The sequence below is a fragment of the Thamnophis sirtalis genome, unplaced genomic scaffold (assembly GCF_051295495.1).
Source record: "Thamnophis sirtalis isolate CommonGarterSnake01/CBP01778 unplaced genomic scaffold, rThaSir2_p1.2 scaffold_1, whole genome shotgun sequence".
Classification (NCBI taxonomy): Eukaryota; Metazoa; Chordata; class Lepidosauria; order Squamata; family Natricidae; genus Thamnophis; species Thamnophis sirtalis.
The window spans coordinates 71,752,161-72,003,457 of record NW_028261381.1 but is presented as its reverse complement, the minus strand read 5'-3'; the positions used below and the strand labels follow the sequence as shown (position 1 = coordinate 72,003,457).

General features: G+C 39.4%; 4 protein-coding genes and 1 pseudogene across 5 annotated transcripts; 1 reads left to right on the top strand and 4 right to left on the bottom strand.

Annotated features, from left to right (window-relative positions):
* Positions 1–35,533: 35,533 nt before the first annotated feature.
* LOC106548159 (ras-related and estrogen-regulated growth inhibitor) lies at positions 35,534–70,668 on the bottom strand. The gene is made up of 4 exons (XM_014065480.2): positions 70,454–70,668; positions 47,610–47,666; positions 41,554–41,627; positions 35,534–37,706 (listed from the first exon to the last, which is right to left on the bottom strand). The coding sequence occupies exons 1-4, from the start codon at positions 70,548–70,550 to the stop codon at positions 37,221–37,223; spliced, it is 714 nt and encodes a 237-aa protein (XP_013920955.1). The 5' UTR covers positions 70,551–70,668; the 3' UTR covers positions 35,534–37,220.
* A 14,576-nt stretch (positions 70,669–85,244) lies between these two features.
* Positions 85,245–106,669, bottom strand: MRPL21 (mitochondrial ribosomal protein L21). The gene is made up of 7 exons (XM_014065488.2): positions 106,596–106,669; positions 103,618–103,678; positions 92,539–92,624; positions 91,035–91,198; positions 87,622–87,674; positions 86,629–86,732; positions 85,245–85,594 (listed from the first exon to the last, which is right to left on the bottom strand). Exons 1-7 carry the CDS (start codon positions 106,645–106,647, stop codon positions 85,530–85,532), a joined length of 585 nt encoding a protein of 194 aa, XP_013920963.2. The 5' UTR covers positions 106,648–106,669; the 3' UTR covers positions 85,245–85,529.
* LOC148049556 (E3 ubiquitin-protein ligase RNF4 pseudogene) lies at positions 100,656–106,284 on the bottom strand (annotated as a pseudogene). The gene is made up of 3 exons (XR_015696694.1): positions 106,269–106,284; positions 103,618–103,678; positions 100,656–102,257 (listed from the first exon to the last, which is right to left on the bottom strand). The product of XR_015696694.1 is annotated as an E3 ubiquitin-protein ligase RNF4 pseudogene (transcript).
* A 146-nt stretch (positions 106,670–106,815) lies between the features above and the next one.
* IGHMBP2 (immunoglobulin mu DNA binding protein 2) lies at positions 106,816–175,437 on the top strand. Its single transcript, XM_014065481.2, has 15 exons — positions 106,816–106,930; positions 111,247–111,416; positions 119,031–119,223; positions 119,860–119,957; positions 126,607–126,770; positions 129,102–129,302; positions 132,602–132,749; positions 137,200–137,374; positions 153,831–154,013; positions 161,219–161,337; positions 164,679–164,773; positions 165,346–165,469; positions 167,324–168,145; positions 169,926–170,110; positions 175,133–175,437. Exons 1-15 carry the CDS (start codon positions 106,848–106,850, stop codon positions 175,328–175,330), a joined length of 2,958 nt encoding a protein of 985 aa, XP_013920956.2. The 5' UTR covers positions 106,816–106,847; the 3' UTR covers positions 175,331–175,437.
* Positions 175,438–195,414: 19,977 nt separating this feature from the next.
* On the bottom strand, positions 195,415–239,564 carry SYT12 (synaptotagmin 12). The gene is made up of 8 exons (XM_014065492.2): positions 238,889–239,564; positions 225,816–225,877; positions 224,536–224,729; positions 219,886–220,275; positions 203,600–203,815; positions 202,370–202,490; positions 200,228–200,361; positions 195,415–197,091 (listed from the first exon to the last, which is right to left on the bottom strand). Exons 2-8 carry the CDS (start codon positions 225,847–225,849, stop codon positions 196,918–196,920), a joined length of 1,263 nt encoding a protein of 420 aa, XP_013920967.2. The 5' UTR covers positions 225,850–225,877; positions 238,889–239,564; the 3' UTR covers positions 195,415–196,917.
* Between the last annotated feature and the right edge of the window lie 11,733 nt (positions 239,565–251,297).

Here is a 251,297-nt window from a genome sequence, read left to right as displayed (position 1 = left end):
ACGATTCCAGAATAATTCATTTCCAGGTTTCATGTAGTCAACAACAGCATGCAGAATCACAGGTAGAAAATTCTAATCTTGTTGACCATAAGAGCCAATAACAAAAGCTATCCCTTGTATGTAGCCCTTATTATTAGCTCAAGTTAGCAGAGCTATGTTGCTGGGCTCCAATCCTGGTCTGGCTCAGGCATTGGATTAGCTGACTCAGCTGGTATCTCTTTCTCTTCTGATGTACTTCCTTCATTCCTGGGGCTCAGGTGGAGCTTTCTCAGTCAAGGTCAAGATCTTCAGCCTCTGAATCAGAAGACTCAAACTGTCCCTGACAACTCTGCACACTGGAGTCCATCCCTTGATATGACTTACATAAGACTATGATTTAATTCAATTTATTTTTACTTAAAAACTAGAAAGCTAAATTAGAGATGCTGCTGCCTTTTCTTAAACAACTGAAGGCCTTTAAGATGGGGAAAATGTTACATTTGTAGATGTCATCTCCAAAACATACATATTATATGTAAGTGTTTCCTGCCATCAATTTATTCATCCATTGTATTGTTGAAACTTTCCAGGGAAAAATATTTTGGTCTCTTTTTTTATCCTCCTAGCCCTTAATATAACAGCATTCATAATAATAAGTTGGAATCCATGTATTCTTTCTAAAATAATGTTAACTTAAATATGAGATTGACGGTGTAATCTTAAGGTTAAATACCTATCTCAAGATAGTCTGCTAGGCTTATGTTTGATTATGTAGTTTTAGGCTGCTTACATATTTAGATTCACTTGACACTGAAGGGATTTGCTTCCAACTAATATTACAGAGCATTGTTCTCTATATGTATACTTTAGACATAAGAAAATTTAAGCTGAAAAAATAAGTATGAAAATAGAAAAAAAAAAACAGAGTTTGAAATCAACTGGCTAATGTAGATGCACAATAGTGCTGCTTCACCAAATATAGTGAGGAGAAAAGGCCTGGGGATAAGACTATGATTGCTTTTATAGTACTGTACACACTGGATTCTTCTTGCAGAAAGGAAAAGCCCATAACAAAGACCTGCAAATAGATATAGAAGGACCGTGGCAAAAGAAAGCAAAGTTAGTATCAATAGTCAAAGGCACCTCAGGGGCAATTCCAAAACAGCTAGAGCACTTGAACACCATTGACATTGACAAATTCACTTTAGTCCTTTAGTTCAGCACCATTCAGCAGCATTGAAACTTCAAACAGTTGCTGAATGAATGGTCATAACCTGAGGACTACCTGTAGTTGAGCTGTTAGGTGACAATGGTATGAGTGACTGCTTGAGGGGTTGCCCAGTCTAGGAAAGGGTGCAAATATGGCACCAGATGGAGTTCTGAACCCCCAACCCACTTCGCCGTAGCTGCCTCCTGCTGTCTGAACAGAAGTTGATTGAATATCATTCCTGAATGTGGAAGTGCAACCACATCCAGCAGCAAGGAAGGAAAAAAACACATCTGGGAGATCCTAATAATGGCAGTCATTCAGTCTTGGTGGGATTGACTCAAAGTTGGTTTCTCCTTATCCACACAACCTCCAGGCACTGGGAAAAGACATTGACAGTCTCATTTGCCAGCTCGGGATCTAAACATATAATTGGGCATCATTGGCATACTGACAATGCTAAACCGTAAACTGGTGTATTACCTCACCCCAGTGATTCTGCATAGGTGTTGAACAAGAGGGGCGGCAACATCAAACTCTGTGACATCACACAAAGAAGAGGCCTAGAGAACAACCTCAACCCTCGCCCCTCCATGGAACTGTTCCTGGAGGGAGGAAGAGAAACATTGCAATAAGATCCGTGGTGAAATTCATTTTTTTTTACTACTGGTTCTGTGGGTCTGGCTTGGTGGTGGGATCCTGTGATTGAGTCGGTGTGACCAACTTGATGTCACTCATGGCCACACCCACTCAGTCACATGCCATCACCACCAAGCCACGCCCACAGAACTCAGAAGGAAAAAATGAGTGTATGAGTCCATTCACAGCAGAGCTGCTGCTCCTTTTATGGTTCCCCCCCCCCCCGGCCAGCTCACTCCCAGGGGACAGGCTGCAGCCGTTCTGCTGTGAACAGTGGGAGAAACGTTTGGATTGTCTCTGCTGCATTTAACGTTGAATTCTGTGGCAGACACAATCCAAACATTTCTCCCACTGTTCACAGCAGAGATGCTGCTCCCTTTATGGTCTCTCCTGGCCCCCTCCCTCTTGGGACTATTTTAAAGGGACAGGCTGCAGCAGCTCTGCTATGAATGGAGAGAGAAATGTTTGGATTGTGTGGGCGGGTCGAGCGACTGGAAGAGGTGAGCGGCAACAAGATGACCAGGCAGGCGTGGGTGGGGCCACCAGGGATTTTTGCCAAACCAGGACAAACAGGGAGGATTTCACTCCTGAATAAGATAACCCTATTCTTGGGATCAGTCCAGAAGGATGCCATACTCAACAGTAGTGAGAGCTTCCGAGAGATCAAGGAGCTTGAGGATGGATGCACCCCTTCCATTCCAGCAATGCCATGAATCTTAACAAGTGTGAATAACACTATATCCATGCTGAATTTTGGCCTGACTCAAGTGATTATAGACAGTTTCCTTTCTACAGGGTCGACTGCAGTTGCAGTCCACCTGGATGGTAATTGTCTAAGATAGTTAAATCTAAAAATGGTTTCTTGAGTAGAGGGTGCACCACCACATGAATCCAGTTGCAGATCTTCTCATGACCACTTTAACTATCCAGAAGAGGCCTGGGTCCAACACAGAGGTGGTTGAACTAATAGCAAATAACCCTGTTCACCTCCTCAAGACTCATCAACTCAAAATCATCTCAGATCATACCATCTGCCTGGTCAAAGTCCAACTCAGCATGGATCTGAGTGCATCAAATAGCCAGATTTATATATTTATGCTCAGAGTTATCTTCCTTTTCTGTTAATATGGTTCATTAAACAGCCAGGGTGGGGTGGGGGGGTCACTTATGCTTTTTCACTATTTAGGCGCATTTGTCTAGGATTTTCAAAAATAAACAAACCTGAGAGATTACATGGTCTAAATCCATACAAAAGAGATTTATTAAAAAATGTAATCAAAAACACTGAAATCCTCCAAAGTATTTCCAGCTGCCATGCTGCTGCTCATTTACTGCATTCAAAGCCGTCTGTGGGTGATATGTTAGCGTATCAACAATTTTATAAGCTGGCAATGTACCAATAGTTTAATCATGAATGCAAGGTGTTGCTGTAGCTAGACAGGGACTGGGAAAGTAAACTCTAAACAATGCAGATAGGGGGAGAGAAGCTCCAAGGATAGTCTTCTGATAAGCCAGAAGGCAGGATGAAAAAAAAAATCCTGACAATGAAAAAAATGGACTGCCAAAAGATCTACATAGCTGCAGCCAATTAGTAATTCAACTAAATGACCCTATTCCCACACTACAGTGGTCCTCAAATTACAACCATAAAGGAGCCTATCCATCATGATTGTAAGGCATGACAGTCATAAAGGGGACTCATCCATGTAGAGCCGAGGTGGCGCAGTGGTTAAATGCAGCACTGCAGGCTACTTCAACTGACTGCAGTTCTGCAGTTCGGCTGTTCAAATCTCACCGGCTCAGGGTTGACAGCCTTCCATCCTTCCGAGGTGGGTAAAATGAGGACCCGGATTGTTGTTGGGGGCAATATGCTGACTCTGTAAACCGCTTAGAGAGGGCTGAAAGCCCTATGAAGCGGTATATAAGTCTAACTGCTATTGCTATGTAACCGGCCCAATTTTACAGTCTTTTTTTGTGGCAGTCATTAGGTAGATGCCATAGTTGTAAGCGAATGTCACAATCATAAAGTAAACCCATTGTTCACTATGGTTTGGTTTTCCCGGAAAACCAGAATTGGCAAAACCATTGTAAAAAGCAGTCATGTGACTGCATAACCTACAAATGACCATAAATTTGGGTTGGTTGCCAAGTGTGGCTTTTGTCAGAACTTCAGAATCAGGTTATAAATACCCCTGATGAGGTCTGTCAAACTTTGAATGGTTGCTACGCTACCAGTTGTAAGTTGAGGACTACCTGTATGTGGTCTATTGGCTCAGTCAATAAATTTCCATGGAATCAGTAAGTTTAACATGGTTAAACTAACTCTACCCACTGAGATTAACATGGCAATACTTGAACCCAATCACTTGACTCCCTTCCGTACATAGTCCTCTGAGAAAAAGAGTGGAGGGGAAAGAGTAGCTGAAAAAGTAAACTTTACATGAGACATGCTGCTCATGTAAAGCAGCACATAGCACACTTTGCCCATATTGATCAAGAGTGTCAAATCTACATAGAAAATTGTTTATCTTGCCAGTGGGGAAGAAGTTGGCATGGAGCTTTGCCAATCCTCTCCTGATAAAATGGCTTATGAGACAGCTAGGTTCATCCTAGAAAAAGTGACAGCAAAATTATAACTTTTGACCCAGTTAATGTGATACGTGCTACAAGACCCAGAGATGGTATGGAAATTTGACAATATCACAGATATAATACAGCATCTTCTGTACTTCTTCTGAAAATTATATTTTTTTCAAAATGTTGCTACAATGCAAGGTTTCACTCACATACAGTATGCATAAAGCTTTGAGAAAACAGAAAGATTCAGAAAATTAGTTATATAGCTACATTTTTGTGTGCTTTAGTTTTCTGAGTTAATGTTTAGGATCCTGAATGAAATAAAGGGCAATTAGCTTATTGGTAAACATGAGTTCATAATAGCAACAATCCTAAAAGAAAACCAGTTGTCTTCAAGAAAAGGGACATATGTCAAGTGAAAGAAAAGATGGGAATGGAAATTTTTAAATCACTAAACCTGAGGTCTGTTTCTTATTTATCGGAAAATAATTCTTCCTTCTCATATATGTCTCATCAATAAACTGGAAGGAGGAAGTTGTATCCAAGAAATCACTGCAAACGTATTTCCAACATTTTCCAACTAAGCCATGTTACATTCCTATAGATAATGCCGAGATCTGTTCCTCATGGTTGTACAATTGATCTGGTTGTGTGCATGTGTGTATCTTTATATAGAGATGCACATAAAGATGTGCATGCAGACAAGCACACACATACCAATTGAAACCATCAGTTCTGAAACAACTTTGATGATTGTCTAGAATTCTGGTAACCTGACAATAGCTGATCAGATTCTTGAGGAAGAAAAAGTTACATTATTTTGATTCTATATTACAGATGCTGAAATAAAAAGAAACAAAGCTCTTCTTTAATGAACTCCTTGCTAAAACAGGCAAACAAGCATTTTTCAATGTTCTTTTCCTGTATCATAATGGAAGAATCCTTACCTGGTCTTAATGGCCTGTGGTGCTCACCTGTTCCAACCTCTAGAACCTGATGACCACATTAGAAAGGCAAGAAAAGAACCGACCGTTCCTTCGGCAGATTGGTTTTGTGTAATCCAAGGCTTTTAAAACACAGCAAGCAAAATCCTGGAGAAGTGTTGGCAGAAAAACAGGAGGCTTAGTGCTAATCTCAGAGCAAAATGTGTCACCAATATTGCTTTCAGCTTGATACCTTTGAACAACCAGGTTGTTGGGTTCTGCAAACCACTGTGATAGGCTAACCAGGGATGACATCCTAAATGTTGCTATGATATAATTCACATCAGCCTGGTCCAGTGTAATAGACACAAAGGCAACCTCTCCAATTCTGATAAAATCCAGGCATCCAATTTGGCCAGATTTGTTATAACTTGGATGTGATAAAACCCAGCAAAATGTTTAGAAAGTATACTCGGCACAGAGGTCAGACACAGCACAAGCAAGATGTTACCAGTTTTTGAAAGATGGTAGCTGCTTTACAATGAAGGTTACGTAAACATGTCTTGTTAAACTAAGGAAAATTTTGAGAACAGAGAGTTCTTTAAAAAAAAAAACCTTATGCGTCTGTAAATGTGTGCACATGCTTGCAAAGTTTCCAGAGGGTGAAATCTGAAACAGAGATTCATATAAGAAAGCTGGTCATATTCTTTAGAGATTTTTATTGTTTGGAATTGGTTGGCGGTTGAAGCGTCGTGTCTCTGTGAGTGAGTGTTCCTGAAAGCAGGAATTTGATGTGAGCAATTATTAATGAAACTAGTTTTATACATATAACAGAAAGGAGATTTACTCATAGGACATACACTGTAGCAGCAGGCAGAACCTTTGTCCTTAGGTATGAGAAGAAAAGTGAGAAGGATGTGATCTCAGATTAGGAATCTTTTAGACAAGCAGCAAACAGAGAGTGGATACAGAGTAAATCCTGTGTTATCTGTCCCCTATCCCCCCCACTATAGTCAGTAGGTCATGAAGTACTGAAGAGTCAGTCACGTGGGCTTTAAACCAACACAATTAAACACATGACTCTACAGATGGTTCTTCCCACCTCTTTCACAGAATGTGAAAGTAAATAGAAATATCAGCTCTGACATTCTATTACTTTTTTTGAATGCAAATTATCACTAGATAATAATTTGGATTCTGAAGACGTTTACACTGGTGAAAAAGAAGGGGTCGTCTATTTCTCTTTTTTCAGGAGCAGCAATTGGTAAACTATGGTGCTTTTTTATTTGGCCAGTAGCAGATGTCCATTGGCTCAAAAGTATCTAATAAGGGAAGAAGTCATTTAGTCTAGTTGGGGACGAATTTGCTTGATCACACATTGAACTTTTCTCAAGGAAAAGTTCTAAAACTGGGGCACATGATTGCAAGTTACAGTAAGTTCTGAAGTCAATTCAAGTTCTTTTAACATTTAGCTTTGTGACTGAACTGTGGTTTGTACTATTATTTTCAGAGATTATTATGCTTTTTTCAGGAACACGACACTACATGGACTTGATTGGGGGGGGGTGTTCCATGAAATGCCAACCAAGATTTAGTATTTCCCTGAATTCAGCTTACATTCATCCAAGGCTTTGGATGAAAAGATTTATGGAAAAACTAGAAACACTGCAAAAAATTACTAATCTCTGAAAGTTAGCAACACCCCAGTAGGCTAAGTAAATCAATGTTAATAAAATAGAAAACAATGCACCAAACAATAAAGTGGCTAGAAAAAAGGTCGTCTCTTACTTTTAGTTCATGGTGTCTAAATGTGACACTCTAGGTGTCATACAACTATCCTATCAGTTGTGTTTGCACAACCAGACATTCCCTGCTAAGTATTTATTTATCTTCCTTCTGTGTTCCACAGATCTGATCTGTCACCCAATACAGGCTGGGAGGCTATCACTTTATTTCTCAATTTCAGGCACTTTTATTTTTAAATAAATACAAACATAAAAACATGTTGTGTCATAACTGTTGCAGGCACTACAGCGGGAGAGTTGGGAATCATGCCAATGCTCATTCATTTCTGCTACTTTTTCACCAAGGGAACAGAAGGTCTGTTTTTAGGGGGAACTCTAGCACTCAGTCTGAAGCACAGAGGATAAAGAACTAAATCCCAAGCAAAACTAGATCCTTTGCTAATGATCACATAACTGAGCAAATTGGTAACCAAATTTCCCAACTGCTTGTATGAGCTGATATACGGACAGCTTGGATCTATGTAGGTTTCATTCATATATTAAAAGGGAAGGGAATGTATATAATTTTCAATGGAGCCTGCTAATCTTCTCATTGTAGACAGTAACTCTTAAAGGAAGCTGTGAACAAAAGTCACTTGGCTTTCAAATAATGTAAATTAACATTAGTATAGAATTGTTTGTAATGTGGCATTTTTATTCAGGATCTCTGATGACCTCTAAAGATCATTTTTTAAATAAAAATAAAAATGTGCATTTCTGGTGTTTAATGGCAATCACATGATCTACTATCCTGGTTTCCCCCATCAGTTTTCGAGGTTTTCTCCTAATTTGGACTGTTTTGTAACTTCATTGGTAAGTGGATGATGTTATACATTTTCTCAAGTTACTGCTTTTTGTGAGACGTGGACTCTAAAGTGCGTCACCAGAGAAAAAAAATGACCTCCTGCTATTCTTTAATTTTCCTTTTCAGCCAGCAATACAGAGCAGAGAGCAACTGAAAGAGAATCAGCCCTTTCCTTCTCAGAGGAAGTTGAAAGAATAATATTAACTCCTGATCTTTCAACACTCCAGAGATTTCAGAGAGATAGTTTGATCTTGAATTCTTGTAAATTTAAAAGCTCTTGTTCATAATTAAAAACTATTTAAAATTAATGCAAAGGATCTCAACCCAATTTCACCAGTTTTTTATCAGCAATGAAAGTTAGGAATAGCATTGCATAGCACGGCACGCACAGCACAGCACAGCACAGCACAGCACAGCACAGCACAGCACAGCACAGCGATAAATCAGACTGGAGAAGATTTGCTTGGCATCTAGTTGTGGGTGCCCCAATACTGGAGTTTTTAAAGACTGGACAGCCATTTGTCTGAAATGTTATAGGATTTCCTGTGGGTTGGACAAGAGAACCTCCAAGGTCCCTTTCAATTCTGTTGTTTTGTTATTCTGATGCATTAAAAAAATCCTTCAGTTTTGGTCATGTTTAAGGTGACCAGATTTTCAGATTGGTAAAGAGGGACACCATTGACCGGAGGGGGGGGGGGTTGATTAAAAATTTTATATTTTGTCAAAAGGTCACAAAAGGCGATTACATGACCCCAGGACACTGAAACCATCATAAATACGAATCTGTTGCTAAACATCAAAATTTTGATCACGTGACCATGAGGATACTGCAATTGTCGCTAAGTGTGAAAATGGTCATCAGTCACTTTTTTCATTGCCATTGTAACTTTGGTCACTAAATGAACTGTTTGAAAGTTAAGGCTAGCTTGCATTATAATGCCTTATTCTAGCTTACATTTTCAAGAGAGAGAAGCTAAACTCCTTGTTAGAATTGAAATAGAAATGAGTAGAGTAGAGTAGAGTAAAGTAGAATAGAATAGTTTATTAGCCAAGTGTGATTGGACACACAAGGAATTTGTCTTTGGTAAATATGCTCTCAGTGTACATAAAGAAAAATAAAATAGTAGGATAGTGGGATCCTTGCTGCACCAAGCTCAGAAAGCAGGAGATCCCACCATCTCCCAAGCTGGGAGGAGGTGTGTGAGGTGAGGGATCCTAGGTGCACCAAGCTCTTTCTGAAAGAGGAGGTGTGTGAGGTGGGATCCTAGGTGCACCAAGCTCTTTCTGAAAGAGGAGGTGTGTGAGGTGGGATCCTAGGTGCACCAAGCTCTTTCTGAAAGAGGAGGTGTGTGAGGTGGGATCCTAGGTGCACCAAGCTCTTTCTGAAAGAGGAGGTGTGTGAGGTGGGATCCTAGGTGCACCAAGCTCTTTCTGAAAGAGGAGGTGTGTGAGGTGGGATCATAGGTGCACCAAGCTCTTTCTGAAAGAGGAGGTGTGTGAGGTGGGATCCTAGGTGCACCAAGCAAGCTCTTTCTGAAAGAGGAGGTTTGTGAGGTGGGATCCTAGGCAGATGTCACACAAGGGCCCTTCAAAGACGAAATGTTTTTTTTTACTGGTGGGGAATTAAAACTCCCCTTTTCCTCCATCGGAAATCATATTCAGACAAAGAAAATTATTAAAAATATCATTTCCTTTCTGAAGCCTGGCTCTTTCTCTGCACCTATATTGGGAGGGGGGGAATAGGGGAAATGCAAGCAGCGAGACCAGCCTGCCCCCTTCTTGTCTCCCACCCACCCCCTTCCCAACGGGACAAGAAGGTGGAGGGCTGGTCTTGCAAACGGGGATCAGCGCACTCGCCGCCTCCCCCTCCCCCAGGAGAAGCTCTGCAGCGGGACAGACGAATGGAGGGGGAGATCGCCCCTTCCTCCTCCGAGCCCCCAAACCCCATCTTCCCTGGCCTGCACCCCTGCGCCCAGGCTCCTTTGGGTTTGGGGGTAATCTGAATGGGTGGAGCGGGGGATCCCCAGGGCGGAGGCCTCCCAGTGCAGCAATGGTCTTCCGCAGCTCCGGAGCAAACCTTCACCTTCCCCGCCCAGGATTGCAAGGCTAGAGGCCTCGGCAGCAGCCACCCCCACTCCCAGCCAGCCAACCCTTGCCCGTACCATGAGCAGTGGGACCCGCACAGTTCCTCTCCTCCCCAGCGCCATCCTGTGGGCGTGCAAGCACTGGGTGCAAGCGCTGAATGGCTGGCCGGCCCGGAAGGCTGCCGGCAGGGCTCGGCCGCCATTCAGCGACACATGTTTCGCTGAATGGCGGCCGAGGGGCACGCTAAACTGCCGGCATGACTTTGAATGCCGGCACTTTAGTGTGCCCCTCGGCCGCCATTCAGCGAAACATGTGTCGCTGAATGGCGGCCGAGTTCTAAACTGCCGGCATGACTTTGAAGGGCTGGCTTGCCTTCCGCGCAGGCCGACATGGAAGGCAAGCCAGCACTTCAAAGTCATGCCGGCACTTTAGTGTGCCCCTCGGCCGCCATTCAGCGAAACATGTGTCACTGAATGGCGGCCGAGTTCTAAACTGCCGGCATGACTTTGAAGGGCTGGTTTGCCTTCCGCGCGGGCTGACGTGGAAGGCAAGCCAGCCCTTCAAAGTCATGCCGGCACTTTAGTGTGCCCCTTGGCTGCCATTCAGCGAAACATGTTTCGCTGAATGGCGGCCAAGTTCTAAACTGCCGGCATGACTTTGAAGGGCTGGCTTGCCTTCCGCGCGGGCCGACGTGCAAGTCAAGCCAGCACTTCAAAGTCATTCCGGCACTTTAGCGTGCTGGCAGGCAGGGCTGGAGCGAGCGAGCGAGTGTGCTCTGTCCTGGTGGGTGCATGAGCGGAGCACTTTTCCAGCGCTCCTGTCCCTGGAGAGCTCCATCTGAATATGAGCCCGGGATCCACCGCTTGCGCTCCCTTGCTCCGCCCTGCCACCCGCCTTCCCTATCTAGGGGCTCCTCCAGCAGAAGTAGCAGAGTCACGTCGAGCGCCGTTCTGCCTTCCTCCGCGCTCTTTCCGCCCGGACGCCTAAAGCCTCCCAGCCTGCCCGGGGCGAGTCAGCTGCAGTGCAGCGGGCGGTGATCCCACCACCATCCGCCCACTCACTCGCCCCACCCGTCACTTACTCTGAGTTCGGAGAAGAAGCGGCGGCCCCAGGTGGCTCTTTTCACAGAGGCTTTCCCACGGCTTGTCCGGAAGTGGGGCTGGAAAGGCGAGCTCGCTCCCCCACCCATCCGCCCACTCACTCACTACGCTACCCCGCCCATGCGAGCGGCAGTGGATGGGCGGGGGAGCGAGTCAAAGAAGGCACCAAAATTAAGCGGGATCTTTTGGGAATGGCCCGGGACGCGGGAAAAATTATGAAAAGGCGTGCCTGTCCCGCCAAATGCGGGACGTCTGGTCACCCTAGGACTCATGTTAAACAATAACTTTTTTTGCTACAGTTTTACCGGGTCAGAATTCATTTTTCAAAAGTCCAGAAGACAGATGAAATGCGGACAATGTAAACACTAATTTTCTTCCAATAACCTTGGTTATAACTCAGAAAGCAAATAGAATTATCAATATGCCTTTTTAGAGGGAGCACTTTGAAGAATCCTTCAGTCTGGAAGTTGGATTGAAATGAATCTTTCAATCCAGCCTTATTCTTCTAGAAACATTCTCCCATATTAAAAAAATGTAATGTATTTCTTCCTGCCCATTGGAAAACTAAAGTAGTTCTAAACTGCATTTCATCTTTTAAGTTTTCCTTGAATGGCCTACAATGTTTACTTCTTGCAGCCAAGAAAAATTAATCTCCTTTGACCTGATTGAAGAAAAACATTTCTTTTATTTCCCAAAATGGGGCCTGCCCTTCCAATTTCAACTCTTGTTTATTTTGGACAAAATCATGCAATTTTTCATTAAGATGAGATTTTTCCCCTTCTCCATCATTATATTTCAAACTCTTATGCAGCTTGCAAGAGAAATACATTTTAAAGAATAAGGGTCCCCCCCTCCTCAAATGTTCATATACTGCGCTCTCTCATCCCCCCCCCCAAATGTACTCCGCTTATTTTTTTTCCTTCAGATGTTCCTTGAACACATTTCTGGTCTATAGTATATATAAAATATTTATTTTATGTATGTGTCATTTTTATAACCCATCTTTTATAAAAACAGAAAGTAATAACAATTCTTCAAAAACATAAAGTATCAGTAAAAATTAAAGATGTGTACTACCAAATTTATTCTATATCTCTCTAAAGGTTACAAGGCTTTTAATTCTATTTTTTTTTGAGAACAATATGAAAAGTGAATACAAGTACCTTCTCATTTCTTTCTCATTTTTACCATTTCCTAGCTCTGTTTCTAGTGACCTTAATTGCTGCCAATGAAAGCCATCAGATCATTGTTATCTTTTCGGCAATATCTCACTTTTGGCTCCTTGGACTATCTAAATATTGAAAAGTACTGCTTTTTTAAAAGGAATAGATTGTTGTCTATTGTTGGTTTAGAACAGAGGTCTTCAAAATTGTAACTTTAAGACTTGTGGATTTCAACTCCCAGAATTCCTGAGCCAGCTATGCTCTTAAAGTTGTCAAGTTTGGAGACTCCTGGTTTAAAAAGAGCTGACAGTAGTTTATTGCCCCTTTGTAACTAGTGTACACCAGCCTCTTAGTTGTCCCCCACAAGACCCATTAAAGTGCTGCTAGTGCTTAGAATAACCATTGTTTCAATAGAGCAATTAGAATATAGGAAGCTGTGCTGATAGAATGAAGGTACTGAATTACCTAGGGCTCTATGGTGTGTATTATGCATCTTGACAAATCCGGTCCTTCCTTCCCCTTGCCTAACCTTTCTCTGAAAAAGGCCATCACATATATGGCTGTCTTCTGCTAGGCCTGAGAATTGCCTTTAGTCGTCAAGGAAATACTTGGAAGATATCTAAACCAATTTATTTGAACTTTCTTCTTTTGAAGATACTGTCAGTCCAGTTAAACACTTGCTTTGTTTTCAGGTAGCTAGCCAAGAGCAAGGCTCAACTATATTCTTGACTATCACTTGAACCTCCACATATGTCCTTAAAGTCTAAGGTTTCTAATAAGCTAAGGCTCACATATTAAGCAACTGAGCATTCTAGATTTCTGTTTGTTTGATTTTTAAAGGAATGTATTGAACTGGAAACTAAGGTTAATTTGGGATGGAAGTGACTTAGGATGGAGATATACATATTGTATTTTTTTTAATCTGGAAGAGTTGTATGAGATATGATAGCAGGTTATGTTTCAGTTTATTTAGATTAGGGAATGATCTTAACCATGTCCCAGATTGTTGGATTTTCCTTGTTGCCTATTTCTTAAATATGTAAAAAGAAACTTCAAAGAAAGTTCTTCTCCACAGGTTCTTCTCCACAGGTATAAGTCACAAACAATTCATTATTTGTTCAGGATGAAGATAAGTATTACATAATAAAACATATATTGGGTAACATTGCATTCTCAGGTATGAAGGCAAAGGGATTCTGATAGTCTTTCCACCTCAAAGCTTACGTGTATTATTATCATCATATTTACCACACAATCTGAAATACAGATAATAAAATTCTGGTCTTGCTCTAAACCCCAAGAATTCAATGTCAAATTGACCCAATTAATTTTAGGAGCAGAAAACTAACTGCAACACCATCTGTTTTGACTTCAGCTATGAGCATGTTGGGACAATTCTTTGCAATCACTTATTATTGGAATTGGGTTTCATTAGTAGTTTAGAAAGCCCAAATGAAATTAAAAGCTTGGTTTTCCAATATATTTTGAACTAACTCACATATACACATTTCAACAACCTTTCTAATTATTGCAGTTAGGCACAATAAACCCTTTTCTCCTTTACAACTCTTAAACCTAATTAGGTTTTTTTGCATGTACATAAATAATCCAGTAATTGTGATAGGCCAATTAAACGGCTTGAAAATAGCTCAGAGTCGCCATCTCTAACATAAGCTAGGTAGATTTCCATTCCATTAAAACTGTTTTTAATAGGTATTGGAGTTTTCTGACTCAAAATGTTGCCCTTTAGCTGTTTTCCAAGATTGGGTTATCACAGGTCCTTTGGAATAGCAATTAAATTCATGGAGGATAAGAAGTGGAAGGGATAATATACTTTAAAGAGCATGTGGGAAAGAAATGGGATCTTGACTGATGTGCTTGTTTTCAAATCCTTCATATTCTTCCTCCTCCACAACGAGTCTGACAGAAGATTTTAAAAGGCAGAACATGATGTCCCGATGATGCTTCATTAATGTTCAGTATAAATAAACAAGTGAACCAATACATTGCAGGGGGAAAAATACATTGCCAAATTCATATAATTCTAGAAACATGACAAAAAGACAGTAGTTATGGTAATTGCTTAGTGGAATTCTCATCCTGTGTCTACTATGTTAAACCTTGCCAACACTCTAGCCTTTTGCTTTGATTATCTGAAGTTTCAATCCTACATTATCATACTGGAGAATTTCAGCTGAAATCCCTATTTTTGTTCCCATCCATGTTTGCACGAATATCCTAACTGAACCTTATTTTCTTATGTATGTGTTTATTTTATTTTTACTTGCTTATGGCAAATTGATGGAACTCAGATGGGAAATTGCATTCTTTGCCCCTGAAGAGATATTCTAAGAATTTTACTGATCATACAGTGTGAGGTTCACATGATGATTATTTGAAGGGATCTCATAATGACATAAAACTTTTCCCAGGAAACAGAAGAGAGCCCTGACAGCAGCCTTCTAGATGTCTCTTTAATTTTCATTCAATAAACATCAGGACAAAAAAAAAAAAGCTTACAGACCATTCCAATGCACTTATCACACCCAGAAGCCAAAAATCACCCCAACATTTCCATCTGCTGTTTGCTCATGCACAAAATAATTGTAATGGTATATAGGAATGACCTTGGGAGACAGGAAGAAGAGCCACAGACTAGACCAGGGGTGTCAAACTTGTGTCATCACAGCGGCATCACGTGATGTATCAGGACTTTCCACCCACTTCACTAAGCCAGGTGGTGGGTGTGGGTCCAGCACGTGATGCATTCAGCCTGTGGCCTGCGAGTTTGATGCCCCTGGACTAGACAATGATCCAATAAGACACAGGTGAGTCATCAGAAGGAGTGGTGATATGGCAAGTATCTCAGAAGAGACCCTCTCTCGTTTTGTTGACTGTAAAGGCAAGGAGGAAAGAGATACTGCATACTTTCAGATTTGCAAGGTTCAGTTAAAGTAACCTTACAATGAAGGTAGAGCTGGTATTTCTGGGTGTGCTTCTTGTCTGAACTACCTACAAGGCTGACAATAATTTACTCTTTGTCAGAGGGCCAGTATTCCTTATGCAACACTGTGACAGGGCTGGGAAACATTTTGGTAGCTTATTTGTTTTTATTTTGCTTATTTATATAATTATTCATATTATTTACATAGCCACTCATAATTAATGTGAGCCGCTCAGAGTCACCCCACAAGTGGCTCTGGGTGGCTTGCAAGATTAAAACAAATAGACCCACCAAACATAACCGCCAAGGATAAATGCTTGACCCCACTCACCATCAAAAGTAGCAGAGTTCATTTACTCCTCCGTATCCCCTAAATCCCCTATCTAAATATCTGGGAAAACAGCCAGGTCTGCAATGTTTTATGAAATACTAACAGTTAAGGATGTTTGAGGAAAAAAAAGAAGTAGATCAATCTTATTCTAGAACAGTGGTCTCCAACCTTTGCGGCTTGGTGGCCTGGCTTGGTGGGGGGAGCTGGACCATATGAGCAGTACATGTATGCACAAGCAACACAACTCATGTGAGTGTTGGGCCAGGAAGCACATGCATGCATACGCAGCTCAACTTGTGTGCCACCCTCCCCCTCATGTGAATTGAGATGCATGCGTGTGCATATGCACTGTCACACTGCTTACACACCCGGTTGCAAATAAGCCGCAAGCCCGGTTGTGGCCGTGGCCCAGAGGTTGGGGAACCTTGTTCCAGAACCCAGTGGATTAACATGGAAAAGTTCAAAGTAGGATTTTTAGTTAAATATGGATAGACTAATTATATTAGTTAACTTTCACCCATACTCCTTATTTTAAAAACCAAGTTCAATGCAACTGCTTAATGAAGAAATGTGAACATTTTGGATAGGTTTTTGGTTTCAAAACTGTCATCTATCCCTAACACCCATGTAATCCTCCCCTCCCCTTCATGGAAATACTGCTGCCTCTTCTCCTTTCTGTTCTCTGCCAGCCTTTCTCCACATAAGGAAAACTGAGAAGAACCATGGAAACCCAAGTCAAGTTAAAGCAGATTATTTTTTTAAACATTCTCAAAAGAACTTCATAAAAACACTTCCATTCTACTATCAACACTGAAAGCAATTCTTGTCTTTAGCAGGATTAGCACTTCACTGTTTTTGACAGTGTGCAGGGAATATAATGTCATTTATGATCACAACTAGATGTCCCTGAATATCTCTGCCTTTGCTTTCCTGTTTAATATAAAATGCCTCTTTAACATAAAAGTCAATGTACTCAGCCATGGTAGCCGTAATTGCTAAACCACACATGGCGTGACTGCTCCCTCATAAAATAAATATCCTCCTACAGTGACCTTTGTTATATCAATGAATTGTTTTGATTCACAAATTGTATCTCTCCATAGACTGTAACTTGTTCAAGGATACTGGTAAGAGGTGTGTTTACCATTCTTCCTGTTCGAAGTGGGATCTGGGGTCAAGCCATTGGGGTAATAATCCACTTGATTGGCATTTATACTTCTCCCGGGCCACCCACTCTGCCTTGCAAAATGTTTTCTTTCTAGACACAGGACATTCAGATTCCTGAGCTTCTTATCAAGTGCTTCTTATCAGTTGTACAATAAAACGATTCTTGGTCAATGGCCCAATCTCTGTAATGCACAAGAACTTGGCTGATCAGTCTTCAAGGCTATTTGCTCTTAAGAGCAGGAGATCAGTGATTCACTGTACGTTGCTACTTTTAATAAAATGATTGTTGTATCCTCTCCAACTCCTGGCATGTCCTTAGATGAGTTTTTCCACTACAACAATCAGTCTAATTACATAATGGAATTATTTTTCCAGTTATGTTTTCAGGCTAATAAAACAAGAGAACAATTTTGAGAGATGATGTAATGCTGCAAGAAATGTTTTCTAACCTCCTTTTGCTTATCAAAGAAATTATGTCTTCAAATGAAAGACAATGGGAATGTTTTCCTAGCTGCCTATGTCTCTACTTACAATTGAGATGTGCATTTCAAATTGTTGACTGTGTTGAAAGCTTTACCAAATGCCTTGCCATTTGGCTAAATAGGACTAAAAGTATAGCTTCATCGCCACCAGTAATTAGCAAAAGCTTTTGAGAGGCCATTTATCAGCTTGACAGAATTGCAGCTTTTTGGATCTTTTCCCATCACTCTCACACACTTAGCAGTTTATATAAAAATTGTAAGTTTAATCAAGCATTGGCAACCTGAATTTCTTAGCTTGTAAGAACTAGATTATAAGATTTTGTAATTATCATAATCAGTTTCATAACTTTCAACTAAGGTATTAAAGCCAGTTTGGCATGGTAGTTAAACAGTGGTGGGTTTCAATTTTTTTTAGAACCTCTTATGTAGGTATGGCTTGCTTTGTGGGAGTGTCTTGCCAGCCATGTGACCGAGTGGGAGTGTCTTGGCAATCATGTGACTGGTGGGCATGGCCAACTTGGAAAATACAGTGAAACTCACTTAACAATGCTCTTGCTTAGCAACCCAAATGTTGGCTCAGAAACTCTGGCATTTAAAGCAGGCAAGTCTTAAAGCTGTCAAGTTACAAGACCCTTGCACCCCTAACCCTTTAGAAAAAAAACCCCAGGGGTGTTCAAACTTGACAATTTTAAGACTTAGGGACTTCAACTCCCAGAATTCCTCCTCCAGTCATGTTGGCTCAGGAACTCTGGCATTGAAATGTGCAAGTCTTAAAGCTGTCAAGTTACAAGACCCTTGCACCCTTAACCCTTTAGAAACCCAGGATGTTCAAACTTGACAGCTTTAAGACTTTAAGGTTTAGATAGGATTCTTAGAGGCGGGCGGGGCGATTGGTGAGCCATCCAATCAGTGAGCGGCGGGAGGGGCAAGCATGGTGCGGACGGGCAGGGGGAGGGAGCTGGAACCGGTTCTAAATGGCACAGTAGATTTATGGAACCTTTTCTATAGAAGAGGTTAGAATGGCAGGAACCCATCCCTGTGGTTAAAGCATCCAGCTAGAAATTGGGAGGCCATTTAGACACCAATAAATAAATATAATACAATAACTGATTACAGTTTAACTTAAAAATAAAATATCAATAATTAGTTAACAGTGAAAACCATTCATTGTACATAAATTTGGAGCTAAGAACGGGTAATATATAATGTTTAAACCAAGTTGCATTAAATGTATCAGACCTTACATAAGGACTATACAGTTACCAATATTTATGGATCACCTACATATTTCTTGTTTTTATATATTTTATATTTTTATCCATCTGGAATTAGTGTTGCGATTTCCCTTTTGATTAGATAATACATTTCTGAAAGATCATATTATACCCTATAAATATATATAGATATAGATACATCAACTTCTGGAGACTGTCACTAAGTCTTCTGAAGTGTGAACATATGAATCACTGTGAGGATGTGGAAGCAAGGATGGCTTGCCAGATTAGAAAGCTATGAAGAGAATGATGAATGCTGCTGACATAAATGTGATTTAGTAAGAGTTCCTTTTGATCTACTTCCATTTCATCTCCTGCTTATTATTTTTTTTACTCCTTTTCTGCTTTTTGCATAAAGTTGATTCCCCCAAAATGGAATGGTATGAGGGCTGCACACAAGTATGTATTACATATTAGCTTCTACCTACAAGATTTATTCATTTGCTGACAAGAAAGTGACTTTAACACACACATTCAGATTTAAAGTAATTTTATTTCATATACTAAATGGAGATTGTGTATCCCAGCACTTTCTGGTTTAAGAAGATAATGAAAGTCTCTCTCTACCTCCTGATTTAGCAACACCACCTGGTGGAGCACAGAGTTATAGAAGTACCCACCAGTTCTTTTGCAGATTACTGAGAATTGCTCAGAATAGCCTGGGCCATTTGTTAGTACCTTAAAATATTGGGAGGGGGATTTATTACTAGAATACTTGTCACCTACAAAGCCCTTCATGATATTGGATCTGGGTACTTGAGAGACCGCCTACTGCCAATTACCTCCACTAGACCGATAAGATCGCAGAGATTAGGCCTCCTCCGAATTCCATCAACCAGCCAGTGTAGACTGGCAACTACCCGGAGTAGAGCCTTCTCGGTGGCTGCTCCGACCCTCTGGAACGAACTCCCCGTGGAGATCCGGACCCTCACCACCCTCCAGACCTTCTGCACCGCCCTTAAAATCTGGCTATCCCGGCAGGCCTGGGGTTAAAGACTCTAACCCCTACTCGAATTGTATGACTGTTGAGTTCTTAAATGATGTTGTGTCTTTATGTTGTAAATTGTTTGTCCTTCCCCCCCACCCTTTGAACTGTGAGCCGCCCTGAGTCCCCCCAGGGAAAAGGGCGGCATACAAATAAAGTGAAAACTAAACTAAACTAAACTAGAATAAAAGTCTCTGTTTCTTAGCAATTTTACTATAATTTCTATACTAAAAATATCATAGAATTGGGGTGGTTAATTGGAAATGGGGAGTCCACCTCCAGCCATAGAAGCTCAGTGTTGTTGTTAGTTGTGAAGTTGTGTCCGATCCATCATGGACAACGTTCCTCCAGGCCTTCCTGTCCTCTACCATCCTTTGGAGTTCATTCAAGCTCACGCCTACTGCTTCAGTTACTCTATCCAGCCACCTCTCATTCATTGGGGGCTATGGGGCACTTTTCCACTCATCATCGAATCTACTTCACAGACTTTTTACTGGTGGTGGTAGAGGGAAATGTGAAAGGGAATACAGTGTATAATCAGCTCTTCAAGGTAGGCCAGGTAAATTATTTTTAAATTAATTTTACAAGAATGCTTCTTATTATTGTAGCACATATTATCAGGATCCCGAGACTCTGTTCAAAGCTTTCACTGTCCCCTTTTTAAAGAAAACACATTCAAGCAGGTCTGATCTGAGCCTCTTTCTCCTGCTTTTTACTTGGCTGAGCAACCACCTTTCTCATCCTCTTCAAGGCTCCAGCTAAATTCTTCCTGACCCGACAAAAGAGCGAACCACAAAACCGCGCCGACTAAACCGCGTTGCTAAAACTGTGACATCATCAACGTGCCGACAACAACGTGCTGACAACAGCGCGGAGACAGAAGGGCGATTTCAGTCGACAGAGGGGCGATTTAAGTTAAGGTAAGGGTTAGGTTTAGGGTTAGGTTTAGGGTTAGGTTTAGTGTTACGTTTAGGGTTAGGGTTAGGGTTAGGGTTAGCGTTACGTTTAGGGTTAGGGTTAGGGTTAGGGTTAGGGTTAGGGTTAGGGTTAGGGTTAGGGTTAGGGTTAGGGTTAGGGTTAGGGTTATCGCTACGTTTAGGGTTAGGTTTAGGTTTAGGGTTAGATTTAGTTTTACAGCGCACTTCTGTCGCCGCGCTGTTGTCGGCGCGATTCAGCACTCATTCGTCGGAGCGCTTTAGAACACGCGGTTTTGTCACCACGGTTTAGTCAGGCGCGGTTTTGTCGTTTGCTCTTTTATCGGTGAACCAAATTCTTCTACACCTTGAATTCCCCCTGGAAAGGCAAGATATAAATTTAACAAACACAAATAACAACACTTACAAGAACATGCAGAATTTGACTAGTGCCAATATGGAAAACGCAAAACCAAATAGAAGACATTAACTCATCACAAAGATTAAACGTCACAAAGACTGTTACCAAACAGAAAACTCAGAAAAGTATAAGAACTTACTATATCAATCATCCTAGCTAGCCAGGGAATTACGCTGAATGTCACTCACCTTGATTTCTTCTCATTAAACTTCTTTCCAGCAGCTGGCTTCTTGATTCAATTTACCATATTCTCCTATGTGCTGATCGTTGTGTCCCGGCTGGAGAATCCTCATGAGGGGGCATCCCCCCACTAAGAACACATTGCTATGACCTGTAACAGATCTGGCAATTAGAGTTGGTATTATTAGGCAAAGACTGAGGCCCACCCCCAAGAGGGTTCCTCTGGCCAGCTCTGGACTCTCTGCTTCTGCTCCTTCTCCATACCTGCCCTATCCAGGAAGTAAGAAGAAATAGAGGAAGGAGATATTTTATCACTTTTTATTGATTCCGGGTCTCTTCCTCATTGAACAGCTGTGCAAAGAGAAAGCTCTGGACAGCTTTCCAAAGATACATGATTGTTCTGATCCTCCTCTTCATACACCAAAGCACGCCATGACAAAGATACTTCAAGGATTTATTAACACAGACTAGACCTTGGCAGCAATCCAGCACAGACTAGACCTTGGCAGCAATCCAGCACAGACTAAACCTTGGCAGCAATCCAGCCTGCCAAGATAGCCACGATATCTTCTCCAGCTCTAGTAAATACGTTGATTCCTGCGACGAGCTTGTGGAAAAGAAAACTTAGAAGTAAAACTTACTGTAGTATGTCTGTAAATAAGCATGTGCATTCATGCCTGTATGCTCACAGCAGAAAGACACAAAAAGTCTGTTCGAATTTCAGCAACCAGAATTTTTGCTAATGTAATCTTTTTACCAAATTATCCTTGCAAAAATGCACATGCAAATTTCATTTCTGTGAACATTTTGCCTTCTTGTAGTTCATATGCATGAACCAACAATAGGCAGTTTAGACCTATACGTTAGTAATAATATGAACTCAGAATTCTTCAGCAATGGTGCCAAGTCATTAGAATTTGCAAATTGGGACTGAATGATTTCGTATCATACCATGGACCTTTATAGCATTAAGGACAGAGCCACCAAATCTAATTTATTAGGGATTAATCTGAAGTCAAGTTTCAAAAACTAGATTTTTTTCATGAAAGGATTTGCAAAAAATGTTGCAAAAAACATTTTACAAGTTTTTAATATCCCTTAGTCTTTAATTTGAAAAGTTTGTAATGAACCATAATGGAACTTTGTATCATTCTCCTGCAATTGTGTGTCACAGTCTAGTCTTGTTTATGGAGTCATTGTTTGAAACTAGATGCATTAGTCTGATATATAAACTTTCAGCCATATTAACACTAAAACCCAGACCAAGCTCCTTGGTTACAACTGCAGTCAGAGTTACCTTCCTTCCCCAGTGAGAACCTTTAAATTTGTAGTGAAACACATTTTTGAATGCCTAGCAGAGTACCGTAGTCCTTAATGTGAACAAATGCACACACACACATGCACGCACGCACACACACTCACTCCTGAATACAATATTAAAATAAATAGCAATCATTTTATTCCTCATACCTCTTATCAATCAGAAATGGTTGAGTTTGGCTTTTGTTAAATGGACTTGGATTCACTTGGTGCCATGTATGGATGCAGTGTGATGGTGGCAGGAGGCTTGTCAATCAGTAGTGGTTTGGGGGCCTGGGTCACTGGAACCGGCAGTGACCCAGTCCTGCTACGGCCCCGAACCTGTTCCTTGGTTGGTGCCATCGGCGCTGCCATCTTGTTTTTCAATTCTGCTCATGCACAGAACAATTTTAATTGCTCTGCACATGTGTGTGCAATGAGTATCAAATGCGTGCATGCAAAGTGTGCACACCAGCGAACCGGTAGTAGTGCCTGCTGGAATCCACCCCCATTGTCAATGTATACCAAGAATAGCATTTTTGTGTTACTTCTTACTGATAGCTGTTGTCCTGGGTTGAGCTCTTTCAGTTCATCACTGGATTCCATCCTGGCTTAAGTTCTGCATCATTTTAATGTCACAGCTAAATTACAACATTTTAGCTACACACTTTTACTAATGTAGCTTGAGAATTTTAAACCATGACCTTCATTTTCATGGCTGAGTCTTAATATTTCAGTTGAGAAGTACGTACCTACAATTTTCCTTGTAATGGTGAACTGTTGACAATGGCTTTAGTGAATTATTTCACTTTATTCAAAATATAGAGAATATTTATTTTAGATTCTCTTGCTGCCCTTCTTGATTCTTCTGCGTATTGCCTTCTGAGCCCTTCACTTGCCTAGCCTGTCTTCTTCATCCCTTTGGGATAGCAGAGTACTTCATCTTTTAAAGAAGGCAAACCTCTATCTGCACAGTGGACTCTAGTCCCATCTGGACACATCTTCGGCCTCAAAAAGAAGAGGCTTGATCGCTGATGGTGAGAGAAAGTGCCTCAACTTTAAGACTCAAAGAAAAGGAGTTAATTCAGTTAAATTGTCTGTAGAGTCTTTAACCCTCTATATGGACACAACTGCTTTTATATCAGTTGATTTGGGAGCAGTTTAAAATAACACAACATTATACATTATGGTATAAAAACTCCAAAGACAAATTCCTTGTCCAATCATACTTGGCCAATAAAGAATTCTATTCTATTCTATCTAGTACATATATAGTATTTGCTGTAAAGAGTTGGTTCTATGGGCAGGGGGATGACTGACACATTCAATAAGGAATGAGTTTCAGAAACTTCTTTTCCTCTCTGAACATCCCACACATCTAAATGTAACACATTCCAGTTTATGTTTACCAGGCCACTGTGCCTGGAATCAAAGGAAGCATTTGGGTGGGAAAGACAGAGAGGAATTGCAACCCCCTGTTTAAGTGATTCACCAAAGAGTGGGAGGAGACCATCAGTTCATCCCACCAATTGCTTCTTGCAAAGCTAAAGCCCAGATGCTTCTTTCTTTCTAGCCCCCAGAAATGATCCTATCACAACATTTTGTTTTTCAACATTTTTTCCTGGGACCTTTAAAAAATGCACAAGTTAGAAATGTGTGCGTACACACACACACACGCACAAACGCACACACACACTGTGTGTGAGAGAGAGGGGGGAGGGAGAGAGAGAGAGTTATCGATGGAATGTAAATATAAATTCAGATGAATGCTAAGCACAAGCACCTTCAGTTTTCTGTATCTCTTTGCTGTTCTGTATGGGAAAACGGTGTTTGCAAACTCTATCTTTAGCTTAGGAATAGGAGATGCCTAGGATGTGATGCTGGTTTATAAAACTGTATGTTAAAGAGACACAACTGTTTCTCCCTTCTATGGACAGTTAGTGAAATTGGTAAGCCATATAAGTAAGATTAATTAATTATCTCACCTCTGCCATTGCCCCTCTGCCCCTTCCTTCCACCATCCCCTATGTTGATATATATATATATTTTACAACCCCCGGTATGCCCAAATATGGGAGGAAGATCACTACTTCCATTCTCTGTCCTTCGGCTCGTCACAAGAGACCATCCAGACAGAATCCAATATATATATATTTATATTTACTGTTGCCTTTTTGTTATATATATAACAAATATATATATGTTTCATTTGTGCTGATAAATAAATAAAGGGAGACTAGTCTACCTTTATTTATTTATCAGCACAAATAAAACACAAATGTAACAAAGGCAACAGTAAAAATAATGGCTTTCTGTTGTGATCGTCTCTTGTGATGAGCCGATAGACAGAGAAAGGAAGCAGCATGCTTCCTCCTATATTTGGGCATACCAGGGGTTGTGACACAATACATATATATACATACATACATACATACATACTAGTCTCCCTTTATTTATTTATCAGCACAAATAAAACACATACACACACACATATATACATATGCACATACATACATACTTACATACACACATACATACATACATACATACGACTTCTTTAATGAGCTGCAATTCTCTGTTGGTTTACGCATTTCTTAAGAGGTCCCTAAGGGGATGTGCACTGTCCCTGTCCTATATATGTACTCTTTTTACTTGTTTATGGCTATGTTTTGCTTATTTACATCCATTTATTTGTGCCATTTTTCATGCGTTTTCATACTTGTTTCCTTGTACTTTTTGACAAATAAAATAAATAAATAAAATATATAAATAAAAGTTGAGATGCATGACAACTTCAAAAGATTTGATCCTTTGCTTTTGCTCCATGGGGGAAGATATCAGACATCCCAAAAAATAAAATAAAAAACAATCCTACACTGTACCATTTCTTCTTTTTCCAGATGGGGCAAAAGGCACAGCAGGGGTGCCAGGGGCTGATGTTTGGGATACAAGCCAAGGATACCATGTTTGATTCTAATTTTCTTATGAGGAACTGAATAGCTGTGCTTTTTTAATACTTCTCTTCAAAGCATCTTTATGCGCACAACAGGGTTTTTCTTTTTAATGGAATGCATTACATAAGAAGTAACTATGGTTGCAGCCTAAGATGATTCTTAAACAGGATCAGGCAGATAAATCTTTGAAGGACTGACCGATCAATTATTTACAGTGACAGCTAAATGAGACTTCTGGTTCAAAGGTGTTATTTCTTTGAAGGAATATTGCTGGACGTTGCCAGATGACTCATGGAAGAAAAGATCCACTGCACACATACAGGTTAGTTGAAGACAGACAGGCCACAGGACTGGATGACCTAACTTCTGACTAGGCTTCTTGTGTGGTAAATTTTTATGGACCATAAAGAAACCTAGGACAATGGAGATAGGGCCCAGAGCTAAATGGGCAAATACTTAGCATGGATGTATTTGGAAAATCCATTCTTCTTTGAAATCACCTAGTGCAAAAATAATATATTTATAGCCTACCTGTCATTACTTTTGCAAATAATTCAGGGCAGCAAACATATCTGACACACCTTCCTGCTCCTATTTTCCCCCAAACAGCAAACCTGTGAGGTGGGTTCGGCTGAAAGAGAATGACTGGCCCAAAGTCACCCAGCTTTCGTGGCTAAGGCAGAACCTGAACTCATGGTTTCCCACAGGGGTGAAATCTACTTACCTTCACTATCGGTTCGCAAATGTGAGTGTGTGCCCACCTCCACGCATGCGCAGGACCTTCCGTGCATGCATAGAGCATAAAAAATGGACATGATGATGTCCAGATGGGTGGGTGGAGACTGCTACCAAGCGCTCCTGCAAAGGGAAGTAGAACAGTGAGGAGGGGGGGGGAATCCGCTGCGCAACACGATTTAGATTAGCTAGAGAACAGGAAATTCTGCTTTCTAGCTAATATAAATCGTGCATCACATCTGATCATCGGAAATAAAGGCTCACCTGAACTGGTAGCATGTTTTTACTACCGGTTCTGGTGAACCAGTAGCATTTCACCCCTCGCCTCCCCCTTTTTACTCTGGTGCCTTAACCACTAAACAAAACTGGCTTAAATCATGTCTGCCTTTCTAAAATGCTTTATTGATCTTGCAAGATTCCCCGCACAAACATCACATACCATATTTTTCTGAGTATAAGACACACCTTTTTCTCTCAAAAAAGAGGGTGAAAATCTGGGTGCATCTTATACACTGAATACAGCATTTTTTGCCTCCTGAAACCCCAACCCCTTCACCAAAATGACTGTGCATAGCCTTTAGGAGGCTTCCAGAGTGCTCCTGGGGGCTTGGGAGGGCAGAAATGAGCAAAATATGGGCTGTTTTTTGTTTGTTTTTGCCCCCCCCCAGCCCCTAGAAGCACGCTATAAGCCTCCTAAAGGCTATGCATGCCCTTTTTTGGACAAAAACTGGGCCCATTTTCATGAAAAATGGCCGATTTTTGGGAGGTCTGCAGAGTGCAAAATCTTTTTTTTTTAATTTGCTACTTCAAAATCTTGATGCGTCTTATACTCCGGTGCGTCTTATACTCTGAAAAATATGGTAGTTTCAAACCTGGACTCTTCAACTGAGTTTGCATCACTTTCAGATGGTGGAATACCAACTTCTTGTTGACAGCTCGTATCTTGCAACACATTTTAAAGCTGAAATGTTTATTGTTTAGATGTGCTTGGACAATAATCTCCAGAATGTGTAGTACAATTGGAGAAAATCTCAAATGTGTTAGAATAGCTACAGCCAAAGATCCCACTTCAAACCTCTGAGCAATTTAGTTTTTCTCTAGGGCCAAACCAAAATATATTATGTACATATATATGCAAGAATATGTGTGACACTAGAAGTCACCAGGGTGAAGATCTAATTTAGTAGCCCTGTTTTGACGCTGCCTAGCAACCTGGAGTAGACAGGGAACTTTGTATTTAGACTTGAATATTTTAAAAACTTATATTCTTGTTCTCAGGTCGCTTTTGCATATCAGTTCCAAAGATGTGGAAAACTACCAGGCTGCTTTGAATATGCTTTTTTGTTAAATTGTTGCTCTCTTAACATTTCTACAGCTTACTTTGTTTCTAAAAATTCTTGACTTACATTATTTATAGTTAACTTGCTTCTAAGTAAAATTTGTCAAACTTTTACTTTACAAGATTTAATCTGCTTACTCACAAGCTATTAACAAAATATATTCATCTTGTGGTGAGATGGGTAGCAAATAAATTTAGTAAAAAATAAAATAAATAAAAAATATACATTTTGATTTAAACGATGTAAAAATATATATACCAAAATTAGGACTTGTGAGAATACAAGAGTGATCCTACAATATATAAAGTATCAGTAAAAATGTAGGGAATGCATAAAAACTCTTGCATTTTAAGTAGCAAGCCTTTGGGCATCAATGTCTCAGCTTTGTCTCTCTGGAGAGTTTGTGGAACAGCCAAAGAGAACCTGTTTCCAGGTTACGTCTGTTGCTCCCCTTGGGAGATGTCCAGAGACCTGCCTCATCAATTTGGCATTCTCTCCTTTGCTGATTTTTTTTCTTCTGTGCTTCTCCTTGGGGATCTTCTGCTTTCAGAGAGATGTGGAAGAACTGCGGAGCAGGCAAGGTGCAGTTATATCACTGATAACTCAGTAGGCCAGATTTATTAACATTTTATTCTTCACATCTATGGTATACAGCATGCGGGGTGTATGGGGTGTTTGAGGCAGGGTAGCAGCTCTGGTGTGGGGGCATGTCATGTCCTTTGAGAGCAGCTCATTTTAGGGCAGCTTTTGGGGCAGCTTGTCCACCTCTGGTTCCCCCACCTGTCACTCAGCTCTCACCTGTTGCTCCTAGTAGCTGTAGCACGTGCAGCAGCCACACCCTATGCAACAGCTTCGACAGGCTGGCCAAACCAGGTTAAGAGTAGTTGAGGGTCATTGACCTTCAGTGAGAGATTCCAGTGGATTGAGCGGATGAAACCTACTAGAATTGGACAATGGTCATGAAGGCGGTCTCTGCAAGCGATGTGGTATGCAAAGAGCTTGGCAAGACACGAGAGACACCCTGGTCAACCACTGCACCCAGCCCATCTCCAACTGTCTTGACTCTTGTCCTGTTAATGGAGCAAGATGGAATCTGGGAAGAGAGAGTGTGGCTGACTCTGTGCACCTCTCCCTCACTTTAATCCAGTTCACATGAAAGCGTTGACATCCCCTCAATTAGATGTCAAGGTCGTCTTCAAACAGGATGGATGAACATCATCCAGCATGCAATAAGAAAAATCTGTGGTTCCATTCCTTAGGTTGAGAGCCAAGGTGGCGCAGTGGTTAAAAGCAGCACTGCAGGCTACTGCTAGATCAGCAGGTCAGCGGTTCAAATCTCACCGGCTCAGGGTTGACTCAGCCTTCCATCCTTCCGAGGTGGGTAAAATGAGGACCCAGATTGTTGGGGGCAATATGCTGACTCTCTGTAAACCGCTTAGAGAGGCCTGAAAGGCCTATGAAGCGGTATATAAGTCTACTGCTATTGCTATTGTTGAGATGACCTTTCACATGAAACAGGTAATTCCCTGGATTAAGAATGAGTTTTGCTCCTTAATTCTGTCTTTAACCTACACTGTTTAAGTTGGAAGAGGTTAGTGTACCTTTATATCCACATATCAGGGATGAACAACAAAAGTGTTTATAAACTTTTTGTAAAGTTTAAATATAATTTTACGTTTTATACATTAAAATCAAGTTATAGGGGACATAGACTTTCAGCAAGGAGAACCCAATTTAGGCAGAACCCACTGGAATCTAATCTTTCACCATCCCGAAGGCAAAGTGTTCCCACTCAGAATGGCAGATGGCATTCTCCTTCCTTGAGCCTGTGAACCACTGAAACCATGCAATGCTTTCATGAATCAACTGTTGAATGCAAGTTGCATACTCTATTAAAATGCAAATGCTACTTTGTGACATTCATGGAAGCATTGCGTGGCTTCAGTGGACTGTCGGCTCCAGGAAGAAGAATGTTGACCGTCATTTTGAGTTGGATCACCTTGCCATTCAGCCATCCCCCATGTTAAGCACTTAACAGTCAGCCATCCCCAATTTTGTAACAGGAAGCCATGTTTGTATCTAGAGGTTGTCTTTAAGTTGGATGTTCTTAACCCCAGGGTTGTCCGTAGACCACATTATGCTTGAAACTAACCACTGCAGTTTATTAACTATGAATCATGACTTAATATTTTGTGTGAAGCAAGTTGTATGCTTCATAATTCAGAGTTTTTTAAAAAAAATATCTGTGGCATCATATGATGGGTGAACTTAGTATATCAGTGTTTCTCATTTCTCAATATTGGCAACTTTTAAGAGGCTGGCTGGGGAATTCTGGAAGTTGAAGTCCACACATTTTAAAGTTCCCAAGATTGAGAAACACTGTAGTTTATGGAAGCCAATTCCTATGATATAGGCATAAGTAATTTTGGCCCTCAAAGGTCTTGTTGGACTGCAGTTGGCCTTAGTGGTTATGGCTCCTGTGAATTATTACCAGCAACTCTAGAGTAGGTCACACAGTGTCCATTGCTGCTGTACAGAGTAGTCCCCAAGTTGTCCCCTTTCTTAAATGAGATAACTACTTGCCTCTTTTAGCATGATCCCCATTACTTAAAATAAATGGCAAGAAACTGCCAACAAACCAGAGTTTGTTGTATAGGCTCTGGGTTGTTGATTTTGTTTTTCCAAATGGACAATATTGCTTACAACCACAAAAAAGGCACAAATAGTACCACAGAAGAGGCTAGTGGAAGAATACAGTTGGTTTCTTACAACCTAGTCAGAGCCACAGGATATAGATTAGAACTTAAAGGTATTTGGCTTCAGAGTTTCCGGTGCTCGAGAGATCATAATATAAGCAGAAGATTAGAATATTAATAGGTTTAGTTATCTTGCCAGCAAATGCTGATTGACATTTTTCAATACTGCAATTTTGCCCAAGTCAGGTTTTTTTTTTTTTACTACTGTAATTATAATCAAGAATGGAACAAATAATCCTTTGACATTTGGAAGAAGATGGAAAGTTGAACTGGCTTTTAGTTTAAAATGCAGACCACAAAGGACTGTGAAAGAAAGACAAAGAACAATGATGACATTTCAGTTTCTTTTCAGAAGACTGTCACCCGGCCAACTGATACTTTGTGTTTGCACATGAGTGAACAGGTATGTTGCCACAGAGTGATGGGGTTTACATATTAGAAAATGAGAATTACATACATTTTATAAATAAATACAAAATAAAGTAAGCCATGGTTTTTTTAAAAAAAAAATCTGCAACAATCGGCTGGGTTTTTATATAAATCATAAACCATGGTTAATAATTATGATTGACTTCTAAGCCAGAAAAAAATTGAACTACATTGTAAATTAGCAGTACCATGAAGCACGTCAGTGTGCCCATCAACGGTGGGATTTAAAATTTTTTACTGCTGGTTCTGTGGCTTTGTGGACGTGGCAGGGGAAGGATAATGCAAAATCCCCATTCCCTCCCCACTCCTGTGGGACATTTACTGCAAAATTCCCATTCCCTCCGCACCCCACTAACCTGCTTTCCAGCTCCGTTCTCGTGTTCAGGGAAATGAAAGATCAGCTGGGAGGCTGGGAAGCAGCGTGGGCAGGGCCAGCCTATTTGCTGTTCCTCTGTACTACTCAAAATTTGCACTACCGGTTCTCCAGAACCTGTCAGACCTCTGGTATGCATGTGTTTAGCAGAAGGTAACATGCCTTCCATGCAAATTTGTTTGTTTTTAATCTTGATCTCCAGAGACATAATGGGGTTCTGAATTAATAGATGAATGAAGGGGAAATCTGGAATTATACAAACCCATGAATCAACGAATGGCATTTAGTCTTCTTGCAATAGATTTGGGGAATGTACTTTTGGGAATTGGTCATGTTGGCCTGAGGAGAGATGTTTGGGTTTTGCACAATGTCTTTTGTCAGAGTTGAGAGGAACATAAAAAGAAAAAAGATCATCATCAACATTCCTAACAGCAAATTCTTGTCCTTGAAATTTGAAAAACAAGGTTGTTGTTCCCTAAGGAATGTATACATATGGCATGATGGTTGTCAACAACAGCAACATTTTTGCACAATCCAACTTTTGTTTCCTCCAAGGCAGAAGGTGATTACAGAAAGATTAGGTGACAGAAGACAAATAGAAGCTGTCTCCCTTCAACTTCTTCCTTGGGTCAGACTGTGACTATAAGGCGCTTCCCAAATTGACTGCTACTGAAATTATCATTGTGATTTCACATCTTCTCAGTTGTGTGAATTGCAGTTGAACTCAGCTAGTGGCAATACCATTATGCCTAGTTGCCAAAATTTTATTTTTCCTATCATCTTAGCAGAGCAGTTGCTTTCTTTACTGTAGGAAAAATTCTCCCTTGTAGATGTCTAAGGAGGTTTCAGTCATCCAGGTCATGGTTGTCCCAAAGGTGCTTTTTCAAGAAGCAATTGGACTTTCTGTTTTTTCTTTGAAGATGTTTAGCTTCTCATCCAAGAAGCTTCTTCAGCTCTGACTGGATGGTGGGGAATGGAAGGGTGGAGAATGGAAGGATCGATTATGTAGTCAGACCTGAAGCTTCTTGGATGAGAAGCGAAACCTCTTCAAAGAAAAATCAGAAACTCCAGACGCCTCTTGGAAAAGCAACTTTGCTCTTGTAGAATGCAGATGCTTCACAGAAGATATCTTAGCATCATTCAGTACAGGCCCATAGTACTAATCTGTTTATTTCAGATTGGTATTATTTAGGTTCATTAGAAGTTTAAGCACTGGAATATATTTGCATGAACTGTCAGAGCAGGATAATTGTGGAGAATGTACAAGTACTATAGAATCTAGTTGGATTCTTTTAGGTAATTATGGACTCAGTTTAATTATCTGTTAATTCTCCTCACTTTTGTAATGATACCTGATTTATATTATTTCACTTTCTTCAAAATATGATAACCCAGTCCTGTTGCAATTGGATTCTTCTACTTCTATCCAGTGGGCACTTAGATAACTGTCTCAATGACAGCATTTTCTTATTTCCCTCATAGGTATTTTAAGAAACAATCTGACATGTGTACACTGCCAATGCCATACCTGGAGGTTTCCAATCCCTGAGAAAATGACAGGTTTAGTTTTAAGTCCAAGATGGCCATTTGAGCATGTATCAACATTAAAATGAGTCAATAGCAACCAGGCAGTGTATCAAGGAATTCTCTGCATAACTTACCAGAAAGGAAATCACTTGTAAACTTTCTATATTTAAAGGAATTTGATAAAGTCTAATGTCATAAAACAGAACTTGTAAACTGTGATATTCATCCATGTAAATAAAAGCTGCCTTTCACTAGAGATTTTTGCAATTGAAGTAAAGCAAATTTTGTTTGTTTGAGAGGTTGACCCATCTCATCAGACTGTTTTGAACCTTCTCTGCATGAACTTTCAAAATTGCCTCCACGGTTCCCTGAAAAATTACTTTGGGTCCATGACATGCAAGATGTTATTTGTTTGTTTTCTATAGCTGCCCATCTCAACACATGATTCTGGGCACCACACAACATAAACTGTAAAAGAAAATTTAAAACAATTAATATAATTTGTAAGGAAACAACAAGCAAGTTTGTGAAATCACATCTCTATTTTCTCCCTGAATTATGTGCAATAAATAGAATGTTCATCCAGCACTCAGTAATATCAGAATACTATGGCCTACAAATGAAGTCACCAATTAATAGCATCAAGAATGTGGTGATGAATACACTGTAATAGAATTCCGGTTGCCACCTGACTCATCCAGAATCTTTAAAGATTAAGGACACTAGAACCTCCAATAATGGGCTTCCTAGATGTTTTGCATCCAAGCATTTACCAGGGCCAATCTAGATAGGAGAATTAAAGAAAGCCAGGCAGCATACTGGACATTAACATTTGAACTACTATAAGTCCATGTATTTGCCATATGCTAAATAAATAAATTGATATTGCTGTTATAAATTTGCATGAAATTATATAGGTCTATTGATCTTTTCCCACTGAATTAAGAAAAACAAATATTTAATAAAACAAAGAGTGTAATTGTGTAATTATTTTTGAATATTCCCTATGCCAAGCAGATTAAAAGACATTTTACTGACAGTTTTCTCACATGGAAAAAATATCTAAATTAGAATAAACTTGTCTGAGAAAGATAAAATTCCCAAACAAGAGGGGGAAACCAACAGCAGACAATTGTATAATATTATATTGCAGAAATAACCACTTAAAAACATATATGATGTTATACATAACACCCAATGTTTCCAGATTACTTTTTTAAACAATGGAATAGTGTTTATCATTATTTTCTGAGTCCTGGACTGATGATTCATTTGCTATATAAGACTTTCCTCTGAATAAACATTTACAGTATTTCATATTTATCTTTTCTTCGATTACTTTGGAATAAATGGGAGGAGGAAGCCGACATCCAGAGGTGGGTTCCTACCCGTTTGAACGGGTTCGGCCGAATAGATAGTAACCTGGCCTGCCACACCCCCATACTGGTTCTTTCAGCGGCGCCATAGGCACCACCATCTGATTTTTTGTTTTTGCGCATGCACAGAAGCATTTTAGTACTGCGCATGCAGGCACAGCATGCATCAAGTGCGCGCATGCACACATCCCTGAGCGAACCGGCAGTAGCAACAGCCAGAAACCACCCCTGCCGACATTACTATTACTAAGCTAAAAACTACAGAAGATAAATACAATGCTCACTTTTATTAACTTGGAACAACAATAATAAAAGGGTTTCTGTTTTACTAATTATCCTATAACGTAAGTGAAATAAACACATACATAATAGCCCACTATTAATTATTTGCATGTGAGTTCAAGTGAAATCAATATGAAAGATTATCAATTTCACACTAATTTCGATGAGATTTAAGTGTAGCTTTATTTGTTTTATGAAATGTAGAGGTCACCTGATTCCAGATGACTATGGGCAGCTTAGAATTTTAAAAGAAAGAGGAAAAAATAAAAACATAAAACACAGTAAAATAACTATGCATGTACAAGGGGAAAAATCAATACAAAGAAAAACATACAATAGGCTCACCATCCATTCTTGGATGAAAGCCTGTCAGCTTTTCATAGACATTTGAAATATCATCAGAATGGAGCCATATGCATCCCTAGAATAGAGGCTTTCCAGAGGACAGCCATTTCAATAGAGAAGGGCCACTTCTGGGATCCCACCAGATGCTTCTTTTGTTTGTTTGAGAGGTTGACCCTCAAACCGTAAATCAGACTATTAACTGAGAGCTCCTAGAATGACAACAAAAGCATCAATTATTTTCCTTCTTTATGTCACCAACAGGATGGGTTTGATACAGTGGTGGGATTCAAATTTTTTCATGACCGCTTCTGTGGGCGTGGCTTGGTGGGTGTGGCTTAGTGTGCATGGCTTGGTGGGCACGGCAGGGGAAGGATACTATAAAATCCCCATTCCCACCCCACTCCAGGGGAAGGTTACTGCAAAATCCCCATTTCCTCTTGATCAGCTGGAACTCAGGAGGCCAAAGATAGATGGGGGTGGGATGAGTCAGAGGTGGTATTTACCGGTTCTCCGAACTACTCAAAATTTCCGCTACCGGTTCTCCAGAACTAGACAGAACCTGCTGAATACCACCTCTGATTTGATAGCATATGAGATTTCCTTATTCCCACTGAAGCACCAAAGGATTAGCACAAATGGCATGACTGAAATGGAAAATATCTCGTACTGGAAGATTCTTTCACTCATACACTGGAATTATTTTTAGTGGGAACCATTCAAGAATCTCTGAAATGTGCAATCTCACAAAATGCATGTTGTGATGTTGTTAGACACAATTTCTATGCTATTATGGGCATATCTCAGAATGGAGGCAGTGGACTCTTGATCATAATAAAAAGCCGTGCATATTAGCTAGTTGTTTTTAAGAATTCTGGCATCTCACTACTATTTTGATACGTCTGTTTTACTTAATTTCTTATTTATTGATTTATCACATTTTCACTCTTTTTATGATCTCTGTAACAGTCCCAAAGTGTGTATGTAAAAATACATATGCATATTCCTTCTCCACATGTAGAGACTTTAGTTAAGTGTAATAATTCTGCAATGCAGATTGTACCTGTAAAGCCATACAGTGTCAAAGCAAAAACATACGCAAAACCTCTGTCGCTAACTTGAGAACTAGTTGGAGTGGGTAGTAATCAAGATCCAGAGAAATCAGTACAGACATATTTATTATTTCTAGAAATACAGAGCATCCTTCAAGGTGTATGTAAAATATCTGCATGTTTGAGACATAAGACCTTTTGTTTCTTTGTGCTGTATTGCAAAGAAGCCACAAAAACCACTGTAAAGAAGTGAGTAGTAGAAGTGAGCAGGCAGCTATTTAAATAGTTTTCCAAAGCAAAGAAGCCATGTAGGAGCCTTAGGGAACAAACTGAACCAACTAATCTGCCATCTCTCCTTCCAGAACAACAGGTGCCTGGGAGTCTGAGCAATATATTGGCCTAGTAGATGAAGCTCCTGGGCCGGGTGGGGGGGTAGCTTGAAGAGGGGCAGTAGATCTGTGGCAAACCATATATGCTTCAAGCATTTCTCCAGTTATTTTTCTTTAAATAAGGAACATTTTATTTGTTAAAGCATCTCAAGGAACAGTGAAGCTGAGATGTTAAAAAGTTCCTATCTGTCTAAATATAAACTCATAAGCTAGAAGGACCTTCCCATGAGGCAGCTTCATATATTCACATTTTCAAGCAAAATCTGAAAAGAAGGGAGGCAGGTGAACACATTCTTGGCTCCTATCATCCACACTATCTGAATTATCTGAATTCAAATTACTCTGGCAAAGAGTACCTGGAATTTCCTGGTAGTAGACTTAATGGCCTTTAAATACTAACTTGTAGGATACTCTAAACTTGCCCAATTCCCTGAATTCTCTTCCTTCTGGCTACGAAGTCTGATCTTCTTGTACCTTCTTATGCAAATAAATCACCCTTTTCCCCAAGCAAGCAAACATTTTCAGTGGGCTAAGTATATTTGATTAATTAAGGGTGGTTTTTACTGCATCCATCAAAAAGAAATGATAGCAATGGTCTTAATCTGTAAACGATGCAAACATGTTATGTTTGTTGGAAAAGACAGATCAGTAGTAAGAACCAGAGAGATAACAATATATTTAAGACCTTGTAAACCACAGTTGTAAACCACATAAAAGAGAGATCAACACTTAACAAGGCTCAACGATTGTTGAATTCAGCACCTGAATTCCCATTTGCAAAGACATTTAGTTTTACTGTTTTTCCTGTTGTTGAAAATAAAATAAAAAGGGCCCAACCCAATGGAGCTTTATAGTGCTCTTAAATCCAAATTTAAAAGACTCTACAGGAGAACACGCTACAACTCACTTACTTCTAGAATTCTCTGCCATTAAGATGGCTACTAGCTTCACTTAAGTTTAAAATGAAAGAGAACAAATCCATGGGGAAAGGTATGTGGAATGGGCCAAGTGAAATACATTGGACACATTGGCTAAATGGAATCCCTTGGGCCAGAGATTGTGGGCTACTGAATATTAATTGTTAGGAGAAAATAGTGGGAGGGGGAAAGGATCATTAATTTTGGATTGGATTTAAAAAAAAATGTTTTGGAAAGCAAAATTCAGGTATAGACTGTCCTTTGGTACATCCAGTAACTTGTTCTGTTGCATCACGTAGCCTTGTGCTATCAGCTAAGGACCAAACTCAGATACTCCAAATTTGATGGATTCTTTTTTTAAAAAAAAGTTTTCCTAACAATGTGCAGGCCTCTTGCCCTTTGTGCTAACAATCCTGCAGCCTCTCCCTTGTAATCTTGAACTGCCTCTGTGTGCTTCGAACATCACTGTACAACGGTTTAGACAAATGTTCACTCTGGGATGTAGTCCCTGAATGAATTGAAGCTGAGACTCCTGCCTGCTGAAGTTAGACTTGAATTGGCATGAATTTTGGGAATCTTTTCCATTAACTTAGATGATGCTCGCCTCTTGAAGGACCCTGGAGAAAAATGCCCTTGCTTCATCAGCTCACCATATAAGGTGTTGAAGACCACAACAGACTCTTCATAGCTGTCCCTGGTAGAGATCTCATAGAAGGGATGCTTCAGAGCCTTGGAGAGATTTTCTCCATCCTCAAAGGTTACCATTCGGTCAAACTGCAGGTCCTTCTTGTTTCCAACGATCACAACTGGGGGTTCTCCACTGCCACTGTTCCGCTTTGGGCTTGAATGGATGTGGTTAATGAGAAAGCACAGCCTCATCACCTCGTCAAAGCTACACCTGTCAGTGACAGAATAAACTACAGCAAATCCATCTCCCCACTTTATCTTTTCTTCAATTTGGAGAGAATCTTCCTCCTAGTCCAGAAAGAGAAAACACAGATCAGTATAAAAATGGCACTTTCTCTAAAGGAAGATCAGAATTCCCCTACACAACTGGTTGTGATAAATACTAGTTGTACAAAGAAAGACAGACAGCCCCAGAAGCGAAGCTGACAGGGTCAGACATTCAGGGATAATAAAAGTTGGAAAGCAGGCAAAAGAAGGGTATCCCTGTAAGAGAGTACCCAACCTATCCTCCACTTATTGTGACTCTCTTGAAAACTGTCTTCCTTCATAGGGTTTAGGATGTTTGGGCCCCAGCCCTCAGCCCCCCACCCAGGGTGATTCATAGCCAGCTTTCCTCCTCTGGTGTCTCTGCCCCGCCGATTCTCCACTGCCCCCTTGCCCTCCGCCCTCTGCCTTTTGTCCTAGCCCATTGGCACAGTTTGACCCAGGTGTTTGGCTCCATGGGACCAGATGCTACCAGCCAATCAGGCAAGCCTCACAGCTGCTTTCACTCCCGTGTGCTACGCATGAGTGGGGGAGGAGGGTGATTGTGAGGAGTAGGCACTAGCAGCCTTTCTGGCAAGTCTTACAGCTGTTTTTCACCCACAAAAAGCAGCTGTGAGGCTTGCCAGAAAGGTTGCTATCCCCTCTTGCAATTATGCCCCCCCCCTCCACCACTTGTGTGCTGCGCAGGGGGACTGAAAAGCAATTACAAGGCTTGCCTGACTGGCTGGAGGCTTCTTGTCCCTTGGAGCCAAACACCCAGATGAAACCGTGTCTCGGCCAATGGGCCAGGACAAAAGGCTGGGGGAGGAGGGCCAGGGCACCATTGGCAGTGGAAAATGGGGCAGGGGCACTGGAGGAAAGCTAGCTGTGAATTGCCTGAGCGGGTGGGTGGAGCTGAAGTGGGCATGGCTAAACATCCCATTTCATCCTTCACAGGTTTCTCCCTCAGCCTACATTATCTATGTTTGTCTATTGGGGAAAGCAGGATTGGGTACATATATAGTGGAATAAGGACAAGTGCGAGAAAGAGAGTACCACCACTTCCCACTCAATGCTTTTCTAAAGCAGAATGTGTGTTCCCTAAAAATATAGTCTCATTTAGGCTACTCCTTTTCGTTTACCTCCTTTAGAGGTTTTTAATTTGTCTGAAATGGTATAGGCCTTCTGCTTGAGCAAGGGGTTAGACTAGAAGACCTCCAAGACCCCTTCCAACCCTATTATTCTGTTTTCCCTCTAAGTTTGGAGGAATTACTGAACATATTAGATGTGTCATTTGGTAGAGGACAGTACTTAGCATCTTTTTAAAAAAAATCTAGAAAGATTTCCAGATGTTGCCATTTCCCCTAGCTTAGTGATTCCTTATAGTACCATTACAGGAGGCTTCAAGTAAAGTGGATGAACAGAAAACAATAAGGTATACAGTATTTATCCAGCACCCCTCCCATGATAAATCCATTATATCCAAAATACCAAACTTCTTTTTAACATTTGCCATTTGGTTAATACTTAGAATAATCACTAATACTTAGAAAGTGAGTTTGATTATTAATAAATCATATCATTCCTAAATGTGGGCTCTGGACAGGACCAATCTTCATTAAATGAATAGAAAATCCCCCCCCCCCCGCCCAAGTGCTTGGAAAATATTCAAAACATTGTTTTCTTTGTCCGTTACCATATTTTTGCCAACACCCTAATCAGAGAGGAAACAATCTGTCAGTCTCACCTTTAAAAGTTTACTTTGCATGTGCAAAAGTGATCTATCATTTTTTTTATGCATAAAGAAAAAAAGGAATAAAAATGGGCTTCCAGATAAATAAAACTGAGAAATCCAAGTATAGACTGAAGGACTTTAGGAGAACCTAACTGCTTAACAGTATCCTGGTACCTACTATAGTTAGTAATTGAAATGAATATTTAATTCAAATTACATATATATGGCTTGTTACTTTAAGGGTTACTGTATTTCTGCTGCCCAAATGGTAGGGCTGGCTTAATTCAGAATAAGAAAAAAATGTTCCCTTGAAATACAGTATAGCATTAAAAAATGATCACCTAGGAACTAATATTTGCATGATTTGATTTGGTTCTTTAGAGCTAATGTCATTCTAAACTGTAGCAATTAATACCCTCAGCACCTGTGCCAGAAGGCCTTTGGGGCATCTTAACAAGGAGCAACCAATTGATCAAAGCGCAGAGAGGCAACCTGCGTAGCCACAACAAGCTTCACTGATGTTTACAAATTCTTCTTATATTTTGCCTCTCTCTGTATTCCAAATTTGGAAATTGCAGTAAGAACTCAATAAGGGAAGTAGCCTTCATTTTTTCCATTTTCCTTTTGACAGATAGGCATTCTCTAGCTATTCCGGCCAAAACATCTTGTTGGAAATCATCTGATGTTTTTAGTAACATTACTGTTGAAATCTTCCCATCTTCTAATCTTCGCAAAGATATTGGTTTCTTCTGTCACATGGATTGTTTTATTTCTAAATCCATTCTTATTTCTTACACTCAGCCTTACACCATATCTTTTGTATACCCATTTCAACTTTTTCCTTAAGGATCTGAATGTCTTGTGATTTGGGGATTTGTCTATTAATCACATCTTACATGTTATTTCTCTACTTACGCCATGTTTTTATCATGACTAAGCTTATATCTGTGACCAAAACCTTTATCCATAGGGAGAAAACTCACCTCATAGGATTGCTATTGTTGTGTTAAAATAGGAGTACGGTGTAATGGATATGCTGACCGTCTTGAGTTATTTGTAAAAAATAATAAAGGCGGGATACAAAGGGATAATCCTGGAATTTGCTAGCATTTGTTTCTCTTCATACGAACTGCATGCATTTTAATAAAGCACATCATATTTATTTCTCCCAAAATAAAACCTCCCCAGATAATAAGCCCAAACGGGCTTTTGAGCGTATGCACTAAAATAAGCCCTCCTCCCAAAATAATAATTAATAACAATAAAACAATATATTATTAGGGACAAATGCATCTAAAACACCATGTACAGGGCGGGGCATAACCTTTTCCTAGGGGGTCACAGCAACACTTGTAATAACAACACAAATAATTCATACACCATTCGAAAGCCCATCAAAAACTGAGTTTATTGACACGATTTAATAGTCAGTATGACCACCATTAGCCCTTCGAACAGCATTCAAACGAGGTGGATAAGAACACAACAAATCTTCAAACAGTTCCGTTCGATTTTCCAGATTTTTCAACACAGTTTCCAAATTCATTCTCAAAGTTTCAACCGAATATTGATTTTGACCTTGCTCCTGAATCATCAGAGCTTCCACTTCATCCTTAATCCTTAATTATGGCCCCAATGTTCTCTGCCGGATTGAGATCTGGCGAATTTCCCGGCCAGACGTCATTGCCCCAAAATTCGACATTGTTTTCCTTTAACAATTGCTGAGTCGCATTTGCATTTCCGAATCGAATTTTCCAGCCATTCTTAAAGCAAATTTAACATTTAATAGCTCATTCAATTCAGTTTTTTATGGGCTTTAAAATGAGGTGTCGCGGAAGTTGTAAACTGCTGTCGATCTTGCTGTGACCCCCTAGGAAAAGGTTATGCCCCACCCTGTATTATAAAAAATAATCTATAACCCAAAGTTACTTTTATATGTTGTTCTTTATTTGTTACATAGTGTATTCATTTCTTATTCTAATGTTCAGAGGAAGAGTGATCCATACCTCCCTACTACATAGGCCAAAGATGTATCTTTTCTTAAAGGGGAAATTGTTCCTGTCCTTTGGCATTTTCAGTGCTCACTGCAGTACTTTTCCATTTTTAAAGGACCATTCCCCTCCTCCCCTTTTAAAAATGAAGCCACTAAAACCATACCTGCCCTGCTGTGTCAAGAATTTCAAAATGAACCATGTCTCCATCTATGATTGCTGTGTGCCTGTAAATCATCTCTGTAGAACAGAAACATTGTGTGAGAAAGTGAACTTAAAAATAAAGCTTTTAAAATTCTACATGCAGTCTTTTGACAGTCTGATATCTCCAGAAGTGTTGAACAATCTTTCTTTGCTCCCAAGTTATCTGAGACATAATAGAAATTTAGTCGAACACATCTGGTGGGCACCAAGTAGAAGAAGGCTAATAAGGAAAAAACATTTGGTCTTTAATAAGTCTTAGGATTGTACATTTCCAGATATTTCTAACACTTCGGTGCAATAATTTTCAATATATTGTGTTTCCCAGAAATTACGACATGTCCGATAATAAGACCATGCCAAATTTTTCCTGTGGGCAAAAACATATGCCCTCCCCCAATAATAAGCCCCTTGGACAACCCCCCTCCAGCTAGGCAGAGCACCACTCACCAACCTAGCGATATCCCGAAGGCGCAAAGCCACAGGAGCCAGGGGGAGGGGAGGCAAAGGCGCTCACAATGCTTGATGCCTTTGGGATACTGCTAGGTTGGTGGATGACGCTGTGCCCAGCTGGATCGGGGGGTTGTCGGGTAGCTGTTCTCACAAGCAGCTGCCTGGCAATGCCCCTTTCCAGCCTGGCAGAGCACCACTCACCGACCCAGTAATATCTCAAAGGCGCTAAGCCACATGGGCTCTGCCCAGCTGGAAAGAGAGGTTGCGCGAGCACTTGTTCTGCCTCCAGTTCGCATGCCTCCCTGCCTCACCATGCCCAACTCTCCCTGCAGGGCTGGGCCAAGACTCTGAGTTTTCTCACAGCCAGCCCACAACATAGAGTGTAATCACAGAGCAGCCGCTGCCGGAAGACTCGGCAGCGGATCTCTGGAGTTTGGAAGCCGGTTATGCTTGGCGCATGGCAGCAGCAGCAGCAGTAGGGCAGCGGCGGCAATGCCCTGGCCCAGCTCTGCAGGGAGAGTTGAGCATGGTGAGGCAGGGAGGCACGCGAGCTGGAGGCCGAACAAGTGCTCACACAACCTCTCTTTCCAGCCAGGTAGAGCGCCATGCGGCTTAGCGCCTTTGGGATATTACTGGATCGGTGAGTGGCACTCTGCCCGGCTGGAAAGGGGCATTGCTGGGTGTGGTCACCTCATGGTGGCTTTGTTGCGCTGCTGTGACAGTGCAACACAGCCATTTGCCCCTGAGGCTGTGCCCGACTCTTCAGATGCCTTCTCGCAAGAGAGCAGCCACCCGGCAACCCCAAACTAATAAGCCCCCCCAATAATAAGGCCCAAGCAAAATTAGGGAGGGTCAAAAGAAAATAAGACCCTGTCTTATTTTCGGGGAACACGGTATTCATAGTAAAAACATACAAAAATATAAATCATCAGATGATAAAACTTACTGGACAAATACGTTTTAACAGAGTTTGATCTGTATACTTAAATTAATGAGGTAGGAAGAGTTGCACAGACAGAACAATGTCATAATAAAAACTTTACCTTTATTTTTTTAAAAAAAATACCTGACATGGCCTCCAGATGTCCTCTAACAGTTTCCCTTAAGTTATTTTAAATACACGACTCAACTCATATTAAATGTATTTAACCCATTTAGAGGTTTATTTAATTTAGTATAATTTATGTTTTGTCCTGGCTATGCTGCTATTATTAATATTAACATACCATTCAAAGGTCAAGTATAGTCCTCCACGTAAAAGAACTGTATATCCTTATGCTGAATGAGAGAAGAACGTAACACGGGAATACCATGGCTTGGAGGAGGCACTGGTGACATTCCTGAGAATTCACCAAAATGTAAGCACAAATAGCACTGGAGAAACACAACCACGGCATCATGTTTACATACTTATGGAAATAACAGTTAAGACATAATTGAAAGAAGCTAAGTAGAAGGAGGAAAGGAGGAATGGGTGGCCACTATTCACAAGGGACTAGGTTTAGATCATAAAAGATGCAAGACTGAATAAGGAAACATCTGGGAAATCATCCCACAAGTGGTTTAATATGAAGGCATAACAGCAATAAAAGAGCACATAAATCCCTCTGGTATTCATAAGGAGGAGGGGAAAAAAGCAAAAGGAGGCCCCTCTTCTAGAAATGTATTCTGGAAATGCAGAATACGGAGGAGATAAAGGAGTCAGGGAAGTTTGTTAGGTGAGGATGGTGCACCAGTTCTAGCTAACACAGGCCTCATCCTACCATCACTGGTGCACCATCACAGCAATGATGATGGGTAGAAATGTGACTGCAACAACGTAATGAGCTACTGAGCTGTCCTCTTGCTTCAGTGAAGCAATTCTGCATTCAGCCTGGAGAATCTGTGAAGGTATCAGAAATGTTTGCCATAGGCTTTAAAAGAAAGCATGTCAATAGTGCCATAAAATGAGGCCCTGTCATAACTCACAAGAGAAACGCAGAAAGTTTACCCGCTTTTTTAAAAAAAACATGCCTGGAAGCCATTTTTCTTTCCAATCACTTTGTTCTTTATTGAATTCTCATCTCTACCTTCTGAGTCCCATGTGACCAGGCTACTATAAGCCACATTCATTCATCTTGGCCCTAAAGGCATTCTTCTTTTTCTCCAGACAAAAAGGCTGGTACTGTACTTAACAGTGTTGAAAAGGAGGGGACCTGCCACATTCTGCCTAAGCATAATATCCACCTTTGGATTTATTCTTTACCTCCTAATTATTCATTACTACTAAATAAAAAATGGGGAGAGATTTCAGATTCCATTTCTTTGCACCCATAGCACTCTCCAAATAATTAAATCTGTGGTGTGCTAAAATATTTGATGAAGATTTATTTGGAAATACATCTCTATCTCTTTAATTTTCAGTGGGGGTTTACCACTCAGGGATTATATCCTTAGAGCTAGAAAAGATAAAAAGGATTAAAAAAATAGTGTCCACCCCGAGGCAAGGACAATTTCTTTTTAAAAAAACCAATGGAGACATGTTCAGTAATTATCCAGGAATTTATAGTTCACAAAATGTTGCTCTCCACTTAGAAAATTTATCTATCAAAATCATCTCAAAATGTAGTCATTCCAGTCATGGATTTTGCCTTGCTACTTCCATACAGTATAGCAATGTTTCTTGGAAGTGTTTCCCAAACTATAATTGCTAATTAAAGCACCTCCCTGAAGTTGTTCCAGTTTTCACAGCAAGCTTCTTTGCTGCTACATTTAAAATATCTAAACTTTTACTGTTACAAACCTACATTCAATGTAGTTATCTAAAGAACAGCTTTTACTTTTCTAAGGAACGCTTTCATGGTTATAACAAAGCAAGGAAGTAATATTGAAGGAGAAAGTAGGGCACAATGAATATTAGTCTAATTTTCTATGAATTCCTTTCAAATTGACTGCAAAAATGAAAAAAAAAAACCCACACTATATGTAAGTAGAAGACTGCTAGCCTGAAAGCTAAATGGAAACATGATCATCACAGCCTAAATGTGCAAAAAATCAGAGATAAAATAAGCATCCGACAGCATTAGATTTATTGCATCACCCTTTTATCATAGGATATGTAAACCTGAGCCTACACAAATTTTTCAGGGAAGACATTTCAACCACCTAAAAAAGCTGAGAATATTGTAGGATATCTTGCAAGGCAATATTGTAATGAATCATTAGGTCTTGATGATATCCCCTAAATAGTTGCTTTTTTAAGAATTCACAATTTGAAATTACTGACCTCATAGCAACAATACGTAATTTGCCTTTCTAATCGGGTTTAGTGTCAGAGGGCTAGAAAGTAGCAAATGTTAACACTTTTCTTTTTAAAAAGTACCAAAGGTAGATCCAATAAATTATAGAATGAGAATGTTACCAGACTGATTTATGTCACATACTTGAGTTTTCAAAAAAAAAAAAATCTTGACAAAATCTAAGTAGTTTCTCTGTTGTGGAATAAGAGGATCTATACTATTATGAATTGTTAGCTGGTTAAAAAGCAGAAAGGAAAATATATGAATACATGAATAACTTTCTTAGTGGAGGGAAGCAAGAATGGAGTCCTTCAAAAATGTGTATTGGGATTGATTTTTTTTCAACAGTTCATAAATGATCCCTATTTCTACAAGGAAGTGTGAAGAGCTTCAGGAGGGTCTTTTCAGCTGATGAATGATCAACCAAAACAACCAATGAAGAAATTTAAATACTGTACAGTAAACATATAAAGAAAAGTACATTGTGGCAAAGCAAGATAAATGCACGTATATAATGATGGAATCTAATAGCAATAGCACTTAGACTAATATGAAGGATGGAAGGATGAGTCTGCTTTGAGCCCTTCAGGGTCAAACTCCAGACTATGGGCAGAGTTAGCCTGCAATACTGTTTTCTAACCACTGTGCCCCCCCCCCCCCGATTCTTACTGTCTAAACTATAACTATATAGGAAAAAGAGTAGTTGGGAGTTAGGGAGGCATACATTTACATTATTATGGTTGGTCCCCACAGTTTTTTACACTGGATCTGATTTTTTTCCCACCTATCAATTTCTTCCCAAGGATCTGGGGTGGGGGGTGTTGTTGTTTGATGTTGCAGGATGTAAGCTATTCCAACTACAGCTGACTTTTGCAATTAATTGATCATGATTTTGTCAGTGCTGATGGTATTCAAGTGATGTTCCAATTGTTGTTATTGTTATAGATGGGGAGTCATAATAGATGATTCAATTAAGATGTTGACTCAATGTGTGGCAGCTGTGAAGAAGGCACATCCCAGGCTAGGGATTATTAGGAAAAGAACTGAATATAAAACTGCCAACACTATAATGGTTTTATAACAGATCTATGATATGACAGTATTTGAAATACTGGGCACAGTTCTCATTGTGACATTTGAAAAATAGAATAGGGTGGGAAAATGCAGAAGAGGGCAACCAAAAGATCAGATAGCTCAAAACTTCTATTAAGAGAAATGGCTAGGATATTTGGGATTCTACACCATAGGAGATGGGTAAATTTGGAGACATGCATCTCCAAATACTACTACTAGGGGAACAATGGCAGGAGAATATTTCTCTACTTGGGAGTTCTCTAGTTGGCAACTTAGCAAAACCAAATTGTGAATTAAAATAAGAGTCCCACCTGATCCAACAAGACAAGTCTTAGATTACAGGACTGCAATTCATCTGAATGTCAACTAACTGGACCAATGAATATGTACTTTCTATAACAGCTTTCTCCAATTGGTGCCTTTCAAATGTGTTGGATTCCTTTTCTCATGAGTCTAAGACAAGGGGTTGATGGAGAATTGCCTTTTGACCGCTCTGAAGGGCACCACGTTTGCAGAAAGCTGTTCTAGGTTATGTGAGCTTGACCAATGAAGGTAAGATGACAGCAGAGTCAATCATCACTGATAACTATTTGACTAGTTAGTTGACTAGTTAGCACTTATTTATTATTTTATTTCTTAATTTTATATGCCGTCCATCTCATCAGTTTGATTATACTAATAATTCTAAGGTGGGGTCATAAATCTGGAATGTTCTCCTAGTTGAAATTTGTCTGATTCTGTCTCTGCATCTTTCTTTGCAAAACACATCTCTTGCTTCAATTGGAATTCTAAAGTATATCAAGTAGTTTTACTGCTGATTTTATCTAAGTTTTTTTAATTAAACTAAATACTACTTTGGGTATTTTTAATAGAAGAAAAAGAAATAGTAACAACGGCATCATCTTTTCTATAAGATCTGTCAAATAATCAATTTTTACATTAAAAACCTAACCCTAATTAAACACATGTACTTTATCTTAAAACTAAATTTTGCATGAGTCTATCTAGCTCAGCATGACTGACAATGATTGGCAGCCAATAGCTCTTTGGGCTTTTCCAGATCTATTTAGAGATATGAGGGATGAGATTTAGAACCGGGACTCTATCTTCTGCCTATATATTTTCGATCTGAGATCCAATGTTGACAACAACTGCCATTGATAAACAAAAATACAAATTAACACACTGATTTGACAGAGCAAGTAACTAAACTTACCTAGAGTAGGGTCATAATCACCAATAAATCGCTTCGTGATGAATCTTACTGTCAATGCTTCATTGGAAAAAAGAAAAAAAAATAACAATTAGCAGAGCAAACCAATATAAATATACAATAGCTTAGCTATTAACTACAGCTATAGATTCACCTTATACATGAATCCACTTTATATATGTCATAGAGAAATTAAGGCAACAGTTTAAGACATTCAGATTGGCTTTTACCCCCATCTAAAGATAGCAAAATTTGAAGGGCAGAAGAATGACAGGTTCATTGTGAAGTGGGAGTTCATTTTTAGAATATAATGATTGTCCAAAATGCCTTTTTTAAACAAGATATGGATGAAATTTGGGCTAAAATTTCCTCATGTCAGCAATTGACTTCACTTAATGTTTACTTAAGAATGAGATTCAAGGCGTACTTCTGAGGGGAACTACTGCATATCAATACTCAAAGAATTGCAACAAATAGCAAACTGAAATAAATGACAGCAGGTTGAGGAAGAAGAACAAGCGGGAGCTTTCAAAATGATTGCGAGAAGAATATTTAAAAACAGGAGCCAGGTAGAGCTGGCAGCTCAGGAAATCACCCAAAGTGCAGATCATCATTCTCTTACTCCCTCTATGAAGGAAGCAGATATCTTTGCTAGAAATATGCCGTAAGTACAATCCACATTTATGCCTGGGAATTTGCATCTGCTGCAGATATTTTTGCGAAAAAGAACAACATAGATATTTTGGGTCGACTCTTATGAGAGTCCCAAAGAGAGTTTGTCTTGCTTCCTGGTAGCAAATAGGAAAACATAGCTAAAGGGGTTTTTTTTTAAACTTTCTCTCTATTTCATTTAAACTAGAAATGTATGTGAAAATCAATCAATGGGATGTGTTATCTAAGGACCAAACCTTTCTTCTGTTGAACTTCATCAGACAAAGGCTTATGTTGAAATCATAATTTGGACTGATAAAAGATAAGCCTTCTTCAAAGTCCATGCAATTTTCTTGGCAATAATATGTTATTTGCCACTGCCTTTGTCTGGGATGTTTTTTGTTTAACTTCCCAGTCTGGTCCACGGATTTCTGAAATCCTAATGTTGTTTTTCGTCTTTCTTATACCATGGAAAAATACTGCTTTCTGTCTTTTTTTCTCAGCAAACACAATTCATTTTAACCAAATTCAACTTTCACTTCCAAGACTGGGACAGGAGCAGTTATTCCCAGGGGAAGACCACTTAAGCCTAACTATAATCTTTTCATAAGCACAAATGAACTAGGAAAGAGGAGTTAGATCTACAGTTCTCAATAGGGTGGTCTTTGGAGGCACTAGATACAATTTCTCATTGTACATACCCAGCATTGCTTGTAGGCCCCATATGGTTTGAGAAGGCTGAAACTAGCACTATCAGAAGTGTTATGGAAATTACTGTATAAGATCTTGATCAATGAGCAAGAAAGCAGATACTGTTTTCTGAAAATTATTTACATATTACAATAATAGGATGGTTTGCGAATTCATGTTGATGGACTGGATCATTCCGTCTGTCTGTAGTTAGCACAAAGTGCTGTACTACATGTGACAGCAAGAGGGAGAAAAAACTGAAATAAATATAATGCACATTTGTGGGTGGCAGGAGTCTGAATGCCTGGTGTAAGTTTACAGATAGAATTGTCTGGAAAGGCACATTATCATCTTCTCAGAACCCCAAGGAAGTCCAGAATCCAGGAGAATATAGATTCTATTATGTAAAGAACACACAGGATATTATTAGCTTCTAATTTCAAGGTCTACCACAAAAATAGTAGCTAAGGAGGTGGAAACTATACTTCTAGAATTTAAGGCAAAAAAGGCGCTTCTGAACATTTACTGAATTCAACCTAGGAATTTCAGATCAGAACTCTTAACTTTTTGTAACTCACATCCAATTTAGAGAAGAGATAAGAGGGATTTATAATGTCTTGCTGATATATAGCAAATTGTTCTGAGCTGAACAATCTTGTGCTTATCTGTGATGGAGAGAAAACTTTTGGGAAACAACTGTTTTTTGTCCTGCCACAAATTAAGATAATTTCTGGGCAACAGTATAAATATTCTAGATCTGTATCTAACAATGGTCCCAATAAATGCTAAATATTGTACACACTTCACATTTATTTTTCCAGAGCACAAAGTAAAGATTTTTTACAATGTATATAAGAATAAATGACAGGAAAAACAATGAAAATTAAAGAGGAGAATGTGGTACCCTAAGGCTATACAGAGAGAGATAAATTTATCTGATGCCCCTTCCCTCTGGGTTAAATTCTAAGTGGTAATTAAAATAATAGTGTTCTTCTAGTTTATCTTGATTCCTGGCAATGACACAGAGGAAACCATGCTGTTTTCTTAAGCAGAGTACAGAAAGAGTTTGCCATTGCCTTTTTTCTGATCTATTTTACAGTCATGAGATTTCCTGTTGGTAACCTTTCTAAGCATTACTGAGGTCTGGCTGTTTAGCTTTTGGAGATCAGTCATGGCTGGCTAAATGCTGCAGTTATGTTCTTCATAGCTGTCATACAGAGGTCATAGTTTGCTTTGTTTATAAAAAGAGGTTCTCATATTTAACAGTCATACAGGAACATATTTTTCACATACATATTTTTATTTATTTGTTATTTTAATTTAGAAAGACTTCACATAAATTACAGATTTCCATATTGCTATAGATTAAACACCATAAATATAAATAAAATAAAAAGATTATTATAAAATATAGTAGCTTTAGACCATCAGAACTATTTGCATTTTCTTCTTCTAAATCAGTTTTAACTATGTGTTCTGTGGATGTTTTAAAAATAGGAAGACTAAATTTAACATAATGCCCAGGGTTCAGAGATTAAAGAATGTAGGTGGTTTTGGCAGACTGGAAGAGAGAGGGATGGGCTCCTTGTTGAGAAACAGTTGTGGCTAAGAACCAGATTAAGTACAAACTCTGAGAATTCCTGTTATTTAGGGAACAGCTTCCTAACAAAAGGAAGAGCTGGGGGAATCATCATACGGTACTTACTAATGGACCCAAACCCACAATTTCTAGAGATTCAACCATTGAAATACAAACATGAAGGCATTTTAAATTCTGGTTCTCTCCTACCCAAAGGACAAAATTTCCCTGGACAAGTTACTCAGAAACTAAAGTCTAAGCAGAACGTGCCCAAGTAAAGAGGCTCATTGATAAATTAAAAATTCTTGCAGGGTGCAAAGAAATATTTGGAGTGCTGTTCTGTTGCTAGAAAGGTTTGGAAGTACTCAGCAGCAGTGGCTGTAAATTTACTATTTTATTTATTCATTTAAAAAAAATGGCACTGGCTGCACAAAACTGCTTGCTGTTTGCACAATAGCAACAGGAAGATAATTTTTTGGGTCATCGCTTCAGAACTGTGGAAATTCTTTCTTTGGAATATTTGAAGTCATTTGAGCAAACTAAATATTCATTCATGGCAATAATAATTTATTAAGCCAAGAATAAACAGTGTATCTGTAAAATATGTTTACTTTTCCTCTTTGTGACAGCCTTAATACTTTAATCTTACCGTATTACTATTCAATATTATGAAAAACTACTAGCCATATCAAATTGGCTCAAAATCAATAGCGAACCATAATTATTTGTTTCAAATAAAAGAGACAACTTTTAAAAGTCCATAACTGCAATGTTAAATCCAGGAGCCAAAGAAGATTTTAAAGGTCTAATTTTTTTTGTCTTTTATATCATGAAGCCAAAACCACAGTGTCTGAAAAGGACGTATACGGTAAATCTGAGGTTACCTCATTTTTCAAATTATTACTTATGTTTTATTGTTCGGGGGGGGGGGGATTCAAACGTTTATACTTTTTTTTTAAAAAAGTCTTTTAAATGCATCAAATAAATAAATAAAACCAGTAACTTGTTTATATTTAAAACCACAACATCTAAGGTAGCAGTCATACCAGTTAACGTTATTGTATTATTTGTTTTATTCTGTCAGATGCCTTGAGAGGTTTTCTAGCACCACAGATGGCCAAGGCAAATAAACAAATTATAGCATTGACAAAGTTTTATCCAATGTCTCTAAAAGTACCTCAGAAGAAGAAGAAAATGACATTGGTTATGAATAAGCTTGTAAAGGCCTTTGAGGAGGTCCCCTGCTCTGATCATTCAAGCAAAGGACCCTCTTGAAGAGATATTACAATATGGATATGCAAGTAAGTTTTTAAAAATGAAATAATCATGTTGCTTCAGTTCTCCATCCCCTCCTTGAGTACTTGCCATGTACTGTACTAAGAAGAGTTTTTCAGTGAGCTACTGTCAGAGATGGGCTGCACTTTCTGTAACAAAGGGTTTGCTGGTTGTGAGTGCATGCAAGCGTGTGTGCTTCACTTGCACGCACTCCTTTGGGAGAGAAACGGAGCTTCAAACAGGCTCCTAATCAGCTCAGGCAGCTCCAGTGAGTACAGCAGGGGGTGGCGCAGAATGCAGCTGGGCCAGCCAATGAGCAAGAAAGTAAGTTACAAGTGGATAGCATAGAACATGGGCAGGTGGGCAGGCCCAGCCAGCGATCAGAGCTAAGAGTTCACCTGAACCCTTGCAATCATGCAGCAGCCCACCACTGGCTATTGTCAGCATGAGGCAAAACATGCATAGAAGTATCTTCCAGCTTTGGAAAGTGCCAGGCAGGCAGAGTAAGAAGGCAAACCGCATCCCCTTTTCATCTTGAATTGCACCCTCCCTAATATTATGATATAAAGGCATGGTTGTCCTGAGGGAGTAATGAACAAACATAATTCCCAACCTAGAAGGGCTCAGCAAACACCCTAAGCCATCATATTTCTAGAGCTCGCCTTGAAATTGGTTAGGATAGGGGTCCAATGATCCTTCAGGGAGCTTCTGTCATAGGGAAATGAGTCTTCTTAGGCCTTGCTGGTTGACATCCCATCTTCAAAAATGGCAGTTAGCCATCATTTATAAAGGAATTGAAGGAGCTTCCCCCCCTAAATTACAATAACGGTCAGAAACCTGTTTATAACAACATGGCTATCAATGAATTAAGCAGTTCTCCAATTCTACGCTTTTTTTTGAAACAACAAACCAGAGAACAGCTTGGAAAAATATCAGAGGCATCTCAGCGGGCAAAGGAAAAGTGATATAAACTTAGATTTGGATATAGTCAACTGTGTATATTTTAATTTTTGAGTATGAAACAACACTATTTTTTCTTAGATTTTTTTTTTTTTTACCAAATGCAATCTGGTGGGATTTTGTTAATTAAAAGGAAGTAAAACTTAGGGATGGAAAACAAATTGTGATTCTTGACTAGATTATTATTGTTTGTCAAATAGAATGATTACACAATTTAGGTAATCATGCTTCTATGAACAAATGTCACCTTGGCCACAACGCAGTTCAGCAGAAAGAGGTGGTGGTGAGTAACCATATACACATTAATTCAGGTTCTTCAAGAACCCTAAATACAAAATTGTAGATTCACCACTTAAGAAACTCACTGTCATAACCAATTTGCAAAAGGCATACATCTTCAGTTTTTATTCACACACATCACTGTTTTTAAAAACCATGTAGGTTTGCACCTGAAGCTCAGCATTTCTTATTAAGAAGGCAATGCTAATATGTGTTCTTCTCTTTCAAAGTGGTCAGTGAGCACAGGGCAGCCACAGACGTTGGGATTCATGGGAAAGGCTCCAGTATTTTTCCCTTCAGGGCTATTCTAGGGGACTTTTGATGAGCCAGTCTAAAGTTTGACAGAATCAGTAATAAGAGCAGTATGCCAATCACTGTTTAGCCTTTGAATCCAGGCGTTATGGTTTCACATGACCAGAGTGATGCTATACCCTGGGAAAATGAAAATGTGACTTCTAAATCTTCTAATAAGTGATTCATTACTGAAGATTCTGCCAGCAGCTCTAGCAGCTATCTAAGGGTGCTATAAGCTGAATTGGGTTATACCTATACATTTTTAAATTCATCCAGTTACAAAATCATATAAACCATATTTTCACCAAATTTAATGGGACTATATTACAGGGGTAGGATTGAAAATTTTTAGCAACTGGTTCTTTGCCTGGTTGCTGGGTGGATGCTGCTGGGTTGGCTTCCTGTACCACAGCAGGGGAGGTGGACATTTTTGTCCTCCCCAGGCTCTGGAGGCTTTCCTCATGCCTCCAGGAGGGTGAAAATGGCCTCCCCCAGGCTCCAGAGGCCCCCCAGAAGCCGGAAACAGGGCCGTTTCTGGACTTCTAGTACTGGTTTTCGCCCTCCCAGAGCCTCTGCATGGGCCCTGCACTTACCTCGCATCTAAAATGGGACGCTGGGTGACTCCCGGGAGTGGAGGAGTGGGCGAAGTCAGCCAATCTTTGCAACTACCAGTTCAGCAAACCAGATTAAAATTAATATCCGGTTCGCCTGAACCAGTCCATACTGGCTGAATCGCACCCCTGGATTGCTGTTTTAAAAACTACAGAACTGAGCCACAGGCATGCATATAGTTGCTCTTGGGGGAGACCCCATAGAAGCACTACCGTGTTCTACTTTAAGGGATCAATCAGTACTGTTGTTATGTTTGATAATGGGCTGGACAAGACTAAACAGGCTGATGTTAAATCTTGATAAGATGGAAGTACTGTTGGTCAATAAAGGGACTGAAACTTAAATTTGTTTGGAATACGTTTGCCCTTCCTCAACGGATTATGTCTGCAGTCTAGGAGTTCTTCTCGATTCTCTAGTCAGTAGATTCACAGAGGATAGTTATGGCAAGGAGCACATTTACCTAATGACTATTTGGAGCCAGTTGAGAGCACTTACGAGCCAGTCAGATTTGGTAATGGTTAGCCACATCTTGGCTATACTTCAACTGCAATGTTGCTGCAATGGTGCTGTCCAAAATGTAGCAGCTAAGCTGTAGAGACGACTCTATTGAAAGCTCTGTGCACACTGCTAATTACACAAAAAAGCAGCAAAACACCGAATGTATTTTCATGGCAGTGGGCAATTGCAATTCATTCATCATATTTATATGTGACTCTGGGCAGCACACAATAAAAACATTAAAAAGCAATAAGGTAAAAAATACCAACAATTTAAAAAAGACAAAGAGAGAATAACAGATATTAATGACAACGGAGCCACTCTTTAGGACCAAGTCTGATGACACAGCCAAGTCTTGAGGGATTTGGGAAAAGTTAACAAGGATGGAGCCAGGGATAAGGTGATGATGTTCCATAAAGTAAGCACCACAGGGTACTGTTAGATTTGCTCTGGAATAGGAAAACAACTGGGCTGATTGACGCAGAAAAGGATCCAACAACTTTGTGTCCAGTTTCTTGGCCAAGCAGGATGAAGGCAAACACAGCAATTCTTGTGCCTTCTTGTCTATGCTAGTCTGCTGCCTGTGCATCTTGGCCAAATCCAGCTGTTTTCTTATGAGAGGTTGTGCTTACTGTAGCTCTTGGAAAAAATCAGAGGAACCACAGAGACAAGAGTTCTGGAGGACAAGGAGTACAGATTATGCCCATAAACTGTTTGGAAGGGAGACATACTGATGAAGGAACGAAGAGAGATGTTACATGCACATTCTGCCAATGGCAACAATTCAGGCCAGTTGTCTTGTCGACATAACACAAAGCAACACTAATATTGTTCTAGTACAAAGTTTGCCTTCTCTGTCTGCCATGTGTCTCTTGGTAATGACAGATGGATATGAATACCTAGTAACTGGAAGAGAGCTTTCCAGAACAGGGTATAATTTGAGAATTATGATCCAAGATCATAGTCTGGAGGAGAAGAGTGACTGGGGCGCACAGACAGCCTTAGCCTAATGAATATCATACAAGCCCTTCTCAAGTACACTCTATTTCAATTTAACCTAGTTGTGTTTGCATAGGAGTTCTAGCACATTTCTGACACAAACAGAATGCAGGCAAGGATCCTTTGGGAAAAAATCAGAATGTCATCTAGTAAAGAAATATATTTGTTGTCCAAAATATCTGAAAATAATTCATGAATCTGACAAAAATTGTGGCACAATTAGAAAGTCCAAAAGGCATCTCATAATGTCAAAGACTGTTAAGTATTCATGACTCTCTTTCATCCAAATCAAGCTGCAGTTTCAATAAATACAATGAAACCTGTGTCTTCTGGAGGTAACCTACCAAGTCTAAAATAAGAGGCAGTGGTTACTAATCCCTAATGGTTCAGAAGTCTATATTCATGCATAACTCTCAAGGGAGTTTTACAAAAAATGTTGGCAGAGATCCAGGAGACAAAGGAGGAAAAATAAATCCTTTTGCTAGAATGTCATCCAGAAATTCCTGCAAAGCTGCCAATTCTTACACAGACATGGGATAACTGCTGTTCAACTAGAATTTGGACTCTGGGCAGTAAGTTAATTACACACACACACACACAGTGGGGTGGCAAGTTCATAACTTCCTGTCTGTCAAAAAATCAGCAAAATCTGTATATTTTCCAATCAAGGAAGGAGGTTCAGATTGTTATGAGGCAAGAACAGAAGAAAAACCCAAGGCCTGGAAATGGTGCAGCTTGTATCACTGAGAAGGGGGAAAAATCATCCTATATTCCAATTAATATCATGATTATGCATTTGTAGCTAGTCTATCCCCAAGTTAATCAAACTGTGCAAGGAACCAGTCAAATATAGTTGGAAGAATGATTTGTTGTCATTTATTTTCACTGCAGAAGACTTCTATGTTGTAAGATGAGACTTGATCAGAGGGGTCTTCCCTCTGTCCTCACCACTTGTAGTTGTACGTGCAAGATGAACTGATTCACAATATCTTAATTCATCAAAATAGCAGCCAATCTCAAGTCCAAAAGAACTGAGAGGCACATCCTAAGTCCCATTGCTTAAGCAATATCATCTTGTGGAGCCCAGGAAGCGTGCTTTGCCTGATGCTGCGCCTGCCCTCTAGAAGGATATCCACCCTCCCCCGAGATCCAGATGGCTCCAAACCTAATGACATTCAGAAAACCATTAAAGACCTGGCTTTGCTCCCAGGCTCTGGGGCACAGAGAAAGTTGAGCTCCTATTGGATGTATATTCTTTAATTTTCTCTTGTCTCTGGAGTCATTCGTGATTCTTTTTTCTTGCGTGCTGTACTTTACTTTTTATGTATAGTTTTTATTAAAATGTTTAAACAAGAACATAAAGGATAACACAAACTAATAGAAAATAAAGAAGAGAAAAGAAAGAAATCAAAGAATAAGTACAAGAAAAAAATTAAAGAAAAATAGGAAAGTCTTGACAGCAGTTTTAAATATTTTTTAACATCTATCTCTTGAAGTTACATCATATTGCTTTTCTTTCTATAATCTATTCTACTTTATTTTTACTTTTAACTGCAAGCCATCCAGAACTGTTGGAAATTGAACAATCTATAAATTATATATACATGAAATAAAGAAAACAGTACAAAGATTTATGGGAATAATAAAATGCCTAGTGTTGGAGCTTCCTTATGTGCCTGAAGGCCTCCTTACAAGAGCTCTTAGGTTGGAGCGCTGTGTGTGTGTGTGTGTGTGTGCGCACGCTTGCGTGCACTGCAAAGTTTCCTGTTATCAAGGCTTTGGAACAATTTGGAAACTTACTCACAAGGTGACCGAAATTTTCATACCTTCTAGCTGCCAGATTGGAAAACCATCAGTGGGTGCCCAAAAGTGTCATGGTAAAAATATAATTTGAGGTCACATCTTCATTGTTTCTCCATGGCAGGCAAGAATCTCTTCCTTGCTCCAATGCACACTGTCTCCATATCACTGACATACAAGGAGACGAGGAAGGAAGGGGGGAAAGGGCAAAGAGCCAGTTTGGTGGAGTGGTTCAGGCACCAGGCTAGAAATAGGTCAGAAGTGGTATTCAGCAGGACCAGTTCTGGAGCATCAATAACAGAATTTTGAGTAGTTTGGAGAACCAATAAATACCACCTCTGACTCATCCCACCCCCATCTATCCTTGGCCTCCTGAGTCCCAGCTGATCGGGAGGGAATGGGGATTTTGCAGTAACCTTCCCCTGGAGGGAAGAGGGAATGGGGATTTTGCAGTAACCTTCCCCTGGAGGGGAGGTAATGGGGATTTTGCAGTAACCTTCCCCTGGAGTGGGGAGGGAATGGGGATTTTGCAGTAACCTTCCCCTGGAACGGGGTGGGAATGTTGATTTTGCAGTATCCTTCCTATGGAGTGGGGTGGGAATGGAGATTTTACAGTATCCTTCCCCTGCCATGCCCACCAAGCCATGCCATGCCCACAGAACCAGCAGTAAAATTTTTGAATCCCACCACTGAAACAGGTGGCTGAATTCTAGTTTCTTAGGCATCTTAGGCATGAAAGCTGGCTAATCACTCTTTCTCAGCCAAATCCTCCTTGCAAAATTGTTGTTGTGGGGAAAATAGGAAGAGTAAGGAATATTAGGTATGATTGCTGCCTTGAGTTAATTAGGTGGGGTTAACGCAAATGAAAAAGAAAGGCTGTAAAATTGTCTGCTACTTCCTTCTCTTCCAACCTATCCTCAATGACCGCCTGATGCTGAAATAACTCTTGGAGATTTCTGGTGTGCCCTGTCTCACAAATTCATTTCTAGGGTCTATCAGAAAAGTCTTTCTAAAGTGGTCATTCGGTGCAAAATTATCTCAGTTCATGTTCCTGGAGAACAAAAAACCATAAAAAATGGTAAAAAATCTACCATGTATGTACTTGGCACAAATTATACATTTATAAATTAACAATCAATCTTCTGATGATGCTGTCAAAGGCAGCTCCAAATCTTTGCATAAAATCTCAACAATTGTCCAGGATTTGCAATGAACGGAATGCCCACTTGGTAGCTCCTTCTTTCAAAAGCTGTCAACAAATGCCACTTTGCATCCAACCTCAGGGACCTTTGCTAGCTTAGTTGCCATAAACAGTTCATGTCAGGTAGTGGAGATTAGGACTTGATCCTCAGACCACCACCACCAACTCAAAGTTCTCCAGCAGGTTCTCAGAGGAATGAAGTATAACTGGTGGGAGACCATCCGGCAGCACTATTTCAGGTTGAAGCAGACTTTGATCCAATGCCGGGCCAACTGCACCAGAGAATTGTGCAAAGTTGTTTTCTATGTATCTACCACTTGTCTAAGCTGCAGCAACTCACTCTGAAGACCATGGATTATTGGTAACTGTGATCTAGTTCTTTGCTAATGAGGATCAATTCTTTTACTAATGAGAAAGTAAATGAGACTTACAGGATTGTTGTTCAGCAATTTGAAATAAGTAAATTCAGAAAAAAGAATTTACTTGGATTTTTGAAAAGGTCATTATTGCCAGTTGACTATTGTAACAAAATCATGAAAACCTTCAGAATAACTCCACAGCTCAACTTGTGCCTAGTGTAATGGAAGTCAAGTCACTTAGAGACTCTTCCTCACACTGCTCTCTTCCCCTGGGCTGACATGTCTCTTTTGCAATGGTCCTATTTCCACTCTTGAATTCTCGGGGCCTGCTAGATATTCCATCATAGAACCTGGCCAGTTATACAAACTGCAGGAGAGATTGTAAAGATGTCTCCCCAGAGGTTCACATATCCAGGAAACAGGAAATGGTGCTTTTTTAATTTCCAGGCTGTAGAAAACAGCTATGAAAGCTGCATTTAGTACCCCCATCTCCTAATCTTTAGAAGAGCAGGCAAGACTTACCAGTAATTCCTTTTCTTTCTTAAGTTATCAATTAATTTTACAACGATTTAAGCATTCTATTCTGTATTCTGTGTTTTAATTTTTGTTAGTTGCCTTGCAGATCAAATAAATAAATGCCTACAATTCTAAGTACAATTAGCTCTTAATGGGGAGGCACATATTCCTGAAGAGCTGGTGTTGTACACAGAGAAAGGGTAATTACATTTCTCCGAGTTTAAAGGCATTCCTCTACCCTCCTCACATTGTGTCTTGATTGCATTTCACAGCAGTGGCTTTCAAACTGATACAACGAAAGCAGGATTTTTTAATGTGACATTTAGTATAGAGATTTTGAAAATCATATTTCACTCGATAAATTCCACATTATAAAACAAGATTCATTTAAAAATTTAAAGCCAAGATAGTCAACAAGTTGATTCTAGGTTTTCTTTAGCATTTGCCAAAAGACAATTTATATAAACATGTTTGTTACCTTATGAGAAAGCCCATGGAGTTTAACCATAAAACATATGCTTTTTTATACTGCAAAACATATGCTCTCTTAGATGTGTTTTGTATAATGTTATATTAAGAGAGAAAAGGTAGCAAGCAGAATTTTAAAAACCGCAACTGCAAGATTTATTGTATATTCAAAATCTGAGCATGAGAATTACAATAAGTTTCTCTCAGGAGAAGGGAAAGCTGTAGACCATTATCTAACCTTTCATCAATTTTACCCCACAATTAGCTAACATAATTTTATTTGTCAATGTTGATAGATGTAGAAACTTATAAAAAACCCAATTTATCAGAAAAACTATCTAAATCGAATGATATGAATTTTAAAAGTATATTTTTTTCCAATATAAATATATAGGACAATATAAACTCATAATTAAAACATAAAATATAAATATAAAAAACCCTAATAAATGCAATTACAAAACTAAATGCAACCATTTAAAGAATATAAAACCAATTTTAAAGGGCTACAACAGTTATTAATAATATGACCCTAGATAGGCATGTGTCTGCATATACACATATGAATATATTGTGTACTTGCAGTTGGAATAGTGAAGCTAACTTTCTTATTTTAAGTTGTTTCCAATTAAAGTGCTATAATATATATTATCGCTGTGCACTTCTAAAAATTATTTGGAAGATATACTTTGGAATTTGCATGGGTGCAGCATCTCTGGTAATCGTTTAGGCAGCCACATCTTTTTAGACAACAGCTACATTTATTAGAGACTAAAAACTCTTAATATAGTTTTTGCTGAAAATGAAAAAAGACAGCTTGTGATTTATGGGTTGATGATTAGAAAAGGTATAATATGGAAAAGGGAACCATGATATAAATGACAGAGAGAGGGGATAAAATATAAATGCATTTATAACCACTGTAAAGAACATTGGAATCTACTTCTTTATGGTAGACCTTGAATTACAATGGCAACTGGGACTGGGATTTCTGTCATTAAATGGTGCAGTTATAAAGTATGATGTCATGTGACCACATTGCTTAGCAAGAGCAATCCCTGCTGCAGACCCTGTTGCCATTTTTAAGCGGGGAATGTGGATTATTAAGTGAGTCTATCTAATCACTGGGATTAAGCAAAGATACAGAAATGAAGGCCCTAAGAAATTATAACAGGAAAGTAAATAAAGCATAATAAATAAATAAACCTCCTCTCTCATACACACATACTCCATTTTTGCTAGAACATTTCCCATGAGAAACATTAAAGGACAATATATGGTTACAGGAAAGGCTAATTACAAACAGCTGTTTCACAAAGTCAACTCAGAAATAAGGAGGAAGGGCACAGATATCTACCTACACACCATGATAGCAACTAAATAAGGAACAGACCCCAAATCACCATCCCACACAATTACATCAGCAATTGTGGAGTTGCTGCTCTATGTTAAGTCTTAATAGCTTGCTGGTTTAGTAGGGAGAACCAAGCAAAGGTAATGAAGGTCAACATTAATTGAAGACGTTTCTAGAAATAGATATCAGATGACAACATATGGTACTCTGTGCCATATATAAGTAAAACCAGAGTATTACGTACAAAATGTAGCAACCTGTAATTATCTCCATCTTTAAGGACTCATTGGTAAAGGGCAAGACCACAGAACAAATCAGCCTGAAGTTCTGGGAAGTGCTTTGCTTCCACAGTGGGAACTAGGCAACCTCCCAAACTGAAAGTGCATGAGTTTCTATTAAGAAGGCAAGCCAATCAAACTGATTAGAAATGTCAAGGAAAAACAACATAAGGCAACATTGAAAGGAAGGAGTTAAGGGTGAAGAGGCATGGGATGATGCCAAAAATGAGCACAATCCCCCCCATTTTTCTTCCTGTTGGAAGACCTCATGGAGGGCAAAAAAAATCAAATCAAAAGAAGTTCCAATAAATGGTGTGCATGCATATGTCAATCACAAAATGGTTTTAGACACAGGAACCTGAGGCTCTCCAGATACTGGTCACCTACCACAATCCCTCAATTTGTAGAATAATCCTAAAGCATTGATATCTGGTCTGCAGTGGTGTGTGGCCTGCAAGGGCATTTTTTGGCAGCCCCCAGTGCCTTTTTCAGAATTGGATGGTAATAATTTTGGTGCCTTCAAATCAGCATCCGCTACTGGAAACACTGTCTGCAAAGTCCCTGCAGCTTTCTTGGCAAGATTTCAGAAGTGGTTTCCTATTGTTCCCTTTCTAGAGCTAAGCAAGAGCGGCTGGAATAAGATCACCCAGATGGTTTTGTGCCCGAGGGAAGGAGAAGAACACACGATCTCTTGGTGCTTTAACCGAGACACCAAACTGACTCTCAGCTGATTTTAGTAGGTTAAAATTAAATTTGATGATTTACAATTGGTAATGGCGGAAATGTACAGCTCGATCTACTAAAAACAACTGATGTTTTAAAGTATAGCTTTTATTCTAAATATGCCCATTTTCTGCTGTAACTTGACTACTTTCACAATGGAGAATCAGTTTTTATGGGAACAAACAGTTACCATTATCTAAATTGACCACCTCAAAACTAGGGGTTTTGCAGAAAGGATCATTATTCCCTATTTTCAGCGATTCCACTGGTAATGATTTATCATTAACTTTAGAGTCCTTTCTATCCAGCTGATACAATTCAGCCAAACTGAAGGATTGGACTTTTACTGTCCATCTCAAATATTAATCCCGCTGCCCTATTTTATAGAAAACATTAAACATTTGATTGTGGATTAACGTGTTGTGCAAATCTTTATTGAAGTTTATTTAATGAAACATTATTAAACCATACTTGAGCAATGTATGGACCAAATCAAATATTAAACAGGGTTTACTTCTCTGAATAGGATTAACAGAATAAAAAAACCTAAAATACATTTTGCCTTTTTTTCTCTAATGTAACATTTTAATGATCATTAATATATTTGCGTACAGATAGTCCTTGATTTATGACAATTGAGCCCAAAATTTTGGGTGCTAAGTGAGATATTTGTAAAGTGAGTTTTGCTCCATTTTACCTTTCTTGTCCAAATTGTTAAGTGACACAGCTGTTAAGTGAATCAACTTTGCTTGTCAGAAGTTGCAAAAGGTGATCGCATGACCCAGGGACACTGCAACTGTCATAAATATGAGTCAGTGGCCAAGTGTGTGAATTTTGATCATGTGACCCTGTGATGGCCGTAAATGTGAAAAATGGTCATAAGTCATTTTTTCAGGGTCACTGTAAGTTCAAACAGTGAATAAATAAAATGTTTTAAGTTAAAGACTATCTATAGTAGCAACTCAATGGTTGTTTCACACATCATGTGATTTGTTTTAAACAGGATATGTTCAATAAGCTATAATAATTATCTGATGATTGCATATTATATTAAGAAACACTGCTTAGAGCCACCTAACCTCACCCACAGTGCACAATTCAACTCCTATTTTTGAACTTACAGCAGTAAAGCCTGAAGGACTGAACTAATTTACCTGCAATATCTTCTGTAAGGTATATGGCTGCCTTTTTTCACTTTTATGGCAAGAGATATTTCCTTTGAGAGTTTCATAACAGATACAAGTGAAGTAAAGTATTTCCTTTAAGGTAGGCTAAAAGAAAAAAAATGATGCATTACCACAAGGACTCTATCTGCATTGTTTCATAGCTATTTCCCACTTGTTCTGACATATTTCCAAGTGCTTTCCACTAATAAGAAAAAATTTTCACAATGTAAGATCTGAACAACAGGGGAAGAATTTATAGAAGTCGTTTGTTCTCCATTTTTTGAGGTTTTTAAAAAGAGGCAGGCCAGCCAAATCTCATGGATGGTTTAATTGGTCCCTTCCAACTCAATATTTCTGTGATTCGAAGATTCTATACCATGTGCAAAAGGTAAGAGATCGAGTCAGATTTTTTTGAAGCTGGCATCATTCAGATGCCTTTTCCATTTTCTCTGCAAAGTGGAATTCTGAAAGTTATGGTCCTAGTATAACTATAATACACCAGGATGAGAAAGCTAGACTGAATAAACAAAAATCAGAAATGGTAGGGCTGACTACATGCCTCTCTCTAGGCCAACTGTTTTTTCAATTCTTATTTCAGCATTGACAATGTGATGCTTTATCATGCTTGAATATTATTCATTTGTTCATTGATGCATTCATTCATTTGCTTATATAGCCACTAATCTCACATGATGACTCTGGGTAGCTCACAACAATTCATTAAAATAGTTAAAAACAAAACTACCCCCAGGTGTAATACCAATCATCTTCAGAGGTCAATCGTCATGCTAGCCCAATGGTTGGGGGAAGAACCAGCCTAAAAGGGTAGGAATAGCCTAAAAGGGTAGGAATCCATCAGATTTCAGGTGGCAGGCTGTTCCAAAGGGTTGGGAGGAGACACCAATAATTATTATAATTTAGAATTATAATTTAGAATGGGTAGGGGGCCCTACAAAATTCTGGCATTCCAGAAGGACTTGAATGGAATAGGAGGAACCTCTCTCTGGAGAGCTTCCCTCCCACCCCTTACCTTGTTGTAGAGCTCTTCTCCTTTAATCTCCATGCAAAACTTTTCACAAGGAAATAAGGGAGAACAATGCTTTATAAGGGATGGACACCTTAGTCATAACAGAAGAGAGGGGGGGGGTTATCCTCTGACCTCCAGAGGCTGCAACCCTTCTGATCTGGGGTCCCAAGATTTATTTATTTTTAAACCAGCAGATTCTACAGCCTAAACATTTGGAAACCCATGTTTAAGGGGATGAAAAAACAGGCTGTGTGGTATACATAACTCTGCCTTCCAAGAACATAATAGCTGTGTGGGGTAAAGATCAACTTGGGAACTACCATTATGTCCCCCCCCCTCTGGTGACTATTGCCTGAGGCTTCATTTCTAATTGTAGGGTTGATTTACAACCAGAAGCAAAAATAAATGTCATGATACAGGTAATCTTGCCATGAAGAACCTTTTAATAAAGATCTTCCTCCAGGAATGAGAAGTGATTGCAGCATTAGACTCCTCATGACTAAACTTTAGACAGGCAAAGACAAGGATGCTTTTTTTCTCACGCAAAGGCCACATATACTTAATTAATTAATTTTCTCACGCAAAGTTCCAACATATACTTAATTAAAACTGGCCCTTTTCCCCCTTTTCTGGTGGCAATCAGGATCTATGCTAGAAAAAAATGATTTTTTGTAAAAGAGTGAAAAAGGGTGTAAGTGTCCTTTCAAGATACGTTTTTGTCCTATTTCACCTCCTCCCCAGCTCTAAGCAGCACATCGGAATGCCTCTGACAGCCACCAGTGGAAGACAAAACAAGCCTCTTAATTGGGTGTCTTTCCTCATTACTCACATTTCCTTGCAAGGAAAACTGCAAATTGCAAGCCCTCAATGCTGTGATATATGGTCTGGAACTATAAAAGTTGCTTTCGGTGCAGAGGTTTTAAAAATGCATGTGCAAGATTTTATTTTGCCTTGGTAACAAGCCTACAAGGTACGCTGCTGAGTCAAACAGGTACAGCATTGGGACTGGCATTACTTGATTTTCAGCATCCCCTCACTCTTGGGCTTGGTCACGATTGAGTCAAAACTAGCATTCTTATTCTAGATTTTGTATGTATATGACTAACTCAGCCTGCCTGGCATTTTGCAGAGTATAAGAAAACAGATCCCAATCAGAGGTGTGTTGCTGCTGGTTCGGCCGAACCGGTGGTAGTGGTGGTGGGAGGCTCCGCCCACCCACCCAGATGCTTCTGTGAAGCGTCATGCATGAGCGCACCCGAACTGGTAGTAAAAAAATTGGCAACCCACCTCTGATCCCAATCCTCAGTAGCTTAAAACCTTCCCCTAAGAAACTTGCAAGTTAAAATCTGAGACAAGGAAAGAAAAAACATTGGAGAGAAAAAGGAGTTGAGGTTATATATGTAATTTTCTTTTCAAAGGTATGTGCTTAGGCTGAGTTACAGGAGGACAGGAGGATATGGGAATATGTTCCCACTCAGGTCTGAGCACCATTCCTGCCAAATCAAGTTTTCTGCTGTATTGTTGAAGATACCCATCCACATAATCAGACTCAGTTGTGAGTGAATACTTTTGGCAATATAGTGTACCTATTCTTCTGTAATAATGAAAAGTGGTACCTGAGCTCTTAAATAAAATGGAGTGTCAGAGCTAGTCTTAAAAATGATTTTGCTTCCTGAAATGTGATCACTTTGATGGCAATAATCATGGTCTTCACAGAAAGAGTACAAATGCTTCTGAATAGAATGTTGTTTCCTACATTGACTTAAAGAGGTTTACTGAAATGCAGCTGTGAAATATTACCAAATTCAATTGCACTAGTAAATGATAGCTTGTGGCTTAATATGTCAAATATCACTTATTTTAGAAAATATTGCTTAAATCTAGCTTACTGTGGTATAAACCTAACAAATGCGGCTTATTCATCCAACCAGGTTAAAAACAAACTATATACGTATGTGTATATTTGAAAAAAAGAAAAGAAAAAGTAGAGGGAGGCAGCTGTCTAGCTGGACTTATCTGAACCTTGAGGTATAATGAGATGGAAAGTAAGGTGTCTGTTCCTTTTTTTATATAAGTGTGTTCCATATAACTTGTAGCTATGTAAAAATAAAATAGTTTGATTGTGATGGCCAGTATGTTTATTAGGTTTTGTATGTGGGTTTTTACTTCTATAGGCTGCACAGGGTCACCATGAATTGGGCAGCCCTATACATTTTGTTACTAAATAAATAATCCATAAGATTTGAGGTTTCTAATAATTTTTTTCATTAAAAGTAATTAAACAAGACAAATTCACCTCCCATTACTCTAGGAAATAGGAATTCATAATGGTACTGTGGCAATAGCACATTATTTCTTTTGATAGACAAGAACTGCTGAGTCAAGATGGAGGGTATATTCCAAGCAGAAATTACAGTAACCTTAAAAGTTGCTCAACAAAACATAATAGCCACATTGGGTCCAGCAATTACAAGAAATAAAAGCTAGCTTGGAGGCAGCAGTGTAAAGATTCTACCAGGGTAGAAACTAAGGAGAGCCATATGGTAGATGAATTGGCTTTTTTTTTTAAAAAAAAAGTGAGATTTTTTTCCCCTTCAGAATTCCATAGGGATTAGAAAAAAGAACTGAAATGGGATCTTTCTTCGTCAAAGAAAACATCAAGTACACCAATGTGGCGTTATGTGTATTGGTGATGCTTAGAATTGCCCTAGGTACAATGCAATTCTCAGCTCTAAATCTGTGCTCAGGGGAGAGAAGAGAGCAAAGAGCAGTGGAGCAAACAGTCTCCAAACCAAGAATTCTGAAGGAGGAACCAGAATGAGACACTTCACAATATACATGCAGGAAAAGACTCTTGTTATTGACAGGCGTCCATGGGATGAGGTTTTATAAAAGGCAAGACAACAACAATATTGGAGCCCTCTCTTTTTTGATCTGTGTCACACTTTTTGATGCTCCCTTTTTTAAGCTGGTACTAGAAAGGGGTTAGGGCTCAGGAATGGCTGATGATCAGAGAAAGAGAAGTGGTACTATCTCTGACAGGGGTCACCAACCTTTCAGACCTCAGGAGCCATTAAATTCATAATTTTAAATCCCATGGACCGCTAATATGGGTTTATTTAAAAAGATAAATAGTATTTAGTGCAATATAAAAAATGCAAATAATTTTTCTGCGGACCACCAAAATTTTCTCACAGACCACCAGTGGTCCACAGACTACCAGTTAGTGACCACTGATCTATGAGACGTTGTCCAGAGTTGGGTAGCTACCCTATTTGGATTGTATGAAGATTATCATTAGACTGAGATAACAGTCCTTTGCAGCAATATGCAACTCTGTTGTAAACATACCTTTAATTCTCTTTTAAATGAGAGGCTAGTTGATGAAATAGAATCATAAACTTTTCCCTACAAATTACTCTCACATCTTTCTTAGTGATGAAATCATTTATTATTTCAAGTTTTAGTTAGAGCAGTGGTATTATTAAATTATCACTGCATTTACAAATTGCAATTCATAAATATAATAACATAATGCTAGTTATTACAAATATATATTTCTTGGAAAAAGGTAAGCTTTTCATTTCTATCCTGGTAGAATTCTTGACAGTATTATTGGTGAGACTTAAGAAAGAAAAAGATCAAGAGCCACTGATGCAAATACCTGTCTCCTCACCAAAGGTGGAATAATTCAGAAACAAAGTAGACTGAGAAGTCTATCTACTTTATTTTGAAATCATAGTTAGTGTGAAATATGAAGGAAAGTGTGATTAACCAGGTGGTGGTTGCAATAGAGCAATACTGCATAATTTAATCCTACTCGCCCTCCCAAACTATGATTTCAGAATCCTTTGCTTTAAAATTTGGGTCAACTGAGTCAAGTATCAAAAATCAGTGCAAGAGTAAAAAAAGAAAGGAAGAGAATGGGACAATGTGTCTATGTTTCAGAAGCTTAAGGCAGGAATGCATATATACCCCAGGAAACAGATTCCATCAAAGGATCACTTTACTAAGACAATCTGAATGGAACTTTCACTGAGCTTCATAGAAATGTGCTTAACCTCTTTTGTCCTTTAGCAGAAAATGCAAAAAGGAGGGTATTAAATCTCTGTAAATTTCTAACTGAAGAGAAATTCACCCAAGGAAAATATGTAGGTGTAGATAGATAGGATTAAAAGTTTCAATAAATTCTATACTGTAAAAGGCCTTGCGTGTCTAGGAAGAAAAGAAACTTGCTTCACCTGGTACAAATAGCAAATGTTAGTGATAGTGCCTGAGGTGATTTTTTTTTTTCTGGAATGCAACTCCAGTACTATACCTTGAGATTCTTTGTATATTTGCCTTGCTCATGTTAACAAAATGCTATTGAAACATTATTATGCTATTAAAACATTATTATTTTTTAAATTGTGGACAGCCCAAAGTCATGTATGTGAGGTGGGTAGCCAATGAATTTACTAGATGAATAAATAAATAAATGCTCTAAGTGAAGGAAGACTAGGATTAGGATAACTGCACTTCACATTTTAATTTACATTTTGACAGCAACACAAATGAGCCCACTATTAAAAGAAAATTACCAGTACCTTCAGCCCCCCCCCCAAAGTACATTCCTGCTTTTTATCTCCTTGATTTTTTGTTAGCCTGTTCTATTCCCTTTTAAACAATCCTTTTACTTTCTTTCAGTTTGCAAAGGCTGTTGGGGTATATTTTGGATGAAGAGTTGGTTAGATAAAAAGACATACTATGGACAAGACTGGAGCCAAATATAGACTTCCCATATTTAAACCCTCCCCTAAATAAATATGAAAACAATGGTCTTTTTCCTTCCTTTGCAGATACAGATCAACAAGTATGATTTAAATACTTCGGGGAAGAAGTTTGGTGGCAAATTATATCAGTGGAGAATGCAACTATGCAACAGGTCTAACTTTTAATTTCCTCCACAGTTAAAAAGAAAATTGGGAATAGAAGCCTCAATATGACAAATGTAAAACAAGAACTAGCATGAGCAGCTGGCACTCTCTTTGATTTCAGCCTGGGAGATCTGGGTTGAAGTTCTTGTCACACACTAAAATTAAGATTCATGGGACAGCAGGATGTAAGCCCTGTTAATAAAAGCAAATAAAACAGGATTGACAAAGCCACAGCTACGCAGGCGACTCATAAATCACTTGTGAACAAAACCTGTGTTTTGTTACCTGTGTGTAACTTCTTTTGCCTGAATTTCTGATCCAGAGTGCTGGAGAAAGCCACCCCAGGTCTGATTCCATTGGGAACATTTTACTTTCCCAACAAAAAGGGAAAGGTATTGTCAAAATAATTCAACACAGATATAGGCATAAAATGGCATAAAAGCTCAGGTCTTAAATAAGTCTGTTAATTCAAAAAGCACTAGCAGACTCTTCTCAAATTTCAACACAGATGTTGAATTAAAGAGCTTCTACACTAGTCAAGCAGTGGGTTATTGAAGGCTTGTGGATTTTGAGAAATTGAATAAAACAGTAAAGAACAAATAGAGGCAATGCTCCCCTATCTAACTGAAAAACAGAATCATTTTTTTTTTCCTGGAAGGCAACTCCAGCACTATACTTGGAGACCTGAGTGTTCACTTCGTACAACTGCTCACGGTAGAGCAATGATGTTGCAGCACTACACGAGTTTCTGAGTTGGATCAAGCAGGAAGGGTCCACATATCCGCCCCCGCCCCTCCCTCGTTCTCCCACGGGTAGCCAGAGTTCAGCGCTTCCTCTCCTTTTCTAACCCCCAAACCGCACCACCCACCCGGCATACTAACTGATCCTTGGACGACCACGCCAAGTACGAAGTTTTCGCTTTGAAAAAAATCTCCGAATAAATTGGCGATGGGAAGTGGCTTCCCGCTGGTAAGGTCAAATATGCTACGGCGGAGCAGTTCCACTTTTGACAGGACAGGAGACAGCGATTTCTCCCGAGGGGAGACGAAGGGAGAGAGAACCGCAGGACTTTGGTAACTGACGCCTCGACCTGGAGGGCAGAGGCGGGTTACCTGACTTTTGGGAAGGAAGCATCGGGATTTGAATAGGGAAACAGCACGGCAGCTCCAGACTTTCCCGCCCCCGAAGGTAAGGATGGGTACCTGTTTTGCCCACGGCGCCTTGCCCCAGCACCACCAGCCGGAGAGTCCGCGCGGGGGTCAAACTGACGGCTCTGCGCAGCGGCCGCGGGAAACTCATGGCGAGGCCGGCGCTCGACGGCGCGCAAGACGCTTGAGGGGATACCGCTGCTCACTGCCACCGGGAACCCCATGCACAACCTGGACTCCAGCTCACGCCACTCGGCAGCCGGGCGTCAACGGCTGTGTGTGTTTGTGTGTGTGAGGGGGGGGGGGGTGAAGCTCCGCCCAGGAGGGGCTGGTCAGAACCGTCGGCTCCTCCTGGGATCGCGTAACCAGTTCTGGGGCCGCCGACCCCGCCCATCGCCCGCGAGAGTGGCTTCGGCGCACAAAAAAGGGGGAAGCCTGGGCCGTCGGGCAAGCCTCGGCTAAGTCTTAAACTCACTCGCGACGGCAAGCTGGTACCAGCTGCGTCCTCAGCCGCTGCCTCAGGGTGGGGTGGGGGCTCTAGGCATTAATTAAGGGGGGGGCATGAACTCCGCACAAAGCGAGGTTGCTGCCGCTGCTGCTGCCCCGCGTGGCTCTGAGGCGCTCCCGGTGGGTTCGAGCGTCTGTGGACACAATTACCTCAAAGGTGGTTCCCCCCCCCCCAAAAAAAAAGTCACTGGATTGCCTTTTTGGCCTCGATGGAAGACGTTTCGCTTCTCATCCAAGAAGCTTCATCGGAGCCGATGAAACTTTTTGGATAAGAAGCGAAACGTCTTCAGTCGAAACAAAACTAAACTAAACCTTGTCCAGTGGCCTTTTGAAAAAGCACCTTTGGTCCGAGCGCATCCAAGAACTGATCGAAACGCACACTCTCGAGTCTCTACCCTAAGCTGAAATCTGTCAGGGTTGAGACAACAGGGACTGCAGCCATGACTACCGAGTTTATAATTGCACTTCTCTGGAGGGCGGCAAGTCAAGTAGGGGAGATGCCTTATTTCATCCTGTCTCCTATTATCCAATTTAAATGAAAGATTGGGAGTATGTACCGTACCGTGCTCTTACGGTTGGCTTAGCCATGATTGATTGAATAAACTACATTTGGTTGGGGTGTATAAGACGCTAACTCATCATTTATGGTTTGCATGATATCTGCTTGCCAGATCTCCCACAATTGGTTGTTTTTGTGGTGGTTACTAATAACTGGAATTAATAACACACACCATCTTCTCCAGAAGACTAAAGTTTACAGAATGTCCAACCAAGGCAACAATCGTGTGAGATCTGAAAGGCATTATGCTATGAGCCTTCATATTGTTTAAGTCTTCATATTGTTTGCCCAGGCAGCTGGGCAAAAATCAAGGGAGTAAGCCAACACAGTTTTCAGTAAATTTGCTGGGGGATATAAATGCAGCTTGAAAAGTGTGATAGGCATTTCCTGGCCACCTTTATAATGAGCTCATTAAGGTGGCGTCTCTTTGAATACCTTGAAAAGCTTCTTCCCAGACTTCACTCCACCTGCACTAATTTGTTGTTTTTGTGATAAACTGCCAAGTGGTTTGCCCACTCTCTTCCATATTGTACCAGTGTTTCCATTCTTCCCAAAAAATCTTACACATATGTGATAGTTGAATATCAGAGCTTTTGATCTATAAACATGTGTATACATGTACCATTGCAAGAACTCATGCTTAACACTTGGTGATTATATTAGTATGATTGTTTGTGTAAGAGCGTTTTTGCCATTTTTTTTCTGGGATTTTTACAATTTCCCACTCCTGCATCCAACTTGAAATGGTTTGACTCATTCAAACAAATTCAAGGTTGGATGCAGGATGCAATTGTTTGACTCTTTATCACTCATTCAAGTGCTAATCAAATCCAACCCTGCTTAGCTGATTTCAAGATCAGCCAACAATTACTAGGGAATTTGCCCATTGTGACATACACACCATTGCCTATTTATAGGTGAAGGTAAAACATGAAGAGCTTAGGTAGATAAAATCTGAGAAATTATCTTTTTCTATGTCTTTAACAGCTGGGTGGCAACTTCTGGCACATAAATACAGGGATGGATGAGATCCTTTAAAGGTCAAATTCCTATCTATCATTGACCAAATCTAGAGAAAAAATAGACAACTTTATCTGGTTGTGTGCTTCAACAGAATATTTTAATTGCCTTTACTGTAATATAAAATATTCGTTTGAGTAAAATCTCATATAACTTTAAAGAGATCCTGTATATTTCAACTAAGTAAAGTAATCTGGAACAAAACAATTCTGCTTCTTGCTGGATGATGAATTTATCATCAATTTATCATTTCCATAGTGCTGGTTATTGTCTCCAACTATTCAAGAAATCCTTCCTTCTTTTGCATGGGACCCAGATGCTCTAAAAGATGGAAATTCACTGGATGTTGAGCAAATTGCTTGCAGTGGAAAATGTAAACGATGAGAGGAAATGCCAGGCTATTTCCCAAGGGTGTTTAAACAACTGTCCCATGAAGAAACTCCATATTATTCAATGGGACCACAACATTTTCCAAGTGAAGACTGAATAGACAATTGTGAAGGAACTAATAGGACCAATTTGGTGTGTTCTTGCATCAAGATACGAAAGACCCAAGTTTCTTTTAAACCTCTTTAAAAGGAGTACAATGTGATAATTGCTAATTCAAGAGATTATGCTAGCAAATAACTAAGTAGCTAATTTCAGAACATTTTAAAAACTGTAGTATTGCAAGTCACTAAGCCAATGATAGGGGACAAGGTGGCTCACTGGCTAAGATGCTGAGTTTGTCGATCAAAAAGGTCGGCAGTTCAGTGGTTCGAATCCCTAGTGCCATGTAATAGAGTGAGCTCCCGTTACTTGTCCCAGCTTCTGTCAACCTAACAGTTCGAAAGCAAGTAAAAATGCAAGTAGAAAAATAGGAACCACCTTTGGTGGGAAGGTAACAGCATTCTGTGCAACTTCGGCATTTAGTCATGCCAGTCACATGACCACGGAGATGTCTTTGGACAGTGCTGATTTTCGGCTTTGTAAGAGAGATGAGCACCGGCCCCTAGAGTCAGGAACAACTAGCACATATGCGTGAGGGGAACCTTTACCTTTTTCTCTGGAGAGCCAGGGATGGAGGCTATGCCTCCATCTTGGTTCTCCTCGACCTCTCGGCGGCTTTCGATACCATCGACCATGGTATCCTTCTGCGACGACTGCGGGAGGTGGGGGTGGGAGGCACTGTTTTGCAGTGGTTCTCCTCCTACCTCTCGGACAGGTCGCAGTCGGTGTTGGTCGGGGGTCAGAGATCGACCACGAGGCCCCTATCATATGGGGTGCCGCAAGGGTCGGTCCTGTTCCCCGTACTATTTAACATCTACATGAAACCGCTGGGCGAGATCATTCGGAGGCACGGGATAAGATACCACCAATATGCGGACGATACGCAGCTGTATCTGTCCGCCCCGTGCCAACTCAATGAAGCGGTGGACGTGATGAACCGGGGTCTTGAAGCCGTTAGGGACTGGATGCGGGCTAACAAGCTTGTACTCAACCCAGAAAAGACCGAGTGGCTGTTGTGTTTCCCTCCCAAAAATTTGGTTAGTGTTCCAACGCTCAGGCTGGGGGGTCAAAATTTACACCCCTCAGACAGGGTTCGCAACTTGGGAGTCCTCCTGGATACACAGCTGACCTTTGATCACCACCTGTCGGCTGTGACCAGGGGGGCATTTGCCCAGGTTCGCCTGGTGCGCCAGTTGCGACCCTACCTGAATCGGGAGGCTCTCACAACAGTCACTCGCGCCCTCGTGACCTCTAGGCTGGAATACTGCAACGTGCTCTACATGGGGCTGCCCTTGAAGAGCATCCGGCGGCTTCAGCTAGTCCAGAATGCGGCCGCGTGAGTGATCGTGGGTGCACCTCGGTTCGCCCACATAACACCTATCCTCCGCGAGCTGCACTGGCTACCTGTTGATCTCCGTGTGCGCTTCAAGGTGCTTCTTACTACCTATAAAGCCCTTCATGGTAGTGGATCTGCGTACTTGGGAGACCGCCTCCTGCCAATTACCTCCTCTCGACCCATAAGATCCCACAGATTAGGCCTCCTCCGAGTGCCATCTGCCAGCCAGTGCCGGCTGGCAACTACGCGGAGGAGAGCCTTTTCTGTGGCAGCTCCAACCCTCTGGAACGATCTCCCCGTGGGGATTCGTACCCTCACCACCCTTCAGACCTTCCGCACAGCCCTCAAGATCTGGCTATCCCGCCAGGCCTGGGGGTAAAGATCATAGTTTGCCCCCGCCCGAATGTTGAATGAATGTTGTTTGATCTTAACTACATACTGTATTTTTATGTTATTGTACGTCTTCCCCTCCCATAAGTTGTTAGCCGCCCTGAGTCCCCTCAGGGAAAAGGGCGGCCTATAAATAAACGCAACTGAACTGAACTGAACTGAACTTTTAAAGCCAGTGATAAATAGCTAAATGTAGCTCACCAACTTATCTTATCTTATGTAGTGCATAGATCTTTGCAGAGATCTTTGCATGATGAGATTGACATTTTCAGTCTTCTCTCTCTTTTTTGGGGAGGAATGGCAGGTTAAGAGACAAAATACATACCTTACATTTTTCAGGTCAAGCATTCTTTTGATATATTTTGAATATTTTTCCCCCAAACAGTTTCTTTCACTGTTTTGAGAATGCAGTTTCAGCATGCTGCACACATCTTGGTTTGACTCACATATTGATAGAAGGTCCTGAACTAGGCTAATGAAAATTAATTTAGACTTTCTTAGTATCTCACCAAACTGTTGATGCTCTTTAATTATAAAACTTATAGATGGTGACAAAACTTAGCTGAACTTGCATGATTTTGAAAAAGCTAACTAGATTGGATCAGTTTAGTATATGATGAGAGAACCACCAGAAAAATAATATAAGCTAATGGGAAGTTAACAAAAGCTCCAGAAAAAAGCTATGGAAAAATTGTTTTTGTACTGTTGCCAACTCTGATTTCTGATATTCCAGCTTTTATCAGACAACTGCTCTGCTTATTCATGGATTTTGGTTTTGGCAGATCCGTGCACACGTGGCTCACCGATCTGCAGTGGCAAATTTTCCCATTATTTCTCTGTGTGCAAAATAGCTGTCTTTTGATCAGTTGCACTTCTGCCTTTTGCCTGCAAGACTCTTAAAAGACACTGGCTATAAAAAGGCCTTACTGCTTTCATAATCTACAACAGGAAGGATAAGCTTTTACCCCACAAAACTAATGGGACTTCGCCCCCTGATAAACAGCAGGATTTACTGCTAAACAAAAAAGTCCCTGGACAAATTTTGGTCCAGCTTTCCTGCCTGCTAGATCCTGTCATCCAACTAAAATAACTAGAGACCTAAATACAAAGCTCTGTTTCTTAGACATTTTGATAGATTATACAAGCTGAGAGTTTTCTGTGATGAAGAATGATCAAGAGACAAACATTGTATCATAGCAAATATTCTAAGTTCCCAAACTGAAAACTCGGTTCTTGTTCATATCAATTCTCTAACATGTTTTGATTCTGTTTCAGGAGGAAGACAGAAAGCATATGTTCATTTTTAATTGCATTTTTCTGCCATTCCTAAATTAGTTGAGGGGAATGCCAATCTGTTCTAATAACCCTAATTTATGTGCTAATCATGTATTGGTAATACATCATTTTTAAAAAAATACAAAAAAAATATTTCCTTTTTCTGGCAATTTGTTAAGCTCTCCCAAGAGCCCAATGGGCAAAATCAGAAATTAATTTCTAAAGAGAAAGATAACAGATGCCATCTTATCAAAAATCTGTATGAAAAGATAACTAACTACATGATAAACTAAAAATAGGTTGCATTATGCCTAATGAGGAATTCTGTTTCCACTTACTCAGAGGTCACTACAGTTGGGTCATCAAATGAAATATTTGTGTGGTTTGGGATTACAATTTATGAGGTCCCATCAAAATAGATTGTAAATTGGCTGTTTTTTAAAAGAAAAAAAAACTATTACTGACAATTTCATCCACCTTGGTTGAAAACTATTATAAGGATCCATTTCCTTTTATATCACTAGCTTATGAATGCCAAGCTACATTTCCTAATACTTTTTTCTTCTGATGATGTGTACTGTGGGTGCAACTCCATAGCTGGTACTATGGTTCGTCGCACAGTCAGATGTTCAGACTGGATTTGGCATTTTTATCAAGTCCTTCCCAAGGACCTGAGCTAGGCAGATGTTGAGGTTTTGTGGTGCGTCACAGGATATAAGCTGTTCTGAGTAAAGCCGCCTTTTGCAATTGACTGATGGTGAATTTGTCAATGCCAATGATGTTCAAGTGGTGCTCCAGTTGTTTTGGGATGGCACTCAAAGCACCTATAACTTTTTAACAATGTGTATATTATTAATATTGTTATTATTGCCCTACTGCATCAATAATATGTTCCTCCTGATCAGGAACCTTAGAATTAGCAAAACATTTCAGGTACCCTCCTACCATCCTGGCAGTTAGAGTTGGATATGGTTTCTTGCAGGCAGCTACAAAAGACACTACCAAAAATAGTAGAATAAACACGCTTGACTGGGCACCATAACTTCATGACTCTTATAAATGAAGCAAGAGTTTCATAATTCTACCTCCGAGGCATTTTCCTCCGCTTCTTTTCTTGCAATATAGTCTTTTTTTCTGTGGAGTCTGGCTCTAACCATATAACATAGACTGTTTACACAGCAGCACTTAGTAGTGAGATCACACTTGCTTTAACAACTATTCCCCTGTTCTTTCCATGCATGTAGCCTGCTATTTTCTGCAGATGTTCTATAGAGGGTTTAATCAACAGCAAGCACAAATTTTGTTGTCTATCCTTATAACAGGCTGAAAGACAGATCTCAAAACCCATATGCAGTGCCCTTGACCTTCCATTCAGCTAACTGTGAATGTGCCACATTCACACGTACAAATGGACCAATCACCCGAGATTGGAATCAGATTTATTTGTGCTTTAGTCCCATTCAAAACATGAATCGTACCTAGGTGAATAATGCCTAACATAAGACAGTTGACTTCAATAGCCTTCTAATTATGCCTCCAGATTTCCAGGCACAATGGTTGAAAATCAGTGGCAGTTTACCCCACAATCATTTTAAAGTAAGACACACAGAATGGTGTATTCTAAATCATTCATAATATAGTTTTTTTTAAGGGGGGGCACTTCCCTTCTCAAATAACCTGGGGGGGGAGAAACTTTTCAGAAAATGCTGTTCCCATTTACAAAAGTAGTAAAGTGGAAAAGGTCATCAAACACCAACCTATCATTTCCCCAATAAATATTATAGACCCTGAACATTAAAATTGCTCACCTCATGACCACACCATACTTGCTTAATTTTTTTAAAAAAACCCTAACATATCCTGGGAACCCAAAAGAGACTGCCTGTCTGCTTTATGTTTCCAGTCCTGCCAATGAATGTCTGTTGGCAGATTGGTGAGAATGTTACTTTGCAGCAACAGGCATGAAAAGACCATCTGAGTTCCTGAGACGCAGGGATGCCATCAAGAGAAACAATGGTTCTCAGTTTGCCTTTTAAGTCTTTTCTGGGGGAAAACATCAGCAATTCTATTAAAATGCAGGAAGGCAGATGCTAGGCGACTCCCTAGGGCAAATAGACAGTTGGTTTAGCCACACTTCTAGAAAGCTCAGCAAGTTCATTCCCATTTGGAAAAGAGAGCTGCAAGATCTCTCCATCTAAGTACATTGTGTTAACTGTTCACCCTCTCCCTTTCTCCTCCCCTTCCCCTGACAGAACAGAATCTAAGCCTCTGAATATCAAGACCATATATGATTGCAATTGCTGCTTATTTTGGGTGATTTAATTTATTCTTGTTCCACATCTTCAACATGCTGTTTATCATGTAACTTTTGCTAAGGGCTTTCTTGTGATGCTTTAAGTCAAGCTAAAACAAAACTTGCCGTTCCATCAATGTTCAGTCTTGTTTTACTGCTAGATGAGCTTTTTCTGTTTTGTCAAGCCTTTTGATAAAGAGCTGGCATGGCAATATATTCTTACAGGTGGTATTTCTAACACACCTTCTTTTTAATTGCATCATTGGTTTATCCTGGTTTTCTGCCCCTCCTTAAATCAAGTATTAAACTTGAAAAAAAGAAAATTAGTACTGTAATAGTTAACAATGAAAACTCAATTGAACTAATAGTACCATGTTTCACATATATTACAGAGTTCAATTTGTTAAACAAACCATAATTATTTGGGCTTGCATATATTAAACCATAGCACATGATTTACATATAATTGCTGCATTCGCACAGTGTAATAAATATGTTGAAACAAGCCATAATGTGTCCTGGGTGCTTGGACATAAAGTAATATTTTAACTCTGTCCACTGCTCTATCATCTTGTTGTTTATTAAATTTTATGTAAAGTATTAATAAAAATGCATTTACTTCTGAGTCCATCTTTTCTCCATTTGCAAATGTTTGATGTCCCTGAGCAGAACCCAACTTTTTTTGGATGGAACCTTGCTTGTTCCAAGAATATACTAACCCTCCATATTGCAATGTATACATATAGTCATGTATTTTGTTCCTTTTTCAATGCTTGAAAAACAAGAGCCAGAATTCCACACCCAGTTTAACTGTAGGGTTACTGGAGGTGATTAAGGTATTTTTGTTTTTTGTTTTTTTTAAAAAACGTTTAATGTTAAGTATTTTTCCCTTAAATTCTGCCAGTGCCCTGCCCTTCTAACCCCTGGGCTATATTTTAAATCATTATTATAAGTATGAATTACCCAAACAACTTAGTCATTTTCAATTCACTTGTAGTTTATGTTTCTCAGCTAATAGAACTTCTTGCCCTTTTATCACTGGGAATAAATGAAGTAGCTGTTTATCCCAGTAGAACATAATTTACTGGCTTGGATGAGTACGTAACATGTTGCATGAAACTTGCATGCAGTCAATAATGCCATTTTAGTTCCCTATTTTTGAAGAGAAAATATTCAGAACTGCTGACATCCAGATTTATTGATCGTCATTTACTTTGTAACCTCAAGACTAGACCACTATATTGCACACAAAGCTCTCTTTGATGAATGTTTGGAGCAGCGAGCTTGTTTCTTGACTATGAATGGATAAGTACAACTAGCACTCCGGGTTTGAAACTAATTTTTTCCCACATACTGTTGGGCTTTCCACTGCTCTATACCTTCGTTAGAGAGCACAGGCTTTGTGCACAGAATTGGCCATCTGCTCACTTGAAATGTTAAGGAAACACTGAGGAACAGGTTGAGCACTGAGATATACCTACTTACGGGGGTGAAATCCACTTACCTTTGCTATTGATTTGGTAGCAATGTGATAGAGTGCGTGCATGTTTGCGCACTCACTAGCTTCACTCACACTCCACTTCCAGGCATGCACAAGACCTTCTGCGCATGCTCAGAGGCTAAAAAACGGATGTGATGATGTCCGGGCGGATGGGCAGAGCCTTCTACCGAGCGCGTCTGCAAAGGTAAGTGAACAGCGATGGGGGAAAATCCACTGTGCCACACGATTTAGATTACCTATAAAGCAGGAAATCCTGCTTTCTAGCTAATATAAATCACGTGTCACAGCTGATCGTTGGAAAAACTGTTTCACCCAAACCAGTAGCATTTTTTTTTACTATCAGTTCAGGTGAACCAGTAGCATTTTTTTTTACTATCAGTTCAGGTGAACCAGTAGCATTTTTTTTACTACTGGTTCGGGTGAACTGGTCCGAACCAGTAGCATTTCACCCCTGCCTAATTAGTATACTGCATGACTTCTTACCTTGGAAGAAAAAGAATACATAGTGGTTTAGAAGAGAGATCGTAGTATATTAGTAGACTATTTGCAGAACATTCAGATATAAAAAGCTCCAGGTCCAGGATAGACTTATACACAAGCTTTATTTTCCCAATAATATTTTGGTTCATCCTAATTCGTTTTAATTTTTTGATATGTTATCTGGCTGAAAGGCGGGTTCAGAACAATTATAGGAAAAAGTTGTTGTGGTGTAAAGTGTGGATAGAATCTGATAGAAAGATGGATGGGGAAAAAAGGTTGGCAAGAGCATCCTGGGTAACTCTGTTCTGGTTCCATAGTTGGGAACTATTTTGGTAACCCTGTGCATGTTTACATTTTTATTCAATTTAGTAAATTGAATATCAATTAACACAAGAAACAGAAATGTTTTGTAGCGTACAGGAAAGTAAACAAAAAGGACATCTGTTCCAAAACACTAAAATCGTGAAGTTGGAAAATGTATTCTGAAACCAGGGAGCCAGAACTGGCAACACACATCTCTACAATTGTTAAAACTGTGTTATCATACTGATAAGACACCCAACCTAACCCTTTCAATCTGCTACTCTCCACAATTGTGTTACAGTACCCTTCATCTCAGCAGCAGCAGATGAAAAGAGAAAGGGCTGGAGCTTTAAGGGCTGTGGTGGTACAGTGGTTAGAATGCAGTATTGCAGGATCATTCTGTCCACTGCCAGGAGTTCGATCCTGACTGGCTCAAGGTTGACTCAGCCTTCCATCCATTTGAGGTTGGTAAAATGAGGACCCAGATTGTTGTGGGCAATAGGCTGACACTGCAAACCTCTCAAAGTGTCAAGCACTATGGAGCAGTAAATAGTCAAAGTGTGATTGCTATTGAGTTAGGAGCTTAGGGCCACTTATCTGAAAATAAGCCACTCAAAAACCTAGCTGATGTCCCTGCCTATTTCAGGATGGAAGATTTGGTGGCTGCTGTGCTTAAGGAAAGAGAAGTTCTAGAGACAAGCTGCCACCACATAATTTAATGATACACAGAAAGAACGGATAATTAAATACCTTATTAATGCTATTATCCATTATTGTGGACTGTAGGTTGCCCATAAATCTTATAATTATTCTTAGAAAGCAGTTCTCCTTAATTTGAGCTATGATTATCTTAAGCTCCTGAGCAACCAGATATTTTTTTCTTAAAAGTCTCTGAGGCAGAATAACTTTTAATTAACCCTTGCTTACATTCATTGCTTGCAGATTTTTGATAGCAAAAGCAAAAGAATCTAACACAAAAGAACATTCAATAAAAATTGAATGGAAACCATTATTTGTCTAAAAATGTACAGTCAACTTCGAGCAGAAATTAAATACAAAATACATCCTGATCCAACTGAGTCAAATATTGATGACTTTGGCAAATTCTTAGAAAAATCCAAAGGGAGCCCCTGCATTTTCATCAGTCTTGCAGTCTGCCAGATTTCCTTTTCATTGCTTTCCTCAACACATAACTTGAAATTGAAAGGCAGAATGGTGTAGATAGTATGGAAGGTGATTTGTGGATCTCTCTCTAGTGTCATCTTTCTGCATCCTTTAATACTGGGGTGTCAAACTCGATTTCATTGAGGGCTGCATCAGGGTTGTGTTTGACCTCAGGGGGCTGGGGTGGACATGCTCGGTTTTTGGCTGCGATGGCCTTCTGCAACCTCTGCCAGTAAAAATGGAGCTTGAGAGGACTGTGCGGGCTGCTCCTTTGTTGTTTCCAGATAGGTTCCATGGACCAGACTAAGCATCCCACAGGCCGGATCCAGATCATGAGCTTTGAGTTGAACACTCCTGCTCTAATACAAATCCAAAGATTATAAAGTTTTGCTGCTGAGTAGGAACAAGTGCACTTCCAAATAACAGAACAATGGAACAGGTACTGTGTATGGTCAGAAATCTTAATAAAAAACCATCTGTGTTCACACAATACAATGGCATCCATAGAGAAGAGGGGAGGGGCTATCCTAGCATCATATGATTGATGAAATGATGTGAATTATACCATTTCACTCATTGTGGCTTCTTATGGACACCTATGCATGAGAAACTAAGAATGAATTATGATGAAAGGACTCAGCCACTGAATGTAACCCAGACAATATATGAAATTTTGACTGACTTGGGATTTAATAATCCTCCACTTTTATATTATTGCAAAAACCTTTGTGCTAGTCAATATTTCCTGTTCAGTTTTTTCTGTTAAATTGTAAAGAACACAGAAAAATCCTGGAGTGACTGAATTTTTATAAAGGACCATAGGTAAAGATAAGTTACCAGAAGTCATGATTCTGTCCCGTTGTTAAATTATATCTCATTTGTTTTCCAACTACATACTTGCTGGGAAAAATACCTCAAGCAGCAGAGATGTATGGGTCAAACAGTTCCACTCTACAGCTGCATATCTTTGTGTCTAGAACCAGAAAGCAAGATTAACTTTCTGACTGACCTTTCCATTTTAGTCCAGATAAAGTAAGGATTAATGTAAACAATCAATCTGAGGAACCCTTTTACTTACCTTTTATGAATCTTGATTTCAACTACAACTACATTATTCCATGGTAATCTTTGTTTGGTCCACAGCCCAGGTTCTTACGATGTGGATCTAATGAGAAGTTCATTTGGGGTGCCATGTAAATATAGTCATCTTGATGCTGTTTTATCTCATGTGCTTGGTAGTACAATTTAGTAAGTTTAGGGAAGTGTAGTAAAGAGCCATGGTGGCCCAGTGGTTAGAATGCAGTACTGCAGGCTACTTGTGCTGACTGCCAGCTGCCTGCCAGCTGCCTGCAATTTGGCAGATTGAATCTCACCAGGCTCAAGGTTGATTCAGCCTTCCATCATTCTGAGGTGGGTAAAATGAGGACCCAGATTGTTGGGGGCAATAGGCAGACTCTGTAAACTGCTTAGAGAGGGCTGTAAACACTGTAAGGCAGTATATATCTAAGTGCTATTGCTAAAAATGGGACATGGAGAAAAATAAGCTGATAGATAAAGAGGGCTGGCATTAAAAGCCTCACTAGTAGTTCAGGAAGCCCTCCTCCTTTTGTATTAATTTGTGAACTAAATAGCCTTACACAGAAGTCAGTTGTAGTGATTTAAACATGTTTCCTAATAAGTGTGCAACTCTTTAATGTAGTCTGAGCCTTCTACTGGTAATGTAAGGATATTGATTTTTGTGATTATTTTTATTAATATAGTTAAAATGAGTGAAATAGTATGAACACTGCACAAAAATATCTTTATACAACCTTGGAATCTCTTAATTTGGGATAGATTTGGGGCAACTGGATAGAGCTGAGCTTTTACTGACTGGATGCCCTTCCTGACGCCATGCAGAGTTCACAGCAGATATTCTTTCTTTGCACCCTAGGAGAGAAACATCTGCTGCCACCTAGGACTGAACTCTCAACCTTCTGAGTGGGAGGTATCTTCAGTACTAGGCCACCACACTGCTCATATGAAATACTGCCTAAATATTAATATTCATATCAATTATCACCAATATTATGAGATTAGGAATGAACTGCCCTTTTTAAAAAGCTACCCCTAGCCATGCCTCAAAGTTAAAAACTTTTTCTGTCTTATAAATAAGCATTAATTATTGATCCAGCTAGTATATGCCGTGAGGATAAATTGCTGCAGTATTTTTTCCATTGTTGTTAATCAGGATTGCAACTCACACTCCACCTGCAACTCAATGACATTTGCAGGCTATCAGAACCCAGATTATTGAAATGCATTTTTTGTTTGCAGTTAGTATGGACCCATGATATCCTAGAAAAATAAATTAAAAATAAACCAAGTCTTTTAAAGATATCCTCCAAAACTGTTGTGGGAACAAAAAGTATGAATACAGCATATTTATCATTGTGGTGTCAAATGTTTGTCAAAACAGTGTTTGCTACATTGTAATACTCATTTCAGAGATTTACAAAAGCAGAAGGTGCAAATCCAATTCTACTATTGTCCAGTTATTCTAAGACTGAAACAGATTCACAGATATTTTTCAGAGTTCTAGAGTTATGATTCTCTCTGCATATGTATAACTCTTTATATGTCTCTGAGGAAGTTTATTTTGTTTGTTTGTTTATTCAATTTCTATAGCATCTCTTACAGCAGTGTTAGCATCTAAAAGGCTCCAGTGACAGCTGTTTCTGTACCTTTGTTTGGCAACATAATGTGCAAACCAGCTTCAATGAGAAACCTGCATAATAAGAGAATATGAAAAATTTGCCTGTAATTTAAATTAGCGATGGTCCATTGATAAACCAACCATCTCTTCATGCTGTAGTTTTTGAGCAATAGGTATGAGCATTTAGTATGAACCAAACCTAAAATCTAAGTCAGCAGGCTCACATATTTTTTTAAAAACCCTATGAATTGCTTTATTAGTTATATAAAATCAATGAATATAAATATTTTAAAAGAAAAAATCTATGGACATAGGCTGATCCATTAAAAAAATCCATGGGACTTGTTTAAGTGAAAAATTAACAAGCTTTACCAGCACGATTTTCGTAATCTATTCTCTCCCTAATGGTGTCCTCACAGTGGCCAACTTGCCATGGAAAACTCACCACGGCGGACTTGTCACAAGACAAATCAACAAATACAAAAGTTAAATTAATTTCAATGGAACAGTGGCCAATAATAATAAAATAAAGTCAGGCCAGAAATACTATAATTTCAACAAAAACATGTTTCAAATATTAAAGTAACTAAATTAAATTATTAATACAGTGTTGAATTGTCCCACAGTGAGTTGTTCCACAGTGAATTGGCCATGGCGAATTGTCGTAGACTCCTTAGTTTATGTGCAAACTTAGACTTAGTGCAAAATAAGAGAGAATCTTTCTGGCTATGGAACCTCAGCTGTTAAAAATACTCCCTGGAAATTTGGCGCTAGTATTTTCTTATAGGTTTGAAACCTTAAAATACAAACATTTTAATTGGATGATCTTAATTGTATTAATACATTTGATAATTTTTATAACAGATTCATTGAGTTTTTATTAAATAGTATATAATACTGATTACACCCGTATATTGCCTTAATTGTAGTTTTTAAATTTTGTTTTGTTTATAATATTTTAATGTAAAAATAAGAAGTACACAAGCAGTGAAGATATTTAGTGATGGCAACAATAATTATAATAATAATATTTTTTAAAAAAAAATGTTTACTGAGAATAACCATATGCAACACGAACATTTTCTATTTTCTTAATGTTCCCGAGATGTTACAATCCATCATGACAGAACAGGAGCAATTTCAATGGAATTTATCCGGAGAACAGTTTGCGGCTGAATGACAACTGAAGAAAAAAACAAAGGGGGGAGGGAATTAAATTCAGGACTTGGCTTTACAAGTGAATTACTTAATAATTTGCCAAAAAGAGCTAAATAATTCCATGACTGATCACAGAATATACATCTTAAAGGTTGCTTGTTTGTGGCACTGAGAATTAAACCATCACTTTGGAAGAATACATTGTTAAATGTATTTGTTAAAATACATTATTTTATCTTTTAACATGTATGGAATCACATGCAAGATTTGGAGCTATCGGAAAGGAACTGCCTTGCTTTAAAAATTTTAAAATTCAGTGAACTCTAAATCAGGTACAGTTAAAGGGTACTATGCTAAAAGTCCAATAAGCTAACAGCAACTATGCAACATTGGCTGATTTCTTTATATCTATGTAGGGCTAAACTTAATTTTTGAATAGGAGACTACTAGGAAGTTGTCTGAAGGACTATCTTTCACAGGTACATCTGCCTAACTCACAAGAGTGGGGAGGCAGGATATGTTATGGGTTCCTTCCATTAAGAGCCTTCTTGGTGGTAGCTTCCCCCCTCCCCCAGTGGAACATCATCCCTGCAGAGATAAGATTGGTCCCCACTTTGATACTCTTTTGAAAGACATGGGTTTACCAGCATGCCTGGGGACCCCAGGTATTATGGAGCCCATCAACTGATCTGATGGGCTCAATGGGAATTGAGAGTTTATTCCAATTCTGTAAGCTTTCTGGAGTTACCGTGAATGGGGCAGCCATATACATTTTCTCAATAAATACAATAAATCAAAATAAATCAATGAAAAAAAAAGCTGAAAGGAGGTAACAGCAAGCTATATCTGCAATGTTGCTACAATATCATAGACCCAAATAAAAACATTTTTTCTTTTAAAAATGGCAAAAAGAGAGAGAAAGGGAGATATTTGTGTTGTAGTTCTTGAAACTCAAATTCATTTCCCCCCATTTTATATATAGTTTCTTCCATTATTACAGCAATTATTTGGCTTAGTAGGGGTTTAGATTAAAAAAATAATGTATGTTTTTCATCTTACTTTTTCTCGTCTCATAACTCTTCCTTCGACGGAACTTCACATTAACTCTTGGCCAAGACTCAGTCTTCTCTATAATAGTGGCCTCCACACGGACTAGGTCCTTTCTTTATAACAAATTGAGATATTAAAAAACCCTGCTTATTTCCTAATAAATAGATATTTCCTTTGAAAAAGTAAGCAATGGCAATAGAACCATTTCTAAAACAATTACTATTTATTTACTGCATATCTATTTTCTCAAAGAACTTTTTCAAGGTAGCTTACAAAACAAACAATAAAACAAAGCATATATAGAAATAATATCAAAGGAAACAGCAGACTACAACAACATTTTGAAATATACATTTATGATTTTAGAAGGGAACTCATTTCTCCAGGAAATTAAAAGAAAGTGGATGATTGCTGGTCATGAAGGCATGTTTCAGAACAAGGAAAGACGATGAATTAGATTATGTTCAGTATACTAAGTCAACAGACACCACATTTTTAATGAGCTTTTTAAAGCAAAATTCTAAAATGAAGATTTTTTTTGTTTCCTGCCCACAAAACTGAAATGATGTGCATATATCAGTCCATAATGGATTTTGCTTTCAATGGTTCTTTTAACTCAGTGTTTTACCTCAGAGTTTGAAAGGAACAGAAAAATAGGAAACATGGGATTTGATTCTCCCTGGTAAAGAGAATTCGTAGCTTTTTATAGACAGTTTGTTTTGATAAGAAGCCCCCAGATACTTGAATACTTAAGTTCCTTCTTTTCTTTTCCTCTTGGATTCTAACTGCAACTCTCTACTATTTCAACTTGCTTTTTTAAAGATGGTTTAAATACAATGGAGTTACTAAGGCAATTCCCCTCATTTCTGCACACATCTTTCCTCAGCTGCTTTTGAGTGCTTGGTAAAATCCTTTCTAAAGCCTTTCAAACTCCTTTTCAGCCCAGTGCACATGATTCTGAAAAGATTCAACATGACTGAATGACCCCAAAGCATGCCTTACCCCAGGAGAGGCTTTCCCAGCAGTGTGAAGTTATCAGCCCCCACCAACAGTACCTGGAACAGAAGTAAATAATGCATGTTAATCATCATATTACAAAATATGTCAGAACGTTACCAAGGCAATCATGGAAGATGCACCCTTAAATCTGCACTTTGGTTTTCTCACTCTGGTAGTTGAATGACCAGAATGAAATAGGGGATTGCCAAATAAATACTGTTGAGGACAAAAAATGTGTTATTTCCCCCACATCTCTGGAACATCCAAGAGAAGACAATGAGTGATAACAAACTTCACTGTTTTCATGCATGACATGGCTTCTTTCAGTGCTGTAGTGACAACTACACATTTTGAAAAGAAAGAAGAAGGTGGATACCTATTTGTTCCTGGGGTTCTGACACCTCAGAATCAATCTGAAGGAAATTAGACAGAGAGCTTCCTGATGGGACCATGAATATCATGGTCTAGTGCTGTGATGACGAACCTATGGCACGTGTGCCTGAAGTGGCACACGGAGCCATGTTGCCTGGCATGCACGCCATCACCTGTTCCACTTTCAAATTTCTGGCACACATGTGTGCGCAATGATCAGCTGACCTTCATGTATGCAGCAGTGCCAGAAACAGGAAGAGCTGGTCTTCTGTTCTCTTCTGTGAGCATGCGCTTCGGCCATTGTGTGCGCATGCATGCCAATAACCGGAAGACTAGCTGGCTGCCATGCATGGGCGTCCTGGAAACTAGAAATTCATTTTCTGGCACGTGCATGCCCCTTGGGCAGCTCCTCTTCCGAGTTGTGGCCCAAATAAGCGCACATGCACTCCCTTTTCGGCACTCAGTGCCAAAAAGATTTGCCATCACTGGTCTAGTGGTTAAGGCACAAGGCTAAAAATACCGTAAGAAGATGGTAATTTCTAGTCCCACCTTAGACACAAGAATTGACTAGGTGACTTTGGGCCAGTTACTCTCTCTCAGCCCATTATGTCAGGCTTGGGAGATAAGCTGGCTGGTCATTTCTTCTTGTAATTAATGGATCAATACTTGGTTGATTTGAAAAAAAAGCAGACCTCGCACTTGCAGGAAAATACTAGGAAGAAAATCATGTATTTTGCCATGTTGTCTGAGAATTCTGGAAATTATAATCCCAACATACCGGAAGAATGACAAATTGTGAAATGTTGGTGCAACCTTTTTGTTCATTTCACTAACCAGCCAGCAAAACTTCATGCTCCCATGGTAGTTTCTCACAAGATTTCTTTCTATTTCACACCTGTTATGTTACTGGGTTAAATGATGCATAAATATCTAGGGATAATGAAAATTAAAGGAGCAGAACAGAGGAAAAGTTCTTTCCATTGCTAAATTATTCCAAATTGTAATATTTAATCAGAATACAAGACAGCACAGTTCATCACAGTGGCATCTTGTATTATTTTATATGAATCTTCAATTATCCAAGCTGTTTTATTGTTAAGTGGATTAGTTGGGCATTGAACTATGCATCAGAATTATGTTTACAAATCAGAGCAGATGTATATGGTAATGCATAATTAAAACATGTCTGGGTAGGAGCAGAATAAATCACTTTAGAAAGATCTCATGCATTGAAGCCCTGTCTAAAGGATGATAGTGATTAGTTTGGTTTGAATTAGGCAAATAGTAACTGAGATTGTAGCTCCTACAAAACATGGCTGGGGTTGATGTGAGGGGTTTTCCAAAGTACTCAGAGGGCAGCAGGTTCAACCCAAAACAAAGTAAGTATATTTTATAGTGCCAAGGGGACATGCAGACATCAATTGAAAAAGTGAAATGACCACATAAGCTAACAAAGAGAAGTAAGTTATTCAAAGTATTTTTTCCTCCAACCCCAACAATTTAATGGAGGAAGTCAGAATTAGTTGTGTGAATGAAGTCAGATGTTCACTTTTTAGAAGGTGCCATAGTGTTGAGAAAGTTCTCAGACTGAAGACAATACTTTGTCTACTACAGGGGCGTCCAACTGGCAGCTTGCGGGCTGAATGCATCATGCATCAGCCACACCCACTCCAGCTCCAAAAATGGGAAAAACGTTGTGAAACATCATGTAACGGCAACATGACGCAGCAAGTTTGACACCCAAGTATGACAAGAGCTGTTACAGCCTGTTTTGTGTGTTGGGTGTGTTGATTGGTCAGAGGAAGATGCTGAAACCTGGGTAGCATGATTTGAAATCATTTACATTCCTGGAGAAAGCCACTAAAACTGAGGTCTTAACCATGTGATGACCTGGGACAAGGCACAGAGGCAACATGACAAACTCACAGGGTCTGACATTGTGAGTCACCTTAAAGAGGCAAAGTGGATGGGGCTGAAAACTGTGTGGCAAGTAGTACAGATGGTCCTCTTTAGCAACTGCCTCATTTAACGACTGTTCAATCATGACAGTGAGGAAAAGATGATTTTCCCAACAATCCTCATATTTAAAGCCTCCCCAGGTCTGTAAAGCAAAGGAAAGGTGAAGCAAGATCAAAAGTACAATCATGATTTCACTTAGTGACTGCTTCACTTAATGACCAAATTGCCAGTCCCCAATTGAGGTTGCTACCCGAGGACTACATGTATGGGTAAAGGGGGAAGAGTTAGAGGCTCCAAAACCTTGAAAACATTGATGGGGTTGGTGATAGCATGGCAGTCACAAAAAAAGAAAGATCTAAAAGAGATCTTAACAGAGGATCTAATTGTTGCCAATAGGGATCTGTAGCACTACAAGGGGCATAGGCAAGAATCTTATACCAAAGGGCACACAACACTGCACTGGCTGATTGAGAGTTTAGGCAGGAGCTAAAGGAATTTGCACTAGTAAGAAAAGGACAAAGTAAGAGAAGCAAATTGGAATAATAGAGTAAGAGGCACAGAAATTCTAATCTTGGGGAAACTGAGGTACACCTTATGCATTATTTAACTTGAGTATAAAGAAGTGGAAACTTAGATAAAAGCCTGGATTAGTGGAAACAGATAAGATGGCTATTAATACTTCTCCACTCCTATCTTGCCTTTGAACAACACCCACAGGTCTATCAGCAACCTTTCTTCCACAGCTCATCATTTACCCACTTAATTCTTTTTCTTCTTGGAATGCCATTTGAATCTTAAAAGGGTTCCTGATCATCTTTTTCTCTCTAGCCATCAGCAGAAAAAACATGTTTATGTTCTCACAAATAGCTCCCAGAAGTCATTGTTTAATGTTTTTAGCTCTGTCTCCTTGCTTCTAATACAGTATTTACTCTCCTGTCACAGGACATGCGCTCTTGTGGGAGATGCTAACAGGTAGCTAATGATATGGTGAAGCGGAGGCAGACGTGTGTGTTATGCTGATTATAGCAAAGTAATCTTTCGGATTAACACAGGGAGAAAAAAATGATTGCTAACATGAACCCTACCTTTTCCATTCTGATTCTGTCTCCACATTCAGCAGGTAAGTGGTTTTCAATTAAAATCAAGTCTTCACTGGTTATTTTCCACTGTCTGCTGGCAAAGTGAACAACTGCAAACAGTCTTCCATATTGCCCAGTGGCAATTAACTCATTCACATTCTGTACAAGCTCTGGAAGAAAATTGGTGAGTTAAACTTAATTATTGACTAAGTTTATTTATTACATTAATATCCCACATTTTGTTCAGGAGCTCAAGATGGTACCTAGGCTATTCCCTCATCTGATTATGACCCTAACCCCTTCCCCCCCTCCGGCCACACAAGACTTGGGATAGTTTAGGCCAGGGGTCTTCAAACGTGGGAACTTTAAGACTTGTAGACTTCAATTCCCAGAATTCTCCCAGCCAGCTTTGCTGGCTGAAGAATTCTAGCAGTTGAAGTCCACAAGTCTTAAAGTTACCAAGTTTGGGGACCCCTGGTTTAGGCTAAGAGGAAGTAATCAGTCCCTTTTATGGTTGAAGATGTAAAACCTGGTTCTTCCCATTCCTAGTTGAGAACATTTTAAATTATAGGCCACCATGGCTCTCTACACAAATAATATTGTATTGAGATGAGTGTTGGGGAATAATTGCCTTGGATGAATAGCTCTATTATATATATCCATAGTACTGTTTTCTTATACTTAAAAAAATGATTCTAAAGCAAAATTTAAGATAAGAGGAAATGCATACTGCTTTGGGTCTAAAGCCAGGAAGGGCCATAGGCACCTTGACTTGTGAGCATCTTCTCACAAAAGCTGCACTATTTCTTGGCATTGCCCTGAGAAATATACATAAATTCAAGAGGTGAACACAAAGGTGTAGCATGGTGTTTTGATCCCCAAATTCAAAGCCTACCATTTCCAGAGATTACATGGCCACTGTTCAAGTCTCTAGAAAAAGATAGAGTTTCATTCACCTGTCCTTGAATGGGACACAGCACCAATCAAAGTGAGGGCTTTCTCTTTGGGTTTATGAAACATAGGAGATAAGGTTGAATCTCTAAAGGGGCAACATTGACTACATAGGTAAAGGTAAAGGTACCACTTGTGCATATGTGCTAGTTGTTCCTGACTCTAGGGGGCAGAGCTCATCTTCATTTCAAAGCTGAAGAGCCAGCGCTATCCGAAGATGTCTCCATGGTCATGTGGCTGGCATAACTAAATGCCGAAGGTGCATGGAACACTATTGACTACGTAACAGTTTCCTAATAGTGATTGATTGGCTAAGAGAGTACACCACGACAATAGCTAGAAGACAAATCTAGCTATTTTCTGTACTGTATCAAATCCCTGATTTGAAAACTTCACTAACGCTAGAGTTGCTTGTGTTTCTTGTTCTGTTATTCTGTGTTAATGATTCCATGTCTTTATTAAATCAAAAGCAGAAACAAATGGGAGGCAGTGACAATATCAAATGAAACATACAGAAGTGGCACACCTTATGTTTTTTGAGAAGGTCTAGATTATTTACCTCTGTGATGTTCTGCCTCTTCTGCCAGATCTGGTAGCTTGATTTCAGGCCATGGAGGTGATGTCAAGGATGTTTTTGGAAGCAGCCTGTGAAATAACAAGAATCTTGCTATTATAAATATTACAGTCAATTCCTGGATGTTTGATTGCATCTTTTAAGTCCCATTTCTTTAAAAAAAAATGTGCAGTCCTCTAGGCAAGAATTTTTCACACCTCTCCCAGCTAATGCCTTATCTTAAAGTTTGCGTTAGAACAAGCTTCACATACAGAAACATGAATCATAAAACATGAATTACAGGAGAAGTAGAAAGAGAAGAATAAATTACCTAACCTAATGGACTCCGAAATGCAACAGGTTTTTGCACTAGCAGGGAAATCAATCTCCAGTTATACTGTAGAAGGCCTTCTACTTTGTGCTGGACAACTCAACACTTTTTCAAGCAGAATATCTCCGTTTCAAAGAATGCGGAAACCTCACTTAAAAGGATTTGAGAGTCTAGGGGAGGGGTGCAGGCTTGGGGAAAGGGTGACAAGTTACTATGGGCTGCAGTGGGCTTTCTTCATCCTTCAGGCATAATGAGGCTTGATGGAAAAGTAATTCAAAACAAGCAATGTATTGAGCAGATTTAAAATATAATTAGACTACTTCCAGCAGTTGGGGAGGTCATTTGGAGCATATACTGACATGTTTATCAGATACTGTGCAGCCAATCTGTTGCGTATATACTCGTTTTTAAAAGCTTTCCATTAAAAAGCAGCATCACACAGGGGAAGTTTGGGTACCTGGCATAAACCTAACTGTGAATTATAGCTTATCTTTGAATAAGTCCACCCATCAGTGGCTAATTCACCTAACCACAGTAGATGAAACTATGTTTTTTGTCCATGGATGATCAACAGGATTTCAATAATGAAAAAAGCCTTCTGAACATATTTACAATATTTCTTTATCATATCTTTTGATTTCTCCTTCCATTTTCTAGTATATAAAATTGGAGGAAGAAAAAAAGAGTGATTGCCAAATCACGGGCTACAAATATATATCCATTCATTCAAATCCCTGTGTATTTTGCATGCTGTCCTGTAAAATGTCAGCTAACCAAAGGTTCAGCTACCTTTGGGGTGGCACCATTCTGTCGCAGGAAGGCAGGCAGGCAGGCAGGCAGGCAGGCAGGCAGGCAGGCAGGCAGGCAGGCAGGCAGGCAGGCAGGCAGGCAGGCAGGCAGGCAGGCAGGCAGGCAGGCAGGGAGATGGTGATGATTGCTCTACTGATTGCCAGCCTTCCCTTTAACATAGCAATCAGGCATTCAAAAAGTCCCAACCAGCATAAAGAAGCACCTATGGAGATATTTAGTCATCCTGATCATGGTTGTTCCGAAGGTGCTTTTCCAAATGGCAACTGGATTTTCTTGGTTTATTTCTTGAAAATGTTTCGCTTCTTATCCAAAAATTCTTCAGTTCTGACTGAATGATGGGGAGTGGAAGGATTGATAAATTCCTTTTTGGGACAACATAAAGGTGGCTTTTGAAAATTTGTTTGCAGCTCAAGGAAGCAATGGCTGAAGATTTTTCTCTATGGCTTGAGAAAGAAACTGGTAAATTGGATGGGAAGCTAACTGATTCAATTTCTTTCTCTATGTCCATGGGAGAAAAGCTAATACAGGTAAGTCCTCGACTTAAAACAGTTCATTTAGTGACCGTTCAGTTACACTAAAAAGTTACTCATAATATTTTTCACACTTACAACTGTTGCTGCACCCCCATAGTCATGTGATCAAAATTCATATGCTTGGTAACTGACTCATATTTATGACGGTTGCAGTATCCCAGGGTCATGTGATCACCTTTTGCGACCTTCTGACAAGCAAAATCAATGGGGAAACCAAATTCACTTAATAACCGTGTCACTAACTTAACAGTTGCAGTGATTCAATTAACAACTATGGCAAGAAAGGTCACAAAATGGGACAAAATTCACTTAACAAACATCTCATTTAGCAACATAAATTTTGGGCTCAAAATGGTAAGTTGAAGACTACCTGTATTTTGAAGTTGCTTCCAGTGAGGAATGACAAACTGATATATTATGGCTGAAAAGCAGCTTGATACTGGATCCAGACTGCCAAAAATTCTCTCTAGATGGGTAGCTTTTTAGAAGACCTGTATACTGCACGAGTCAAAAAGAGGGCTATGAAAATATCTACAGACCCTTCACATCCTGGACACAAATTGTTTCAACTTCTACCTTCAAAATGATGCTATAGGGGATTGCACACCAGAACAACTAGACACAAGGACAGTTTTTCCACGAATGCCATCACTCTGCTAAACAACTAATTCCCACAAAACTGTCATATTACCTACTAAGACTATATTACTATTCTTCTTCTCTTCCTTCCTAGTACCTATCTCTTCCCACTTATGACTATAACCATTTGCTTGTATTTTTACAATTTATATTGTTTTGTTTGTTTCCTAGTATAATTTGATTGCTTATTAGTAACCTATGACTATCACTAAGTGTTGTATCTTATGATTCTTGATGAATGTATTCTATTTTATTTTTCTTTATGTACACTGAAAGCATCTGCACCAAAGACAAATTCTTTGTGTGTCCAATCACACTTTGCCAATAAAGAATTCTATTCTATTCTTTTCTATTCCCATCCCATGCATACTCCAGATAGCTGTTTTTGGTGAGCAGAAACTGATGTTTATTGGTCTTGCAAACAGTTGGGAGTCCTGCAATTCCATTGTGCTCTGAACCATTTACTCTATGCTAGCCTCTTAGGGGGTCTCAAAGTTCAACCAAAGCATCTGTTTAATTACTTTGGAGCGCTCCCCCCCCAATTATTTGTTAAAGTTAAAAAGAAACCCTTCAGAACTGCAGGTTTGGCACTTACTGGGTGTTTCTCTTCAATCTATTTAGAAAAAAAGAAAATATATGTATACAGTTTTAAGAATTTTTCTTTTTGGCAATACACAGCAAAAGGGTCATTACAGTTTGAGTATAAAAAGTTTTTTGTAAATGGATTAAGGATTCAAATGAATTTGAATTAAAAAAGATTTTGAAGTTAATTAAAAAGACCCTCTCTCATGAGAATTATTTATTTTGCTTGCATTACAAACTTATTAACAAGTCCTTGAAAGTTTGGACATTAGAGGGCACCAGATGGCTACTTTAAAGGAAACATTTAAGGCTTGGTTCTCAAGCTGTTTAACTCTGCAATGAAATCAAAAGATGGTATTGAAGAGAAACAAACTTAATTGAATAAAATTGAAACAGAGATTAAGTTGGATTTTAAAATTACAATTTACAAGAAAGAAAGGGAAATATTGGACTGACAAATAGAATTGGATGACTCAAACATTTAAAAAGCTATAGAATACAACAAAATAGTGATGTAGATTATTATTGTTTTTATTTTGAATTACAAGGAATTAAATGGAGCTGTTTCACTAGGACTTCTATGGGATTTTGATAAAAAGTGACAAGAATTTTAGGGAAGAGACAAAGAGATATGGGAAAGCAATGGTTAGAAATCTATTTGTGGGTTTCAAAGATAGCTGGCAGAAAAAAAATATGGGGATGGTTTATTTGATTAGTTTCAAGGAAACAGTTCATTTTTGGACAAAAAAGCCCATTTCCAGTTCCATTTATGTATGCCTTCTCATCCCCTTTACATTTAAAGGTCTTTCAAAAGTAAAATTTGAACCAAAAATGTAATTCCAAATTAAATCTTTGCACTTGAATGGTTTCATGTACTCCATGTCATAACAACTCTTAGTATTAAATCTGGTCAGGAATTTCTTCTAAATATTGTGGGGCTTAGAGGTGAATGGATCTCCCACTCAAAGAGTTTGTATTATTTTATTTTGTATTTGTATTTTATTGGTCTTGTATGCCGCCCACTCCCGAAGGACTCCGGGCGGCTTAAAATGAACAAGGGAAGGAGAAAAATAGACAAATAGACAAACAACAATTTAAAATGCACAACATTCATAGTTCCCGTGGGGCTGGCTATTTCAACAGCCCCCCAGCCTGCCGGAGCAGCCAGATCTTAGTGGCTTTGCGGAAGGCCGGGAGAGTAGTAAGGGTCCGGATCTCCACGGGGAGCTCGTTCCAGAGGGCTAGAGCTGCAACAGAGAAGGCTCTCCCCCGGGAAGTCGCCAGCCAACATTGGCTGGCAGATGGAATCCGGAGGAGGCGTAGTCTGTGCGATCTGATCGGTCTATGGGAGGTAATTGGCAGGAGGCGGTCTCTCAGGTACCCAGGTCCGATGCCATGTAGGGCTTTATAAGTGACGACTAGCACTAGAATTTAATATCCATCCTTTTATTTCTGATTTGCACTTTTCTTTTGGGTTTTTTTGTGCAAGATCCCAATTTTGTTTAGATTAGCACAGATGAGTTTGGTTAATAACTCAAGCCCTGTTCCCTGTCAGTTTTCTGAATTTTAGAAATCATATCATTACCTGTATTTCATCTTGTGTGCTTCAATGAACCAATTTCCAGTCACTGATCTATTATTATGAGTTAAATTACTCTCAGAATGGAGGAGACTGAGGTAGTGATGGGTTCTGGCCCTTGAATCTTGGGTGGCTGAATGAACTACCTGCTGGATCCCAGTGTTCTATACTTAATTAGAATTACTGGCCTAGATCTGCTAGTAAAGTCTTCTCTCAGCCGGCTTTGCTAATGAAGCTCATACTTTTTATTCCAATGACGGCAGCAGATGTTCAAATGCTCACTGCCATTTACTGTAATAAAGCATGGAGAATCCCAAAGATCAACACTGCGCTCATGTATGATAAATGCAAACTATGTCTTTTCCCAAAGGGAGCAAATCTAAATTCTAACCTTCATTAGAAAAACACACAGCATATCTTTTTGTTTTTTGCATTTATCGTTTGAAATGAATAATTTTGAAATAGGTCTCGCTCTGGTTCCTAACAAAACTAGCAATGCAATGCAAACCAGTGCTCTTTGGTTAACTCACTACTACCTGTGTTATTCACACTTTTTTTTATAGTACATGCTCCCCAGCAACATTTTTCCCCTTGTTATTTCTCTGTGATATTGGTTTCAACTCATTTCCAACCATGAGGTAGAATTAAACCAGCCTTAGCTGAACTCTTATTAAAGTGCTACTTATCCCTTATTCCCAAAACGGTCCAAAGGCAGCTTCAAGATGGAGACAATGTGTTAGTCTACAATGCTCCTTAATCTGGAGGGAAATCAGGTGGGGGCAGTGATGTGCAATAGAGGCAGGACAGGGATCAGCAATGGAAATGGCAATTTCCACACCAATTATTTTTCTGCCAAGGATGGAAAACTTCAGCTAGGCATTTGGAAAAGGCCCCCAAGAGCCTAATAGATTCAGAGTTTGGACAGAAGCCCTGCTCTGGCAGGAACCAAATGCATATAGTGCACAATGAAAAATACGGCTGCTCTTAAGAGTTAAGATTTTGTGCCCCCCCACACACACATTAGGTAGAAATTGGGAGGAAAGCTATATTTCTATGTGCAAGAATGTGATTACAGTTTTTTGTGTACAGTAATTTGAGATTTGGCTTTACTAAAGTCCTGAATAAAGTGGTAGCAAAACTCCAATTCAGTTCATGCTGTTCTCTGAATGAGGTGAGAGTTCACAGACAATGGGGGCTTAGGATATGTACAATGTGCATAGCTGCATTCTTTGTCACTGTCTCAAAGTCAGCAGTGGTAAACCACTTCCTTATTATTGTTAAGAAAGCTACTGGATGTGTTTGGTTCTTAAAAATGGACAGACTTCACTTCAGATTGTCTGGGTTCAAGCAGGAGCTAAGTTAAAATGTGGTCAGCTACTTTATGGCTTCAGGCATTGTATGAGTCCCACCAGAATAGTTGATTTATACTCCAGTCTGAGAAGCAAACTCAGGCAAATTGGTTAATGTGGTAAACTAGAATTCCATATACTGTTCATTGCAAACTTTGAAAAAAATGAAAGGCCTCTTTGTAACAGAGATATCCACAAATGTATCTTATTATTTATTGAATTTATATGCTGCCCATTTCAACAATACAATGACTGTGGCCAGCTTACGATACAATAGAATTTAAAAAGTGGGGAGGGGGAATTAAAATAGAATAAAAAGTTAAAAATTAAAATTAGAAACCAAGATGATGAGCAGCCTGGGGGGAGAGAATCTTCTCTATCTCATCAACAATGTAGCGGCAGCAGAGCCAAATTTTTAGGCTCTTCCAGAAGGCCAGGAGTGTGGGGGCCAATCTGATCTCTGAACAGGAGAATACAGGATCAGAAGTAGCTCTTTGTAATGGAACAAATGAGGCAGGTTAATCTCAACACAGTGAGGCAGTTCCTCAGATACTCTGGAACCCTGCCTTAAAGCGTTTTAAAGGTAATGACCAACACCTTGAATTGGATCTGGAAGCAAACTGGCAATCAGTGCAGCTCATATAACAGTAGTGTCACTTCTGCCACCCCAGGAGCCTCCAGAACTGTCCACACCATATCTTCACATATGTATCAGTAGTGCACTCTGGAGACCAAAGATCCCAATGAACACAGAAACAGAAATAAATCTAGCATGTGAAATCCTGCTACGTATCTAAGATACTCTTCTTGAAAAGATAGTATACCAAAAGTAATTTTTGTACTGACTGAATAAAAGAGTACGTTTGCAGTGCTTCATTGCTATGCTTTACAAGCATATCATTCATATCAGTGGGAATGTGTAGGCTTTTGAAAAATATTGAAAATACCTCAGAAAATATTGAGCACATGCGAACCAAATCTTATTTTTAAGGCTCATGTGGCTAATTATAAGATTTTAAGAAGTAAAATACTAGGTTAAATACCACACACACCAGAAATAAACCACAGAATGAAAACTAGAGATGGTGTATTGAGATGAATATTTATGTAAAAAAGAATGCCTCAAGTATTATAAAATAAAAGAAAACCAACATGTTGGGGACAGACTAGAATGCTTGTGTTTTAATATATTGACTTTGCATGCCTAAAGAGCATGAAGTTATGGTATTATATGAGCCCAAATTGCACAGCTGATTTTAATAGCAATTATATAACAAAACGTCTACCTTAACTCTCAATGTATTGCTATTAATACTGCTATTAATGCTAAGACAATTGTTTCCTACCAAATACCTGAGGTAGTGATGTAATCACATCTTTGTGCTTTACCAGCCAGAAGACAAGGGTGAATATAGAGAGAAGCTAACAGGCAGGAGAACATTATTCTTCCCTTGACTTTATGATGGGAGGCGAGGAATATAAAGCTATTTATAGGGCTAGACAGGGACATTATAGAGCCCCAGGAGTGTCATGCAAACATGAGCATGTTCTCTGCCTCCTGGAGAGAAGGCAGGCATAAAGACATTCATTCAATTCAACCCTGGGGACCAGATGGGCACATTGTGCCAATAGCAAAGAAGCATTTTGTCACAGCTTTCTTCCAAATTGACCTTTCAGCTTCCTAATCTAGTTTACCACCCAAATTATCTCCCTGTGATCAGATATCCCAAATACTAACATCTATCTGTAGCTTTTTCAAGGATGTTCAAAATGTGCTGCCACCTGCTGGGCCCAAAACATTTCATCCAGTTTGTTAGATATCTTCCATTCAAGTTCATGCTACTTATTTACTGTCAAAGAGAAAAAGGAGTTCTGTGTCGCATCAAGATGCTCACGTAGCATGTCAGGAACTCCTTAACACAGCTGTATCTTTTTCCAAAGATCACTTAAGCTACCCTCTGCAGCAGCATGAAAAGTAATCTGGTTTAATGTCAGCATCTTCCCTGCTGTCACCAGAAACCTTTGTTCTGCATTTTTAAAAGTTCCCATTTTAAGGGCACAGTTGTCTGTGAAGGTTCAGAACAAATGTTATCTGTCTGTCCATAACCTGCTTTTTGGTACTGGTTTTAGGAAACCCTAATTAAGAATTTAGTTAACAATAAACCTAAGTGATAAGAAACCATCTACTTCTCTGTCAAGCACCACTTTGTATTTTTCAGCTACAATTCAAGAAAAAAGCCAGTAAGCAATTCTAAGGAAATAGTTAATATCTGAAAAATGATTAAAACATGACAATTAAATGAATTTTTAATAAACCATCAAAAACTTTATTTACATAAATTAAAATTAATTGCCTATAAATACAGAAGGATATATATTTATATGCTTATAAAACAAATATCTGAAGATTGTTTAAAGCTTTATTACTAAGCCAACATCTGTTTTGAAAACAAATATCAAAAGTGCACTTTCCTCTCTTAAACACAAGTAACATTTATTTTTCACACAGTTGTGTAATTTCAAGCAGAATTCATGAAAAAGTAATGAACTGCATTCAATTTTATTAATTTAATTCTAATAAGATGCTTGTAACAGTGCCCTACATTTTTCATCAGCTTCTGCCTGATTGCATCAATATTTTTATAACTGGCTTACAATTAAACAAAAAATAAGTTCTCTTTACTACTTGTACAGGTTTTTTTAAACATAGGTTTCAGTAGATGGGAGTCCATGGTCCCCGAGTAAACTGAGCTATAATGCTCCTTACACAATTAAGTTTACATAAAATAAACAAAACACAAAGCAGCCAAATGAGAAAGTTAGATTACCAAATTCATCTATATATTCATATATATACTGGATGATATCGTTTGTGATTGAGTTTTTTCCTACAAGAAGGACAAGAGTTTGTACTTTTAAGAGAATTTTGGAGGCACTGACTGCAAAAGATGTGGCCACATTTTGTTGACATTATAAGTCGTCCGCTGTGGATAATTTCTGCATAGCCATCCATGCAAATTGGACAACTCACAGTGCCTGAAAATTTTGGACTTCCAATTTTCTCCTTTTCTAACTCTCTAGGCAATTTACTGGCAGCCAACTCCTCACTTTCACTACATTCATTGTCATTATCATTACATACTATACAGCTGTTAAATAGTGGGCGGCTTCTTAATTTTTGGTTTTGCTGTGGTCTAGTCTCTTCCGCAAGTACAATGGAATAGTTATGTGTAAGATCAACCACTGAAGTGTCACCGGTGAGATCTATTACTTCTACACCTTCATCGAGATTGATTGGCTCTATTTTTGATACTGCTTCTGCAGCTGAAGCTGACATTCTACTTTGGTTAGGAATTTGCAGGGGAGTCCTCTCTCCATAGCGTTCCTTCTGAATCTCTTCCTGATCCATGCCTCTGCTAACACTCAAGGGAACAACTGCATCCAGAAAACTGGGGCCAGCTTTAGGAGAAGAGCCAATAGAGGCAGCTTCTACAGTGGCTATGGAAGAAATGGATGGCAAGGAGAAACTCTTGATTTTAGAAGTAGCTCCTGTAGCCATTTTGCCTGGGCCACTAGAAGGTGTTGCTGGGTTGAGAGGACTCTGTTTTTTGCTTTTTCTGCTCTTGGTTCCATCAAGCTTCACACTGGCTGACTTCATGGTATGCAGCAAGGACTGGAACAAGTTGCACAGAATATCTGTTTTCTCCCTTATCTGCAACTGCAGGTTAATGCTTAGCTTCCAACTCAGTTCTACAGTGCTGATTTATTAATATTCTGGAGTATCTTTATACAATGGGAGAATTTTTAGAGCACTACAACCATTAAAGTGATCTCTTTAATGCCACGTACTGCAAAGCTGGGAGCAAGTTCAAACTCTTGTGTTGAAATGTTATACTTTAGAACTGCATTAAAGTAGGAAAAAAACATGATTAGGCTCAGAAGCCAGTACATACAATTCATTGTTTTTTTCAGCCAATAATCAGTTAAAACTATTATGAGGTAATGAAGAAATTCAGACAATTTATTGCAGTATACTAAGTCAAAGCAAGGCTTCTGGTTGCAGATATTATATTTACCTCTGCTCAAACAACTGAGCAAACCAGTTGTTCAATTAATTCTGTCTGAATTGAAAAACTGGTTATCAATTTGGGGTGCAATCTAAGAATATTAAACCATAACTTAAAGTTGTTGTAATTTTCTAGCTTATTCCAAAGTTGGCAGTTACCTTAAGATGGTTCTAAGATCTAAAATTAAACATTTTGTCAATTTTGTTTATACACTCAAGCAAAGAAATGCATCTGCAGCAAAGTGATCATTTTGCTGAGGTGATAATCTCAATGACTTATTTGATTGCTACCTTTATAAAAGAAGCCAGGAAAGAGAAAACCAGAAAATGAATGCAAAAAGTGAATGCTTCTTAGGAATAAATAGGACATAGACTTTTTAATACATGTTTGGAAACATTTAAAATACTATGTAACTGTTGACGTGCTTCAAGTGTCTTATAGCATCAGTATGTAAATTCAGGTCTTGCAGAATTATCTAGCATTGGGGTTTGTCTTATAATACTGCAAGAAAGACAACATGGCCTGCATTATGTAAAAAGGGGATATCATTATGGGCTTTCTTGCATGCTGGAATCCCTCTTTTCTTCTGTTACAATTGCTTATATTGATTAGTTGTAGGCCATTTTGTACAATGAGACTCTAAAGTGACTAACGATCATAAGTAAATAACTGTACCATTATTTGCAACAGAAAAATTGCTATTTCCCAAAGCCCCGACAGCATAAAAGGTGTAAAAAGTCCCCCAAAACCATGAGAGGAGGATGAGGAGGAAGAGAAAAAAGAACTAGGCACCCATACAGTGCTCTAAGAGCCCCTAAAAAGCAATAGTGCTTGGACTTATAAACCACTTCATAGTGCTTTACAGCCCTAAGTAGTTTTCAGAGTCAGCATATTGCCCCTAACAATCTGGGTCCTCATATTATGGCTCAATAATGTCCCAATAATGGATGAAAAAGAAGAAAGGATTCATGAAACATATTCATATAATTCAATTTGGCAGTAACACAAAGACAATTTCAAATGAATATGATTTGAATAATATTTTTTCCCTTGGGTAAAATGTTAGTTAATTAACAGCATACTGTCTTTCACACAACATTGAGGCTAAATGGTTAAATTTGTTATTTAAATCTAATAAAACTAAATCAGAATACCAAAGCAGAAAAGAAAACATTCTGCAATGTACTGATCTTACCCGTGAACTGGTGAAGTGTTTTGTGCACTCAGACTTCGAACTGTAGACCTCAACAGAAATGCTGAAAGAGAACCAGGGACAAAAAATCACTCAGATAGGATGAAGATGTTCCAATTCTAGAATTAGTAAGAATAGTTTACACTTTTTAAGGAAGAGTAAAAATTCTACTGGAATCATCATACTCCTCCTTAGATACAATTCATACAAAAAGATCTTTGCAACCCTTTTGGGGTCTGAGAGGCAAGAGTCTAACAGTAAATAATCTTACTTAATTAGGCAGACTTAATCAGTTAAACCTCTGGCTTATGAGAATTATAAAGAGCTTCAGATATAAAGGCAGGCCTAATGAGGTACTAGGTAGACAATCAGCATAGTTGTCAGTAAGGTGGCATACTGGAACATAGCCAAATATTATGACAATATGCTGCACCAGATCTTAAATCCTAAAATGTGTGCTCATTCTTCTATATGAATTGAATTCCTGAAAACATACTGGATAGACTGAGTAGCAATATTCCATATGGTCAAGATTAAGTTTATGCCTTTTTAAATGCATTTTTCCTTCTATTTCATAACAATTTCCTTTTATATACAAAATAAAAAAATCAAAGTAATTTTTTTGGGGGAAGGATGTTGTAAGATGCTATAAACAGGAAATGGGCAATTAAGTGGTGACCTTCAACATAAACAGGAAGAACTTCTTGAAGGTCTCTAGACCAGTAGTTCTTAACCTGTGGGTCAGGACCCCTTTGGGGGTCAAACGACCCTTTCACAGGGGTAGCCTAAGACCATTGGAAAACATATTTTCGAAAAAATATGGAAAACATAAAATTTTATGGTTGGGGGTCACCATAACATGAAGAACTGTATTAAAGGGTCACGGCATTAGGAAGGTTGAGACCCACTGCTCTAGACATTTCAGGTATATAGCCATTGTTTGAAATGGTTGGTTCATAAATCTGAACTAAATTAACCTCTTTTTAATTTGGCATTGAACCACAGTAACAAACAGACTAAATTTTTGTCACTTTGGACAAACCAAACCAAATTTCACCATATGGTGTGCACCCAGCTATTAGGCCTTTAATTGCTTTAGCTAGGAATGCTATTTGAACCCAGGTGAATAAGACTGTAACAAGACTTTCCTCCTTTTGGAAAAGATCTTTTAAAAATATTTTTGGCTTTTTAGATATAATTACATAACACACATAATAGAATCTTGGAATAAAAATTACCCATTTATGAATACTGAATGAACAATAGCAGTTATCTGCAGGAAAATACCAGTAAAAATTGATGACTAAAGTCCTCAGGCTTAAGTTTGCACCAACTGATCCAATACTTTTCTGATAGACAAAAATTGCACATATACTAATTGAAATAGCTCTTTCAAAGCATGTAATGACAAATAACTTTACTTTCTTGGAATGCGTGTGTGTTTGTATGTGTGTGTGTGTGTGTGTGTGTTGTTCAAATATTACCAACTTGAAAGAGTAAGGAAATAGTAGGATCTCAATTTTGACTGCCATTGGAGCAATCAGATGTTAAAGGTAAAGGTTCTCCTCACACATATGTGTCAGTTGTTCCCGATTCTAGGGGACAGTGCTCATCTCCCTTTCAAAGCTGAAGAGCCAGTGCTGTTGGAAGACATGTCATGTGGCCGGCATGGCTAAATGCCAAAGGTGCACAAACACTGTTATCTTTCCCCCAAAGGTGGTTCCTATTTTTCTACATGCATTTTTACATGCTTTCGAACTGCTAGGTTGGCAGAAGCTGGGACAAGTGACAGGAGCTCACTCTGTTATGCGGCACTAGGGATTCAAATTGCCGACGTTTCTGATCAACAAACTCAGCATCTTAGCTACTGAGCCACCTAGTCTCCTAGTAACTCAGATGTTACTCTTTATTAAATGTGGGATGCTGCTTAATACTATTCATACCTAAGAAGTAAATATAACTTTGAGTGGCTCTTGAGTAACCACTAAAGAGTAAAATAAGTGTAATTTACCAAACTTGTCACTTTAACTACTAGACTTCAAAAACATGTAACAAGAATGTAGCCATCACAGACTATTCAGTTGGGATGGAGATTAACATTTGTTTTATCATATACTTACATCCTAAGAAATAAAATTTGGCAATGCTAAAAAAAATAGCTGTGAAGCCATTTAAGTTATAAACTACCAAAGCACTCAAAACAAATGAACAAAAGTTGAATATTTAAAGTATTCTATTTTATACCATCAAATTAGTAAAATAAAGACTAAAAAGAGTAAAAGGCACTATTAGCAATATCAGTGTTACCATGTTTATGCTAGTTTGGTTTGAATCAGAATTTAATTTTCAAAAATAGAAAGCTTCAAGTTTTCTGGACATATTTTTATAATATAAATGAAACATGCAAACATAATACAGAGGATACAATCACTCAGGCCTCATTGAAATTTAGGGGGGAAATGGAAGAAACATTTGAACTTTGGCGGTTCAAAACCTGACTAACATGCTTTACTTCTTAAAGGCCATAAATACAGGAATTACTTGCATTATGGGGAACTCACATATACAACTCATAATTGCCCTTAGCAGCGAAAACACAATAAAGAAGGCAAAACACACACATATTATCTATGACTTGAACTACCCTTCCTCACCTGGTTGAGGTGAATTACAAACCGAAACATTCTTAATTATATGACCGGCCAGAGAATGAAGCCCAACGGGAGTATGGAGAATGGGGTCGTGGGGAAAAGGAAGGCTTGCCTGAAGAAAAATGCCAGAATAAACAAGAGCTCGATGCAGGAGAGGAAAAGGATTTTCGATTTAAAACCAGCAGCAAAGAGAACACAAAGGATAATTATAATGCAGGCAGAAAATGCAGAACAAAACAGCCGAGCCACATTTACAGAAAAACACCAGAAGGTAACCAACCCGGGAAACGAATAAACGTTGGGTTTTAAAAGACCGCAGCCCGCGCTCACCTGTCCGAGAAAGAAGCTGCCTGTAACCAAAGGCAGACGCCGCTATTGCCATTACAAGACGGCCAGGTTTTCGCTCGCTCCTCACCGGAATCGGAAGTTGAGCCCTGGGAACAGTGGTGCGCCATTTATAGGGACCGTCGGGCAACGCGAGCCAGGTTTTAAAGGGCCGTTCATGGTCGGCACGCTGGTGCCTGCTGTCACCAGAACGGGGCTTCTCGGGGCTTCTCGGGGCGTCCGCTCAAGCCGACAGCAATGGCGGCATTGGTGGAAGAGTTTGTGTCCCGACAAATGGAGTTGCTAAAGGAGGAAAGAGAGGCCGAAATTTCGGAAGCAAGGTATCCCTTCGGCTAGGGGCCAGTTGGGTTTCTCAGCATCCCCCTGCTTGTCCCCATAGCAAAAATAGGAATGTAGTAATTTAAGCAACGACTTAAGTTATATATTTTGACCTTTGTAAACACGCTTATTCAAATATCTGCTTCCTAAATTCTAAATTGCTGCTAGCCAATGCTGGTTTACAACCTGGCTTATAGGCATTTGTTAGGGCAAGAACAGGTAAGATAAGGTGTATTTCTGTATGCTCTGTCTATCGGCCATTAGGAAGAATTGATAGGGTGTCTGTAATAGAAAACATTTGAGGGACAGCAGGATGACCTCGCTTTGCTACTGCTATATTCAATTAAACGGTTTAATTTTGAGTATCTGTATTACTTGCCTTATAACTGAAGACTTGAAACAGTTAAGCAAACCTGCCATTGGAGAATTGGGTCTATTAGAAACAAATACTTGTGTAAATACATAGTGTATTTGTATATTTAACATAAATACCATAGTAAACAAGCTACTTATGTGAGGGCTAAATTCTATAAACCTGTGTGGTATTTACTTCAGAATAACTCTAGGGTACTGCTGGTCAGTTGACCAGAATGTCAGAGCAAAAATAGTGATAAACTGGCTTGCTAGCCAGAATGACTGATTTACAAAGTATGCTAATCCAAACAATTATAGCACAGTTTTTTATGTCTGAACCCAGTCAATATCTTTCTAGTTCTATAGATAGCAGAGTTGAAAGCACTTACAAATGAACTAATAATTTAAAAGTATTCATTAAAATATAAAATCCAGATACTTGAACTTAAAATATAGTTTTGGTGTCATATATGGTCTGCTTGGAAGTTACTGATTAACGTGGTCTCTAAATCATAACAGCTGCAGGTAATTAGAATAACACATTAGCTAAGGCATAAGAGGAAAAGTCCTGTACCTATAGTAATGCATTGAATACAATGGCACTTTCTTTTGACTGGATATGTTTTTTTAAGAGCCCAGAGAATAAATAAAACAGGCTTCATTTCACTTGTACGGTTTCAACTTTTTCTGTTCTTTATCCAGCACAATACTGAAATTAGTGTTAATGTTAAAGGTCACTGCTTTCTGCTTTGCAGCAGCATTGCTAGGGAACAATAGAGCAGGTGTTATCAGCATACTAATGAATCCTACTCCAAAGTTTGTTGCTTAGTGTAGGCCCTGAAGTGAACAGTAATATCCCAAACCTTATAGTTAGTAATGGAGTATTTTTTCTAGTTGTACCAGTATACTTGAGCCACACATTGTAAAAAGCTGTAGTATGTTTAACTATGAATAAATTACTGCGGTTTGGGTTTGTACAATACGTTAACAAGAATCAATAGCTTGTGAAAGAATATAAATTAAATAAGTAAATGAAATATTAAGATAACATTGGGTAGAGGAGGTGACTTTGAGCAATTGCCATTGCATTATCAGACAATGAGGTTTAAGAACGCAGGAGTGTCTAGCAATTGATTTCTGGAGAAATGCAATAACCACCTGTTTTATTATAGCCAAATTAAACATATACACATACATTAAAACTGTTGAAGTAAAAATTATCTATTCCTTAAATTTGTGAGCTTTTTTTGAACTATTACTCATTTGCTGATATTAACAACTATGTAATATGTTCCTTGGGTGAAATATTCAGCTGAAAAACAAAAATAGGAGTAGAGGAATATGTGACAAAGTGGCAACTCTTTTTTACAGGCTGTTTAGATGGGAATGCACAATGCCAGGTCCTTCAGCCATTTATTGTCCACAGAAGCCTTGAGTGGAATCTTTGGAGACCTCCATGTATTACCAAATTATAGTTCATAATTTGACAGAAAGGGAAATTAAATTTATGGCTAGAGAGCAATCCTGTTAATTATGTTACTTTACTTTAGGAGGAAATGAGGAAAAAAAATCATATCCACATCTATTATTTTCAGGAGGGTAGCTGCAAGCATACCATTCAAAACATATACCGTATTTATCGGCGTATAACACGCAGTTTTAAAACTAAAATTTGAAGCTTAAACCCTGCCTGCGTGTTATACGCCGATACTGCGTGTTATACGCCGGGTCCACTGTTCCCTCTAAGGTGCGCGGCCGCGCGGCCGCACACATGGCAAGAAACCCCCGCGCAGAGGTTTCTAACTCCCGCGCAGAGGTTTCTTTCAAAGCAAACGTGGGGAAGTCCTTTGCAGGCAGCTAGAACTGGCTGCCTGCAAAGGACCTTCCCAAACTTGTTTCAGCGGCAGCTCTCAGCCTGGCGGCAGCGTCACACAGACTGTGGAAGGAGGGGGAGGAGGAGGGAACCAAAGAGAGCTTTTACCGAGTCTGCGCCCCACAGCCAGGACCGTCCTGGCGCCTCCAGCCGCGTTTCTTCCTGCAAAGCCCTTCGGGCAACCCGAGAGTTCCGCTTGACGCCAGAAGGGCTTTGCAGGAAGAAACGCGGCGTTTCTTCCTGCAAAGCCCTTCTGGCGTCAAGCGGAACTCTCGGGTTGCCCGAAGGGCTTTGCAGGAAGAAACGCGGCTGGAGGCGCCAGGACGGTCCTGGCTGTGGGGCGCAGACTCGGTAAAAGCTCTCTTTGGTTCCCTCCTCCTCCCCCTCCTTCCACAGTCTGTTCCGCTTGACGCCAGAACTCCGCAAGAGTTCCGCTTGACGCCAGAAGGGCTTTGCAGGAAGAAACGCGGCGTTTCTTCCTGCAAAGCCCTTCGGGCAACCCGAGAGTTCCGCTTGACGCCAGAAGGGCTTTGCAGGAAGAAACGCGGCGTTTCTTCCTGCAAAGCCCTTCTGGCGCCAAAAGGAACTCTCGGGTTGCCCGAAGGGCTTTGCAGGAAGAAACGCGGTTTGAGGCGCAAGGACGGTCCTGGCTGTGGGGCGCAGACCCGGTAAAAGCCTCTCTTTGGTTCCCTTCTCCTCCTCCTCCTCCTCCTCCTCCTCCTTCTTTCTGGAGCCCCTTCCTCAAAGATTTGGTACCAAAGCAATGGCGGTGAGGAAGTTGTGTCTTTTGGATTTTGCACTGTTGTCTTTTTAATGGTTCTCAGACTGGTTGAACCTTTAGCAGCTGGGGTGATATTCTTTACTGTTAAGGTTACAATTGGATGTGTTGGACAAATCTTAAAAGATGAAACTTTTATTAAAACGTTTGACTTAACTAAAAACGTCTTCCTTTTTCTTCTTCTTCTTAAATATGATTTATTTATTTATTTTTACTTCAGAAGTTTGATGACCGTTGTACAAACTAATCCAACCTAAATGTAGAGGAGGAGAAGAAGGGGGGGGGATTTAAAAAGAGCAGAGGAAAAAGAAAAGAAAGCATGAAGAAAACATAAAGAAAGGGATGGGAGGGAGGGAAGGAAGGAAGGCACTTTATGTTGAAACAGAAAATATTATATAAGGAAGAAAATGGAAATAACTTTTTGCTCAAAGAGGTGTTTTTTCATTTCATATTTGCCTTTTAAGAGGAGTTAATGTTATAATTCATGTTCTAATGTTATAAATTTTAATCCAACATTAAGTTCCGAGCTTCCAAGTCATTTATTTTTAATGAAAAAAAATTTTACTCAAATTTTTGTGTTAAAATGGGGGATGCGTGTTATACGCCGGTGCGTGTTATACGCCGATAAATACGGTATGTGGTTTTCCCCACCCCAAAATCTTCTGTATCCCTGCTAAACATAGATATAAGAGTTAGAAAGTGGTTTGATTTGCTCCATGATTCATTCAAAGCTTAGTGTATGCAAGATATTATGGCACAAGAAAACAAGCAGTCTTGAAATTGCAAAATGCTAAATGGCCATGAAAAATACACAAATATGAATATTGTGAGATATGGCAAGGTTTCTTCACTTATAGGTTAGGAAATTTAGCTGCAATTCAAAGTTAAGCTCACACAATAAATTATAAGCCATAATTATCAGCTGTTGTGGCTGGCTTTATGTATTGTGCTAAGCCAAGATTAAATGTAATTGCTTAGTATGTGTGAATGTTGTTACTGACTCTAACTTTTTAAAATAGTTTTATCTAACTTTATGTCCTTCAAATGGAAATTATGAATGTTCTAGTTCAACATATTTGGAGGTTTGAGAAACTTGTTACAATGTTATGAGTCACCTAGAATTGTTTAAGATGAGTGACTATACACATCTTTTAAATAAATGAAATAACATTATTATCTATATGGGAGATGTTTTTTGTTGTCCACCAATGTTCTCTCTGGATGGAAACAAAGAGGGCCACAATATGATTTAGCTTCTCAGGTGTATCTAGTTAACAATGACTTGGTTTTTCTCTTTGCATGATCTTTTTCAGAGCATGGCAAGAAGGAATCTCCCTGAAAGAGTTGCAGCGTAGAGGAGTTTGCTTACTGAAACTCGAATTGCATTGTCAAAAAACTGGGCTATATGGCCATCTGCTTGTAACTTTACAGCCACAAAAACGTGGCTTAGACACAGAGTTACCTTCCAATAGTTTTGGACCTGGTAAGTAAAAGTGTCAATTTTGAAAGAAAGGTTATTATAAAAGGGTAGGTGTAGCTTTAAATATTGAAAGGATAGACCTTCATGATGTGATGGTTTCTTTCTGAATCAGAGTCTTTGAATTGCAGCTGCTACACCAAACAATGAGAAAACTGGGCTTCTTTTTTATTCAGGCATGGAGTTATTAGCAGCATATATTTTGCATTCTTTTAAAAATATAATTGCCCAATAAAAACAGGTTATTATCACAAATATATTATGAACAGAGATAAGGACTTCTCAGAATTCAAGTCAGTTTTGACAATTTACAGTAAAAGAATAAGCAATATTTTCCCCCCTGAAAATAACTACATTTACATAATTACAATTTGGGGGAGGGAAGCTTTATTGCATTTGCTATCTTTTAACTTGATTGTAATCTTTCTTTGTTGTAAACCACCCAGAACTGTTGCGAATTGAATGGTAAAGAAGTTTAATAAATCCTTACTGTTACAAAAGATAAAGTAAATGAAAACACATTTCTGGGAAATGGAGCAGGAGAAAGAAACTCAAAATAACCATGCCTTGATTCTGTATGGTAGAAAAGAGGAAAAATGCCACTTCTGGCTGTCTTTCAAGATTCTGTTATTTTACCCTACAACAGTAGAGTCCTTGCTATGTTTGCTTCCTGACTTGGTCTATTCTGGAGTGCAAACAAACCTGATCATTTCAGATTGAACTTGTCAAGTTGTTGTCTTTTGTCATGATGACTTTTGTGAGTACAGTGAAAGAGCATCTTGGAGATTCTCTCAAGATAGCCGACAACAGTAGTAAAATTTCCTATTTCATTTAATCTGAAATACACTCAGAAAATAAATGTGCTATGGACCTTACCTAGGTTTTTATTTTTTATGGCCCACAGTGACTGAGTTCAGAAGCCAAAAACCAAACATTATAAGGTTTATTACAGTTCATGTTAGTAACTCACTATTTCATAAGGAGACAATGTACAATATTAGTAGAGGCTCATGCTAGAATCCGATTTTCATATATTTGTAAAGTAATTTTGTCATAGTTCTGCATCCACTCACTTAAGGAAAAGGCTTATAAATTCAGTAAGATTAACTTCTGAGTAAATATTTGAATCATACTCCTTCTTTGATTTGTTTTTTTAAAAAGAGCCTTTATCTTCCTTCCTGCTTGGCTGGTCTCACATCATGTTAAGGCATGATTTGTATTAATTGCATAGATCAAACATAATTTTAATAAAATTTTAAGCCATAAACCATGGTTTACCAACCACAGTGGCTGAGTTCAGAAGCCAAAAACCAAACATTATAAGGTTTATTACAGTTTATGAATCATATGACTGTAGCCTAAAAAAGTGCCATTCTCCAAGAGCTTTATTAAACATCTTTCCATTATGCTGCAGTTACTGAGAATGCTATTTAGTATGTGCACAATACTGCATTAATGGACAAACACATGGACACATATACCCTTGAGCTGCCTACTGGCCAGTTCGGTAAAACAATGGGTTCTAGGCATATTTTTCAATTTGGATCGGTATTGAATCTCAAGGGTTTGGGGTTTTTTTGTTTTTGTTTTTGTTTTTTGCTTAAAAGGGAGATTCAAGATCCTCCTGGCATTCTTTTCCCTTGCCACAGATAGTGGGATTAATTATATAATTAATTGTATGCTTGAATTAATGCTTCAGGATTGATACCTTCACTGTTCCCTCCAAGGTGCGCGACTGCGCGGCCGCGCACATGGCAAGAAACCCCCGCGCAGAGGTTTCTAACTGCCGCGCAGATTTCTTTCAAAGTAAAAGTGGGGAAGTCCTTTGCAGGCGGCTAGAACTGGCCGCCCGCAAAGGACCTCCCCAAACTTGTTTCAGCGGCAGCTTTCAGCCTAGGGCGGCAGCATCACGCAGGCTGTGGAAGGAGGGGGAGGAGGAGGAGAAGGGAACCAAAGAGAGGCTTTTACCGAGTCTGCGCCTCACAGCCAGGACTGTCCTGGCGCCTCAAGCCGCGTTTCTTCCTGCAAAGCCCTTCTGGCATCAAGCGGAACTCTCGGGATGCCCGAAGGGCTTTGCAGGAAGAAACGCGGCTTGAGGCGCCAGGACGGTCCTGGCTGTGGGGCGCAGACCCGGTAAAAGCCTCTCTTTGGTTTCCTCCTCCTCCTCCTTCCACAGCCTGTGTGACGCTGCCGCCATAGGCTGAGAGCTGCCGCTGCCGCTGCTACACAACTGAGGGAGGGAGAGCGAAAGCAGAGGTAGCCTCAAATTTAATTTAAATTCTTTAAAAGAATTTTTGGATTTCTCCTCACCAAACCTTTAAGACTGAAAGTTTTTCCTAACATGAACTTGAGCTAATATACTTAATATGAGAAAGGTGCAGCAATTAACACCGCTTTTTAAAAAGAACAATATTTCTCAATTGTTTATTTGTATGAAGTCTGCCTATCTTAAGTTCCTACTATACAAAAGGTATTACCTTCTAAGGCAACCTGTATACAATACATTAGTGGCCAATATTACATTGCTCCTAATGACAAAATTAGAGCTGTGTTAAGCCTATGAAAAAAATCCCAAATGAATAAAATCATTATTAAGACCCAATGAAAAAAATACAAAAATTATGCATAAACTTTCATGTTCCTCAAATTTCCAATCCAAAACTTAACCCAGATTCTTCAGACATAGATTTGTAATTCAGAGTCAGACTCGATTATTAGAATGAATGCATTAATCAGGGGTGAATAATGTTGGTGAAATCTCATCTGACCTTCCATAATAATAACATACATACACAAATAGCTGACAGCCACATCTCTGAAACACTATTAAATCTGAACTAAATGTTTATCTAGAACTCAAATAGATAGCTTCTTTTTGGTTTTATTTTTTTTAATATTTATCAGTCTCTCTTTTAATCCATACTTCTGGTTGAAAGACTATTCTATGTCATGCTAAACAAATGCATGTTCTAGTGGGGGCGGGGCTCATTGGCATCTTCAGCGGCAGCCCTGCTCCCTGTGAAAAAAACCGAAGATGGAGCAGATCCACGCAGATAACATTGCTGCAACATGACTGGAGGAGAAATTCTGGGAGTTGAAGTCCACAAGGCTTAAAGCTGTCAGGTTTGAAGACCCCTGGGTTTTTTTTCCTAAAGGGTTAGGGGTGCAAGGGTCTTGTAACTTGACAGCTTTAAGACTTGCACACTTCAATGCCAGAGTTTCTGAGCCAACATTTTGGTTGCTAAGCAGGACCGTTGTTAAGTGATACTGATATTATATAACACTTTTAATTAAGCGGGTACCTTGAATAAACATAACTTTGAGTTTCAAATAATACTGATTTTGTTGTCTTAGGTGACATCTGTGAAAAAAATTCAGGTGCTCAGGCATGAAAATGTGCCGCTCAAACACTATACTTTTCCGCTCACACTGAAAAAAAATTAGAGGGAACATTGGATACCTTTTGTACTGTGTATGATAGAAGTAATCAGGAAGATAACTTTTGTCTTTTTAAAATGCTGTTTAGAAATAGGATGTGTGCAGAATTAGACAAAGATGTGCTTTGAAAAGAGTTTCAGGGGTTTTGAAAAGCACATCTTTTGCTGAAAAGCAAAATCAGTTCAAGACAGGCTGTTATTGAGGGGCAAGTTTTCTAAACTGAAACTAGGTGCTAAAGAAACATACTCAGTTAGATTCAGAGTTGCTAGGGGGAGAAACTCCAACATTGGGTTCAGTAATGCACAATTGCATTTTTCTTGTTGTGAATAAATCAGATACATGTGGAGGGTAATGTTGTGTGAACTTACACAGGGCATTTCTTATGGCTTAAAGGAGAATAGATTCATTGAATCATGACAGCTTACATTAAAATTGTTATGATGAAAGATGCCCCACAGCTTATATTTAAACAATTGAGCTAATCAGTTTCATTGACAGCTCAATTACTTTCCAGAACAGAATGTATTCTCACTGGTAAACAAAGTGGATACAGTTGTGTTTTTTTTAACCTAAATGGGAATGGCATATAAGAATGTGTATGTTTCTTACATTTCTTATATTTATATAGAGGTATAATGTCTGTATCAGTGTTTCAGAATATTTATGGTACCTGCCAAGAAAGGCGTCTAGCATCATTCCAGGGTTTTCTGGAAAGCTTTTCATTTTTCTGGATGATGCTAGTCTGACAGCCTAAAGTAACTGATTCTGAACTGCCCCCTAAAGCTGTGGGTTTCAATGCTGGGGCTTTCAATGCTCCTTTTGCTTTTATTTTTTTGAATTTAAAAAAAGGGAGATTGCATCATCTTTTAAGCTTTGTTTAGCCAAAGAGTTCTCTTGTGTATTCAAGTTTTGACCATGGATAAAGAGCTCCCAATGGCAAAATGTGTTCTGGAGCCTGTGGATTTTGCCATTGCATTGGAGCGCTTCTGAGCTCTGTGCAGGAATTTTAGTGCCCACTGGAAATTAAAGTGAGAAACCTTGGAAAGAGTTAAAAGGAATATAGGTTAATTTTAGTGGATTCTCCTCACATGGGTAGCAATATCACTTGGTATGACTGAGAGTTTTGCCTCCTTTGTGTCTTGTGATGTTTAATAAATTATTATTATTTTACATATAGTTTATTTCAGTAACCAACTAGAAGGGGTTTTATTTTCTTAAGAATGCCTGGATTCTCTTGATGCATAATTGATGAATCCATCAGACCTGACCTACTTTCAGTCTGCATGAGGGCTATGGAAAAATCTTATCTGCTATGTTACATTGGAACATGAAAGGTAGCAAAAGGATAGTCAAGCAAATTTAGAGTATTATACTTGCTCATTTTTCTGTACAATTCAGTCATTTTAAAATCTTATCTTCATAACTATTGCATTTTGATTGGCACTGCACAGTTTAGCATCAAAATGTTGTAATCTTACACATTATTACAATTTCCACATGTCCTGTGAATTAACAGAAGACTTTAATATCCTTTATAAAACACATGCTTCATACTCTCTCTGGATTCTGTCAAATGATTCACTGTGCTATTTCTGCAACATATAAACTTTTAATATTATACATTAAACTACCTCTCCCTTAGGCATGAAAATCACTGGATGACTTTGGGCCAATTATTTCCTCTCAGTCTGACCAACCTCACACTGTTGTTATGTGGAAAATAGAAGATAGAAGCAATAGAGATGAGTGCTGCCTTGAGTTGCCCCCAGATAAATGGGTTAAAGTTAAATACATTTTTTGCAATAGGTGTTTGATTTGTATAACTTTCTATAAATAATGTTTTAATACCTGGGGTTTTGTTTTGTTGCTGGATTAAGGGTTGAGATAAAATTGAAATGCCAACAGTAAGGTGTGTTATCTCATTTCAACTTTAGGATCACCAGTGCATGGTCTAACCTACAATTTCAGCTACATTGCTACATTTCAGCTTGTTGAATATGACTTAGAATTTAGAAGCCAATAACTAATTATTTTTTGATTAAGATAATCTGTTTCAGTAATATCTAAATCTATTTGATTGGGGATTCATAATTCCTATGTATTAAGTAATTTTTTAGCCTGCACAATTTTTGGAAGCCATTTATGCAATGAATTTTGTCTTTACATTTTTGTGTATCCATTTTCCCTAAAAGCCTGCAGTTATAATTTCTTCCTAATAATCAAGTTCTTTATACCAATTTTTTAAAATGTTGAGTTACTTTCTAAAGGAAATGCATTTGTCCTAGATTAGCGTATATCGAGGCAAGTGTTAATATTTAGTTGTCCCATTTCCCCTTATAAAACTAAACCTCCTTTTGTATTTTTTTACTATAAAATTCAAATTGATTTCATTTAATTTGCCATCTTGTGCTTGATTTATTTGTACACCCAGAAAATATTTTTGTAAAATAATCATTGTTAATGTCTTTCTTTATATATGTTTCGTATAGCATTATTACAGATGTATTTAAATATTTGAAATATTTATTAATTCTAGTACTTTTGATTAGAATTCTTAAACTTCCACATTCAAGGAAACTTTCTTGGTCACTCACAAGTATTTTCTTGCTAATATTAATTTATTTTTCAAATAATTTATATCAGTGTTTCTTGACCTTGGTAACTTGAAGATGGGTGGCCTTCAGCTTCCAAAAGCCCATCTTCAAGTTGCAACGGTTGAGAGTGCCTGTCCATCTGGATCTAGGAGTCCCCTAGGATCTTAAGCTTTTTTATTCTCCACAACCTTTTGTGGGAACAAAAGGTTTTGGGATCTCCCATTTAGGTTTATGAGGATCTAGCCCATATTCTGTACAGCTGTTACTATACACAATGCAAGCTACTCGGTTATGCCATTCCTGCCTACATCTTACACCCTGCCACTTTATCTTGGACTATCTGTGAGGCCTCTTTACATAGCCTGTTAGCACTGGTCCTTTTTAGTGGGCTTCTGTGGATCTGGCGTTTAGTACTTGTTCTTCTGCTGCTATGATCAGTTTCTCAGTGCTATCTTTTAGTCCAGCCCATTCCAGTCATTGGGATTTTCCATTGTCTGCCACCTCCCCTACTGTGTCTGTCAACCGTATATCCTATTAAGGATCTTGCCTTAGCTCCCCACCTCCCCATATCTCTCTCTCTTTCTCTATATATACATATGCAAATGCATATACATATACACCTATATAATTTCAAAGATAAAATACAAAATTACAGCAAAAAAGGAAAAATAAGGATTTATTTTTATATCCAAACTTCCTATTTTTTGAAGAATAGCAATATTTAAAACTCAAAAAGGAAAAAATTTGAATGTTTTAAATAATTAATTTGAAGGGGATCCTTCACTTATTCCTTATTTTGTTTCTTGGAACTGTTTTCTTTTCTATAACTTATCCTGATGATATCTTGAAATAACATCACTATTTCCTTCTCAGTTTATTTCTTGTATCTCATATTTCTTTCAGATAAGTTTGTCTTTTATGTGTGCAGTGAGAAATGTTGATACAATGTCTCTCACGGTCTTTGTATCTTCATGAAGCAAACACTCTATTTTCAAAGTCAATACTCTTATCCATAGGTTTTAGATCAGGAAACAATTCATTAAGTTTTATCACTAAGTATCAATTATATCAAGATTCTCAGCAGTTTCTCTAAAATCTCTGACCCTTAAGATTATTTCTTTTGCAGTACTCTGATCTTGTAAATTTGCCAAATTTATCTTGTTATTTAAAATATCTTTTTTTCCATCTTAGATTTCTTAGTTGTATTCTGTATGCTAGAATCATATAATTGGCTACCTATATAAACTTTATTAGACATTTGCTTTGACATTTCTCTATATTTTGTATTAAATTTATTATGCCTGCTAAATTTTCTCTTATTGGCATTATAATCTTCTCCCATTTTAGTTTTAGGTCTTGCCTGAGTTGTCTGATCAATGATTGAATGAGAATCAATGTATTGTTTACCACAATGATGTATCTTAGATGCTTCATCTCTCTTTGTCTTTACTGTTGATTTATTCCTGTTTGTTGCTGGAGGAATGATGAGCTTCATATATTTGTGATTTCTTTGTAATGCCTTTGCTTTTATGTGAGGTACCTTTTCTGTCTTCTGATTTTATTCTTTGTCGTCATTTATCTGCTGCAGGTGACATAGTGGGACTTTATGAAGCAGCTGGACAAAATAATCAGATCTGCACAGGAATTGTAACCCGAATAGCCTCCAATTCAATAACTATTGCAGTTGATGAGCCTCAAAGTAACCTTGTGAGTTTAGATCAGGAGAATTCGTACCGTCTGTTGAAACTTGCCAATGATGTTACATACAACAGACTCAAAAGGTAAAGAATGATTATGAAACTTTTATGTCTTAAACAAAGAATATCAAATTATTTAATAACCAGAATGCTGAAAAGAAGTAAGGGAAATGCTTGAAAAGAGTAAGGAAAATAGTTATGCGAGGTATAGCTGGGAGATACCAGTCCATTTGCTCCATTGTACCAAGATTTTGGATGATCTTCCTAGGTCCTGAAACTCAAAGATGCATAAATGTTTCTCTATTTTTTGTTCACTGGTTTATTGGCTGCTGCATTTTTGTCATACACTTTGTAGTGCATATGTTGGCAACATATGCTCATAATCTGAGCCTTTCACTTGTGAAAACGATGAAACAAGTAGGCTCCAGATGGCATGTGCCTGTTGGGTTAAGTTGGCATGTGGTTGGAAGTTTTTTTAGCCCTGAATGAAGGAGTTAGTGAAAGAGAAGCTAATTTAACCTTACAAGACTAATAATACTAAGTTCCTGGGAAGTTTTAGTATGGTTCCGAGACTACGATATGTCATTTCAAGCTGATCACATAACATTTGTAATTATTTAAGATATTATTGTTTGATAATATTTCCTAAGCTCAGAAGGAGTTGTCTATAAGATGCAATAAAATAAATTAAAGGTCCTTTTATTTTCTTCTCTTTGGAAGGGCTTTAAATACACTTAATCACTATGGGTCTGGTCCAGCATCTGATCTTATTGATGTGCTGTTGTGTTCTTCTGAACCTAGAGATGCCAGTGATACAAGTAAGAACTTTTTCTGCTTTTTTCTTTAATGAATGGCGAAAAATCTATGGAAATAAAGTTATTTAGTATGCATGATTTAACCTACAACTGGTGTCCCTAAAAAGCCTTCCTCTCTTGCCCTTTGTGATTTCTTTTGAAGAAAAGATACAAATGAACCTCATTTTCTTTGTTCAGTGCCATTTTGCACTGACCTGGCATATATTAAGCAAACATAAATATTTATTTCATATAGGGTAAGCATTTATATCTGGGCAAGTATTTTTTCTGTATTGTCTTTATAGATCTTTACAGCACAAGTACAAATGTGTATTCATTTATCAAAACAATAGTTGTTGACCAGATTCTGACATCCTACTAAGGCATAACACATGAACGCAGGGTGATTGTTGAGGCTTAGACAGTGTGGGATAATGCATATCTTGACAATTCTCCCTCTAGTTTTCCACTTTTAGTAAACATTCTAGCAAGGAACAGAAATTTGTCCATTTGTTTTGTTTTTCACCATTTAGATGTAACTTGTAATTGTTTCCTGCATTTTCCTAGTTGAACATAGTTACGTCAGGCTTTGCTCCTGTTTAGTGTTGTATTGTTCCTGAAGCATTTCATTTATTTTCATCTATGCCTTAATCTCAGTATATACAGTACACTGCTTTTATTGCATCCAGCAAATCTTCAATCCCATATTCACAAAAAGTATTCCATAATTTGAATTTATTTATAATTTACTTTCTTTAAATCAAGTGTCTAAACTTGCTTTTAAACATTTGTATATTTCTCAATTAATTCTGAAGAACAAAAATCTGATCTGCTCGTGTATGTCCCTTCCCCTGTGGTATAAAATCAAACCACATTTTCTAATTTTGCTTATTATCACCTCTCTCATACTCATAATCCAAACCCCAGATTATGTGCATCCAGTACTCATGCTCCGTACTGTCCATTTGTCTTTATAGATCCTGTGCAGATAACGTTCAACATTTCATAAACTGACTCTTTATTTTTTTGTTTCCATTTATCAAGAACCCAATTATTCCAGGAGTAAACACAATTCTTACTGTTAGCAAGCATAATAATATACTTATACTGAAATCTGTAGAGATTTTTTCCCCCCTTAACTTGAGTGAAACAATTTAAAACGACCTCAAAAATTATAGATGGCTAGATAAGTCGTAATAAATAAATAAATGTGCAAGCCCGTCTATGAGGAAAAGATCATAGTCGTACACACACGGCAACCAATAGAAATAAAGGCCAATTGATATGTCAGAAAAAGCATATAATAAAATGGGTTATTCTATTCTGAATAGAAGAGAGAATACTTTTAGAAACACCTACATTAAAAATAAGTACCCAAAAAGCTCACCATAGAGAAACCTAGAATTTGGGAATCATATATAAAGACAGTTGGTAACCACCAGAGGTCAGCATTTTTCTATGAGCAGCACAGCCATAACAGTGCTATTGTCACTTTTCCCAAAATGTGCCGCTTCTGCAGAAAAAAACAGACTTAGGCATCCCTGTAAAGCCAGACAAATTCTAATAATTTTTGTGCTGCTCATCTTTATTCTTGTCAGATTCTCTTTTGTACGGAGATGTCTTTTTATCCCACCTATCCTTATGATCAACTATCAGAGGAGAAGTGAGTGAGTGCTGCCTTTAAGACTCAAGGGCAGCAGGTGAATCCAGAATGCCCCTTTTCCCTTCATCATTTCCTATAATCATTTGATCACACTGAATTCCAACCAACTAGAATATCAGATCAATCTTACGTGAGTTTTTATCTCTGGTAAAGGCTTGTGTAAGCAATCAAATACTTGCTGGTGCTCCTGGACTACTTTTAGTGGTTGAGTGGTTTTTCTTCTATGTTTTAAATAATTCCAGTTAAGTTTTGGGAATTGCTCTATCCTGATGTATTAAGGAAAAGATTAAAAATGTGATGCTTTGATTGTGTTAACTGGGAAACAGAAACAAGAGCATGGTGTTGTACTCCTGCCCTGTTTTAGCCTTGCCATTATGTCACCATAGTAGGAGGAGATGCTGGAGTGAGCAGCCCTTTGGTCCTGTACAGTAGTTCCTACATTTCTAGAAGGGATGGCTCATAAAAGGAACAGCAAATTTTGCTGTTTGAAACTGCCTGAAGACCATTTCCTGAAGCTTACACACAAATACATGTATATGTTTGTTTAGATGTTTATTAACATTTGTAGGCCGCCCTTTTCCCTGAGGGGACTCAGGGCGGCTCACATAAAATCAGGGAGGGGGAATACAAACAATGACGTAGACAAATATAATAAAAGTAATAAGCAACATACATTCATCATTCGGGAGGGGCGGCTATCCTTGTCCCCAGGCCTGACGGGCTAGCCAGTTCTTAAGGGCTGTGCGGAAGGCCTGGACGGTGGAGAGGGTACGAATCTCCACGGGGAGCTCGTTCCAAAGGGTCGGGGCTACTACTGAGAAGGCCCTCCTCCTTGTAGTTGCCAGCCGGCACTGGCTGGCCGATGGAATACGGAGGAGGCCCAATCTATGAGATCTAATTGGTCGCAGGGAGGTAATTGGCAGAAGGCGGTCTCTCAAGTATCCAGATCCACTACCATGCAGGGCTTTATGGGTGACTAATAGCACCTTGAAGCGCATCCGGAGATCGACAGGTAGCCAGCGCAGCTCGCGGAGGATAGGTGTTATGTGGGTGAACCGAGGTGCACCCACAATCGCTCGCGCGGCCGCATTCTGCACTAGCTGAAGTCGCCGGATGCTCTTCAAGGGCAGCCCCATGTAGAGCACATTGCAGTATTCCAGCCTAGAGGTCACAAGGGCCCGAGTGACTGTTGTGAGAGCCTCCCGATTCAGGTAGGGTCGCAACTGGCGCACCAGGCGAACCTGGGCGAATGCCCCCCTGGTCACAGCCGTCAGGTGGTGGTCAAACGATAGCTGTGGATCCAGGAGGACTCCCAAGTTGCGAACCCTCTCTGAGGGGTATAGAATTTGACCCCCCAGCCTGAGTGATGGAATATTGATCGAATCTTTGGGAGGGAAGCACAACAGCCACTCGGTCTTTTCTGGGTTGAGCACAAGCTTGTTAACCCTCATCCAGTCCATAACGGCCTCAAGGCCTCGGTTCATCACGTCTGCCGCTTCATTGAGTTGGCACGGGGCGGACAGATACAACTGGGTATCGTCCGCATATTGATGGTATCTGATCCCGTGCCTGCGGATGATCTCTCCCAGCGGTTTCATGTAGATGTTGAATAGTAGGGGGGATAAGACCGAGCCCTGAGGCACCCCATATGTTAGGGGCCTAGGGGACGATCTCTGCCCCCCCACTAACACCGACTGCGACCTGTCCGAGAGGTAGGAGGAGAACCACCGCAACACGGTGCCTCCCACTCCCACCTCCCGCAGTCGTCGCAGAAGGATACCATGGTCAATGGTATCGAAAGCCGCTGAGAGGTCAAGGAGGACCAGGATGGAGGAATGTCCTCCATCTCTGGCTCTCCAGAGATCATCGGTCAATGCGACCAAAGCGGTTTCTGTGCTGTAACCGGGTCTGAAGCCTGACTGGAAGGGGTCGAGATAGTTTGCTTCCTCCAAGGACCGTTGGAGCTGGAAGGCCACCACCTTCTCAACAACCTTCCCAAGGAAGGGAAGGTTGGAGACTGGGCGATAGTTATTAAGAACAGCTGGATCCAGAGATGGCTTCTTTAGGAGGGGTCTCACCACCGCCGCTTTCAGTGCGGCGGGGAAGTTCCCCTCCCGAAGAGGGAATGTTACTTTCTTCAGCATTATTGTTTTTTGCTAATTGCGTGCAGGTGGACTTGCTGTTACTCAGGAGTAACTGAATTTCAGCCCCATAGCAAAAAGCAGGTCCACTTCGTTAAATACTAGTAATTACTAGCATTCAAATAATAAAATCCAAAAGAAGGGGCGCAGAAAAAGCCCAAACCAACTTGCCATAAATTATGATATACTTTGAGGTTGACAGTAACTACTGCCTCTTTTTCTGTTTTCCCTAACACTTGCAGTCTTTCCTTGAGAGAACATAAAATTGGCAGTTTATAAACTGCTTATACCTTTAGTGAATTGTGAAAAATAAGAAGTCTAAATACTGGGGCAAAAATCATTGCTGTGAAGGAATGCGGAATTTGTTCTATGAATTAATCTTTGAGGTAACTTAATGTGGTTAAAAAGCTTCTGCCTTTTTAACTAAAACTATCTCATATAACTCATGTGCATCATAGATGCACTGTCCTGTTCTTGAATCTGTTCTGCAGAAAAATACCCGATGCATTATAATTTGCTTTAGTGATTATTTATGCACCTTGGCAAATAGACACCTTATCAGCTTGCCTGACATGCTTTCCCTCATTCTGCATTTGTCAGCTGATAAATGAATCTGATCTTGTGAATAACTTAGAATGCAGTATAAAATGCCAAATGGAGCCAAAAGCTTTTTTAGCATTCGTGATGTATAGGACTTTTGGCTTTTGAAGGTGTAGCTTAGTCATGACTAACAAACCAGAACTCATTCATGCTGTTACAAGAGCTGGAATCTTTCGTTTGTACTGTTTTGCTAAGGGCTGCAATATTGCCTTATTCATCAGCAAGAAACAGAACATAAGTATGGTAAATGGAAAATGCACTAAAAGTATGTTTTTTTTAAAAGAAAAGTCCCTACAGCTCATGTTAAAATAATTGAAAGTTTAAGGTGTTCAAGTATTTACAACAATTTTTAAAGGTTGGTTTTATATGTGGAAAGAGGATTTACTTTACGTTCTTATTTTTAGGCATTAAAAGAAATTTTGATTGTGCATGTGACATTTTTAACAATAAAAATATTATAAAACATAGCCAAAAAGCTTTAAATGACATGTTGCTTGGCTGAGCAGTCCCCAACCTTTCCCATTCTGCCAACTGGCAGCAGTGGTGGGGGAAGGGATCATTTTGTGCGCTTGCCCGCCATTTCTGCAGCCCAGTCCCTAATGAGCCTCAAACTGGAACCAGTCCATAGACAGGGAGTTAGGGACCCCTGGCTTGGATAATCTATAAAAAATAGTTGGAAATATAAGATGATGATAACTTTCTAACATATTCTTTACCAATCATTACAAGACTTGCTGTTACTATGATTTTACAAACATCTGTAATTTGCTTTTTGTGTTTTTAAACAAACTTGATATTTGCATTATTTTAATAAAATCTGCCTGAGAAACAGCTTTATGGTAAAACTGTAAGGCTAGCACCTCTCTACTTCTTGCAGAAGAGCCATTCCAATTCTTAGCAGTAGCAAATTTGGAGAGATAATTCTTTTCTTGCCGTTCAGAATGCAAAACCTTTTGGCATCCTGATCCAACAAAGTGGCACTACTGCCCCTTTTGATGGGCCATCTCCTATAGCTAGAGAGGAATTAAATTGCCCATTTAGTGTCTTTTGCCAGTCTGAAGTGAAAAATGCCTGTTCCAAGAGCATTTGCCAAACTAACGATGACAACAACTCCTACTTACCAACTGCTCCCCATATATATAAAATTACTGTTTATATTTTAGTTGATTTCCTCCGGATTTTGGTGAATAAATGTTCTGCTGCTTCTTCCTGCAATACTGGCATCAAACAAGCTAAAAGCCTCCTCATCTTTGCAATTGAAAAGTTGGTGGGATGAAGAGGAGGAGTTGGACAGTAATAATAATAATGGTATAATAATGATAATGGGAACAATAATATCAACATTGGCATAATATCAATTCCTGAGATACACCAAAAGAAAAAATAACATGTAACATTTTTACAGAAGTGAGGGTCTTCTGAAAGTTCCCTTTCCCCATTCCAGCTGGGGCTGCATACTAGAGGCAGAAATGAAATGTTACACAGGATGTTAATTGACAGTTCCACTCCCTCCCCTGCAACTATCATCAAGAAAAAAGGGTGGTCCTGAATTAAGAAATAAAGATATAGACATTTATGTAGTTATTTTAAAGTTTGCACAGCACTCAAAACATGAGTTTTCAGGAAAATAAGGCAGAAATTAATAGTCATCCTTGTTAGCTCTATTGTCCTAGCTGGGACCGCCCCCCTCCCAAGAGGGGGGGTGAGGGAAGCATTTTCCAACTGACCAAAGAGTATTTTCCTTGCATCCTTCCAGCAGCCACCATTGTCTGTTGGCCATTTCAAGGTAGTGCGTCTTGCTCTTCGCATGTCACTGTCTAATGAATTGTTAGCAGTTGTTCTATGAAACTCTGCTGCTCATCTAATTACACATTAGTGTTCAAAGCTATAATTAAGGTTTTGGCTCAGCATATTGTTTAAAACATTTGTACTTTTAGGAAAGAAAGGTGTCTGCGTTTTTTCAAGGAATTTCCTATTAAGAATGTATTCTGTATGGTGGAACAGTTAAGGCAACGGGCTGTTAAAGCTCATTAATCTTCTGTTATTCTTTCAAAGGCTGAAAATATTTGCAGTAAAACAGAAACTTTCTTGAGAGATGCCAGGCCTCAGTGGGAGCTTAGAATTGTTCTTAGTAATTATCAGGATGCTTCCTTTGCTGAGAATCTGGTCAATGTCCAAAAACAGCCTCTTCTTATTTGTGTTGTACCTCCTTTCTCGCAAATGTTCTTGGTGAGACTGAGATCTGAACAAATGTTCCTGCCACTTACAGAGCTTTTGAAGTTCTACAATGAATCCCTGGATGCCTCTCAGAAGGAGGCTGTTTGCTTTTCACTGGCACAGAAGGAACTTGCTATCATCCATGGACCACCTGGAACTGGCAAGACGACAACTGTGGTGGAGATAATACTCCAAGCTGTGGAGCAAGGCTTGAAAGTGAGTGAATGACTACATTTTCTGAGGAGATGCCTATTTCCAGGTCAGAGTGATTTAGCCCAGAAACGTAGGTCTCTGAGGCCATTCTATTCTGGGCAAGAATGGAAGGTGAACCTTGCCATTCAAAATGATGCACATTTCAGCTTTTGTTAAAGGAGGAGGTGGGAGGTAGCTGGCTGAGTGAGGGGTAGTGCCTACAGTTCTTAATAGACCTGCAGCCTCTTTCATGCTTATAGCATCTTCTCAGTGTTTTAAGTCCAGTATGGCAGGTGAATTGGAAACGGTCATAATACATACACGGTCACAATACATACAGATGGTAATCATGCTTTTCTCAGAGTATTAGAATAGAATAGAGCTGGAAGGAACCTTGGAGGTCTTCTAGTCCAGCTGTCAAAACTCGCAGCCGACAGGCCAGATGCATCACACGCTGGTCACGCCCACTCATTTTAGCGAAAGGGGGGGGAGTTGCAGTATGTCACATGACGACAACATGTTGTTGTGAGTTTGATACACCTGACCTATACCATTTCAGATAAGTGACCGTCTAGTCTCTTCTTAAAAATCTCGTGATGGAATGCGCATGATTTCTGAAGGCATGTTCAAGAAATGGCATATGTATAACATTTGCAGAGTAGTCTCTTCTTAAAAATCTCGTGATGGAATGCGCACGATTTCTGAAGGCATGTTCAAGAAATGGCATATGTATAACATTTGCAGAGTAGGTGTGTGTGAGAGAGACAAAGAGAGACAGAAATGGGCTTTGGGGCCATGAACTGCTGGCCAGATGCCTCATATTTGGATGTAGTCAGTACTTAATTGTATTGTCCATTACTAGTTGCTCTAATGTTTGGGGGGAAACACTGTTGGAACTGATGAAATGTTTGTAGGTAAATTTGTGTAGAATTGTATGTGAATGTTTGAAAGAATGCTATGTGCAATAATGATGTATTTGTTACTGTATAAAAATATGAGGATGCTTGATGCTTCACTTTAAAAGGGAGGTATGTAATAGAACAGTAGGTTGATGTGCTAATATAATTTAAGTAAAAAGTTAACTGAGCTATTTTTTAACAAAGTGTCCAAAAGGTTTTGGGCTGAGGGGAGAGGGGAGGAATAATTTTACAAAGAGAGAAAATAAAGGAAAAGTAATTGAACTGTAAGTATAAAACAAATAATAATTGATAGCACTTATAGAAAAATAAACTACAGTATGGTAATATTGTTATGCTCAGAGGAAGAGTTTTGTGTGTGTTAAACTACAATTCCCAATGCTCTCTGTTCACAAAATGTTATTGTTAAATAAAGTTTTAATTGTTCATAATAAAATGGACCTCTGGGTAAATAACCTGAGTAAAGTAATTCCCTCTCCCATATCTAAGATATTACACTACTAGGAAAAGAAATAATAGAATGTAGTATATTATTAGTATAAAATCAAACTTTAACACAGAAACAAATAATTTTGGGTGGGTGCAGTGGTATTTTAAAATCTATACATTTGTCCTCAGAATAAATACGTTTAGAAAAACATTAGGTCATGAGTATGGAAATTTGGATATAATATAAACCTTGGAGGATTCTAGAGAATGGCCATTTGGCAGTATCAAAGATTGGATAAGGGAGTAATACAAGGTCTGATTCTCCAGTCAAAATCTCAGGAGAAAGATACATCATTTTATTCTATGAATGCAAGTTTTTAAGAATCACCATGTTAATCTTATATTTGGGTTCTTTGCGATGAATAATATTCTTATTTCCACTTAGAAGCTAGGGAAAAACCTTGGAAGTTTTTACTAATTCATCCAGGCTACCTGTGTTTCTAGAAAACCTTTGTTTTCCCTACTAATCTCTCTCTATACGTTCTTGATTGAAGTACAACTGTTTCTGCTCAGAGGAGCTCCTGGATCTTCTGAGGTTCAGTGAGATATAGAAATAAACCTTTGGAATTAAAGGGTACCATTACAGGCATATAAAAGAAAACGACAAAGCTGAAAGATCTTTGGCAGGTTAGAAGTTAATTTGGCTGGGACTAGTATCTCAAAGTAACTTTTGTCCTTGATCCTGGTTTCAAATCCTTTGAATTTGTACTGTTCCTTTTAGCTCAGAGGTCTGGCATATAATAAAGACCTTCAAAATCCAGGTCATATCCTGATCCAGAATTTATTTGAGAATAATTTATTTTCCTGGCACTTATAAAACAACCTCTTTTTCGTTTTGACATTGATGCTTATAGCGTTTCTGTAAACTATAGATATGAATCTGTGTAAGACAGTAGCTATTTCTGTGAAGCAAATTAATACTGTTTAAAGAGATATTTTTTCTTCCTAGGTTCTCTGTTGCGCTCCCTCTAACATTGCAGTCGATAACTTAGTGGAAAGGCTCTCTGATCATAAGGTGCGGATCCTGCGTCTGGGTCGCCCAGCTCGTCTCCTGGAATCCGTACAGCACCATTCACTGGATGCTGTCCTGTCGCGTGGAGATAATGCCCAGATTGTAGCTGATATCAGGAAGGATATTGATCAAGCATTCGTAAGTTTTGTATTACATTTTTACAGCCGTTCTTTGAAATAATCTGCAGAATAAATTGTGGATATAAATCTATACACTATAAATCTATAGTGTTCTTGGTGACATTGTATTCTTGGAATGAGTACAGTGCTGTGCAAAAATGATTGAATACGTGTCTTCTTGAAATTGAACCAAAACTCAGTAGGTATCTAAGCAATGTTGGGTTGAATGGCTAAAATTAAAAACATCTATAGCTTTGTATCTGACTCTGACGTAACATTATACAGATGGTCCTCGACTTACAACAGTTCATTTAATGACCATTCAAAGCTACAACGGCACTGAAAATCATAACTTACAACCATTTTTATATTTATGACCGTTGCAGCATTCCAGTGCTTGACAACTGACTCATATTTATGATGGTTGCAATGATGGTTGCAATGTTCAGAAGTCATTTTGTAACCTGACAAGCAAAGTCAGTGGAGAAACCCAGATTCACTTAACAACCATGTTACTAATTTAGCAACTGCAGTGATTTATTTAACAAATGTGGCAAGAAAAGTTGTAAAATGGGACAAATTCACTTAATAAATTTTTCACTTAGCAACATAAAATTTTGGGCTCAATTGTGGTCGTAGGTTGAGGACTATCTGTACTCTGTAGAATATTCAGGATTCTTTAGGATTCAGTCTTTTCTTTCCATTTTCTTTTTCCCAAGTTTCCTAGCACTGTTAAGATCAAATTGAGATTCCTCACTCAGTTTTTCTCTTCCCTTCTCTCCTGAGTACTTTCTGTGTTTGTTTAGTTTTTAACCAGAAAGTCCAATTGCCTCTTGAAAAAGCACCTTTGAGGCAATCACTGTGGTTGTTATGCAAATTATGCTGTTAAGCAAATTCAGCTTTTCCCATTGACTTTGCTTGTTGGAATTTTGATCACATGATCAGGGGGACACTGCGACTGTCATAAGTGTGAGGAATGGTTAATCACTTTTTTCAGTACCATCGTGACTTCAAATGGTTGTTAAATGTACAATCATAAGTCGAGGACTACCTGCCAGGCAGGCAGAAAAGAGAGGCATTTATGTGAGGGTTGAAAGGAGAAAATGTTAAGTGGCTTGCTTATTTGTTATCTTTTGTTATCTTTTAAATTCTGCTGTGCTCAGCACTGAGTGTTTTCAGTGGCACTTTTTAATACAGTTCAACTTAAGATTTTCTGTGAAGTTTAATGTTATTTTTATTGTTTGCTTTGTCCTTTTCAGGGCTAGAAAATTGATTTTAATAAAAGATGAGGTTTGGGGAATTTTGAGAGTAATCTCTTCACCAAGGATAGCTCAGCTGCAAACTTCTGTAGAGGCATGCAATATATTCTAGCTGTACTACGTCCCTAGAGAAATTGTAAGGATGAAGGATGAAAGGTATAAGTCAAGGATTGATTGGCTCGCACTAAATGGAAAGTCAGCTGCCTTTGCATCACACTCACCATTCCTAGGATCCCCAAAGTCATTTTCACTACTTTTCTTGATTGGGCCAAAATTAATTATTCAGAGGAGCATAAGGGATTTATAATTTATGCACAGAAACTTTAAGAGTTCTCATTGGAGAACAAGGACAGTGATCTCCAGTCCTCCCTTAGTTCTCCTGGTAGTGATGATACCTTGCAAGTTTCATTTGTGCACTTTTGTAAGAAACCAGAAGATCACTTTAAACTAAAAAGAAGTGGAGCAAATTACTAGCACTTTGGCGACTTCTCTTTAAATAACAACTCCTTTGTATTCTAAAAATTATCCCTTTCACTTTTCACCTTGCCTCTGGAAACTGATTTTTTTCCCCTCCAACCCTTTTTGCTTTGACCCATCCTTAAAATGTTCAGAAAAAATATAGGATCACTGTGTAGGGGGAAAAATCTATACTGGTTGCCAGTTGCCTACTGGACATAATTTAAGATGTGAAATTTTGAAAAACTGCTTGTGCACACGCCCCTATATTATCATGCTTTTGACTATTTGAGACTGTCGATACCATGATGAACTTTCCCACGTGGCAAAAGAGGCTCTTTTGAAGGAGCTCCCGCAGTACTGCCACAAGTGTTCTGTTTTCAGGAATGGGCCTTTAAAATGTTTATTCCACTGCAGTACAGGTAGTCCTTGCTTAATGACCAGACGCTTAATGATAGGTCAGAATTACAAAAAGTAAAGCGTTTCCAACTACCGCAAAATACCACATCCCTGCCATGGTGATATGATCACTATCTGGGTGCTTAGCAATCATTTTTTAAGCATTCCCTCATGTGATTGCCACTTGCCATCTTTCCTGCTAGCCTCCCTGGAGAGTTGATGGGGAAGCCGGCAGGAAAGGTTGAAAACTACTGCCGACTACCAAAAGCACTCCCTCTCACTCTCTGGAAGCTGGATGAAAGAGCTTCTTGCCGATCCATGCCTGCTTGAACTTTGGCAACTGAAATTCAGTCACACATGGACCCCAGAATCCCTCTCTCCCTGTCTGCCGAAAGCTTCCCTAAGGCAGGGAAAGAAGAATGACCAGCTTTGTGCCTGCTTGAGACAAGCAAGCATGCAGCCCAAAAACCCTTCACAGGCATTGTGAGGGACTCTATTTGCTTCGCCTGAAAGATCATTTAATGACCGCAACAGGAGGGCTGGGATCACTATTACTGAGTGAAGGACCCAGGTGGGTTTCTCCTTTAATGTCTGCTTTGCTCAATCACCAAGACTCCAGTCTTAATTCTGGGTTGTTAAGTGAGGGCTATCTGAATGTTTTTAATTCCAGCAACGTTAAGATGTGTGGATTTCAACTCAATATCGTGTGGCCTAGGAAAGGTCACACATTTTAAATCTCTGCTGAGATTGTGAAGCACTGCTCCAATATTTGTCTCCTGTTCTTCCTTTATTTAGGGAAATGGCAAATAATCCCCTCTTTCAGTTTTGACTTTTAATTATTAATTGCTTTCAATGATACTGGTTTTCATTTTGATTTTTACTATGCAAAATTAATTATACAGTAGTGGTTTTTATTACTGTAAGCTGCTTTGAATATTTATATAAGCAGAAAAGCAGGTATACATTTAAAAATATCAAGAATTTAATGAGCACTGTTATCAACCGCTTCAGTGGCCATATGTTCATACTAAACTACAACTCCCATTGTCCCCAGACAGTTGATGGGGTCAGATTGGAGAAGATCCACCCAAAAAGCATTTGTGATGTTCTAATAGCATTTTATCAGAGAAATCCTGCTGCTGTTTTACAATTATCTTGACTACTAAATATGTGCTGAGCTGAGATCATTGTCTCTCTTATGCAGATGAAAACAAGGAAGACCCAAGACAAAGGAGAGAGAAAACATTTTTTTAATGAAATTAAGATACTGAGAAAGGAACTGAAGGAACGAGAAGAAATGGCTATGTCTGAAACTTTGCAAAAAGCTCACGTTATTCTTGCTACAAACACAGGTTAGAAGAATTTTTCTAGATTTGCCTATAAGGTTTAATCAAATGATTAATTATTATTCATCTAACTGTTCCATTTGTAACTGTATTCTACTTAAATTGGAACTCCAAACTGCATAGTATATCTTTGAACACATAGTATTGGTTAGTGATCAAATCTATAAACATAAACAGTGAACTGTATTATTTATTTGTTTGTTTGTATCTTTCTTTATTATTTTTACCAGTAGTTCAAGGCATCTTCCTCCTTCTATTTTTTCTGCAACAACAAGCCTGTGAGGTGGGTTGGGCTGAGAGAGAGAGTGTGTGACTGGCTTAAAGTTACCCAGCTGGCTTTCATGGCTAAGATGAGACTTGAACACATGGTCTCCTGCTTTCTAACCTGAAGTCTTAACCACTAGATTCCAGCCTTGCTGCCCAATTTATCTTTTTCGTTTTGATCAAATTTTATTCTGTGATTAGATGATTTGATCACTAACCAATACTATGTGAATTTGAACAGCAGACAATTTCCGCTGTTCACATTTTACAACGCATTGCTTGCCATTTTCTTGTTCCATTTAATGAAGGAAAGGAATTTATGCATTATTTATAGGAATAATTAAGCCCTTGAACCAGCAAAGGAGGGAATTTATTCCTGTTTCCAAGTGCATACTCATGTGCACAGCTTCTTGGAGAGGACTCAACCAGACTGCAATTATTTATGTTTGGGGAACTGTTTCCGATCCCATAAGGATAATTTTCAGGAAACCTTGCAGATAATTTTGTGTAAAGAATACACATTAAAATGTCTATTCTACAAAGTTGATTTATTAACACAATATCAGTTCCAATTTCTTACTAAAAATTATATTCCCCTTCTGCTCTGAAATTTCTCATACCAAAGAATTCTGGGCAAGCTCTGGATGTTATTTAAAAGAAATACTTTAGTCTACAATCTATAGAAGGCATAAAATCATGCTCACTCCTTTGTCAATTTCATTTACTTCTCCTGGAAAGGTGCCAAGACCTGATGATGAGATTGTTCAGTCTTATTCTCTTCATCCTACCCTAAGTGATGTCCTTAAAAAAGGACCATATTCATTTGCAGAGGGACAAGGTACTTCATACAAAGTGGTATTCACCTTTACAGAGGCAAACACCAACTTTGCAATTAGTGTGGTAAATATCAACGTGCATTGTCCACACCATCACAGCCAGCCCAGGAAAGGGAATTCTCAAGTGACAAGTCTCCACCCATGTCCACCATTTTGTGTGGAATAGCCATTCAAATGACTTGAGAATAATCTTTTCTCCCAATCACTGTTGAAATAACTTTAAGAACTTGTTGGTAGTTGCCTTGATCTAGGTGGTTTTGAGGTGCTTGGTCTAATAACTAGGTCCACCATCAAGATTTTGAAATAATAACATGTTTTCTGAAAATGTGGGGCTATTACAGCAAGCATAGGAATCCTTTTCCCCTTTAGCCTTTTTCAAAGAAACCTGGTTTGCACTGGTTGTCAGAAGCAAAACTTCAAACATTGTGGTTTTAGAGGCAAAATGCAAAAAATGTTTTATTTGTTAAAAGGCAATTGGGAATAGTGTACTCAGCACCTTTCCATTTGTTCATGCATGCGTGTGTATGTATGTATATGTCTGTGTGTGTCTCTACAATCATCTTTTTGTTCCTTTATAAGCATAAATTCTGCATATGTGTTCATGTTATGTACAGTTACATATTTTCTGCAAATGAATTGGTTTGAAATCAGTGGCATACATGTAAGACAAGAATGAAGATTTACAGTGTTGAATCATCAATTTCTCTGCAGTCGATTCTTACTCCACTCTCTCCCTCCCCCCATCTTTTTTTAGAAGCATGTTCCCCTTGCAGCAATTACCCAGTTTTTTATAACTAAAGGTAGAAATCATTGTTGCCTTCTCTCTTCTGAAAGGTTATTTGGTGCAACCCAATCTTGTCACTTTATTGCTATGCTCAGCAGGCAAACTTAATTGCTTTTACCCAAGGAACAGAACTGGCTTTTAATTAACTGAGTTCAATACACTAGGATTTTCCCAGAATGGTTAAATTGGAATAAACCAGGACCGGTGTAATTTTACATACAACTCAAAATTCAGACCCATATAACTGATTGTTCTTTAAATATTTTTCTTACTTTTCAAACTATTATGTGTGTACAACCCCTCAGGGCTGTATAGAGAATGTTATGACATCTCAAGTATTACTTGTCTTTCATCCAAAAACTCATTAGACACCTAGACACAAATGCAGATTTGCAGCTTTTACTGTTTACTTTCTGCCCTAAACGCTGCACTCATTCACACGTTCTTGCTTCATCCCAGCCTAGCTAGTTAGGCTAAGAGAAGAAACAAGATGGGGCACCTCTATAACCAAGGCTTGATCAGTCCCAGACTTGCCTTGACATTTGTATCTCATCCCTGCTATTTTTCCACTAGCTTGCCATTGCCTCATTCAATCTATTATTTTGAGAACTATAATTTTTATTTTATTCAAAGTCTTCATTTTTGTCCTTTTCTATGTGCTCCATAAGTGGAAATCATTTTTAGCCTCCCTTTCTGAAGCTGGATTGTGATTGCCAGTCTAGGAGGAAGCAAAAGTCTAAGAATAAATATGTTATTTCCAATACTTCATTTCCCTGCTTGTAAATTATGTTTTTAGCTATTACATGGCCATTTGGCCCTATGATTCATGGAGATTTTATTGTTAGGCAACTTCATTGGTGGCATTGTTGTCAGCCAGCTTAATGGGCAGGCTGCTTCCATATCATTGCCAAGAAAACTACACAAAAACAATATATTTTTGGATGTTAGTTGGTGAGAAAAAGAGCAGGTGGATGCGGTTGCACTCAAATCCTCCTCGTGGGATTCCCATTGGTGTCTGTTTTCCTATTATGGAGATGGAAGATTCATGTAGATTGGCCTGCCATTGGGTCTGCAGAATAGGTAAAGATTATGGGCACCCTGCAGCTCTAAGTCCTTCCATAGATATAAACTCGGCAGCTCTTTCATTATAGATTTGCAAATCAATTTCTTTTCATTTCACACGTAAATCTGCCAGCTCTTACTTCTGCCCCTTCTGACATATTTCTTATTGCAAATAAACAGTTGTGAATAAAAAGGTAGAATTTTACAAGGAGGGTGCAACTGGTATGACCATATCTGTGTTGTTTTCTGGCAACAATCTGCCATAGCTATCTTCTGCTATTTTTATGACTTCCTAAACTAGGTCTGCAGCTCTGGGATTTGCTGGTGGTTTCTTATCCAGCTGTTAACCAAACCCAACCCTGCTTAGCTTTTTGAAATCTGTTGATTTCAAGGAGGTAATGCATCTATTCTAACTTAGTTATGTCTACTATTATTCAGTAGAATGTTCTGGTACAAAAGAAAATTGACGATATCATTGGAAACTTCACTTGCATGTAATTGAAGATCATACAACTTGAAGAATGGCAATAATGACACAATCCAATGCAGGAGGAATATGAAAATATGTACCATATTTTTCGGAATATAATACACTCCAAAGTATAAGACGCAACTAGCTTTTGGGGAGGAAAACAAGGGGGGAGGGGAAATCTGCCTCTTCCTCCCAGCAATTTGCCTCCTTGCAACAAACAGCAAACAGTACAGACGATATACACTGTTTGTGGTGTTACATTTCAGACTAGACTTGTACAGCTGCTGTTAAAATTGATCTGGCTTTCTGGAAGTATAGTTATTCTTTGCTATTTAAAAGAAGATACAATAGCACTGGACCTCTTCAGATGAAGCATTTATTTTAAAAAGCTTCTTCATTTTGTTAAGTTGTCTAGAACTAAAGCAATCTTTTTTTAAAAAAAGTATAATCATTTGAACACTCTATAGGCATTTATAGTTATTGACTTACCTCCTTATAGCAAACAGCCTGATTAGCACAAGAAAAAAAAATCTCCCTCTGCTTCCCAGCAATTTGCCTCATGCAGCAAACAGCAAGTTTCAGTTTCAGCATGGGCCTCCCGATCATTTTCCCCGTTTGCTGCAAGGAGGTAAATTGCTGGGAGGCAGAGGCCAAAGGGTAGGGGCCGGTGGGTGGGTGGGGTACATTCAGTGTATAAGACTTGCCCTCTTTTAGGGGGGAAAAGAGTGAGACTTATACTCTGAAAAATACAGTATGTGTGTGTCCATCCATCCATCCATCCATCCATCCATCCATCCATCCATCCAAGGATTGAATTATGGAGTCCTTGGTGCTCTCCGAGCTTTGTTGTTTGGTTGCCAATGTTTCATTACCTGTTTAGATAATATTACCTAATCAGGTATGAAACATGTGCAGGTAAACAACCACGCTCAGAAAGCACCAAGGAATCAGAAGACACACTCTTTAAGACAACTAGTCCTTTCCCATTTTTGCAGTGCTGAAAGACTCAGTGTAGTTTTTAATCTTGTTTTTAATTAGGTGCTTCTTCTGATGGTCCGCTGAAGCTTCTTCCCGAGAACCACTTTGATCTTGTGGTGATTGATGAATGTGCTCAAGCTCTTGAAGCAAGCTGTTGGATTCCACTGCTGAAGGTTAGGAAGTGTATCCTGGCTGGTGATCACAAACAGCTGCCTCCCACAATCATCTCTCACAAGTAAGAAAATGTCCTCCATTACCAATTGATTATTTTAAAGGTGCTGGGAAAAAGTCTATCTGGAAAATGGCCTGTCAATTAGAATACCCATTTTTGCATTTAATTGCACAGCAGGTAGAGATAACCTTCCTTGCTTTTTAATGAGATTTGGTTATATATGTCAGCTGCTTATTATAAAGCAGAAAACTTAAATCAATTAACTTAAGATAAAGTAATTATTCTTTGAATTATAATTAACAGAGCACACTCTTGAACTGAAGAATATACCTTGTGAAAGAATAAGACATAAGACTTGGATGTATTTGTAGATTAGAAGAAAGCAAATGTTTCCCATAGACAATTTTATATTATAGCCCAGTCATTTAAGATATCTCCACTTCAGAGGTCTTCTGCTAAGGGGATGGTTGAACTGAATTTATTTTTTCTTGTGCACAATTTGGGAATTTGTCTTATAACAAGAACAGTGATGAAAAATGAAAATAAATGATGGGTTCTATTTTTTTTTGCTACACCCATACACTTAAGTGGGCCCAGTAAAAGCTCCAAAATTCATAGGTAGCTGTATGTTTTGCATATAGGCTTATAGGCTTATTTGCTTATAGGCTTTCAGAAATTGAGGAACTGTAACTCTCAACAGTCCTTCTAGTTCAACTCTGTAGGCTGGATAGCATTACAGCTGCAGACACTTTTGAAACGCAACAGATCTCCTATCCTTGGTCTATTTAAAGGAGCCCCTGTTATTCATTTGTCTATAATTGCTGCCTTTCCTCACTATTGATAGATTTTTCAACTAGTTTTTTCCATTCTTAAACTATATACTGTGCTTTAACAAACTACTTCCACTTTCAATGAAACCATATCTTTCAATTATATCCCAAGCCAGTTAATTATATTTTACTGAATTAATCCTGGTTTTGAAGGATCTGTGTGCATTATGTATTATTGGTTAACCTGTAACAAAGATTTCTGCCAAAAATGAAACAATTTATTAGGAGAACCACCCTGCAGAGTTCATTTGTTATCAAGCAATATATGTGAAACAAGTCTATATTTGACTTTAAAATAGATTGTAACAGTCAAATTGAAATGATTGATTTAATTGTAGAACTGCTATAGAAGGAAGGCCCATGAAACACCAAGAGGGATAAATTTAACAATACAAGAGAACTAGGCTCAAGTGCTAGAAATAAAAAAACAAACATCACTCATAGAAGGAATAAAGGGAAATTATCACAATGGAACAAACTCCTATGAAAAGAGCTTTGCAATTCTAGATCATGAACTTCTGTTAGCTGCAGAATTTTCTTGTGTAATAAATCATGTAGGTATTTGGGGGACATTTGCATTTTTATTCTGTCAATAAAAAAAGAAACTACTTTGGGAGAGAACGTCTAGACTGGACAATCAACTGTTGGAAAGGACTGTTGCAGTAGTTAAAGATTCATAAGGAGGTATTCAGAAAAATTCATTCCGTACTTTATCACAGAACATATGATTTAGAAGCACCTGTTGCTGAAATACAACCTGCCTCAAACCTGCTTAAATTAACTCCCACTGATAAGGTAGGTGAAAGATATCAGTATGGAAATGGCAATAACAGCCTGCCCTTTCATGAGTTTTTATGAGGAGCTACTTGCATCCCATGGTGTTATAATATCTTGACCGAGATTCCAAATGAAGTTCATGCTAGATCTTCAAATTTCTATATTCTGTGAAACATCTGTTAATCTTTCCCTATCAACATAGACTTATTGAGGTCATATTCATATTTTAATTGTTAATGATTTATATTCTGTAATTTCTCCCATGGGTGTATGTGTAGGTTGCTTGAATTTTTCTGTTTGTTATGCTACAATAAATTGCATGCAATTTATTAAACTGCACTCTGGAAGATGTTAAACCAGAAGCAGGAATGTAATTCTCTACATTCTTGGCAGAAAATTAGCATGCAGGAGACTATAAATTGTACATTGTTGTATATGTTGCTCTTGCTATGAAACTCTTCAGTCGTTATTGTTTATGCACATACGTTTTATGGATCTCTCATATATTTTAAGCATGAGAGACATCCATAAAACATACATGCATAAACTTGCCAGGAATACGTTTAGTTCAGGAAACCTGTACATAATTGCTAGTGTAAAGCATTATTTGTGCTGTTGGCAGATAGAGTAGCAAATAGAAGTTTCAACTGAAAATTGCATTGCTTACTTGAAGACCAACCACCCCAAAACAGTCCTCTAGTACAAGTTTATTCTTTGAAGATTATATAGATAAGACAATCCTAATTGCAATAAACTAATATTAAAGGCACAGGTTGGTTAAATAGTTTCTGTCAGGACTCTATCTTAAGTCGTCTTTTAATTTTTGCCATAACTCTTCTACTTTGATGCCATTATGGATACAATTTTGGACTAATATTAGACTTTGGACTAATACATATAATATTGATAGTCTTTTGAAATATAAAGAAATGTAGCGGTGTCAAACTCACGGCTTACAGGCCGGATGCATCATACGCTGACCATGCCCCCGATTTAGTGAAGGGGGAAAAGGTCACAATACATCACACAATGATGTGACGACATGAGTTTGACACCTCTGATTTAGAGAGTCGAGTAATAGTAGTTATAGGACAGTTTAACTGATTATAACCACAAAATGATGTTTAAGATTGCAAATTGTGAACTGCAAGAAAATAATTATATATAGAGTGAAAGCCAAGTGGTCAGTTGTGTAAATGCTAGGTTCTTGTTATACAAATTGACATGATGTGCCAGTGCCTGGAGGCTGTCAGGGTCTGGATGGGGGTTAACAAGCTTGTACTCAATCCAGACAAGACCGAGTGGCTATTGTGTTTCCCTCCCAAGAATTTGGTCAGTATTCCATCACTCAGGCTGGGGGGTGAAAATTTACGCCCCTCAGACAGGGCTCACAACTTGGGAGTCCTCCTGGATCCACAGCTCACCTTAGAACATCATTTGTCGGCTGTGACCAGGGGGGCATTTGCCCAGGTTCGCCTGGTGCACCAGTTGCGTCCCTACCTGAACCGGGAGGCACTCGCAACAGTCACTCATGCCCTCGTGACCTCAAGACTGGACTACTGCAATGCGCTCTACATGGGGCAGCCCTTGAAGAGTATTCGGAGACTTCAACTCGTCCAGAATGCAGCCGCGCGAGCAATTGTGGGTGCACCTCAGTACACCCACGTTACACCTATCCTCCGCGAGCTGCACTGGCTACCGATCGGTCTCCGGATACGCTTCAAAGTGCTAGTCGTAACTTATAAAGCCCTTCATGGTATTGGACCTGGGTACTTGAGAGACCGCCTGCTGCCAATTACCTCCCAAAGACCCATTAGATCACACAGGGTCGGGCTCCTCCGGGTTCCATCCACCAGCCAATGCCATCTGGCTACTACCCGGGGGAGGGCCTTCTCTGTGGCAGCTCCGGCCCTTTGGAACGAACTCCCCACAGAGATTCGGACCCTCACCTCTCTCCAGGCCTTCCGGAAAGCCGTCAAAAGCTGGCTGTGCCGGCAGGCCTGGGGTTGACGAGTTCCCCTCCCCTCTCGACCTGTGTGGTTGTGTGATTCTTGGCTATTTTAACTACTTGTATTGTGTTCTATGTTCCCTTTCCCCCCTTTGAGTTGTTCGTCGCCCTGAGTCCCTCCCGGAAAAGGGCGGCATATAAATAAAACAAAATAAATAAATAAATAAATAAATAAATTAAATTTAAAAAATTATTACTATCATTGCTATCCAGTTCTGAGACTTTTGTAGGAGGACAATAATAATGCAACATCAATTGATGATTTTCTTCTTTCCTCGGCACTCCCAGAATTGCCTGGGTTATCTCCAGATGATTGCCTCTTTGTCCTGTTTCTTATCTTTTTGGCAAATCAGATGTTCAACTTGTTCTGTGAAAATGTATTCAAAGAGGAATGTACCAGCACAAGATATAACAATGTAGTTTATAGGCAGTAGGCTGATCAAGATAGCAAGAAATGTTCAACTAAAGAACACAAAGTTAGAAGGGACCATTTAGACATTTATATTTATCCCCTTACTCAGTACAAAAATAAAAATTCTTGCTTGTGTCAACAGTGGTCTGATTCCTTTAATCAAACATTTGAATTATCCAAGATCTTTCTCCCACTTTCTTCCCACCGTTAAGGCTAATGGGAACAATTTAGAGGGGGGAAATGCTGGGGTTTGAGGTTGATGTTCAGCATCTGGTATTAGTCCCCATCTTAGACACAACTTGGTGATGTCAGGTCAGTCACTTCTTTTCAGCCTTAGGAAGCATACAATGACAAGCCACCTCTGAAAAATATTGGCAAGAAAACTGCATGGATTTGTCCAGGGAGTCCACCAAGAATGAAGACTAATTCAAAGGAAACAAAAAAGAGAAATATCTTTAACTCTTTCATATGGCAAGGAATAACATGTCCTCAATTGAATGAGATCTGTCATCTTAGGATCAATATCACCATTTCTTTGAAATAGACCCCGTTGGGTATTTTGCTGTTGCTGCTACAGTTATTGACATCCTTATCCAATCTACTGCAGTAACTTTTAGATCCTGAAAACCTTCTGTGAAATCTTGGCTTATTTGCCCTGATTGTGATCCTTCTGGCAGCAACTACTGGTTGTGATGACAAGCAAATTTGTTGAATCAAGAGAACCTTTGATCATATCCAGCAGGGTTCAAATCCTCTTTTCTTTCTTTTCTAATTGGAGAATTCTTAGTTACAATTAGACTTAGTATTACACAGAAGTTGTTAACAGCACGTTTCTTGGATTTTAACTTTGCCTCCAGAGCAACAATCACATGCTTGCAAAAAGAAAAAACTTATAAATGAAATTGCTCCCAAGGTGACTAAACATCATTGTAACATATTGGTTGAATATATTGGATTTTCAGGACTTTTCTTGTCTGTAAGGCTTAGACAAATATCTTTCTTTTCTCTGCCTCTCTTTGTCCATTTAAACTGAGTGTTCCTGATGGAACCATCGAGTTCAGAGTCTTTAAGGAGACCCCTCCCCTTTCTTTTGCCCCTTAAAATTCAACATTTGCATGGGGAGCACAGAATTTAAACAAGGATTCTCAGGAAATTTCTTCTGGGATGAATATATATGTATGTATGTATGTATGTATGTATGTATGTATGTATGTATGTATGTATGTATGTTTGTGTGTGTGTGTGTGTGTGTATGTGTATATATATGTGTATATATATATATATATAGCTAGCTGATGAGAACTAAATAGCTTGAAATAGATCTATACTAGTCTCCTTTTATTTATTTATCAGCACAATTGCAACACAAATGTAACAAGGCGACATAAAAAAAAATTGCTTTCTGCCTGGATGGCTCCCAGAGTGAGTCGATAGAGGTAAGCAGTATGCTCCCTCCCATATTTGGGCATACCAGGGGTTGTGACACAATATATATATGTTGTGGCCCAGCAGGAGCCGTTGGAGCTGCCACCAGACTCCAACAGCGAGGGGCCCTATAAGTCAGCTTTGGAGGATGTGGAGGACCCTGGACAGGGTTCAGATTCCGAGCAGGGCGCAGAGAGGCTGGTTGGCCACCAGGAGGCGCCTAAGCCTTGGACCAGTGTGGAGGAGACAAGGGAGTGTGATCCAGACGTCAGCAGTGGGGAAGAGCCAAGGGAGTTGTTCCTAGATGCCCGGCACCAGAGAGCTAATAGGCGTAAAGAACAATTACGCAATTACTCAGCTGGTGGTCATTAGGCTCCTCTCCAGATTATAAAAGGACTGCTTGTGCACACGCCCCTCTTGCAGAAGTCAATGCAGGAACTAATGTTGGAGAACATTATGGTGAGCTTGGCAGGCTGGATTGCTGCCACGGCTTATCTGTGCTGGATTGCTGCCCAAGCTTGTCTATGCTGGTTTGCTGCCAAGGACCTGTATGTCTGTTAATTAAATGCCGTAACTTATCTTTGGTTCTGAGTGTGTTGGTGTGGGATGAGGGGGGATCAGAACATGTACGTATGTATGTATGTATATACATACATACATACATACATACATACATACATACAAAAGGTGCACATTAATTTCTGCCCATGCCGCAACTTTATTGGTCTCCCTGCAGAGGCATGATAAAAAGACAGCAGTTTGAAATATGACTTTTTCATCTAAGTTGCTAGGTGGAAATTTCCTGTGTCATATAACACTTCTACATGAAGAGCAATGTGTCATAGCATGCCTAATTTAGAAGTAAGACTTAACTTTGCTCAATTTAGCGATCTTTAACATACCAGCTAATTTCTTAAAATGTCATCCTAACACATTGAATCTTAATGCCATATGCAACTCGGTGGTTATTATTCTAGAAAGTATACTGCTACAAAATCGGAGTTCAATCTTCAACTGCAGATCATTAAAAAAAATTGCTCTCTGTATCCTAAGTGACCTATGAGTTCCAATACATTTTTAAAATAGAACTAGGCTTTTTTGGGAACTGGGAAAAATCTACTTTTGCTTTGCCTTTATGTTATAAACTGCTGAGTTGAAGAATTATTATGCTGCACTATTCCTAATATCTATTTGCCAGAAGTCAAAAATGACTTTGATGGCCCATAATCACTATTTGTGATCTCTCTCAAATTTGTCTAACAATCTGCCTGTTGAATACTTGTGAAAAACTGACATTGTACTAGGTTTTAAGAAAAAAATTAAAGTATTGGATGTCCTATAAGTTTATTACAATTCCATTTATAAATATTTGAATGGGCAAACATTTGCCTATTTATTACACTTAGCTTGATTGCTCAGAAGAACATTCTAGGGTAGAGTAGACTGGTCCTGTTGGTCCAGACTGTTGAATCCTAATTCAAGGTGTTGATCTTGAGTTGACCCACACCTGTATCAGTCTGAATACAGAAGTAAATGCAGACATTCAATGTTCAAATGTCTAGTTGGGGGAGGGGGGGAGAAGAACAGTAACTTCAACTAGTATGCGGTGATGCAAGTCCATGTACTCATTTGGCCTTTCAAATTCAAAATGGTTTACACTTATCCAATTTACTCCTATGCCTGTCCAATACTGAGTTTGCAATAGGGGTTGGCCACTTTGTTAGCAGAACAGTTATTGTGTATATGCAAACTTAGAGTGGATGTTTCTGTGTAATGGGATGGGTAACAAAGCAGAAATGTGGCTACATACAACCTGCACATAAGAAAACATGGAGTTTCTTTTATACTCTTGAATTTCTTGAGTAGTATCTTCTTTTGCCAAGTGGACCTCAAGTTAATATTTTAATTACTTGCTAATCCCTTCAGGTAAATCAAGATGTCATTGACTCTTTTCTCAAGCTTCTTCAGCTTCATGACTGAACCAAGCTTTCAACCACAATTTTTCAAATCCAACACTGAATTCAGGAGCCTATTGAATCCTAATTCAAGGTGTTGATCTTGAGTTGACCCACACCTGTATCAGTCTGAATACAGAAGTAAATGCGGAATGTACATTGCATGCAAATGCAAATATATAACTACCCACAGTGTCATTTTTCATCTAGGCTTTTTGAGATTTATATGGAAATAAAGTTAAAGGCATAATACATTATAAAAACAAATTGCCCAAAAGGCAATATGCTTCACATTTTTCTGTATTGTTTTTATTACCTTGTTAAAAATACAAATAAGAAAGAATAACATTAATTTGGATGTTTATAAATATATGATTGGAATACATTGGCTAGATTTTACTGATAATACAGCAGTGGGAGATAAAAGATGTTTAAGAAGTATGCAACGTTGGTGAATTAAAATTGTTCTTTAAACGAAGATGTCTTATCAAAGGAGAAAATTTATTTGATGTTCAAGAAAGTAGCCCAGCTTCTAAAAAGGAATATTCGTTAACTATAATCTCATTTAAAATTATGGCAGCAAAAATAAAACCAGTTATTAAAAGCTTGGTAGAAAATCTCATTAATAGGAATGATAATATTAAACACAGTTAAATTTTGTAACTAATTTGTGAATTTCAGATACACAAAGTCATTAGTAGAAAGAAAGTTACCTCTTGTTCAGTTACTAAATGATAGTATATGATAAAGATTAACTCAGCAAGAAAGCAGAAGAAAAATTGGGATAGAAATAAAAAATGGAAAAAAATATAGCAGTGAGACTAAAGTCTTGAACATAGATTTTTCTTAGCATGTTCTTTATTGAGCTAATTTGGTGTAGTGATTAAAGCATCAGGCTAGAAAATGGGAGACTGTGAGCTCTAGTCCACCTTCAGATACGAAGCCAGGTGGATGAACTTGGACCATTCTCCCTTTTAGTCCTAGAAAGGAGACAATGATAAACCACTTCCAAAATCTTGCTAAGAAAACTGCTGAAACTCGTCCCAGGAGTTGCCAGGAGTCAATACTGGCTCAAGTTATTGTATTTTGGGTGCATTATAGAAATACCTAGTTCTCTTGAAAAGTCTGTAATGATGGGAAAGATACCGTAGAAGGAAAGAGAAAAAGAAGACGACCAGTAGCAAGATGGATAGCCTTAGTTACACCAACAATTAGTACCCTGTTGAAAGACCTGAAGACCAACTTGGAGACAAATTGTCCTGGAAAAAAAATCTATGTGGTTGCCAAAAGTCTACTCCAACTTGATAGCATTTATTCAATTGATAGATAAATCTCAAGGAATATCTTATATTATAATAGCAATTAAACTATTTATTGCCGAAAAGCCCAAGTGAAAGTTCAATATGATGCTCAGATCAGACTATAAAAATATCTTGATACCATCCCTAAAATCTAAATTTTGAGAAGTATCTTCCAGTAAAACATTTTTTCTTAAACTGTTTGCTTGGAAGCTGGTATAAATTAAACTGAAAGTGATGCAATTTAGTACACTGAACTACTGGCTAAAAGCAGTCTTCTGTTTCAGAAGATTAGATAGAAAAGATCCATTCTGATTAAGCTGAATTAGTGTAGTTAATTGGAGAATGATGCACTAGCCTTAGGCCCTGCCCAAGCCAAGCTAAAGCAAAAAATAATAGAGAAATATAGGAAGCTCAAATGTATGTGCCTCTAGAGATCTAGTTAGGTGCTCAGCTCTTCAGTTTCAGTCAGCCAAATAATGGAGACAGCTTGAAATGTATAAATATAGATTGCTATGGTGCTAGCATGATCTAGTATTTTACCCAGTGCTCTCTTGAAAGGGGAGTGTAGGAAAAATTCTTTTAATGGAACAGTTTTGCCTGCATAGAATAGCCAATATTCAAACGGGGGTTCATTTTTTTCTGTCCCTCTTGTTTATAGGTATGTAAAGGCTTATTCTGTAGTACTTCAGCTCCAAGATTGCTGCATCAGTCTTGTGAGATCAAAGGAAAATTTTGATTTGGGTGACAGGACTATAACTTTCAGCTGAACTGAGTTCATTTCATTGCAGCAACAATAGAGGCAGGATGTTTTTGGTGGGAAAATATTTATGTTTGTTGTTGTATATTGTATCAGGTTTTGCAGTGACTTGATAGTCCGATTCACAGTGTGATCCTAATGTGTTAAAATTGTTAACTTGGGTTGGAATTGCTTCACCAAGTGCACTTTAACACCCAGAAAATGTGCTTACCAGATCATTTGAAGCATATAATAACTTGTTTTAGTATGAATGGCTTTTGGGGGGGGGGGGGGGATTTGTATGTCAGTTGTAATGGTAATCATGTACCATATTCACCTGAAACAAAGATGCCCTAAATTTAAGATAACTTTCTCCCAAGGGAAGAGTAGTCAGGAAAAAAAGTGATAGAAGCAAAACCTATATGAAAACCAGCTTCCTTATCTTATTCATCTTGGCAGCTCTAGCTGAAACCAGCTCTGGGGATTCCTCTTAATTTTGCTCTGATTCCGTGCATATCTCACACTGGTATGTGTGCAGGTTTTCATATATAGGTAGCCCTTAACTTATCACCACAATTGAGCCCAAAATTTATGTTGCTAAGTGAGAAATTTGTTAAGTGAGTTTGACCCCATTTTATGACTTTTCTTGCCACATTTGTTAAGTGAATCACTGCAGTTGTTAAATTAGTAACACGGTTGTTAAGTGAATCTGGTCAGTTGTCAAGCATCCAAATGTCAATCATGTGGCCATGGGGATGCTGCAATGATAAAAAATGGTCATAAGTCACTTTTTTCACTGATGTAAATTTGAACAGTCACTAAATGAACTGTTGTAAGTCAAGGAGTACCTTTACTTACTAGGGAAAAAACAGAAATACACTAATTGAATTCATAAGAAACAACTAAAAGGAATTGCCTGAAAATAAGATACCTTGTTTGTAAAATGATCTTGATCCTCACATGTCAGTATTCTAGTGTTAGAAATCTGACTACAAGGAAGAAGGGATCAACCTATTCTGCAAAGCACCTAAAGGCAGGACAAGAAGCAATGGATGGAAACTAATCAAGAAGAAAACCAACCTAGAACTAAGGAGAAATTTAATCAACGACTTGCCTTCAGAACTTGTGAGTGCTCCTACACTGGATGTTTTTGAGAAGAGATTGGACAACCAACCATTCGTCTGAAATATTGAAGGGTTTTCTGCTTGAGCAGAGGGTTGGACCAGAAGATTTCCAAGGTTCCCTTCCAAGTCTGTTATTCTATTATTCTGGGAATAAAGAATGCAGAAAGTTGCTTGAATCAGAGATGCAGTTTCTAGACTAGAACATGCTGAGTCAGCTGTCAGAAGCAGCTGCACCAGGTCCTTTATTTAGAATCGATGTCAAACTCAAGACTTAAATCTGGCCCGTAGGGCTGGCATGGAAATAGCAAAGGACCGGCCTGCGTGCCTCTGGCAGCCAAAATGGGGTACGGAGGTACCTCGCGTGACCCCCTGTGTCCCATTTTGGCTGTCAGGGTGCTGCAGGAGGTGTCCATCCCATCTTTACCCGCCCCCTGGCCAACCCGCAGAGAACTGCAATGCTGATCCGGCCCTTGAAGAAATCCAGTTTGACACCCCCGATGTAAAAAAACATTGCCTTTGTTACTTGAAAGTACACAGAAATGTGCCCATGCTCTAGGAATTCCAAGAAAGTACACTTAGCTTGATTTCCTTAAGGGAGTACTCTGGAATTAGGCACCCTGCTGTGTTGTGGTTTCCACACACATTGTGTACCATACTCCCTTCCAGGAGAAACAAAAACAACAAGAAAAAAAACAACAAGAAAAATCCACAATGAAGATGGATTGAGAGGCGAAATGTACTGGGGAGCGGGGGGGGGGGAGACACAAACCCCATTTTGGCAGAACCAGATCTAATTTTTAGACTAACTGTTAGACAGTATTCTGGTATAAATCAATCCCCCTTCTTACTACCAATTAAATATAGTTGTTTAGCGGAGTGGACAGTTGCTTGAAACCCTTTGCAAGTATAAAATTGGAAATGAATATTTTGGATAAACTGGAAAGTAAGATAGAAGGAAGCATGTTTGCAAAATATACTAATAATGAAGTATGTTTGTAATTAGTTATGTTACATCAAATTGATTACAGGAGTAATCTAAAATATTTATTGTCACCAATTACCCTGGTATGCTATAAACATTGGGATGCTTCCCATTCCCTTTCCCCCATCTAATTGTGATGATTTGAAATTGGTAGAAATTAGCAAGGGCTCTTTAGTATCCTTGGGCTGCTAATAGTTTCTGACTCCAATGGGGTTTATTACCCAATTAATTAATTGAGCAAAATAACAAATATGGTTATAAGGTTTGAGGAGATAGATATATGTTTACTTGCATGATGGATTGACATTGCAAAATAAAAGTTGCATAGTGTGATCAGGGTAGAGCTGAGGATTATGCCCAATTCTTAGCGGACAAAGTTGCTCGGTTTCGGTCGGACTTGGACTCCACCGCAGCAGATCCAGCCGGGACACAAGAGGATCACTTGGCAAACCATCCCTGGGTTGAGTTTCAGGATGTTGCCTCTGGGGATGTGGACAAGGCCATTCGAGCTGTGAGTGCCTCCACCTGCATTCTGGACCCGTGTCCCTCCTGGCTGGTTGCCAACAGCAGTGAGGTGCCAACAGCAGTGAGGACTTCGGAGCAGAGGGGGAGACAGGCCAAGGAATTTTCTTTCTGAATATCTGTGCACTTGTAAAAGTGCTGGATTCAGGGCTCAGGGGAGAGAAGATATAATATTATGACTTGGGCTACTGACTGTCTTTGGCAGAAGAAAAGAAATGGCTGATTTATAAATCATGCAGTGAGAATTATTCAGAGAGTTTCATTATAGCCAATTAGAAGCATTCTAGGGTATGTAAGCTTGTGCAATAAAACAGCACACGTTGTTTCAGAGACAGAAGGCGTATGGAATTCCAAGCCTGCTGATAGGAAAGCTAAATTTGGAGAAGAGACATAAGCCTCCTCTTCCCCAAGTTTTGCATCAAATCTTTCTGTTTCATCAGTCCCAACTTTTTGATTTTGAGAGAGAAAACCTGAGGGAAATTTCTGCTGTTTTCATTGGAGCATCACGGTCTCTCCCACTCTCAAAGCAACCCATCTATTTTTTTTCCTGCATGTGTTCCTAACTGAAATCTGGAATTCTGGGAGTTGAAGTTCAAATGCTGTAATGGGGCCATAGTTGCCCACCCCTGGTTTATGGGATATTAATTCCATCTCCCTACAGCATCTTATCGCTATAAATCAAAAGCAATAGCAAGGGTTTTAATTCGATGTTATGTATCTATAAGCTTCATTCTTATCTATTTTCTCTCATGCCTGGCCCCCACCCCTGCCCCTTGTTTAGCTGATCTAACCCCAATCTATTAAGTCTAGTTCAGGGGGGAAAGTGATCCTTAGTAGTTAATGTCATGGTCTTTATGTGTAAAATGTTAATATGATGAACATATTATCATCTGCAACAATGTGACGATCATGAAGCTTTCAGACAAGCTGCAAAGTAATCTTTGGGGGTGGGGATTAGCAAAACTCTGATGGGTAGAAGTTTAGTATTCGAATCACGACTTTCACATACCAGCAAGGAAGTTTTCTCATAATGCCATTGAAATAGTGCCTCTTCTGGGCTTTTGTTCTTAGCTACAGCATTACTTAGAAGCTAAGAAACACATTTGTTTCCAAAGCATTTGTACACCCATTGCTTCAGTGGTGCTGAAAATTGAGAATTGATTTTACCAGTTGGACTTGCTAATTAATATTGAAGGACATCTGTCTTACCCTTTTATTCCCCTTCCTTGCCCTAATCCCTTATATGTGGTTTCAGCATTAATAACACTTAGTGCTAATGCTTATCAATAATTTAAAACCAGTTCTACGGAAACGTCAAACTAAGTTCAATTAGTCCTCTCTTTTTCCCTTCTAAGATGATTGTGGTACTTTTAGCACTATTTATTTTGTTCCAATCTTATTATTTTCAAAAACTGCAGGCACTTGAATTAAAGGGTAGCATAGAAATATGTGAAAAGTAGAATATCAAGTATTGTATATAACAAAATCCAAGAGAGTTTTAGGTGCTACTGCTGGGACGATGGTTATCAGTAAGATTGTACAGTGTCCCATGTTGTCATAAAAGAATTCAAATTTCCTTCTGTTTAGGTATCTGAAAGTAATTATTGACTGGGCAGAAGGGAAAAAAACTTGAGGTTTAAGGGCTAAACCCTCACCCTAAACCAAATAACATGTTTTAGGTTAAACCATCAAATTATAGCCTACTATTATAATTTTGTCCCAGTATGCCATTCAAACTCTGTCATTGTAATCCTTGTTTGTTTTTCATTTATTTATAAAATAAATAAATGAAAGTTGATGATAAATAATTATTTATTTATAAATTTATTTATAAATAAATAAGATGAAGGTTGTTCATCTTACCTCAAGGTAATTCTTTTAAGGCTTAATGATTAACTCTTTTTTAAAACTGATTAAAAATGGACTTTTTAAAAAAATATTACACTCACATGGAATGGAGATGCAGTTGCCTGTGTGGCTTGCTCCAGATTTGTTTATTTTTACATGTTTAATCAATAACTTATGCTGTCTTTTTATCATCTAAAGGCAGTGGAGGAGAGTTTGACAGACAACTTAAATAACTGCTCGTGGACAGTGCTTTTTATAAAATTTGGAAATAATTTTTAAAAGCTTTGAGAAACTCCCACAAGGGAGGTCTACTTGAGAAAGAAAACCAAACATTCTGAATTCAAAATCCATATCATTACACGACCATCCCTAAGAAATACATCTCTGTTTGTATGTGTATGTGATTCTTACCATGAGTTCATATTCTTTTAAATGCTGGACATTACAAGAGAACAATGAATAAATCAAAGGAATATTTTCTTCTCCCCATTTTTTAATATGAACAGGTCCTGACTAGGACCAATGGTAAAATATTTAAAAAGGTGAAAATATTCTTTGTAATTAATTCATCTTATCCGGTGTTATATGTTCCCATAGTGTATTGCACAATGCCTTGGGCACAGTTGGACAGTCTTATTGTATATAAAACATATTTCAGACGCATGGAAAGCTTTATTGGTTCTCTCTTCACTTTTATGAGATTCCATTAAAACAAATACTTTAGGCCATTTATTACTTGGTATTAAAGCAAAAGGGTTTTAACTGTGAGACAGCTCTGGACTTGCTTCGTATTTCATCTAACATGAAAGTTTTGTGAGCTGTGTTGAACATATTGGAATGGCACAGGCATCAGCAATTTTCCTTTCTCTTTCACATCCTTTCTTTCTGCATCATTTTTCTAGCCTGATTATAGACTCTCCTTTAGCATTTTTGAACGAAAACCTTAACGGTACTAAAAAGGGTTTGCTGTGCTTAAAAATAACCATCTTATTTCATGGTGGTTGGATTGTACTTGCAGAGGGCCTGGAAGAAAACCACCTTGAAGATTGTAATGATGACACTTGAGAGAGGCAAAGGCAGAGTAGGACACACAGACCATTCTGGTTCTTCATGATCTCGGAAAATTGCAGTATTATTCACCGGTAACATGATATTCTTCTGGTCTGATTGTAGAATATGAGAGACATGGTATTATAGTAGTTCTTTTTTCTCTCCTGGTCGTAGCCACTGTTGGTTTAGGGAGAATGGTTGAGTCCAATGCTCCTGAACACCAATGCCCTTTGAGATATCTTAGGGTCCAATGCTCTATTTCCTTCCCTCCTCCAATTTAATATATGCATGAGACTGATGAGTCAAATCATCCAACACAATTTTTTCCCCATTTTTTTGTGAGCACTGTATCTGTTGTTCTTTACCACTAACAGCTGACTGACATTTTCTTCATGCCACTTGGACCAGAACTTTAGAAATGAAACTTTACTTTGTGCATCTGCGGGTTGTACGTCAGTTATGACCTTACCTGGACCAACAATCCCTACTCACAGTCACTCATGCCCTAGTCACTTCCTGTCTTAACTATTGCAACATGGTCTACATGGGACTGCCCTTGAAGAGCATCCGGAAGTTCCAGTTGGTGCAAAATGCAGCGGCCCGCATGGTTTTATGCAGACCCCAGTGTGCACATGTATCACCTTTCCTGTGGGAGCTGTATTGGCTGCCAATTTGCTTCCGAGTGTAATTCAGGGTGCTGGTTGTCACCTTTAAAGCCCTTCATGGCTTGGGACCAGGTTATCTGAGGGACCGTCTCTTGCTGGTCACATCTACCTGACCCATTAGAGCAGGGAATGAGGCAGGTTCCATCTCCTAGGGAGATACACCTGATGGGACCCAGAAGAAGGGCTTTCTCCGTGGCTCCCTCTCTCTGGAACATCATTCCTCCAGAGATTAGAATGGCCCTCACTGTAATACTCTTCCAGAAGGCACTGAAGACCTGGTTCTGCCAGTGGGCCTGGGGAACCCAGAGTAGGATGGAGCCCATTAAATGGCTTGTGTGATCTGCTGTCACCGGAGCGGGGGTGGGGGTGATTTTATTCTATTCTATTAATTTATTTGATCCTTTTTTATTAGTTTTATGGTTTTAAATGATGTTTTATATTCTGTAAGCTGCCTTGAGTGAATAGGCGGCAATATAAATTAAATAAACAAATAAATAAATAACACTTTCCCATCATTTATTAGGTTTTCTGTTGACAAGGTTTATATATTGCCAAGATTGCAGTTGTGTGTGATACAGTCTCTATCTAGAAGTCTGTCCTATTGTGTAACATTTGATGTGTTTAGGTTCCATTGCCATAGCCTTTGGTAAATTATGCAGTTGTATCCCTTGTACGTTAGGGAAGGAGAGAAATATATTTGGAAACTCCTGCATGTAAATCAGAATGTGAATCAGATATTCAGTTACACATTACAAGCATCCCTTAAAACAACTCCTCTAAATATGACAGGCAGTGATGGAAATAAAGCAACCAGTGTGGCCTTTGTTACAGTCCTTGAATGCCTTTTTCGTTTTCACTTTGTTTTTATTACTCCCTTGGTGCAGGGCTGCCACACAAGGTCTTTCTCTTAGCTTAATGGAACGGCTGATTCAGAAATGTGGGGACCGTGTTGTGAAGATGCTCACTGTGCAGTACCGAATGCACCAAGCCATAATGCAATGGGCTTCCACTGAGATGTATGACGGTCGTCTCTCAGCTCACTGTTCTGTCGCACAACATTTACTGAAGTAAGTGATTGATGGCTTACTTGCCTTCTTTTTTTCTGCCCAAATGTTAGATTGATGCTGTCTTTTAATATTTAAAGCTAATGCAGACTTCTCCTGACTGCACTAAATCTTTTCCTCTAGCTCTGGTCTAGCAAATAGCCTTTTGCCCCATTTTCAGCTGGCAAAAAGCTGATTTCTGCACTGAAGTTACAGCATGCAAGTTTTGTTCCACAGCTGAAGACATGTTGTAGACTTGAAATTGTTGTCACTGTTGGCCCACCAGCTATCATGCTGTTAGACTTACTAATAACTCTTCCAGTGAATTTCAAGAGAATTTTAGCTTCCTATTTCTCTTCTTTGCCTCGACTCTTGCTTCTTTCCTTTTCTGGAAATCATCCTAGGGTATCTTAAAATAAACAAAACTTCTTCTATCTAGAAAGGGAAGGGAGTGGGATATCACTTTGTTTAAAAGAGAAGTAGTTTCAACCATGACACTGTCTAGCTGTTAGTAGACTCTCAGGTAAACACAGAGGAGTTTGCCTATTCATTTCAGTAATATTCCTGACTCATTCACTCACTCACTCATTCATTCACTTATTCATTCATTCATTCATTCATTCATTCATTCATTCACTTATTCATTCATTCATTCATTCATTCATTCATTCATTCATTCATTCATTCATTCATTCATTCATTCATTCATGTCAAAGCATCACCTAAAGTAGAAGAAGAAAAGCAACAGATGGTGGGGCTTCATGTCTATATGGATTTTGGGCCCAAGGCATAGTCCCCACTTTAGGACCTTACTTGATTTCTAAAATTTCAGCATTCAAAGTTTGTTTGTAGTCCAAAGCAAATACAAGGAAAAAGAACAGTAGTACAATTCATATTATAAAAGAATTTTAAAAATTGCAAGAAAATCCTGAGATAATCAATACTCAATAATTAATAACATGATGAAGGAACCAGGTGGTTTCTAAGAATTGTAGCTATTGATAGAAATTTTGAAACTTTCTTACAGATTTCTGAAGACAGGTCATAAAAAGAAGGTTCATGGGTTTTTGATCACAATGGCAATGTGACCAGGAAATATTAAGTTCTATCATCATTAGGTATACTGTGGACATTTTATTAGAAAATGTGAAATAGATTCTACCTCCATGTCTGAAAACAATTATGGCTTTCATGTGGAAGACTTATACATCTTCCAGTTTTTGCTCTAATAAATAATGCCCATTAGGCTATTGTAATAGTCTCCTATGAGGACCATATAGAACTTCAAAGAAATATCTAGGGATAGGCCAGAGAAGAGAGACAATTGTGTTGTCACTAATATGCCTCCTTAGGGTGGCAGAGAACCTACCTAGCATGATGAGATGGACCAAGTAATTTCCTTCTTATACTTCCTTCAGCCATATCCTAGGACAAGAAAATTGGGCCCAAGGGAAATTCAGCCAAGTTCCAGTCAAATTGCAACATAAGAAATTGAATGAGGGACTTGCAATAAGATTTTTTTTTAATTAGACTGCATTGCTTTCAAGCTAGAAGTACATCTTGTAGTACATCTGAGCAGTATATAGCATCAAGCCTGGAACTTTATTTTTAAATAGTTTAATAGTTTCTGAGAGATCATTCTTTCCAGATTGATCTGCAAAGTTAGTAATTGCAAAGCATGCTTTTTGGATTCTTGCTAGTAGTTCTCTTGCGGGAACAGACTTGCAAGTAGAAGATTTAAAACAGACATCTAGATACTTAAAAGATTTAACCTGCTTGATAAGTTTGCTGCTAATCATCCAATTAGACCTTTAAAGTGTCTCCTAGAGAATACTAATACCTTTGTTTTAGAAATTTATTTTGAAGCATTCTCTGGAGCAGTAAAGCAGTAGAGCTTTAAGGCGTCTTTGAGGGTCTACTTGGTTTAAAGAGTAGGACTTCATCTTCAACATCAAGGAGAATAGACATGGGATGGTGGGCAAGGCAGGGTGGATGGAATTCTAGCTTAGCAGATTCTTAACAATATTGTTAAAATAAAAATTGAACAGTAGTGAGCAAGAATATAGTCTTGTTTAACATCTTGTTTAACAACACATTTAATTAAGTCATCAGCAATATTTCCCTTAACTTGAATAGTAATGCCATGATGCAATAACATTATTAGTTTAAGAAGATGGTGTTGTAGTAACTAATTTCTTTAAAGTTTTTCTCATGGTATAGAGTCAAAGGCTTCCCTCAAAACTATGAGAGCTACATAGAGGGCATCCTTAAATTGATTACAGTATTTCTCAGCTAAATGAAGTAAAATGATACTTGGTTCATGGCTGTGTGAACAGACTTAAGGCCAAATGTTTTCAGAGGACATCCAATCCTTTCTAAAATTTAAAAATGGAAACTGAATAAAGAGAATAGAAGAGCTAGGAAATAAAGGTGAAGCATATTTGCATTTTTTCACTTACGAATTTATCTATTATCCAAAATTTGTACGTAACTTGTGCATGTGCTTGTTAAGAAAATAATAAATTACATACAATATGTAGAAAGACCAAGACTGAAAAAGTTTTGGAATATGGCGCTTTATTTTATGTTGTAATAATCCATTTCCCCATTTATTAGAAATAGAATTTTCTCTGCCATGAATCAGTGTATCATTTACAATTGTGTAAATAGGGATGGGGATATGTATTTCCCTTTATAGCTCCTAAAATATAAAGCCAGATTACAAAAGGAAAGTTTTGTTTTGTTTTTTGAAGAAAGATAGATACAGTTCAGGGAACATTTTCAGCATGGAAAGGAAATTGTATCAGAGATTTAAATCACCAAGAAAATAATTTCATTACATAATATTGATGGCCAATGAAGTGAAATATTTTCTAAAGTCCATGAAAGAAATTGTCAACTATAAAAATGAGTTGCTGTTTTGAGAGAAGGAAGATGTTTGTGTCATAAGTAGGGTCTGATGCTGCTGATAGAAGAAAGCTCCATAAATTTTTGCTACCTTCATTGGACTCTGTGAAAGTCTCTTGACCCTCTTTATAATCACCAGGTTATAAGAAAACACAAATGGGAGATAAAAAGACTTTGGAGAATTGCTTAAATCAAGTTGTACAGAGAGGATTCCAAGCAGTATTATTAAATCACACTCTGCCCCCCCCCCCAGCCCTCCAACAATGTGCTTGGTTTTTGCCTTACTGTGTTCAAAAGAAGCATGCACAATTGCAGTATTAAGGAAATGTATAAATAATTTTAATTTGATTGAGCATGATGTTAGGTACATTATTCTGAAATATGTGCCATCATATTTCAGAAGTATATTCTCAGCAAAATTTTGAAAAACACTTAAAACTGGCTCATTTGCATCTTTGCTTTCAGCTTTTCAAATACATAGGGGAGTGCATTATTTGTTTTTGTTTTCATTTTAGTCTGTTAGTTGGTACTCTGTGAGAAATGAAAGTGAAAAATGAAAGGGCCTAATCTTGTTGCAAAGTTTTTACAACTGTTACATCCCTTTCATGCTGTTTTTCTGTGAGCTGCCATACCTACTTGTAGTAAATCCGTTTAATATGGAAATAATATAAAAATGCTATCCATTATTAAAAAGAATTTCAGCCATGATAATTTTTGGTTTAATGTCCACATTTAGTTTGTGTTTTGGATTGTGAAGAACACATCTTGGACTGTAAACAATCCAAGGAAGCTCTAGGCCTAGATCAGTGATGGCGAACCTATATCACACGTGCCACAGGTGGCACGCCAAGTCATTTGTCAGGGCATGCAGAGCCATTTGTTAGGGAACACAAGGTGCTGCCCTGTCAGCTGGCCAGCGCGCATGCACGCGCTGGCCAGCTGAGTTCACCCTTTTTTAAAGCCATTTTTCACCCTCCCCAGGCTCCAGAGGCTTTATAGGAGCCTGGGGAGGGTGAAAAAAGTCTCCTCTGCCCCCCACCCGGAGGGCCTCCGGAGGCTTCATGAGCTTCTCTGAAGCCTCTGGAGTGCAAAAAAACGGCCCTATGGGCAAACTGGAAGCTTGGGAACAGACTTCCGGTATGCTCGGAAGGTCGTTTTGACAGCTCCGGAGGCTTCAGGGAAGCCTCCTGAAGGTCCCTGAAGCTTCCGGAGGGCTTCCGGGGTGGCTGGGGAGACTGTGTTAGCCCTCCCCAGGCTCCTATAAAGCTTCTGGAACTGGGGAGGGTGAAAAAACATGCAAAAAATGGGGGGGAGCACCTGTAGTACACACATGTGCACGTGGGGATTGCGCATTGCATTATGGGTGTGGCACATCTGCACACGAACCCCCTTGCGCTCCCCCCACTTATGGCATGCAAGCCAAAAAAGGTTTGCCATCACTGGCCTAGATAGTGACAAAAAGGCCAATGTCTATATACATTCTCCACTGATTAAACCTGAAAATGTGTCCCTATGAAAACTCCAGAAGCCAATTCAAAATCCAGAGCTACTTAGTAGAATATGTATAAGATTCGATCAGGAATTGTGCTCTAGGGCAAATCATGCATCAGTTAATTTCAACAGCTAACCTTCAGATGCTAGCATAAATTCTGATTTATATTTAATCTGCCATTAATACAAAGTAAAAAAATGCCTGTCAGAACTTGACAAATGACCCTGCTCTTTGTTGTGGGAGGCTAATGAGGTGATCTTCCTTCTCTTGGAAAGTACTGTAAGCCTTTGAGTTTCTGAAAGTAATCTGCCATTAGCCAGCCCAATCTTTGGGATACTTTAAGGCTTTGTTTTGGTGATTGCTGTCTCTTACCACCAAAATATAAAAACTCAGATTACTTTAAAAAGTTCACATCTCACTAAATAGGAAATGTGCTGGGAATTCAGTTTTTGCTACAGACATACAAAAATATGTTATTCTTACATGAAAAATTAATGATTCCACACTGTTAGGAACACTCTGGAGTGTAGGGTACTTTGTTATGGAAAAAAAAATTAAGTTGTTTCTTTGGGTATATTGAAGCCCAGAATCAAGAGAATGCATAAAGAAAACCTGCTCTTACTGGTAACACATTCATTTTAACTTCTCGCAACCCAGCACTGTTTGCAGAAATAGCCCAAACCCCTGATCATACAATATGTATCTTTTTAAATTCACATTTTTAACCAATTCTCTCTTGCATTTCTTAATAACTACTGATGGCACGTACAGTGAGAATTGGTTTGCTATCCCAGTAGCTTTAATCTCATAAAGATTGTATCTTAACTTTTGAAGGGAGAGTTATTTGACATAAAGATTCTGTTGCCATGATTTTCTCTGCAGATGGAATCATTTTAAAAGAACAAAAATGGAATTGGAAAAAAAAGAGTATAAGTAGAGAAGAACAAAAGCTTCAGTAACCTGATGGCATTGTCTCTGTATCTTGACCAATATGTGAGAGACTAGCTCTGCATCTGAAGCCTTGCAGTAGAACAATGGATAATGCTGAAATATTTGTTTTTAAAAAAAATCAGTTCTGTAATTGCTTACTTCTCCATCCAGAACAAAGAATTGGTCTTTGGGGAACATGCTACTAGGAACAACTTGCAAATGCAGTTTTGAACAAATTATGTCCATTAAACTTAACATTACAGTCAGAGATCTTCAAGGAAGACTGCTTCGGCGCATATTCATGCTGACAAATCTCCACCCTTTTCGGTTGGTGGGAAGTGTGTGGTCATTTCCACTTTTAACTTAGAACATTTTCTCTTATTATGCAGACCAACAATCTCTACTGAATAGTAACTAGAATTTAAAATATGTTGACTTTAAGCTACAATTTCTGAAACTACTTTGGTTGAACCAATACAATTAATATTCATCACAGTTCTTGGGCAATCCAAAATTGTAACTTGGTTATTTAATACTTAAAAACTTAATACTTTTAATAGTTAGTAACAGGAGCAAGAACTTCTTAATGTGGAGAAGGAGTTTGATATAACTCTAGTCCTTCATGTGCATATAGAGAATTTCTTCATAACTATAGCAAGCCAAGCCATATTTGTGTTATTCCTTTTTGTCTATATCAGTGATGGCAAACTTTTTCAGCACCGAATGCCCAAACTGGAATGTGTGCATGCACGAATGCACACACACACGGGCCAGAAAGTCACAGACCAGCTGGCCAGTGTGCATGTGCACGCCGGCCACCTGGTCTTCTAGTTTCCAGCGTGCACACATGCGCCGGCCAACTGATCTTAGCGTGTACCGGAATCCCAGAACCCCGAAGACCAGCTGGCCAGTGTGCATGCACACACCGGCCACCTGTCTTCGGTGTTCTGGTACACGTGAAGATCAGCATGCGTGCCAGAAGAGCAGCTGGCAATGGCGCGCGTGCCCACAGTGAGGGTATGCCATAGGTTTGCCACCCAGGGTCTATATACTGGCAAGTATCAATACAAGTATCAATTTCTTTGACATTTGACAAATGAAACGTAATGCCAAGGGACAGATAATGGTACCAGAAAGAGCTGGGCTACCTAGCTTGCAGGTTTGAAGGGAATTGGGACTCCGCGGGAGTCATTGCTGGGAGTGAAGGTACACCTCTCTTTTACATCTTTGTATTTTCCTTTGCACCCCCCTCAATTATATCTGATCATGTGATGTTATGATCTTATATTCTGAGTCCTTTCTTATCAATAGCTTCTGATTGTGACCAAGGTTTTAAAAATTGAATCACGTTCTCATACTTCAAATCCCATCCATCCTTGGATCTCTTAAAATTATTTTCATGTGTTTGTTCAGAGATTAGATATATAAGGAACAACTGTAGTTCTGTAATGTTGATGATTAATAAGGCTCTTCTAAGTACAAACAACATCTTTTTACGGTTATTAGACCCACGGTGTGTATCTTTTCCTAATATCACAGCTGTCACATTACTGTCTCCAGCAATAAATCAAGAGACACTTCTTTTGTCTCTGAGCAAAGGAAGTAGATGTGTTCTGTGAAAGCTTTCGTCTATAATTTTATTCTTTGCTTTCATTGAACACAATTTTTAACTGCCCTGTTCTGTAATTTGCTTGATATATGTGTAACTAGAAGCAATGCTAATGTTGAAAAGGAACACCGTATGTGCTAATTTGTGTTCCCATCAGGCTGCATGTATTGTTTCTTTCCACATAATAACTAAGAGTGGGTTCGAAGGTCTGAGAATTGTAGAGCGAGAATAAAATGGGCTTACAGCTTCTTGTAAAAGTAATTTGTGTAATTCTTTTTAATAATTTGACAGAGACTTGCCAGGAGTGGCCCCCACAGAAGAGACCAGTATCCCATTGCTGCTTATAGATACAGATGGTTGTGACTTATTTGAACTTGAAGTGGAAGAAGAACAATCTAGAGGAAACCCAGGTACCATCATTTACTCTGCTTCATGATTTTTGTTTCCCGAGTTGCATCTTTTTTCTTTCTTTCAAAAAACTGCCCCTTCAATTTATATTACCTGTGTAGTGATTGTGTAATACCAGCTGATGCTAGGTAAAAAAGTTTCCTTGTACCAGAAAATTATGGTAAAATTTGAGTTATTGACTGTAATATTATACCGATGATCACAGGTACTGTACCTCTCCTGTGGAAATTGTTGAATATGTCTGAAAATTTCTTGCATGCAATGCTTGAATAATGTAAGTTATATCCTTGAGGCAGATGAATAGCCTGTTTAAATTAGCCATGGGTTCCAAGGCTGTTTTTAGAGTTTTGTTTCTAGGTGGGTTTTTTTGTTTTTGGATCCAAATATAAGTGATAACTATGAAAGAAATATATTTTTACATACCAAAAACTCCATCCACATCACAATATACTATAGTATAACTAATGAGTCATTATAAAACAGTGATGGCTAACCTTTTTGTCCTTGTGTGCTCAAAGCACACGCGTGACACCCTTTCTATGTGCCTCACCCCCTGCACATGCTTGTGCTCTCCCTGTGCATGGGCACAAGACTCCCCACACCCTGTTTTGGGCCTAACAGGCCTCCCTGAAGCCTCCTGGGACCAAAAACAGGTTGTGGGGGGGTGTTGTGCGCATGCATGGGGCGAGCACACACATGCGCAAGGGGTGGTTGTGACTAGAAGTAGCAAAATCCTAAATATTATTTTGTTTTGTAAGTTTGAACTACCCCCCGTAGTTAAGAGTTATAGAATTTTAAATTCGGCTTCAGGTGTAGCCTGAAAAAATAGAAACCAATGTTGCAATGAAATGACTGTGCATGCACATGGGATTGAAGGAGCTTGCAAAACTGGCACAAGGTCTTTAAAAAGAAGGAGCTGCTTTAACAATTCAGAAAGAGAACTTTCCTATGCATTCCCATGAATTAAGTGAATGAAACCTTGCCTTGGTGGAACAAAAGGCAATTAAACTGGTAGAAAAAATGCTCATGGGTTTTAGATGGAAATCAATTGTGGTGGGTTATCACTAATTTAGCTTTGAAATTTTATGAGAATAAAGTATGCATGCCAAAATTGAATAACAAATAATCTGCATTTTAGAAGCTGTTCATACTTACGTTTCCTCTGACATGCCACTGTTTTTCTGGCATCTATTTTTTCCCTGTTTTTTGCCACTGCCCACTGTTTTTCCTGGCATCTATTTTTTACCATATGTACATAGGGTTGCAGCCCTAAATAGTCTCATGTGGGCATTGATGCATAAGTGAATGTCAAGTGATCTGCAGATTATGTTTCATTCCCACTTTTTTAAACAGAAAAGGCTCTGAAAAGTTATAGCAATGCTGTCCATCTCTGTCTCATTAGACACATTCAAGGATACTTTTTAATATGCAGGAACATTTCATTCTCTGAACTTGAATGAGGCTGGTTATGTAAGTTTGAAATAATGTCAGATTTTTGAGCAATTCTGGAAAATAGATTGATCTGCTAGGAGAGTCTTTATAACATATTGATTTCTTGCCTGTTTAAAACACAAAAGGAATCAGATCTTTTTTAGAATCATGAAACTGAATAATAAACATGAACAATATGGAAAAGTGTTTATTGTTCTTTTAACTAGAGGAAAAATACCTGGTGATGGGGAAGAAAAAGAAATCCATGCATTTGTCTTGTTATATGAAAGAACTGGGGAGTAGGAGAGGGACAATTTTAAATTCTCCAGTTACTGTTAAATTCCATTTTGCTTTAAAAGGGATCTGGGAAGAGGGGGTTGTAGTCTGTTACCTTCTGGATCACCACATGAAATAATTGAAAAAATAACCACCTAGATGAGCACAGATTTCTTACCTCTACCCTAAACTCAAATACAAAGTTGGGATAAAGTAACAGGTAGGAATAGAGGCTCCCATGGCCAAGTTGAAAGCCCAGACCAATCTACTGGTCTCCAGCAAGACAAACTTACATCTTGATAACAGCTGGGCAAATTCCGTTTGTGGCCCAGCAGAGTTGAGAGAGCTTTCACTTTTAATTGTCTTGGCACATCTCACTCTGTCCATTGAACAAATAAAGGCACAAACCTCTGCAGTTAATCAGAATGATTAAAGGAGCATCAAGAAGTAAAAAGAATTTGGGAAATATTGTTTAAAAGCCATACGTCTTAAAATCCATGTTTCTGAATAATTTTTAGTGACATATTCCAAAACAGCAATATGTCTGTGTGATTTGTTCTATACTTAGAAGGAGGATAAGTCCTTATTTTATTTTCTTATTTATTTTATTTATTTATTTTATTTTATTAATTTATTATATGATTATTCTCTTTTGTTAGTTTTATTGTTTTATATATGAGGTTTTTATATTTCTGTAAGCCGCCTTGAGTCGCCATGTACAAATAAGTGGCAAGACAAATTTCCTAAAATAATTAAAAATAAAATAAGTCAAATTTGAGTAAGACTTTCTTAGCAAATAGTGGATCTTGCTTTATGGAACCAGCTCCTTCCTTGCCCTCCTTGGATTTCAAAAAGCCTATCAGGATGATTTTACATGAACAAGCCTTTGCACTCTGGAGTTTCTGGCACACATTTATTTTATTTAACTTTATGATGTTTCTTTATTATAATTTCAGTTTGGTTTTCCTACCTAAGGAAATACTCGTTTGGTATTAGTTTGCTAAGGTGCACTTCCCAGACTTAAGTAAACTGAGGCAGTTTATAAATACTGCAAATAACTAAAGTAGCTTTTAAAAATGCTTTCTTGTTTACAATATACAGTGTCAGGTTTCCGAAAGATGCCCTATGTCAACTCATAAAGTTGCCATACAGTATATGACACATGTGAATGAGGACCATATTATGTTTTAGTGTGTAATGCAGCCTTGTTAACTGTGCCGAGGAACAGTTGTGGATAGCTCTTTTCTCATGTGGTGACCAGCAAGAGCTTGGTGAATGAATAAATGGAACAAAAGAATGTTTCTTCATATGCCCAACCGCAGATCATCATCTGAATCAACAACATAAATCCTTAGCAAGATGACCTATGGCATAACTGCTATATAAGGAAAATAGCAATTCTTAAGCAGTGGGAAATCCACATAATGAGAAAACCTTTATTTTCTTTTGGCTTCCTGTGATCTTTAAATTCTTACCAAATCAATCTGTGCTTATATACTAGATGATTATACACTCAGTGCTGGTTTTTCTTTTAGTTAGCATATGAAGGGAAGTTTACACATCGGTTTAGTTTTCTAATTGAACCTGCCTGCCTGCTTCTTCAACCTTAAAGCTGCTTGTTCCTTGTTATTCCCAGGTGAGGTGCAGCTTGCTGGTTTGCATATAGATGCTTTGATAGAAGCTGGTGTGAAAGCCAAAGATGTAGCTGTCATTGCTCCTTACAATCTTCAGGTTAGTGCATCCACTGCCATATACTAAGAAAACATGTCATGTTGAATAAAAATTGAAAACTTCAGTTCAAAACGATAGAAGGAAATACGCTAGTATTGATGATGTTATCTAGTTTGGTAATGAAATGTCTGAAACAAAATCACCAAACTCAGAGAGCACCATTGATCCCACAGTAAGTACAAAAGAAAATGAAACTGATTTGAATCTTCAGGGGCCTAAATTACTCTCACTAATGATAAATTCAGTGAGGTAGAGGCAGAATTTTATTCTATTTTCTTGATCTAGATGGACTCATGTGCTCTGTGTGCTGTTTGGTGTAGATCTAACAACTGCTTCCAGCGTCTGCTGGTCTACAGTAAATTAGGAAGATCCCCATTCCTTCCTCCAGGCTATAGGTCCTACTTCACCAGTTCAGAAATAGTAGAATGAACATCAGATGTAGCTTTTTGTTCCTTTTTCTAGGCAGCAATCTGCCTTCTCAGATATAAGATGCTTAATTTCTCTTGGAAGGAGAGGACTTTTTCAGTAATATGGCATTCATTTCCTGTGCCAATAAGTGCTTTGTTTTCCAGGTGGACATGCTAAGAAAACATCTGTATCAGAAGTATCCAGATCTGGAGATTAAATCAGTGGATGGCTTCCAAGGAAGAGAAAAGGAGGCAGTTGTTCTTTCTTTTGTAAGATCCAATAGAAAAGGTAAATCGGCCATAATCTACAGCCATGCAGAAAGACAGCAAGGAATTTATAAGAAGCACTGATGCTACTGCATGTTTATGTGGTTGTGGCTGATTCATGGTTCTGACCGGGGAATTAAAAAGAACATTGCAATTTTCTATATAATTCTTTTCAAAAAGAGACCAGAATAGAGAATAGTAAGAAAATGATAAAATAATTGAGTCAACCTTTTTGATAATTATGGTGACTGCCATTCAGTTTAAAATTCTGTCTTGCAGCCACATGAATCATAACTATTCAGATGACTGTGAATGTAACTCAAAACACATTTCTAAAGTCTGTAAATATGTTTCTTCTTTCCCAGTATAATAATGGGGCATGATATGGAGAGGGATTTCTTCTCTGCTTCATATAGTTTCTGGAGAGAAAAATTGCCTCCCTTTTTAAAATAGATAAGCAAATTGTGGTTCATTGTTGTCTATGTATTATGTCTTCCAATATGGTTTTGACACTTGGTAATTACTTCCCAGGTTAGGCTTCTCGAGTACAAATTGGTGACTCACATATTTTAATGTGCCCTTTAATGTTTATTTTTCCATTTGTCTTCTGCCTAGCTCCTTATATGAGACTCAACCCCATCGGTTAAGTAGCTGAGTTGACTCATCTTGGCATTTGCTATCTGTTATTACAAAATCAAAAAAACCCTGGAGATCAGAAATAACTTCTAGAAAAGGCTTTGTCATTTCTAGCTATTTATTCAATTTTGGATGCTGCTTTTTTAAAAAAAAGATTATGCTAAATATTTTTCTGACCTTTATCAGACTTGTTAATAATTAGAAATGAGTAATACTTCAAAAAATCTTCCTCATGTTAAATTCATATGCTTTCCCTCCCCATTGTGAAACAAAATGAACATCTTTCAGAAGTCATATCAACTGCTAAAAATTCTTATTTTTCTAGCTCCTGGCTGTTTAGTGATTTTTGCTTTCTTTATTTAAAAGTAAAATAGGCTGAAACTGGATTTCTTAGAAAAATATATTAAAATAACCTATCCAAAGCTTCAGGGTTCCTTAGGCCTTCCACACTAGATTATTGACTAAAGATGAGCCTTTCTAGAAATTAATGACCTTATAAATTTCAAGCAGATTGTACTGAGATGAACACAAGCCTGAATTTAAGCATTTCTCTTCTTCCTTATTTCTACTTTTCAAAAAAACTAGGGAGGGCCTTCTGAGATCCTTCAAAACCCTCTTTTTCTTCTGTAGGCTGAGATACCTGTAGCATGATAGTTGCCTAAGCTGAGGTTTTTCCTTCTGTCCACATATCATTAGCCTATAAGATAAGTTATCACTCTGTCAATATGATATCCATAAACACTGTTGTGCATTTGATCTTTGTCATACACTGGATTGAGTGTGGTTTTGGGTGATTATGAGTCTTGACTACATATGTTTTCTACTTTGAAGTTGTCAATGTGAGCATTCAGTTTGAAATTCGGCACCGGCAATGAAACTCCCACCTCAGTTTTCATAGTTTTACGCTAATGGGAATAAGGAAGCTATAGCATGCCTGTTGAAATCTTCATGGGATCTGCCTATGCAGGTCCTTGGTGCTGAAAATGTATTTGGATTTGTTTGTAAATAAATAAACTTGTGCCTGCGCTCTGTTCATGCGTTCAATCCATTTTGGAAACGTTATTCTTGGACAATAGTTTAGATAATTATAGAAAGAAGCAATCTACTTCACTGAATCCCATGGAGTTCAGTCTAACTTGTTTCTGAGGAAATATGCTTTCAATAAAACTGCCTCCATTATAATTACTTTACATGGTCTGCAAAGCTCTGCATCCTGACTTACTCTTTTTATGATGTGTAGGTGAAGTGGGATTCCTCGCCGAAGACAGGAGAATAAATGTTGCAATTACACGGGCCCGACGTCATGTGGCTGTAATCTGTGACTCTCGCACCGTTAGCAACCATAATTTTCTTAAACGGCTGGTGGAGTATATGAGCACCCACGGAGAAGTGCGCACAGCCTTTGAATACCTGGATGATATTGTACCCGGAAATTACACTCCCAAGAGTTCTTTGAGTCCCCGTGACCAGGAAAAGAGACTTAAATGCAGCATTGATCCACTCCCAAAGACTCTTGAAGAGAAACGAAAAGGAAGACCTATCCAAAAACCTAGAGAGGGGCTAACAGAATGTTCTCTGGAAAGCAGGGGCAAAGTCACAACATCAGAAACCAAAGAGAATGAAAACTCACTTAAACATAAAGCAAGAATATTGGAGTTTCTGGATAGTGGTGAGGTCCAACTGGATTTCCCTTCCTCTTTAAATGCTCACGATAGAATGCTTATCCATCAGTTGGCTGAAGAATATGGGCTGCAGCATGTGAGCACAGGAGAAGGCAGCGCACGACACATAAGTATTTGTAGGAGAGATTCTCCTGCAGAATTATCTTTGGGAGATACTGTGGTTTGTCAACCTGAATTAATTCAGGGCTGTCCAAAAGAAGTAGATGCAGGCGGTGAAGAGAGGGAGAGGGGTGCTGGCCCGGGGGCCACAGATCTAAAAACGTTGCACATGCAACGGATGGAAAGAGAGAGAGAGAAGAAAGAAGAGAGAGTAAAACAAAGCCGAGAAGCCAATGTAAATCTTCAGGAAATAATTGGGAAAAAAGAAAAAAATGTTGGAGGTAAAGAATCCATTTTTAAAAGTTTAAAAGATACTAAAAAACCCTAACCCTAACCTCTCTCATTTTTTCTTAATCTGCTATTTATTCCATTTTTCTTTGCTATCCCTACATAGATTCTCTCCTGGCCAAAGGTTGTTTGAGGAGCTTTGGGGGAAATTTTCAACCAAAATGACGCCAACAGAATTCTCTGCTTTAAATATCCAGCCTCCTGTTTTTATACAGTCCTGACGGAAGGTGTTGCTAGAAGCAGGCTTACTTCTAAAACACAACTACTTTTGAGAGCAACCACTAATTTTAGATCTAGGAAACACAGTGCATTTTCCACAAATAGACTTCTTTTGAAAATGTCAGGCAAATATTTGTCCTGACTTTTGGAAATACATGGATTTCCCCCAAAAGTATCTCTGAAATTATCAGAACAGATCACCCAGGGCACGACATGGGCTTGCTTTGTGCAGTTGGCTTATTGCTTAGAACATTTTGAGGAGACAAAATGTTCTAAGATCCTTAGCTGACACCAAGCTGAGCCAAACTACGTAAATATACTCTAACATACTCTAGCTGTCTTTCTCGGCTCTTTATGTTCACATAGAGGCTATACATGAGCTTGCCAATACAAATGAAAATGTGGTATCAATAGAAAAGGAGAACTTCCTTTGCTTTGTTAGGAAGGAGTGTGTGCGCAAGCATTGGGGTATTTGCACATACTCTACATGTACCCATTTTCCTTGATTGATACTTTGGGGGGAAATGAAACCATATACCTTCTGAAATTCACATCCTCCCAGATTTCTAAAGAGAAAGAGGAAGACAATCCCCTCTGGTGCATGGATAAGACTGCTATAAAATACAGAGGCAATTGGATTTCTTGGGCATGGGAACAAACCTGTATCCAGGCAGTGCCTTTGATTTTGATCTAAAATCAAGAGTGTGGCCCCTAATTTTTGAATTGGTAACATTTTCTGGAGCAGCCTTCTCAAACTCTGACACCCTCCAGGTTTATGGCTTTCTACTGTCAGCAGTCTTAACCCTAATCTCTTTTCCTGCAGCTTCAAAGATAGTTCAGTTTGTCTTCATATACACAAGACAATGGGGTGTCTCCTTTAAGAGCACCAAACACAGCCCATATCAGATTGAGCTATGAACAATCTGGCACCTGAGGAGAAGAAAGGTGCCTTTGTTTTTAACTGTGTTTTCTGGATTGCGGTGAGCCACCTAGAGACATTGTCTGACAACAGGCAGCCATGTTAGTCCTATAAACAAACAAATAAATACATTTCATTACTGCCACTCCATTATCATGCTTTGCCTACTCTTATTTGTCTACTTTAGTCTTACTGATTCCTTCTGAAGGAGAAGTTGGTGCTATCTGTTGGCCATCTGGTCGCACAGGGCCAGCATCCTGCCGGTGCTTTTTCAAGAGGCAACTAGGCTTTCTGGTTTTTCTTTGAAGACATTTCACTTCTCATCCAAGAAGCTTCTTCAGCTCTGATTGGGGAATGGAAGGATTTCCAGAAAAATGTAAAACGCAGGTCCTTGGTTCCTGTGATCTGCAATTTTTCTGGAAATCCTTCCATTCCCCACCATCCAGTCAGAGCTGAAGAAGCTTCTTGGTTGAGAAGTTAAACGTCTTCAAAGAAAAACCAGAAAAAACGCATTTGGGAAAATCATTAAACTCTTGATCAACACAGCTGTGCCTCTTTATGTCCATAATAAAGTGTTGTGTGCAATCTTTTTGTTACTGCTCTCTAATTATTTTTTTGCCCTTATGCTTATTTAGGAAAGGCATCCAGTAAATCCAAAAAGGAAATTGCAGCTGAGGAAGATTTTGATGCTATGATCTCTGCGGCAATTAAAGCAGACAACACATGTGGTTTCTCCAAATGCAAAGCCAGCGTAACAACCCTGGGACAGCTCTGCCAGCATTGCAACAGACGCTACTGTCTCAGCCACCATATCCCAGAGGTATGCTTTGGTCTCTCCCCTCAGGCAGACAAGGCTCATCCATTTTCTTGCCTCTCCAACCCAGGTTTTCAGAGCCAACGTAATTTTCAGGTGAAATTGAGGTCCCATTTTTAAAGTATTCCATGTAGTTGACTTTTGAAGGAATCTCATCATAATAAAGGCTGTTCAATAGCCCTTAGACTTATATACCTCTTTACAGTGCTTTACAGCCCTGCCTAAGCAGTTTACAGAGTTAGCCTATTGCCCCCAACAATCTGGGTACTCATTTTACCCACTTCGGAAGGATGGATGACTGAGTCAACCTTGAGCCTGATGAAATTTGAACCGCCAAATTGCAGGTAGCCAGCAGTCAGCAGAAATACCCTGCAGGACCGCATTCTAACCAGAGCGCCACTGTAGCTCAGACTATAGGCAAATGCAGTGGAGGGTAATTTTCCCCCATTTATCTTAACTTGCCATATAATACTGTATATACGTGGGCATATACACGCAGACAAATACATGTACTTGTGAACAAAAATATATCTTTAGAAAGGTAGAGATGGGAGTTCGGCCTTATGAAAGTAATGTAGTGTAATAAACACACAGGGCATAATTCACAAAAGAATTGAAGCTGTAGTTGCCTCCAGTTTAATTTCCCAATGACTGGAAATGTGTCCCCTGCTGTGCAATCAGGAGGAAAAATGTTGGTCTGTGGGGCTGTTTTTGCTCGTGGTCTTTAGGTTTTAAAAATGAAGTGGGGTTGTTTGTTTTTTTATTTCTCCTCTTGGTTAATCGAGTTATTTTTTATGGGGATCTGTACTTTTGAAACATCTTTTTTATCTCTTTCTAATATAAAGAATGATTTTATTTCCTTTTAAAGTGCACAGCTTTCTTTTTCACTTGTCTTCATTCTTTAAGTTTATATATACACATGTACACCTACTACCCTCTCTCTTGATTCTTCAAAATGAATCAGATGAAAAGAATGTGCATCCTTCAATGAAACAACCATTCTAGCCCATTAAAAGGCATCTAACCTTGTGGAGCAAAATATCTGTTTTTAATGCTGAAATAATGGGATTTTTTTGTGTCCTTTTCACATCAAGCTTCTGAGTCATTCTCTCTTTACCCCAAATCACTTCTTTATTTTAAACTCCCATTCACATTCATTCCCAATAGCCAGATACTTGAAGGAGTCTAATGCTTTGCATCTCCTCAGAAGGAGACCTTAATGTCCTTTGTATCCATTCAAGAGATAGCCATGAGTCTTATATAATGTGGAAATGTTTATTTGTCCAACTCTCTCAGGTCTATGCAGGTGTTCTAGCAATGCAGCATTTTAAATCCTGTCTAACAGGAATACTTTAACACAGATTACCAACTAGGAATGTTTTCAGATACCTTCAATTGGGCCTGATTTATTTGAAATAATTGATCACAGGTTTTTTTAATCTCATGGGAGAAATGTTGTATCTAGTTACTAGAACATTTTGATCCAAAAGATAAGTATATACAGAAAAAAGTGTGCAAAGTTTGGGTCCTCACCCAAACTTAAAAACAGGCCAAGAAGAATGATTTTTATGGACCAACTATATTTCTGCTAGAACAACTATGAATCTTAAAGCAAGCTTCAGTCAAGAACAAATTGAATTGTGCAATTCATGAATAAAAATATTGGCCTGCAGAGAAACATCCTAAATGTTTGGATGGGGAGAAGTTTGGATTAAAAGATGTATTTTTTATTGAGTGCTTTGTTGACAGACAACTTTCGTTCATCTCCTATAGCAAGGGTGTAAAACTCAAGGCCCGGGGGGCAGATGTGGCCCAAGTGGTGCTTGGATCTCGCCCGCGGGGCCACGCTGCAAATAGTGAAGGACTGGTCTGCGATGCCTCTGCCAGTGAAAATGGAGCTTGGGAGGGGCGCATGTATTTTCCCTGGCAGAGGGTTGCAGAAGGCAGTCGCAGCCAAAAACAGAACTTGGGAGTCCATTTTCACTGGCAGAGCACTCAGGCCACCACAGGAGTCCCCGACATGAGTGACATTGAGCTGGCCATGCCCACGTTACCATGCCCGAGGTCAAACACAACCCTGAGGCGCCTCTCGAAGAAATCCAGTTTCACACCCTTGCCTATAGTCCAAGGCACAGGGTCAGATAAAGTAGCCTTTCCTATTTGGTTCCCTTCATATATGCTGGACCAAGTTCACAGTCATCTTCTCAGGTCTTAAATATTACTAGTTTTAACAATTGGTGTTTTAGTATCATTTTATGGTGGGTATGTGGGAGGGTATTTCAAGATTTTGTTAACTGCCTCATATATTCAAGTGATCAGAAAGATGAAATAGAATTCAAATTACTCAATCCAGTTGGCACCATGGAGATAGCTGACATATTATTTCTGTCTCTTCACTGATACTCCCACAGCTATTCTCATAGTTCCAGTGACTAGAAAAAGCCCACATTCATATGCAGAAAAAATCTTTCATCTTTCAATCAGCGTGGTAGCTGCTTTCATTTAAAGAAGTATGAACTGTCTATAAAGTGAGATTCACAATGTTGCTGAATGTTACATAGATCAGAGTTCTAAAAAAAAATCTAATGTATTGTAAATTGTAAAATGTAATAACAAAAACAATATATTTTGATTGGCACTTTATCAGTTTCAGGTGCCAGAAATTTTAGGAGCTAAGTTGCTTTCAAAAACATTACAAGTTTTTTTCATGCTACCTATATACAAGAATCTGATCCATTAATGGTCAGCGCAAATTGGCACCAGATAAGACTTCAAGAGGGGCTGGATTGTTTGACACACACACAAACATGGGCTCTGCCTGGTCATCTCCTACATCCTACAGCCAGTTTAGTATCTGTGAAATACCCGTGGTTCGCCCATGAGGCCAATGTTGAGAAAAGACACAGACACGATCTTTCTCGGGATGAGGTGACACAGATTGGGGGTCTGGGAGCCCCTTTTATTGAGATAGGACAAAGGCAGGAGGAGCAATCAGCATGTGATTTAAGACAGCCTGTCAAACTACAATTGCTAATCTACTGCTCAGGGAAGTTCTGTCTATATATGGTCATATCCTGGTCAGGATGTTTTATCTTTTGGGATTTGTTTTTTCCTGTGTGGTTCAGTGTGGCTGCGCATGCCCTATTATGCACTGGGCCATGGGTGACCGCCACACCTACACAAGGAGTTATATGACAACAAGTATCAACATTTTCTCAGTGCAGATCATATTATACTTTCCATATATCTTGTAAGTTGACAGAAGACTTAGTATCATTTATAAAACAAATATAATTCCTCCAGATTCTGAAGAATTATGGTTACTATATCTCATATGAACTTTATCTTAAAGCTAAGCTTACAGCTTAGTGTTGCTGAGCAGGTCTGACTTTAAGAAGAAAGCCCTTAGAAATATGTAGCCACAAAAGACCAATTCCTTTTTTTTACTATAATATTATTGCTAATTTTAAAAGCAGTGATATAAGCTAGCTTTTAAAAACATATTCATATTGCTTAGTTCAATAATTTTTGTCTCATCCTGAATTTGAATAGTTCTCATTTGAGAAAAGAGGGAAGATTTTATCTTTTTAGAATTTAAGTCGTGGACAAATTCATATGGGCCAGCCCAAATGCTTGATCAATTAAGACAGAACTAATAAATGTGAACATTTTAGGTATATGCTTGGGTTTGGTCCAGGACAATCACAGTTTAATTTCTGTATTTGCTTCAAATCTTTTACCAGATTGTTTTATACTTTCTTGTTGCCCTCTAAATCTAGATGTTATATGCTTATTAAATTAAAGCTTTCTGACATAATATAATTACCTGAGTTGATCCACCTTACAATCTTATTTTTCAGAAATTCTGTCTGATTCCATCATCACTTACTACTAATAAAACAGACTTCTATCAAAGCCTTTTCAGTCTTTATTATAACCTTTATTTTTATTAAAGTGCTTAACTTTTCCCTGTAGGTATTTTCTGCTCATATTTTCCTCATAATTTAAGAATTACTGTGTGCTCAATCTCTCCCCAGATATAAATTATTATTCCTGGCACTTTGTTTCAAACATACTTTTATTTATTCATTCAATTCATGCAATGTATATTAGCTGCCCAAATCGCACATTGTGATTCTGGGTGGCTAACATAAAATGAAAAGAGACAAACAACAGCAACAAATATTAAAACTGCACCTGAAGCAAGACAGGCTCAACCAACAATCTAACTAGGTTTTCAAGGCCTTACCAAATTGGGTTGTCTGAATCTCAGGGAGTTGCTCTTCCAGAGGTCAGGCCCTGTGACAAACAAGGGCCCACAAGAAAGCCATAGAGGGTATCTGAAGTATGTCCATTCTGGTTGGGTCTCAGATCAGAAGCAATAGTACCCTCAGAAGCCTATGATGAACCAGTGCAGCTTGCAAAATACCGTAATGGTGCGTATCCTATAAGCCCTAATTTTTTTCTGGGCTTCTTCAAGAAATTTTCTTCCTAGGTATTGGCCAGGGTGAAGCCTGTCTGCTTCAGTTAGGTAAGTGGCATTTTGGACCTGCTAGCTGCTCATTGGGTTTTGCCAATTTGATGGCAAATCAACTTCTAGAAATATCTGTGGTTGTGTTTATACAGCTGTGTTGCTGTTGATTTTCTTCCAATATTCTTCAGAAGCATCTCTCTTTATAATGTTGGAGTTTGGAGAATAATGATACAGTTGTATTTTATCAGTCCAAGAAACAAAGTTGCCCAGAAGATGGAAAAGAGATTTCCCATCCACTTGTAGTGTTTAAAAAGAAAATACTCAAGCTGTCTGAAATTGATTTCACTTTAGTTTCTACTAGGGTGGGGTGGGGGAAAATGTTTGCATTTTTTATTGCTTTTGGAATTAAAAGAACTGTCAGTAAACAAGTAAACTACTTGTACAGTTGTGTAAAGTTTAGGGTAGATGTATGAAGTGGTGTAACCTCTCATTTTTCTTTTACTAATGCTTTTTCCTACTGGAGTATCTTGAGCTTCTGCCTTTATTTCCCACAGGTTCACGGATGCGGGGAGAAAGCCAAAGCAAATGCCCGGCAGAGAATCAGCAAGGAAGGAATTCTCTATCCTGGGAGTGGGATGAAGGACAAGTCCTTGGATCCTACCAAGAGAGCTCACCTCCAGAGACGCTTGGACCAGAAACTCAGCGAACTGTCCAAGCAGCGAAAGAGCAAAAGGAAAGATAGAGAGAAATAAGAGGATGTGTGGCTTTGGGAAGGAATTAAAGCCAACAAGCTGCCCTTTAAAGCTTGTTCAACTTTGCAGGGAAAAAAAAAAACCAAATAAAAAATTTGAGCACTTGGGCTCCTTTTTTTCTGTATAACCAGAATGTGCTTTTGAACGTCACAGTTCTCAGAGGACCCAGCACTGCTTAAAGCTGCATACTGAAAACCTTACCTGCAGATTTTGAAAAATGTTCTGGGTGCACCTTATGCTGTAAAATGTGTTTCTATCTCTCACATCAAGGTTATTAAACCTTGTTGATTTGGGGAGAAAAGCAGGATGCTTTGGCTTTCAATAATTACTTTTGCTGGCAGTGTAATCAAATATACAGTGAATAGTTAAATAGGAAGCTACACGATAAAGAGGGATGTTTCGTTAAGAGCATGAATCAGTGAATGAAAGAAACCTGGGGATGCAATGTATTTGTGAAAGTGATAGGAAGGCAAAGGATGTTGTAGATCTGGATGAAAGTGAACTGATATTGTGGAGTAGAGCTCATAAATGAATATGCATGAGAAAATGATGCTGAAGATTTAATTACGAAAAAGCTATCTTGGTAATGGGTATGATCTACAACACAGGTGTCACACTGAGGCCCATGGGCCGGATTACCGGTCTGCAGGGTGTTTAGATCTGGCCCACGGGCCACCCTGGAAACAATGAAGGGCCAGCCCGTGGTGCCTCTGCCAGCCCGCCTGGGCTCCATTTTCACTGGCAGAGGCTGCAGGATGTGAAGCTGGCCATGCACACCCTGCCCACACACATACCTCAGCCACACCCACTCAGCCCCCAAGGTCAAACATAATCTTGATGTGGTCCTCAATGAAATTGAATTTGACACCCCTGATCTAGAATATTGGTGCATATGCAAGAAGAAATTAATAGTTTGATCATAATTTCATGATACTCTCCATCAATGCTTATATTGGAAGAGCCAAGGTTGAGCCTGGGGGAAAATGTGTGACCTAAATCAATCTGAGAAAGTTCAGAAAAAATTAGCCTGATAGGAATGGATGGGTAAGAAAAAGATGAAAGAGTGCAATAAAAGTTAAATAGGCTACTTGGGGACCCAAAAATGAGTGGGAGCCGTTTACTTAGAGGAACTTGCGCTTTAAATGGTATGTGTTTTAATATGTATTTTTCTGTAGACATTGAAAAGCAATTAATCCTTTTGGATGGTGATTTTGATTCTGATAATACATTGAGAGGTTTTGTGAAGTATACAAAGATAATAGAAGCTTCTGACTGCAAGACAGACTATAATAATGTCACGAGTGGATCTTGGAGAGTACGAGAAAATGCAAATAGGAAAAAAAGGAAAATAAATGCGCGGAAGTAGAATGAGTAAGAGAAAAGTAGAAATCCTGAATGAATTATTTGTACATTAATTACTCTCTCAAAAGAATTAATAGAAAGTAGACACAAGCATTGGGATATGGACATAATTTGGAAAAGAATAACCAATATAACCAAATGCTACAGAAATATATGCACTCACACTAATGAGTATTAAAAAGGATGCTTGGATCATAATGAATGTGGGATGAACAAAACATTGCATATAAGGGAATGATTACTGCAAAAATGAGAATGAACAAAGTATGTTTTATGAAGTGTACAGACACAAGAGTGTAATACCAAAGAATATGAAACAAAGGGCTGAATTAAAGTAGAGGCAAAGAAAATGCAGAGGGATTTTCACTGAAGTAAAACTTTGTTTTAGAAATAGGTGAAAATCTGAACAAGAAGCATCCAGCAGGGAATGAATTAACCAACAGTAGAGAATATGTGTAGCTCCAGGTTGAACTGTGGAGTCCTTGGTGCTTTCTGTGGTTGATTGGTTGCTTGCAGATATTTTAGTTACCAAACTGAATGAATTAAAAATGAAAATGAGGAACTGAATTGGAATATACCTAAAGTGAGGAAATATTGAAGTACGGTTATAGAGATTTATACAGTGAAGAGTGGAATTAAAATGAATGTTAGTGTCAAGGGAAAGGAAGGGAAAAGGAAAAGAGAAATGGGCTAAGAATGCAGGTGGAATTACTGGAGAGTTTAAAATATGGATGCAGCTTTATTATGGAGTGTCTATGACTTCCTTAATACGATTCTTTGAAAAGAATGCAAAAAAGTGTTAGTTTATATAGTGGCAGTAAAAAGTGGCAGATTTCCTAAGGTGATAATGAGCAAAATTAGAGAAGAGTCATGCAGCTTTATGCCAATGAAGTGTAAACCAGATATTTGCTTTTCAGCAATTAACTGATAAATGCATGTATGAATGTGACATAAAAGGCTTATTAAACATTAGTTGATTTCCCATCATATGGGAAGCCATATGATGATGCGAATAGGCTTGAATTATGAAGTGCTTTGTATAAAATAGTGAAGTTGGTTACTAAATATCATAAAAAGAGTGTATAATGGAACTAAAGTATGTGTGAGAATAAATGGTTCAATGCTGAGCAGGGAGTAAGACAAAGATTGTGATGTCCTACTGTTTGTTTATATGTATTTATGGATAAATGCATAAGGAAGACTTGTGCTATTAGAGGTACATTGTTTGGGAATGTAAATGTGCATTTTTGTTTGTCAAAGGATAAGAAGTAAAATAATGTGAGGTTAATATCAGATATTAACCATATCAGATGGTTAATATTATGTCAGATATGATGCAGTAAGGAGTATGAGAATTAATGCAATGAAGATGAATGTACAGAAGTATTTATTTTAAAAAGTATGAACAATAGCAAGTTAAACATAAATGATAAAAATATCTTTGCTAGATAACTGAATTTGTGTGCCCTGATAATTTTCTACAGATGGAAAAGTGGCTGGATGTGCAAATGTTAATAGAAGAGTAGAGTTGGGAGCAATGAATGAATGTTTTTTGAAAGAAGCAAAAATGGCTGCGTCTTAAGAAGTTGCTTCTGCCCACATTGTTATACAGAGGCGAAGCACAGCGGTAAACTGAGTGCAATTGCAATACGGTAATTTAATGGTGTGTATAGCAAAGCCAGAACCAGAACTTAATCCTGAGAGAGGGATAAATTCTTGTAGATTGAATGCAAAAGTGAGTGACAATATGAAATAGATTGAAAGTGATTGGTTATGTGAATAAATGAATGAAAGTAAAGGAGGGATTGAGGACTGAAACACAAAACAAATATACGATGGAAAATTAATGAGTTATGTAGAAAGAAGTGACTGAAAGTCTTGGAATTGAATGAAATTAATGAGAACCTGAGAAAACAGAGGTGAGACATTTAAAGAACAATCCCCCTTCTCCCTCTCTCTCCCTCCCTCCCCCCTCTCTCTTTCTTTGTCTTCTACTTACTATTCTTCTTTAGGCTTTACATAATGTTACTTATTCCCAAAAGGGCTAGTTTGATCATTATGGTCAGATGGATGGATGACTTCCGTAATACAAGCATACATTCAGGCAGAGAAAAATCTAAAATGAAACCCACAATTGGCTATTTTGATTCATATTTCTTTATGCCTTTCCTTGTCTTTTTATCTGCAAGCTATTCTTGTCTCTTCCCAGGCGCCCCTTGAAGAATACTGCAGTTTGCTTTGAAGATATATAAAGAAGACAAATAGCTTTTCTTTCAAACTGCGTAGCCCTTTTTTCTCAGCAAGTCATTATAAAATCTTGGTAGCAACATGTTTTAGTCCACTATTGGAACCCAACTATAAAAGTCCAAATGGGCATTGCTCCTTTTAAGTAGAGAGATTTGGCAAAACATGCCACATGTAGAGAATATGAGAATATGTACTTCTTTGATCATTACATAAATTGTAAAACAAAATTGCATATAATGCAAGCATTTACACCCCCATTATAATAACAGCATGTTCTTTTGATGGAGGAAGAGTGGCTGTCCAACATGTCCACATCTGTTACTATTCTGCCTGGATTTGGTGAAAGTTGGAATCTAGTACTGTAATGTCTGAATTCATCACAGCTGTTGGCCATTTATTTTATTTGTCAAGGCCACCCAACTCCAGAAAGTTTGGGCAGTGGTCAGTAGAATTTGGAGCTGATCCAGGCACACAATAGCTTCTTAGTGCATCAGGAAGAAAAATAAAATGGTACAACAAAAGGAAGACTTGGGACCTTTTTACGCCAAGATCTTTTTAGAAAATTACTCCAGCATTAAGAGAGAGGTGTGATTCTGGCATCTTCCACAGCATACGTATCCAGCTGCCTCCTGTTGTCAGATACAGGTGTTTATTTAGCATAGGAGTCTCAAGCTACAGATGATACCCTCTTAGCATCCCAGGATCACATTGCTAAAATTCAGTAGCAAAATTCCAATTTTCAGCGATATTCTGTTATTGGAGCATTATGAAGTAAGGTATTATGAAGTATCAGGCCTTTAAGCAGCAAATACCAGTGATATGATTTGTGCCGTATAACCTTTTCAAGATTTAAAGGTGGGATGAGAGCAAAGAAGCCTCTGACTTCCTTCCCCAACTTTACAATTTCCACAAACGTAAGGAAAAAACAGATGGGAAACTTACATTCTTTTAGGGTCCATCGTGTGGTGCCTGAAACCTGCTTTAAAACTGGATGCTTGAGTTATTCATTTTTGATGTAATACGCAGGTATTTTTCTGGCTGCAGTTCTCAAGGTTTCAAGAAGAAAACTATCCTAACCCTGAAATTTAGTGTCCTTTTAATTGGACACTTTTAATTTAATTGGAAACTAGTTGGAATTTAACCATTCTGAAGAGTTGTGTGCTAGAGAGCTTAACTTGGGGCTACAGAATTTGTAGACTAGTCCAGTAATGTTTGATGCTTTTTGAAGTGCTTTGATGAAAGTTGTTAATTTATATAGAACCAAAGAAGTGTGAAAATGGTTGTGTTTATTTCATTCCATGAAACTAAACATGAATAGGGAAAGAAAAAGCTGTTCATTTTCAAGAGGGCTTGCAATAATGTTGTCCTTATTCATGGATTTGCTCAAATATAAAGGAAAACATTACATTACTCATATTACTTATGGAACACTGATTTTGATTTTTTACTTCATTATGTGAACAGACTGCCAAAATATACAGTAGGTTATTAACAATTATTGTGGCTCCTACATTTCTGTGACACGGATGTCCTTAGTCTTAGAATAGTTGTGTCAGAAATTGTGTAGCCTTCCACTTGGCCATCCTTTTCTTGTCAGACAAATGTGTCCTTGAGGATTCACAAAAAACTCTGTGGCTTTTACCATCAGTGGGTATGTTAACCTTGTGTCAATTAACCTTTCTGAACTCAAAAAATTATTGGCTTTTCTTTTTGGACATTGTCTTGAAATTAAAGTGCTGTTGATGTTTTATCATCCAGATAAACTGGTCTTCTAACATTTCTGTGACTGCACTTAGATTTAGTATGTGCGACCTTTGAATAACCTGAGACTGCAATAATAAAACAAAATGGATTTCTTTTTTTTTTAAAGGCCATAATTATGGCTTACATAAAATAAATGTTCACAGTTCAGAAAATCACAGTTTTCTGAATGTTTTAGAGCAAATGGAGGCTGCAAAGTTGAAGGCAGAGAGATCCAAATTGACTTTAATGAGGGTATCTTGATTAACTGTTGAAGTCACTTTAACTTTTAGAAGATCCAGATCACAGCATACTTGATATAGAGTAGGAGTGTTAAACTCGATTTCATTGAGGTCCACATCAGGGTTGTGTTTGACTTTGAGGTGCCTGAGCGGACATGGCCATCACTCGTTGGGGGCAACTGTGATGGCCAAGCGCTCTGCCAGTAAAAATGGGCTCCCAAGCTCAGTTTTCAGCTGCAAGTGCCTCCTGCAACCCTCTGCCAGCAAAAACGGAGCTCAGGAGGGCTGCACGCATCCCTCCTGAGCTCCGTTTTCACTGGCAGAGGCCCCATGGACCAGTCCTTCACTGTTTCCGGGGTCAGATCTAAGCACCCCGCAGGCCGGATCCAGCCCCCAGGTCTTGAGTTTGACACCCCTGACATAGAGGATCTAGAAAGTTTTTGAAGGGCTGATAGAAATAGGACAACAAACCAATAACAACTGGATAAGTGCATTCATTCATTCATTCAGCCATGCGAAGTAAAAGAGAACCAATCTTATTTAGATTCAGGTGCAAGCATCTTTGTCTGGCACCCTACAGAAAAATTAACAGTTGGCATCCTCTGTCACAATGTTTTGAAGATGTAATGACTTTAAACACAAACAGACACACAAACATACACGAAGCAAAACATGTCCTTGGTCTGCAGTCTGACTTGATCTGCCAGCAAGGTACTGCTGACTAGGGTCTACAACAACTCACTGCAGCCAACTCTCCATGGAACAATTGTTGCACTATTATCGAAGAAATAGTTGATTAGAATAATTAAAGATAGGGTGCCAAAGGAGGGACAAAATACAAGAAAAAAAGGAAGAGAAGAAGCATCATACCCTTTGGCTGAATAGGTGCTTTCCAATTATATTTAGGAATATATATATTCCTATATTTAGGAATATATTTTATGATAGTACATCTTGCCTTATCTTGACGTTCTACATTGCCACAGTGCTGCCTTTGCTACTTTGGAGACATCAAGTTTGTCATGAATCCCCACTCAAAATCAGTTGGTTAATGGTTAACATATCCTGATGTGTCAAAGTATTTCAAAGATGAACTATAATGAAATATTAACAACCCCATATTCACAAAAGAAAGTGATCAGAGGCAAGATACAAGACGTAATGACAATACATTGAAAGAGAACAATAATTCTCTTGGTGTTTAGTTAATCTGTGTTAAGAAGAAAACAAAGGAGAAACAGTTCTATCAGATTGGGCAGCAAAATTCAGAGCTTGCTATATGGAGTTAGGTGGGGGGGTGCATTTTTGGGGGGCGTTTAGTTATTTTTGCAGGCTGAGTATATGCCTGGAGCATCCATGCAGGATTTTGCCGAACCTGTTCCCCAAATGCATGTTCAGCTTTTATCTGATTAAATTGTCTTGACAACTATACTCAGCAATCAACACCAGCTGATCACCAGCTGATATTTTGATGCTCAATTACATATAATCTCGGCTGACTAGAATGAATTACTATTCATTCACCCCCAACCTCAACCACCACTTATATACTGATACCCATATCTATTAGATTTTTTTCTGTCCATATTTTATCCAGTATCATTCTGCCTTTATCTTAGATGACGTTGACACCTGCTATCAATCCAGAATCAGATGAGTCTTCATTGCCCAAGGGCATCATGGACCATATTCAGATATGCTTCTGCTGAGTTCCATAGCAGTCCATTCCCACGCAGAATTAGAGTGGTTGAATTCCCAGTCACATTTCTATTAAGAGGGCATTGGTGTGTGTGAACAGACAAGACTGCAGAGAAATTATTTCCTGGCTACTGTTTTGTAATCTCTCCCATTCAAGACTGATCTGCTTATATAATGCTGTTAAGCAAGTCATTTCCACAATTCCCATTAATCCTAGTCTTGTGCTCTAAACCAGGGGTCTCAACCCTTGGTCCATTACCCAGTACCAATCAGCAGCCTGTTGGGAACAGGCTCTAAGTGGTAGGTGCGCACACGATTGTGCAAAGCTCCATTTGTGGGCACATGCATGAAACCATCACCTCTCCCCCTGCCACTGCCACCACTGCTGCCGGTCCACGGAGCTGGAAAGGTAGGGATCACTGCTCTAAATGGGCAAGAATCATCCCTCTAGGAATCATCTTCTTCTTGTGCCATATCCATCATTGGACATTGGTAATCATGTTGGCGATCCTATTTTTATCAACAGCCACATGAAAAAGTGCTGTTGAATTTTGTCCAAACCAGTCCCTTAGATTTTGAAGACATGATGTTCTTCTTCTGCCTGGACCTCATTTGCTTTCGATCTTTCCTTAGAAGGTTAAGTGAAGTATGCTGTATTCTTCTGAGTGTCACATCACATGTCCTTTTGGATTATTCTAATTTTCGCATTTTTATGGTTTTGATGATTTTTCTTGGCTTTCCCAGGCGGCTTATCACTGTAATATCTGGGCTGCAAAATTCTGCATGGCCATAAGAGGGTAGCAAAGAGACATAGAACTCTGCATCTTTTCTGCCTACTCATGGTCATCCAGAGTATTGTAACCCTGAGGATCTGTAGCGGGGATCGTTGGAGTTGTGAGCTAAAACATCAAGAGAATTCCAGTTTGAGTAAGGCTGTTATAGGCATTTTTAAACATCTCCTTTGAGCAATTGTGTGGTATAAACTGGGACATGTCATAATTTCCTGAAACTACACATACTCCAATTGGCAATACCAGACCAGGCATTTAAACATACTCTCGCTTGCAATCTCACCCCTTGTATTGCTTTCCTTATGGCGTTTTCATCTTTGGTGTTGGCTCATTACCCTCCTGTTGCACCCTCCGTCTGCTCCACTGTTGGCCGTTGTGTAGTACAATCCACAACTTAATTTATATCCCAGTGATAAATCTAATTGCTTTTTTTCCCACGGTGTGAGGGGAAAAGGTACAAATGGTGCCATTTGAAAGAAATGGAATGAAATCCTAAAACTATCCTAGAAGGGCTGAGTCTGCAGAAAATCCAAGGCCGTGCGTGTTCCACGCTGATTGAGTGGAAAATAACTAAGCACTTACAGATAATGACTGTCCATAGAGAAAAAGCAGATTTGCGCCGATATGATTTGCTCATGCTGGAATATTTTGCAGTCAGAGCTGAGGAATGAAGTGGAGGGGAGGCATTCCTCTCAAGGAAGCGTGATCAAGGTGGAGCATTTGCAGGAATGCCCCTGTATTTTTGAATTTAGCAACAGTAGGGTTTATTAATATCTGCTTTTATCAAATTGTGCCCACTCTATGAAAACAGTGAGTGTTCTCACCCTGTAAGACAATCTACAGAATTTCAAGTAAATTCCTAGATTACATGAAATTACTCAGCTAAGATGCGAGTTCTTAGCCAGCTCTTGCCGATCAGGAAAAAAAGATAAGCAGAGTTAGACCTACTGGTAGTTAGGTCAATCCTAAAGGTAAACCAGACTAAGAAACCAATGCCATATAGGTTGTTGTTGTTGTTAGTTGTGAAGTCGTGTCCATCCCATCATGAACCCATGGACAACGTTCCTCCAGGCCTTCCTGTCCTCTACCATCCTCTGGAGTCCATTTAAGCTCACACCTACTGCTTCAGTGACTCCATCCAGCCATCTCATTCTCTGTCGTCCCCTTCTTCTTTTGCCCTCAATCTTTCCCAGCATTAGGCTCTTCTCCAGTGAGTCCTTCCTTCTCATTAGGTGGCCAAAGTATTTGAGTTTCATCTTCAGGATCTGGCCTTCTACAGCCTTGACTATACACACTTTTGTTGACAGGGTGATGTCTCTGCTTTTTAGTACGCTGCCTAGATTTGCCATAGCCATGTAGGTTAGGGCTACTTTTATTGGAACAGCTATAGTAAAAGGTACTTGCAAGTCTGAATGTGCTTCTGTCCTTATTTTAATTTCATGGGAATTGGGGAGGGGCCTGTCTGAGAAGTTTTCTGAAGTTTCTTGAAATGGGCCCAAGTCATCTGATCCTTACCTTGGTAGAGGCTCTCCCTCCTGTCCTCTAAGGCCACTCCCTTTGCCTTCTGCAGGTTACTAGAGGTAGTTCTCATCTTACAACTGTATTGGAAATGAAATTTCTGTCATAAGTCAAGGCACCCGTGTGACCCACTTTTTTGCAGTAAGCAAACTCCACAGGTCAATACGTTCCTATGGGTGTTTTTTGCCCAGAAACAATTCAAAAGGGACAGTGTCTGGCAAAAAAAACAACACACCTCCATGTAAATGGTGTCACATGATGTGGAACACTGCAACTAGTCATAAATGCAAGCCAGTTTCCAAGAACCAGAACGTCATTTGACTGCAGAGGGAGCTACACCTATTGGAATTCTGGAACTATGCGGTAAGTATTTGGGGAGAGGGGATCCATCATAACACTAAGTGATTGGTCATTAAGTGAGGACTAACTACATTTGAATGAGAAACTACCAAGAGATTTGAGACTTGGCAGAATACCTTAGGGAGAAGATCCCAGAAAAAAATTATAGCAAACCATTTCCACAGTCTTCCCTAAAACCATTACATGGCTGCATAGGCATCAGTTCCCAACCATAATGCCAAAGTACAACATGCCTCATGACATTGCACATAAGGACATAGCAGAATTGGCATTATAATGTCACAATGCACATTTTGTCATTTGCTCCCCTTCAACATCTACATGCTCAGATGTGTTCCTGTTATCCCAGACTGAGCACAACTCTTAGATACCTTCATCACACAAGAATTAAGTTTGAGCTGAGTCTTAGGAGTAAGCCATATTAAAAATGGGGTGTGTGTATGTGTTTGCGTATGTTTGACTTACAAATAAAATTATTGCTGCCTCTGGACAAGAGATATTATGTGCATGTAAGCACATGCCCTGGCTGCTATCTGTTCTCGTCCACATACTTGAGGGGTGTATGAATATTTTAATTCCACAGAATAGGGGCAATGGGTTGAATATATGAATATTAATAACTTAAAATGTTCCTAGTTCTCTGTAATCCCCCTTACCAACCCTTTGAAATCACTCCTGACTAATGCTAGCATCAAAGTGCCTGAGGAAACCATCATTAGCCACTAATTGTGTCTATCTGGGTTTTTCAATTCCCTCCTTCCCATGGCACAATTACTAAAGCTTCTTGTGTTATAGAAATTTTAGTCTAACCCGAGAAGACAGAAGTGCTGGCTGGGAATTTAAAGTTGAAATCCTTACATTAAAAAAAAAGTTAAAATGAAAGTTGCCAAAGTTGAGAAATGCTGATCTAGATTGAAAGACGGCCAAGCTTATTCAGACTAGTACACTTCACTGACAGAAATCATGTTATAATTGCATTTTTATAGCCCAAACATTTTACAAAGGCAGGAGTAAGATACAAACTGCTATTAAATAAATGGTTTGGATATTAAATACTTCATAAAGTTATCCGCATCTCACTTTAAGCACATTTTAAAATTTTATTTCCATCTTGAATCTCTAGGGTATAAAGGATGGATACAATTTACCACTTCTGCTTTGCAAGAACATTTTTGATCCCTAACCCAGCTCTGTCAGGCAATGTGAGCTGAGCGAGTCACTCAATGAGTGTTCATGGTTGAGGGGCCTGAACATGGACCTCCCCAAGACCTACATTACTACACATCGTTGGCTGTGACATCTAGACAGAAACTAAACCTCTGCTAGCTGCCCTACATCAACCAGTGTTCTATGACCCTTAATAGCTGCTAACTTCTTTCTTCTAGCTCTCTAACTGAAGATGTTTGTATCAGCAGGTTCTGACCAGTTCTGGAGAACCGGTAGCAGAAATTTTGAGTAGTTCAGAGAACCGGTAAATGCCACCTCTGATTGGCCCCGCCCTCAACTATTCTCTGCCTCCTGAGTCCCAGCTGATCAGGAGGAAATGGGGATTTTGCAGTCACCTTCCCCAGGAGTGGGGAAGGAATGGAGATTTTACAGTATCCTTCCCCTGCCAAGGCCACCATGCCACGCCCACCAAGCCACACCCACATAACCAGTAGTAAAAAAAAATTGAATCCCACCACTAGTTTCTATATATAAGCAGTTGAGGTAAACTGCTCCGGAAATATTTTTTTCTGTCTTATCTTGCCTCCAGGCACTGCATGTATATTGTGTGGGACAGTGGTGGGATTCAAATAATTTAATCTGCCCTAATGACCATCTGGGTAGGTGGGGCTTGGTGGTCATGTGACTGGGTGGGCGTGGCCAACTCAAGGTCACTCAGGTCGATGGGCGCTTCGCCCTAGCTGTTACAATGTAATAAGGGTTAACCAGAGAGGCAGTTTCTGTAATCAGGGCAATAAAGATTAGGCTAGAAACAACACCAGAATGTTTCCTTCCTGCCTTCCTTACAGGATTAGTCCTGTAAAGTGGGAAAAAACAAAAGGAGATTTCTTCCAACAATCGGTTCTCTGAACTACTTAGAAAGTTACCAACCGGTTCTCCTGAATAGGTGCGAACTGGCTGAATCCCACCACTGGTGTGGGACATGATGATGTTGTGAGGGGGAGAAGCAGCTGAAATGAGGTGTTCTGTGTTAGCAAACCCATAGCTCCAATTGCTTCTGTTGCTTTTCTGTGGGACCATCTCCTTCCAGTCTCTGATCTCCCTCTCAGCCCTCTTTCAGCTCTGAGGAAGACCCAGATCCTTCTGAGCTCCCCCAATGGGTCTTCCTGTCACTTGAATTACAGAATATAAAACTTGGATCTCTGGACTTAAAGAGAGTATAACAGAATAATAGAGTTGGAACAGACCTTGGAGGTTTTCTAATCCAACCCTCTGCTCAAGTAGGAAACCCTATACTGTTTCAGATAAATGGTTGTCCAATCTCTTCTTAAAAGCTTCCAGTGTTGGAGCATCCACAACTTCTGGAGGCAAGCTGTTCCACTGATTAATTGTTCTTACAGTCAGGAAATTTCTCCTCAATTCTAAGTTGCTTCTCTCCTTGATTAGTTTCCACCCATTGCTTCTTATCCTGCCCTCAGGTGCTTTGGAGAATAGGTTAACCCTCTCTTCTTTGTAGCAGCACCTCAAAGTAATGAGATATATAATTGAAAAGACTTTTTACCCTTGTGTTTTAAAAGAATGCCACGAAAGAATTTACTTTGCAGCAGTAGGGGCTTTCAGGAACCCCGATTCCTCCTTTCTTCTCATCTAATTTCGTAGGGTTTTTAAATAAGTTTGCAACCCTATTCACCTTCTTTTCCAAACTTCTGCTCTTCAATGGCACTTATTCAGCAACTGCAGATATCCAGAGAGCCACTAGATGGCAGGCAAAAAATACAAAACTTTCATTCTTAACTGCAGCCCCGAAGATAATAGGTCAACAGTTGAGCACTCAGCTGAGATAGTTTCAAGAAATAATGAAAAAGTTAAATCGGTTAAAGGTATGAAAGGAAAGAGAAAAAAAGTGGGGGGGGATGTAATGCTTGGGGTAAGCAGAGGGCTGTGGATGCCAGCTGGGGAAGGCATGGTTTTCACATGGTTAAGACAATGCTGAAATTTCAGCAGAGGGAATTATCACATCACCCTAGAACGTGCTAGGTGATGCTCCGTATGAACATCAGGGCATCTCAGGCACATTTGGGGTATGCATTAAGAGTGCACTGTGTGGCTAATAAAATTTAGGGCAGCGTGATTTATTTTTTTTTGCCAGCTCTGGGGCACGAGGCCCCATGTGTGCACATGGCCTTAATCAATAGTATTTCTCAGTCAGTCTTGACATGCTAAGCTTCAAACTCTACAGGAAAGATAGCAGTCACCATACTAACTCATTGCTCTAAAGAAGCCCCATGCACAACACAAAGATGCACTTGGGAAAGCAGTTGAAGTGTCTGCTACAACTAAACAAACATCACCAAGGATACTGTAAAATCTCCATTTCCACCCCACTCCAGGGAAGGATACTGTAAAATCCCCATTCCCTCCCCACCCCACTAACCTGCTTTCCAGCTTTGCAGGGCAACAGAAGAAGACACAGCTGATCAGCTGGGACTCGGATTGCAGCAAATAGATGTGGGCAGAGCCAGCCAGAGGTGGTATTTGCCAGTTCTCCGAACTACTCAAAATTTCCAATACCGGTTTGCCAGAACCGGTCAAAACTGGCTGAATACCACCTCTGATCACAATACAAAAAATAAGTGGCCACCCTCTGTTTTCCAATAACTCAGAATATTTACAAGTTTCATGTGTCTGTTCTTTCACCATGTCATACCTGGTGGGCTTATTTTTAAATATTCTAATTTGCTATCATACTTGCTAGCAAGCAAGTCCAAATGTAACCAGTGGGACTTTTATTCAAGTGAACATATTTAAGTCTGAATTATAAAGCATGCACGTAGGGAACATTTATGCAAACTAAGCAGTTCAGCATTTATTGAAGCAATTTAATTCCTTCTAGGGCAGAAAAATTAGATTTGCTTGGTAGAGCAATTTTCTAAGTTTCCTTCATGCAGAATTTTATTCAGAAGCTTCCTTGGTGATCTGGTTTAGAAATAGGTATTTCTGACATTTAATAGTAAGATAAAAATACAAAGTGTTATTGTTTCATGGGTCTTGTTTGCAAAATAAATCTACTCAATGTACAAAATGAGAAACACAATGCATCTCTCCTCTTCATATCCAGTGTTCAAAGATTCAAATTCTCTTCAAAATATAATAATTGAAAAAAGAATTTTTGAGTGCTTTATAAACTACAGACTTTTTTCCTGGGATGAACTGCGGCATAAGATGGTACAATAATGGTCTAATTATAAGATCATGATGCTCGGATGATATTGCTTTGGCTCACTCTTTATAATAATCTGAATTATTCCCCTTCCTTCCTTCCTTCCTTCCTTCCTTCCTTCCTTCCTTCCTTCCTTCCTTCCTTCCTTCCTTCCTTCCTTCCTTCCTTCCTTCCTTCCAGTATCCATGCCTCCCTAATTTTATCTTCACAACTCCATAGACTTGTGATGGCAAATCTATGGCATGCGTGCTAGAGGTGGCACACAGAATCCTCGATATGGGCATGCATGCCACCGCCTCAGGTCAGCCAGCTGGGCGTCAGGTTTCCCGAGGTACGCATGTGCACCAGCCAGCTGCTCATCGGGTCCAAAGCATGCATGCACGGTGGCCAGCAGATTTCCGAGGCATGCATGCATGACAGGTCATTGGGTTTCTGGTACTCTGGTTTGGGCACTCTGTGCCAAAAATGTTCGCCATCACTGCCATAGACAATTAAAGATGTACCCAACAATCAATGCATAACACTGGCTTTTCCTCTCCATTCTGATTGAGCTGGAGAGAATTTGACCTGTGAGAACCTTTCCATGCCTGTTTCTTCCAGGCCTCCAAGTTGTTAGATAACTCCTAGCTAAATCTGGTCTAGATGCCCGTTGGTAACTGGAAGAGGCTTGTGAGTTGGATGCGGTTCCCTTCTACATATAAATAGGCAGATTTGACTCAACAGAGGCATTTGCATTTCATATTTTTCTATAAGAATGAGAGGGAGTCCCATGACTGATAACTGGCAACATCTCTCAGGAAACTAGCTTATTATTCATGACCATCTGTTCAGATGCAAGAAGAGAGAATGTCCTTGTATTTTCGGAAAGGGGGATGGGATGGTTCCTAATGCCATTACAGTTGAGCATCAGGCACAGGTGGGAGATTCATGGCAGGGGGTTATCCAAATGGTTATATGGGCAGATGGGTAGGCCGTAAAATGAACACACTGACAGCAAATCACTGAGAAGGCAGGCAGACTTTAGCACCTGGGATTTACTTAAGTATAACTCTGAGCAGCACCAACCAGACCCAGATCAACGTAGTGATTCGTGTGGATGGGTGTTTGCTAGACACTAAGCTAGACACTAAGCTGAGTTGAGCCACTCAACTCAGAAACTTGTCATCAGAAATCCAGACTTAAACTAACAAATTCTTCCACGTAAAAATTTATTCCCTATTTTATCTTTAGTGTGTTTATTCAGCACTTCACTTAGGAGCAAAAAGCCTCTTTATAATCATTGCTGTTGTTAGACATCTGGGAGTCAAATATGTGACTACAGGCTCATATACTAAAGGTTTATTAAGATCATCCAGTAGATTCTGAACTATCCTAAGTAAGAAATGAAGAAAAAGGAGCTTGGGGGTTAACGACCTGTATCCAGAGTTGTTACTAATAAACAAAGAGATTTATGGGGACTATTAGTGGGTAGGACCAGAGCAGCTTGGGGACCTAGAGCTGAAGATGCTCGCCCGCCACTTGGCAGATGTTTCTCTATCAGGGCCCAAAGAGAAAATATCTGCTGGAACTCTGCGTAGCTATACCTTCACACAGAAGTTATAGGACAGTGATGGCTAACCTTTTTGTCATTGTGTGCCAAAAGCGCGCACACGCATTCATAATGCAATGCGCTCATGACTCCCCCCACATTCCCCGTGTATGTGCATGCAGCCACACATGCTCCTCTGTCCCCGCACATGCACGCATGCCCCCCCGCATGTTCCCCCCTCACTTATTTTTAGCTTCCAGGTTGGTGCAGGAGGCTTTCCAGGCCTCCTGCACCAACCTTCAAGCCAAAACAGGGCATGGGGGTGCTGTGCAAGGTACCCCCATGCCCCATTTTGGGCCTTGAAGGTCTCCTGCAACAACCTGGAAGCCAAAATGGGACGTGTGGGGCAGGGGTGAAATCCAGTTACCTTTGCTACCAGTTCGGTAGCAATGTGTCTGAGCATGCATGCGCAGAGCACCAAAAATGGACGTGATGATGTCTGGGCGAGTGGGTGGAACCTGCTACCGAGTGCCTGCAAAGGTAAGTGAACAGCGAGGGGGAGGGAATCCGCTGTGCCACACAATTTAGATTAGCTAGAAAGCAGAAAATTCTGCAGTTGACTTCAATGTCAATTGTCGTTGAGTGGGAGAGGGTGCTGCCAAGATATATAAATTGATCCACCGCTTGCAGCTTTTGTCCCTTCACTATGATGGTGGGCTCTTGGTTTTGGGCTTTTGGAGCTGCCTTTATATTCAGAAGGCTGTAGAATCCCCCTCCCTCCAAAGGAAAGGTAAGGGAAACAATGGTCAACCATGTGAAAGAATCTGTCAAGAAATTCAGGGGCAGTTCCACCAACTGGGTGATTCTGGATCTGCAGACATAGTGCATATAAAATCTTACCTATTATGTGATATGGGATTTAGGAATCTTGCTTTCAGCTGTTCACATGCTGCCCCCTTCCCTTGGCATCACAACTGTCCCTTTCACATCCCCCCTTCCCCATGTAATCTCTTACGAAAGTGGCAATCTCCTTTATTGTCTTTTTTCATTGGTTTTTTTTTTTTTGCCAACGCATTAGAGATTACAATTCGAATTCGCCCTTCTCAATATTTCTGCCTCCCTTCAGATTTATGCCAATACTGCAGCAGATGCAATCTTTAGATTACAAGTAGAAGTGACTCCAGTATTGCGAATTGTCATCCAAAACTGTATAATTCTGGACTTCCTCTTAGCTAGCCAAGGAGATGTTTATGTTCTCATTAATTCTAGCTGTTGCACTTTTATTGATCAACAGGATAAGGTTCTTGTTTGATGTCCTGGTAATCTCAACCCAGTCTGCCAGTTTTCATGCTATTGCACAAACTAATGCTTTCCTTACCCCCCTTCTTCAATATCTGGCACTCTTTCACCAACTGGCTACCCCATTTAAAGTGGTTAAAATTGCTGATTGTTATGATTATATTTTTTGGAATGATTGGACTCACGGTGTGGTGCTCTGTATAGTGTTTCCTTAATGCCCCCTCTGTGCTTAAAGGATTGTTTCCAAAAGGAGATGATGTCCTCATGGTTCTAAACTTCTACACTCCTAACTGTGATCCCAATTATTACTTATGCTTGCAACACCCACAACAGCGACACATCACTACCTTCACTATGGTTTAGTGCAGAGTGTTAAAGGTGGAAATGAGGGAGTAGCTTAAAGCCATTTGGGAAAGTTACCCTTCTGTTAGGGAGACAGTTAAAACTGTAAGTAGTTGCCTTGCCATGGAGTCACAGAAGTTCGTCATTGGCATAGTCAAAATCATGCCGAGAGGCAGAGAACTTAAGATAATGAAGCTCACTCCCCCATGAAAATATAATTGCCTAGTAATGTTACACAGGGAGTTGTTTATTTGTATTGGCCAATAATAATTAAAGCTGTATAACTTCCTTGCCTGAAACTTGTCTAAATATGCTGTAAAATTGCAAACTTGTGCACTTGATTTGTGGCATCTGCCCCAAGTTTCTCTCTTTGATTGGAATACAAGAAGATATTCTGGTTTCCATGACTTGTGTGTGTGTTTCATTGGCTATTCACCAGTGGTGGGTTTCAAATTTTTTTTTGAACCTACTCTGTGGGTGTGGCCTCCTTTGGGGGAGTGGCTTGCCGGCCATGTTTTTTCTCTCTCTCTCTCTCTCTCTCTCTCTCTCTCTCTCTCTCTCTCTCTCTCTCTCTCCCCTTCCTTTTGTCTCTGTCCCTTTTTCCTTTTTTTTCTTTCATCTCTTACTTTTTCTTTCTTTTTTCTTTTTCTTTCTTTCTTTCTTTCTTTCTTTCTTTCTTTCTTTCTTTCTTTCTTTCTCTTTCTCTCTATGTGTGAATCTGTCTGTCTGTCTGTCTGTCTGTGTGTGTCAGTGGTGGGTTTCAAAATTTTTTGGAAGCTCTTCTGTAGGTGTGGCCTGCTTTCCGGGTTCACTGGTGGAACCTCTTCTAACCAGTTCGGTAGATTTGACGAACCGGTTCTATCGAACTGGTGCGAACTGGTAGGAACCCACCTCTGCTATTCACATCAAGTGAACAAAGCCAGTGTTGGCTGGGTCAACAAAGAGAATGGAAATCCTTTTATTTTAGAAGACCACCCAATGTGATGGGTTAACTTAATCCATTTATCCCCCTCCCCCCTCCAAAGCTGACTACAACTTTTTCTTTACTGAATTTAAAGATCTATCCTGGATGCAGACTTTGTATCATAGACCTACATCATCTACTATGCTATTTCACTCTGAATGACGGTTCTGTTTCTGGCAATTCATCCCAAAATGGTAAGATTTGTATCCCAGACATCCGAAGTAGAAGAATTTGTTTAAAGCATCTGTTCCTAGTTTTAACAAGTTCTATTTCCTATCTAGATTTCAGAATTTTTTTCCCCTGCTACATGAAATCTGTTTCCTGTTTCCATTGTCTATATAAACTAATCCTTGAAAATACCTTTAAACTGTCAGCAGCTTCTTCTCTCTGTGCTTAAATCGTCTGTTCCCTAGATACTATTCACAGGAGATGCTTAAATTACCTTTATTGAATGCAATGTTTTTCCTTAGAGGCATAGCTTTTGCTTTGGTAAAAGGCTAGTCTGGGCGGGAAAAGAGAGCAACTTTTCTAGAATTTACACATTGTGGGGATCCTCACCATTATTTGGTAGCGTGGGAAGAGATGTATTTTCTGGAAAAGAAGTTAGGTGCTATTTCTGTGTGGATGGCATATCCATCCAAAAGCAAGCTATTTGTCACACACAATAATTAAAGGTTTGCCCTTAGGGAAATCTTGCCTTTAAAATGTTGATCAGTTAAGTATTAAGAGCTGGAGGGAGCTTAAAAATATATTTTACCGCTTCTTTGGAACATGGGATATGTTTACATAAATAGGTAATGAGTTCTGCCATACCATTTGTTACATTTTTTAAACCATTCCCAAAGTTTCTCCAATCCCTCCTGGCGATTCCCCCATTTCATCCTCACCATTCCTGAATTCTGAATATATTTAGCAAGGCTTTGCTCCTGGAGTTCAGAGGGAGATCCTTAGCAAAAACCAGACAGCTAAAGCAGTACATGCTCTGCCTCACAACGTGCCAGTTGTGAAGTTATTCCACTCTGGACTGAACTTCCAGTGGTCCATGAATTAAGAGAAACCTTCTGTTCCATCACAAGGAGACAAAGTTTGAACTCATCCGGGCGCTAGTCTAGGAAGCTCCGTGTGGTATCCCAGCAAATCCAGATTCAAAGCTGGCTATTTCTTGAGCTGGGGTAAATGAAATAGAGGTAATAGGACAGGCTGATTGTCTAGTCAATGTGAATTGCCACAAAGACAGGATGACCTCAGTAAAACTCATGTTTCTTTAATGCAAGGGAAGAAGGGAAAATGGTTTCCCATGGGTGTCAAGGAACCAGAGTCTCGGGGATTTTGCAATGTGTTACCACTGGCATGCTCTTGATATCATCTGATGGATGGGGGTGCAAACATGATCGAGATTGGTAAAGATATGGGAATGTTACCTTCTACCTTGCATGTGCCACTGTTGATATTTTAAATCAATTGCAAATTAGAAAGCCAGCCATCTAATCAGACATTCACAAAATTACTACATGAGGAACCAAAAGATGATTGCTTAGAAACCATATCAGAACAGTGCTTAGTTGTTTGCGAGGTTAAGACTCTTTTTATCCTATTAGTGTTCCTACATTCTTTTTACAAATTTTACAATAACAATAAAGAGATTTTTTAATTTACTTTTATTTACTTATTTATCAAATTTATATAGCCACCCATCTCACCAAAAGTGACTTACTGGGTGCAAATACATCATCCACAATGTTTTCAGTAACCATGAAATATTTTGCCAAAGAATTTCCCTTTGTTTTGTTTTTTTTATTTTTATTTTTCAAGCTGCCATTCCCTATTTCTCAAAATACACATATTTAGTGTCTATAACTGATGTGGCCTTGAATTACAAATCACCCAATCAAATTTCCAATATTAAGGATGGTTCTCCCATGCATGATACATTTGTATCCACTTCCACTCTTCTTCTGCCCAGCATGATTGCAACTGCTTCTTGAGGTCAAGCACACATAACATGAATAAATAAAGCATTCACACTTTATAGACAGGTTAATCTCCAATTGCTCATAAATGGTGAAAACGGGAAGGAAAAGTCCATTGGTTATTCAGTTCTATACCATATGTATAAAATAAGGCCCAGTGAATTTACATCTCAGTATTGCATCCTCTGTGACGATAGTGTTCCAATTGGACATTGGAACTAAACAGGTCCACGCCAGAGCCCAGGTAGGTATTGAATGAGCAGAGGTCATCTCTGTGATGGTGCTGTGCTCTACGGGATTACATTTTTACCATAATTCAAAGAGAGGAGAAAGATTCATGAATCTTCAAAGCAAATGTGTTGAGTTTTTATAGCAAGCAGTAGTCCACATATCTAATGATGCACATCTTTGTTTGTAAAAAGTTCACTCTGTCAAATATTTAGTCAAATACGAGCCTTTTAGTTTTCTTCTCCAAAAAAGGCAAACAGGACAACAGTACTTGAATCTCAATCATGATAAGAAGCATGTGACAATGGTGGCCCAAAAATGTGACTTAAGCAACTTTAGTTGGAAGTAATTTTGCCCAAATTTATTTGAAATAATCCAAACTTGATTCCCAACGAATGTGAGAAGGAATGAAGTATAAAATTGTGTTCCATATACATTTATATCAAGGCAGGGCCCATTCACTCCCAAGAATCTGACTTCCAAGTCAACATGTTTGAAACACAGTCAAATGCATAAAATACCATAAGCTTTCCTTTTAAGTCTTCTTCAATGGAGAAAAACAATGTGGAAATGCAAGATTCAGTGTGAAAGAACTTCAAGAATAATTGGCTCTCCAAGTTGGTGATGTTAGAATGACGGAATCAAAAGTCTTATTTGTCCACCAGCTACCAGGTATCCATCTGTATTTATATATCTTCTTCTCTTATTGTTTTAGCTATGATTCTTTTCCAAGGCTTGGGTAGTCTCATTTGGCAACCCATCATCACTGCTATTATTATTTGTGAGGAATATTTAGATTAAAAAAAAACTCTTATGGTCTCGCAAATTCATTGTTCCAACAGCATCGGCCACCTGAAGTTATTTATTTAAGCACCGTGTTGGATTATTTTCGGTGAGGTGCAGGTACACCCTTAGCTTTGTCGAAGTGGGTGCCACATGGATATAGGTTTTCTCAAGGTAGCCAACATTTGATTCCAGTGAGTGATGCCCATGCCTCCTGCAGCCGGGCCTATGACAACATGGCCAATATTTTCAGCTCTCCCATCTTCACAGCATTGTGCGACCGTCACCCGAAGAGACAGCTCCTGTAAAGGCATAAATTAGGATTAGAATCTTTGATGGCGCACATTGGAATTGTGCTACCTTCAATTGACAAACTACACCTAGTTATGCAGATTAGTTTAAATAACAGTAATGCAATTGGAAGGTTGAAAGTTGGGGAACTTGTCCAGAGTCACAAAGCTTGCACATTTCCCCATTTTCAACACTTCTGCAATGCTGCGCACTGTCCTCATTCCTGAGCTCCATCATCCCTTTGAGCCTTCGATCGAATTTCATTCTGGTGCTCCATTATCCCATGGGTACAAAAACTAGCAGCCAACAGATACCCCACTTTTCTGCTTTTTGTGATGAGAGGGGAAAGTACTAAAAATTCCCAGTTGGCCACTGTGCTAGGGGAGTGGCAAGGGCATCCCTCAGAGCAATAGGAGAGGGTGGAGTTGGGCAATGCAACATATGACTGTGTTGTGATGGCAGATGGCAGGGGGGAGGTTCCTGGAACTTGGTGCTGAACTTTCCCACCAATGGGACATGAATTGGCCCATAGCTCTAAAGGAAATGCTGCATATTCACAGTTGGCACTTTTGGCACAGTTCATCCCTTCAGCTTCTCAAGAGCCATGAAAGCCCCACAACATCATGGGGAAATGTGTTTCTGCTAGTATAAGTTTCTATTTTCTCCTAAGCCATTCACTGCAATCATACAGTGGACAACCAACCATGAGTCTATGATCTTGTACCTAAAGAGCTCCGCTGAGCATCTTCTCAGAAGTCACTGTTGTGGTAATCAGACTAACAGGGTTAGTTTAATTCAAATGTTTAGTTTAATATATATATATTTTTGCTTTATATGCTGAATCGGATCACTTGATTCCAAAGCCAAAAGATTATCTCTCCAAAAGATTGGTCACCTGTGATTTAAATAAGCCTCTCAATGTACAATCCCGATTTCTGGCATTTGGAGGAAGTTTAAGACATATCAGGAACAAGGACAGAAAGGAAAAGAAAGGGGAGGGGAGGGAAAGGAGAGGAGAAGGGGAGGGGAGGAGAAGGAGATGTGAGGGAGAAGGAGAGGAAAGGGGAGGAGGAGGAGAGAAAAGGGGAAGGAAGGAAAAGGAGAGGGAGAAGGGAGGGGAAGGGGAGGAGAGGCAGAAGGAGAAGAGTGGGAGAAAGAGGGGAGAGGAGAGGGAGAAGGAGAGGGGAGGGAAGGAGAAGGAGATGAAAGGCTGATGTGGAAAAATGCATTTAAAAATGAAGATGTGCAGGGTTTCAACTACTGCATCAGAGAAGTAAAAGACATTTGTCTGAACAAGTCAAATTTTAGAAGCTTCATCTTGGGTGAATTTCTTACACCACTCCTAAATGTGTCTTTAAATGTAAATCCTATTTGGGAAACGTTTTGCTGATCTGATGTAGACTGAAGTGTATGACCTCAACCTTTCAATAGCAATTAGCAACTGCATTTTTATTCTAGGTTAGTCTTTGCTCTGTTTGCAAATGAATCAGTAATAGGTCTTCAGGCAACCTGCAGATTTATGTATAATATTTTTTTTATCATTGTTCCCATTCTGTTTATTTTTGTGAATGCTTGTTCTAGAAGCTTTATCCTATCTCTTCTGATCATCTCATCTTCAAGAAAAAGTGGGATAACGAGAAAAGTAAGCATTTTTTTTTTTTGGTTATTGTGATATCTGATCCTTTTACTTGTCTCCATGCTGCTGCTGAATAAAGCTTCTTCTTACAGTGACTTCTCTTTTGAAGATTATTCTTTTAGCTAGGGTTCATTAGATTCCAACACAAAAGCTTTTGAATGGCTGAAAAGCAAAGGGGGTTATATATTCAGCCTACCAAATGACATGCTGATTGGTTTATATCTCCCATGTCGGTTTTTTCCCTGCAGAATTTAATCTGAAAGCCTCTGCTTTTATGCCAAATCCTTCTAGACAGAATCTATTCCCCATCAAGAAAAACTTGTGAAATCACCAGGATTAAGACTGCAGAATTGAATGCTGCAAGCCTACTCTGTTTCAGTTTTTTTTACATTTGCTTGGTAATATTTTGGTCTGAATTTATCCCAGTGCCCTAATCTGGGGCACCCTGCAACACTCTGTGATGCCTTTAAAACCTAGCTTCAGTTCACATGATCACTAGCACAAACAGTTCAGTGTAAGGTACAGCATAAACTGCCCTGTTATTTATATCTGCCAAAATCCCCAAAAGGTCTATGTTTGTTGACAAAAGTACTATTTATTTACAGACTGTCAAAAGTAAATGTATTTATTCAGTAAATTTATATGGCTGCCCAACTCACACACAGTAACTCTGGGCAGCATACAGCAATAAAAAGCCATAATTTAACACACATCCCCATTCACCCAAGTCACCTTTTAACATTTTTGCTCCATTTTGTAGTTGAGCAGTTTGTTTCAATGATCGGGCTTTAATTGCAATAAAAGCACAGTCATGTACCATAAGCCTAACAGATGGGACAGGCCTATTAAATTCTGCTCTTGTCCCTCAAACTCTGAAGCACACGCAAAGAGGGAGTCACTATTTCAAGTTCTGTGGCCAATGACAACCGTTCTGTTTAAGCAGTCTGTGGCTGATGTAAGTCTTGCAGGATATGCTTACATGTAAAATAGTTATATCGATGTGCCAAAAGTTGACTTATGATCATACACCATACACCTGACTCAGCAGAAGCTGAAATGAGAAAATGCACAGCTACCTAGCTGAGCACATTAGAGCGTGTACAAGGTCCCAGATTCAATCCTTCAATCCTTTTCAATCTCTAGCTGAAAACATCTCAAGGGCTGTGGGGGAAAAAACAACTGCTTGAGTCACTGCAGACAATCCTGACTGGAATGACTCAGGACCAGTTCAGCTGTAGGGTCACACGCAGATGTGAACCACCAAATCAATATCAATCCAGCTAGAGACTTTAGTAAATAATCCAGTCAAGTTATAGATCACAGCAAGAACTGAATATGGATCCTTCGATACCATGTGCACAATAGCACCTAACATCCCAGGAATGCTTTGGCTAGAGATAGATGCCAAAACCACCAGTGTGTTGCTGCACTGTACATGCTTTAGTGCCTATAGCGGTGTAGGGGTTCATTGGAGGGCACCAGGTACATCATTTGAACCAGAGAGCTCTTACCTGCAGGACAATTGCTGGCACTGAAAAAATCATGGCCTCATTAAACACTGGGTTTGTGTCATCTCTCTTTGCTGCAGTTTTTTTCTTGCTGATCTTCCTCCCATCTTGCAGCAAGTACACTTTGACAAAAGGATCTGAAGGAAGAGTAAGAAGATGATCCCTATTCTAAAGAAATGGTTTTCACACCATGCTTATTTTATGTTGGAAACTCTGTAACAACTTAAGTGGGTGCAGTTTCTGCTACTATGTTCCACCTCCTGTAATTTTTATTCTGGACATCAAGGATGAATGGAAAGTATGCTACCACATGACAAAAAATATGTATCACATTATGGTCATACTTTAAAGCATTGTAATCAGAATCTTCAGGATAGAATGGGTTGACTTCTACAAACATACTTGCTGACCAAAATCAGAAGAAATTGAATTAATTAAAATTAGAAATTAACTGATCATTTCCTAATTTCTTCGAAGACAGTAACCTCCTACAGATTTTCAATTTCTGCTAATGGCTATTTAAGTAGCTTGATGCTTAAGATGAGACATTCCAAAATATACAATGGCTGTCCTGCTATGATCACTTTCTGGAAAAGACCATAGAAACTTGGCAATACAGTGCAAAGGTCTCTCAGCCAATCTCCATATTCTCTGCCTTGAACCTTATATTATTGGAAAAAATCAATTATACATATATAATTTAGATTTAGCAAATGTTAAAAGTTAAGATCATGGAAGGTGGGGGGGGGCTATTATTATTTAATTCTGCCTGATGACCGATGAGGGAGAAATGAGATTTTTCAGCGACTGTGTTTGTTCCCTTCTGTTCGGACCTAGGCTTCCTGATACAGAAAAAAGGCACAAGGTTAAGTCCAAAAACCCTCTTTTTATTTCACAGGCTGATAGGGATAAGGCTGATAAGGACCCACCTTTATCTTCTTTGAAAACGCTGCCAAAGAATTAATTGGCAATTCGTTTGGCAAGGCCACACAGAGCAAAGAGTCCAAACGTATTTTTAGAAGGTAAACTGACCACCATGAACCAAGTTGCTTCCAGCAAAGGCTCATATGCCTTTGCTCCTCCTGTACGTTATATGGGATCACCTGCAAATCTTGCTCCCGAGTCGTCCCTTCTGTTTTAACTGCTCTTGCCTTCTGGCAGCTCTGCGCCTGTGCACACTGGGAACAGGGGAAATCTGTTCCTCTGCCTTGCTGCTGTCTGACTCTGGAGGCTCCCGAGGCATCACATACCTCCCAGATGGCCCTGGTCCCCTCTCTGCCTCCGACACAGAGCCCTCATCCGAGCCTTCCCCAGACTCCAGGACTGGTTCATGTTCCTCCCCAACCTCCTCACTGTCAGACTCTGCTGCAAGCTCCGCAGGCCATTGGCAGACCACAAACACCTTCGGCCCTACAAAACCGCTTTAGAGAACAGGGGCACACTCCAGGGGTGGGTTCCAGCAGGCACTACTGCCGGTTCATTCGTGTGTGCACTGTGCACACGTGTGCTTGATATGCGCTGTGTGCACATATGCAGTGCAATCAAAAACAAGCAAAAAACAAGATGGCGGCAGCTATGGTGCTGGCCGGAGAACCAGTTGTGGGGAATGGCAGGCTTGGGTCTCTGCCGGTTCCAGCAACCCAGGCCACCAAACCACTACCAGTCCGAACTGGTAGGAACCCACCACTGCTACATGCCATCCTTTCTACTTTTCAAAGCTTTTACTGAGTGGTTGGAATGAATTTCAGTCTCAGAAAGTGGGTAGCAGAGGTGGATCATTCACTGCATTTAGAAATAAAGTCGTCTGCTACCAGCATACAGAAATCAGAATTCTTCCACTCATCCTAAGGATTTAGTAGAGCTTATCATAGTTTTACACTGATCAATACTTTTATAATGCCGAGAATGTATTACAGACATTAGTATGTGTGTCACTTTTTCCACTCCCTGGTTTTGTAGCAGAACTAAATCTTTAAGGAATATACAATTGCAACACATTATTATTCCAACTCAACTTGCAAGAGAACCAGGTTGTACTTTCAATCATTGCTGACCCATCCACTGAAGGCTGAGGCATCATGCTCATAATTTATCCAGCACTGAGGAGGAGAGGGTGGAGGAAGGGCAAAGAAGGATCCTACTGACCTGCAGTCATTTTTCCATTAGCCCACACAAGATTCTTGGCTTTAACCACAACTACAGTCAATCGCTCTGCTGTGGGTAAATAGCTAAGACACAGCAGGATTTCACCCACCGAATCAGTTGCCTATAAATAAAAAACAGAGGAACATTCATTATTCAATATTCTACCAGCCTTGCAAAGGAGCTAATGGCATAATCTATTTTCTTCTCTCCTGAGTCCAAGGATGAGGAATACATTAAAATGCCACCAGGAAAGGTGCCCTAAAAACTGAAGTTTGGTATTTGGAATCACCTAGAGCCAGGATGGCCAACCTATGGTACATGTGCCCACAGGTGGCATGCAGAGCCCTCTCTGCAGGCACACCAGCCGTCGCCCCAGCCCAGTTCACTGTGCATGTGCGCATACCTCCCGCCGGCCAGCTGGCGAGGAACATGCCATGCGTGCACAGGGGGGCATGCGTGGTGGGGTGCTCGCATTGCATTTTGGGGGTTTGTGCGGTGTCCCCATGCCCCATTTTGGCTTCCAGGTTGACGCAGGAGGCTTCCAGGCCCAAAACAGGCCACGAGGTGCTGCACGAGCCCCCCGACACTATTTTGGGCATGGAAAGTGGGGGCATGCACGCATGCACCAGGGGCAGGAAGAGCATGGGGGAGTCACACAGGCATGCATGAGGGGATTGTGGGAGATTGCACATGCATGTGCGAGGATGGGGCACACACAGGTGCACACACATGCACGCATAGCATTATGGGTGTGTGTGTGCTTTCAGCATGCAACAACAAAAAGGTTCACCATCACGGATCTAGAGAGTTACCAAGAGGCTGAAGAGGCTCCCCTAAATACTTCTGTTTCATTTAATCCTTAGAAATCTATTTTGCCTAGTCCTTTTGCAACTACAAGCTCAACCAAGGAGCTCACAAGTGGGAAGAATAGCTGTGTTGGACTAACAGTATGGAGATTTTCCTGCACTGCTCCTGGGACCACTGATTCATTTTTAGAGAACAATAATGACAGAACGGGAGACTCAGAGATTCTTGCCTGAAGGAAGGCATGACATATTGAGATACAGCAAGTTATTTTGGCTCCCGAGGTAGGGAAATCTTGCAAGGGCCTTTTCTCTTGCATGATAGCACAATAGTAACAAACCCAGCAAAGATTCTAAATGATAGGCCTTCCTTCCAGGACCCCAAATCAGTGTGCAGTAGTAGGATGGACCATAAGAATACTCTTACCTTATTCATGTCTTGCAGATAAAGCCAGGCATTGAAAGGCCGGACAAAGATACCCAAGTCGGACAATTTCAGCTCAGCCACACCAGTGCTGATGTTTCTCTCATCCTCATCAATGCCAAAAACAGAGAATCTCAAGCTGTTTTCCTCCAACGTGGAAGGATCCAAGGGAATGGAAAACTTCTCATCAAAGAAGACCGAGTAAGCACTTCTTTGGATCTGTATAGAGAAAGAGAATGCAGTAGAAGAGGTTTAAACATCTTCAAGTTTAAAAAGCCACCCATGGCTAGGGAGATGAAGCTGTCACAATAGCAATAGCAAAAGCATTTAGACTTATACGTATACCAGTTCACAATGTTTTATAGCCCTCTCTAAGCGGTTTACAGAGTCAGCCTATTGCTCCTAACAATCTAGGTCCACATTTTACTGACCTCGGAAGGATGGAAGGCTGAGTCAACCTTGAACCTTGACAATCAAAAGGCCAAACTGCTGGCAGCTGGCAGTCGGCAGAAGTAGCCTGTAGTACTACATTCTAACATTGCGCCACCATGAATATTATTAGTAACCACTTAATAGATCAGAAAACCTAAATGAAATTGAGCTATCCAAAACGATAACTGACAATGAGTAAAGGATGTTTTATCTTATTATGCGTCTTGTTCCCTGACCTGAAGACTCCCCCCAAAGACAACTTTTTTTTTTTTTAAAAAAACTTTTTATTTTTTATAAAAATGTCAAATCAATGTGTGAACAGTGCGGTACCTGGGCGCCATACATTCCAATACAAACAAAACTAATCAGATTAAACATAATTTTTACATTCAATCAGCTTGTGAGATTCCCATAACAATACACATCTATATTAGGTTACAGTCTGTCATTATTCAATTATTCCACCTATTTCTCATTATTACTTTCATTTTATCCAATAAAAAGTAATACATTAATATTCCCTTTATTTGTTTCTCTTACTCTAGCTTTTAATCATATCACCCTTTATTTTTTTTAAAAAAACATTTTCTTTCTTTCTTATCTGTCTAATCATGTCATCTGCCTACAAAAAGAGAAAAGAAAAAGAATAAAGAGGGAGAGATAGGGAAAGACAATTGGGAACCACAACACTGAACAGAGATCATCCTTCCCTCAACTCTAGCCTGCTTCATACTTTAATTGCTATACTTTAAAGGAAAAAGGGGTAAAGGAAAAAAACAAGTCAAAACAAGAATATAATCAAAGAAAGAAGAAATATATCATCACCCACCACTTCGATACTGCAGTTGCTATGCCTTTGGGGGGGGGGCTTGTCTCCCCCATTCCCCCAAAGTGAACTTTAATAAACAAAAGTCATGAATGGCACTAGCAGAAATCTATACAGGTATGGGAGACTAGGGTCTGTTCTTTATCCCTACAAAGAGCAATGATATTGTTATTAAAACGAGACTACCAATGCAATGATCCCCTGATTCTAAATTGCAGGTTTTCCGCAGTGCAGTGCAAGGTGCTCTATAGGACACTTATATCCTGCTCTAATGAGAAACATGCTATTGCAGAATGAAGGGAGAGAGGGAAATCACAGTCCATTTTCCAGCAACAGCACATTTGGACTGCTCTTCAAATACAGCATGGCCCACAAAAGAGTCCCAAGGAGTGCTAAAAGAGAGACCAGGGCAGAAGACACCGAATCAACCCTCCTGCAGTGGGGTAAAATGAAAGATCTATGCGCAGGTTCGGAGCCACAACTGCTATAACATATGGAGCAATGTGAATGTTACGAAATCACAATTGCCAGAGGCCAGCAAAGGAGATTCCTCAGAAACCTCAGCTCTCAGAAATGCTAATGTACTAAACTAGAAGAGGGTTCGGTGGCGATTTACTGTTGCAAGTTCTTCAAATGGCTTTTGAGGCCAGGTTACTTGAAGGTCCATTTTCCCAAGTATCGTATATCTACCCAACTACTGGATCAGGGAGACACGGTAAGGAGATCCATCCAGGGCCTCCTTCAAAAGGGGTCTTCCCTGTGGTGGCTCCGCCTGGGGAACATCATACCTGCAAAAGATAAGATTGGTCCCCACCTTGATACTCTTCTGAAAGGCCCTAAAGACATGGCTTTGTCGACAGGCTTGGGATCCCAGGGTGATATGGAGCCCATCAAATGGTTTGATTGTTGTCATTTGGAGGATGGGGTTCAGAGGTGGGCTGCTCCCGGTTTGGCCTGGTTCAAGCAAATAGGTAGTGGTGGTGGTGGGAGGCTCTGCCCACCCGCCCGGATGCTTCTGCGCATGCATGCGCAGAAGCATTGCACGAGCAAGTGAGTGCGTGCGTACGAGCGAATTGGTAGTAAAAAAAAAAGAAACCCACCACTGATGGGGATTCATAATTATTATGTATTCAGAATCTTGCTAGCACATGTGCTAATACTCTGATTGTCCTAAAGATGACCATTGTGTTCTCCCTTGTTCATATTTTGCCCCTGTGATAATCCAGAGAAGCCGAAAGCCTGACTAAGGTGAAGAGATGAGTATTGCTATTTGCTCAATGGGACCTTAACCCCCTGCAAACAGCAGGTGCAAGGAGTTGATTCCAACCAGGTTCCCCTTTTGAAGGCAGCACTGGCAATAGAGTTCTCTATTCAGATTGCCCAGTTGTGTGGGTAGACAGCAGCTGCATCATTAAAATTCTGGGAAATTCAGCAGGCAGAATTTTCAGTATCTTGAGGTGGACAACAGAGAGAACAGAACAGATCTGGTTTGACATTAGCCTTAAAAGTGGTAAAACCCTGTTTTGCTACCATTCCGACCCACAAGAATCCTAAAAAAAAACCCAAACAGTGATGAGAGATTTTCATGTATTTATGCAATATCTTCTCCTTCAGCTGTGCTCTTTCATTCCAGAAGCTCTTGGTTTCATTTTACAGTTCTTTAATTGGTTGTAAGTTACAATACAATACAATAGCAGAGTTGGAAGAGACCTTGTAGATCTTCTAGTCCAACCCCCTGCCTAGACAGGAAACCCTATACCATTTCAGACAGATGGCTATCCAACATCTTCTTAAAGACTTCCAGTGTTGGAGCATCCACAACTTCTGGAGGCAATCTGTTCCACTGATTAATTGTTCTAACTGTCAGGAAATTTCTCCTCAGTTCTAAGTTGTTCGCCTTCTATGAATTCTATTTTTCTGGCTGCATATTCTTGCATATCAGGATTCTTGATTCCAACTCAGTATTAATATAAATAAAAATTTAATCTTCCATAAAGCTAAATTAGATGTGATAGAGATAGAAACATAGAAAACTGATAGCAGAAAAAGACCAGTTCATCGACAAAAGGGCGCCTGACTAAACCGCGGTGACAAAACCGCGAGTTCTAAAGCGCGCTGACGAATAAGCGCTGAAGCGCAGTGACAACAGCGCGACAGAAGTGCGCTGTAAACCTAACCCTAACCCTAACTTAAATCGCGCTTCTGTCGGCGTGCTGTTGTCACCGCGTTGATGGCGTCACGGTTTTAGTGCCGCGGTTTTGTCAGCACGCTTTTGTCATGCATGCATTTGTCGGGTCACGAAAAAGACTAGTGGTCCATCAAGTCTGCTGTTTGAGGGTTTTGGCTGACTATTGCTTCAGGAAGTTGGTTCCAAGCTTTCTGTAGAGTAATACTTTCTAACATTACTTTTGAACATCACTCCTGTCAGTTTGTGGTTATGCCTCCGTTTTCTGGATTTTAACTTAATATTGAAAACACTGCCTTCTAGAGCCTCATTCGCACCCTTAATATTTAAAGGTTTCAATCATGCTCCCCCTTTCCCTCCAAGCTTCACATGTTCAGTTCCTCCAATCTCTCCTGATAAATTTTGTCCCTCAGAATTTGCACCATTTTTGTTGCCCATCTTTGGACTCGTTCAATCTTATCAATATCTTTTTTTTTTTTTAGGGAAGACCCACAATCTCTCCAGAAATCCTTTTTCTTTGCATAAGGAAAAAGGGCCCGTGATGAGAAAACTAAGTAGCTCCCCTCAGCATTATTTCCACAAATTAAATCACCTCCAATCTTTGCATTAACTAAGGTGGAGGAAAATGTCAGGCATAGTATAACAGGGACATATGCAACCAATTAAATATAATGAGCAAGTACAGACATTGGTATTTTGCTAGCACTAGAGGCCCCCGCTGCTGTTTCTCAAAAAAGAAAAAAAAGGGAGCATATTGCAGAGATATCCATCTTATTTAGCTTCTCCTACTCTAAGAAAAAGGGCCTCTATACATGGATAGGGAACTTCGTTGCTCTTTCTGCTACAGTTCTGGATCCTACCTCAGCAACAGCCTGGGATAGCAATTAGTGTTGGATTGTGGAGACCCAGATTCAAATCCCTATGTCAGCCCTATGAAATCCCCTGGGTATGACCTTAGTCTAACTGCTCCAGTAGGGAATATGGGCTGAATAAAAGATGGAGAGTCCTGGAATTAGGACTTGGGAGAAAAGATGGGACTAAATGTTACAAATAAAGATTCCCCTCTCATATATGTGCTAGTTGTTCCCAACTCTAGGGTGCGGTGCTCACCTCTGTTTCAAAGCTGAAGAGCCAGCGCTGTCCGAAGACATCTCCCTGGTCATGTGGCTGGCATGACCAAACACTGAAGGCACATGGAACACTCTTACCTTCCCACCAAAGGTGGTTCCTATTTTTCTACTTGCATTTTTTATGTGCTTTCGAACTGCTAAGTTGTCAGGAAAATGTTACAAATAGAACACAACAAATTTCAACAGGATCACAGTACATTATAATCTGTAAACATGTCTCAGAGAAAGAGACAGCTCTCTTTTAATCTCATCGGTAAGATAGGAAGACTTTATTTCTATTTATTTGCTGCAATTAACATCAGTCACAACACGCTAAGAGAATTTAGATTAAAAGAAGGAGGTGCTTCTTTTGGCCTGTTCCTGAAAACGCTCGGGCGAAATGAACCTTCCTCCTGCTCCGCTGGCTGGTCCTCTTCCTCCCCTCCCCTGGGTGCGTGAGAGGTTTCTGAGCAGAATGATTAAGTCTGCAGTGTTCTGCTGAGGAGGTAGACCTTTTAATCTTTGTAAGGAAGTACTGTAAACAAGGTCCATTCACAAGATGACTTCCTGCCCCACAAATCCTTTCACCCTCTCCATCAGCGGCTGCAATCAACTATCTTTACAGTAGATTTCTCCTTTCATCCACTTCCCCTTCAGGGAAGCAAAAGCTGAAAATGTTCAGAGACAAATCAAAGGGAAACAATTTGTGAAGCTACTATCCACAGAGCAACCATGCTTCTCTCTCTCCCTCTCTCTCCCCCTTCCTCCCCCATACACCACCCTGTAGACCTTTGCCACTGAGTTTGTTAATAACCCCCAACCTCCTTGCAACTGTCTTTCCTATACAATGCTCAAGTGGAGCATTAATCTATTGAAAACTCCAGGGCCCAGTGTACTGTGTGATACAAGATGAAACTTCTTCCATTCTGTTTCCTCTAGTGTCTCCAACTGCTTGACAATAGTTTGGTACCTAGAAAATGCAGAATTGCCCCAGAGAACCCAGCAAATGTTTACCGTGAAGCAAAGATTAAATGTTCATAATTTATCAATAGCAGGTCAGATTGCAATGGGAAATATCTTCTCTACGTATCCACAAGGCAACAGTGCAGGATTTATCAGTGTAGAGATTCCAAAATTGTTTAGTGACATCAAAGTTACAGCTGCACTGAAAAAGTAACTTCACAACTGTTGTAGCGTCCCCGTGATCATGTGATGCTCTTTGGCAACTCTCACACCTGGACTCCAATGAACAGAGTCAATGGAGGAGTTGCCAATAAAACTGCAAGTTGCAGTCATGTGGTATTTCGCTTAATGACTCTGGGTGACATGATTAATGCCTGCAATGGAAATGAGTTTGCAAATCCATTGCAGCCATGCGATTTCTTGCTGGACAATTGCACCACTCAGTGACAGATTGCTGGTCCCAATTGTGGTCTATAAAAAAGGTTTACCTGTACTAGTGCGTATGTATAAATTTATTGAAATGGGATACAGAATGGAAACCAATTTAAAAAAATTCATGATAAAGTGGATGAAGAACTTCAAAGAGATAATCACAGAAGAATAATGGGAACCGTTATGGAAAAACTCATTAAAATTCACTCTACGCTATATGTCATAAAATGTTTTATAAAATTTGGCATATTTCAATTCCCTGGGATCATAAGTCCCAAAATGTAAGCATATTCTGTAAATTAGCCAATTTGAGATATCTGGGTTCAAACAATGCATTGTTACAGGAGCAAGTGTTTTAGTAGTATATAGACAAATAGCATTAGGGTTCATGGTTTTGACATCTTGTCTGGTCTACCTCAAAGGCCTGATGATATTATAGGGAAACTGGCTTCTATTTGGCTCGCTTTGCTTCTTGAGAACGGTAGTACCTCTCTACCTGTCTATTCATTGTACCCATTGTCACATTTGGATTCCTAGACATTCCACAGTAAATTCAATGGTTCACACAAAATTCATATTAGAAAACTTCTATTGTGTGTTACAGGGAAGAACCATTGCCATACGGAGTTTTAGCCAATAATTTCCTGCTTCAGTGGGAATACTATGGCCCATTTGTCAAAAATACAGCTCAGGAATAGCGTGATTTGTAGTCTGCCAAAACATTGGGAAAACATGGGGCTCTATGCCAGTCGAAGTAGATTAAACAAGAATGTTTCAATCAGATCATCTGAGGATTTTCCCATTGAGGTGACTAACTTCTTTCAAAGCATTATTTATTCATTTATGGACTCTCAAACACCCATCTTTCAGGAACTTTAAACTTTTTGTTTCCCCAGCAACCATGGTATGTGTAAATTGTCAAAGGATTGCATTATATAACCCAGCAGGAACTGACTCTTTTCTCTCTGAATCAATGGGTGCATTTCTCAGCTAGGGTGATAAATAAATGTGCTAAAAATCAAATGGCTTCTATCTCCTCTGAAGTCCTTGACAGTTCCCCCAAATTTCTTCTGGAAGCTGTCAAAGAGAACCGCACTGCAGCAGAGGTCTTGTATGCACAATTAGAAGTATGCAAAGTGACAGAACCAATGTGGTGTGGAATTAAGACATGCAGGGTGCCAGAAAAAGCAATGGCACACACATACCAAGGCATTAGATTAAATTTCACTGTTGTGGTACTGCACAATACCTTTTCCTGTGTGTATCATAATAATTAATTCAGATGGAATTAAACCATCTCTAATAACCACCCTAGCTCTTAAAGCCTTCTGATTTGATATTTTATCATAATGTAGATAGAAACACACAGAGAGTTGGTAGTTTTGGACCAGGAACTGTAGCAATAGCAATAGCACTTATATACTGCTTCATAGTGCTTTACAGCATTCTCCATGTGGTTTTACATAGTCAGCATATTGTCCCCAACAAGCTGGGTCCTCATTTTACCGATCTCGGAAAGATGGAAGGCTGAGTCAACCTTGAGCCGTTCAAGATTGAGCTTCTGGCTGTGGGAAGAATTAGTCTGCAATATTGCATTCTAACCATTGCACCATCATGGCTCTGTAACATGGTTATTCATAACACACTTTGGTGGAGGAACTTTCAAAGCCTAACTTCAGCAAGCCGTCTACCAAAATCGTAGTATGGGATTGCAAAGCACCTTGCCCTTTCACACAGAAATTAACCCCACTACATTCAATTTGACTTCATCTCAGGTAGAGTACACTAGAATAACCTTTCATCATTAAAAAAATACTCCTGGAAAGTAGCTGATGAAGGTCATATGGGAAGAAGAAGAAGTAGAAGAAGGAACAGGCTCATATGTCAACAATTGAATATTATGGAATTCAAGGCTAGCAGCAGGTTTCTTTCCTTTAATACAAACACAAAATGCCTCTTCATCCACACTACTGTGGGTCTTATTTAGAATTTAGGAAGCTGGGCCTATAACTTTTGGATCTGTTCTTTCTCTAAATGAAAATCTAGGAGGACAGTCTTTAGCATTTCTACTGCAAATGTGGGGGTATGGGAATCCCCCCCCCCAATCATCTCTTCAGGCTTCTGGGGTTTTCTTCCTCCTGTCAAAAATGCAGACAATGTTGCAGCCTCATGTCTACCCTATCTTCAAAAAAGTGAGGGATAGTTTTGCCACACATCCCACACTATTTTTTTTTCTCTTGTAAAGGGAAGTTCAACAACGAAAAAGCAGGCGAGGCTCTGAATGAAGGAGACTCCCGCTCCTGGCCAGATGAATGAACCCTCTTCTCTCTTAGTTTTCAACCACGAATCCAGAGAGCAGCCCCCAAACTACTCAAAACTGCTGTATAAAAGTACAGAGAATTGTAAGAAGAGTCCAGCCAGTGGATGAATAAGGTAACGGCTCCACTCGCACATATATGCTAGTCGTTCCCAACTCTAGGGGGCGGCGCTCATCTCCGTTAACGCGGTTACCTTCCCACCAAAGGTGGTTCCTATTTTTCTACTTGCATTTTTACATGCTTTCGAACTGCTAGGTTGGCAGAAGCTGGGACAAGCTGGGAACTCACTCCATTATGTGGTGCTAAGGATTTGAACTGCCGAACTGCTGGCCTTTCTGATCGACAAGCTCAGCGTCTTAGCCACTGAGCCATCGTGTCCCTATTGATGAGTAGAAGAGGCCAAAGTCTAAGATGGAGACTTAGAAGTATATTTGCATTTCCCAGTGATAAATGTCATCCTCTTCTGCATACTATCATTAAAGGAGGACACAGAGTGGCTGAAGAGACCTGTAGTAAAGAGGAGTGATGATGAGTAAAGATGAGACCATATCATGCAAGTGGGTTGGGTCAGGTTGGGTTTTTTTCTCCTGGCTTGTGGAATTTAACTTTCTTGAGTGTCCTCACTACAGAAAGGTGGAACGCAAACCAAAATTTCAACAACAGCAAAGAGAATCTGCAGCCACACTTGCAATCTGCTGTGCAAATTTGGATTGATTTGGCTATTTTAGCAAGCACCGATACAAATAGAAGACTTTGCTATGTTGAATTAATACCGACACAGAAACACAACATAGAATTCATGAAGCACAAATGTAGCCAAGAACCGATGAACATTTTTTAATTGGTTTACAAAACGAAGAAGACAGAAAGAAGAACTCAACTAGAAATATAGACAGCCAAGCAAAGTGAATTCCAAAGTTGGACTGATATTATCCCAGGATGTGTTCTTTATCGGAGAGGCTGGCATAACATACCAGAAAGAGGATGTGATTACCATTTAGGACTTTTACCAATAATGAAGCGGAGTAATTTTTGCATAATGTGGACTGTTTTTAGATGGGGAATGGTCTACAAATGTTGCTCATTTTCTTAAAAGTCCAGTGTTTTAAATAATAGCAGCTAATGAGTCTTTATTACTACTCAGGGGAGGCTGAGGAGACCGTAAGTAATGGCTGTGAATTATGAATACAGTAATAGATTAGTGTAGAACATAAAGGGAAAAAAACTTTCTAGCAACTAAAGTAACTATGACATATTTATCAAATCATTTTGTATTTTATGTGCTTTTGGAACCTTCAATCCTATTATTTAGTAAAAGAACTTGTGTATGTGTGTGTGAGAGAGAGGGGGGGAGGGAGAGGGAGAGGGAGAGGGAGAGGGGGGGGAGAGAGAGAGAGAGAGAGAGAGAGAGAGAGAGAGAGAGAGAGAGAGAGAGAGAGAGAACTCTCCTTCACAAAGCCAATTCCCAGGAGGAACTGTATTTATATATGAATTGTACATACATTAGAATTAGGAAGCTTGCCAAATATCCAAATTACTGCTGCTAGAATCTTTCCTACTGGATAGGCTAAAAATGCTGGGAACTGTGATTTAACACCGTTCCAGGGACAAACAAGATTCCTATCTCCTATTCCTTTTTGCAAGTTATACTGCCTTGGGTGGTTAGCAAAAATTAGTATCAGTACCAGTCTAGCTTCCAGGTTTTTGATGATATGATAAAAAGCTCCCTTGAAAAGATCTGAAGACTTCCGCACCAGTCAGAACTGCAGAAGATTCTTGGATGAGAAGCGAAATGTTGTCAAAGAACAACAACAAAGTCCAGTTGCATTTTGGAAAAAGCACCTTTGGGACACCTGGATGATCTGGGTGATTGAGAATATCCACAGAGGTCTAAAGCCCTTTTTTTCAAACTTGGTAATTTTAAGATATATGGCCTTCAACTCCCAGAAATCTTTAGCCAGCAGTACTAAACCATTCTACTCTGAACCCAGATGGTGTGTGCACCAACCAGTTGGAAATTGCACACTGTAAAGTGAGCAGCATTGGAAACTTGCGAGTAAGGAAATCGTGAGGAAAACCTGGAGGGCAAAATTTTTGCTTTTTTAATAAGTCAAAATGGATATTGAGTAATGGGAAATTTTAAAGCTGAAATTTTAAATTTCAAATAACTGGGATTAAAGAATGGTCTGCAGAACTGACTTTGCAAATATCTTCAAAGCAAAGCATCTGCTACACGTACTAATGATTGAAAAGACTTAGTTATCAGAGACAGTTAAGTCTCCTTTCTTGCCCTGTAGGGCCTTCTCTTTCACTGAATACGTTTAACAAGATTTTGTGTCCAATTGTTCAACTGAACCAATGTGCAGAGAATGAGATCTGTTTTGAGAACAGCAAGTTTCTATGGCAAAATCAGACTGTTTCAGGTTGGCTTCCAGGAATGCCTGGCTTCTCACTCAACGATCTGACAACAGCAACTTTCTATGCTTGTTTAGTTTAGTTTAAATTATGTCTTAACTGTGTTCAATGACTCTCACTCCCTAGTAAGCCTGATTTTTTTCTTCAATTCAAAGAATTATTTTCAGTTGTTTACCCAGTCATCTGGAGCTAAGTTCATTTGTTTGTTGCAAATGCCAAATAAAATAACAAAATATCAGGCTCATTGCCTGCAACTAAAAGCAAATGGGAAATAACATTTTGCAATACAGTATATTGGTTGAAAGCTGGATTTTTCTGTATCTAAACTAACTCTTCTTATCTCCTGCTGGCCAATAGACATTTGCCTAGTCACGTTGTGGTTTAAGATGGCATTCAGCTATTCCAACACTGCTGCATGTGTTCCTATGTTCTTATATATCAATATGAACTAAGAAGCTGAATTATTTTTTAAAATAATCTTGAAACCCAGAGTTAAAATCATGAAAATGATAAAATTGTAAAATGATCAGAATCACAACATAGCCTACATTATTACATCTAACAGCAAACCCATTGCAGAAATGATATTATGAAAAAGAGAGTGTTTTTTATAAAATGGTGCCACCAGCAGCTACTACGTGCTGCAACTCAGCACTGATTCAAACCAGAATCCTAAGAGCTGATTCAAATGTTGTCAACTCTACTACTCGCTTCTTCTTACATTGGAGTTTTAGTTTTTAATTTTGGGACTCTCTACTATAATCTATTTGGACGTAAATAGCCTCTCTGCAGTGGCAACATAACTACATAAATTATTTAAGAAGCTGGTTCCCAAATATACCCTCCCCGGTGCGCTCTGTTTTCCTGCCATGCCAACATCACTTTGATAAGATTGAGCATGAATGCGTGCCACGATAAAGCTATCCCACATGCAGTGGTGTGAGCATTGGTTTCTGCCCTGAACCCTGTAATATTAAGTCCAAATCTTGACAACAGCGAAAATAGCTTTGCTGCAGGCATACAGGCCTAATGCACAAGGGTCTCTTCAGCACTCCAGGTGAAGAATACCTCAGTTAGGGTAAAGTCTTAGTGAAAAATACTGTCAGTCCTAATTTCAGAAAGTTAAAAGACTGGTGTCCTAAAAACATTTTTCTTACAGTGCCCTCAATCAGTCAGCTGTACTGCTAGTGAAGCGGACATGAAGGGATAGCAATGCAGCCTAACCTAGGGAAAGTGAGGCAACATGCGAAGATATCCAGAGATCCCACTGCAAAGGTGTTTGTTTAAATGAATCTCATTATTCAGCCAAGGGCAAAGAGATTCACAATCAATATGTGTTTGTTATCCTTCGGCTCATAAGAAAATCCTTTCCTGAAGCATCAGTTAGGATAGAGAGAGAAGAAATAGAACATCTACAAAAGCCTACATTTCATTTCCCAATGTTGTTGAGCAGTCCACCTATCAGTTTTCTAACTTTAATGGGAAAAACCTGCATATTATGATGAATTCTTACATGGCGTTTAAGAAGTAGGCATGTGCATTTTGTAGCTCCATGTACATAAAGGCCAAGAGTAATTCCTGATTCAGAAAAATCTGCATCACTCTGCTAAGCCATAAATTAGTGCCTATGACCTACAGTCGCAATACATATGTGAACCTGCTTGGCATATTTATTTAGTTTAACATGGTAAGAGCTATTATAAATGATTAACTGTCATTTGGTGTATTCACTTATCACATTTGCTAGGATTTACTGCTTGTCAAAAATTAACTCAAAACCTCCATCTGGTCTCTTCCTGATAATGGCTTTTTAAAAGTTTTGTATGCAATCTATCAGTGACTTTTACTCAGTGAAAGAATGAAGAGAAACACAGAGCCATTTAGGCTTGTTAGCAACAATATAATGGTAGCCAGAAAAAGGCAATACTGTAGTTAATCAAAGAGCTACACCAAATAGTGGGATGAACTTTCAGTTATTGGTAAATCACGATAAAGGAAATTAAATGAAGTGAATGAGATCTGTAACTGAGGATCTGTAAGTGGTAAGATTGGCTGTAGGGTTCTTATCATGATGGCCCAAAGGACACCTGAATGCTGGAGAACATTAAACAATTTTTTAAAATAAACCTCTGAATATCGTAGCCGCCTCCACATATTATTACTTGGAACAATGTGCATGTAGCCCAAGTCAGCCAGGAAAAGGAAAGTGGGGAAATTCATTTCTACTGTCAATCTAAGTTTCTCAACATATGTATTTGGGAAAACCCTGTTTAGTTCATGTTTTAAGACCTAGCATCTCCTTTGTAAGTCACAATACCATTCCTTATGCCTCAACAGATCTGGCTGGAAATTGTTACAATAATTCAGCTTTAACATGTATTTTAAAGTAGGACTGTGAAAAGACTAAATAATTCTAATCTCAAATGTTACAAAAGTCCGATGTATTGCTGGTCAAATATGTCCAACCTGATTGTTTTTTGCAATCACAATCTAAAAAACAGCATTATCAATTTACTATCTAGCCCAAATAAACACAAAAGGCTGTATTTTTTAATTTGCTTCTAAGCAGATTCTGACAACATTGGCAGGCAAAATAGAATGGAAAGGAGCTTGCCAAATTTAATCAAATCAGTTCAGGCCTTTAAAAGCAATGGTCCTTTAAACTCTGGATTAGAAAAGACTGTAGACGAAAACAGAATAAAACACTCTTATTAAGTGAAGCACTAAGTTAAATGAGATATATCATGCCAAAAAAACCTCTGCTTAATGCAGCAAGCTAAAATCACTAACAGCCAGCCTAGTATAAGAAGAATTGCTAGAGTTTTCCGACCAAAACAAGAAGGACCCTTTGGCCAAAATCCTATTAAAAACAGTCTTGTCCCATCTTGGGACAATATTGAGAATTGAGTGGGCTGGTTTTGTTCACCTGATTATTAAATGGACTCATATTTGGAGACCCAAAATCCAATCACTGAAATTCAATCACTACTTCTTTAGGTTCAACTTCAAACCAAATGCTGGTTGCAGAGCATGATGAAACGTTAGGTAGACAAAAAGGAATGTAAAAAGGTCTCTAATTATCAGTTGCTTCAATAGTGTGCTGAGGTCTGGCAATCACAGCTTCAATGTAATGGAAATTCCCCAGATATCAAATCCCTGCAGGGGATTCTGGGACTATTCTGGATCACATCACATGGCTTGCAGCACAGGATTTTGGGATTGAAGTGATTTTGAAGTAAACAGTTACAGTATTAACATGGAAAGAACAATCAATGCCAGGTATGGCGGAACAGATTAAGAGGGCTGCAGTAACCTGCAGACGAATTCAAGCCATCTGGAGAAGACACTTCCCATTTACTATATTCCTTCGTGTCCAAGGAAAGCATTTTTGTTCATAACTCCATCCAAAAGCAATAGAGCCCCAAGTGGGACCAGAATATTGTGGAGATCTAGATTCAAATGAAGGTCAAAGTGGAATGATTCCATTTCATATCAGATATCCCCAAATTATTCCTCTTTGCCTCTGGTTTCAAGGATTGCTTGGATCTAATGAACCTCTCCAACATCTGAATGTAATTGGAACCAACAGGTTGGATCAATAACCAAAAGGATGGATCCTGCCATGGAACTGGATAAAGGAAAAATTGGCCAGCTGAACTTTAGCTCATTATCTGCTGTATCATTTGATGACTCTGAGGCACTCAACAACTAGCAGTACAAGCCTGTTTAGCAAATGTGTCAAATTATATGGCTTTTATAATCTCTTGATCTATGACAATTCATGAAAACAAAAATAAACCAGCGATGCACTATGTGTGAGTGTTTGTGCATATAGGGGCTGTAACTTTCAGTTCATTCAATAATTTGGGGAAAATTATTTCATGGAAAAATCTTTCCAAGCAAAAAAACTGAGAATTCAATGAAGCTGCATCAGCCAAGTGTTGTGATAAAAACTGTGAGTGTATTTGCTTAACCTTATCTGTTCTGCTTAGGAATGAAACTCCTCTATGAACATGTTGTATAATCCTCATTTTGCAGTATGTTCCAATACATTTCTGATTTATGATTCTACACACCACCATAGATAAACAACATGTAAGCTTTTAAGCAGTTAAGGGCAGCTAATATAAAACTAATTTTAATATGGAATAGCAAAATAATCATACCTCACTATACCAGTTGCAATTATGTATTATTTTTAAAATATAAAAACAAGCAAAAGTTTGTTTAATAAAGTAACATCAAATTAATCAAAATCAAGCCGGAGCCACTTCTACTTTCATTGACCGTGTGCAATGTGGTGTGATTCTTTTAGAAACCATTCATGCATTTCACCATATGTGGAAGAACAGCAGAAGTGCTCTTGGCAACTCCTGGAATTCCCAGGTAGCTTAACTTTCGTTATGTTGTAATCCCAATGCAACTGGGGGGAATCAGATTGAAAAAAGGCTATGCAACCATTCACATCTGAGCCTTTGGCTACAACACATTTGATTAGTAAACAGTGTATTTACTGCCAGCAGTGGAAGACATTCTGATGCTGCCAATACAGGAGAGCAAATTTGGGATTATAGGTAGTTCTCATTTAACAATCCTCATTGGGATCAGGATTTTCATCACTAAGCAATGCAGTCATTAGGCAAAACATCACATGGCCTCATCATTTATTGATAGCAGTTTCAGTAGTCCTGGTTGTGGTAGTTACGTCAGGACGTATCATTGCTAGGTGAGAATGGGACCTCACACTTCTTCTCTGTCATGGTCGCTTCCTCACTTGCCTAACTCTCCTCAACTTTCTCTTTTTTAACATATAAATATAGTGCATCTTTGTTTCCAGAAGTGGTGGACTGCAGAGCAGCCAAAACAGCTGAGATGAGGGGGACTTCTTAAAATTGTAATTGTAAATGCAAGGTGTGCTGCCAAGCACCTGAAGTTTGGTCATGTGATCATGGGGGGGGCACTAAAACAGCCATAAATACCATTAGTTCAAAGTTATAACTTTGATTCGTTGCTAAACAAACAATCATTAAGTGAGGACTAGCTGCATAAAGGATTTAATACTTTATGACAGTGTTTCTCAATCTTGGCCAACTTGAAGTCCACCGGACTTCAAGTTGGCCAAGATTGAGAAACACTGCTTTATGATATACTTCTGAAATGTTTCAGCAGGTGCAGCATGCATCTACCTTTGTTTGGGGCTGGAAATTAAGCAGGGTCAGGGTTAACTATAATTTGGAACTCCCACAAGGGTTTTGCCGAATTAGTAGTTGGGTGGGAAACCCGCAGGAATAGAGATTACAGAGAACATATAAGAAGGCAGTGGCAATGTAAACTACAGGCATTGTGTTCAACAGAAAAACAATAAAGATAAATTATCTGTCTTGAAGAAAGTCAAATCAATTCAACATTAAAAGATCTGCCCAGATTTTGGAATTAAATGTAATTGGTGGCAAAAATCTATCCTAAGATGAAACCATTTATCCAGCTAAATATATTTATATCATGCAGCATCTTCCAGATTAAACACTTGTACGCATGACTGAAAAAGCCTTGTATAATGCAGTCTGGGGAATTGTTAGCCACCAAGTATGAGCGGTGGAGAAACTTACCCTAGAAATGCCAACAATCTGCTCATCTGGAAGTAAACTGATGCGCACAAAACAGGATTCAAAGTTAACATCTTCCTTCTCCATCAGATCTTTTCCCTGCAGCAAGGTGACGTACAAGGTATTCGAATTCACATTGTATTCCATATTAACTTCAATTTGTCCCACTGTGAACTCCTGGCCAAAGTTATTTCCAATGGAGGAGACAGAAGTTAGAGAGTCAGTGGAGATTGATTTTCTCAATGGCCCATAAGGAGTTAGCTCGAGGTCTTTGTTCATTAGCTCCAAGGTGCCCAACTCATTAATATTTTCAAAGGCATCGTCCGTTTTCAAGCTTTGCTTGCAGACAGGAAATATTCTTTCTCCTGCCTTTCGGAGATTGCTTGCTGCCCTCTGCAAATGATAAGAAGAAGAGAACAGAAAACTAGTCAGACACCATAGTTAACCTGAACTCCAGCATGCTAAATGTAGAACATAATAATTTATAAACATAGGCTGGCAGAAAGAAAATGTTCATATCAAAATAGACAAAAATATTTCATATATCATGAAAATAAGTTTCCACATTGTGAAAAACTGACATCCCCATCCAGAAAACGTTTCCTTATTTAAAATGAGATATTATTTCAGTGCAAAGGAACATTGAAGAAAATTACAGCTGAATTAAAAGTTGGGTCTTTCAGATGTTTATTGCATAGCTGTTTGTCACTTCAAGCATTACAACTACTTTTTAGGAAGTGCTACTGGCATTGCAACAGTATCATCACAAATAACAATGGCAAGAGATTAACTACATTATTGGTACTTGGAGTGCTGCCTATTTCATTAATAGTTCTGGTCCTGCGGAAGGATCAAAGGACCGAATGGTGGTTCTCAAGTCTAATTTATTTTTAAAATTGTGTGAACAATGTGGGCTTGTCTTTTTGGGGTAAGCATAAAGGTATGGAAAAGTTAGTTTCCATGGGCCTCTGAATTCAGAAAAGAACAAATACCATGATGGTGTCTTAAATATTGAATATATATTAATGTTTGTCTTTGCAGGCATGACACAGTTGCATTTTCTTCATGGTTGCCTACATTTGTTTTTTCTCTGAATTTTCAGGCCACACACATTTATTTTCTGTTTTCAATTCTGACGCCAGTTTTATTCCTTCCATTTCTTTGTGGTGCACATTACCTTTATGGACTGCATATAATCCTATCAATATTTATGTAGAGATCTATATACTCTTTTGAAAAAAATGATTCTAAATTTAAGTTCTAGAGGAGAAAACAAGTGAGAGTCTTCAGAAAATGTACCTGGAAGAGAAACTCTGTCTATGCAACGTTGTTTAAACTGTGCCTGAAACTGTGCAGTCTATAGATAATGCCTTATTGAGAGTCAGATTGCTGCAAATAGCTCAGTTCTGTCTACATTAAATAGCAGCAGTTTATCAGAGACTATGGTCTTCCCAGATCTATCCTGAGAATGACAGGAACTGAAATGGAAATCCTCCAAATTCATAATTTACTGTTAGACTACAACTCTGTCTAAGTGCTTCTTAATTTAATTCAAAAATCACTGACATCTATTCTCCAGGTAACTTTTACACAATGCAAAATTAAATTTTGACACCAAAATACCTCTCTTCCTTCAGACATCTGCACATACTGTATATAGGCAGGCAATCTTCACTCTGTTACCTAATGTAAAATTAGAATTATGGCTTCACCTTTTTAAACTCTCATCTGTGATGCACTACATTAATTCTGACTGAAGATCAATAATCCTACATACACAACCTCAGGTTTCCCGTTGTTTGCCAATGTTAACAACTCTATCAAAGGCTTCAAAACCGTATCTAATCCCTGCATCCTGCCGTGCCGTGTCTTCCTACCAGTCTTCCCTGCTTGCATATGCTTTGGATATGAAAATAAAAACGTTTGTTATACCCATTCATCAGCCAAACAACTATAGGGGGAGGGGGGAGCCAAAATTGTATTTTGGAAGGAAATGTGTTATCTTACAACATTCCCACAAGCCTATTCCCAGAGGACTGTGTAATCTATTTTATAAATGTATTCCAAAAGAAAATATAGGACAAATTGTTCTCAAGCAAACAGGAATATTTAATATTAACGTTTAGAGAGTCTTTTAGTACTTTGACTGGATTTTACCTTCCCAGAACAACATTCATTTTAAGATGGACTCTGAATTGCTGACTTCTTGGGTGAAATTTGGGACTTCTGGCTTCTCTCTCTCCCCCCCCCCCAATTATTTGCTTTTCTAACATCCTGGAATAAAAATTCCAAAGTTTCTCCAGTAGTTTTAAGACATTTTGGCTCACTCTAGTAAAAACAAAAATATTCAACTATGAATTTTGGGTGAGTGGGGTTGTGGAAAGGGTCCATGGAGTAACATAGCTATACCTATTAGGCATTTATGAGAAAACATCCAACAGAAATCTGACCATGATCATTGGCTTGTTTCACTGAATTCAAGCCTACATTCTGTTTGGGGGCTTTGGGAAGGAGATTGTTGAATGGCCAGAAAAAAACAGTTAGAATTCATCAAACGTCTTGGTCAAATCTCAATTGATCACTGCTAGAGAGACTTGAATTGTTCCCTCCGCTTAAGATCTTACTGAATTACTTTAATTTCTTTTTATTTTTTCTATGTAAAAAACTCAGAGAAGTTCTCTTTTTCTTTTCTTTTTCTTTCTTTTGTGTGTGTTTGTGTATATGTGTGTGTGAATATAGGTACATTACAAAGAGCAGGATCTTTTCTATCATGGGACTTCTACTAGTTAGAAACCAGTTGGGTAAACGTTGAAGGTGTTTTTTTTAAATAGAACTTTATTGAAGTTTTAAAAACAAGAGTAAATATTGATACAAACCAAAATACAGCAACAAGGAAAAAAGGAAGCAATAGAAGGGATAAAGTGGAAAACAAAGCAGAAAAATAGACAAGAAAGAAAAAAAGATATAAAGAGGTGGCTTCTGTTTACAGCAATTATTAAGTACAATTGCAAATTTACTTCTTTCTCTAAAGTTAGATCAATAGTCAAAAGCTCAGATCTTTGGTTCCTTTTTTTTTGTATAAAAAGTCCATAAGATGTTTCCAGTCAGTAAAAAAACATAGATATTAACATTTCTCTAATCAAATAGGTTGATTTGGGAGTCAATGTTGAGTATTCTTTAAGGCTTTCACCAATTTAAAAGTGCATTGTTTTATTCTGCATTAGAATAGCTTTTTGTGTTTTATTGGATTACTCATACTATTGTGTTCCATTTATAACAAGCCTTGCGTTTGCGCTTGACATGAATCTTGCCAAGTTTCAATACATCAGGGGATGGTGAGTGAGATATAAAATATAGCACAAAGCTGACTTGCTCAGGCTTTCTCCTTGAAAAAAATCTCTTTCCTGCCCCCTAATTTTTTCATGATACAATTATTCAGAGGTGAGTTCCTATCGGTTCAGTCGAGTAGGTAGTAACTCAGCCTGCCATGCTCTCAAACAGGTTCTCTCGGTGGCGCCATAGGCGCTGCCATCTTGTTGTTTGCTTCTGCACATGCGCAGAAGCATTTTTTAGTACTGCGCATGGTCACATAGCGTGCATCAAGCGCATGTGCAGTGCATCACTGAGCGAACCAGCAGTAGCAGCAGCTGGAACCCACTACTGCAATTATCCCATCAAAGGCAAATGGTTGGGGGAAGGTGGATTTAAGAAAAGGAAAAAGGAAAAATAAACTTTAACAATCCATCCCACCCATTGTTTCAATACATTTAAATTTCCCTCAGGTGCTATCACCACTACTATTGCAAATTTTACCTCTTTAATTTGGGGGAAGAATGTTTTAACCAATTCAGTATTATCTCCAAATTTTTATTTAAGATAACTAAGCATTTATAAGCAATTAAACAAATCAGCAAATGAAGAGGGCTGTGGCTGAGGAGCTAGAGTCCTTATGAGTCTCTTCTGCCTGTATTAGATAACAGCTGAGTTTTAAAGCCTCTACATTTTCTATTGATTTCTTACATTTATATATTGCCAACCTGGCCAGTGCACATTGCATTTCCCAGGCAAAAACCAAGGATTCAGAATGTAATAGCTACAATATAAAAAAGGAGGGGGGGAGAGAGAAGGGAGAAAAACAAATTAAGTCATAATCACATGAGAGATGAGGAAGAAGAAGGGCCAAATGGCAGATTGCTTCAACCTTTGCCACTAGTGCTAGACTTTGTGCCCTTCCACCACCATAGCTATGGTGGTGCAGTGGTTAGAATGCAGTATTGCAGACTGACTCTGCCCATTGCCAGGAGTTTGATCCTGACCAGCTCAAGGTTGACTCAGACTTCCATCCTTCTCAGGGCAGTAAAATGAGGACCCAGCTTATTGGGAACAATATGCTGATGTTGTAAACTAATCAGAGAGTGCTGTAAAACACTGCAGTATATAAATCTAAGTGCTATGGCTATATTTTCAAGATTCTTTTCTTAAACCTACCCCAGTCGTTTTAGTTTTGTTATCATAATCACCACCTTCTTAACTTGCAATATTCAAGACAAAATTAAGAGTTGGATGTTCATTAAATGATGTTTGATGACATGCAAAGAGGATGGATAGATGTGGCAAAAGGTGGGGTTCTTAACACAATTAATTGCTCCTTACCTTTTGTTTGATTTGAGAATATGTGGACCCATATTTTTGTTCTAGGTATCTGTAGTCATAGTTTGGAAATGGAGAAGGTGCAGGATAGCCACCCGATTTCCATAACTTCCATAAGTTTACTCCAGCTATTCCCAGGAGAGCAAGAGCACCAGTAATATAGACACCTATTTCCCACCCAGATGGATTTCTTATGACTGGAAGAAAACAAAATTCTTATCAGAAGAAAGCAGCCACCAGAGCCTTTCATCTTGCAGAAATATTATGTCAACAGTACAAATATGCCTTTTATGTGATTAATGCTGTTGGAAAAAATAGGAAATTGATATGCCAAAACTGCAAGGAGATTTTTTTTCTTGAAAACTGTTGTAAAGTAGCTGGAATATATGGCAAAGCACAAATATGTTTTTATTTTTAAAACTGAATGACAGCATCATTATGTAGGGCATATACTGTATTCAGCAAAATGTAAATAGCTTAATAATCTCTATTAAGAATCACTGTAACAAATTCTAAAATACACTTGCTGTTTTAATCTTTGCAAACCATTTTTCAGGCTATCAATTTTTAAAATTGACCAATGTCTCCTTAGTTTCTTTTCTACAAGATTTTGAATCTTTTTTTCTGTTCCGTTTCCCTATTTGTCTGGACCTACACATGAACAACATTTTTCTTTTCAGCTTCATGCTTTAGGTTTCATATTGCTTCCCTTAATTATGAAATCTGTGAACAAGTACATTCACAATCAGTGCTATGCCAAAGGCTAATAGCATAACCATAACAACATACAACTTCTCTGCATATCTAAATCGGGGGTGGGCAACTACGGCCCTTTATGACCTGTGGACTTCAACTCCCAGAGTTTCTGAGCCAGCATGTCTGGCTGAGGAATTCTAGAAGTTGAAGAATGCAGGTGGTAAAGGGGCCATAGGTGCCCATCCCTGATCGAAATCTTTGTTTGTTTTGGAATCCCCCCTCCCCAATTCCCAGCAACCTTCCTGAAAATGAGACCTGGAAGTTCTTATGACTGCAACCTAACAATATGCGTGTGGATGATGAAAAGGGGAGGTGAAGTCAAGAAATAAATGTCTAAAAATTATTTCAAAGGTTCTGGAAGAATGACAGGTTTATAATTTCTTTCAAAAATGTGTAATCTAATATGCCCACCTATTCTCCCCACACAGGTAATCCTCACTTAATGACCAGTCATTGACTATTTGAGATTACAATAGCCTCAGAAAGGGTAATTTATGGCCAGTTTGTTAAGAATTCATAATACTCACCCCTGAGATGCTGGTCAACAATGTCACGATCCATGGTGACTACTTCAAATTACACCAGTTACCTGCAAGAACAACAAACAGAAGCCAAGACAAAGAGATTATGGTACTGTCATCATGAAGGATTGTCTGAAAGCACAGAAGGCTTGCCTTATATGTAGGGTCACTTAAGGCACTAATCTTGTTTCTGGTTGGGCCCATACTTCTTCCACAGTTATTAAATGTCATTCCACCACAATTTGTCACACATCTATGTGCAAGCATCCCTTGTGTTAGGTAAGCTCCCCGTTGGGAGAGCGAGTACATTCAGTGAAGCGTTGTGACAGTTGTGTTGGAGAACACACAAACCAGCATACAGAGACACTGCAGTTTAAATAGGCTTTTACTTTCGTGGAAATAGAGGTATCAGCGTCCATCAAACAGTCCAAGTCATAAACAGATAAGTCAGTCAGTCATCAATGTCTTTCAGTTAAGGGATAATCCAAATAACATAGTGCAGTATCATATAATCAGTTCAGTATTCGAAGTTTGCTAACAGTTGCAAAAACTTACAATAGCTCACGGCACTTCCAGATCAGCCCAGCATCCAACAAACAGAGAGCTAACAGTCATTCTGGCTCCCTCTTATGGCCAATTGAGGAAAACAGCAACCAATCACATTTTACAGTATGATTTAAAGAAACAGGTATAGCATTGTTACATGATTTATATATTGCCAATCCAACTGTTAGATTATATTCCTAACACCTTGTAAATTTGAATTCCTTTTTCTTCCTGAGAAACGTAATCCTCTAATGCTACTTTGGGTACAGCAGGGCCAAGAGAGGCCTTTGCTCCTACCTTTGATTTATGCATCATCCCATTAAGGTGATGGGAAGATGTGAACCGTGATATTCATACAGTACTATTTCGTCATCCCGTTATGCTACTAGCACTTATGCTACATAACCCGTTATGTATAGCACTTCTACACAGAAGCTTATCTTCATTACTATAAAGACTCCTTATGTGAAACACTTGGTATGAGGATCATTTCACTTCTATTATCATTACAAGATCTCTATTATTGTTAAGCTACCATAAAGCCAAAAAGCGCCTCACTTCTCCAGTTCTAGAATTCTAAACAAAGCAAAATATTATTAGCTTCCAATCTAGCAGAAATACAGGGGACCTTTATTCAAATAAACATGTATAGCATTGCAGCTTTAGTCAAACCAATCCACTATGTTTATAGAAACCTGAGATAGTCAAAATGGCTGCTAATTTGTTTCTAGACAAGTTACTGACCCTTTAATAGATATACGAGGGTCAACACTTCAAAGATTGCAGCTTTCCCAAACATGAGCTGGAAGAAAATTGATTTTTGTCAACCATGCAGGTATTATAAATCTGTGCCAGAAAAAAAAAAGAAGTGTACAGGGAACCCTACTGGTTAATAGCTAGGTTGATTAATCTGCATCTTGAGAGCATTTTAAAATTCTGCTGTAGACAAGACTATTATGGATCAGTTGCTGCTGAGAATTCAAACTACAGAGATTTCATTTCACACAGTCAGCCTTATGTTAAACACTTCAAGCTGATTGTAATCAAACAGTGAAAGCCATTGGGGAATAAGGAAAGATTCAATGTCATAGTTAAAACCTGTAGGCTGATTCCCTTGGGGAGGGTTCTAGTTTTTTTTTTTTTTTAAACAAGCTTAAAAATAAAGAAAATCTTGGAGGAAGAGTAAAAAAATGTGTGTATTATTTTAAGTTTCTAATTTTTAATGCTCTTCAAAGTTTCTTCCCTTGCACTAATATGGAACATTTTATTCTGGCAACTGTGGCAATCATATTAATTAAATCTTGAAACCTGTATTATAAAGCTTTTTCAAGCAGCAGTAGTGTCTTGAAATGCTGATAGACAAAATACACTTAAAATCTCAATTTCTGTTCTGGGGATTTATGTGTGGTAAGATTCTAAAGTGTCTTTGGTGTCTTTGCATGAGTCATTGGTACATGATGTTTTGTGGCAATATTTCATTAAGATTTGATTTTCAAATAAGGTATTTGGGATTAGAAGTCAAAGACTGCTGAAACTTTGCAAAAGCATTTTAAGCAACCTGCCAATGGGAAAGGTCCATTTTATTTTACATTCCTGAATGTTCACTATTTACTGGTAAGGAATCACTACATTATTCATTTCATGTTCAGCTAATGAACTGTTGGATAAAGATTTGCCTGAAATCATCCTGTTTAGTTGATAATCTTTTGCAGTAGTTTGCAGTGTTTAACACCAATAATTTCCATAAAGATTTTTTTAAATCAAAGTGTTAAATGATCAACTGCCATATCTTGGGAAAAGAGTGTCCAAACATTTCTGATTCTCAATAGGCTGTGATGTTTACATGTACTACTGTATGTCTGTGTATAGTATACATACAGTTTCCCAGGCTGCTTCACATATGCTTATCACGGAACAGCAGAGACTTCATAGCAGTGGCTGAATATCATGATACAATCCTGAATGTGAGACTCCATACATAGGAAATCTCTCATGGAAGACAGTAGGCCAAATATGATCAGCCAATCAGACAAGTATATTTCAGGACCATGGACAGCTCTACATATCAACCTGCTGCGGCAAATCCTGGCATTCAACTGAGCCTCTCTCTTTCTGATGGGAGCCAAGCATAGTCTTTGAGCCTCCCGTCAGTTTGTAGCTGCTTGAAATGTCAACGCTTATTGGCAAGAATACATTCAGATAAATCTTGATTAGGGGCTCAATATGGTTTGTCTCTCTCTCAAGAAGTAGTTTGGTGTTACAATGTTTTGGATCTACTACTTTTATAGTCTGCACTTCTAAGTCACGTCATTTGTCTCGCTCCTCTACTTTGGAATTAAAATTATGGTCACTATTTAAGGTTAGACTCAAGCCATCAATGTGCCCATTCCCTTCTTCCAAAAAGAAAATAACCTTTGAAATTCAAGTATAGGATATTTTAAGTACAAATCTATGTTTCAGTTTATACAACAAAAAAATATCTTTTTACATAACAGTCAATTTTATGTTAACCATAAAGATTACAGTATTAAAAAGTAGTAGGAGACTTAGTGGAAATTCTTCTACAATTTTGGAATTTTTGTAATATATTTACAATTCAAGAAAGTATCTGTCTTTTGAAGTTTTTATAAATTTAGATTATTTCACACACTGAGTTTCCAAATAAAATAGAAATACTGTCCAACCCAGGCATAACACAGTGAAATAATAAACACATACTATTGTTAGATACAAATTTAGCACACCGTCGAGATTTTCCACATAGATACTGCTTGTGTTCATATAGGTTTCCACATATTAATCACTATATATATATTATATAGTCATGTATTGAAATGGTGGTTTATTTAGTTTACTTTACTTTATTGTCATTGCATAAATTTATTCATTTATTAAATGTATAAAGTTGGCTAACTCCATGGCCACTCTGGGAAGTATATAGTATATATACATATAGTATATATACATATACATACATGTATATAATATACATTAAAAAACACAGACAAAAGAACATTGGGCTGGAAGTGGAGTATGGGGGTGGGGGCAGTCTAGGGAAAGGCCTGGCGTTCCCAGGGCTGGAGTTCCCAGGGCTTTTCCTGGGGCCTTGAGACACTCCGGCTCTGCTTAATGACCTGCACATTTCTTTAATGACCATATCAGTGAGAGCAGGGCTGGGGGAGGGTTGTAAGTAAGGCAATCACATGGGTGCTACACTTAATAGCCATCACCACTTCCAACTATAATGGGTTGAAATTGAGGACATGAATTAAGGACTGCCTGTACATAATAGGCCTATACATACTACAGTCCAGAGGCTAGGGAAAGAACTAGATTCTGAAAGCTATTTTTAAGTATGCTACTTAGGCACCATCAGATGACATTATTAAACAGATGGGAACTGGAGCATACCAACTGCCTGATAGGTAGAAATAATGGAAGAAAGATGGTCCTCATATAACTAAGCAATATGTCATGAAGGGCTTTATTTCCAATATCAGGATCTGACTGGTAACTGTTTTAGCCTATGAAGCAGAGGTATTACATCAGCATATCATGGCACCCTATAGCTATCCATGCCACTGCAATGTAGGCCAGCTGCAGCTACCAAGTGGTCTTCAAAGGCGGTCCCATATAGATTTCTCTATTTCAACCCCCACAACATGAATAAAAGTGATAATACCTCCCGCCTACCAGACATCTGAAAACTAGCCCTAGTCAACAAACGAGTCCCAGCCACAAAAACCGACACCAGACCCAGAACTACACAGGACGCCACCACCAATCACCCTTAAATCCAAACCCATTCCATAGACGAAATGCAACCACTATCCAGAAGCCAAACCACAGCGGCATCACCAACTGCTGCGCCCCCCTCCGATCCCCACACAAAGCAAACTGACACACGCCATGAACACATGGCCAGACCGAAAACTTGGAGCCAAACCAAAGCCCGGGATGTTACATTACAGCCATCTGCTCAGGACATTACATCACATAACTCAGGAGGTTACAACGCAAAGGCTCAGGATGTTACAATGGAGCCAACCTCCAAGAATGTTGCAGGACTCAGGATAACACTACACTAGAGCTCAGGATGTCATCACACAGCCCATTACCCAGGTTGTTACAACACAAAAGACTAATGGGCACACAGCTAGTACCTCAGCCACACAGGATGTTACAAAACAACCGACTAATCTGCATACATCAATTCCATCAACTAATCAAGATGTAACAACACAGCCAACCAACCCGCTTACAGCAACAAAGCCAGAACTCCACACACCCTCCCCAATATTTATGGAAAGATGGTAGTTCCGATCACACTTTTCTCGCACAAGTACAAAGCCGAAGCCACCAGCCTGAAGATAGCAAGTGGGACCTCATCGAAACGTTGCCAAGATACTTTCAATCTTATATGGGAAAAGACCAGAATACGGCAAGACCTGCATACCTGTACCCGTGAAAATCTACGAAAACATACACACACACACACACACACACACACACACACACACACATGTTAAATCAGACCAGGAACAATCTTAGGTCTTGGAAGCCTATAGTCAGAATAGCACAAGATGAAAACAACAGAAAAACAGAAATGTTAGGACAAAAGCAAACATCCAGTAAATTTCAATATTTCATTATTTTCTTTCCATTAAACAATTTCCCTTATTTCAAAATGTCCCTTCATAGATATCTTCTTTGATAAAATTTCAAAAGGAGAATGAAATTGCACCTTAAATGTTGCTTCTTTCGTGCTCCAAAGTCTGAAGAAACTGATCTCTAATGGGCGAATGCCAGCAGAATTCTTCTAACTTAAAAAGAACTGCCTTTTATAAACATCAACATTTAATTCATTAAGATTGTTCTATGTAATGATTTTTCAGCTTATTGGCTGAAGTGCTGCTTTGGCATGCAGAAGGCCACCATTTCAATCACTGGTATCTCAAGGCAAAACGATCATTAAGATTTCTTAATGATCATTAAGGGACACCCCCCCCCCCCGCAAAGGTTGCTTCCAACGCTATTACTTTGTGTTCTATGTTCTTTCATTTGTAGCTCTTGGTTTCAGACTCTGGAGAGCTGCCAGTCAGACAAGGCATTCTAGAGCTACATGAAAAAAATGACTGGAACCATTATAAGGTAGTTTCGTATCCTCATGCGACATTTTATTTTCCCTTAAAAAACGTTTCTGTGTTACTTTTCTAGGGCTTCATGTAAATATCCTAGCTGGCTTTCCAACAGAAACTATGGATTGTTGTTGAAGTTCTGTTTTCATATCCTGGAGCAACATTATTTAATAGAGTACTGACAATTTGTCACTAGTAGTTTCGTTAAAGCACGGATGGAGCCAGTGGTGGGTGATGAAAATCTAATGAAGACAAAAGTGATTCTAGACAGATTCTCATTAGTTTCCTTTATGAGCTGCTATAGCCAAGAGAGTGATGACAGGAAGGACTACATGAAGCCGAGGAAAGCACACATCATTTGCTGGAAAGAAATAATAACATTTTGAAATGGGTGACAAGGAAAAAAAATATACATAAAGAACAAAGACTTCCTGAATCAAAGGATCACTTAGTTTATCTCAAAATAGAAAGCACAAGCTTGATTAAAATTAATATCTCCCCTGGATTTGTCTAAATAGCATCAAGCTGAGTGAATCTAAGCAACTGTATACTTCAGATGACTAGAAAGTGCTTCAAAATGGCCCTCAAACAGTCCCCTTGCCTGTCTCTGCCCATTAGAGTTTGCGTCACTTTAAAAAGGGTTGTCAAATTGCACTCTGTGGATTTGTTTGAGTGGGAAAATATTGACATTTCATTAATTTTATTGTCATATAATAAACCTGCATGTAGGCTCTTCCCACACTCAGTCAGACCATAGCAACAATGGTGTTCTTGTGAGGACACCCCATAGGAAATGGGAGAAAATCATATGCAGAAAGGGCATTCATGCATTAAATGCAGTTTCTATTAAGTTCTCTCTGATTTAGCCTTATTCAATCTGATGCCCTCTAGATGTACTGGGACTCTAATTTTGAGAATTCCCAGCTATAGTGCATAATTTATAATATAGCTTACGCTACTACCCTGTTTCCCTGAAAATAAGACCCAACCAGAAAATAACGCCTAGCATGATTTTTCAGGATGGTCATAAGCCCTACCCCCCCAAAATAAGCCCCAATTAAGATCATCAGCCAGACCGACATATTTTAGTACCTTATTTTCCTCAAAATAAGACCTAACTGGAAAATAAGCCCTAATGCACCCTTTGAATCAATATAACATCTGGTCTTATTTTCAAGGAAATACAGTAGAAACTATTATCCTTTCTCATTCCACAAAATCCCTACATATGTTATTATTATTCCCCCTATTTCCCAATTTTATACTTAATGCAACCCTGCCCTGCTCACAAAAGGGATGTAGCAAAATGTACAGGAGACCCAAAGATTTGCAAAGGTATCCACCCACCCAAAAGGAGGAGGAAAAAACCCCAGAAATCAGAACTCCAATTAAAACCGGGAATATATCAAGATTCAATCTAAGTAGAAGGTTCTTCAGTGTTTAAGTAATATTTTAAGAAAACAAGCTGACAAGAAAGTTGACAGGGAGAACAAATGGATATTCGGAAGAGAAACTGAGAGGAAAGGAAGGGGAGAGGCATAGAATGGTGGGGATAGCATAGAATGGGAAATAGAAACGGAATTGAATTGCCAGATGAAGAGAAAAGAGGAGAATAGGGGGCAGAGAGAAAAGATAACTCAGATGATAGATTCAGTATGATGGTGGTAACTGTCACATGTTCATTGGCTCCAGAGAAATGAGCATTTTTGACTGGGTGGGTGGGGAGAACCAGGACAGGGACAATTGCTTCCTTCAAGCAAAAGTGAGAGATTGAAGACTGCATGTAGACACATTTTCCCATTCGTCCCATTTCAATTCTAGCTGTGTGAATGCGGATGAACAATGGGAAAGGTCTTAATAACTGTGGCAGAAAGATCATAAAATGGGGCAAAACTCACTTAACAAGTATTCTGCTTATCAAATTTTGTACTCAGTTGTGATCGTAAGTCAAAGACTACCTGTACCTGCATCCCAGCTTTTCTTGCTTTAGTAAAACAATGAATCTAAAAGGGTACGAATATCATGCATCAGTATGAGAAAATCCAAATTCCAATAGTAACGTTATATCTCACAAACATATATTTCCATGGAAAATGTTACCTTCTATTGGCAGATTTATGAACCCAACATTACAAAATCTTCCCTTAAATTCCCTAGCACTAAAGCTAATGAAAAAGCTTAGATGGAATATTCTTGAAAGAGCCTAAAGTCAAATGAAATGTTCTCAATTAATGTCCCAGAACAGTGAGGTCCTACAAACATATGTACATAAATAACCACCATATCATTCCCTTTGGTTTAAGCAACCATGCAAAGCACAGAAAAGAAGTAAGAATCGGTAAGTAGAAGAAATAAAAGGCATAATATAATAGCTCACTTTACTTCTCTATTTTTTTTATCACAACCACAACCACAATCACTGCCTTTTATTCTTTAAAATCCTTGTCTTTTTCTTTTTAAGGATCTCTTGAATGATATCCAACAAGGACTTTCTTTGTCTTCCCTTCCTCTTAACCAGTTCATTTTTCTTTAAAGTATTTGTTTTGCCATGTGACTCTCATTCATTTTCTCTATGTGACTAAAACTATCTTAATGTTCAATTTTCTTTTGTCCTGGTCACACATTCTTGTGTTCAGTCTACATTCTTTCAGCACCCCTTAAAATTAGATTTTATTGTATCTTGTTTTGCCACAGATGCTTCTTACAGAACTCATCCCCATTGTGTTTTTCCTGACATGCCAAACTTTAATTCTCATTATCAAAGAACACTCTTCAACATTTTCCTCACCTCAGCTTTATCCCAAATAATTTTTATTTTTTTAATTCTACTCACTCTTCTAGAAACTCCTTGTTTAGTTCTCTTTGCCCACTTCTGAAATATTTTTAAAATTTATATAAAAATTGTTCTGTATTCTGTTTGACTCTTTTAATCTAACATGCTCCTTGGTCTTTCTGTCTACATTCTCAGTAACTATATTTCTTTTTCTATGCACCATGGGCAATGTTAGTGTCTTTATTTTTTGTTCCAATAATGTTCATATGTGCACTTTTCCTTATCCCAGTTCTTCTTCCATTTCATTACCCCACTAATATAGATCCACTTTTGTGACAATCAATAACAATTATTTTTACTTTATTCACTTCTACTTCCTCTTTCCTTACATTCACTTTCCATTTTATTGGGAGATAAATTATCTTCTAATATTTTTTTCAAAGAGTCTTGTGCTTTTATTTTCTTCCTGCAGTCAGTCTTCTTTCACTTCTTTCCTCTTCATTTTTTCCAGGAACTAGTCTTGACATTTGCAAATAAAGGCCTCTCACCATTTTTGTATCCTTCCATTAATTCTCTTAATCATTCATCATAAAGAATCAATTCTTAAAATTCATTGTTTTTCTGTGTGCATAGATTAACAAACCTATGCTTAAATTATGCCTTCAACAGATTTTTTCCCTAAGAGTTGCTTACCAAATTCTCATTAATCCAAGTAACTCAATAACTGTTACAGTGCTCTCTCATTTTATTCCCACCATTCCCTTCCTGCTATCTAATTTTTTTCCTGTATATATTCATTCAGAATACTGCACATTTTTTCCAAATTCTCATCCTTAGTTTTTAATTATCATCATTCACTGGAGCATAACATGCAACTATTACGAATCTCCTATTTTTGTATGCTTATATAATATTCTAGGTGACATCAATTCATATGTTCTGACATGTATATTGACCCTTTTATTCCTAATTCAACCTACAGCTTCGCTTCCCCATATATACTCCTCGATTCTACTGCAGATCAAAACTCTTCATTAAGATCTATCACATCTTTTTTCTTCCCAACTATTGGTATTTGTTTCTTTTCATTTGTTAATTTATGTTCTTTACCATTTATCTTCTTAAATTTCAAGTCACAATCTCCCATAGACCATGGCCATCAGATAGGATAATATATTCTAATCTCAGCCACTCATTGTGGAGGTTTTCATGGAATGCTTTTTAGTAAAAAGAAAAGGAATCAACAAAGTTATCAGCTTTTGTTATATACTGAGACTACATGCAGCATCACTTGTTAATGGCCACAAGGACAACTAGGACCTGGCTAGGTGGCTCAGTGGCGAAGATGCTGAGCTTGTCAATCAGAAAGATTGGCAATTCAGCAATTTGAATCCCTAGTATAGGTCGCCTGCGTGAGCAAGGGTTTAGACTAGATGACCTCCAAGGTCCCTTCCAACTCTGTTACAGTTAATTCTGATGTCTAGAGACTATCTTGAAAGATACCATACTATTGCCCATTTCATGGCAATTAAGAATTAAGCATGGTATACTAAAATCAACTCAGCTGAAAGGAGATAACCTGACACAATCATGGCATTTTTGCTATAACATAAGAAGAAATTCATCTTGATTAAACATCGTATTGCATAATATATAGCCTGTCTTGCATATTCCTTTCAATCAAAATGATCTACAGAATTTTTAAATCTCTGTTAAAATACACAGCCACCTTTTTCAAATGTAACTACTCTATTTGCAGCAGTTTGTTGTTCACATAGTATTAAAACAATTCTGAAATAAGGCATGTGTAAGATAAATCTCGCTTTAGCCTATACTTTGGACTCTGATACCATAAGAGTTGATATAATGTTGATCAAAACAATCACTATGCAATGGAAGTAAAGAATACAGCTATAGAAAATGGTACTTTCCGGCCATTTATGACAAGTGACATGAATTTCTCATCAAACTTTGTAGGCAGGAGAAATAAATTATATTTATCTCCAAGGCCACAATTTCCAAAGTTGGGTTGCTTAGAGAAATGCAGAAAGGTACTTTGAGATGTGTCTACTCTTTCTTTGCTTGGGACCATTATAGTATGGAAATTGTAGATATAGAAATGGTCCCATCTGAAGAAGATTGGTAGTCAAGATGAATGAAATATACATGCATACATTGCACTTATAAATAATCACTTCCTGCTTGTTGCAGATACAGTTCTTCAGTCTGTTATTTTGGCAAAAAACAAAACAAAACCCACCCTTATATGAATGTATCCAAGTAGGCTAGCTTAATAAAAGGATGTACAATAGAAATTTCAATGGAGTATTTTTAAGGATGTTGTCAGTAGGATGGCAGATAATACATTATTTTGCTTTGGAAGAAAGAGCTAATTAACTTTGATGAACATATTCCTTAAAGTTGGATTCTACTGTCTTCAAAATAGCAGCAGATAATCTAGTTCAGAAGCTAAGTAGGACTGTCCTGGTTAACATCTGGGGACTGTAAGGGCATTCCAAGGCCTTAGATTAAGAGGGGAAATTGGAAAAAAAAAACCAGCTTAGAAGAAAGCAATAGCAAACATTTCTATGCAGCTTCCAAGAAAGGTACATGGATCTAACTACAAAGTCAACCGAAAATGAGCTCCACTTGTGGATGTTTTACCTTAAATCTTGCTATATTGTCTTTCTCCCAGACAATTGAGCCTAAAAGCATATACCCTTAAAGAGATTGTTTCACTATGGGATGGTTGAAACCATCATTATTATCATTATTATTAATTTTATGTTGCTTTGGCAGAATTTCTGAAGATTTAACACAAAGCTATTTCACTGATACTGTTTCTGAATATCATATGTTATATATTACTGAATATTAATGCACTTGTTGTAAAATTGATCTGGGACAGGGAATAGAGTTTGGAATATGGCTAGAAGAAATGTTTCAAAACCTATATTCAGCCAGTTTTAGTCTCTGGCCTCAAAGAGCTACATGGGGGGGGGGGGGAGAAAATGGGTAAAATATAGCCTTTCCTGCTGGGATTCCCTAACAGAAAGGCTATGTGCTAAAAAGGAAAAATAAGTATTGCTAATGAAGGCACCTTCAGAGGGAGTACCGCAAGCAAATTAGTAAAATAAATCCTGTTCCACTTTTGAGAATTCCAAATGGATTTTGCATTTCTCCCTGCACATTGTTAGTCTACCTCACATTCTGCCTAATAGCTCTCTTGAAGCTTTTGCCAATCAATGGCAGGACTTGTAAGTGCAAAATATATTCCTTCATTATTCGCATGTATTACAATCCTGTTTTCTAAAAAGCCACGGAAGGAAGGAAGGAAATATAATACCTTTAGGGAAAAATAAACCCAAGGGTCTTTATCTGAGCCTGCTGAGTCCTCACTCCAACATTATCCGGCTCAGCAAAGGTACTGGTACTTTATCTGTACCCAGAACCTCGAAGGGGAAACATTCCCAAGGCAGCTCTGAAGCGAAGCTGCTGCAAAAGCCAAGTGACAGGAGCAGCCATCACTTCTGTCCTTCATCCTTTTTTAGCGTCGATCCACAGCACCCCCACTCCCGCCGTTTCCCCCTAGCTCGGGCTCACAGAGACCTCACAACGGCTGGGAGAGAGCCACTGCTACGAACCGACTACACTATCACCAAATGCCCCAGTGTTGTTACCCGGTGGGGAAGCAGTTCCACTTTAATCCCCAGCAAGCCTCCCTCCCTGACCCAGATACGAGAGCTTGCGAGGTTTCCCTCTGGCCGTCCTTCTGGATAGAAGAAGAGAACTTCTAGGAAGGATCTGCTTTGCCACCGTTCCTGTGCACGAAGCGGGTGTAAAAAGAAAAAAGCACCTCCGGGCTTCTGAGTGCACGGATAGCCTAAAAAGCACCCTGCGGGGCAAACTAAGCTGCTGGCCCGTCCGACTCCATTCGCTCAAAGGAGATTCGCTGAAAAATTCACTGGGGAATGATGGAGGGGGGAGAGAAGCTTCTGCCGACTTGGGAGCTTGCAACAAAATATATATTGGGAGATCTTTGCATTGCAAAAAACCCAGAACTTTTTAAAGGGTAGGTCTTATATCCCTCTGAGGCATGAATGGCCCTTTCCTCGGGAATTGCAAAGGTCACTTCTCCGAGTCTTCGTCCTTGGCTGCTTATAGCGGCTAACCTTGCACGGGTCCGATTTTCTCCCACCCCGAATCCTCTCCTAGCTTTCTTACTTACTCACGTTCAACGACCATCTACTGGGGAACTGATAGGCCAACTGGACATCTCCGGACGCTTCCCGCCTCTCGAGGAGGTCAGCTCGATCCGGCAATCAGGCATCCTCGGCAAACCCCTTGCAAAGGTACGCGGAACCGAGGCGTGCATTTTGCAGCCCGAAGCACAGCGGCGCTGATCGCAACCGAGCGGGAAAACCTTCCCGGGCAGCGAAACTAAAGCGCCGCTTTAAAGCGCACCGGAGCGGCGAGCGCGCTGAGCGGATCGCATTGCATAGCAGCCGCTCTTTCCAGAGAAACGGCTCCGTCGGTGGGGTTTGGCTATTCCAGCCCGACCGCCGAGCGTAGTTCCAAGAACGCCTTTGATAAGCAAAGGGAGCAACCGCCGCGCCACTTACCTTGCCCGGAGTTTGGCGCAGGATTGACGATCCGCAAACTCTGCTGCAGCTCGGACTCTCAGCGGTCCCTCGTCGGCACGCCGCCTTTGCTCCGGCAACGGCCCGAGAAGAGGCAGAGGCACAAGTCTTCTGACGGGGCTCCTCCCATGGAGGATAAGCGGCGGCGGCGGCACCTTGAATTACCCCGCCTCCCTCGTCTTCTCCAGCTGGGAAGGAAGCCGTAAGGCTCCCTTCCAAGAGAGCGAGTCTAAGGCTGGCGGTTATCGGGGAGAACGCGAATTGGCGCCTTTCTTGCCGCCCCGAGGGTTTAGGTAACCTCGCGCTGGCCGGCGGCTTCGGGGAATGAATGGAAGCCCGTCCCCTGCCTAACTGCGGGAGCGCCACCGCGTCCCCCCTGCAATGACTGGAGAGGCCGCTCAGCGCGCCAGCGGAACATCCCTGTTCAGCTCGGTGGAGGAGATTCCCCGAGGAGACCAGAAGCACGAGGTCAAAAAGGAGGAAGGGGGGGGGGGGAGTTCTGCGAAACACAGGCGCTGTGCTCTGTCCCTGCACCAAAAATGCCCTTGGGGAAACTACTCGCAACCGGCTAATAAGTGGGGGGAGGAAGCGCCCTGCGCGCCCTTAGGCCCTCGCGATCTGCCTCCTGACCTCGTTGCGGAGGCTGCCAAGCCGAGGAGTGAGGGGAGGGCGAGCGGCGAGGTTTCTCTGCCTCTCTCTCTCCTGGCGAGTCAGTTCCCAATTGGAAAAAAAAACTCGCCTGCAAGGTCATTTCTGACAGCCAGCTTAGGCCGAGTACAAGAAAGAAGGGAGTATCTCACGGTGGGGAAAAATGTGGAAGTGGCTTAAATGTAAAGGTTCCCCTCGCACATATGTGCTAGTCACTCCGACTATAGGGGTCGGTGCTCATCTCGGTTCAAAGCCAAAGAGCCAGCGGTGTCCAAAGATGTCTCTGTGGTCATGTTCCACCAAAGCTGGTTCCTATTTTTCCACTTGCATTTTTACATGCTTCCGAACTGCTAGGTTGGCAGAAGCTGGGACAAGTAACCCTTACATGGCACTAGGGATTCGAACCTCCGACCTTTCTGATTGACAAGCTCAGCTTCTTAGCCACTGAGCCACCATGTCCTTTGGAAGTGGCTTGGGACCAGGTTATTTGAAGACTATCTCTTGTCATATTTACCTGACCCACTATAAAGAGGAGCCAAGGAATGTTGCAGGTCCTGTTCCCTGAAGAGATACATCTGGTTGGACCCAGAAGAAGGGCCTTCTCTGTGGTGGCTCCCTTTCTCTGAAACATCATCTCCCTTCCCCAGAGATTAGACTGGCCCCCACTCTGATACTCTTCTGGAAGGCCCTGAAGACGTGGTCCTGTCAGTGGGCCTGGGGAATCCAGACCAGGATGGAGCCCATTAAATGGTTAGTATGAATTGTGTTGTCACCAGGGGTGGGTGGAAGGTTATTATTTTATTATTTTTCTTTTTATTTTATTTTTTTGTTTCTTTTATGTGGTATTTTTATATCTTTGTAAGTCGCCTTGAGTCGCCATGTGCGAGGAGGCGGCAATATAAATTTAATAAATAAATAAAAAATAAATAAGGGGCTGGGGGCGCAGCAGGTGAGAAGGCGCACTTAACCAGGGTTCACTCTTCACCAGTCCCCTTAAATCATGGGTGTCCAAACTTGGGAACTTTAAGACTTGTCCGCAAGTCTTAAAAGTTCCCAAGATTGGACACCCCTGCCTTAAACGGACAGGAGCCCTTCGGTTGGATATTTCTCTCACTTTGCTGGCTGAAGTTATTGCAAAAAATATAGCTGGAAGCAATGGAGTTAAAATGACTTAGCCTTCTTTGGCTCACTGGTACAGATTGTGAATGGTCAGCCATTTCCAGCCTCATGGTAGGCAAAGGCTGGGGTTGCAAATTGCATGCGAGAAAGGGGGTGGAGGGGACCAGAAGAGAAGAGGCCCAACTCTTGCTGTTTTTTTCCTTACTGTGTTTCCGAAAAGATTTCAAGATCAGTTGTTCTGTTGTCCCAGCAGCCTTCCCCGAAGAGCATCACTATGTTTTTCCTGCTCAAATTAAACTTGGTTTCCCCCCCCCCCACATCAGATCTGCTGTTGTGAACCTGGGATATTTCCAGATCAAATCTTAATTGAACCCTGGATTCTTTAAGCATTTTCTCAGCTCTTGCAGACTTTGTGGTGTGGCATATTATGCAGCTTTCTTAAGCAGAGGAGGAGTTCTGATTGTGGACATTGTGATTCATACAATATGGCTGAACCTAATCCAGATGCAATTTCTCTTTGGACTGAAAGACTCAAAAAAACAACAACAAACCCTAATAAATGGCTTGTTTCCAGCAGTTTAGTATTATTCTCTTGCTGTTAGGTGCCACATTCTGTCTTGGATGGATGATTGTTAGCAAACTGTAGGGGGAAAAATTGCTGGCACCTTTCTCCTGTAAGAGGATAAAAACGTTAGCTAATGATGGTTGGCAAAAGAGGGAAAGAGGAACCAGGAGTCAGGCCAGACTTGCCACAATTATTTCAATTTGGTTTTGTATTAGCGTAAATATTATAGCAAATATTATGTCTGGCATAAATATAAATAAATATAAACACTCTAAAATTAATGTCTGCTACAGTCTTTTAAGAAAGCAAGGTCCTTTTTAAAGAAACCTACATTGACAACAAGCCCTGCACCAGAGGGAAACACAGTATTTCCCAAATTATGGGTGAAGCAATGGTGCCCCCTGTGAAAAGGGAGACTGTGAGTGACGCCTGCTGGTGCATTAGGGAAATGCAGGCATCTGCTAGCCAGGATTCCTCAGTGGACATCTGCATTTGAAACTCATCTTTAGAGAAAAAATAAAAAAAATTGATCCCCTTTTGTAAAATTTCTCCTTGTTATACTTAAGGTCTTGCAGACCTTTCTGCTTTTTCCTCAGGCAATCTCATTATTTCACCTGGAAGAGTCTTGCTACAATATGAAACCTGCAGCTGCTTTGGGATGGGGGCGGGGGGGGGGTTGCCACGAACCCACAACTTAATTAACAATTTCTGTGCTAAGAGTATTTGAATGTAGCATCTTTCCTCAGCTTTCTGCCTTCCTCTCACCCCACCCCCACCCCGCACTTGCAGGCTACTTCTTCCATAATATTCATCTACTCTTAGAAATACAAACTGTAGTCCAGCATAGTAGTAAAATACACCAGGCTGCAGAGGACTGTTATATAGTAATACGTGTATTGTTTCTAAGTAGAGCATTCGGATATCATAGGAAAATGTATCATTAGGAGAAAATTACTTTCGTAAAAAGGGCCACGACTGGGTTAAATGTAGGCCTGGTTTCCATGGAAACATAGCTGCTGTCCCCAATAAGGATGGCTCCATTGCTAATTTAATTTAAATGTGGACCTCAAAGTGAGTTCATATTTTTTTAAAATACATTGTCAGTGAGTCTATAGGATGTTTATGTAACTCAATATTTATTGTACTTTACAATAACTCCCTGTTCAGAAATATTCGCCTCTCATCTCAATTTAACAAAGAGGAAAGAGTCAAGTCAGTATGTAACTATTTCAAGTAAACATGCTTAGATGGTTAGAGGAAGGAATGGAATTAAATAGCTATTATAAATTTTCCATTGAAAGTTTTGAGGATCGACGGAAGGACGAGACTGGAGCCAGGACTGTCAGAACAAGCGGTTTATTCAAGGTACACCTTTGAAAGTGTAGGGTGGATCCCTTGGGTGTCAATCATGAAGCCCAAGAACTCTACCCTTGGCACAGCAAAAGAACATTTGCTTGCTTCAATTTCAAGCCCGCACCCCTAAAACAGAGGAGGACCTTCCTGAGCATTTTGATGAGTTCTGAGCGGCTGGAAGCAGCGATCAGAACATCATCAGAATACGGAACCACACCAGGGAGCCCATGGAACAAGCGCTCCATGAGGCTCTGGAAGATCCCCGGGGCCATGGAAATGCCAAATTGGAAGCGGCGACAACGGAAAGCCCCACGATGGGTGATGATGGTTTGGGCTGCCGCCGCATCGTCATCCACCGGGAGCTGTTGGTAGGCCTGCACCATATTCAGTTTCGCAAAGGTGCAGCCCCGCCCCAAGGAATGGAGCAAGTGCTGCACAACAGGGACTGGATAGGGGTTTGCCTGGAGGCCAAGGTTGATTGTCGACTTGTAGTCGGCGCAGATCCTGACCAACCCGTCGGGCTTGACAGGGACCACAATTGGGGTCTCCCATCATGAATGGTCGACGGGTTCCAGGACACCCTGCGCCAGCAGCTTATCAAGTTCAGCATCAACCAGGGGCCCGCAAGGCAAAAGGCACCGTGCGAGCCTTCAGCCGAATAGGTGCAACCTGAGGATCGAGGTTGAGGGAGATGGGGGTACCCTTGTAAGAGCCCAGCTGTCCATCGAAGACATCCACGAATTCCACGAGGACGTCATCCAGGGAGGGGGCGGAGGCACCCACCCGATGGATTCCCCCAATTGACAAGCCCAGGGGAGGGAACCAATCTAACCCTAACAGGGCCGGCAGGGACTTTTGCACTATCAAGACAGGGAGGCGACCGTGAAAGTCCCCATAGTCAACCCAGATGGGGAAACAACCCAGGTTGGGAATAAGAGTTCCCTGGTAGTCTCTGAGGGACGTGTCCACCGGCTGCAGCTGGTCACGGCTGGTGCGGGGACACAGACGGGAGAAGGTGGACCAGGAAAGCAGGGAGCAGGAGGAGCCAGAGTCCACTTCCATGCTGCAGGGCTGACCTTCCTCGCCCCGCGGATGTCTGGCTGACGGTCTCCCCGACAAAGTCAGGCTTGGTCACCGTGTAGCAATCTTCAGCCCACCGCGGAGGCCACGGAGGCTGGCGGCGCAGTTGTGGCTGGGAAACGGCAGGCTGCTGAAGGAAAGAAGGGGCAGGCAGCAAGGCACGGCAGACCTGTGCAATATGGCCTTTCTTGCTGCAACGATGGCAGACGGTGCCCTTGAAGGGGCATGCAGAGTGGGTGTGTCTGCCGCCACACAAGCAGACGAGGCTGGAACGGCTGGCGGGGGGGAGGCTGCCTAGGTTGAGCACGGAGCTGAGCCACTTGCTCGTAGTCGGGCTCCACTAGCAGCACTAGCTCATCAACGAGGCAGGCATGAGCAGCCGGAGGAGGGAGAGGAGGAGGGAGAGGCTGTAGTGCTGCATGTTGGCCGTGGACTGTTCCAAGAGCTCGGCGGCTCTGGCTTCGTCCATGGCCTGCTGCAAGGTGATCTCCGGATGTGCCAGGAGACGACGTCTGAGGCAAATGTCTTTGATGCCACAGACAAACTGTTCCACAAGGTTGTCTTCCAAGTCCCCAAAGTCACATTAAATCGCTGCTACGCGTAAGGATTGCAGAAATTGGCTGATCGATTCCGCCGGTTTCTGTATGCATTGGCGAAAAGCATAGCGGCGAGCGATTCACGATGGGGTGGAAGCATAATGATTCTTCAGTTTGGCCATCAGCGTCTCCCAGCTGAGTTGGTAAACCGGCCGAGGAGAAGCCAGGGCCCTCACTGAGGCGAACATGGCCGGTCCACAGCAGCTGAGGAAGAAACTGCACTTCTCCTCCGGTGGCAGGTTATGATTCTTTGAGACTATGAGGTAGCACTCAAAGCGCTCGAGGAACCCGGCCCACGACTCGCCGGAGGTTCCAAATGGGGCGAATGGTGGCAGAGCTGCCATCTCTAGGTCACGACGTGCGGTGAAGAAAAAAAATGTTCGGATTGAAGAGTCGGTGGATGTTCCGTGGTTTGAGCGGCTTCGCGGCTTATTGCCCTCTCGTTCGTGCTAGGCACCGATTACTGGAATCGCCACAATCCCATCCTTGTCACCAGTTTTGAGGATCGACGGAAGGACGAGACTGGAGCCAGGACTGTCAGAACAAGCGGTTTATTCAAGGTAACTATTTACAGGCGATTCAGCGATTCCCTGCTTGACAGCTATTTAAACGGAGCTGCCAAGCAGGGATAACCAATGAGCGTGCCCCTAGCGGCTAGCAACAAGCACAGCCGCGCCCTAGCCAATCAGGGTGCCGCCTGGTTTGTTGCTAGCCGCCAGGTCGTAAGTCGAGGACTTTCCGAGTCCTCAACAGAAAGGGGAGGTATTGAAGAGGGAGCTGAGAAACTCCAGTTACACAGATATCCTTCTTTTCCCAGTTACAAGGAAAGACCATACCAGCATCTTCCAACATGAGGTTTCTGCTGAGCAGACCACAAACATTTAACTTTCTATCTAGTCAATTTCAAGACCACCAGCTTCTACAGAGCACTTTCTCCCCTCTTGCCTTTTCCATAATATAAAGGTGGTTGCTGTGATTCTCAATTGTCACTTTCTATTATTTCTAAATAAGGTAAAATGAGAACATCTGCAAGTTGAAAAGAGAGATCTTCTGAATACTTAAGAGGTGATTCCTCTGAATAAACTCCACAATTCACACTTTATAGCCTAGTTCTGTTTCTATAACAACTCAATTACTTATCCCACTTTATCTGAATGTTGTCAATGCCTGGCTTAAATTGTAACTGAATCACAGTAAAATCAATAAACTGCACATAAACAAGAAAGGCGGATTTTTTTCTCATAAAACAACACATTTTGTGCATACCAGTGGATCTTTCATAACTCATTAAAGTGCCTGTCTGGGATTATTTATTTATATGCTACCTTTATCTCTCACTGCAATCCAATTAAGATTTCTGGGCCATTTATCATTGTTTATTACAGTTCTTGTTAGGCTGCCCAAATTATGAGACTAGGCCAGTGATGGCTAATCTTTTTCTAAAGGTTTGCCAAAATTGTGTATGCATGCACAATTGTGCATTTGTGCCCCACCACCTGCACATGCACGCACAACCCCCCGCCCTCCATTTTCACCCTCCCCAGGCTTCAGGAAAGCCTCTGGAGCCTCGGGAGGGTGAAAAACATGCCCAACGGGTCAACCAGAAGTGCACTTCTGGTTGGCCTGTTGGGCCTCTTTTTCACCCTCCCCACCTCTGGAGGTTTTGCTGAAGCCTGGACAGGGCAGAAATTGCCTCCCCCGTCCCTCTGGAAGGCTGAAAATAAGCTGCCCGGCACATGCATGTGCGCCAGAGCTGAGGGCTGCTGTGCCGGCAAATATGGCTCTGTGTGCCACCTGTGGCACGCGTGCCATAGCTTTGCCATCACGGGATAAGACAATATACAGTAAAGCAGAAAAAACAAAAACAGATTTAACAAAACAAGATAGACACTAAGATGGAATGCCTACAATTAATCTATTGGGACCAAAGGTGCAACAGAATGGGACTTTTATCCATTTTGTAATTGTGAAGAGAAAATTGCTATATTTCTAAAGCATGGGGGCCGCTATTGAGAAAGCCTTGAACCAAAACATACAATTAGTTGGGGATCTTTCTCTTTTGTTGACTTACACAGGAGAACTGGCAAACGAGCAAGGACTTCATATGTCTGTGACTTTCAACATCTTGTCAGCTTCCCGCAAACAAAGTCAACAGGGAAGTCAGTTAGAAAGTCAAAGTCCCAGGCAACTTGCAAGCAGGCCAGAGGGTGGAAGAGTATCATGGCCTGAGGTGAGTGGGTGTTCTTCTTCTCATAATGGGAACAATTTGCAGTACTAGAATTAGCAGTATTTTTATGATACTGAACTGAACACGTTCACTTATAAATTGCTACAGATCAGAATATTTCATTTAACTGTTAGTTCAAACGTTCTGTGGGAAGTTATCATCCAGCCCTCTCCCAGAAAAATGAATTATCCTAGGAAATATTGAAAACGCAGAATATTTCTCTGGATATGAAAAGAAAGAAACATGTTTTAAAAGAAAGAATAGTCGCCTGTAGTTTCCTGCCATCACCACTGCTAATGGGCCATTAAGAAGGCCAAGCTAGTCCCTTTTACATAGTAAAGACTTCTCCACTGCATCCCCAGGGGGGATGGGAGTAAAGCATGATAATTTTGGCCCTTTACTCAACTGACCACACGGCATCTGAGAACTCAACTAAACCTGGATTCAAAACACAGCCCAGAGAGTTTCCCCTGCATGGCCCTATGGGAGTCTGACAACCAATCAGAATACATTTCTTACACGGGAACAGGAAACAGAGAGGTGGGACTGAACAGGTTATAAAAAGCCTAGCAAGCCCCTCCCTCGGCCCTTCTCTTCTCCACCAACATTGAAGCATGTGATCACCTTTTCTGCGAGACCGCCTACTGCCATACACCTCCCAATGGCCGATAAGATCCCACAGGGTGGGCCTCCTTCGGATACCATAGAGAAGGCTCTCCTCTGGGGGCACGCTCGCCAGAGGAGAGCCTTCTCTATGGCTGCTCCGACCCTGTGGAATCAGCTACCCCCAGAGGTCTGGACCTTACCCACTCTCATGGCCTTCAGGAAAGCCGTTAAAACCTGGCTGTTCCGGCAGGCCTGGGGCTGTTGACCTTAGTGTTAAGGTCCAGCCCCGATTAGAAGGTATGTGTGTTGTGAATTTTAAACTATTTTTTTTTACTTATTTTGCCTTTCTTTTTTCTTCTTTCGTTGTAAGCCGCTCGGAGTCCTCCGGGATTGGGCGGCCTATAAATTTAATAAATGAAATGAAATGAAATGAAATGTTCAGGGCTCAAGCCATGTGGCCCTGTCCAACAATAAACCATCTTTCCAAGCAGCCTCCTTGTCTCCAGTGTCTTTTTCCCCACTTGGAGCCGAACCCAGAAGGACATTTCTTTCATCAGTTCTTATCCTTAAGAACATGTGTGCATTGGAGACAGCTAGCACAACAACTATTTCTTCATCTAATATGTCTTCTTATAATGGGGTGGTGGTATTGCTTATTCCCTTTACGCTGCTACCATGTGACAACCCTTCCCCTGAACCTAATTCACTAACTCACCAATCAGGAATTAAGCTGCCCTAAGAACTCTCCAACTAGGACCCATCATCCCTAGCCATTATAGCTACTATGAACTACTTTGATAATCTGCTAGGCTAATATTCAGATTGGAGTACTGCTCGGTGTCTGAACAACTGACATTAATACATAGAAGTCAAAGGGCTACCTTTAAGGGAACATTTTTGGTAGATAGTAACTCCCAAAACTTAAATCTGCTCTGCACCTGCCAATTATGCTTTTAAGAATGGGCCATAAATGCTGCAAAGAATGATGGAATGTCATAAGGTACTCCCAGGGACAGTGTATATGGGGAAAATGAAAGTGAGCTTTCAAAGGAAGCTTCAATGAGGAAATTTTGCCCCTTAAAAGTTTCTCCAAACAGGACATTCATTTTTGTGTGTGTGTCAGTGGTGGGATATGACCGGTACACCCCCCCCCCCCGTATGGGCGTACCGGTGCCTGTTGGGAGCACCAGGTACCGTTCCGGTACAATGCTCTGGAGGGCCCACCCACGTGCCCGCACACCTTACCTGTATTTGAGCTGTTCGGGGCTTCCATGAACGTGCATGGAGAGTATGGCGCTTGCGCGACATTCTGCCGAACAGCTGGAGCATCACAGAGGCGTTGCAAGTGGTAAGTACACATGCACGTGCTGTGCGCATGTGCTGCAGGCGTTCATGTGGTGGATGCTCAGCCCCGTTGCACTGTACTGGTTGCACCGAGATCCGGAACGCACCACTGGACAACTGCATATGCATGCATGAACACAGAGCTGTTGGCAACTAGAGTTGACAATTTAGCATAAAGGAAGAAAAGATACAAGGAAGGTATTAGGGAAAGTTAGGGAAGCCTTATGGGTAGCTAAAAAGCTGCCAGGAGTCTTGCTATAAACATTTTGTAAGCAAAATCTTTAGATAAACAAAACGAGAACATTTTTGATAGGATTTGCATGGATAAGCATGAGCTTTCCTAAGCAACATTTTGCCAAATTAGTTGGAAGTTGTAAACTTAGAAGGTACTAGATTAGGCAGGACTGAATATAAATTATGTAGCAATAATATCTAATATGCATAATAAAGTATAATTCAAGTATTAAATAAAACTGCTTCATATACAATATTTTAATCATCTTTTAAACAGCACTGCATAGAAGACTTGGGCCCAATTCATATCCTATTACTGATGAAATTCAGAATTCATTTTTGTTAAAATTAATGTAGGTTTGCATTTAAATATGAGTATTGAAATGTTTATACAGAATTATGTCTTGTGAGCTTGGCACCCAGTCTTTTTATTCACTCTTGGAATTATCCAACCGTGGTAGAGAGATTTCAGAAACACATTAAAAGAGGCTTGGAAAAGTGGGAGGAAACCAATCCAGCCCAAAACATTTTAATGAATAATACGACTAATGGAAATTTTAGTGCAAATGGAAAGTCATTTAACAGAGGTATGTGTTTATTTTTCCCAATGTAAACATTAATGAGGTGGTTGGAGGAAAGGATATTTTTTGTCTGCTTCAAGCAGGAGCGCTACTTGGTTATTATCACTCCAATTGCATTTTTCATTCTCTTGATTTTAAGATGCTCATAAGGACATGCAAGCTATAAGCCACATAAAGGACTAAAATCTCTACTAAGAAATGAATTGAGCCAATCTACAGAATTCTGGTTTGGGGGCAAAAAAACACCCCAAAACCACATCCTGAGCTGGGTGAAATCTAAGAATAGTAGTAGACACTCATAATTTGTAATGGGTCCTGAGGAGAAGCAAACAATGAGAAGAGATGGGTGGGTGATTGTACAAAGGTGGGTCAAAGGTGAGACAGATTACCTTATCAACTAGCAATTGCAATGTATTGAAACCCATTGTGTTGTTAGATAACCCATTATACTCTGAAACATTTTGGAACAAAACTATACTAACACTATAGAGAGAGACTCTAGAACTCCTATCAAAAGTTCTCAGACTGAACAATAAAACAGTGATAATAAAATTTGTTAGTCTGCAAAGATGCTATCAGATTCTTTCTAATTTTTTTACCCAATGATGGGAGTCTTTCCTTCTACCTTCAGTGGAAATAGTGTGGGTTGTCTGGCTAGAATACAAGATTTTAATCTATTTTAAATTCAACTTTTCTAACAGCTAGAGGCTGGACTTCACCAAAACATGTATCACGACCCAGTAATTTTATAGCAAATTCTTTTTGCTGATACTCAGAAGTTTTTACTATCTTTTACCAATTATTTGGTTTCTTGAATAGTTGTACACTACCCCCTGGTGGACAACAGGCATATTTATTAAATTTTGGGTGTGCTGAATAGTAAAAAAGATTCCAAATTGAGAGTATCTTCCTTTTCCTAACTATATTCCAGTAATAGGCGGGCAAGATTTTGACTAATATTGCTTGCATATCAACTAGTCTAATAATGTCAGTGTTGCAAGGTAGACCAGATCGGCCAGATGAAGTAACTCTTTGGAACCTTGCAAATCTGAAAGTGTATTTTTCACCCCATTCCCCTTTACAGTCCAGAAGGCAACTAGGGAAGTCTCTTCTGAGCTGCTTGCACTGTCCACATTCGTGCTGCAGGTTGTCTTTTACCTCATCATTTGTAATGGTTTGTTGGAATGACCTTGGGAGGGAAAGAGATGCTGGCCAGGGAACAATCAAATAAGAAAGGACATGGCCCACAACTGCATAATGGGCAAAGCAAGGAACCCAGAAAGGAAGAAACTCTCTAACTTCTCAGATTGTTAAAAAAAAAAAGATTCCCATGTACCATTACTTATATCACCTCTATTATTGTGGGGTTTTTTAAAGACTTTCTGTTCGAGCACTAGAATTGTAATTATTTAAGGCCCTCCTGTTGTGGAAAATACAAAGCACACAATACTGAAGAGAAAAACCATATTTATTGCAATGCTTATTGGGTACCTATTTTACAAGGAAAAAGGACCTCAAACTATGGGAAAGCAACACTTTTAATACAAGGAAGGAAAACTGAAGAATCTGATTTGCTTGCCAGTTTGGAGAAGCTAGGCAGGTCTTTATCCCAAGTTATTTATATTCTTAGGCCAAATTAGTCTTTTAGGAACAACAGCAGCAGCATTGCTGAGGAAGCCCATTATTAATGAAATTGAATGTTGAAGTCACCAGCTGATACAGGGTGGAAAATTGGGAATTCTGTAGGTTGCAATTGCTGTGTTGCTCTTGGGCTGTATAAAACCATTGTTCAAAAAATTAAAACAAGATATAATTTGCCTACAAGAGACGCATATTTGAAAAAAGGACATAAATATTTCTTTTATAAAAAATTGGGAGAAGAATTCATTTCAGCAAAATGAAATGAAAACAAAGGAAAAGAAATGGAATTACTCTGCATTCAGTGGTGGGTTCCTACCAGTTCGGCCCTCGGTTTGACAGCCTGGGTCGCTGAAACTGGCAGTGACCCAGGACTGCTAAGCCCCTGAACCGGCCATCT

Coding starts and splice junctions, on each gene's coding strand:
- LOC106548159 (XM_014065480.2), bottom strand. CDS start 70,550: ATGAGTTTCCCGCGGCCGCTGCGCAGAGCCGTCAGTTTGACCCCCGCG. Junction 47,667..70,453: donor AGGCGCCGTGGGCAAAACAG/GTACCCATCCTT, acceptor TTTCCAATGAAG/CATTGACAGTAAGATTCATC. Junction 37,707..41,553: donor TTCTTGACACAGCAGGGCAG/GTATGGTTTTAG, acceptor TTTCTGGACTAG/GAGGAAGATTCTCTCCAAAT.
- MRPL21 (XM_014065488.2), bottom strand. CDS start 106,647: ATGGCAATAGCGGCGTCTGCCTTTGGTTACAGGCAGCTTCTTTCTCGG. Junction 92,625..103,617: donor AACACTTCACCAGTTCACGG/GTAAGATCAGTA, acceptor GTTATTTCACAG/GCTGCTTCCAAAAACATCCT. Junction 87,675..91,034: donor ACAGAATCAGAATGGAAAAG/GTAGGGTTCATG, acceptor CTTCTGTTCCAG/GTACTGTTGGTGGGGGCTGA.
- IGHMBP2 (XM_014065481.2), top strand. CDS start 106,848: ATGGCGGCATTGGTGGAAGAGTTTGTGTCCCGACAAATGGAGTTGCTA. Junction 106,931..111,246: donor GCCGAAATTTCGGAAGCAAG/GTATCCCTTCGG, acceptor GATCTTTTTCAG/AGCATGGCAAGAAGGAATCT. Junction 137,375..153,830: donor CCCACAATCATCTCTCACAA/GTAAGAAAATGT, acceptor CCCTTGGTGCAG/GGCTGCCACACAAGGTCTTT.
- SYT12 (XM_014065492.2), bottom strand. CDS start 225,849: ATGGATCGTGACATTGTTGACCAGCATCTCAGGG. Junction 203,816..219,885: donor AGATTGTTGGCATTTCTAGG/GTAAGTTTCTCC, acceptor TTCTCTATACAG/ATCCAAAGAAGTGCTTACTC. Junction 202,491..203,599: donor ATCTGCAAGACATGAATAAG/GTAAGAGTATTC, acceptor TTTTATTTATAG/GCAACTGATTCGGTGGGTGA.